Source organism: Eubalaena glacialis, chromosome 5 (genome assembly GCF_028564815.1).
Source record: "Eubalaena glacialis isolate mEubGla1 chromosome 5, mEubGla1.1.hap2.+ XY, whole genome shotgun sequence".
NCBI classification, from domain to species: domain Eukaryota; kingdom Metazoa; phylum Chordata; class Mammalia; order Artiodactyla; family Balaenidae; genus Eubalaena; species Eubalaena glacialis.
Genome location: NC_083720.1, coordinates 153,057,997 through 153,275,271, shown reverse-complemented (window position 1 = coordinate 153,275,271; position 217,275 = coordinate 153,057,997). Strand labels below are relative to the sequence as shown.

Below are 217,275 nucleotides of genomic sequence, written 5' to 3'. Positions count from 1 at the left end.
TTAAACTATAATGAGATAACACTACAGCTACTAGGAGGGCTATAATTAAAAAAGACAAAAACAAAAACAGAAAATAACAAGTATTGGCAAGGACGTGGATATTGAAAACCTTTCTACATTGCTAGTCAGAATGTAAAATGATGCAGTCACTGTAGAAAACAGTTTGGCGGTTCCTCAAAAGCTTATCATAGTATTCCCATATGATACAGCAATTTCATTCTTGGGTATAAACCCAGAAGAAAACAGGACTCAGATACTTGTATTCAGATACTCATCATAGCATTATTCACAGCAGCCAAAAGATGGAAACAACCCAAGTGCCCATGAACTGACGAACAGATAAACAAAATGTGGTGTATACGTATGATGGAATATTATTCAGCCATAAAAAGGAATAAATTCTGACACATGCTATAACATGATGAATGTGAAATAAACCAGGCACAAAAAGTTCAAATAACTGTATGGTTCCATTTACATGATATATCTAGAATAAGCAGATTCATAGAGACAAAGTAGATCAGAGGTTACTGAGGTGGGAGGGTTGGGGAGATGATGCCTGAGAAGCAGAGTATCTTCTTGGGCAAAAAGAAGTTCTAAAACTGATTGTAGTGGTAGATAAACAACTCTGCGGTTATATGAAAAGCCACTGAATTGTACACTTTAGATGGGTGAATTTTATGGTATGTTAATTATATCTCAATAAAGCAGTTAAGGAAAAAGAAAAAAAGAGCTATAATGCACTGATTCAGGACCTGAACTTCAGGGGAAAAAGATCTGCATGTTTTACTCTATAGGACATTTTTACTCTACAGAGAAAGTCATCAGGGGATGAATTTACCTTCTGTTCATGTGGTCGGCAAGTTCATCAGATACTTTTTGGCTCTGAGCTACTGAAATTTTTTGCTTTCATAATTTGAAAACATTACACAGGAATAAAATGTTTTCAGGTAGTTTTAAATACCCCCAAAATGTCTGAAACATGAAAATACTGGATTCAAAAACATAACAAATTTATTGAATATATAATTATATAGATTTCTTTTGAAAAGAAACTACCCAAACTTTAATTCTGTTAAAAATATGGCTTGTCTGAGTCATTTCTGTTCTTACACAGAATGATACCAATATGTTTTCCACATGAAGAATGTGGTAGACTTTCAACAAATGTATATATATATATATATATATATATATATATATATATATATATATATATATATATTTACATATATAAAGAGATTTATTATAAGGAATTGGCTCATGTGATTATGGAGGCTGGCAGGTCCAAAAATCTGCAGAGCCAATGTCCTAGTTCAAGTCCAAAGGCCAGAAGCTCTGTAGAACCAGGAAAAGCTAATGTCTCAGTTCAAAGGTCATCAGGCAGGAAGAGCTATGTTTCCAAGGCCTTCGACTGATTGAATGAGGCCCACCCAGATTATGAAGGGCAATCTGTTTTACTCAGGCTACCAATTTAATTGTTAATCTCATCCAAAAATGCCCTCACACAAGCACCCAGAATGTTTGGCCAAAATATATGGGTACCCTGTGGTCCAGCCAAGTTGCCACATAAACCATCGCATGGGAAGAGTAAATAAAATCACAACCTTGAATATTAATAGGTCTAACCAAAAGCTAGGTAGCTAGGTATGTTATAGACAAGCATATTAGTTTTGGTGTTGGAGGCCCTCAGGCAAATTATTTCATCTCAGCCTGTTTTCTATTCTGTAGATAGGAATAATATCACTTTCCTCAGAGAACTAATACGGTTACATGAAATAATGTTTATAAAGCTCCCAGCATACTGTCTGATGCATATTTCATACTAGGAACTTTTGAAACTAAATACACTATTTTAATGCTAACAATTCCATCTTATTGACTTCAGCCTCTTGAGGCTTTTAAAAGTTTACATCAGTCAGAATAATAAATTGTCCTCTGAGGTTTGTATAGAGCTGGCAATGAGCTACTAAGTTTAAAATTTTTTCTGAAGTTTTTAAGAAATGTTTATGCTCTGAGCTCTTCCCCAATCTCTCCCATGAAGCAGAGCAAAAAGAAATATAAAACGGGATGATTTTCTTTAAAAGCCACTCTTGAAAATAACATGAACTTCTCTGTGGACCCTGCTGGGCAACAGAAACTATAAGCAGAGCGGAGCTGCAGGCCCATGAGCTCCGACATTAGCAGCTATAAGTTTGGTAGAGGAATTAACTAAAGTGTCCACAGGCAGCTCAGTGCCTGAAATCAGGGTTAGCCCAAGCCGATGGCAATTAAATTAGAAATCAACTAACATGCTTTTTCTAACTTAAAAGAACATACATGGTGGGGGCAGGGAGAGGAACTCACACAAAAACCAAAGTAGTACAGATCACACTCATGACACAGCCGAAACAGGAGAAGTTACAGGGAATCTTAGCTTGAGATCAAGCAAATAGACCAAAAGAACAGAATAGAGAGCTCAGACCGAGGCATTTATATGGCAATCGAATGACATGTAGCATTTGAGACATGGTATTTGGAGGAACAGCTATACACATACAAAAACAAACACACAAAACAAGACCCGAAAATTAAACCATAAGCAAAAAGAAATTCAGGTGGATTAAACACTTAAACATTAAAAACAAACTTTTTTAACTTTTGGAAAGACATACAGGAGAGCATCTTTATGACATTTCCTAGACAAGACCCAGAAAACACTATTATGAAAGATTGGTGAGATTAAATTAAAATGAAAAACGTTTATTCAAGGAGACTCTATAATCAAATACAAAAATAAACCACAGACTACAAAAGATAGTTGAAACATACATAATGGATTAGTTAGTATTCAAAATATGTAATACCTACAAATCCATAAGGGAAACACAAAACATAACAGAAAAATGGACGAAAGGTATAGTCTGGGAAATCACACTGCATTTCCTCAATATGCTGGTACTTACACAAGTCAGCACTACTCAATGTGGGAGAATCTACAAGGCCATGGGTATCATCAGGCGAGAGAAGACCACTGGGGCCCTCTGGAGGCTGGTTACTACATACACAAAATAGCACAGTTTTTTTTTTAAACTGAAGTATAGTTGATTTACAGTATCATATTAGTTTCAGGACAGTACTTTGCAGTGTTTTGAAAACATGCATACGTATTAAAAATACAAGAACGCAAACTAGAATATGCACCACCTCCAGGACAGTGGTTATCTCTGAGGAGAGAAGAAAGGGATGGGATCAAAGAGGTAACAAAACAAGCTTCAAATGCATCTAACATTTTCATACATGCATAGATCTGAAGAAAACATACCAAATGCTAACATTCATTAAATCCGCATGGTGAGAATACATGGGTGCTCTTTAAATCATTCACCTTTCCTGTTAGGTTTGAAATATTTCAGTAAAAAGTTTTAAAATAATGAACCCAAAGAAATGGAAATAACATTTGGTTTGAACAAAAGTTTATTTTTGTACATTTTAAAAATTGCAATTTTCATGACACATAAGAAAAACAGTTTTCTAATATCAAAATAAGCATCTCTTTGGTATAGGAACACACCATATGTGTTATCCTTAGCTTAAAAAAATTAATCAAGAACCATGACCTAATATGCTAAACAAAACTATCCTTTGCCCATCCATGTGTCCCCTTTCACAGGCCCATTGTGGGGCTTGGGAATATAGTTCTGCACATACCTCCTTACCGACAAAGAAGTAAGATACTGTATCAGAGGCATCCAGAAGTTACACAGCAAGAGAATTAGTTGGTTCAATCACTGACATATACGACACAAACCCACCAAAAAAGAGAAAGAGAGAGAGAGGCAGCGCAACGTAAGATACGGGACAAGTAAAATAGGACACTGTCATGAAGATCAAATAATAGCAAAATAATTGCATCATTTAAATTTGATGCATTTTTAAAAAGTAACTTGTTTAGAATGATTATATTTAGAATTTAGAATTATTACTTGCCAAGCTCCAAAAGTAATAATACAGAGTGACAATTTTGATAAGGCACTTCAAAGAAAGCAAACATATAACAACATCAAATATGAGAAATATCCATAAAAGCAGTTAACCTTAGAAAAAAAAAAATAGGCATTCTTTCAAGACAGGTTTCAGTAAAAGCTTTTTTGGAAAGCATGATAGAAGGGTGAAAAATATTTATCATATATTTTAAAAAGCTGTCACCAGTTAAAGTTCAAAATCCTGTTTAAAAAAAAAAAAACATTTTCCTTCAAGTCAATGAGGTTCTGACTCAAATATTTTTTCGAGAAACAATTATAATCTTCATGCTAAAAACAGGAAGAAAATACAGCTTTAAACTACGTTGTCAACTCTTATTCATCAAACATTTAGTGATTGTTGTGTAACAGACTTCTAGCTGCTGGAAATATAGAGGTAATAAGACACAATCGTTGGTTCTAGGGAACTTAGCCTAATGGAGCTGAATCTAGCATTGGTCCATATAATAAAGCTCGACTTCAAACTCTGCCATTTTTGGTATCTTCTTGCAAACTGAAGAGAATAATGGTCCACCTAGTTTGCTACTGGTAGCAGTGTGGCATTATTAATATTATCTACTGATTAAATTAACTTTCATAGAAGAGTCTTGGAAAGTTTAGAGAACAGAAAGTGTTTAAAGATAAACGGGCCAACATCAAAAATAACATCATATTCTGTTTTCACAAAATGAAGAAAACCAAGAAAAAATTCATCTTCTGTATACAGAACTGCTGGTGATTATCCTATCCACACGGTACATGTGCAAACATCATAAATGAGGTGGTATGGATCATTACAGTCAAATCAGTTGTCAGGCTTCAAGGAATCATAGCCTTCTTTCAAGAGGTCCCGCCATGTTTTAAGGAAACGTGCATTTTCTGTACATTTGAAGGCAAGCTCTTCCACTTGAGCTGATACTGCAGATGCAGCTTCAAGAAGTTGGGTTAATGAAAATGCTGCCTGAAATTTAAAAAAAAAAAAAAAAAAAGTCAAACAATATAAGTTTTTTTTTTTTAATTCTCTCCGCATCTTATAAACCAACCTGAAAATAACTTAGAACCTCGAATCCAATGCCCAAGTTATTTTCTTTAAAAGTAAAAAAATCTACAAACTAAAACATCAGCTCTTTCCTGGAACCTAAGAAATTTTCTTTCTTTTTTTTTTTTTTTTCAATTTAGTTGCTTCTTTGCTTGCATCGGGTCTTAGCTGCAGCAGGCAGGCTCGTCCTTCGGGCACGCGGGCTCACTAGCTGCCCGGCGCCGGCTCTACAGCGCGTGGCTCAGATGCCCAGGTGGCACGCGGGATCTTAGTCCCCCGACCAGGGCTCGGGCCCGCCTCCGCTGCGTTGCAAGGCGGATTCTTAACCACTGGGCCACCCGGGAAGTCCCAGAAGTTCTTCTATATGAAGTAAGCTTTGAGGAAGTATGTCTGCGAGAAAGATAATCCATGACGGATGAGACAGGAGCACTCAGCATTTTTTTTCGTTGAAAATACACTAGAGTCTCATTTAGCTCAACAGGACGACTTGGGCCCGTTGACACCAAGTACCAGAAGTATCTGAAGGTCCTCTTATGACACAGCTCTTACTGATACGTGGGTACCAAGGGCAGTACTCCACTGTCTTTACCTGTGAACGCGGAAGACCGTGAAAACGTACAGACCAAAGAACAGACCCTCACGTTACACATCCGCACTGCATTCTACGCGCTCACTTGGAACCAGCCTGCTCAGCAGAAACAAAAACTGCGGCAGCACTCTCGCCATCTTCTAGAACAGCAAATACCCACTGAGCAACGAGCCATTAACGGAGTTCACTCCGCAGTTTGCGATCTGCACGGGAGGCTCTCCCACTTAAGACACACCCTACACTTGACCTTAAATCCTGAAACCGGGACCCCTCGGGGAGGCGGGGTCTGGAAATTGGAGGTTCAACAGAAGCCGTCCAGACCCGGCATCCCGGCAGACAGCCCGGGGAGGAGTCTCTGCCCCGTTAGTGGAAGCCGTCTGGACCCCCGGGCGGGGAGTGACCCGTCCTGACTGGGTCCGCCCGGACAGATAATCGCCTTGTCAGCGGGCTCTGGGCAGGCGGCCCACCGGGACGGGGGCGCCTAAAGTCCCGGCAGAGGGATCACGGCCTGGCCCTCAGCCCCGCAGACGAGGTGGGGCGGGCGATGCGAACTGCGCGGTTTCGGGTTACAGCGCCGGACGGGAACCCGGCGGCCGGGCACGAAGAACCCCCGGCGCGGGCGTGGCGCGGGAGGGGTGCCCGGGACTCCCGACGCGGATCCTGAACACGGGCGGGACCGGCCCGGACCCGCCGGCCGCACTCACGTCTCCGATCTGCAGCTCCACCTCCTCCAGCGGGTCCACCGGCCGGCCGCTGTTCCTGTTCGGAACCGGACGGCCCAAACCCCCCGGGGTGCCGGGGGAAGATGCTGAAGACGCGTCTGAAGACGAGGGAGAGGAGGGCGGCGGCTGCGGGGAAAGCCGCAGCTCCTCCGGGTCCGCCATGGAGCGGGCTGGGCGGTGGGACGGCACCTCGCCGGCCGAACCGATACCAACCGACTTTCAACCGCTCGCGCCTAAAGCCCAGCGGGCCCGCCTCCTCGCCGCTCTCGGCCCTGGGCCGCGAAGCCCTGTCACTTTCTCGGGACAGCCAATCAGGTGCCAGTGAGTGCGCCTCGGGCGGCTCTGCGCTCCCGGAGCGGACGACGACACCTCCCAGGGTGCCGTGCGCGCCGCTCCGCCCCACCTTCTTGGCACTGCGCGCGCGAAGCGCCCTGGGATTGGTGGTCTCGGCCGCCCAGAGCTCCGGCGGCCTCCGCGCGCCCGGGTGACAGGCCGCACCGCCTGCAGCCGCGGGCGGCGCCGGGACTTGGAGTCTCTTCCCTTGCCCCCTCAGTCCGTGACCCGGAAGCGCTGCGTTCGTCGCGTCTCGCGCGGCGTCAGTGCACAGCAAGAGGGAGGCGGGAGCGCCGTGAAGGCGGAGCGGTCGCTGAGGAGGGAGGCGGAGACTCCGGGCGTGCAGGCGGGCGATGGCGCCCCCCGCGGCCTAGAGGTCCCGCGCCCGGGCGAGCCGAGCCCGAGCTCCTCCCGCGGCGTCCGCCAGCGTACCGGCTGCAGTGAACATGCAGGTGCCGCTGGCCAGGCTGGCCTGCCCGGGTGAGCGGGGTCTGCGCGCGCGGGTGAGGGGAGCGAGGTCGCGGGGCAGCCCGGGCCCGCGTCGTTGGGTGGAACCAAGGCAGAGGGCGCGCGGTCAGCGCCCGGCGGACCCTGGGTTCCCCTCCGGCTCCCTCCCCGGCTCCCTCCCCGGCTCGTCCGGCTGCAGAGTTGACAACTAACTAGGCCAGAGGTCACGGGCGGAGGAAACTTGTCAGCACGGCGCCGCCGCGGAATCTCCCCGAGCGCCGGTGCTGAGCCCCCTCCCGAAGCCCAGGCGTTGTCTGTTGCCGAGTTGGAAATGGGTAAACTAACATTTGCACAGCTTTTCCCCTTGGTCTTCAGCTGGCTGGCGTCTTGGCAGCCGTCCTACTCCTTTCTTAAGAATTTGAACCGTTCTGCCACCAGCATTAACTTTCAAATGCTGCCCAAGTGACCGGAGTGGATCTGGGGCCAGGAATTTTCCTGCGTTGCCTGAAATTAACTCTAGGGCTTGTCGTCTCGTGGTTGCCCCTAGAACCGTCAGGATGACTTGGTGAAATACCTCATTACCCGCCCCCTCTTTCACTTAAGAAAAAAAAAGTAGAATGATGCAGCGGGATGGGTTTTGTTTTGTTTTGTTTTGCTTAAGAACAAAAGAACGTTTAAAAAGTCAAAAAAATAAAAGTTTACTCCAGGATATTGAATTCTCCCACAACGGACTTAGTTTTTATCTTTAGTTTCTTTAAATTAATTTGTGGTTATAGAATAAACAGGTGTGCCTATTCAAAGTCAACGAACTTCATGAAAGTAGAATTTTGTCAAATTCGGCCATCGTGGATTAAATAGTTAGGATTTCATTTAAAGTTTCTATACCTCGTGCATGTATTTACTACACCTAACGGGTAAGTATTGTTGACTGAAAAAAAAAAAAGCACAACCTAAAGGTTGCGAATTATGTTTTATTTGCAGACACACTGAGCACTTAAGCCCAGGAGACAGCCTCTTCAGATAGCTCTGAGGGACTGTTGTGAAGAGGTCAGGGAGAAGCCAAGATGCAGAGGCGTTTTTGCAAAAACAAAAACAAAAAGCCAGGTAGTTGGAACATCAAAAGATTACTGCTTATTAGTGAAAACCAGATATCTCAAGTGAATGAATCTAGCATTTTGCCAGGTATGGGAAGATGCAAGAGTCTGGGCTCATTGAACGCATTCCTTTGATGTGCACCTTTGCTATCTGGGGCCAGTGTCCTGCTTCTCTCCATCCTGAATCCCCCCAGGGTGCACAGCTGGGGCAGCTGCAGTGGCTGAGGGCTCGATGGCTCCAACATCCTTTGTTTACTGAGATGGCAGGCGATATTCTTTGTCCACAGTGCCTCCTCTTAGTCATAAATTTGACCAATGTTTGGGAGTCATTTCATGACCAGTTTTTGTCCCATGGCGCTAGGAGGGCTCATTCCTAGATCAGGGGAAGATTCTGTTGATAGGCCACCCAATGTGTTATTTGGGGGATCGGGCCCTGTTGGTAATCTAAGATTCTCTGCAACGCCTGTCTTACTAGTTTATGACGATCCAGGAGCTGTTTTCCCTTGTTACTTCTTCCCGTATCTAAAGTTGCACTGTTAAAATTATTCTAGAGTTATGTATGTGATCAACTGTCTTAAGACATCATTGATTTTGTTGGAGGCCTGGTTACACATTGGGTAATGCAAGAGAAAGCAATCTTATAAAATAGACAGGATATAAGTAATACAGCTAATAACATTAATAAGGTCATAGTGCAGCAGAGAGAGGGACAAGTCATAAGTAATTTGAAACTAACAAGAGAGCAAATTAAAACAATGATTAGTATAACTAGTTGTAATCTGGTCGAAATAAGCCATCAAGTCCCCAGGGGAGCCAGCTGGAGAAGCCAAATTCTGGAGGGATCAGGTAGAGAGAAAAAGAAATGTTTCATCTTCGTTTACAAAGGTATACTTAATCAACCTGTGGGTAAGTGTAAGAGGAAAGGTTTTCCAGCTCAGTGGTATGATCTAAAAGTTGTCAGAAACTTGTATTTGTCAAATAGTCCTTTTTGTAAATCTTCTTGAAGATCTTCATTATTTAAAAGCATCAGAGTAAAATAATGATTGTCTAAAAACGACAAAAGACTTAATATGGCATGGTTAAAGATCTGATTACAATGCAATTGACAAAAAACTTGGATATTTCTGTGACAAACATTTTAAGATAATAACTAGAATTATGACTGATAGCATTATACCAGGACATACCAGACTTTTAGGAATTCTTTACAAATTTTGGAATATCTATATGAATGACATCTAACCTTAGAAGGTATTATCACCACTTATTTGACAGCGTTTCCCATGTAAGTTAACGTAAACAAACTTAGTTTAAAATCTCTCTTCGAGATATCTCAGGATTCCTTTGAAGCATCTCAGAGTTAGCTGGAGGTCAAAAGAACTTTAGTTAGAATTTTCCATTTGGGAAGTTTGTCAAAAGTATCAAAAAGGTTTCAAAACACTTGGTCAAATAGGATCATAGGTCATTGTGAAACAACACTTATTCACTTAACGAAAGTGACAAAATACTTCAAAAGCAAAAACAGATCACTTAGAGGCACGGAAACTCAATCTCTTATCAAAAGCAGTGAAAACTTTGTTCTCTTAACAGAGAGAGGAACCAAGTCCAGTCCTACACCAGCCTACTTTTTAATAACAAAATCCAGTTACCTAATTAAATTTAATCTAATCCCAGCCTGACTATGTCCAGAACTCCTTTTCAGGGCTCCCTTTCTGCAAACCTTCCACAACTTTCTGTGTTCATATTAGTTTGTTCCTTAATTTTTTTATCCAGAAGTAAATGTCTCTAGGACAAAATCACCCTTCTTTTTCCAACAAATTCATTTCTATTCTTCATATCTTCTTTTGCTGAGAACATACATCCTACTTTCCTAGCACACTGAAATGTTTCCCTTAATATTTTTAGTAGCTTTGATTACATATTACAGTTTCAACCCTTAAAAACCTTTAGCAAAACCTTAATCTTTAGCAAAAACTGAAAAGGAGCAAGTGATTGTGAACTGTTTGTTCACAAACAGCATCTCCTGATTAGAATATTCTGTTACCTCTAGAAACATACATCTTTCTCATAGCGTCACTTCTTTCCTCAGTGTGGAACAAGGCATGTGTCCAATAAACCCGACATCTTTAGTTTCCCTCTCGTAAGGAGACAAAAGTAGGTAGATTTAGACCTGTTTAGCAATTACGTTCCAGTATTTTATCTTATTTGAAATAACCTGGATATTCAATAAATTCCCATCATTTAACTTGTCAAAACTCAAATTGCCAAAAATCTGAAGAAACTATTTTAAGATAGACATACCCAAAACATATTCCTGAAGAGTTCACCTGAAAACTCTTATCTCATTTACCTTTATTTTGTAACTTATGAAAATCATACTATTTAATTTTTTTTCTTGTTACAAATAACATGAACTTATGACCTTCAGTAAACCTAGGTACAATAAAAGTAAGACAGGTCTGTACTGATTAAACCAACAACCTTAAGATAGCTTTAATATCAGATATTAATTTAATACTGAATATTTCCTAGATCATGTGAACCCAAAATTCACTCCGGCCAGTTTCTTTTATATTTAGAAATATTTAGTTTGTAAGTGCTTATTTTAAGTCAATTAAATAGAGCTCTTTTATAAGTTTAATTTTGATAATATTTTCCAGAGTTTGAGACATCTCATATGTAATGTACACCCAGACATATAAACAGACAAAACTAGAGATCGCATAGCTTCACTCTAAAAGCTTAGTTATGAATCAGGTATTACCGTATAAACTCACTAGTTTATAAGTAACAGTTGGAATAAGTTAAATTTTTTGCTCAGATGACCAAGGCTTCACTGTTTGTGGAAAAGACTTAAGATTTGTATTTGTCCTTGATAAACCCTTAAGGAGGCTATGAATTAGATTTTGGGTGAGGAAACCTTTCCAACAGTTTGAGTTTAAAAAGGCCTTTTCCCCCTTTTTTTCCCCTTGGTTTCAGGTTTTACCTGTTTGAGCTAATTAGGCTCAGTCTCAGGTCTTTGTGGGCTGTATTTACATTTCTGATTTGTAGAGATTTGAAAGATACATCTGCTCCTAATTCTCCAAAGAACTGATCTGCCACCTAAATGATATTAAAAGATTGATTTGCCCAACTATGCTTACTTTATTTGCTTTTGTATCAGAAGATTTCCAACTAAACTGAAAATCAAGAGTTCCATGTTCTAGAACTTTAGGATTTAATTTATCATGACTTCAAAAGCTTGCATAAGGCATTAACAACGGCCCTCTTTTTGAGTGCACTCAAAAAGGGTAGACCCAGAGCAAAATGTATATTATTATTTTTATTGACCCCTGAATATTAGCTCCCAGTTTTTACTTTATATTGTATGGGCTCAGGTAACTGTATTGGTTTCCTTTCATATGTTTAATATTTCATGAGGGCCAGATTCATATGCCCTGTCTTATAATACCAAGTAGAGGAAGCCCAGTGAAACATGTCTATCCCACAATATAATTCAGCAAAAAAGATGTAAACATCTTATATAAAGCCTTTTTAAATATACCAATTTTTATAAACTTTCATCTCAATTCTGTCAACTTTTATACCTTTAACTTTGGTTCCCATTAGGACCCAATCAACAAGCTTTGGTCATACAAGGAGTCCTAGAAGCTTTCTTTCATTCCCCAACCATTTTATCTATTTTGTTTAAAAGGCTCTGGGGTCCCTAGTGAGGGGTTGAACCAAGGGACTCAGGCCCTTTTGTCAGTCTTTTCACTTGATTAGTTGGCCTGTTGCCCCAAGTAACTGTTGGTCAGGTACCTAAATGTAATTTTCTTCCAGCCTTTTAAATATATATGTTTTTTAAACTGGGTAGAGTGGACTTGTTTGGGGCCCTTTAATGTTGGGAACCAAGAGGGGGTCCCTTTGGCCCATCATCCTTAGGTAGTGTTGCATCAAAACCTTTTAATCCCACTAACATCCATTTTATTTATCCCATTTATTAATAACCATCTGTAGATTTCTTTATTTGGGGGGTTCCAGTCTCTAAAATTTCCACCTTGTCAGGAAGAAGTCTCTAGACTTTTCCCTTCGGGTTTTTTTTAACTTCCATGTTAAACTAGTTAACATTAATTAGCCTATTGCTTTTATTAGCATCTGTAAGACCCATTGAGGGGAAGCAGAGACCACAAATAAGTCTTCCCAAACTGTTTTTTTCTTTGTTTTAAAGGAGTTCTTAGGTTAATCATTATATATGTCTTTTTCCACCTTCTAATTTGTTTTTTTCATGGGTACCAATAAAACAGCTGCTCACTATGCGAGCGCTCTAAAATTTTACCAGTTTAGAAATATCTCCAATTTACAGGATCCATCATCTGGCCCTTAATGAGGTATATCTTAATAGTGACTCAAACCAATAAAATGCAAGAGGCTTCCCAATAAGAGAGCATGGAGGGTGCCGCCTAAACAAGATCCAGAAGGTTTACTCCCAAAAATAGTCTAAGAAAGTAAAGGCCTTCGTTGAACAGGCTGACACGATGAAGGTTAAGATGGCAAAAAAAGTCCCTGGGAGTTGGCACAGACAGAAGACTGCTCGGAATCCTAGTCTGTTCGATTGGCTGACAGATGTACACCGTATGTTACCTTCCGGATGGCAGAGACCAAGTTTAAAAACACACACACAACACGGAAGATCAGGTAGAACATTTACATCTCAAAGACACAGGAAGGGAAATGCAAGTTCCCTCTAGAAGGACTTTTGTTACTCTAAGGTCAGAATTCTGAAAAGGTGTTTTAACAAGCCGGTTTTCTCTAACTTACCTGTGGGCACAATAAAAAAGCCCCATCTTTGTCATTTTCGAGGCGAGATTTCCTTTAATTCCCAATTAAGTAAGTACTTGTAAGTATAAGGTTTGTACGCACATAAACCTGGCTGGAGTCTTAGTTGGAGGCAAAGATATTAGGCCAGCCTCCCACCTCATCACCCAGTCCAGAGCCCCCAGGGTCTTTCAGCCAGGCCCCACACCCCCAGTATCTTTCAGCTTGGGAGCCAGGTGCCTGTTACACACCGCCACTTAAAACTCTGGATCATCAACCAATAATCTGGAGCTCTGAGAGAACCAGGGGACACTCACCCAGATTCGTCTGGAGTCTCTCAGGAGGTGGGTGGACAGAAGAGGCCTCTGCTGGTACCAAGGCTCCCGTTCCTCAGAGAGTTCAGGTGAAGGAGAGAAGTCAGCTCTAGGTCCCTTAGTGGTCGCCAGACTGTCAGCTGGGGGATAAAAGAGCACAGCGTAAAAGTTGAGAATTATGTTTTATTCAACAGACATTCTGAGGACTACAGCCCGGGAGACATCCTCTGAGACAGCTCTGAGGGACTGCTCCAGAGACATAAGGGAAGAGCCAGGATCTGGAGGAGTTTTTGCAACAATAACAACAAAAAACAAAAACAAAAACAAACAGGTAGTTGGAACATCAAAAGATTACTGCTCATTAGGGAAAACTAAAAATCTCAAGTTAATGAATTTAGTGCTTTTCTCTGTATGGGAAGATGCAAGAGTCTGGGCTCACTGAAATTATTCCTTTGATGTGCACCTATACCATCTAGGGCCAGTATCCTGCTTTTCTCCATCCTGAATCCCCTCAGGGTGCGCTCGGGGGCAGCTGCAGTGGCTGAGGGCTTCATGGCTTCAACATCCTTTGTTTACTGAGATGACAGGCGACTTTCTTTGTCCACAGTTTGCTTTATGTTTTTTGGAATATCAAAGTAATCGGAGGCTATCTCCCCTACTCTTAATTTAGTTGAAATCATTCTTGGGTCAAGTGCTATCCAAATTCCACCCAAATTACTATTTCTATTTTCATTGGGTATTTAAATCATTGCCATTTCATAGCCTGGTGTTAGCACTACTGGCATCAAAGAGATGGACGTAGAATTGCCATCTGTGATTTTGTATGGTGATGTTATCAGTTCACTGGACTTTTTGACCTCACTTCTCTACCAGAATTCAGCCAGTGTGTCTAAGTGTTTAAATCTCTAAAGTGAAGTATCAGATTTTTTTCAGAAAAGGGGTAAAGGTTGTGACTTTTTTTTTTTTTAACCCCCCTGGAGGAGGTCAGACTACCCAGTTCCAAGTATTTTCAAGAAAATCATTAGCTGTATAAATAGTGGAATTACAATTTTGTCTGATACCACATCATCAGTTTTCAGAAGCAAATAATAACTTCTATACACTAAACTACAATGCATCATAAAACAAATTTGTTTTTTATAATAAGTAAATATTCTTTTGAATGATGATAATACTATATTTGAACACTGGAACTGGGCTCTCCTATAATATCTTTATCATTTTTTCAAGATTTAGGATAGGTGAAGGGATAACTAGGTTTTTAAAAATTATTCCCAATATTATAGTTTTTATTATGCTATTTTCCAGTAGAGAAAATTAGTTACCTTGACACTGTTTTTTGAGTGACTGCCAAAAACAGATTTTTAGTGTTTAAGAGGCTTTAGGGTTCAGTCACTTCAAATCTCTTCCCCTCGTGTATTCATCATAATCTTTAATTATTGATTGATGGTAGGTTTTTACTTTTAAAAAAGTCATTTTATTGGAAACAATGAAACATAAAAATATATCAATTATGCAGTGGGGTGCTAAAGAATTAAAATAATTAGCCTATGCCAGGCTGACATCTCTCCTTTTAATCAGAAAAGAAAGAAAACAACTTGTTTTCCGGTTCCATTACTTGAGAGATCATTTCAAGTCCAGCTGTAGTCTCAGAGTTGACTGATGTTGGGAGGATTGAGAGGGGGATTGGCTGGGATCATCTGACTTTCTCTTCCTCTGCTGTAAGTGGGGATTCTGGTGCCCCACGTATCTCATAAGGTCATGAAGAGGACGATGTGGTATTAAAATTGAAAATTCCTATGTGCTCCATATGTCCATGAGAATGCAGATTTTATTATATATTCCAAATCCATGCAAAAGCCTTTATTGATCTTTACTATTTATTTGTTGTTCCAGATTTAGAAATTTGTTCGTATGCAGATAGATGCTTCATTCTATTGATAAGATTGCTCCATAACCCAGGAATTTGTTTTAGGAAATTAACACCAGAGATTTGCAGGTACCTGGATGATAGTTAAAATTGTAATTAGGAAGGTACCTATCCCATTAACAACTGTGTATTAGCCGCTTGCTTTGTGTAAGACATTCTAGATCCTACACCGTAGTATTTCCAAGGCAGAGATTGACCGTAAACTTCAGAGCTGGTGGAGTGGGGAGAGTTCATAACTTACTGAATTCAAACACAAAGTAGACAGACTCCAGAGCCTATTCACTTAACTGCTGCCTTTTTCTTTGTTCTCTTTTTGTTTTGTTTTCAATTAATAAACTTTATTTTATTTAGCAGCTTTAGGTTGAAAGAAAAATTGAGTGGAAAGTACACAGAGTTTCCATATAACTTTCTCCGTTTCCCCGTTACCATCTTGCACTGGTGTGGTCCCTTCACAATTGGGGAGACGTTATTATTAAAGTCCATAGTTTACATTAGGGGTTCACTCTGTGTGTTGGACAGTCTGTGGGTTTTGACAAATGTGCAATGATGCGTATCCACCATTAATTACATTGTCATACAGAAGAGCCTCGCTGCCCTTCCTGAACCCCTGATACCCACTGGTCTCTCACTGTCTCCATAGCTGTGCCTTTTCCAGAATGTCCTAGAGTTGGAATCATACAGGATGCAGCCTTTTCAATATGCATTTCCATTTCCTCCGTGTCTTTTCATTTTTTAGCCCTGAATAATATTGCATTGTATGGATGTACCACAGTCTGTTTATCCATTCGCCTATTGAAGGACATCTCCCAAGTTTTGATCATTATGAATAAAGCTGTTATAAACGTTCATGTGAAGATTTTTTTAAAATCTGGATGTTTTGTTTTATTTTACTGTGATAAGAACACAGCATGAGATATACACTGTTGACGAAATTTTAAATGTACAATGCATTACTGTTGACTAGAGGTAAAGTGTCATTCAGGAGGTCTCTACAGTTTGTTCATCTTGCCTGACTGGGGTTTTTTGTGTGGATGTTAATTTTCAACTCATTTTGGCAATTGCAATTGCTGGATCCTATGTTAAGAGTATGTTTAGCTTTGTTAGAAACTGCCAAACTGTCTTCCAAAGTGTCTGTACCATTTTGCGTTCCCACCAGCAGTGAATGAGCGTTCCTGCTACTCCACATCCTCTTAGCGTCTGGTGTTGTCCACGTTCTGGGTTTTGGCCATTCTAATAGGTGGGTAGTGGTATCTCATTGTTTTAATTTGCAATTCCCAAATGACACAAGATGTTCAGCATCTTTTCCTATGCTTATTTTCCATCTGAATATCTTCTTTGGTGAGGTGTCTGTTCAGCTCTTTAGCCTATCATTTAATTGAGTTGTTTGTTTTCTTGTTGAGTTGTATGAGTTCTTTGTGTATTTTGTATGTCAGCCCTACATCAGCTATGTGTTCTGCAGATATTTTCTTCCAGCCTACAGCTTAGCTGTTCATTCCCTCATGTTGGCCTTTTAATGCTTTTGATTTATGATTCTAGCCTGCCTTTTCACAGAGAATTACACTTAAAAAAAGCACTAACCTGTTTAATAATATCAAGAGTCCATCATAAATAAGTACTCTAATAAAGGGAAATATAAAAAGGACTGAGAGTCAATCAATAAATATTTATACCTGTATATAGGCAAACACTGGGATCTAGCATGCAAAAAGAAAAAATACTTTAGGAGTATTCTGTCTTCTGGGAAACACAGACAAATAAACAAGACAGTTATGTTTATATCATTTTTTGGTCATACAGATGTTTTAAATTTTTAGTTAAGTGATCTTAATGATTTTTGAGATATTTTTTGCCACACTTAGAAAAACGTTTCCAAATCCAAGGTTCTTTAAAAAAAATTACAGTTGTTTTCCCCATAATCTTTTTTGTGTGTGACTGTAAATGTTCTTTTTTAAGCAATAGTTTTATTGAGATACAAGTCACACACCATACAATCACGTCATCTGAAGGGTACGATTCAGTGGTGGTCAGTATATTCACAGAGTTGAACAACCGTCACCACAGTGCGTCTTAGAACGTTGCCGTAATCCCAGAAAGAAACCTCGTACCCATTAACAATCACTCCCCAGCCCCTCCAGCCCTAGGCAACAACTATCCATCCACTAATGGACATTCGGGTCGTTTCCACTGTGGGGCTGCTGTGAATAACGTACCTATGAACATGCACAAGTTTTTGTGCAGATGTATGTTCTCTTTTATCTTAAGTATATACCTGAGGAAGGAGAGGTCAGAGGTCGCGGGGGCAGGAGGCATTCCTGCCGCTGGCCTAGTCGCTGTGTAGCAGAGGGGTAGGCACCCTCCGCCACGTTCTGGAAGGTTCTTGGGTTCGACTAGAGCAGCAGCGCCAAGACTTCGGGTCTCTGCTGGCTGAGTGGAGCCGCCACCATGTTGGGCTGCTGGGTGGCGGGGAGGCTGGTGCAGACAGCTGCACAGCAAGTGGCAGAGGATAAATTTGTTTTTGACTTGCCTGATTATGAAAATATCAACCGTGCTGTGGTTTTTATGCTGGGAACAGTCCCGTTTCCTGAGGGATGCAAGGATCTGTCTACTTTTCCTATCCTGATTCCAATGGAATGCCAGCATGGCAACTCCTAGGATTCGTCACGAATGGGAAACCAAGTGCCGTCTTCAAAACTTCAGGTCTTAAATCTGGAGAAGGAAGCCAGCACCCTTTTGGAGCCGTGAATCTTGTCCGAACTCCATCTGTGGCTCAGCTGGGAAGTTCCGTGGAGTTATTGGGCAGTCTGGCTCAGACCTGTGTAGGCGATGCTGCTGCGTCTTCCGTTGACTCGTTTACTCAGTTCACACGGAAGATGCTGGACAGCTTCTACAGTTTTGCCTCATCATTCGATGTCTCTCAGGCCCAGATGACACCAAGTCCATCTGAAATGTTCATTCTGACAAACGTGGTTCTGAAATGGTATGAAACTTTCAAAGATGACTAGCACAGAACCCTCCCTTTTGGAAAACATAATTTGAATAAAATAATTTTTAATGGAAAAAAAAAGTGTATACCTGTGACTGAGTTACATGGAAACTGTATGTTTAACATTCTGAGGAACTGCCAGACTGTTTTCCAAAGCGGCTGCACCATTTTACTCCCCCGCCAGCAGTGTACGAGGGTTCCAATTTCTCCACATCCTCACCAGCACTTGTTATGTCTTCTTGATTATAGCCGTCGTAGTGGATATAAAGTGGTATCGTGTTGTCGTTTTGATTTGTATTTCTCTGATGGTTAATGATATTGAGCATCTTCTCATGTGCTTATTGGACATTTGTTTATCTCCTTTGGAGAAACGTCTATACAGATTCTTTGTGTGTTTTTAATTGGGTTGTTTGTCTTTTTATTATTAGAAATGAGTTCTTTATATATGCCAGATACAAGTCCCTTATCAGATATATGACGTGCAGATACTTTCTCCCCTTCCATGGGTTATCTTTTCCCTTTCTTGTTGGTATCTTTTAAAAATAAAAAGTTATCATTTTTATGAAGGACAGTGTATCTGTCTTTTGTTGCTTGTGCTTTTGGTGTCATAGCTAAGAAACCATTGCCTAATCCAAGGTCACAAATATTTACACCCTTTTTTTTTTGAGATAGCACGAGGAGTTCCCATGCATCCTTCACCCAGCTTAGCTTCATAATCGTAGAACAGTTAGTAAGAAATGAACATTGGTGCGGTACTATTAACTGAACTACAGACTTTATTCAGATTCCTTTTCTGTCCAGGACCAAGTCCAGGGTCCCACATTGCTGCTTCAGCTGTCACGTCTTCTCATATCAAGTCTACTTCAGTGTGGTAATTCCGCTGTCTTTTCTTGTCGTTCATGACCTGGCACTTCCAGTGTGGACTGGTCAGGCATTTTGTAGGAGGTCCCTCGATCCGAGTCTGTCTGGTGATTTCTCTCGATTAGACTAAGGTTGTGGATTTGGGGGAGGTATAGCACAGAGGTGAGGAGCCCTTCTCATTACATTACATCATGTGATGCCAGTATGTCTTATTGCTGGTAATGTTAAACTTGATCACTTGGTTAAAGTGTCTGTCATATTTCTCCACTGTAAAGCTAGTATTTGTCCCTGCCACACTCTACTTGTTGGAAGCTAATCCCCAAGTTCAGCCCACACTCAAAAGCAGAGAAACAAATAATTTGTGGATCTATCACCATAATATTTTTTTAAATTTATTTATTTATTTATTTTTGGCTGCGTTGGGTCTTCGTTGCTGTGCACAGGCTTTCTCTAGTTGTGATGAGAAACTCTTCGGGGGCTACTCTTCGTTGTGGTGCGCGGGCTTCTCATTTCTGTGTCTTCTCTTGTTGCGGAGCACGGGCTCTAGGCGCACGGGCTCAGTAGTTGTGGCTCACGGGCTTAGTTGCTCCGCGGCATGCGGGATCTTCCCGGACCAGGGCTCGAACCCGTGTCCCCTGCATTGGCAGGCAGATTCTTAACCACTGCGCCAACAGGGAAGTCATCACCATAAACTTTTATACTTTGACTTTTCCTGTTAAAATCATTGATCAAATGGAATTCATTTTCATATAAGGAAAGAGGTATACTTTTTTCCAAATGTTCTACCTGTCTCTGACCATTTAATGAGGAACTGTCTCTCCTTCCTTATTTGAAATGGCGTCTTTATCATATGACAGATCCTTAAGTGTATTCCGTCTATTTCTAAACTCTTTATTCTGTTCCTTTGATTATTCCATCCCTTCTCCCATAACAGACTTTTAATTATTTAAGCTACAAATATAAGTTTTTATATCTTTCAGGGCTATTCCCAAGGGAGGATTCTCTGCCCTTCTTTTATTAAGGGAAGGATCGCCATGGAGAGGAGTACCAGAGAAGGGAGTGAGAAATTGAAGATACAGGGGTTAGGGGGGATCTTTGACGTAGGGTTGTCTCTAAGAAGATGGGGAGGGTTAGCCTCGTCATCCAGGTGGAAGGATTACTCTAAGTGAGGAGAAAAGACATCTCTTTATTATAACCTGAGAGAATGAACATAGGACGGACACAATACAGATTACATTAGACGTTCGTGCCAGGAATTGAGACAGTTCCCACCTAATTGCTTCTGTCTTTCTGTGAGGTTTGATGTGCTTGGTTTCAGGTAAGGGAGGGAGGAGATAGAGGTGAAGGTTTAAGGACGACAGAGGTTTAATGAACATTCTTGCAGATAAATCTTTGCACACTTCTGTTTATTTCCATAAAATCCTATCTGCTAACTCAGAGAATAGATACATTTTTGAGGCTCTCAGAAGATGCTGCTATATGGCAGGGTCCACTTAATTTAAAAGGAAGCTGACCATAAAACGCAGTTTGCCACCTCATCCCGGCATAACCATTAGTACTGCCTCTTATTACTTCCAAAGTATCCAGTTTAGGTGATAAATTATACGGTCATCCTATTTATAGATGAAGCTTGGCATGAGGTAAATTGAATAAATTAGTTTATTAGATACTTTTAAAATGTTATAATTTGAAAACACTGCTTTCTGAGGAAAAGCCAGCTGAATTCACCTAGGAAAGAGACAATTCACAGCTAACGGCTCTGCAGCGTAGATGTAACCATTCACTGACAGTCTGCTGTGTTGATGTGTCCAGAAGATATACATGTTTCCAAAGAGAAGGCATCACGTGGACTCATACAATTTCAGGTCAAGGTGGTACCTTAGTGGGGGAGTTCCCTGGCGGTCCAGTGGTGAGGATTCAGCGCTTTCACTGCCGTGACCCTGGGTTCAATCCCTGGTTGGGGAACTGAGATGCCGCAAGCTGCGTGGCGCGGCCCAAAACAAAAACAAGATGGTACCTTAGTGATCACCTGGTAGCCCTTTACTTTTTTGAATGAGGAGACTGAGATCTATAGCAGTTAAGTGATCTGTTTAAGGTTTTAGGGTAATTAACAGAGAACCAAACAGAAGCCAGATCTGATCCCCAGTCATAGATTTTTTTTTTTTCGCTTTAAAAATTTTTCTTTTCAATCTACTCCTGAGAAAAACTAATTAGAAAAATAATACTGTTCATGATTTTTGTGCAGCATACCAATGCTTTCATGCCTTACAAATGAAGAAAAAGTATCTACCTCTGTGTGCTGCAAGATGGTCTTCAACTTCTGCGGTACCTCGAATCACTACCCACTATACTGTTCATCCCCGGGATAAGGACAAGCGATGGGAAGGTAAGTAATCGCTTCTGTAAAATTGTTGAGACTTTTCTAGACAGTTTGTATCATTTTGTGGAGGTAAATACTATATTTTTCATGATAGTGTAAAATCATCTAATAATATTTTATAACTTTACAAAATCTGTTACGTATTAATATTTAGATAAGCAAATGCTTGCAAACTTATAATAATAAATCTCAGTAATAAAAGTTGGTTTATGGAAGCTAAAATAAGATACGTCCTTGAACAGAACCTGAGAGAACAATAAACTAAGACAGTAATGGACTTAGTATAATTCTCATGGGAAGCAGAGGGGTTATTTCTATAAATAATGCTCTAAAGGATAGTGGGTACTTGTAACCCAGCCTGTAATTATATCAGGTAATAGTCATCCCAGAATTGATATGTGGGTTTTTTTGGAGTATAGTTGATTTACAGTGTTGTGTTACTTTCTGCCTTACAGCAAAGTGAGTGGAATCTAAAAAAATGGTACAAATGAACTTCTTTGCAAAGCAGAAATGGAGTTACAGATGTTACGTATGTTTAAACCCTCTCCCCTCCAGGGGTGAACATGGAGCGGTTTGCAGACGAGGCAGACGTGGTAATCGTGGGTGCCGGCCCTGCGGGGCTCTCAGCCGCCGCTCGGCTCAAGCAGCTGGCGGCCCAGCACGAGAAGGACATCCGCGTGTGTCTGGTGGAGAAAGCTGCTCAGATAGGCGCGCACACACTCTCGGGGGCTTGCCTGGACCCACGAGCTTTCCAAGAGCTGTTCCCAGACTGGAAGGAGAAGGGAGTATGAAAAGTAGTTTTTTATACCCAGTCTCGTCTTTATTGCATCTCTATTTCCAAATGAAAGCAGTGTGGAAAACCTTTTCACCCAGTTCTGTCTCTTAGAGGATACTTGTAGATAGGTTTTTAATTTTAAAAGGGCCAAAAAATTTGAATCATATCAAATATAGTTAAAAATTTAAGCTATTAACTCATTTTTATTTCATGCCTTCTGCACATAGTATTTGTGTACTGGATTTATGAGAGGGTATTATCTTGAGAAGATCTTTGAATAAATAGAAGATCTTTGAATAAATACAGCTTTTTGATTTTGAGGGTATTTCCTAACTTGTTCCATAGGTGTTTATATCATTGTTCTTAATAAAGTGTTCTATAACTTTCCTGGGACATTGCAGTATCTAAAGCCAAGGAGGATAATTTAATCTAATTTTCTAAGGAAATACATTAATAAGATCCCTTATAACGCAAGCAGAAAAGTCACTGGTATGATACACAGAGAATCAAGTGCTAGTTTTACTGCAGTCATCATTTGTATGACCTTGGTTAAAATATTGTACTCTATGCATCTCAGTTTTTTTCTTCTGTAAGATGGGGGTTTTTTTGTTGTTTTATTTATTTTTGGCTGCATTGGATCTTCATTGCTGCACGCGGGCTTTCGCTAGTTGTGACAAGTGGGGGCTGCTCTTCGTTGCGGTGCATGGGCTTCTCATTGTGGTGGCTTCTCTTGTTGCAGAGCATGGGCTCTAGGTGCACGGGCTCAGTAGTTGGGGCTCGCGGGCTCTAGAGAGCAGGCTCATTAGTCGTGGCGCACGGGCTTAGTTGCTCCGCGGCATGTGGGATCTTCCCGGACCAGGGCTCGAACCCGTGTCCCCTGCATTGGCAGGCGGATTCTTAACCAGTGTGCCACCAGGGAAACCCTGTAAGATGGGTTTTATTACACCTGTTCAAGGTATTCAGTGTTAGAATATTTAGTATCTGTGAACATACTCTGTAAAGATTGTTAAAAAGCAAAATTTACCTGAGTAAATTTAAAGATCAGATTGGCTTTATTCAGTGATTCTGGGCAGCATCCCATCCAGCAAACAGAAGGGAGGTCCAAGGAGCAGCAGAAAAGGAGAGGTTTTTACAGGCAGAAAGGGGGTGGGGCACGGAAGTCGTAAGCAAAAGGGTTATTTCAGGGTATTCCCTGGCGGCCCAGTGGTTAGGACTCTACGATTTAAAAAAAAAAGGTGGGGGGGAAGGGTTAGTTCAGGCACTGTCGCCTACCAGGCGAGGCTCCAGGTGGTGCCTCACGAGGACTGGTAGAGAGGCTGACGGGTAAGATTACATTCCTTGGAGAGGCCGGAACTGAATGAGGTTAAGGTCAGGGCTGGGTTTGCTGATGTGGGGCTTACTTAGCACAAGGGACGATGCTCTTCTTTCTAAAGTAGTGAGCTCCTTGAAACTAGACATGCTATAACTATGCCTAATTAACTTTCTCTCTTCAATGTTATATCAAAAATAGGTATCACTGAATTATTATTGACACAATATCAATTCTAATAGAAAAAGTTTTTCACATCAAAGCCTTATGTAGCCAGGCAGATCCAATCCATTCCATACCTGTTCATTGCCTTTATCCAGACGAAAACTAAAACTCTTCTCTTTCCATGGAGCAGGAAGTTACAGCAGGTGCCTAGGCACCTCGCACAGAGGCAGGGAGACAGGAAGACAGCCCCCCTGATGTTCACTTTCAAAGGTGGCTCCAAGGCCCCCAGCAAAGACATTCCTGGGATGCAAACTGGCTTATTTAGGTTTAAAAAGATTCCCGTGCATCTCAAAGAGACAAAGGATTTACAGTGTCAAGTTCTCCAAAGGAAGTGATGGAAGAAAAGGGAGGAGGATAGTTCCCTTTACTTTTTGACACAGTAGTTTATGATTTGTATTTACCTCACAAATATGAACTAAAAAAGTCCTTTTCTCTCCTCCTTTTGTTTCCAGGCTCCACTTAACACTCCCGTAACAGAAGATAGATTTGGAATTTTGACAGAGAAATATAGAATTCCTGTGCCAATTCTCCCAGGTGAGGAATGATAAATACTCATAGACTTACAGAATTCCACAGCTGGAAGGAGCTACATTTCATCGGGTGGAATCCCTTCCTTTTACAGATGAGAAAACGAAGGCCCAGAGACGCGAAGGACTTAACCAAAATTTCACAGCTAGCTTGTGGGGAAGAAAGCAGGCCTAGAGCCCAGTGCTTTTGTCTTCCAGTCTAGAAGAATTGAGATAGTCTTGTAAGGCAACCAGGAATTTTTAGTCTGTAACGTCGTTTTCAATGTAATAATTTGAACTCTAGACCAGAATTGTTAGAAAATAAATTGAAATTATGGCCATAAGATGATGTGTGTGTGTTTATGTAGAAATAAGACACTGATTAGAATTTCTAAATTAAGTATTTCTGGTTTTGAGATGTTTTACCCATAAAAAGTCAGACTTCTAAACCAAGCGTGTGTCTGTAGGTCTCCCGATGAACAATCACGGCAATTACATCGTGCGCCTGGGACATCTGGTGAGCTGGATGGGCGAGCAGGCGGAAGCCCTGGGTGTGGAAGTGTACCCCGGCTATGCGGCCGCGGAGGTTTGTGTAGCCCTGTTCTCAGTGCTTGTAGGGCGCGGTCTCTGTCTCTTCTGAAAAGCAACCACGAGGGGTACAGAGGTAAATAGATGTATATTTTCAAAAAGCCGTAGGATTTTAGAATTGCAAGATCAGAAGAAATCTTAGCAAGATCTCACCAAAGAGCACTTGAAGTCCTTGTCACCACATCAAGTGACTGTCCAGCTTAGGACTGAACACCTTCAAGGATGGAAAAATATCTCCGATGTTTGGTTTGTTGGTGAGACTCTCTTCCTTAAGTTGAGGAGACGTTTATTTACTGTTTTATACTGTGTGGGACAAATCTGTGCCCTCCTCCAGGGAGAACTCTCCCGTTATATAACGATGCCCTGCTCTCCTTCCCCACCTTCGCAGGTGGTTTTTCTCTTCCCAGTTGAATAGTCCCCATTCTTGCAGCCACCATGTTACATATTTTGAGTCCCGTCAGTATTCTCCTTGCCCTCCTCTGACCGCATTCCCTTTTTCTTCCCTTTCTAAGTGGCACCCAGAATGTCTGCCCTACTTCAAGCCTGCTGTACAGCAGGGCCATTACCCTCTTCATTCTGGAAACTGTTCTTCCAGTCATTTCCTCAAAATAACTCTTTTGGCAGCCACATTGGACTGTAGCTTCTCACTGAATATTATTGAGGAAATTATTAAAAATAAAATCTCCTGCCAGCCCAGAAAAATCACCTCTACATATTATAAACAAGAATGAAACAGTTTTTTTCTTGCCAAGACTGCGGTGCAGCTACAGGCCATCTGCTAGGGAGGTCGCCGAGGCAGAAAGCTCACTCTTTTACAGAGTCAGGCAGATACAGTCCATTACATGCATGTTAATCGTCTCTATCCAAAGGACAAATAAAGCGTCCTGTATCTTTGTGACAAGCGGGAAGTGACAACGCGGAGGCCAGCACGGAGCCCAGACTCTTCCCCCAGAGAGGGGGAGACCGGCCACCATTCTCCTCCATGGTCACATCTCAGATGTGTCCCCGAGTACCCAAGAAACACATTGCTGAGATACAGACCTTGCAGGAGTCTTACTTAGCTTTTAACATGACTCCCATATATCTAAGAGAGACAGAGAAAGGGTTTACAGTTAAGTTTTCTAAAGGAAATGCTAAAAAAAATCTGGATGGGAGAGCGAGTTCTCTTGTTTTTGGCACAAGCGAAAATTGAAAAACTTTGTTTTTACCTGTACAGTATATAAACCAAATAAAACACATGGTCCCTGCATTACACTTGCCGCTACTGATTTCTGGTTTCCCAGTTCATGCACATGCATTTGGTTTTGCATTTCTCCCAATTAAACTGTGTTCGACAGGAATCAAAGTCACAAGTAGGTGTTTTGTAGCATCCATGATTTTCACTTTTTGAGTGTATCTGCACACGTGCCCGCTCGCGTGCGCTCTCTCTCCCTCCGTGTCTCTCTCTGTCTCTCTCTGGTCCCCTGCAGCTCTCCTCTCCTTCCCAGGTTTTGTACACCGAGGCTGTCTTTGGGTCCAGGCCATAGCCACATACTACTGTGGATTTGTTTTCAAGGTGTCATATCCATTGCTGCTGGTTCTTGTTTCGCCTTTCCTCCCCCGTGCTTTCTGCTGAGGTTCTAGTGTACAGTTTGTTCTTTCCTGTCCAAAGAGCATTTTCCTCCGGAGGAAACAGAAACCAAATAAGAGAGAGAATTGTTATTTCTCATCTCCAGAATCATACCTTTGACCAGTTTTCCCTCTTCTTTGTGGTCCAGAAATAAACTTTAATCACCCTTGGGCTGCCTTCAGCCCCTCTCTGTTTTGTCTTGTTGTTTGGTCTCTTGGTTTTGGGGTCTGGGCTCACTGGGGACAGAGGCTTTCCCGACACTGTCCTCAGCCGCCCATCTGACAGTCCAGGCTGTCACGGGCTCTGACCCCAAGTTCTGTGCACATGCCTTTGACCCCTGAACTCGGCAGAGGGCTTCCCACTGCATCTTCCCGGCTCCTTCGTTGTCCTCTGGCAGCTCCCCCTGTTCTTCCTCACCAGGTTGGGCATTTCCTTCATTTCCAGCTGTTTGAGCTGTGTTCTGTTCTGTCTAGAAGGGAGTAGCTTAGAAGCACATCGCCTTTTTTGCCTGAACGTTCTTAAGCCTTTGTCTCTATAACCTTGAGAACAAGTTCACCTTCTAAAAATTGAAGGCTGTTTATTGTTTCTTTGCAAGCGGTTGTGAATCCCTAGGTGATAACCAAACGTGTTTTCATTCTAGGTCCTTTTTCATGAAGACGGTAGCGTGAAAGGAATTGCCACCAACGACGTAGGGATACAGAAGGATGGTGCGCCCAAGGTATGCACGTGAACAGTTCTGCGCTTCGCAAACTGACAGTGAAAGAGAAAGAATCGACTCACACGCAATAATTTAGTCTTGCTACAAACTGCACATTAATTAAGTGCATGTTAGAACATTAGTTATTAATGTGGAATTTTTCTCATTGTTAAAAAATAGAGAAACATCTTTGAACTAACCATAATTTAGGCAAGTAGATATAACATGTTTAACAATAATTTTCTTAAAAGATAAAAACATGACATACAAATATAAAACAAACATGGGTCAAAGATTTTATTTCACTCATTAATTAATGAGGGAATCAGTAAGATGTTACAACCAGTTCAAGGAGAATCAAAAACCATGCACACGTGGGTCAGCGGCTGGGCCACCTCCACAGTTTCCACTTCTGTGGACAAGAGTCATTTGCATTATTACTGTCAGTAATGCTGATGGAGTCTTTGACAGGATTTTGACATCTTCTGGTAAATGCAAAACTGATTGCCTTCATCTCTTTCAAAATAGGCCTGGATGGCCTTCTGGTTTTCACAACTTGTTATTTTTGCATTTGTAAAAGAAGAGCTCCTAAGACATGGATCTCACACTCTGTAAGATCCCTTGGAAAGGACAAGGAAAAAAAATACCTTGCTTTCCTATGATAACAAGAACAAAACACAAATTAACATCTTGATAAATTAACTTGCCTATTCATGTTTATTTGTTGATTGTCTTAATTTCTCAACTAGATTTAAGAACCTCCATGAAGGTAGAGATCATGGAGAGTTACTCCAGGGCTAGCAAAGTGCCAGGCAGTGCCGGGGCCTCAGTAGAGATGAGTCAACTCCTAGTTAGTCCTCTCTGCCATTCTAGAACAGAGCTGGGTGTCTAGTCTAAGTCTCCTCCAGCAGCTCGTCCTGCTTTTCACTCCTTCCTGTGTAGAGATAAGCAAGTGCCAAAGCTCTCGAGTCTTACCTGCGTCGTCGTTCTCCTAGTGGCTTGGCTGGCTACACCAGAATCACATGAGGCCTTGGGGCTCAGCCTATCCTATGGCAGGGCCCAAGAAGCTGTCTTGTAACAAGCCCCAGGGATTCTGATGCATAGCCAGGTTTGCAACACCTATTATCTCATCCTGCTTCTCATAGTGTGACGTGTGCCCGCAGCACAGAAAGCCAGACTCTGATAACAGGAGTTTGCAACAAAGTAAGAGTTTATTGCAGGGCGCCCAGCCAGGGGGTGTGAGACAAGCCTCTCAGATCCACTGCAGCCTGGCCTTTGGGTTCGGGGTGTTTTAAAGCAGAAGAATAAAGAAGCTGGGAAGAATCATCGTCTCGTGACATTTCTTACTCTGTTTCGGGGGTCAGGGTGTCTCTGGCTGACGACGCTCTGGCCGGGTGGTCCACGCCTCGGGGGTCTGTGGGCTCGTCTTGCCCTGGAGAAACAGCCTGAGTTTGTATGTTAGTGATGAGATCTACAAGAGCCATTTTAGTACAGTGACTGTGTTATCAGTGACAGCCATTGTAGTCATCAGACTCTAGTTGACTGGTGTTGAGTGAGCACAGGATGAGGTCAGAGGGCACAGAAAGGGAACAGAGTTCTGGATGGAGAGGAATCATGAACTCAGTAAGGGAGCTCGGGCTTAAGGGAACTCAGTGATGATAAAAGAATACTGTCTTTCCTATATTCTTTCCTGTGTTATGGCTGTTCTTTTCTGTATTATGATCATTTGATTATAAATTGCATTTTATTCTTTAAAAATGTCCATATTTAATATTACAACAACATTGAAGCACGCAAATTCTCCCATTCTGCTAGTTCTTTTTGTGTGTGTATTGTCAGGATATTTGTTCAAATGTATATTTTTGTGTCTTGTGCTTTGTAGTTGTAAAAACACTCATATATTGTATTTATATAGATATAAAAGCATAGAAGAGTATAGTGGAGTCTCAGTAATTCGAGTTTGTAAATTTCTTTTTCTTTTTTTTTTTTAATTAATTTATTTATTTTTGGCTGTGTTGGGTCTTCGTTGCTGCGTGTGGCTTTCTCTAGTTACGGCAAGTGGGGGCTACTCTTCGTTGCGGTGTGCGGGCTTCTCATTGCGGTGGCTTCTCTTGTTGTGGAGCACAGGCTCTAGGCGCGCGGGCTTCAGTAGTTGTGGCTCGTGGGCTCAGTAGTTGTGGCTCATGGGCTCAGTAGTTGTGGCTTGTGGGCTCTAGAGCACAGGCTCAGTAGTTGTGGCGCACGGGCTTAGTTGCTCCACGGCATGTGGGATCTTCCCAGACCAGGGCTTGAACCTGTCTCCCCTGCATTGGCAGGCGGATTCTTAACCACTGTGCCACCAGGGAAGTCCCCCTTTCTTTCTTTTTAATTTATTTTATTTATTTTTGGCTGTGTTGGGTCTTTGTTGCTGCACGTGGGCTTTCTCTAGTTGCGGCGAGCGGGGGCTACTCTTTGTTGCGGTGCGCGGGCTTCTCATCGCGGTGGCTTCTCTTGTTGTGGAGCACGGGCTCTAGGCACGCAAGCTTCAGTAGTTGTGGCATGTGGGCTCAGTAGTTGTGGCTCGTGGGCTCCAGAGCGCAGGCTCAGTAGTTGTGGTGCACGGGCTTAGTTGCTCTGCGGCATGTGGGATCTTCCCGGACCAGGGCTCGAACCCGTGTTCCCTGCATTGGCAGGCGGATTCTTAACCACTGCGCCACCAGGGAAGCCCATGCAAGTTTATTTTCATCCGGCCGGTGGGGTGAGGAGAAGCAGGGATGGATTCTGTGTGCTCCGCCATTTGGCTCCGTTGGTCCCGGCGTGGTTAGGCTTCCTCCTGCTCTTGCACTGAAACATTCTCGTCGCTCACAGACACCTCTGCCTGGTGGTACCCAGTTCTCTGTCCTCTCACTTGGCCCCTGGTGGGCAGTGCTGGCACAGCTGAGTAACTTCTTCCTTCCTGAAGCGCTGTCTGGACCTGGCTTGTCACTCCACCCTCTCCTGGTTTTCCTGGTGTTTCGTGGCCCCTCCTGCCGCCTTGCTCTCGCTCTGCGCCCGGTCCTCTGAGTGTCCAGTGACAGGGCTTGGAGCGCGGCTCCCCCGAGTCCCAGGACCCTGTGCCCTGCTGCTCGTTCAGTAGCTCTAATCTTAGGTCTAACGGGCATCTTCCTGTCAGAACTCTGGTGTGGACGTTTCCACGCTTCGGAGGTCAGGTGACTTGCCCAGGGTCAGGCGGCTGTTAGGTGGTGGAGCTGGGGTTGGAGTAGAGGCTCCAGAGCTGCCCCTTGAACGCGAAGGGGCGCACTGCCTCGAAGAGGACTGTTTTGGTTCACTGAGGTTGAGTTGTCTTGTAAGTGGTGCTGAGCGAGCTGCATGTACGTCTGGAAGCCTAGACCTTCATTTTTTAAAACTTCTGATGATTTCTTAAAACAATAAAAAAATTAGAAATCTAGGTTATAATTACAACCTAGGTGTAGGGTAGATAAACCATCCTATAAAGGCAAGAAATTAAAAACCTATAAGAGGCAGGCCTTTTTTAACTATTTAAAAATTAAACACGTCTGTATACCAAAAATACTAGTGAGTCTGCAGATAAGCAGGAGATCGGGGGAAAAATTTTGACGACCCATGATGTCAAAGAGCACTTCTACACTGGCAAGAAGAAAGAGAACACAGTAGAAGAACGGGCAGAATCTTACAGAACGAAGAGCAGATCCCGGTGAGCAGTAGCCGCTGGCCAGCAGGCAGGTCCTCTGATGTCTCTTATCTGGGCCCCAGGCTCCCGTGCCGGCTCCCCAGCCCTCCGCCAGCGCCCGTGCCCTCCTCACGGCACGCAGCCACACTTAGTCCTTGCACGCCCGCGTAGTTATTTATATTTAGCGCTGCCTCTGTGCCTCGCCCCAGGGAAAGGGACAGTGTTTTTCTATCATCTCTGTCCCAGTGCCTAGCATACCACCTGGCACACCAGAGGGGCTCAGTTAATATTTCTTGAATCAAAAAGAAAAAGTTGCTGAAAAGAGTAATCCGGAAAATGCAAATTAAAATAGCAGTAAGTTAGCCAGCTCTACACGTAGCAAAACCGTGAAAGGAACAGTTATACTGTCACTAGCTAGAAATAGGAAAAGGGTCTTCTTATACGCTGTGGGTGGAAATGTGAATTGTTCAGGCTTTGGGGAAAGCAGTCTGGGAACATCTCGTAAAATAAAAGGACGTGTGCCCTTTGATTGTACAGTGCCACTCCTGGGAACCTAGCTTACAGGAATAAAAGCACCAATGTTGTAAGGATACATACACAGGGTGTATGTTTTATGACATTGCATATCATTGCAAATAAACTGGAAACAGTGCGTGGCTATTGCCCATTAGCAGAATGGCTGGATAACCTACGGTGTTTCCGCACAGACTACGGCCCGCCATTGAAAAGAAAGATGTGAGCCACACAGTGACTTGGAAAGGTTTCCATGAAGTATTATTGTGAGAAAAGTAAGATACAGAAAAGTCTGTATTATATGATGCTACCATTGTGAAATAAATCAGGAACCAAAAAAGCTGAGGTGTCTATGTAAATACCTCAGTCCACAGGTGCGTATGTGTATATATTTGGGTAAAACTTGGCATGCTAGGCTGTTAACAGGGTTTATGGACGAGTGAAGTATAGTAAGAGGAAGGAGATGGGAACAAATCCAAAGGTACTGAGCACAGTCACTTATAGGACGTGTGTGCACGTGTATGACGTTGGTGAGCTCTGCACAAGAGAAACACAGAGTTACCAACAAACGTGAAAGATGTTCAGACTCTCTAGTGACTGAACGTATGAAATCAGTAGTGAAATAGTTCTTACCACTTAGACCGAAAATATTTCACATCAAGGATATCAATCTGAGCCATGCTTATAATAGTGAAACAGCCTGGAATAACCTAAACGTCCAGTTCTTGAGAGCTGATTGAGAAGGTAGGAATCTATTCAAGCATTAAAAATGAATGCTTAGGACTTCCCTGGTGGCACAGTGGTTAAGAATCCACCTGCCAGTGCAGGGGACGTGGGTTCGAGCCCTGGTCCGGGAAGATCCCACATGCCATGGAGCAACTAAGCCCCTGTGCCACAACTACTGAGCCTGCACTCTAGTGCCTGTGAGCCACAACTACTGAGCCCGCGAGCCACAGCTATTGAGCCTGCATGCCTAGAGCCCGTGCTCCGCAGCAAGAGAAGCCACCGCAGTGAGAAGCCTGCGCACCGCAATGAAGAGCAGCCCCCGCTCGCCGCAACTAGAGAAAGCCCCGCGCGCAGCAACGAAGACCCAATGCAGCCAAAAGTAAAGTAATTAATTAATTAATTATTTTAAAAATGAATGTTTAATTTGGTGTATATTGCCTTAGGCAAATCACTTTATATTGTATAATGTGAAAACAGTTATAAAATGCTTTGTCCGTGTAAACCATTTTTTTGTATGAATGTGGCTGTGTACACACAATACCTGTAAACATATGAATGGAGAAATATCGGGAAATACATATTTCATAAGAGACTTTCCTTATTATTCTGCATTCCTTTATTCAGGAGCTTTACTGAGTACCTACCATGTGCCAGATATAAGTGCAAAATACAGAGAGCAAAAGAGAGAGAGAAAGAGTTTGTAATTGCAGCTTATTTTTTCCCCTTGGAAAAAACACATTTCAGTTTTACAGTATATATCCAGCAGTAGAGAACAAGTAAAATTAAAGTGGAAAAAGCAAGTAGCTGCAGAGCATGTTAGGAGGGTTCTGTCTGTGTTAGGAGGATATAAATAGACTCGTGTAGGTTTTTTACTCATGGAAATTTCCTGGCATGATTCACCAGAAATCTATTAATAGTGTGTTTTGCTTCAAATCATGGGACTGGAAAATCAGGAACAATGGGGAAATGGCCTTTCACTTCAAAAACATTTTGTCTTAGTTACATAAGCTTCAGGTGTCAGCATTGTAATCCGCCATCTGTACACTAGACGGTGGTGAGCACCCCGAGCCTGGCTACCGCCTGTCACCACACACTTGACCCCCTTCACGCACTCCTCACTGTACATTCATTTGTAGGTAAGTGTTCGTGGGGGGGTGAGCATGCTTTATTTGTTTTTTTAATTCATACAAACTTAACCATTCGATCAATATGACAAAGACACAAGATACATTGTAAAATTTACATTAGATTCCACTTACAACAGTACTTAGTTCTGTTACTGAAATTATATATCTGCACCTTCTCTTCTATACCTGAATCACAGATCAGTTCAAAACTGACCAGAATGTGAATATTTTTAAAATTGTCAAACATTGCAATTTAACGTGTTCCCATTTCTTAGACAACTTTCGAGCGGGGGCTGGAACTACATGCCAAAGTCACAGTTTTTGCAGAGGGCTGCCACGGACACCTGGCCAAGCAGCTGTACAGGAGGTTCGACTTGAGGGCCAGCTGCGAGCCCCAGACGTACGGGATCGGGCTCAAGGAGGTACTCGAGTTTGCTGGTGTGACTTTCATGTGAAAAGATGAAGCTTACATTCATTTGTATTGTCATGTGGTTTATAATATTGATTTAATTTTATAGTTATATTTTTCATTAACCTGAAATGTTCATAATGACTGAAAATATTAGGGATATTTTTCAAGGGGCTGGAGAATATTACTAATCAAATTTCACTATTACCTAAATTGTGTCTGCATGTTCTAGTTGTTTTATCAAATGTTGATTGAAGTAAGTCTTGAATTTGAAAATATTTGTAATACTGATTTTTTTCATGGTAATGCCATCTGCCCTAATAGGATTTGACCTGTTATCCAATGCTCTTTGTAAAATGACCACATCCTACAAGAATTGTTTATTCAAAATTATAACGTAAAGATAATTTAGGTTATGAAATATACACTCAGCCATAGTATATTGACCTGCAGCCTAAAATTTAATTAGGCTGAGTGTTATATATTTTCTCAGTTTATCCAAACCTTAGGTCTATTAGTGTAAAAGTTTCATCATAACTCTTTTGTTAAAAATCTTTTTAGGGTAAAGCTCAGAAAGTTTCAAATTCTATATATAACTAGATTCATTATATTGTGAATAAGGGTTTAATTGTTTTGGTAGACTGTACATAATTCTATGCGATGGCACATAATATCTGATTTTTAGATAATATTTCCTGTGGAAATTGTTGTTTGTAATTTAAAACTTAACCATTCTGAAAACAGGATGATCAGTTAGCTTCAGTCGGGGAGAGGGTGGTGCAGGAGGGAGCACACTTTTTTTTTTTACTGAAGAATAACATCTGTCCTGTAAAGTAACAGATCCGAAGTGCAGGGCGCAGCTCACGTTCATGAGGCGAACACACCCGTGTGGCCGTCACCCGGGTCAGGGTGTAGGTGGTTCCCAGCACCCCATCTCTTCAGCGGCGTTTCCCACAATCGCATGAACGCCTTACCCGTCTGAGAACTTAATTAATGTCTTACAGAGTTCCTGACCTGTTTCTTTACTCCTGTCATCCTGCTGCAGTTTGATGTCATTTTCTGGGATATTTGAAGTACTTTTTTGTGTGTTTCTCTTATTTCTGCTTTTCAGTTGTAACTTTCATAAATAAGACATAAAACTTAGCAAGTTTTATACATGTGGTGACATAAAACATCTAAATAATACTCTAGGACTCTTTTTTTAAGTTATGGATTATCGATGAGAAGAAGTGGAAACCCGGGAGAGTCGATCACACTGTCGGCTGGCCCCTGGACAGACACACGTATGGGGGCTCTTTCCTCTATCACCTGAATGAAGGGGAGCCCCTCGTAGCACTCGGCTTCGTGGTAAGTTACACTCCGTGATGGGAAGTTCCACTCTGAGAGCCACTGGGTCTTCGGTGTCACAGAACCAGGGCTTTGCATCTGGAGAATGTAAAAGGCTTCTCATTTAAAGCTTCCTCTCTGCTTTTATCCACGTCGGAAGTGCTTATGGCCACTGTAGACAGTGGTCTGCTTCAGCTCACGTAGCTGTAGTACAGTAGCTGCTACACGCCAGGCCCTGTGCTGGATGCTTCCCTGGGAATCCTGGTCCATAAAAATCCTGTGAAGTTGGTCTAGCGTTATTTTACTGGTGGGAAAACTGAAGTCCAGACAAGCTAAACAGCCTTCCCAGACACACGCATTAAGTGACAGAGGCAGGATTCATGCCCGAACCTGTCTGACCGGAAGCCCGTGTCCACTGTGGCACGCCACTGCAGGAAGTGCAGTCCGCACTGGGTTTGAACCTCTAACGAAAACAGGACCGTTTCCTCCCTTTTGGTCGCTTAAACATCTTTACAGTAAATTACATCTTGAACATTACAAGGAATGGAAAAGTGATATGAGTTACTGCACCTTGCAGTTGCGGCTTTATAGTTCAATGTCATGATTAGACTTGTATATGACACGTTGTTAAATTTATGCATTATTGTTGTGTTCGGTGCATCACTTCGATTTAGTTTTTATAGTGACTTAATCTTTTCAAAGCAAAAAAGGTTTGGTTATTAATTTCAGCATTTTGGTAAAAATCTAATCTCTAATGTTTTTCACCTTCTTTTCTTGTAAGTGCGATGACGTTCCTTTTCTTCATTTTGCCTCAGTAGTACCGCATCGAGCTTATTCGTGTATTTCTGGAGTTGGTATTGAGAAAGGAACGATAAATTATTACAACTCCTTTTGTAGAAACGTAATGTGCAGCACTTACCTACAAATATTTTTCTAATTTGGACGGTGATTTACAAAGCACAATGATTTATTAATACGTTCTAAATGTTCTCAAGTTCTGCCAATTATAAACACATGGCATCCTTTTGTTTACCCTTTCTTTTCCAAACAGATTTTATTGGGTTATTTATTTAAATTTGGGTCATTGCATACATTTCTCCAAGTACTTTGAGTACAAGCAATTTAATGTACACGTTCTCTGGTAAATATTGCTCACATTTCAGCCTGATATAATTTGAAATAACAATGTCTAATTTAAATATAAACATTTTAAGGTTGGTCTAGACTATCAAAATCCGTACCTAAGTCCATTTAGAGAGTTCCAGAGGTGGAAACACCACCCCAGCATCCAGCCGACGTTGGAAGGTGGGAAAAGGATTGCATATGGAGCCAGAGCCCTCAATGAAGGTGGCTTTCAGGTAACACTTCCCACGTTTTTAATCCTTATTTCTGTATTATAAATTCAACGTTGAAACATAAGGTAACAACTTTAGATAAAGGATAGAAGATTATCTCAGGAAGAAAATTTAAGTAACTAAGCAAAGCACCCTAGTATTTATGAAACTGTACCACACCAGAGTTAAATGACACCATGAATTTAGTTTTAAGGATATATTGCTTTCTAGAGAAAAATTCATGGGCTTTTTTGTTTATTGGTTTGTCTTTAACCAGAGAATTTAAACTATGTGATCCAAGATCTTTTCCTTTATTCCTTTGCTGCCAGGAAACTCAAGGACAGATGTAGTTTTCAGCAAAGGTAATTAATTAATCTCAACTACCTAGTGTCATCCATGCCCTTTAGGTGGCCTCTGTTAAGTTTTTACCCTTAATTGTCCTATTTTAGTGTATGTTCAAAATAAATACTATCAAGTGCAGTTAATTTATTAAGTATTTAGTTATTAAACAAATAATTTATTAAGTATTTAGTTATTAAACAATGAAACAAGAGCTAGATGGCTAACTATGATAAAAGCTATTAGAACTGTTTTGGAAATAGTATTAGACAGGTAAGATGATCTAAAAGTCAGCTCTAAAACTTATACCAAACGGTTTGGTCAAGTTATTTAACTCCTCGGGCGTTAAGGGATCATCTGTAAAATAAAGATGATCCCTTCTGTCTCTAATATTCTAGGAATCTAGAACTATTGATATTTTAGAAATCTGATATCTTTTTGTTTTTAATCTGTTGTAAAAGTAACAAATAGATCATAGCAAATTGGGGAGAAAAGTTGACTTAACCATTAAAGTGAAGTTCTAAATACATTCATAAAGTCAAGTAAAATCACAGCTAAATTATGAATGTCATCACTAGAACCCTAAAATAACACTGTCCCTAAGTTCCGTTGCTGCGGGGTTACCTCTCATGAGGTTGTTTTTATTTCTGGAGCAGTTATTCGTTTGCAATAATATTTGCTAAATTTCCTATGTTCAAGCCCATTAAACTTTTTTGAATAATGTGCATAATACCTATTGCCAGCCTAATTCTACTCTTTAACTTATAGTGTAAAGGCTTCTGTATATTCAGTAGTACATACAGACTCGTGTTTATGACACCTGCCTTGTGTGCTTCAGCATCTCAGATGATCTTTAGATGAGCAGGAAGAGATGACCCCACACACACAATACACTTTTTACCTAAGTTTTCTGATTTAATTAGTCAAAGATTCAGAAACTTACTTGCGTTAAGTTTTTGAAGACCCTTCAGAGACAAAAATTTGGAACATCCAATTTTATTTTGCGCTAACAAGTATTACATGACTTTTTATTTCTCTTTTTTCAGTCTGTACCAAAGCTCCCCTTTCCTGGTGGGTTTCTAGTATTTAACCCCTGTGTTTTTTTGGGGGGGGGGTGTCTTTTTTTTTCTTTTAGTGCAGGGAAGTGTAGTTTTATTTTGGTACAGAAATAGTTTAGGTTACAGAAAAGTCCTAGGAAAAGGAAATTACAAGACTGATTTTACCAATTGTCAGGTGGAAGGGTAAAATCTGTTACTGTAGAACTACGCCAGGCCATACCCATCTTCTTCAGTGATATGGCCTGGTTCCTCATTTTAACCCCCGTTTTTTTGTTTGTTTGTTTTTTAAATTTATTTTATTTACTTTTGGCTGCCTTGGTTCTCCGTTGCTGTGCGTGGGCTTTCTCTAGTTGCGGCGAGCGGGGGCCACTCCACACTGCGGTGCGCGGGCCTCCCATTGCGGTGGGTGGCCTCTCCCGCTGTGGAGCACGGGCTCTAGGCGCGCGGGCTCAGTAGTTGTGGCGCACAGGCTTAGTTGCTCCGTGGCATGTGGGCTTTTCCTGGACCAGGGCTCGATCCCGTGTCCCCTGCATGGGCAGGCGGATTCTTAACCACTGCGCCACCAGGGAAGCCCTAACCCACGTTTAATGGATGTCCCAGTATACATCTCTCTGTATGACTTTTCCCTGGGTCCCCCAGGTCCTTAACAAGATGTCCAGCTGCCCACACAGGGTAGGATCCTCCCAGAACTGAAAAACACACATTTCCCTTGGGCCATAACATTTTTTATTCTTAGGACTTAAGCGCACATTTGGAAGAATTTGCACTAGCGATCCGTGTCCTTTTATTAAGCGTCAGTCTTCTGGCTCTTGAATCAGACTTAGGATTAGCAGGGCCACAGCCTAATGAGAGGAGCACTGCCATGATCCAGGTTCCTAACCGTTACCTCTGTTTGCAGCTCCTGGCATTCCAGAAAGCCCTTCCCCCTTGTTGTCTGCTCTGCGGCCCGATTTCACGCTCTCTTATCTGCGTGGTTCTGATGCTGAGTTTGGTTGGAGAACAGCAGTCACACCTGGGCCCGCCTTCTTGTGCCAGCATTGCTTTTGCTTCTCACTGCCCCTCCCTCGCAGTTAGGACTCTGCAATCATGGGAGCGTGGCCACAGCCCCTCGGCGTGGCGGCTGATGGTGGCGGGCTCCCCGTTGACCTCCTCTCCTCAGGGTCCCTCTCAGCCCATCAGCCAGACTGTCACCACCCACCACTTTCTCAACAAAGACCCATGGCGTACTGTAGGAAGCCTCCAGGGAGGGAAGCCTCCAGAAGGAAAGAGCAACTCCACGGCTCTCTTTTCCTCCTTTCCACTCCGTAGATGACAGTACAGTCTCCTGAGGGAGGCAGTCTGTAACTTAGCTGCTACATCGTGGGGCTAAACCAAAACCGTCACCCACCCTTTAGTATGTTGTTTTCCGTCAGAAGTGTATACTGAGGCCCAAACAACCATCTTAAAGTTTATTTTGGAAATTCAGTTTATTCTTAGGTTAATTAAAATGTGTTATTTAAGGTAGTGGCTAATTGTGGCGATGCCATGATTAGAACCTAGGTTTCCCTCCCTGGACATCAAGGTAAAACAAGGAGGTATGAAGAGTTAAGATAACATCCTTTGTAAATCATGTGTTAACCACAATGCGTGTGAAAGCAGGTCACAATTTAGATGACAGTCGTTCAGGTTTAGAGAATATTTTTAATTATGACATAGATATGTATAAATAAAAACATCTTATTTAAATGTTAATGCTCTGGTCTTAACATCTGTCTCATGTAGGGAAGTCATGGGGAGGGAGGTGGGAAAAGTCTTAACAGAAAAAGAGCAATAGTTCTGATCCTCGTTTTTAGAGGAGGAGAAAAACTGCCCTGGCTCTGATTTCTCTCTTCACTCGTATTCATTTTCATGTAATTTTTTTTTTTTTTCGGTTTTTCCCTACAGCTTTCAAAGAGGCTGTAATTTGGAGTATTCAGTTCTGTTTGTTTAATTTGAACTAACAGATGCAGTTTGACTGTTTCTCTCCTCAGTCTATACCAAAACTCACCTTTCCTGGGGGCTTACTAATTGGTTGTAGCCCTGGTTTCATGAATGTTCCCAAGATCAAAGGGACCCACACAGCAATGAAAAGTGGGATTTTGGCAGCAGAATCTATCTTTAATCAACTAACTAGTGAGAATCTCCAATCAAAGACGATAGGTAAGAACTTCCATTTATTCTCAGGTTCTCACGGGGACGTTTAAAAAGAAGCTATTTAAATATACACTCAGTGTACAGATAGAGGATGACAGTAGATAGAGTTAGAAATCTTGGCGGTCTGGTATGTTCATTTCATTGGGCATCGAAAGATGCCTAGTGTGACTGTCCCTCTGCACAAAGCGTCGAGATGCCTGCTGGGCAAAGCAGACTGCAGCCTGCTCGCCGTCGGGGAGGTTTTTACGGCGGCCACGTGCCGTTTCATGAATGGCAAGTAGAGCGGGCCCGAGGTGTCCCGCCCCCTGGAAACAAGTTCCACGTGAGGGTCCCACCTCGCATCGCACAGGCCCAGGTGGACCCTCGCGGGCGCCCCCCGACCTTCACTGTAGGGCAGGCAGCGGACCCGCCTCCGCCTTCACCCCCTGTCACCCTCCATCGCGGACACGCTTCCTGGGTCCCGGGGGCCCCCAGCTGACGGCCGGCCCCCGAGCTCCCCGCACCTCAGCTCGCTCGCTCTCCGGGGGCCTCGCGTGGACCTCCCCGGTGGATCGGCACCGCGCACGCGCACACAGGCGTGCTGCCCCCTCCCCGGTGTGCGCCACCTTTCGGCCCGGCTCACTGTCTAACGTGCTTAGCGGTCAACCTCGCCCCCTCGGGCGGAACACTCCTCCCAGAGCAGGGCCTTCGCTCCCCGTGGACACAAGCCCCAGCAGCAGGTCCGCAGATACCGGACAGACAAGCCGTGTTCCTTAGGGTCGGGTGACGCGCTCCTCCAGGTGGCCTGTACCTTCAGGTGTGCTCGGAGACGGGGGCCCTGCGGGGGAGCAGGAGGGACCTCGCGGGACGGAAGAGGCAGGGCCGGTGCCTCAGAGCTCCTCACCGAGCCCGCGTCCCGGCCGGGCGCCGGCCCCGCTTGCACCGCGCACGTCGGGCCGGAGCAGGCAGGTCACCGGCACCAGGAGGAGGGAGGTCACGGGAACCAAGACGTCCTGTTAGAGATCAAGTGCAGGGCCCCAAGCTCTAGGTGCTGCCACCGCCTAGGGCCGCCACAACCGAGCACCACGAACTGGGCAGCTTTAACCAGGAAGGTATTCGGAGTTCCGCAGGCGAGCACTTGGCAGCTGTGTCCAAGGCTCCAGCTTCCGGGGGCCCCGGGCTCCTGGCAGAGCGCCGCCAGCCCCTGCCTTGTCTTCTGTGTCCGCGTGGCGCCCTTACAGGACGCCGGTCATTGGACCAAGGGTCCAGGCCGCTCCAGCATGCCCTCATCTTAACTCGCTATACCGGCAGCGACCCTCTTCTGACCGATTCTGAGACAACTAGGGGTCAGGACTTCAGAATACCTTTCTGGGCGGTCACGGTTCAGCCCGTTAACAGGTAGAAGTGTTTCAGTGATCAGCTCCATAGGTAGCATAAACTCTCTTAGCTTCCTTTTCAGGTTCACTGAATTTTGAAACTAATTTTCCATGCTACCAGTATGGCCTTACTGCCTATTAACAACCTATCAAATGGGTATCTTTTTAGAAGATGTCAGCATTTATACATGAAACGTTCTTCAAGTGTGGTCTCATACGACCACCTGCTTTTTATAACTATGTAAAAGTCATCTGTTATTTCGGTAGCAAAGTACCTTGACGATAAAGTGTTTTATACTCCTTGAGGCAATTTCACTTAACATTTCATGTTTTTCATAAAAAGGACTTGATGTAACTGAGTATGAGGACAATTTGAAGAAATCGTGGGTGTGGAAAGAGCTATATGCCATCAGGAACATCAGACCGTCCTGCCATGGCGTCCTGGGTGTGTACGGAGGGATGATTTACACTGGAATCTTCTACTGGATATTCAGAGGGATGGAGCCCTGGACCCTAAAACATAAAGGTAATTCCGGCCTGAGTATGAACGTTAGTCCTTAGGAAACGGGATCCAGTAAGTAGGGAAAAAGGTGACCTTTTACACTTTACTGTTTTAAACTTGCTTTCTTAGAGAAATGATGAATTCAGTATCTTTAGGAGAACAGGGTATCATTGTTGAAAGAGGGCTAAAGTCTTAATTCTTCAGTATAATATTTACAGGCTTTTATTAAAATGTCTAAGGAAGTACTTTAGAATTAGATACATTTTTACTAAAAACCTTCCTCAAAACTTGGGAAGGTTCTGACTCCGATCAGCTCAAGCCAGCCAAAGACTGCACACCTATTGAGTATCCAAAACCAGATGGGCAGATCAGTTTTGACCTTCTGTCATCCGTGGCTCTGAGTGGCACCAACCATGAACACGACCAGCCGGCACATCTGACCTTGAAAGATGACAGTGTACCTGTAAACAGAAACCTGACCATATACGACGGGCCCGAGCAGCGGTTCTGCCCTGCAGGTCAGTACGCTCGTTTCCATCCACTCCTGAAACGTCAATAGGAGGATTTGCTTGAAACACGTTAGAAATAGGCTTCCGTTTTTTTAAAGAAATTTCTCCTTCTATTGCTTTCCACTCTGAAATTGTAAATGACTCCCATCTCCAGCTTCCTTTTGGAAACTCATTCTTCTTATGTCTCTACTCTAACGCTAGGGCAGTAGGGATTTCTCGTCAAGCCTAATTCAGATGGCATTTCTCAAAAGCAGCCTTTCTCTGTTTACCCTCAGCGCAAGGTTAAGGGTTATGGGAAAAAGCACCAAACACCTCTTTCCGTGTTCACGTGACTTAAAAAAAAATCATTTCTGTCACGGCTGCTCCTGTCTGTATATATGTATGCTCACGTACACACACACATATACATTATATATGTGTACACAGCCTAAAACACTAGATTTTGGCCACATGCAGCTCAGGGAAATGGTCCCGGACTTGAAATCCATCACGGATACTGTATCTTCCAGTGCTGAGCTTTCACCTAGAATTACAGTAGGAACTGGGTCTCGAGTGCTGGTAGAACAGCATCCAGCTGTGTGAAAATCAGACATTCTGGACAGGAACTAGAACATTCGCTGTGGGGGAGGGGCCTGGACTGTCTCGTGACTTTATCTTTTAACCATCTCTGTCATCCCGCTGGGTTGTAAGCTGAGGGTAAGGGCTGACCTAATTTGTGCAGTCGTGGTGCACATGTATACGGGCAGATCTCATTTTATTGCACCTGGGAGATGCTGCTTTTTTTACAAATCAAAGGTCCCTGGCAACCCCGCGTTGAAGAAGCCTACTGGCGCCATTCTTCCAACATTGGCTCACTCCACGTGTCACATGTGGTAATTCTTGCAAAATTTCAAACTTTCTCATTATTATACTTGATACTGTGCTCAGTGATCTCTGACGTTAGTACTATGACTCGCTGAAGGCTCAGATAGCATTTTTAGCAATAAAGTGTATTTTAAGTAAGGCATGTACATTGTTTTTTAGACATAATGCTGTTATTGCACGCTTCACAGACTGCAAAGTAGCGTAAATATAACTGTTACATATGCACTGGCAACCAAAAAATTCACATGACTTGCTCTATTGTGAGAACTCACTTTATTGCGGCGTCTGGGTCTCTGAAGTATGTCCATATATAGCATCACACCCAAAAGCTGCTCCACCTCGAGTTCCCTTGTCGGTAACGCCAACTCAACCACGTGCTGCTGTACCTTCTGCTTCTGTCATTTTTAATTTATACAGTAGCAAATGCACACACCCAGATCTCTGTAATATTCTGTGGGTAAACATTCAGTCCACAAACCCTGAGGGTTTCTGTGGCTAATTTCTCCAGGACTTTAGCCTCTGCTTTAAAGGCAGCTACTGCACGGAGTTGCCTGTGTTTCCTTACAGGAGTTTATGAATTTGTACCCTTGGAACAAGGTGATGGATTTCGGCTACAGATAAATGCTCAGAACTGTGTGCACTGTAAAACATGTGATATTAAGGATCCAAGTCAGAATATTAACTGGGTGGTGCCCGAAGGCGGTGGAGGCCCAGCATACAACGGAATGTAAACTGCAGCCGGCTTCACCCGCGCCAGTCTCTCTAAAACGGACGGCAAGTTAACTTCAAATGTTTGGAAGTTCACAGGTGTCAAAAAAGCTTAAATATATTTTTGATCAAAATGTTCATAAAATAATTATCAGTGAAATAATTTTATACTGTACCTAAAACTGTCCCATAAAAAATTATGAATCTCTTAAATAAAACGTTACAAGTGACGTAGCATCTCCTTCTCGCTCCAAGTCTTCTGAGATTCGCTACACTACTGGCACTGCTGGCCTCCAGTGTACATTTGACTCATCAGGCTCAGCACTTCCGGTGAAGTGTATCTCCTAGACCAGAGGTTGGCGTCCGGCCCACCACTCTTCTTACGCAGTTTTACTGGAACATAGCAGTGCCTCCTGGTTTACACACTGTCGACGGGGGCTTTTGAGCTCCAAGTGCAGAACTGAGTAGCTGTGACAGACTGTAATGTCTACCTGACCCTTTAGAGACGTCTGCCAGCCCTGCACACACGTCACAGAGAGACGCATCAAAGAACTGAGAAAAACAACACACATACTTAAGTTTTCATCTGTTTATTCAAACAAGATGTGTCTAGGAGTTTAAAATACAGTGGACACCATTATCCTCTGTAATGCAGAGAGCCATTTAAAATGAGTTCAACTTCACCATATTTTGTAACACTGGTCTATTAAGAGTGAATCCCCACCTGTATTCCTAGACTGCAAACAATGGCACCTGAACTCTCAGAGGGTACACATTAGGGATCACACATAATAGACAAGACCCTTCAATTGTCTTACTCGCTTTATACAATCAATGCATACTTAAGCAAAACTGAATTCCTTATTAAGCAAACATTTTTGCATAAGCTGCCTTCTCTTTATCTTTCTGTGCCTTTATCTTTTGCTTGACTTTGCGCAATTCTGCCTGGATAGCTGCAAAATAAATATGTAATATGAGTTATTTCTCAAAACATCCAAAAATTTAGGCTGACCAGCAAACTGATGCTTTAGTATGATAAAAAATGATAAAACTCTTCAAAGAGTAACCGAGCCCTATTAACAGAGTATTTATTTGGAGAAAGCGACCACACAAACAAAAACCACAGAGCACAATTTTAGGAGACCGTCCACCGAGAGAACAAACTGAATTACACACAGATGCGCCTTCTCCCTTCCATCAGAGGGGACCCCACTGAAGTGCCTCCCCAAAGACCTATTTCCACATCTAGACCTAGAATCACCATTTGTACTTGGTTTATTTGAAAAACAGGCTTATTTTTGTCACAGCTTTCCAAAACTTTCCTAAAACATATTCAGTAGCTAGAATACTTAGGTCATGGCCACGTTCAGCTTAAGAAATGGTCCCAAACACTACATTCGCCCTAAATACTGTGTCTTCTAATGCTGCTCTTCCATCTAGAATTACAGGACAGCAGAGCAAACAGTCTTCAGACACGTGGAAAGCGGCTGGAGTGTAAGCTGAAGGCAGGGACCCTGACGTGTGCTTTCTGCAGCATGACTGGAGCCTGGCCTGTGACAGGCGTGCCGCAGTATCTGCTGGACAAATCAACCTCTAAGTGGCAAAGGGTATGCTGGTTCATGAGGATAAATTCTTAAGGGACAAAATGAACTTCCACTACAGAAACTGCCAACTTACCTTTATCCTCTGGTGCTATCTCCTGAGCTTTCTTAAGATCAGCCTTTAATTGGAAAAAAAAAAAACATTTAAAGAAATATTAGGTTATGAGTTATGAAAGTGGTTTTTCTTTTAATTAAAATTTAAAACAGAGAGGAGCTTCAAGAGCGGAAGAGTAAGACGCGGAGATCACCTTCCTCCCCACAAATACATCAGAAATACATCTACATGGGGAATAACTCCTACAGAACACCCACTGAACGCTGGCAGAAGACCTCAGACCTCCCAAAAGGCAAGAAACTCCCCACGTACCAGGGTGGGGAAAAAGAAAAAAGGAAAAACAGAGACAAAATAGGGACGGGACCTGAACCTCTGGGAGGGAGCTGTGAAGGAGGAAAGGTGTCCACACACTAGGAGCCCCTTCGCGGGCGGAGACTGTGGGTGGCGGAGGGGGGAAGCTTCGGAGCCACGGAGGAGAGCGCAGCCACAGGGGTGCGGAGGGCAAAGCGGAGAGATGCCCGCACAGAGGATCGGCGCCGATCAGCACTCACCAGCCCGAGAGGCTTGTCTGCTCACTCGCCGGGGCGGACGGGGGCTGGGAGCTGAGGCTCGGGCTTCGGTCGGATCGCAGGAAGAGGACTGGGGTTGGCGGCGTGAACGCAGCCTGAAGGGGGCTAGTGCACCACGGCTAGCCGGGAGGGAGTCCGGGAAAAGGTCTGGAACTGCCGAAGAGGCAAGAGACTTTTTCTTACCTCTTTGTTTCCTGGTGCGCAAGGAGAGGGGATTCAGAGCGCCGCCTAAACGAGCTCCAGAGATGGGCGTGAGCCACGGCGATCAGCGCGGACCCCAGAGACGGGCATGAGACGCTAAGGCTGCTGCTGCCGCCACCAAGAAGCCTGTGTGCGAGCCCAGGTCACTCTCCACACCGCCCCTCCCGGGAGCCGGTGCAGCCCGCCACGGCCAGGCTCCCGTGATCCGGGGACAACTTCCCCGGGAGAACGCACGGCGTGCCTCGGGCTGGTGCAACGTCACGACGCCTCTGACGCCGCAGGCTTGCCCCGCCTCCTCCGTACCGCTCCCTCCCCCCGCCTGAGTGAGCCAGAGCCCCCGAATCAGCTGCTCCTTTAACCCCATCCTGTGTGAGCGAAGAACAGACGCCCTCAGGCGACCTACACGCAGAGGCGGGTCCAAATCCAAAGCTGAACCCCGGGAGCTGTGCGAACAAAGAAGAGAAACAGAAATCTCTCCCAGCAGCCTCAGAAGCAGCGGATTAAAGCTCCACAATCAACCTGATGTACCTGCATCTGTGGAATACCTGAATAGACAACGAATCATCCCAAATTGAGGAGGTGGACTTTGCAAGCAAAGATATTTTTTTTCCCCCTTTTTCTCTTTTTCTGAGTGTGTATGTGTATGCTTCTGTGTGTGATTTTCTCTGTATAGCTTTGCTCTTACCATTTGTCCTAGGATTCTGTCTGTTTTTTTTTAATTATTATTACTTACAAAAATTTTTAATATTTTCTATTTTTTATTCTAATAACTTTATTTTATTTTATTTTACTTTCTTTCTTTCTTTCTTTTTTTTTTTCCCTTTTATTCTGAGCCGTGTGGATAACAGGCTCTTGGTGCTCCAGCCAGGCGTCAGGGCTGTGCCTCTGAGGTGGGAGAGCCGAGTTCAGGACACTGGTCCACAAGAGACCTCCCAGCTCCACGTAATACCAAATGGCGAAAATCTCTCAGAGACCTCCATCTCAACATCAAGACCCAGCTTCACTCAACGACCAGCAAGCTACAGTGCTGGACACCCCATGCCAAACAACTAGCAAGACAGGAACACAACCCCATCCATTAGCACAGAGTCTGCCTAAAATCATAATGAGGCCACAGACACCCCAAAACACACCACCAGACGTGGACCTGCCCACCAGAAAGACAAGATCCAGACTCATCCAGCAGTGCACAGGCACCAGTCCCCTCCACCAGGAAGCCTACACAACCCACTGAATCAACCTTAGCCACTGGGGACAGATACCAAAAACTACAGGAACTACGAACCTGCACCCTGCAAAAAGGAGACCCCAAACACAGTAAGATAAGCAAAATGAGAAGACAGAGAAACACACAGCAGATGAAGGAGCAAAGTAAAAACCCACCAGACCAAACAAATGAAGAGGAAATAGGCAGTCTACCTGAAAAAGAATTCAGAATAATGATAGTAAAGATGATCCAAAATCTTGGAAACAGAATGGAGAAAATACAAGAAATGTTTAACAAGGACCTAGAAGAACTAAAGAGCAAACAGTGATGAACCACACAATAAATGAAATTAATTCTCTAGAAGGGATCAATAGCAGAATAACTGAGGCAGAAGAACGGATAAGTGACCTGGAAGATAAAATAGTGGAAATAACTACTGCAGAGCAGAATAAAGAAAAAAAGAATGAAAAGAATTGAGGACAGTCTCAGAGACCTCTGGGACAACATTAAACTCACCAACATTCGCATTATAGAGGTCCCAGAAGAAGAAGAGAAAAAGCAAGGGACTGAGAAAATATTTGAAGAGATTATAGTTGAAAACTTCCCTAATATGGGAAAGGAAATAGTTAATCAAGTCCAGGAAGCACAGAGAGTCCCATACAGGATATATCCAAGGAGAAACACGCCAAGACACATATTAATCAAACTATCAAAAATTAAATACAAAGAAGAAATATTAAAAGCAGCAAGGGAAAAACAACAAATAACACACAAGGGAATCCCCATAAGGTTAACAGCTGATCTTTCAGCAGAAACTCTGCAAGCCAGAAGGGAATGGCAGGATATACTTAAAGTGATGAAGGAGAAAAACCTACAACCAAGATTACTCTACCCAGCAAGGATCTCATTCAGATTTGATGGAGAAATTAAAACCTTTACAGACAAGCAAAAGCTGAGAGAGTTCAGCACCACCAAACCAGCTTTACAACAAATGCTAAAGGAACTTCTCTAGGCAAGAAACACAAGAGAAGGAAAACAATTACAATAACAAACCCAAAACATTTAAGAAAATGGGAATAGGAACATACATATCGATAATTACCTTAAATGTAAATGGATTAAATGCTCCAACCAAAAGACATAGACTGGCTGAATGGATACAAAAACAAGACCCATACATATGCTGTCTACAAGAGACCCACTTCAGACCTAGGGACACATACAGACTGAAAGTGAGGGGATGGAAAAAGATATTCCATGCAAATGGAAATCAAAAGAAAGCTGGAGTAGCAATTCTCATATCAGACAAAATAGACTTTAAAACAAAGAATATTACAAGAGACAAAGAAGGACACTACATACTGATCAAGGGATCAATCCAAGAAGAAGATATAACAATTGTAAATATTTATGCACCCAACATAGGAGCACCTCAATACATAAGGCAAATACTAACAGCCATAAAAGAGGAAATCGACAGTAACACAATCATAGTAAGGGACTTTAACACCCCACTTTCACCAATGGACAGATCATCCAAAATGAAAATAAATAAGGAAACACAAGCTTTAAATGATACATTAAACAAGATGGACTTAATTGATATTTATAGGACATTCCATCCAAATACAACAGAATACACGTTCTTCTCAAATGCTCATGGAACATTCTCCAGAACAGATCACATCTTGGGTCACAAATCAAGCCTTGGTAAATTTAAGAAAATTGAAATCATATCAAGTATCTTTTCCAACCACAACACTATGAGACTAAATATCAATTACAGGAAAAAAATCTGTAAGAAATACAAACATATGGAGGCTAAACAATATGCTACTAAATAACCAAGAGATCACTGAAGAAATCAAAATCAAAAAATACCTAGAAACAAATGACAATGAAAACATGACAACCCAAAACCTATAGGAGGCAGCAAAAGCAGTTCTAAGAGGGAAGTTTATAGCAATACAAACCTACCTCAAGAGACAAGAAACATCTCAAATAAACAACCTAACCTTACACGTAAAGCAATTAGAGAAAGAAGAACAAAAAAACCCCAAAGTTAGCATTAGGAAAGAAATCATAAAGGTCAGATCGGAAATAGATGAAAAAGAAATGAAGGAAACAATAGCCAAGATCAGTAAAACTAAAAGCTGATTCTTTGAGAAAATAAAATTGATAAACCATTAGGCAGACTTATCAAAAAAAAAAAGGGAGAAGACTCAAATCAATAGAATTAGAAATGAAAAATGAGAAGTAACAACTGACACTGCAGAAATACAAAGGATCATGAAAGATTACTACAAGCAAGTGTATGCCAATAAAATGGACAACCTGGAAGAAATGGACAAATTCTTAGAAAAGTACATCTTTCCAGGACTGAACCAGGAAGAAATAAAAAATATAAACAGACCAATCACAAGCACTGAAATTGCAACTGTGATTAAAAATCTTCCAACAAACAAAAGCCCAGGACCAGATGGCTCACAGGCGAATTCTATGAAACATTTAGAGAAGAGCTAACACCTGTCCTTCTCAAAACCTTCCAAAATATAGCAGAGAGAGGAACACTCCCAAACTCATTCTGCGAGGCCACCATCACCCTGATACCAAAACCAGACAAAGATGTCACAAAGAAAGAAAACTACAGGCCAATATCACTGATGAACACAGATGCAAAAATCCTCAACAAAACAGCAGCAAACAGAATCCAACAGCACATTAAGTGGGGTTTATCCCAGGGATGCAAGGATTCTTCAATATATGCAAATCAATCAATGTGAAACACCATATTAACAAATTCAAGGAGAAAAACCATATGATCATGTCAATAGATGCAGAGAAAGCTCTCGACAAAATTCAACACCCATTTATGATAAAAACCCTCCAGAAAGTAGGCATAGAGGGAACCTTCCTCAACATAATAAAGGCCATATATGACAAACCCACAGCCAACATCGTCCTCAATGGTGAAAAACTGAAACCATTTCCACTAACATCAGGAACAAGACAAGGTTGCCCACTCTCACCACTATTATTCAACATAGTTTTGGAAGTTTTAGCCACAGCAGTCAGAAAAGAGAAAGAAATAATAGGAATCCAAACTGGAAAAGAAGTAAAGCTCTCACTGTTTGCAGATGACATGATACTATACATAGAGAATCTTAAAGATGCTACCAGAAAACTACTAGAACTAATCAATGAATTTGGTAAAGTAGCAGGATACAAAATTAATGCACAGAAGTGTCTTGCATTCCTATACACTAATGATGAAAAATCTGAAAGAGAAATTAAGGAAACACTCCCATTTACCATTGCAACAAAAAGAATAAAATATCTAGGAACAAACCTACCTAAGGAGACAAAAGACCTATATGCAGAAAATTGTAAGACACTGATGAAAGAAACTAAAGATGATACAAATAGATGGAGAGATATACCATGTTCTTGGATTGGAAGAATCAACATTGTGAAAATGACTCTACTACCCAAAGCAATCTACAGATTCAATGCAATCCATATCAAACTACCACTGGCATTTTTCACAGAACTAGAACAAAAAATTTCACAATTTGTATGGAAACACAAAAGACCCCGAATAGCCAAAGCAATCTTGAGAAAGAAAAATGGAGCTGGAGAAATCAGGCTCCCTGACTTCAGACTATAGTACAAAGCTACAGTAATCAAGACAGTATGGTACTGGCACGGAAACAGAAATATAGATCAATGGAACAGGATAGAAAGCCCAGAGATAAACCCACGCACATATGGTCACCTTATCTTTGATAAAGGAGGCAAGAATATACAGTGGAGAAAAGACAGCCTCTTCAATAAGTGGTGCTGGGAAACCTGGACAGCTACATGTAAAAGAATGAAATTAGAACACTCCCTGACACCATACACAAAAATAAACTCAAAATGGATTAAAGACCTAAATGTAAGGCCAGACACCATCAAACTCTTAGAGGAAAACATAGGCAGAACACTCTATAACATAAATCACAGCAAGATTCTTTTTGACCCACCTCCTAGAGAAATGGAAATAAAAGCAAAAATAAACAAATGGGACCTAAGGAAACTTAAAAGCTTTTGCACAGCAAAGGAAACCATAAACAAGACAAAAAGACAACCCTCAGAATGGAAGAAAATATTTGCAAATGAAGCAACTGACAAAGGATTAATCTCCAGAATTTACAGGCAGCTCATGCAGCTCAGTATTAAAAAAAACAAACAATGCAATCCAAAAATGGGCAGAAGACCTAAATAGACATTTCTCCAAAGAAGGTATACAGATTTGCAACAGACACATGAAAGAATGCTCAACATCATTAATCATTAGAGAAATGCAAATCAAAACTACAATGAGGTACCGCCTCACACCAGTCAGAATGGCCATCATCAAAAAATCTACAAACAATAAATGCTGGAGAGGGTGTGGAGAAAAGGGAAGCCTCTTGCACTGTTGGTGGGAATGTAAACTGATACAGCCATTATAGAGGACAGTAGGGAGATTCCTTAAAAAACTAAAAATAGAACTACCATATGACCCAGCAATCCCACTACTGGGCATATACCCCGAGAAAACCACAATTCAAAAAGAGTCATGTACCACAATGTTCATTGCAGCTCTATTTACAATAGCCAGGACATGGAAGCAACCTAAGTGCCCATCAACAGAGGAATGGATAAAGAAGAAGTGGCACGTATATACAATGGAATATTACTCAGCCATAAAAAGGAACGAAACTGAGTTTTCTGTAGTGAGGTGGATGGACCTAGAGACTGTCATACAGAGTGAAGTAAGTCAGAAAGAGAAAAACAAATACCATATGCTAACACATATATATGGAATCTAAAAAAAAAAAAGGTCATGAAGAACCTAGGGGCAGGACAGCAATAAAGACGCAGACAGATGTAGAGAATGGACTTGAGGACACGGGGAGGGGGAAGGGTAAGCTGGGATGAAATGAGAGAGTAGCATGGACATATACACACTACCAAATGTAAAATAGATAGCTAGTGGGAAGCAGCCGCATAGCACAGGGAGATCAGCTCAGTGCTTTGTGACCACCTAGAGGGGTAGGTAGGGAGGGTGGGAGGGAGGGAGATGCAAGAGGGAGGAGATACGGGGACATATGTATATGTGTAACTGATTCACTTTGTTGTAAAGCAGAAACTAACACACGATTGTAAAGCAATTATACTCTAAGAAAGATGTTAAAAAATAAAATAAAGTAAAATTTAAAACAAAACTTTACCAATGCTTGGTCGTATTCTTTTAGTCCTTGCCATCCTTGGGCTCTACGGTACAGTGCTTTGGTATTTGCCGGATCTATTTCAAGGGCCTACAGAAAGTTATACAATTAATATTTTTATCTAAATACTGAGTACTAAGTATACATGCTGGATTTCCATTTACTGCACGTCAGCTCCAAACCGACCGTTCACTGTTCTGTGTTAAGGGCGCTGGGCCCCGATCCAGTCACACGCTGCTTTGTCAGCAGAGGGCGCCCAGTGCCCATGGGCGAGGGACCCACTTCCCTTCCAGGTCCCGGCGAGCTCCCCCAAGCTGCGGGGCACCCAGTGAGGCACCGCCCCCGTCCCTGACGCGCCTGGGTCTCGGCCCAGGGCCTCCATGCAGCCCAGAGGTTGCATGCATCTCTGCTGCATCACACACGTCTCTGCACGTACACATACACGAACACACCTGCAACGCCAGGTTCTTCAGCGTTCCCTCTCCTAGCCAGCCCCTCGCTACTCCAATCCGCCCCTTACGCGTATCTGACAGTAACCTCTCTCTGTCGGAATTACTGTGTGGTGGCTATCTCCCAATTGGGCCCTAGCTGATAAGAGAAAAGCATTCTGAATAAAAATCTGTATACACTCATTTCGTTGACATCTAGGGGTTTTTCAGAAGCGTGAGTAACTTTTAATAGGTTTCTCCTCTGAAACATTTTAAAAATAGTGTATTTAGTAACATCTTTTAAAGGTCAGTATTGAGATTTTACTGAAAAGGGTATATGCTATCTGCCTCACAAAGGTCAAAAAGCGATGCAGAGTGAAGAAGGATCTCGTCCTCTGTCGCACGCTCCCTCCTAATAAATACATTCTCATTCCTTATTCCACCTACCCCACTAAATTAGGATCTCATTTTATTTCCACTTGCTCGGGCACAGCTGATCTTTGTGACCTAGATTAATGTGCAATATACATAAAAATTACTAGAGGCGGTCTTTCTAATATGTTTTAGTTTGGAAAACTGTTCAAACAAACTGTGCAAGAGGGAGGCAGTCGTAACTGCTCTATTTAAGGAAGGCAGGCTGCCACCTTGCCAGCTTTGTCGGTTAGCACTCCCGGACGTCCCCGTGAAGGCAGGGGACCTTCCTGTGTGTCCCAACAGCACGCACTGTCCCTGTACAAGTCCTGACGATTTTGAAACTGACTCCTTCTCCCGCCAAAAAAGTTCCTCGAGGGGAGGGTCTTTCAATTAAAACACCGAAGTGTCTGTTAGCTGCTTAACCTGCTCCCCACACCGCGCTAGACGCTTTACGTGCATTACACACGGTCTTCACGACAATCCCAGGAGGAAGGCAGTATTTCCATCTGGCGTATAAAGAAATTCAGACTCTACAAGTAGGAACTTGCTCAAGATCGCAAAGCAACGTCGCTCTGCTAACAACCTCGCCGGCCGCAGTCGCAGTCATTCCTGGCTCTGTCTTCCTATAGCCGGCACATAGCAGGCGCTCAACAGTTACGTGAATAAATGAGCTGAGGAAGAAAGTGTCTTCAGAGAAATTAAGTGATATAGTGTTATAAGCTAAATGAATGGTTTGAGAGGAAGAACTGAGGTCCAAAATACTTAGCGATCAAGTGACTGAGATTATGTTTCACTGGGTCTCACTAGGTCCTCCGCAATAAGATAACAGTAGTGTCACATAAAACTGCTTTTGTTCGAAGTAGTAAGTCATCATCCAACTCTTTCAAAAAGGTAACATCAACAGACTTACCTCCAAACAGCTGTCGACTGCTCCCTGCCAATCGGACAGCTTCAGTTTGCAGGCGCCGATATTCAGCAGGCAGCTCAAAGCGACGGGCTGCAGCTTTGCTCCGCCTGCGTTCTCAGCAGCAGCCTTCGAGCCTTCCACGTACCTGGAGAACAAACACATCAGTACAAGCAGCAAGCAGCCCCCATTAAGACTTAACTCTGCTCTCCTCCACTCGGTCAAAACGTGCTGTGTCAGTTCTGATATAAAAGATCACATGCTAATATTAACGTTCTTAATGACCACAATCTTTTTATTAAATGCTTTCCTTTAGAAGATTTTTTTTTTCACTTGTTCCAACTTCTTTCCCAAAATGTTCAAAGAAGCCAACTTAAGAACAATCCCCAAACCTAGAGATTATACAGTAGGAACACTTCTATTTGTAAAGCTCAGGTTTCCATCACCCACTTTCCAGTGTAATTAGGTTTGGAACCAAGGCTGTCACTGTGGGACAGGGCCTGGAATGGGGACAGGTGAAGAGCCCTGTGGTGGTGATTCCGACTTGTCGTTTACTGTAGTTCCGAGCTGTTTACTGAAAAGGGCCTGGCCCCCAGAAATTGGTTTCTGGAGTCTGTCCCCCACTGAAAAGAATCAGGGCTCCTTGGAGAAACTCAGATCTGGACACAAGGTTACATATAAGATGGGTCTGGACCATCTTGTGGCAGAAAGCAAGAGCTCACAGACTAACAGAACAGTCAAAGGGATACAGGAAAGGGGCTCCCACCGGACAATCGGGAAGCCTTCAAGCATCAGAAAGAACGACGGTAATAGTATAATTCGTTGAATTGATCAAATACTACAGTAATACTTTTAAAAAAGGAGGGGTGGGGGGGGTCTTTCAAACAGAAGAATGCCAGCTTGAAACTGCAGAATGACTGAGAAAATCGCAGTTCTGCAAGCGTCAGTGTAATAACTGATTCAGGCAAAGGGCTTCAATGATGCTGAAACCACTGGATGAAAGGCTAGGCATGCGATGTTCACACAATCTCACAGTTATCACCTCACAGAGGACTTATTATTTACAAAGGGGAAAGGTACTTTCATAACAGAGACGTGGCTAACGCCACTTTAACCAAGTGCCAAAACTCAAAACGGGCGGAACTGCCATGTGCCTTCAGGACATGGTATCATAGGAAACATACACGTCACCTATTCAAGTCCTTGCTACAATATGTAACCTCAAACTAATCTTGAGGAAGCAATAAACACACACAGAAGGTATTCCGTAAGACAACGGGCTTCAACGCCACAAAATGCAAATGACTAAAAAACGTGGAGATTAAAGATTAGAGGAGCCTTAGAGACATAAAACCAAAGGATACAATGGATACTGGCGTAAAAACAAAACAAAAAAAAATTGAAACAACTGGGGACCTTTGAATATGGATGACATAATGATATTTGAGAGATGTTTTCATAGTCTTAAGGCTAAGTAGAAGAGTGTCCTGGCTTCTCAGGAAATGCTTGCTAAAATATTGAGGGGTAAAGTGTCATGGTATCTGCAACTTCCTTTCAAAATGATTCTGCAAAAACAAGTGTGGCAAAACTTAAAAACTGGTGAACACAGGTAAAGGTACATGGCTATCCGTGTATTATTCTTTTCTGTGTTTTGAAATTTTTCAAAATAAGAATCTGGAAGCAACCAAAGAAATGCAACTATTTCAATACACCTGGTTACTCTGCAAGTAATATGCCAAAAATAGAAAAAACTCCTGAATGTCAGTTAATTCAAGTTCTCACAGCAATTTATTAAAAATATTTTATTACCTTAAAACTTTTGTGTATTTTTTAATGGCCATCTCCCAGTTCTGGGATTTGAAAAAAGTATTTCCAATGTTTTTTAAGTCTTCCGTTATTAATAAAATTTTATCTACCTGTATAAAAGAAAGAACACGAATATGTTGGGTTTGAGTATGTAATGCGGTTTAGCGCTAAGTTCTATCATTGAGACAGACTGATATAAAAAGCTCAAAATTTTAGTGCTAAATATTTTTAGCAGTTTAAGTACTTACACTTTAACCCATGTGAAAGTACTCACATCCTTTACATCTATGTCTGCATCCTCGGGGAAGTCTGGATGACTGTCACCAGATCCATCCTTGGGGAATATTCCCCAGTCATCCCCTCCCTTCAGTTCTCCGCACTCTGCAGTAACGCACAACTGTAAAAACAACCCTAAACTGTAGACGCGTCTACCACATTAACGGCGACTTCACAGAGAGTCTGGGTTTAAAAGCTCTCCAGCTGCAAGGCACGGGCAACACCGTCCAAGCCGCCTCTAACACGACAGGCCAGCGTCGGGAGGCGCACCTCTGCGCACCCTCCGGGGAGCGCAGCAGCGTCACTTCGCAGCAAACTCACTTGCTGCCGCTATCCAGCAGCTCCGCGCACACAGACTAAGCGGAAAGTGTCATCACTCCCTGTGGAATTCTCCTCACGTGGGGCATGTGCCTTCGACTCACTGACCACTGTTTCCTTCGCACACTGAGTGGCGGCCCCCCTCCTGCAGGTCTGAGTCCCCAGTTCCACTCACAGCCCTGCCCACGAGGGTGGGTCTATGGTGGCCGTGTGGATTCACAGACGTTTAGAACACAAGCATCTGTGGAGTGACATAATCCAGTCTAAACCCTTAAATGATTCACGTAGGATGAGGAAACGGGCCAAGGAAAGTTAAATAACAAGAGCAAGCCTAAAGCACAAGTTAAACGGCAGAGAGGAGACCAAGGTTTGCTGGTTTCCTGCTCTCTCTGTACTCGTGTACACACTGACTCAAAGCTTTGCGGGTCTAGGAGCGTTAAGTTACCAAAATCAGCAAGACTGATGCTGAAATCAAAACAACCTCCTTTTAAACTGCCCTCATCTCTCCCAGTGTAGAAAACAGCTTTGAAGAAAAAGTGGCAGGTCCAGGCTTCTTTAACAAGAGCCGTCCTCACGTCTTTCAGCTAACCATCATCTGAGCCTTTTACTTACATTTCCTAAGACGGCAGCTAGGATAATGAGGGTATTACCCTGTCACTTGGTACTCACTTTGGCAGGTTTTTCACCTTTCACCTCCACGTTCTCCAGAATCCTTGCCACACCCATTCCTTTAATCACCTGGCCAAACACCACGTGTTTGCCATCCAAGTGAGGGATCGGAGCCATGGTGATGAAGAACTGAGAGCCGTTTGTATTGCGGCCTGCGTTCGCCATGCTCAGTAATCCCTCCTTATCGTGCTGCAGGAGTAAGCCATCGAAGAGAACCAAGGTTAGGGTTACTGTCTGAACTACTCTCTACCAGCCACTCACAAAACGAGGGTGGACTGCAGTACCATTTAGACCGCACGCTGTAGTGTAATCTTACTTCGTACCAACTGTGACCTTTAATTCACAAAACGTGGGATACTTAATCACTTTTTAAACTTTAAGAGAAGCTTATGAAACCGAATGAAGTAACAGAAACAATCGTGGGGGGCAGGGGTGGTACTTCTAAACCGGCCATATTGAGAAAATGCTTACGCTTCACCTTTAAGGTGAAGATCTAGTAATTCGGCTTTGCCCTTTCTTATGACGGGGGCGCTTTTTTCTGAAAAGCATTCAACAGGGCTCCCGCTCTCAGGCCTACATTATGATTCTTCCTTTATGATTCTTTCTTTACACTGAGAACAGCGAGGGACATTCAGTTTAGGCTGGAAGTTCCGTTAGGGCCTTTCCTACTCTCCAAGGAAGCCAAATATTACGGCTTTCATCCGCGTGAAGCACTTCTTCAGAGAATGCCCAAAAGGAACCGCCGTGTACCTCCCGAAACCCAACTTCTGCCTTGGCCCAGCCTGTTCAAAGGCTCTGTGGTCCCACTGTCTTCCTCCTTCCACGCGACCCTGAGGCTTCCTAAACGCACTCCTTGTTGGGCCACACGTGAGCACTCACGCTAGTCCTCCCGCCTAAGGTGCCTTTACCCCTCAACCTATATCTAGCCCTGCCTTCAAGGCCACCAAGCGTGTAGAAGGCAAGAAGAACCAGATGCCCTTGCAAAAGGCCCCCTTGCTTTTTCTCAATGTGTCCATCACATAATCTTAGTGTTCATCCTTCTGGTAGCTTCCCTTTCTCTCTTCCAAAAGTTTGGTGCTTTTCCCACGATATTCAATATTATTAACCTTATTTCCTCAGCCTCCTCACGCCTTCGTTCTTCCTCACTCACATCCCTCCCTCAAACTGGCATCTGTATTCTAGTTCCTTCTAACCAAATCTCAGCCGCCTTGCGAGGTCCAGTTTGCCCAGCTTAAGTACCCATTCCCCCTCAGTGTCTTCCCTAGTATATATCATACTTTTTTCCTACAGCATACACAGAAAGTCACAATCAACTTAGCATTTACTAGCGTATTATTATATTATTCTCCACTTGTCCTATGTGTTTTAATCTTGTCGTTCTGGCAAGATTTTTAATTCCTTATCATGAAGGCGTTTCATTTTTTATAAACTCTGGTGCCAGTGACCAAACTAAGCAATAAACTGTTTAAAAGACTGATGACGTTTTATTCTCAAATCATCCTAATTACCTTGCTCATATTCCTCATTTCCAAAAAAGTCACTTTACTTTTGTACTTACACGTCCATTCTTATAACTTGAATGATGCAACATACCCCGATGGGGACAACTTGGGACAAGGAAGCTAAGAAGGCACAGGCACCCTGATGTCCTTTAGAAGCCTGGACGTTCACCAGATCTGCTAGTTTGCAAATCCCCTGACACCCCAGACATCAGCGATGCTTTTGCTGCTCTTCAGATTTAAGCATGAAGATGCACAAGTTACCACCCCTCTGATGAGCACATTTCTCCTGGAAACAGTTTTGCCATATGGTGGCCACCCTTAAAAACACATTGGCTTTACTGAAGTATATAAACCTGGATCACAATGAAATAGCTGTTGCATTCTTGCCAATAAAATCACTACTGGATGAAATTTTTTCGTATTAAAGATGTATATTTATGGGGTTTCCCTGGTGGCGCAGTGGTTAAGAATCCGCCTGCCAATGCAGGGGACATGGGTTTGAGCCCTGGTCCGGGAAGATCCCACATGCCGCGGAGCAACTAAGTCCGTGCGCCACAACTACTGAGCCTGCGCTCTAGAGCCCGTGAGCCACAACTACTGAGCCCACGAGCCACAACTACTGAAGTCCACGCGCCTAGAGCCCGTGCTCCGCAACAAGAGAAGCCACTGCAATGAGAAGCCGGAGCACCGCAACGAAGAGCAGCCCCCACTCGCCGCAACTAGAGAAAAGCCCGCGTGCAGCAACGAAGACCCAACGCAGCCAAAAATAAATAAATTAAGTAAATTTATTATCCAAAAAAGAGATGTATATTTACAAATGATACCTTTCACAAGTAAAGGAGATCTGAGCACATCTGAGGCATTTATCCTAATTCAACAAGTATCCCAGACACATAACAACCTTTATTATCAGCAACAAACACGCATTTTTGTCTACTTTACCTTATAATGGAAATTTTCATCTTCAAATTTTCCACCATAAATACTTTCTCCACCTGTCCCATTCTGATTTGAGAAGTCTCCACCCTGAATCATAAATTTCTTAATAACTACAAAAAAGGAAAATCACCATTAGAAGCTACGGATGACTGCAGCAATGCTGACTAATGGATATGTCGTAATAAGGACAACTTCTCTCCTGTCTTTCCCCACCCCCGTTCACAACTCCAAACTCTTAAAAGGCTTTTCACAATCTAAGTCCCAGCTACTCCTACCCCCTGATGGCCCACTAACACTCAAAGAATCAGTTCATATGGCACCTCCCCTATAAAACTGTCAGACGCCAAAACTGGAACTCCTTATTTTTCTCCAACAGCATCTTGATTCTACCTCCTTTTTATCATATGTATCATAATGATCTGTCTCTCCCAGCAAACAATTAAATACAGCAACTCCTTTTTTCCTCCTTGGTAACCATGTGCATGGCTGGGCACATAATGGTTACTCAAAAATGCTACTGAATAAACCAAGTATTCCCAAGAGGTTTGTTACACTGTAATGCAAGTACTTCAGCAAATATTATCACTTAGTAGCAAGGGTCCCCAGGAACACTGCCGCGCGCTCAGAGATTTCCCAGGACTCACGGAACTCAGTATCTGTATTACACGGATGTAGTAAGTAAGAAGACACAGCTGGATGATAAAGAGAGAAGATACAGGCAGAGCCTGGAGGAATCCAGGAGTTCCCTTATGCTCCCTCGCTCCCACGCACGGTCACAGGGCACAGTCCTCCTCCCCCAGCAAAGAAATGCAGCAGCATGTGCCCAGTGTTTCTCCCCAGGAGAGCCCTGTAGAGACTCAGCACCCAAGCTCTCTGCTGGGGCTGACCCTGCAGGCGCCGTCTGCCCAGCCGGAAGCAACATTCCAGACTCCCGCAGGAGAGCAGCGTCCAGCGTCAATCAGACTGCACCAGGCGTCGAGGCAGAGTAGACCACCTTCAGGGTTCAGAGCGTGCTTCAAGCCCCACGTCCCGACTCCAGGCAATGGCCACCCCGCAAGTAGACTCTTCTAAGGCCAGCAGCCCCAGGCCTGCTAAGTCACCTCTTTTCTACACACCCTTTATTAGCATACGGGCACTCCTCCATTTATTGCGCTTTGCAGATACTGTGGGTTTTTTTTCTTTACAACTTGCAAGGCTTGTGGCAATCCTGCATAGAGCAAGTCTATCAGTCCCATTTTTTTCAAAAGCATTTGCTCATTTCATGTCTCTGTGTCACATTTTGGTAATTCTTGCAATATTTCAAACTTTCATTATTATTTGTTATGGTGATCTGTGATGAGTAATCTTTGATGTTACTACTATAATTGTTTGGGCATTTTTTAGCAATAAAGTATTTTTAGATTAAGGCACATACTTTTTTTCCAGACATAATGCTATTACACACAATAGACTACAATATAAACATAACTTTTATATGCACTGGGAAACCAAAAATTTGTGTGACTTGCTTTACTGCAATATTAGCTTTATTGCGGTGGCCTGGAACTGAACCTGCAATATCTCCATGGTATGCTTATATTTTGGTATTTTATTAAACGTGAAAGTAAATCAACAGTTTATGTATTTTAAAATCACTGTTTTTTCTTAATCAAGTTTTAGAAAAATTTAAATACTCAATTATAGTTTAACTCATTTGTTTCTTCATTAAACAAATATTTATTGCAGGCCTACTCAATAACTATACTGGATGCTAAGGACAAAATGGTGAGAAGATACAGTTTCTGAACTCATGGAGCCTACAGTCTATTGGGGGAGCCATCAAATAATCACTGAACAAAGGTATGACTACACAGTGTGAAAAGTCACCTTTTAATCACACATCACACCAGGTGTCCAAGACACGGAATCTTTAGGTTGGCTGCAGTCTTCCCAAGCAATCCTGCCCAAGAAGTAGGCATAACTTTCTGTCACCAGGTAGTCAAGCTACCCAAGCTCTGTTTGTTTACCATGGCCACACCCTGGTGAAGCTAGGGTAGTCCATTTCTGTATAAATAAACCTTAGTACCCTCCCATAATTAATTCCACCTTCCACAGCCCAACCTTTATGAAACTGAGCTATCATCTCACATGTCAAAGCATCCTTTTGGAAACTAACAGTAATTTTTTTTTTTTTTTTTTTTTGCGTCATACAGTTTGGAGGATTTTTTTTAATTGAGGTAAAATTTACATAGCATAAAATTAACCACTAACCATTTTAAAGTGTACAATTCAGTGACATTTAGTACATTCACAGTATTGGTAATTATCACCTCTGTCTAGTTTCAAGTTCTTTTCATCACCCCAAAACGAAACCTTGTACAAATTAAAAGCAGTCACTCCCCATCCCTCTACCCCTAGCCCCTGGCAACCACCAACCTGCTTTCTGTCTCTATGGATTTATCTATTCTGGATATTTCATATAAATGAAGTTATACAACAAGTGACCTTTTGTGTCTTGCTTTTATCACTTAGCATAATATTTTCGAGGTTTGTCCCCATGGTACCATGTATCAGTACTTCATTACTTTTTATGGCTGAATAATAATCTATTATATGTAATTGTTAACTCTCACCCTCTACTTAGTGTTTTCTCCCCTAACTCCTAAAGAACAGGATTCAATCACCTATAAGGAGAACCAGATTCAGAAAACGCATACGTACTTCGATGGAAAGGACATCCTTTGAAATGTAGAGGTTTCCCAGTGGACGATCCAATGCCTTTTTCTCCTGTACACAATGCACGAAAATTTTCTGCAGTTTTGGGTACAATATCTGCAAACAATTCCAAGACAATTCGACCCACTGAAAGGAAAAATGAAACTGTGTCAGTATGCAAAACAACCAGCTAAATAAGCAAATGGTAAAAGGAGAGTTGGTAAAATTATGGTGACTGAAATACCAAGTTCTCTTTTTTGGTCATTTTTCTAATATTCAAATTCAGTCTACCTCATGTTAAGTATCATGTATCTAGATGAATCTGAAACAATTATTTTACTACACCTTACAAAGGATCATCAACACAGCAGCCAGAAGAGTAGCACCATTTAAGGACACCATGAACTAGGAATGGTTTTCATTTGATTAATTTCTCTGACATGTGCTCATAACTTCCCATCACCAAGTAACCAACAGGAGAAAATGAAACATCCTGAGGGGTCTCGTTGGCCATGCTGCGGGTACAGCTGTAGTCTTTGTGCTCTGTGGAACCTGCCCAGTGATGCCTCTGAAGCAAAATCTGAAAAGTTCACGTTCTAGACAATTTCTAAGGCAGGTAAAAGATACACCTGGCACTAAATTTCAAAACAAAATGAATGTACTGATACATATAAGTCTGTGTGTTTGTGTGTGTGCGCGCGCGCACGCGCGTGTGTGGTCAATGGAAGAGGATCACCTGCCGTACCAGTAAGCAAAGGATGTTGCAGCCATGGAGCCCTCTCATTACAGCCGCCTGGACGGCGAGCCCTGTGGGAGCTCAGCACAAAGACCAACGGGCTGCCCAGTGCCAAGCCCACCGAGCCCTCAGCCGCTGCAGCCCCCTGAGGAGACTCAGGGTCAGAAAGCACAGGACGCTGGCCCCCGGCAGCCGAGGTGCACGTCCAAGGAAGGGTTTCAGTGAGACCGGACTTTTGCATCTCCCCATACACAGAAAAGCGCGACGTCCCTTAACTTGACATGTCTGGTTTCCTCTGTTAACGGTCACCTTTTGATGTTCCCACGACCCGGTTTTTGTTGCAAGAACTCCTATATATCCCGGCTCCTCCCTTAGCCCTTCAGAGCAGTCCTCAGAGCTATCTGCCAGGCTGCACCCCGGGCTTAACGTCCTCAGTTTTGCCCACCAAATAAAACAAAAATCCGGAACTTTTATACGGTGCTTTTTTTTTTTTTTTTTCCCCCCAGCCAACAGTGTGTATCCATAACCGTCCCCCCGGTCGCTGAATGCGGATGTCTCCTTTGCTCACACATTCAAACACACCGCGAGCAACTCAGCTACAAAGCAATGCGCTGATTCACCAGGTCTCAGGCGCCTCCGAGCTGCCACCGTAGCCTAGGCAACCACACCGCCACACGCACCTCACTTTCCCCAACGCCGACACAGAGGCGATGGCCACCGAGCTGAACGGACCTCTAAGTTAAGAATCCGTAGCAAGGAGAAAAAAACGCAAAAATCGCTTTAATTTACAGATATCGCGATAACTGCTGATACAAGTCTCGTGGCAAGAGACACAGGGGGACGGGGGCCCCCGAGATGCATAACCGGGGTTTTCTGAATGTCCCCCAAACATAAAAGCAGGTGGTGGGGAAGGGCGGCTCAGTCGGGCGAGACAGACCCAAAGGCCGCCACCACCCCCGGACAGAAACTTCCAGAAACTTCCGCACGCCCCACGGCACCGGTACAAGGTCGCGGGCCCGCCCCAGCCTCTGGGACCCCGACCCCCGGAGCCCCGCCTCCTCCTCACCTCGCTCCCCTCCGACGTCCACGTCCAAGAAGACTCGGGGGTTACTGGGGTTGGACGGCTTAGCCTGGGGGGACGGGTGCGACATTGTGGCCCGCAGACGCGTTCGCGAGCGCCTCGGAACACCCCGTGGCCGCCGCGCAGCCCGAACCCCAAAGCCGCTGCGTCTGCGAAGAACCCCGGCGCTGGCGAGCCGCTTCCGACAAGGGCCCGGAGGCCTCGGCCCGACTTCCGGCGTCTCCGCCCGACTTCCGGCGTTACCGCCCGACTTCCGGCGTCTCCGCCCGACTTCCGGCGTCTCCGCCCGACTTCCGGCGTTACCGCCCGACTTCCGGCGTCGCCTCCCGACCTCCGGCGGCGTCTGTCTGCGCTCCAGGCTGTGCTCGCCTGGCCGTGCTTTCTCTGCCCCCGCTCCTCCCTCTTTTCTCGCTCACTGAAGCCGCAGCCCCAGTTGTTTCTGTCCCTGTCGCGCGAGCTTCATGGCTCTTCCTGCCGTCGTGGCGTGGGGGAGAGCGTGTCGGACGGCCACGCCCCTTCCAGCCTCCGGGCCCCGCTCACTGGCGAGGGGCCGCTTCTGTGAAGCTCCGTCTGTCTGGGAAACGGGGCAGGAAATGCCCAAGTCCGGGGGTCTGGGGCAGCCTGGCGGCGGCGCGTCCCTGCTCCCCGGGCCGGGCTGGGCCGGGCCGGGGCGGCCGTGTTGTGCTTCGATCCTCGCCCGGCCGTGGGAGCGAGGCGGGGGCCGGGCGGAGGGTTCCCGGCGCCGCGGCCTTGCTGTCGCCCCCCGGGCAAGAATTGTCTTGTCTTTTCCTCTTTCTGTCCCCGACGCTTCTCCCGGTGTCTGGCCTTGAGAATGTTTATGAGAAAATGTTAGCAAGAGCGTTCGTCTCCACGTGCCTTTGTGGACAACTCCAGAAGGGCCGCTCCATCAGCTTCTCGCGCTGACCCTTTCAAATTCCAGCGCCTTAAAATTACCGTAGGGGCCTCCCTGGGGGTCCAGTGGTCAAGAACCCGCCTTCCAGTGCAGGGGACGCGGGTGCCATCCCTGGTCGGGGAGCTAAGCTCCCACGTGCCGCCGGGCAAACGACCCAGCGCAGCCAAAAATAGAAAAACAGTTACTGTAAAATGTTAATTTCTTATGAGTTGATGTCCTTCGGTTTCATGGTGTTTATCCCTTCTGTTTCCCTGAAGATCCAGAAGGGCTCAGCACATAACCTCTGGGCCCCTTGATAAATAAGAGTCGAAATAAACTGTTCCCTAACCCAGTCTCATTTCCGGTTGTAAACTGGTAACTTGAACTTTGCCTCCAAATATCAAAGGATACATAAAAATTAAAATTTTTATTCTGATTTACTAGCTTAAAAGCAGCTTTTAGCTTATTATTCCAAAAATTGTCACTTTTACGCCGTAACCTCATAACCGTTCTTACCAAGATGAATATCCTGATTAACTAGGCAGCATAACTAAGCACTTCTACTTGGCTGTCAGACTTCGGGGGGTTCAAATTCAATCTCTAATAGATACTATCCTGTGACTTTGGACAAATTACGTAGCCTCTCTGCCTCAGTTTCCTCATCTAAATCTGGGTAATAATATGTATATTTTAAGGCTTTTATAGGATTAAGTGAATTATCTAGGTGTTTTAGTATCTGACCCACAGTAAGTGCTCAATAAGTGTAAGCAATTACCATAAATAGCCAATACTTTATTATAATAATTACTAATATCAGCATATTTAAAAATGAAGTTAAAACTGCAAAGGTGCTTTGAGGCTGCCTCTGCATTCTTCGAAAATAGAACGTGATTCTTCCTGTTATTACAGGTTTCTGGGTGTAAGAGACTAATCCAGATGTTACTCTCACTGTGTCTAGAGTTTTCACAGTAAAGTAACAGCTTTATATAAACTGTCATATTCCTCGAATCAACCCGAATAACAGAATCATACCTTTGAAAACCTCTCCAGAACTGATCTCTAGTGAGAAGATAAATCCTAGAAGACAGCGTGTCAGTCTGCTTAGTTAAGACAGGGCTTCTGAGTTCTGAAGTCTTGCCCATGTGTAGCTAGAACAGAGCCCAGACTATGCACTATCTCTGAAGGCTAAGGACACAATTTCATCCCAAGAGAGGGAAGAATATTATTCCGAAGAGCCTATTACTGTTTCTGTCTGTTCCTCGTTAAGTGTGGCAGGATAATATTAACAGGTTGCCTCCTCCAACCACTACCCTCTCGCTGTTTTTGTGCATCACTCCACCGCAAACGAGCAGCGAGGCGTTCTGTGCTTATTGCTTTAAGGGAAGATGTGACAGCAAAGAAAGCGTCCTTCCTGGCTTTGGTGTTGCAAAAGGCTTGGCTTTACAGGAACAAAAAAGGCTCCTGGCAGAGCAAGAGATTTGGATAAAACATGTTTTGTAAGAGCCTGGCTTTCCACTCGCAGAGAAAACTAAAACAAACCCGTCTCCTGTGCTGGGGACCAAGGAGGCTGTGAGTGGTACAGAGGGGAGAGAAGGAGTGGAGCAGTGGGGGCCGGTCTCCACTGTCCCCGAGATCGGGAGTCTGAACCAAGCTCCCCAGTCCCATCCCTGGGACACTGCAGACCTCCATAGTTGGGTTTGTGAGATCCGAGAGCAGGAGGAAGGTGTGCCCAGAGACCTGAACACAGCCCAGGAAGGCAGTGGGCCCAGAGAGAGAATATGGCCTCATGGGACTCATGGTGTGAGTAGGTAGATGGCAACTAGACGGACTCTCAAAGACCTCCTGTGCCCTAACTTGGAATGCGAGCAAAACGGTATCCCTGTATATCCAGGTGTGCCGTGGAAGAGGAAAGACACGTCCACACTTCAAGGGAGCTTGCAGAAGGGAACTCTGAGCCCAACAGAGGCTGGGGAAACTGATGACTACGTTAAGATGCTGAGTTTCTCACTGGATGCCCACGTAGACAGATGGCACTGGAAACCAGAGGCTCCCAACCTAAACACTCGTCACCAAACTAGACATTCTCAAATTCAGATCCAACTGCGGGGGTGGTGGGAGATACCAGGAATTGGCAGAGATTATGGTATCACCAACCCTTTGGAAGAGGCAATTCAAAACTGAACTTAAGGTGAGTTATAGAAAAATAAACTTGTTTGTACCTTCACATGGGAATAGGGTGTGATAAGGACCCAGACCAGTTTGAAGTAACACCCAACCCCATTGTCAAAGGTAAGAAATCAGGAAGGACACCAGGGACTGGGGAGAAAGCTTCAGGATCTTAGATGTTAAGAGTCAGCCTCCGACAGCAAAATCGGAACTCGGGGAAGAGGTCCACATGCAACTCTCTAAGGAGACAGCATGAATCTGCTCCTGGAAGGAGCGCTGGCATTGATGAGGTGGTAACGTGTCGGAGAAGGTCCTAAATGAGGACCCCTGCTCTGAACCACTCAGAGAAACGGCTGCTTCCAGTACAAGGTCAATCATTAAACATTAGAGTGGAAAAGCAGCGCACAGGCTCTGCCTGCTAGATGTGTGACTCTCTAAGGATAATTGTAGGTCTTCCGAGTGGGAACATTGAACCAACGGAAGACAGCAGATGCCACCAGGAGACAGCAGAGTCTCTGCCATGAGCAGAAATCATCCCACAGACAGAAATGGTGCCATGCGCTCTGGGCCTGAGGACCCCCATGTGACAAGATCCATCCTCCAGGAGCTGGAGGTGATGCGACAAAAAAGGGTATTGATGACCGGTGCACAGTGACATCAGGTAAGAGGGTTTATGTCTACTCCTTTCCTGAGGAGTAATAAGATTCATTCTAACTGTTTTCCATTGCAAAATGTGTATTTCTCTGATAGACCAAAACCAATGATACACTAATGTGAACCCCAAAAACCATTGTTGAAATCCTTAGTATTCCTTCTCTCCAAAGAAAAACGTTCACATTCATCTACAAGGACTTCCTCAAAATGGATTTTATAATTATCACAAACAGAAATAATACTAACCAACACCTACTGGTCATTGCTGTGTGCCAGCCTCTGTGCTGAGTGCTTTACATAATTAATGTTATTTAATCCTCAACATAACTCTGTGTCACAGGTGATCTTAACATCCTATTTTACTTACCAGGCAAATAAGTGCTAGCGAGGTCACGAAAGTTGCCTGATGTGGCCTCCTAAGCCAATTCACCATGTACTAGAAAGATGGCACCTGACACTCTATCTTTAAACCTATAAGATTTAAACACTGTGTAAGAAACTCCAAGATATTTAAAGGGCCCCGAGCTCCTTGTGACATCAGCACTGGACTTGGTTTATCCTTCTATAACTTGGCTTTGACCTGGCATCTTAAAACAGTTTAGGCTTCTATACCTTTTGTAAGTCATTCTCTATCTATAGAATGTGAACCAAGGCAAATAAAACACTTTTCCATAGAAAAAGAAAACAATAATAAAATTTCCTCCTAATCACTTCGCACAGAGATTAGAGAGTTGGTGCCAGTCTTCTGGCATCTCCATGAATTTCCCTAATTCGGGGCAGAGATTGAAGGCAAAAGAAACTAATAGACATGCAAGTAACAAATCCTGGTGACTGACTGAAGGGTTACCCTAAGTAGAAGCGTCTATATAGAGAAGGTCTGTTAGGCCCTTTTGATTGACAGAGACTTTTGTGATATGTTGAGGATTTAGGATTATCTCTAAAGAGGCAACGTAGGATTTTTAGCAGGGTTAACATTAAAAGATTCGCATTTTTAAAGATTACTCCGGTTCTAGCATGGAGAACAAAATCAAAGGAGCCATAACAGATGGAAGGAGGGCTGTGCACCACTTAGTAGTGGTGAGAGGTGACTCTAGCTTGTGCAACGATGCTAATAGTAAAGATGGATAAAAATTGATAGATGAGAAAGCCAAATGGGGAGGGAGGTGTGAAATCAACAGTTCCAAGCAATGGATTGGATATGGGATGTGACAGAGAACGGATGAAGGACCGACCACACCTGGAGATGGGGAGGCTATTTGCGATTTATGGTGGGAAACTGGAAGAAGATAATATTTGAGCGGAATATCCTAAGTCTGGTCTTGGATACGTTGAGTTTGAGGTACCCTTGAGACATTCGAGTGGGGATGTTGAATAGTTAATTGGATATATCATGGGGGAGGTCTAAGATCAAGATGGAAATTTAGGGGTCATTAGTATACAGGTGACAATTTCATGGGGACAGGTGTGATTTCTGGGGGAACAGAGCAGAGGGTGAGTAGAGAAGAGGTCCGAGGGCAGAGCCTTGAGGAACCGCAACATTTAAAGGCCCAGGAGAGAAGGATATGTCTGAAATGGAGGCAGAGAGAAAAGTCGGAAACACACCAAGGAAAGAATGTGGTGTCCGGGGGCTCCCTGGCAGTCCAGTGGTTAGCACTCCGCGCTCTCACTGCCAAGAGCCTGGGTTCAGGCCCTGGTCGGGGAACTAAGATCCCACAAGCTGTGCAGCGCAGCCAAAAAAAAACCCAGAATGCGGTATCATGGAAAGAAAGAATGTTTCAAGGAGAAAGTGAAAAACAGGTTGACAGGTAAACGTGGGAGGTCAAGTAAAAAGAGGACTGAAAACATCCACTGAATATAGTGACCACGGAGGTCTTTGATGACCTTGCTCTGGCATTAATAATCAATGGTATTACATCTCTAATGGAATAATTTGGGATTACTAATATCTTAAATTCATAGTAGTAACATTTATTCCCAATAATCTTAACATTAGTTTTAATGTCCTTAAACTTACTGGAAATGGTAAGTACAGTATAGAATTCCTGTAAACATTTAAACGTCTTTGGAAAAAGAGTTTTTTTTTCCCACAGCGTGATCCAGTTCCTTTGGCAGAATGATTTGTGGGAATTAAAAGAACTAACATTGCTGAATATCTACTGTGTGCCTGATGCTTTCACATGCCTTGTAAGCATCGTCTGCACCCTAGCGTCTATGTCAACCGTTCTAGATCAACACTGATGGCTGGTGGTGACAGTCTGAAGTTCAAAAAGGTGAGTTGTCACATGGAAGGTTTTGAGTCCTCTTTCCTGTACCACATCCCACCAAAGTTGTTGTGTCCAAAACTGAACTCTCATCTGCAGGTCCCCACACTCAAATTACGTTCTCCTCGTGTCGTACCTTCTCTATTTTTTTAGAAGCATCATGGGCTAGAAATGTTTAAGCTGTCACTCTGCAGAAGCAGAAAGCGTCTGGCAGGCAGCCGGTCCTCAGAAATGTTCCTTGTCACAATCTGTCGGGTTCCCTCTATAACATTCTCACATCTACCTCCCTCCCGTTCAGGAGCTTTCCACTCAGATGGAATTGTCATTGATGGGTCTGCCGTCTCTAGGTTCCCCCCTAATTTATAAGAGGAGCATTAAATAACATGATGGACGGCGTTCCTGATAATACCAAAACACAGACTCTACTACTCCCCAAGGTTTTTTCTTGTATTGACCCTCAAAAACAAGTATACAAAGGAACATACTGTTAAGTCATTTTTACAGGTGGCCAGAACAGTGCTGTCTATTGAGGGGTATAGATTTCTAGAATTCAAATTCGAAGGATGGCTATGTTTAGTGAAATCAGGGCTTAGTGCTTATCATGTTCTTTTTGCAATTCCTGCTGACGGTTACGTGGTATCAGCTAGGTTTTTAACAGGCTCTGAATTGTGGCTCCATCATTGAGATGACAAGTGACAATGTGAAATGAAGGATTTCTATGCTGTTGATAGGAGAGTCATTCGAGTGCCCAGCATAGCAGACCAGTGTGAAGCAGAGAAATGAGCTTGTATTTTTGCCCACAGAAAGGAATATCTCACCTTGCTAAGAAGAAAGGTTTCGGAGAGGGTTATGACTTTCCTCAGATCGCAACAGTGGATCTATTTAAGTCCTGGAACTCTGCTGGTTGCCCCAGAAATCTGTACTACAAAGCATCATCCAAAAAAAGAGTCATCGTTGACTGTAAAACCTGTGAGGCTGGTGTTTGAATCCCTTTTCACAGAGGAGGAAACCAAGTAGAAGAGGCTGAAGAACATGTCCCAAGGCTATGTTGTCAGAGCTGTCAGGCTGTGAAACATGCTGGCTAGGTCACCAAGAGCATTGCTCTTTCTCTATCTGGATGTTTGGGAACATCTGCCAATAAAACAGTTTTGTTTTTATCATTAGTGACGATAGTTTTATCATTGTTGCTTTTGAGAAAAAATTAGCCAGCTGGTTCAGCTGCTTCTTGAGTATTCCCTTAAAAGTGATCAGTGGACCATGCTGTTGGAAGGAGGCTGTGTGTTCAGGTCATTAAAAAATAACAAATCTTGGACTCCCCTGGTGGTGCAGTGGTTAAGAATCCACCTGCCAATGCAGCGAACACGGGTTCGAGCCCTGGTCCGGGAAGATCCCACATGCCGCGGAGCAACTAAGCCCGCGTGCCACAACTACGGAAGCCCACGTGCCTAGAACCTGTGCTCCGCAACAAAAGAAGCCACCGCAATGAGAAGCCCACGCACCTCAACGAAGAGTAGCCCCTGCTCGCCGCAACTAGAGAAAGCCCACGCGCAGCAACGAAGACCCAACGCAGCCATAAATAAATAAAATTTAAATAAGTAAATAACAAATCTTTTAAGCTTCAAATGGAGAATTTAGATCATAATTATTTAGTACACAGTTGAATTGGAATGGGATCTAGGAAAACAGAATTCCTCTGTACTCAGATTCTTGAGGCATGCTGGATGAGGACTCTATTCATTTGAGTTTACTTTTATATCTAGGAAAATACTCAGATATAATAAAGTGATAATACTTGCTGAAGTATTTCCATTAGTAGTATAACATCTACTGAGAAAAACTGTCTTTATTCAGCTGACATTACTGAGTACCTAATACCTGCCAGGCCTGACATATAGTTATAAGAAGCAGAAATAGAATTGCTGTTTTTAAGGAGTTCACTGTTTTACAAAAGAGACAAATCATTATAATATACGTATAATGTGTATAATTTGTGCATAATAATGCATATACATAATAACATGTATAATACTCAAGACACTGTGGGAAAACAATGGGAGCTTCAACTTTGGAGATCTCTAACAATTTTATAGGGGAGACACCATTTGATCTAAGTCTTCTTAAATTCCAGAAAATACTTCACCAGCCTAGAGGGACACCTGCTAATATTATACATATAGCATGGCCTAAAAACTGTTTATGTCTAAGAAATTAAAAACCAGAGAAAGAAAAGCTGTTATTCCCAAAGTATGGGGGAGAACAAGGTGGAATGTTAACAGTAGAACATCCGATAAGAATGAGACCTAGATGCTCAGTTTATTGAGGAAAAAGGTAGTGCATCCTGATGGTCTAAATACGTGAAAGTCAAATAGAAAAAGAACTCTCCATGCATTCACAGTTCGTCCAGATTTGCTCCAAACTCAGAACTGAAAGCAAAACTCGACTATAAATAAATAAATAATTCTAGAGTACGTTCAGTGTTTTCATTCCTTATTCAAAATCTAAGAATGTTTGAGAGACGCTTAAATGACACATATTATCTACCCAAAACTCTCAATTGCTCAAAGACTAACTCATGAGACATTTTCATTTGTATATGGGAAACGTTTCCTTCTAGTCATGTTGTTTGCCTAAGTAGAATTATTTTTTATAATTAATTTTTATTGGAGTATAGTTGATTTACAGTGTTGTGTTAGTTTCAGGTGTACAGCACAGTGAATCAGTTATACGTATACATAGATCCACTCTTTTCTAGATTCTTTTCCCATAGAGGTCATTACAAAGGATTGAGTAGAGTTTCCTGTGCTCTACAGCAGGTCCTTATTAGTCACCTATTTTATGTATACAGGGTGTCCATATCAGTCCCAATCTCCCAGTTTATCCCTCCCCACCCTTATTCCATAACCATAAGCTTGCTTTCTACATCTGTGGCTCTATTTCTGTTTTGTAGATAAATTCGTTTGTATCATTTGTTTCAGATTCCACTTACAAGCGATACCATATGATATTTGTCTTTCCCTGTCTGACGTACTTCGCTCAGTGTGACTGTCTCTGGGTCCATCCGTGGTGCTGCAAACGGCCTTATTTCGTTCTTTTTTAGGGCCGAGTCGTATTCCGTCGTGTATATGTGCCACAGCCTCTTCATCCATTCCTCTGTCCACGGACACTTAGTAGATTTTCTAACTTACCGGACAGCAGTGCCGGGGGAAGGTGGAGCCGGACCGGGAGCCGAGCCCGGCGGAGCGGCAGCAGGCGGGGCCGGGCTCTGGGAGCCGCGGCCCCCGGCACCGCGCACGCCGGCGCCGCCCTTGGCCGGCGGCACAGCGGCGGGCGGGCAGCGCGGACGGCGCAGGCGCGGGCCTGGGTCCCGGAGACGGCGCCGGCCGCCGACGCTCCTTCCGTGGGGCTGCGCCCGGGAGTGACGGTGCTCGGCCCGCCGCTGCTCGAGCGAAGCTGCTCATCCCGGGGGTCGCCCGCCCCCCACCACTGGGACCAGCGCGCCGGAGAGGAAGGTCCTCTCCCCGCCGAGCGTCTCCACCCAAGCCGAGGACCCTGCGCGGTGGGTGGGAGGGAAGCCAGGGCTGTGCCGAGGCCTGAGCCCCCGGCTGGCGTCCACCGCCCTCTGCACCGTGACCCAGGCGGCGTGAAGAAGGTTCTCCCTCCGGACGAGATCGAGCAGGTTGCCGTCAAGCGTGGCACGAAGACGTCTCTGACGACGGTGGTGAAGGAGACCTCCTGCCTGATGATGAGGATGCAGGGCGTGTCCCACATGCTGGCCCACCCGCTGCGTGTCATCTCAGCGCGCTGCGTGGTCCAGTTCGTGGGAGGAAGGCCAAGTACAGCGGAAAGTTGAGCTCCATTGGGAAGATTTTCACAGAAGCTGGGCTGCTGGGATTCTTCGTCGGCTTGATCCCTCACCTCCTGGGAGGTGTGGTTTCCTTGCGGGGCTGTAACCTGCCGGCCCGCTTCCTCAGTGCCTACCTGGTGGGTGACAGTGTGGGTGACACCCCAGGGGGGCTGGGGAGCGACCAGAATCCAGGTTCGCGGTTCGGCCAGGCCCTGGCCACCCCAGATTTGTGATGGGGATGGCAGTGAGCGTGCTGGCCTACCCCTTCCTGCTGGTGGGCGGTCTCATGGCTGTGAACACCTGCAGGCTGGGCTCCCGCCTCACTCCTCAGTGTTCGAATCTGGATCCGCTGCTGGAAGGACCCGAGTGTGCAGGGCCAGTTCTTCCGAAGCTCCAGCCTGCTTCTCTGCCGGGTGTCATCAGGATCATACCTTGCCCTGGAGTAACCTGAATCACCTAAAAAAACACGCTGTCTCAGCCCGGACACCGTGGGTGAGGCCTGACCATCGTGGGACACCTGTAAGATGACCAACCCAGCGACACCTAGATGTGCTCCAGGCCAGCTGGGCTTCAGTGTCCGTATGTGCCATGCGTCTGTCCAGAAGCAGGGGCTGGGTGGCAGTGAGAATGCGTCCAGTGGGTTGGTCACTGTCAGGCCTGGGGAAGGTGGGGCAGAATCCCCTTACTTTGCAGATTTCCCGAGTCTGCCTCGTGCAGGGGGCCAGAGAATGGCTCGTGGAGCCTGAGGTTGGATGAGCAAAGGCTCGTGAGGTCAGATCCCAGCCCCCATTCACAGCCCTCGGGTCAGCCCCAGCTCTCATCCTGCAGCTCAGCTGGGAGCTTCGCTCTCCTGCTTTGTAAATAGAGTGTGATCCCCTTTCAGGAGCCACCGTCAAGTCCAGGCCTTTGCTAGGAGGCTGTCTTCGTTTTTCTCAACACTGCTTTTCTGATACGGCAGCACCTGAATGGAAACCGTGTGACTGCTCGGAATGTGTCCCCCTTGTCAAGTGCTCGTCGGTTTCATGGTGACGTCTCCTGTGCAGGATGTGGCTACCTGTGCGGTTGTGAACACCCAGAGGTTAGGTAGATGAGCGTCTCTAGTCCTATCCAGTTGTAAGTTCCTAATAAGATCTGACCCTTTTTCCCTCAAATAAATGCATTGGTGGTGATTTCGAAGAAAGTAAAATAAAATAAAATTGCCAGGTATTTTAACACCGTTTATGAGAAATGTAAATGGTAACAGACCCAGATTGTGGGACTGCATGGGCTCAAAGAAATGCCTTTATAATTTATAGTAAGGCAAATATTATTGTTTAAAATTATTTGTATATTATAAAATTTATAGTATTTAATTTTTGAACAGCTGATTTTTAAAATTCTCTACATATCTTTTAGTGGAAGATAATCAATTACCATTAAACTGAAATTTTAAATAAGCACTAATATGTATTGCATGCTGATGTGTCACCAGTGTTCTATATACTTTATATCAATTTGCTTTTTAAGAAATAATTTACAGGGCTTCCCTGGTGGTGCAGTGGTTGAGAATCCGCCTGCCAATGCAGGGGACACGGGTTCGATCCCTGGTCCGGGAGGACCCCACATGCTGCGGAGCAACAAAGCCCGCGAGCCGCAACTGCTGAAGCCCGCGCGCCTAGAGCCCGTGCTCCGCAACAAGAGAAGCCACCACAATGAGAAGCCCCTGCACCGCAATGAAGAGCAGCCCCCGCTCGCCGCAACTAGAGAAAAGCCTGCGCACAGCAACAAAGACCCAACGCAGCCAAAAATAAATAAATAAAATAAAATTTAAAAAAAAAAAATAATTTACATGTTCAAAGAATATAATCAAAAAATGAAAAAGGTATAGAGTGAAAAGCTTTCTGGCCACTGAAGAAATACTTCAAAAATTTCCACCAGAAAATTCCAGCTTTAGGGGAAATCAATGCTGCCATTTTCTTAAGTGTTTTTCTTGAGCTTTTCTGTGATTATACAAATATATATATATATATTTCCATCCCCTGTTTTTACACACTGTTCTACACCTTGCTTCTGATTAGCAGTATATCCTGGTAATATCTCATTCGACGGCATAAATATTTCCTTGTTCTTTATTACAGCATGGTATTTGATTGCATGAGTCCATCAGAACAAACCCTTATAGATGGAAATTTAGGTTTTTTCCACTCTATTCTTACTGTAACAGCACTGCAATAAATATCTGCTACAGTTATCAATTTGCTCATTTACAAGTACATCTGTTCAATAAATTCCAGCTAGAGGAAGTGCTGGTCAGAGGTATGTGTGTGCCTTTGATAGATATTGATAGATATTGTAAACTGTTTTATGTGGTGGCTGTATCGATGTACATACACCCCCTTGAGCAGTATACCTGTCTCCACCAGACTGTCACCATCAGAGGTGTTATTGATCTTTTTGATCTTTGCCAATCAGATAGGAAGTGCCTTATTTTGCTTTAAATGGATTTTCTTATTAATCCCTATAACAATAAGTACTATTATTATCACCATTTTATATATGAGACATTAAAGCTTACAGAAGTTGGGATACTTGCTCAAAGTTACTCAGATAAAAGGTGGAAGAATCAAGATTAAACTCACCCTTGTCTGTGTCTTAAACAAAACTCTTAACCATTAAGGAACACAGCCAAATTGTCTTGAAACTTAAGTTATATTTCTTATAATTATTTTTGATGATTCAGAACTTAATTCAAAAGGTGCAGAAGGATTTTGCAGCATCCTAGTGTCAGCATTATCACTATAATTATCACTGAACAGTAGATTGTGTCCTAGTTTAAAAAGCATCCTTGTAGATAGAAGGCAGGTAAACCGGCTTCAGTGGTCTCATGTGCTATCACGAATTCTGAAAAATTTCACCCCACCCCCCAAAACTTCAGCCCTCATAACCCACACCCAGTGGCTTGGTTTCACAGCTAGTTGAACACAGAGGGATGAACTTATATTAACTGAAATAAAACTGCATTAAGCCTAGGATGCTGATGTCACAGTAACATGCTTGAAACCTAAAAGATAACACGAGGATTACATAGCACCTTTCTTCTCCATAGTTCCAAGTGCTTTGCAAATATTAAGTTCGGGTCTTCCTCACATGTTGATGGAGTAAAGTCTGCAAAACAAACAACCAAAACCATGTGACTATTCCCTGTCACCTCCTGACTTTATTGGAGAGATGGTATGTGGGGTGGAGAAACCAACTAGATGGGAATCATGTGCTCACATCATTCCAGGCTGCAATTTGGAGACCTCACATATGCCGGTACTGGTGCAGGTTTGACTTGTTTGCAGCTCTCAGGGGCATGTTTGAGGTCTCTGCCTGCCTGGAGAGGTTTCACAAAGAGGAACCACTGTCACCACAAGCTCAGCTCAGAAGCCATGAAGTCTGCCCAAGAATCCCCTGGGAGGCGTTTCATGTCAACAGAGAAAACATGGAGCATTCAACAAACGGTGCGGGGCCAATGGGGGACCATCTGAAAAAGCAATAAAGTCGGACATGTAATGCACATCTTGTACCAAAATGAATTCCAGATGCATAAAAGATTTAAATGTAAAAGAAAAAAAGTTATCTCAGATGGGAGAGGGATTTTATAGTATGACGCAATACTCAGAACCCATAAAAGAAAATATTAATGAAATAGACTTCCAATTTTTAAAAATTCTGCATAGAAAAACCCATCATAAATAAAGTCAAAGACAAATGACAAGCTGGGAACATTTTATTCTGTAGACTGAAAAAAAAATGCACAATATGAGAGTTGTGAGCTAAGTTTTATTTGGGGCAAAAGGAGGGCTATAGCCTGAGAGACAGCATTTCAGAGAGCTCTGAGAAACTGCTCCAAAGAGGCGGGGGGAGGCCAGTATATACGTGACTCTAGTGAAGGGGGACGTGCAGTCAAGCACACATTTTGGCACAAGGTTGCTGCTAGTCACGAGGAGCAGATGTCACCGTTGATGACTTTAGTGCTTTTCTAGATATGAGAAGATGCAAGAAACGGGGTTCATAAAATCAGCTCCTGAAAATATCTAACTATCTGAAGACCTGTTCTGCCAGTTCCTCCCAGGGCACAGAGGGCCTCCTTCCTGATCTCCAGCCTGAACTTCTTTCAGTGGGAGGTTGAAGGTCAGCAGCTGCCGCGCCGCGTGATTTAATCCTTGTAGAGGTAGATGGCAAGTGCCAGTTTGTAGTTGGCAACTCCAGCTATTATCACAGGCAAGTACTCATTTCTGTAATTCACAAAGAGCTTCTACAAAGTAAATGAGAAGACCAACATCCTTAGAAAAGTGGATGAGGAATTTGAACTTACAGTTTTCAGAAATGGCTCTTTTTTTTTAATGTTGTAGTAGCATTTGTATTTTATTTTTTTTTATTTAAATATCTTTATTGGAGTATAACTGCTTTACAATGTTGTATTAGTTTCAGTTGTACAACAAAGTGAATCAGCTATACATATACATATATCCCCATATCTCCTCCCTCTTGAGCCTCCCTCCCACCCTCCCTATCCCACCCCTCTAGGTGGTCACAAAGCACCAAGCTGATCTCCCTGTGCTATGCGGCTGGTTCCCACTATCTATCCATTTTACATTTGGTAGTGTATATATGTCCATGCCACTCTCTCACTTCATCCCAGCTTCCCAGTCCCCCACTGTGTCCTCAAGTCCATTCTCTACATGTGTGTCTTTATTCCTGCCCTGCCACTAGGTTCATCAGTACTGTTTTTTTAGATTCCATATATGTGCATTAGCATACAGTATTTGTTTTTCTCTTTCTGACTTACTTAACTCTGTATGACAGACTCTAGGTCCATCCACCTCACTACAAATAACTCAATTTCATTTCTTTTGATGGCTGAGTAATATTCCATTGTATACATGTGCCACATCTTCTTTATCCATTCACCTGTCGATGGACACTTAGGTTGCTTCCATGTCCCGGCAACTGTAAATAGTGCTGCAATGAACATTGTGGTACATGTAGCTTTTCGAATTACGGTTTTCTCAGGGTATATACCCAGTAGTGGGATTGCTGGGTCATATGGTAGTTCTATTTTTGGTTTTTTAAGAAACCTCCATACTGTTCTCCATAGTGGGTGTATCAATTTACATTCCCACCAACAGTGCAAGAGGGTTTCCTTTTCTCCACACCCTCTCCAGCATTTATTGTTTGTAGATTTTTTGATGATGGCCATTCTGACCAGTGTGAGGTGATAGGTACCTCCTTGTGGTTTTGATTTGCATTTCTCTAATGATTAGTGATGTTGAGCATCTTTTCATGTGTAAGGCCAGACACTATAAAACTCTTAGAGGAAAACATAGGCAGAACACTCTATGACATAAATCACAGCAAGATCTTTTTTGACCCATCTCCTAGAGTAATGGTAATAAAAAATAAACAAATGGGACCTAATGAAACTTAAATGCTTTTGCATAGCAAAGGAAACCATATAACAAGACGAAAAGACAACCCTCAGAATGGGAGAAAACATTTGCAAATGAAGCAACTGACAAAGGATTAATCGCCAAAATTTACAAGCAGCTCATGTGGCTCAATATCAAAAAAACAACCCAATCCAAAAATGGGCAGAAGACCTAAATAGACATTTCTCCAAAGAAGACATACAGATTGCCAGAAATGGCTCTTGAACTGATGTTCAAACTCTCACGTGAGAAAAGAAAGGCAAATTAAACTACACTGTGATTGTCAAGAATTCGAAAGCTGTTAACAACCTCAAATGGCCAGGCTCTCGGGGAAACCTGCATGCTCATGCTGGTGATAGTAATTTGGTCAAATTCAGGATTTATGAAAACTCAAATGCTGATGCTCTTTGACCCACCAATTCCACTTCTCGGGGAATGTAATGTTGAAGAGGGTAGTCAGGAAAGGATTCGATGGAAAGGCAAAGTCTGAGGGAAGTGAGGGAGTGAGCTGTGCTGATGCAGCGGGAAGACCAGCCCAGGCAGAGCACCTAAAGCTAAGATGAGTGGAGCGGGGGGAGGGAGGAGGAAGAGGGACGGGGAGGGAGAGGCAGGCGGGTGGTGGGACAGCAGGAGGGCCAGTGTGGCCAGAGTGGGGAAAGCAAGGAGGAGACCATGTGGGAGATGGCAGAGAAGTTTTGGGGGAGAAGGACAGAAACACATGTACACACATATATATACACATCTGAATATATACATATATATTCTTTTTCAGATTCTTTTCCATTATAGGTTATTACAAGGTATTGAGCGTAGTTCCCTGTGCTGTAGAGTAGGTCCTTGTTGTTTATTTATTTTATATATAGCGGTGTGTAGCTGTTAATCCTAAATTCCCAGTTTATCCCTCTCCCCCTTCCCCTTTGGTAACCATAAGATTGTTATCTATGTTTGTGGGTCTATTTCTGTTTTGTAAATAAGTTCATTTGTATCATTTTTTTAGATTCCACATATAAGTGATATCATATGATATTTCTCTTTCTCCGTGTGACTTACTTCACTTAGTATGATAATCTCTAGGTCCATCCATGTTGCTGCAAATGACATTATTTCATTCCTTTTCATGGCTGAGTAATATTCCACTGTATATATGTACCACATCTTCTTTATCCATTCCTCTGTTGATGGACACTTAGGTTGCTTCTATACCTCGGTTATTGCAAGTAGTGCTGCTGTGAACACTGGGGTACATGTATCTTTTTGAATTACAGTTTTGTCCAGATATATGCCCAGGAATGGGATTGCTGGATCATATGGTAACTCTATTTTTAGTTTTTTAAGGAACCTCCATACTGTTCTCCATAGTGGCTGCACCAATTTACATTCTCACCAGCAGTGCAGGAGGAAGGAGGTTCCCTTTTCTCCACACCCTCTCCTGCATCTACTGTTTGTAGACTTTGTGATGATGGCCATGCTTACCGGAGTGAGGTGGTGACCTGCACTTTTGAAAGCTCACCCTAACTGCTGTGCTAAGAACAGGGAGTGGGGCGGAGCAGTTAGGAGCAATGGGGTGAGGCACGAGATGACAAAGGGTGGCATCAAGATGACCGCAGTAGAGGTGGTGGGAAATATCCAGGCTGTGGGTGTGTTGTGAAAGTAGTCACTCGGATTTATGACAGATTCTATCTGGGGTTGAGAGAAAGACTCTAGAATGACTCTGAGATTTCTGACCTGAAAAACTGGAAGGGTGACGTTCTATCAACTGTGATGAAGGAGTCTGAGGGGGAGCAGACTGGGAAGGAGCTCAGGTGTCCAATCACAGACAGGACCATGCTGAGGTGCTCGTTAGACACGCAAATGGAAATGCCAGCTCAACCGCTAGCTATACGAATTTGGGGCTTGGGGGAGGGACCCAGGCCAAAGCTCTAAAATTAGGAAGTCAGCACATATAAAATGGTCATCAAAGCCTGAGAACTGGATGGATGAGAGCATCAAGTGAGTGCACGTAGAGGAGGGAAATGAAAGAGAATCCTCCAGTGCACCAACACGTAGAGGCAGGAGTGGTCACAGGAGCCGCAGAACAGGCTGAGAAGGAACAACAAGCGAGGTTAAGAGCAGAAGCCAAGGGTGGGGTCCTGTGAGCCAGACAAAGGGGGTCACCAAGGGCGCACCGTGAGAAGTCCCCACACTGCCCATGGAGCGGGAAGAGGGGCCTGAGAAGGGGCCATTCCGTCCATCGTAGCGACGTGGGTCGTCAAGGAGCCTGACCACACACAGTCTTAGATGGTAGCAGGGTGAACGTGAGACCGAGGTGGGGTCCAGAAAGCAGAGAATCAAGCCTCAAGGTGTTACTACCGCTCAGCCAGAACAAAGAATGAAATAATGCCATTTGCAGCAACATGGATGGACCTGGAGATGATCATACTAAGTGAAGTCAGCCAGACAAAGAAAGATAAATACCATGTGATATCACTTATATGTGAAATCTAGAATATGACACAAATGAGCTTATCTATGAAACAGAAACAGACTTGTGGTTACCAAAGGGGAAAGGGGGGGAGGGATAAATTAGGAGTTTGGGATTAACAGATACACACTACTATATGTGAAACAGACAATCAACAAGGACCTACAGTATAGCACAGGGAACTATATTCAATATCCTGTAATAAACCATAATGGAAATGAATATGAAAAATATATATATTATATGTATTCTATATGCATATAACTGAATCACTTCTCTGTACACCTGAAACTAACACAACATTGTAAGTCAACTTCGATTTTTAAAAATGGAAAAAAAATAGCTATTACTATCAATTTACAGGAAATATAGGAGAGACAGGAACATGCTGGACAAAGTCATGAGGATGCAGTAAGCCGAATCCAGAACGTGGGGACTTCCACGGGGAAAATGAGCTTTGTATAAAAAACTAGAAAACATAAATGGCATGAAAAGAGGGGAGGGGGAGAAACTGTTAGAGTCGAAAAACCGCCTCTAAATACAATATGTTGAGTGCCTGAGTTGAGCCCATCTATTATAAAGAAAAGATGTTTTTGAGACCAACTAGGAAATTTAAACCCTGATCATGTATTTATTGTAGATTTGTTGTATGATATTGGTATTGTGACTGGCATTTTTTAGAGTCATTATCTGTTAGAGATGTACAGTGGATGATTTACAGGTGAATGATACGACGTCTGGGATTTGGTTTAAGATACTCCAGATTTAGGGAAGGCGGGTGCATGAAATAAGATTGACAAAATGTTTACAGTCTTTGAAACTGGGTAATGATATATGTCCTTCTACCTTTGAGTATGCTTGAAATTTTTCAAAATAATTTAAAATAAAAAGACAAAAGCTAAATTCAAGACATCTTAAAAAGCAGCAGCAGAGAGCTGAAGGGATAGCCAGAAGGAAAGGGCGCTTGAAAGGCTTTTTAGATTTTTTTCAAGGTGGGAGAAATAAAGGAACATTTGTATGCTATGGGGAAGGTGAAGCAGAGAGAGAAAATGCGATGGTGCCGGAGAGAAGGGAGAATGGCTAGGGTAAAGTCTCTGCATAGAGAAGAAGTTTTGAGATCTGGTGCAAACGTGGAAGAACGGACCGGTCACCCACAGGAACAGGAGGTAGGCACCGGTGCGAGAGGCTCGGGACATAGGAGACAGGCGCGCCTTGAAATCCTGGAGCTCTCAGTTCCCTCAGGGAAATAGAACGCAGGGTCACCAGCCAAGCGTGAGGCTGGGGATGCCCTGTGGGAGGTCTGGGCAAGGAGGATGCTTTGTCCCGGAGGGCGGGCGAGGGGGAGGGATGGTGTGATTACCAGGCAGCGTTCAAAGCCTACTGGGAGTTCAGTGGCCAGAAATTAAAGTGAGCCTGGTCAGCAAGAGTTTTTCTCTGGCCGGATACCATGGATGAGCGCAGGGGAGGGAGAGGTGGAGTTTCAACCAGGCTTGTGGTCCTGCCAGGGGAGTATTCAGACGAGAGAGAACCAAGGGCGTTGAGAGCTATATTCCTTAGAGTCAAGCTAGGCTGCTGTAACGAAGCAATCCAACATTAATTCTGAGACGTAAAGCAGATTTTCCGTCTATTTCAAGCCACAGGCCGAAGTGACCATTCCAGGTCACTGGGTCCCAGCTTCAGATGATCCTTTAAGGGGCAGAGGGAGGGGCCTTCTCTCGTTTGTCTTCCGTGATAGGGCTTTGTTCCCATCTGAATCGTGGGTACTGGGAAGCAGGCACACCTTTACCCGTTATCAGGAGGGGAAAGAAAGCATGAGGAGAAAGCACTGCTCTTGTTTTAAAGGCCTAGCCTGCAGGGGTCGCACATCACTTAGGCTCATATTCCGTTGGTAGAAGGTTAGTCCTACGGCCACATTTAAGTCAAGGAAGCCCAGGAAATGTAGTGTATATGGCCAGCTGTGTGCTCAGCTATAATTCTAGCATTTTGGAAGGAAGATGGATAGGGCAGGTGGATAATTAGAACTCTGCAAGGGAGTGAAATAGTAATTGACCAAGGAAAGTATGCTAGGTAAGGAGGAGAGAGGGGTCCGGGGGGCTGAGGTGTGACCGGGAGGTGGTGGGTCGAGGGGCTGCAGACCTCAGCACAGGGAGAGGGTGGCAGGGGCCAGAGGCGGCAGGGGTGGCAGTGGTGGTACCAGAGGATGCTGGCCATTGAGAGTACGAGGTCAAGCTCTAGGGTGTGATCTCACGGTGCATGACTGACCCAGGCAAAACCCTAGGAAGAAAGGAAGTCAAGGGGCTGAGGGCTGGAAAGCTGAAGCCTGAGCCAAATGGATATTGAAATGACTTAGAATCATGACAGGACTTTTCCTGGAGACAAGGACCCGGAGCCAGCTGCTAAAATCTCTGAGAAATAAGGGCAAAGGGCAGTGAGGCACAGGGGGTGGTGTATCTGATGACGTGAGATTCAAAGCTGGGGTTGGGGGGAGGGGAGGAGTTTGAAACGGGCCTCGAGGAGGAAGGAGACCCCAACTCCACGCCACGCGGCTTACGGGACCTCAGCTCCCCGACCAGGGGTTGAACCCAGGGCCATGGCAGTGAAAGCGCCGAATCCTCACCACTAGGCCCCCAGGGAACTCCCCAGACATCCTTCTTAAAAGAAAATTTTAAATGATCCTTAATGTTCAGTGAAAATAATGTTTCAGGAACCCTCACAGGTGGAAAAACTTTAGCATTTTTCTCAAAGCCTTAGGAAATCAGAAGCAAATATTTATCTCCTCTGGATCTCTGAGTGAATCCACACTGGGAGAATCTGTCTAATATCCAGGTCATTTTGTCTCTTTAGTTACAAAAAAATATCAAACAGCTTGTCAAATCTGCCATGTGGTATAATCAACCCACACTATCATCCAGTTTTAAGGAACTATAATTCTTTTGAATCCTTTCCAAGAATCTCTCCCAGATTATTCCTGTCGCGTTTCTAGTTTATGAATCAGGACTTTCATTCATTTATTTCTTCAACAAGTATTTCTTTCCTTAGCAACCGTTCCAGCACAGCTTTGTCCTAGGCACTTAGGAGGTTATGAGGCAGTCCATTTCTAATCCCGCAAGGGTTTGCAATCTATTTGGGATGGCAAGAGGAAAAAAAGAAAAAAGGAAGGAAGGAAGGGAGGGAGGGAGAGAGGGAGGAAGGAAGGAAGGAAGGAAGAATGCCTTTAAAGTGGTCAAAATATATGTATCTTAAATTCAGAAAAAAATATGCGAAACCCATGAAACAAAAACTATGAAACTTCATTGTGGGACATGAAACAAGGCTTGCAGAGGTGGGGAGATTGCTGAGTTCCTAGATGGGAAGACTTAGTATTGGAACAATATCAAATATGCCCAAATTCATCAAAAATGCAGTGCACTTCAGTAAACATCCCAACCCAGATTTTTACAAAATTGACAAGTTGATCATAAAAATGATTGGGAAAGGTAAATAAGAGCCAAAAAAATTTTTTTATGAGAATGAGAGTAAGTGAGGGACTTGGCCCTTGACAGAAATCAAAATATCCTCTAAATCTATAATAACGAGAGTCTCATAATTGACCGGAAAGGAAAAAACAAATACGTAGAAGAGAATAGAAAGTCCATTAAAAACAGTTGGAAGTTAATGTTAACTTCTAACAGTGAGTTTTTCATATGTTGGACACCAGTCTAATTTTTAGTGTTTAGAGCACAGTGGTTTTTTTAAAAATTTGACTTGGAAAAAATTATAATGCTGTAACAAAATTCCTTCCATTTTCATCTACTTGTTTATGTAAATACAGTTTCTCAGCATTTACATCTATAACAACAAACGAAAAGTATGAATTAATGTTGAACCTGTCTGATTCTTGCAATGAGTAATATTTATCCATAAGAGTGAATAAGATGAATCTTAGCTTTATCTGTCATTGAGAAATGCATTTATAGCACAATTTTATTTTTTATGTTTAAGAATTATAAATTTTTGTTATATTGATAAATTTTGAACTAGAATGATAGAATATTTTAATTTAGAGCTTCATTAGCCCAGGAAATTAAATTTATGTACATATTTTGTTACAGAGTATAATTGAATAATCAAAGATTTTGAAGTATACAAATTGTTTTACATTAAGATAAAATTATGTGGGAGAAGTGAAATAGAAATATTAGTTCAAGGATATCAAAGAATGATGCAAAATCTTTGCCTGTTAAAGAAGAGGTATCATGCAGATTTCATTTGATATTTTATTGTACAGTATATTGATATAATTGCTTATGTGTTTTTTTGTAATAGTTTGTCTTGTGAGACTAGTTAAAAAGATAAGATTCTAGTGCCAGACTGATGGTTTCCAATCATTGCTTGGCTGTTCATTAGCTGTGCACAGCTACTTAACTGCGTGTATCAGTTTCTCATCTGTAAAATGGGAGTGATAATACTACTTCCCTCATAGGGTTGTTGCCAGGGTTAAATGAACTAACAACAGGAAAATGCTTAAGACAAGCTCTGGGACACAGTAAGTGTTACGGATGGGCTTGCTATTATTTTTAAGAAATAGTGTGCCACACCTAAGAATATCAGAGATGACTGATCTATTAATAAGAAACATTTGATATGCAGATTGGCATACAATCTACTTAAATAACTAACAATTGCCATGCTATATGTTGTTATTCATTCAACAAATACTAACTTAGCTACTGGTTTGTGCTGGTCTATGTGATGTATCTTTTAAAAATATTTTATACTTTTTATAGTCACTAAAATAAAAAAGTAACTGCTCTAACTTCTTAATGTATAACAAGGTTTAAAGAAAACGTATGAATCCAAATTTAATTCCTTCCAGCAATTAATCTGAAATCATATTTTGCTGTCTAGTTTAATCCAAATCACAACTCATGAACTCCTCTCATGTTTTATAAAGACAAAAACAATTTTTAAAAGGTTAAATAAATTTGAGAAAGGCTGGCTTACATCATAAAGTTACTAAAATGTTGAATAAAAGTACAAGGTTGTCAAAATACCTGCATTAACTTTTCTAGTTGGACTCCAGCACTATTTATGTGGCATTATTATATAAAGATACCACTGAATGACAACATATGCACGTTTTTTTCAACTGAATAAAATTTAACTATAGGCTTGGTCAACGTCACTGGTAGGTGCCAATGGATCCACATGAACTTTTTCAAGCCACTAGAGTTTTTTTTAATTGAAGTATAGTTGATTTACACTTGTGTTAGTGTATCAAGCCACTCGATTTATATTCAACGCACTGCAGTACTAACGCACTGCTATTCTCCTTGGTAATGTGCTAAGCAATGGACTGAAAATTCAGCCAGTGCTTTCCAGTCTGTAACATCGATGAGTTTTACAAAGTGTTTAACTCACTACAACAATAATTAGCTGTGCTTTTCACCTTAATGAATGAATGCAATCTCAACTATTCCTGGAAGGAAGGCAGACAGAGAACAGCAATGCTTAAACTTTTTTGGGTTTGGGGGCATCAAAGAGAATCTTAAAAGTATGGTCTCTCTCCAAAAAACTGCACATTCTTGCAAGACTTTGCGTAGAATTTCAGGGGATCTGAGTGATGTTTCTCAAAGTATTGTCCACAAACCATCTGCATCCAATTTTCTTTTTTATTTTTAATTAATTAATTAATTAATTTTGGGCTGCGTTGGGTCTTCGTTGCTGCGCACGGGCTTTCTCTCTAGTTGCGGCGAGCGGGGGCTGCTCTTCGTTGTGGTGCGCGGGCTTCTCATTGCGGTGGCCTCTCTTGTTGCAGAGCATGGACTCTAGGCGTGCAGGCTTCAGTAGCTGTGGCAGGTGGGCTCAGTAGTTGTGGCGCATCGGCTTAGTTGCTCCGCGGCATGTGGGATCTTCCTGGACCAGGGCTCAAACCCGTATTGCCTGCACTGGCAGGTGGACTCCTAACCACTGTACCACCGGAAAGTCCCTGCATCCGAATTTCTTGAGGTTCTACGTAAAGTTCATTTCCTGAGTCCCACTCTCACTAGACTGGAATCTCACAGGATCGGGCCCAGAAATAGGACTTGAACAATGTCCACAAGTGAGACTGTTTAAAAACAAACTTTACTTTTTATCAAAGGAAAACACACACACACAAGCACATTCATATCTATCATTTAAAAAGTCAAATAGTCTCCAAAGAAGATATACAGATTGCCAACAATCACATGGAAGGATGCTCAGCATCACTAATCATTAGAGAAATGCAAATCAAACTTACAATGAGGTATCACCTCACACCGGTCAGAATGGCCATCATCAAAAAATCTACAAACAATAAATGCTGGAGAGGGTGTGGAGAAAAGGAAACCCTCTTGCACTGTTGGTGGGAATGTAAATTGATACAGCCACTATGGAGAACAGTATGGAGGTTCTTTAAAAAACTAAAAATAGAACTACCATATGACCCAGCAATCCCACTACTGGGCATATACCCTGAGAAAACCATAATTCAAAAAGAGTCATGTACCACAGTATTCATCGAAGCACTATTTACAATAGCCAGGACATGGAAGCAACCTAAGTGTCCACTGACAGATGAATAGATAAAGAAGATGTGGCACATATATACAATGGAATATTACTCAGCCATAAAAAGAAACGAAATTGAGTTATTTGTAGTGAGGTGGATGGACCTAGAGTCTGTCATACAGAGTGAAGTAAGTCAGAAAGAGAAAAACAAATACCGTATGCTAACACATATATATAGAATCTAGAAAAACAAAAACAAAAACAAAAATGGTTCTGAAGAACCTAGGGGCAGGACAGGAATAAAGACGCAGATGTAGAGAATGGACTTGAGGACACGGGGAGGGGGAAGGGTAAGCTGGGACGAAGTGAGAGAGTGGCATGGACATATATACACTACCAAATGTAAAATAGATAGCGAGTGGGAAGCAGCCGCATAGCACTGGGAGATCAGCTCGGTGCTTTGTGACCACCTAGAGGGGTGGGATAGGGAGGGTGGGAGGGAGACGCAAGAGGGAGGAGATATGGGGATATATGTATATGTATAGCTGATTCACTTTGTTATACAGCAGAAAACAACACACCATTGTAAAGCAATTATACTCCAATAAAGATGTTTTAAAAATTAAATAAAATAAAAAGTCAAACAGTACTAAAAGGCTTTATAATAAAACCCAGCGGTCTCCTGTTCCACCCTTCCCCACAGCCAGTCCCAGCCCTACAGGTTACCACCTTCAACCTTTCTAGCTAGCTTCACTGATATCTTCCTCCATATCTTTAAAAAGTTATATGCTTCTGTCACTGCTTCTTGATTTGCCAATTTAAGTCCTCGTCTCTTGACTTCCCGCCATTGTGAATAAATACTAGACTATCCCTCCCTTACCCCGACCCCACTTTTCTTCTTCCCTCCCCCGGCACAGTTACGTATAATTTTTGTTAAATCAAGAGCTGACGTTACATTAGTGAGACTATATAAATATCGGTTACTCAGTGACCAAGAGCCAAATAATGCATTGCAACCACACTTTTTCTTTTCCTGCACACGCTTTTTTTCTGAAGTTAATAATTGCCTCATTTTATCATTTGTTTGGTTTTCCAGCTACCTATTGTTAATTTTTCCCCAATGCTCCAGCATCTCTGCCATATACTTATTAAGAATATACTCCTTACACTCAAATACTTCCGTTCTGTTTTTCTTAGCTACCTCTGGAGCCTCTTCCCTTCTCCTGTCCCTAGCCTGTTGTTTTCTAGAGGTCCTGGGTCTCCCTTCCTGCCACCTAGCTGCTTTTTTTCCCTAGTATCTTCTTGCCTGTATCTTCCCTTTTCTTGTTTTAATCCCCTGTTTTGCTAACGTACATCTTCCAGCTGCCTGAAAAAGAAGGGAGGTACAATGTTTGAGAACTCGTGTATCTAAAAGTGTGTGTATTCTACACTACTGATTTATGGTTTAGTTTAGTCAAGGATCCTAGGATGAAAACAGTCTTCCCTCTGAACGTTTAAGGTGGCGCTCTGTTGTCTGCCACCATCAAGAGCGGCTAGAAACGGCTCTGATGCTGTTCTGAGTCCTGTCATTTTTTGATTAGCTTTTCTCTCTGAAAGGTTTTACAGTTTTTTTCCCTTATCCAAGATGTTCTGAAATTTAATGATGAAATGCCTTGAAGTTCAAGGACATGTCTTGTTCTGGGCAGGCCCTATCCATATGGGGACACCTCCCCTTCAGCTATGGGAAATTTTCTTTCATTATTTCTTTGGTGATTTGCTCCCCACTGTTTTCTCTGATCTCCTTTCTGAAGCTCCTATTAGTAAGTCTCTGGATGGATTCACCTACATTCTCATCTTTCCTCTTCTATTTTCCACCTTTCCCAACTTTATCCTTCAGTTCTTTTCATTGACTATTTTATTTACATCATATATTTAATTTTCAAGAGAGCTTTCTTGTTGAGTGTTCTTCTTTCATCGCTTCCTGTTTTTGTGTTACAGGCATATCTTACTTTGTCCCTTTGATGCTATTAATCAATTACAGCTTTGAAGTCCCGTTCTCCTTGCACTGTCTGTTTGCTCCAGATCCCTTTCACTTCTGTGTGTATTTTCCTTACCATGTTGCAGGTGTTCATCCCATGGTTACTGATTCCTGGACTGCCCTTCATACTGAAGAGTGAGACTCTAAACATTTTAGAAGAAATTCTCCGTGTGGAGTACTGATTTTGTGAAATCCACAAGCAGGTGCTCTAGTAGAGAACTGGCCTTCCACTGGCTCCTGCCACGGCAGATGTCTGGAGAGCTTTTGTCTGCCGCCATCCTGTCTCTCTGGCCAGGCACTCACCTGATGCCCCTCTTTGGCCCACGGATGGATAGACAGTGCCTGGTAGTGCAGGGTGAGGACAGAAGGGCCCTGGGGTCTAACTAGTTCACGTGTAGACCTTCACCCGTCCTTCAGAGACCCTCACCTCCCAAGTGCGAAGGCTTCAGCGCCTCGGGGGGGCTGGCCCGCGTCTTCACTCTTGGGTTTGAACTCCTCCTCTCTGACCAACTAGTTACTCCTCCTTCATCCACTTTCCACCTGCAAACACTTGTCCTTGGCCGAACGTTTGTGGAACTCTCTCCTGCCCTTTGTCCTCGTTCCTTGCAGGCCGACACTTTCTTATTCCTTTGCTGTCGTTTTAGTGGGCTTTGAGGAAGTGGAGGTGGGGCAGAATGCGGGTGGGCAAGTCCCAGTTCGAAGCAGAATTCCAAAGTAATTTTTGTTCAACAAACAGGGAAGGGTCAGTGGCTAGGGTGCAGGTGGCATTGGCACACCAGATGACCACTAGCTAAATACGAGAACTGGATGAATTCACGTAGAATTCACGATTGAAGAGCAATGAAGTGTGATGTCTGTTGAACTACTGACTTAAGTGGTCATCAGACCCCCAAAACAAAATCCCTGTCAAATGAACAAGTGAACAAAAAAAAAAAAAAAAGAAAGAAAAAGGAAGGAAGGAGGGTCACACACATGTTATGTGTAGCTATTTCTACTTAGCCAGCTTGCAGATGGACACATGACCATATCCATCTTTGTACCTCCCTGCATTCTCTAAATGTTACGCACTGTGTTTGAGTGTGAATGAGTGCGTGGGAGAGGGTTTCTGTATCGCTCCCAAGACCTCACCTATGGAGGTGAAATAAAGTCCACAGAATCTGAAATATGTGCATGAATTTAAGTGCCTGTACCAAAGTTACACACCTTAGAGGCATTAATAAATAGGCAAATATTACCTGAAAAGAAACTATTTTTTTTAAAGTTTGGAAGAAGGAAGTGTCTTGGGGGCAGTTTTTTAAACTGAGAAGTAACAGTATCAGATCAACATTTTTACATTTAATTTGTTCAAAAAAACCCACATCCCCGCTACCGATTACCTCACAGAATCCACGTACGGAGCTGGAGATGGAAAAATCCATAATCCTCGGTCCTGTCAACAGTTGTATTCATGGCCAGTTAGGGTAATGCTCCTTCAAATGTAGGAAAATATGCAATAAAAAATTGAGCTTGCTATGTTTAAATTCTTATTAAAATTTATTTAAAAATTATTTTTCACACAACTATGTATAACATAGACAACTAATGAGAACCTACTGTACAGCACAGGGAACTCTACTCAGTGCTCTGTGGTGACCTACACGGGAAGGAAATCCAAAAAAGAGAGGATATATGTGTATGTATGGCTGATTCACTTTGCTGTACAGCAGAAACTAACACAACATTGTAAAGCAACTATACTCCAATAAAAATTAATTAAAAAATTATTTTCACCATTCCTTTATTCTTGCCTCTTATAAATGATTTGCAAAATGACATCAAAATATGAAAACAATAGAGGAGGTCCATGGGTGATGACTGTTCCCCTGGTACACTGAGAGTTAAGCAGGTAGGGTTTATTTGCCTCGAATAACAAGCAATTGAGGACAGAAAACAGGACCCTCTCCTATACACTGCTTTTGGCTTCAGATACTAGCAAACTATCTCACTGAATGGGGAAGGTCAGCCGGGGTACAGGGACCGTGGCTCAATAACGTTATCGAGGGACACACCTCCCTGCTCTGGCTGGTTTCATGCTCAGGCCGCAGCAAGAGAGCTATCGCACTACATGTAGACATACAACCTCCAAAGGAAGGGAAAACCCCACCTCCCTCCTTATAGCTCTCTATGAAGAGTGCAGAAACTTCCAGAACGCCTCCTTCCCCTCCGGCTCCTTTCCCTCTTGCCTCCTGTTCCCCATTAGCTCATTCCTGAGGTACCACCTTGCAAAAGCAACGGTATTTCCCGTAGATCTTTCAGACTCAGGCTGGGGACGGTGTCGGTCTGCCCTGAGGCACGCAGGCCTGGGGGAGGAACGGACACCTGAACAAAACCGGGCTTCTGTTGGGAAGAAGGGGGTAACAGGTATCGGGTAGGTTACAGGCTCCAGGACATACTAATTGTGGAAGCAAAACACTAAAGCAATTTACAGAACTCACACTCAGGTCGGAGGGAACGCTCACCGCGACTCAGAATGGAATAGGACCAGGAGGTCAGCCTTCCCATCTGAGACCTATCCTGCATCTCCAGACCCTCAGGGTATTGTATTGTTTGAGTTCCTCCTCCTCTCCACGGCTGCCTGCAGGAGCAGCCGGCGGATTATTTTCCAAGACAGAGAATGAGGTGGATGAGACTATGGAAGGACCAGTGCTGGAGCCTGGGATGACGCCAAGCCTCAGGGGTGAAGCAGTGACCAACGGATGCCAGGGGACACAAGGGGTTTCTGAAGAGGCCCGGAACAGCCAGGAGAAGAAACAATGAAGCTGGGGTGCAAGGGCTGTCTGGAGCTGTCTCCCAGAACTCGGTTGGTTAGGATTTTTGTAACACTTAAAATCCAAAGCAAGAGAGGTGAGGCCAGAACCAGGATGAGGAACAACGTGGAGTTGAGAGGAAGCAAAGTGGGAGAAGGGCACCATTTCAGTTCCTTTTTTCTCCCCTAACTGAAGTGTTGTCTTTAGTTGTAAATGCACACTTTTCCTTTAGAGTTGCCCAGTCAGGTCCAAAATTGAGAAAGATGGCGGGGCAGGCTGAATTTTTAATTGTCTCTTGTGGATGATCCCACAGACTTGGACAGGGGTGGGACAGAAACAGCTCTTGGAGGTGAGGAACAAAGGACACCACAGCAAATTCCTCTTTGGTACGCTGTTGCAAAAGCTGCTAGGCACACCACGAGTATGCAGATTTTAGTTTTAAGAATAAAAGACATTTTCTGACCAAGGATGGGGTAAGGAACGGTGGTGTGTGGCCGGCCATTATATGACCCGGGACCTTGTCTTAATAAAATCACAACAGATGAGACCAATACCTGAAATACAGGATACTGACCAATACTGGCAGTCCTGTGAGGTAGATGCTTTCAATAAACAGAGAGAAACACCAGAGCTGCAAATCAGGGTTCTGTGCACACGCCATCATGGGAAACGATGAACCAGCATGAACATTTAATCCACCATTTTAATGGTAAAAATCTGAAGGAAAAAAACAAAATGACTGCGTTTCAATTTCTACCACCTTTCCCATACTTTTGTGAAATTTCAGCACATCTTCACTCACAGCTAGTTTCCCACCAAAGCCAGAAACCTACGCAATAAAAAATGATAATGCAAATTAAATTGGGCCCAGAAGAGATATGTTGGACTATATTTCTATTCATGGAAATACATTTGCCTTTTTGAGTCTCCAGGAGTCCTCCTTCCAACAAGTCTAAGAGAATCCAGGTGAAGCGCTCAGTGACCGCGGCTCATGGTGTAGGTCGGGATCTCACCACCGTGGAAAAGCTGGGCAGCCAGCGCTGGAAGGCTGGTCCCTCACACCGCAGCCGGGAGTTCTCACAGACCCAGGGAGGGGCTGGCAGGTGAGTGAACTCAGGTACCACGGTAAGTCCTCCCTTCCCCACACCAAACACCGTCTGCCTGGTATCAGGTTAGGATGTGCTCTGTTACATGTGTATTAGGAAAGCAGTCCCTTGTTCTAAAATAGCTTAAGTTTCTAAATCTACGTAGTGAATTCCACGTGCAACTTTTTACGTAACTATGGGATGGTGGCTCAAGATGCCAAACAGCAAATTACAAGACCAAATATTTAAAAACCCCAAAACCTCACAAAAGCAAACCCTGAGAACTCTCACGTGGATCCGGCACAAGTGCCAGTACCTGGGGTGTCGCGAGATTCCGTCCAATCAGCCCCTGAGCGGCGACCTCGTGCAGGAAGCCCGCTCCCCGAGCGCACGCCTCCCGCGAACGAGCCCGCGCACCTGCACAGGCGACGGCCCAGGTTCAGCGGCTTTGTTTCAACGCGACAAAGACCCGCCCTGCAGCTCCCCGGGGCTCCGAAGGACGCAGCGCCCCGAAGACCCCCGCCGCCTTCGGAGCCGCGCCCCCCTGCCCCCTCCCACGGGTCCCGGCCCCAGTCCCAGCGCCCCCCCCAGCCCCGCCCCACGGGACCCCGCCCCGCCCCCCACGGGACCCCACCCAGCGCCCCCCGCCCCGCCCCACGGGACCCCGGCCCCAGTTCCAGCACCACCCCCGCCCCGCCCCCCCAAGGCACCCCGCCCCGCGTCCTAGCGCCCTCCCGCCCCCCGCCCCAACACCACCGGGCCCCGCCCCCCATCCCACCATCGCCACCACCTCCACCCCCAACTCCAGCCCCCAGCCCTACCCCGCGGTTCACCGCCCCCTGCCCACCAGGGCCCCCACCCAGCTGGCCCCGCCCACCGCCCTCGGGACCCCCGCTTTAAGCGCCGCCCCCTCCGCCCCCCGCTCCCGCCCCCTTTAAGCGCCCTGCCCCCCCCTCCCCCAGGCCCCACCCCGTCCCCCTTTAAGCGCCCAGCCCCCGTCTCCCCAGGCCCCCTTTAAGCGCCTCGCCCCGCCCCCTGCCCCCCGCCTCCTGCCCCCCGCGGCCCCCGCCCCCCGGATGCGGGGCCGGGCGGGGTCCCGGGGCCAATGGCGGCCGCGCTCCTCCCGCGCCGGCGGCGGCGGCTCCTCCCGCAGGGAGAACTGTCAGCGCGCGGCGGCGGCGGCGGGCCAGCCCCGTCATATGACCGGCCGGCGGCCCCGGCGCCGAGCACAGCTGCCCGCGCCGCGATGGCCCCGCCGCCGCCCCCGGCCGCGCGCTGAGCCGGGCCGAGGCCGCGGAGCCGCAGCCGCAGCCGAGCCGCAGCGCCATGGCCCCGACCCTGCTGCAGAGGCTCTTCAACAGGAAGGGCGGCGGCGGCTCCGCGGCGGCGGCGGCGGCGGCGGCGGCGGCGGCCCCGGGCCGGGCGCCCCGGGAGGGACCGGCCTTCAGGTGAGGGGCCGCGGGACGGAGGGGCTCGGAGCGGGAAGGGACGAGGGGAGGGGCCCTCCCGGCACGCCGCCGCCGCCGCCCCCGCCGCCCCGGCACCGTGGGCCCCAGTCAGGCGCCGCGCGGCGTCTCCCCCACCACGCTCGGAGGTGCCGGGGCTCCCGGGGTGCCCGCCGCGGGCCCGGGGGTCGCGGGTCGCGGGGGGCCTGGGGCGCCGCTGCAGCCTATTGTGTGGGAGACGCCGCGGCGCGAGCGCGGCACCGCCTCCTCCCTCGCCGTGGGACCGGCTCTCGGACGCGTGCCTGGCAGCGAGTCGCTTCCCCGCCGCGGGGCGCCGGCTGCGCGGGGCGTGTGCGGGGCCCGAGGTGCCCGCGCAGCGAAGCTGGTGCGTGTGCGCACGGACTGACCCCCGGTACGCGCCTCCGGAGACGCGGCGCGCGCGCGGGCGGCGCGCTGGCATCCTGGGTGCCTTCGGTTGCTTTCTCCCGCTTGCTCGCCCGGTAGCCTTGGGCGCCGGGTGTGATCCGATCCCCCTTTCACGGCCGAGGGAACGTGAAGTCGCAGAGAGCGCGACCCGCAGATGGGGGCGGCAGACCCTGCATTTGACCTGCGCGCTTTGAGCGCGCAGTCCAGCCTGAACGCTCTAGGCCCGTCCGCCCTCCCGGGCTAACTTTTACACGGGGCCTTGAAATGGCCTGTATTGCCTTTCGGCACGCCTGTGTTGAGAAGTTCATTTACTTCCCTGTAACCGTTTTTTCCCAGCAGGTGTTTTACTGAGCATCTACTTCCAACTCGGACACTCTGCTGGGTGCTTTTTGGCTAAAATGTCTTGCGGAAGGGGTTTATAATTGAAGTCTAGACCCAGGGTACTTAACCTTTCAAAAGTTTCAAGCGAAACTTTGCGTTTTGGGCCAAGTTTTGTGTTCTAGATTTTGCTCCGCTTAAATCCCATTCGCTGAAAGGACCCAAAGCCCCTCACGGCAGTTACGTGAACGTTACCAGTCTTTTGTGACCGTGGGGTGTGTGTGGGTGTGTGTTGTTATTTGGAAGGTAGGTTATGAAGACTTGACACACCTTCGTTAAATTCCCGTGTGTTCTGTAGGTGAACTGAATCCTTACAAGTCAAGCAGGGAATTCTACTCCTTTCACTGCTTTGGGTACTAGTGATGCTGTGTTGCTTCTCAGAACTCGGTAGAATTACTTCTGGCCCAGGGTGTGTAATTTCTCCTCTTCCCTGCCGGTAACCCAGACTCGGTGGAGGGAACAAAGCCTGGAGAGGACAGGGCATGTGTTCCAGGTGTCTTTGCTTGGGCAGCCCTTGTCAAGGACGCAGAGCCCTCTGAATGCACGGTCGTGGTTTCCTGTGCTCTACTGCTCACTTGCCCACCACCGTTTCCTCCATCTACAACTGTAAGGGAGTGTCTTTTGAACAAAAAAACTGTGGCTATATTTAGGGCCTGGCCATATTAGGGAAACTGATTCTAACTTTGTGGGAACATTCTCAGTGTAGTGTTCTGACTTCCTGTTGGTGTCTAGTGAAGAACACAAAATTGGGCCAGGGAGTGGTTTTGGAGGTTTGTTTTTGTTGACCTCATTAGGATTTTCTGCAAGTTTGGGAGGTAAATGCCCAGGAGAAAATTGGAGATCTCAGGGCCCTTCAGCAATGTGTCCCTGCTAAGGGTTCCCCTTGGAAAAAGAAATGCAGTAAAGACTCAGGAAGATGAGGGCCAAATCAACCATGACACACCACGTCGACCAAGGGCACCCGGGCGAGTCTTTCTTCCTGCTCTCCTCACCTGGCTGAACTCTCAGATGCTGTGCAGCCTTCGTGGGAGAGCCTCCTGGAAAATTTCCCTCTCTCGCCCTACAGAATGATGACCTCGCACTTCATTTCTATCCAGATTTAACCAAATAGGAGCTGGCACGTGCTTTGGGGGGAAGGGGGTACCTCAGACAGGCAATGAGCTGCCCTTGGGGGCCCACTTTGTAGTTGAATAGATTTTCAGAAGTTAAGGTGCAACCCTTAGGTTGAACCTCTAGCACGCCTAATGCGAATTTGTATTCTTTTAAATTGTGTCTGTGAAATTTGTCTTCTTTTTCCCCCCTTTGGCCACGCCGCACAGCACGTGGGATCTTAGTTCCCTGACCAGGGATGGAACCTGTGGAAGTGCGGAGTCTTAACCACTGGATCGCCTGGGAAGTCCCTGATTTTGTATTCTTTAGTGCCTTTAAATACAGGCAGTAACTTGTAGGTCTCGAGAATGAAAGGAAGATTCGGGCTGGCTTTTAGGGCGGTTTTGTAGCATAGATCGCCATACATTTTGGGGGAAAAGCCTAAGTAAAAATAAGATCCGGTTTGTATATACATCTTTTTGTTTAGAGCTCTTCTCTCTCTTTCCTCTCAGTGATGGACTTCCACTAGTCATTTTAAGCCCTTCCCCACTTCTCTGCAGTCTCGCCCTGGACGGTGCTCTGCTCACCCTGTGCCCGGCCCTGTCACCTGCCCAACTTCCCCACCGTCCTCTCGCCCCTCCAGTTCGCACTCGCTGGACTTGATTAGAGAGGAACTTTGAGGTCTGGTGGAAGTAGCTTACCTCACAGGTCATTTTCAGATCTTCGTGCTTCCCAGCGTTCCACCTGCAAAGAGTCATCACAGTTGGGATTCCTTCTTAAGTGTATTTTTTCAGGATCTCGACAAGAAGCCCTTTTCATAGCTTTGAGGAAAGAGCTTGCTAGGAAAACAGAAAAAGAATCAGAAGAGATTGAATTTACAAGTTTGGGAGAAGGAGTTGGGACACTGCGATTATGGTATTTGTGAAGTGTAAGCTCTAAAGTTATAAAGTTGCATCGTGGTCTTGAAATTTGAGAGAATTCTCTAGTTGCTGGTCTTTACAGTGCTTTCACTTTTAACTAATTGATATATACATACACATACACACACACATATATGTGTGTGTGATGTAACTCTTTTTTCCAGAAGGATAAACAAGAACAAAATGAGGTTATTTGTCTGGCGGCTCAAACAAGTAGAATTGGGTTCTTGGTTCCCTTGCATCTCAGGGCAGCATGTTCATTTAGGAACTTTTAAAAGCCAAGGTGTGCCCACTGACTTCTTGAACTGCATGTCTGGGTCAAGTTTGAAGTTTTATCTTAAGGTTTTTTTTTAATGTCTCCGGTAAATTAGTGGACCAGTTTCCACCTCAAATGTGTATGCAAGAGGGAGGCGGAAAAGGTCACCGGTTAGGCAGTGTCTTATTTGGGACCAGTTAGACGAAGCGAGTAAGCATGCGTGTCGCTTGGGATGTGAGGAGTAAAGGAGAGCATCTCAGCCGCTTGGTAGGTGTGGGAAGGAGAGACCCCACCCCTGCGCCTCTCCAGTCCTGAATATCTGAGGCCACACGGTCTAGTTAGTGCTAATCCACATGGTTCTGTTAGAACGACGTTAAGTCACCCGTTCCAGAGTTAGTGTTATATACGTATGATTTAATCCACTTACATTGTTATCCAGTAGCGTCTGATGCTCATCTCCGGGGCTTGTGGCTTTGCGCTCCACCCGTACAGACCAAAGTAGGACAGTCTGAGGACAGCAGGTCCTACGCCGAGATGCATGAACAGCAAAGAACACACTGGAAACTATAACAGGAAGGTAATTCAGACGCGGATGAGGAGTTCACCCCTGCGTTAAGTGCCACATGCACGTTAAGATGCACCGTTCTCATCCTTGCTGTGACCGAGGATTTACTCTCCCTCCAGGAGGAGGGCTCCCTCTCCCCCCAGCCTCCACTGCCAGCTCCCACGACGCTAGCATTTCTAATGAGGTCGTCCTGGGGTCGGGGGGATATTCTGGAAGAAACACAGATGAGCCCCACTACGCTCGCGTTTTTACTGACTCTAACATAAGACACGTGACACAGAAATCACAGGTTTGATTTCTTTTTTTGGCTTTGCTGTGGGGATATGTGGTGAGAGCCTGTTTATTTAGTTGCAATACACGTGATAACACAAAAGGTGGTCTGAATTGAATCTGGATTCGTGCCTGAGTTTTCCTTCCCTAGACAGTGAGAACGTGAGGAAAGGGATCATGGCTTACTATCTTAATTAATTTAATTTTTATTTTATACGGGACTACAGTTGATTTACAATGTTGTGTTAGTTTCAGGTGTACAGCACAGTGACTCAGTTATCCATCTGTATATACATCTTCTTTTTCATGTTCTTTTCCATTATACGTTACAAGACACGGAATATAGTTCCCTGTGCTGTGCAGAAGGCCCCTGTTGCTTTCTTTTTACTACTTCCTAAGTCTTCCTGGAGGCTTCCTTGCGCGCTGCTCTGGATCCGTGAGCACACCCACCCGATCACATCTCCTGGTCCTGACCCGTGCCCTGGGTCCCGGGGGCTATTAGGGGTTTGGGGCCGGTCCGGCTCACGTCGTGGGTTCTTTTCATCGCAGAGGCCGTCAATTTCGTCCTGTCTCGTGCACCATGTTGACATGGGACCCACATGTCTCTCCATTTCTCTGGGCCTCAGTTTTGGCGTTTGTAACACGCCAGTCCTGTGTAATAAGGTTGTGGTGAGGAGGTAATATATTTGAAAATCTTGTGAAAAGAATAAAAAGCAGTACAGAATGATTTTAAGTATTACGGAGAGCCTCTTAAGTCATGGAATTCAGTATCATTCATATTGAGGCTTTATGGAAATTGAACTGTTTTCTCTTTCTATAGATGGGAGACTTGAGACAGAACAGAAGCCACGTGATTTTACTTTTTTTTTTTTTTTTCACCTGGATGGTGTCGGTGATGAAACAGACTGCGTTTTCAGGGGAGTGTTAAGACCGGTCACTGAGACCCGGTTGGAGGGGCCTGGATGGTCAGGAATGGTTGTAGGAGTACAGTGTATTTTTCAGAATTATTTGCAAGTTTTTCTTACCAAGAATAAAATCTTATATAAGCAGCGGGGGGAAATGTGTTAAGTGAAGTGACACAACTGCACAATGGCTGATACTCTGCAGCCACCAAATCTTTATTTTATGTCCATTTATATATATATGTTTATATATATCACACGTACATGTGTATTTATATACACACATGCACATACATATGCACACATGTGTACATGTGTGCATGTGTATGTGCACGTGGAAAGGTGTTCTCTAGAAAAAGTGAAAACAAGATGTAAGGTTGTGAATGATGTTGAGGACGGGCGTGTGGGGTTGATTGTGTGCGTGTGTAAGAAGGTGAGCAGCCCTGCACACCAGCATTTTAACAGGGGTGGTCAACCAGCGGGTGAAACTTTCATTCGACTCTTCTGTGTTTTATATTTTGTTGGTATTTTGGATTTTGCTCTAACAAATTCGTGCTGCCTCTGTGATTTAAGTTATTTTAAATGTTAAGTAGTCTTTGGAGTCTTGCATCATGAGGGAGGGGCTGAGTATCATGCTGGCGGAGAGACCTGATTTGAGTAACAACTCTCTAGAGACTTCCTCCTCTTTGTAAAAATAAGTGGTAGTCCCTGTTACGGAGAGCGGTGTGCTGTGAACTTTAATGTGTACTTAACACCGAAGTCCGTGACGACCCTCAGGAGGCCAGTGTAGCCGGGGAGGCTGGTGAGCGTAGGCCGTATCTGTGTGCACTGTTCTCATTGGCGGGGCAGGGTCCCGGCCCTCCTCCAGCCTCAGGCAGCCTGGTCTCCAGCAGGGCTCAGGAGCTGCCCCCAGCTCTCCAGTCGGTGGTCGAGAGAGACCTAGGTAAGATTTATTTGAAATGTACGGAAGAAGGTGACACGACCTTTGAGATTTGGGGTACCTTGGGTACGTTGAGGGGCTTGGACTGGATGCTTTGAAAGCTGAGACAGGCGTTTTAATTTTCAGTTCTGAAATGCGAGTCGGTCATGTTCCACGTTGTCATTTGACTGAGTAGGTGGTCTTGAGAGATGGGCTGGCCCGTGGTCTTTTGATGCGCAGAGTGTAGATGTAGAGAGGTCGCTGGTTTCTGTCGCTGTGGCTTTGGGTTGTGTTTCTCGTGGTCTGCCTGTGAGGTCAGCCTAAGGAAGGCCCTGCAGTTGTGTTTCCTCGGCCAAGGGGGTTGTAAAAGGTCGCCCTTGCGCTCGTGAAATGCTCCCGCTGCCAGTGTGAGCTCCTGGTGGGCGAGTCTGATTTGGGACCTGGTACCGCGCCGATTTCCCCAGCAACTGCTTTTCTTGGTGTGGACGCAAAGGAGCAAAGGTTTCATCGCGTGCTTGTCCCTCGTGGGCGTGAACGGTTAGGCCCTCAGGGTGAGATCGTGTCCTTGGCTGTAAAAGTCAGTCTTTCCCCTTGCGGGTAAGAGTGCTGAAATATTTAGTGAGTTCCTACTTACCAAGCGTTCTTTTTATCTCTGGTCCGTGAGAAATGATTACTCTGGAGAAGAGGAAAAACAGGATGGACTTTTCCAGCTTACTGGGCATGGAATGGTGATTTCCCTCAACCCCACCCCGTCTGTAAACGGAACGTCCATGACTCATGGCTCAAACCACACAGGCACTCTTGTGAGGCGTGCTCCGTGGGAGGCCGTGGGGGGGGGGATGGAAGCGGGTGGGCTGCCGACCCTCTGTGTTCAGCCAGAAGCTGTCCAGCTGCCTCTGCGATGGACTTCTGGAAAGGAGAGTGTGCCTTGTCACACATCACGTACATACTTTTTTCTTACTGCACACGTTCTGTTTGTGCCAAAATAGTATAATCTATTAAGCGCAATAAATGCAGCCATGAAATTCAGCCATTAATACTCTAATGTTGTGGGTATGTGTTGTATGGCAGGTGCTTTCTGTTACATAAGATTTCAGTATTAGCACGAGGCTGGGTCCCCGGCTATCACGTTCCTCTCTCTTCAGCCATGTGCTTCTCATTCATATGTACATTTGGAATATTTTTCTTGTTATTTGTCCCTGAATCTTGCTTAATTTGTACATTGCACTCTAGAACTTGTGCCCAGTGTAGTGTTTTAAAGAGATAAGTGTCTGCTTTACGAAGATGATTTTATCACCACGCCTGAGACCTTTTAATCATAAATAAGAGCATTTCTGTGTTTGAAGTAATACATCTTTAAATCAGTGACCACTGGTGTCTGATTATTCACAGATGTCTACTTGAAAATGACCACCAGTTCATGCAGGGCGGTCACTGAGGCAGTAGAAATTCATCCCTCAAAGCCGACGGGGGCGGATGGGAAACCTGCATATCTGATGGGGACCTCACTCTAGTTTCCAGTGAGGATAATGTTGGACGTTAATAATGTAATCATGCAGCATGTGTGGACAACCTGAATATACTGTGTGTTTATGATAGAAGGATTTTTCTAGGAAAATTGATAGTCTGTTTATTTGAATATACCCTAGGTGACATTGTGTAATGGATATCAGTAGAAATGAAACATGTGCCTGAATTTACCTGACAATTTAACACAACCTAAGAAAGGTACTAACTTTAGAAGTATCTGGTTTTCCTTGATTTAAGTATACTCGAGACCCTGTCATGTGAAAGGCCACATTGCCAAGATTGACTTGTCAAACAGTCATTGTTCAATTTTATTTATTTGTGGCTTACACTGACAAAAAGGAGTGTGTGTTTTTAAACATTTTATCCATGAAACTTTTCACAGAACACATTATCATTTATTCTGATGATTTAACAAACAGAAAACTAGCCTTTGCTTACAAGTACACATATACCAGTTAAATGGAATTGAGTGGAATTTTGCATTTCATTGGTAAATTCTGCTCACTAAACTTTTCGTTCAGTTGTCATGGCAACTCTGTTCCTTCACAAGTTGGAGACAAGTTAGACGTTAACCTGCTTGTTCCTCCAGAGGTGAAACAGGTGTTGATTTAGGATGTGTTAGGAAGAAGCAGCAGTCTAATACGTTCTGCCTTTAACACCTTATAAATACTTCAGATTGCCAACTGTGGTTCCCTGGTGTACCCAGAAAATTGGACATTTTCTTTTTTCTAACTTACAGTTGAAACCTTTGGGGTGATGGGGAACAAATGTAGTGTATTTGATTCCATTTAGCTCTTAATTAACTATTCTCATTTACTCAAGTTCTCTTATAAAACATGATTGAGAAATAGTAACAAGAATATCATTTAAATTTGCCGCTTTAAGCATACATTTGAGTAACTGAATGAAACAAGAAAATGTCCATGTTATGGTTAGATATGGGAATTCTTCTAATCCTAGCCCTCTTGTCGTGGCTGTAGTGCTTAGTGCAGGGCTTGGCAGGAGGTTGCACTTAATAAATACTTGTTCGATGAATGAATGAATGAATGAATGAATGAATACGTTTAAGAGTTTTGCAAACAGATGATCCTTAAAGATTCTCTGGTATTCCAGAATCTGACCTCTTGTTATATTATTCTTTTTCTTGATGCTTCTGGCATGCATATTGTCATTTTTCAAAGGAATCTTGTTATAGACAACACAGTTTCCTTCTTTCCATTAATATGAATGAATTGTTTTTTTGGTATCAAAATCATAAGGTAAATACTCTAAAGGGACTTGCCCTCTCCTCAAAATAAAAAAAAAACAAACCTAAAAAAGACACTTAAGTAATATATCTGAGACTCAGTTATAAACTCCCACAGCTGTTGAAAGCAACCTATAGAAAAAGTATTTTACTTAAATAATCTCTGTGAACCTCTGAAATTACCAGCTGTGTGTTGATAACTGTAAAACTGCATTCTATACCTTTTAGATTCCTTGAATTTTTGTGTGGCTTGTTGAACTGAAATACATGATGGAATGAAATTAGCTAAGCGGTTGTTTCAAATAGAAGATGCAGCTCATTTAGTTCTGAAAACGATGTTGGTACTGCGAATCTCGCAGAGACGGCGTTTGCATGCTACCTGAAGTAAGCGCTTTAGAAAAAGGATGGAATTGTCGCTGCTTTGCAGCTGAGAAACTCACTTAAAGATGGGTTTGTAAATCTGACATGTTCTTTAGGAAGAGATGGCCCAGACCACGTGTCATTGGTGATGGCCTCGGGGGCGAGGAGGGGAGCCACGGGCAAACATCTCCCCGGCGTATTGGCCGGTGACTGTTTGCTTTAGGTTGGCACATTGAGTAAGGGAGTTGCCAGGGCCACAGCAGTGAGCAAAAGACCAAGAAGGGCACTTGGTCCCTTCCGTGCGTGCAGGGCTCCGTGGAGACCCTGAGAGCATGGGCACTGGCTAGTGCCACGTGGTCTTGAGAAACGGCTCACAAATTAAATTATGATTTTGTTCAAGATTATTAACTTTTCAGTGCACCTGATTAAAAATCAAACAGTATAAAATGATATACATTGAAATATAAGCCCCTCATTTCATACCCCTAATCTCTCTTCCCAAGGGCCACCCTTATTATACCAGTTTCTTTTAGTGTATCCTTCCAGCAATATTCGATGCACATACAAGAAAAAACATTCTCTTTCATTCACAGCAATGGTAGTTGCTGTACACACCGTCCAGCGTGTTGCTGATAGCTGCCCGGCTTCCACTGAGTGAATGTGCGTGGAAGACTAACTCAGTGGCTGTCAAGTCTGGCTGGACATTGCAGGGACCCAGCAAGGTTTAAATGCTCAGACCATTCTCTGAGATCCTCATCTCATTGATCCGGGTTGCCTACAGGTCTGTCGTTATGAACACCTCCCTGCCACCCCCCAGGTAATTTTAGTGGGCAGACAACTACACGAAGTTTAACCAGTCCCCTGTTGACGAATGTTTAGATTGTTTTCAGGCTTTTTTGTTAGAGATGGTGAACTTCCTGGTCAGAAGATGCTTATTCATCAGCTCAAGTATATTTCTAGGGTCAGGACCCAGGGTGGAATTTCTGCCTAATCGCTCTTCAGAGATGCTGTACCTGCTTACACTCCTGGCAGCATCACGTGAGTGGCTGTTTAGTGGAGGTGACTTAAAGTGCCCGGAGGAAACTGTGCTGGTGGGTGGTGGCGAAATTCGGACCCTACCCCTCGCTTGGTAGCTGTTGACCCCTTGTCTAGCTTGTTCTAGATTTAAAAGGAAAAAGTTCTCTGCATGAAGATGTTAAAAAAAAGCAAAAAAACTTTCATGCATGGAGATGTTCTTTAGACATTATTGTTATAATGATAAATATCTAAAAGGAATTGTAATAGTTGTCTAACAGCAGGAAAGTAGCTAAACTGCGATGTTAGCTTCATAGGATATTTTATGATGGCTAAATGATTATGAAGACTGTATTAATATAGTCACATTGTGTTTTAATATAATATATAAAATATATTCATGTATGTTTAATATGTCAACAAGTACATTAAATACTATAAAAATATATATTATAACATATATTATATAATATACATATATAATGTAATACATATATACTATGTTATAATTAATATATTCACATTTAATATAACATAATATAATCAAATGTTTGATATGGTAAATAAAAAACCCCAAATCAATTGGTACCTACAAGATGAATATGTTAGTAAAATATATAAATGTATGACCAAGGACTAGAAAGGAAAACAGAAAAATACAAGAGTTGATTTGATGGGGTAATGAACTTGTGGATAAATATCCTTTAAAAAAATTTGTTTACTGTTACAAAATAGCGGGGGCAAAAAATTAAAAATGAGAAAAAATTCTTTTGTAATGCAAGTAGCCATTTGTGACTTAAAAGATGTATTTTCATGTTGTAAACCTCATTAACTGGTGGACGTATTCTGGGCTGTGTATGTAAGCAGCGTCTCTGCAGTCTTTTAAGACGCCTGTAAGTAGCTGCTTCTCCGGAGTGTTTACGGAGCCCCCCGCAGTGTTTGTGGAGGACGGACCCGCACCGCGTGGCATTTGCTTACATCATCTCGAAGTTACCCTTTGAGGGTGGGTATTTCATTAGTTAATTTATAGATATAAAGTTGTAATAATTTACAGATGAAAACTGAGGCTTGCTGGAGACCACTGTGTGGGTAACTAGTGGTGCTGGGAATTCAAACCCACGTCGGTCCGGGGTCTGTATTCCCTCTCTGCAGGTGAACATCTGAAGCTCCTAACAGGCTGATGTTCTGTGGGGTTTATAAGGAAGTATGAGGTCTAACTATGATTTCTCGGGGGCTTCCATTTTAACTGTGCAAACGATAGGTATTAAGTTTAAAAAACTAACTGACACTACAAAGCAGTAAGGAGTTCAGGACCAAGTCTCTACGGTCCTGTTGAGATGTCAGGCAGGAGTGAGGGCTCTTTAGTCTGGCTGCTTCAGGGCAGGCTTTACCCAGGAGCTGGGATCTGATGGATAGGACTCGGGTGGAGAGGATGAAGACACGTCTTACCTTGGAGGTGTTCCTGGGTCAGGGAATGGGCCGGATTCTTTGAAATAAGAGCGCTCCTGGGAGGCAGGGCCCACTGGGGCTGGACTGTGTAGGGCCTCGCAGGCATTATTCCCGCTCAGTTTTAAACTTAGGTGGCCCCGAAGAGTAGGTGAGCGTCCTCGGTCTACACTTTGAGGGTTAATAGAAAGAGTAGAGACTCCGGTAGGGTCTGTATTCTTGAGTCAAAGCCGGCTCTCCCACTTACCACGTAGGGCGCGTCATCTCTGAGGGTTCTCTTCCGTAAGATGGGTGTAAAACGGCTTTCCTTGCACGGTTCTGAGGACTGGATATTACACACGTCAGTTACACCTGGCGCACAGCGCTCGGCGCCTGTTGGGCCTGGGGTCCGCGGCAGCTCTCGTAACTCTCAGAGGCCAGCGTTGTGTGTCTCTGCCCGCAGGTGGCTTGTCTTCCTCAGGAGGTGGCGTTCCCTCTCGGCAGGCACTGGGGGGGCCCCCGCAGGTGTGAGCGCGGGTGGCTGTGCAGCAGCGCAGCACAAATGCCTTCCCTTAACTTGGGGGCTGGGATCCAAGTTAGTGCAGTTTTACTGTGTATGATATTCCTTAGTCTCCCCTCATCTGCAATCCCAGGACTCTCTTATCTCCAAAGGGAAGAAACCAAAACGGATACGAGCCAGCAATGTCGCCTGTGTGGTTCCCCTCCCAGCCCGTGGCGGAATCCACACTTGGTAAGCCTAGCACACGTAGGGAGCACGCTCTCTCTCTTTGTAAATAAAGACTTTCTTTAGGGCCGTTTTAGGCGTCCAGCAAGACTGAGAGGAAGGCCCCGAGGTTTCCCCTGTACCCCGTGCCCCGCACATGCGTGACCTCTCCAGTTATCAGCATCACTCACCAGCGTGGTCCGTTTTTAACCAGTGACCAACTGCGTCCACACACCGTGATCACACAAAGCCCCTAGTTTACCTTGCGGTTCCCTCTTGGTTCACTCTTGTTCTGTGAGTTTGGACGAATGTGTAATGACACGTGTCCATCATGATAACATCATACGGAGAATTTTCATGGTCCTGAAAACCCTCTGTGCTCTGCCTCCTCATCTCTCCCCAGCCCCCAGATATCTCTCTCTATAGCTCAGGAGCTCCATTTTCCCCCCAAAGCAGTTTCCCGGTAGTTCTGCTTCCTGTATTGATTAACGGTTTCCTAAAATGCAGGCCTGCACCAAGGAGAGGAGATTGCGCTTGAACACGAGTTAGATTTTTACAAGCAGGAAGGGGGAGCAAGGGGAAAAGAGAGAGAGGCGTTTGTCTCAGAAGCTAGACGAAGGGAAACCTTGCAGTTGCCCCGTAATCTCATCGAACTGAAGCGCTAAGCCCTGGTCCTCATTGTAGCGGGCTTGGGGGGTTGCAGTTGGGAAAGCCCGCGCCCTCCGCCTCCTCCAGCTGACGCTGTCGAAGGCCGCCTGGCTCCTGCAGATGCAGCCGCATCCGCGTGTCACAGTGCGTTCAGCATCGCCTCTTCCTTCCTCCAAGCCGCCTCCCTTCAGACCAGGCGGCGCTGGACTTTGCTCTCACAGCCGATGACTGCCTGCTGCTCAGATCCCTGCATGGAGGATGGAGTTTTACAGCCTGGACCATAAAAGTCGGTATTGTGTTTAACACGGTGGTGGCCACGTGAGTTGCCCTGAGCTTGCCTTGACTGCTAGCATGTTCAGTAGCTGTTTAACAGGAAGGTTCTTTTCAGAATTACGTCAAAATGAGCACTTGATTGCTGTGGTCCAATCAGCAGACCGTAGTAGGTGACATCCTGGGGGTGACAGTCTTGCTGTCCATCGTATGTTAGACCTGAGCTCTCTCCCTGTGTTTTAGAAACCTTTGTGCGCAGGGCCCTGGGCTTCCAGGACCCCAGAGACATCGTTGGCGGGTGGAGGCACAGTCGTCCTCGAGGATAAAATAACAGGATCGCTGCTCTCCTTCAAAACAAATCCCAAAGTATTGCTAAACTGTCAGTTATCACCCCTCCGCTCAGAAGACTCACCTTTCCTTCCCATCCTAGAAGTATTCGGGGTGCAGGACTTTGACCACCTCTGCCCTGAGCATTGGGGCAGGCAGGCTTCACAGTTCTTTTTTTTTGCCAGCTCACATTCTCAGTGAGGGTCCTTCCTCACCATCAGGTTAATTGCCTGTGGCCTTTTGGGGGGCAGAGGAAGAGGTCTTTGACCTACACTGGTTAGGCTCTGAGATCCTCACAGCTGGAATTCTCCATCCGTTCCGAGCCCGCTGCAGTCCAGTGTCCCAGGATTTAAGGCTGAGACCGGGCATCAGAGCTCAGCAAGTAATTCTGGGTTTGTCTGTCCTCCCCTGCGTTCTCTGCAGGTAGTTTCCCCGGGGGACCTAACTGGTATGCATGGAGGACTGTGCGTCAGGCGTGTGTCAGAGGAAAAAGGGACAAGAAGTGGGAGGGACGGAATCGTAAACAAAAGGAGTAAAGAATTCTCAAAAAGGAGCGACATAATATATAAAGTAACTTCCAGGGCTTGAGCCAGAGTAACCTGGGCGAACGGTAGCATAGTTAATGCAAGTAGGGCAGTTATAAGGAGAAATGACTTGAAAAAAGGAACGCGTACGTTTGTTTCTGCGCGTGAATTTGAGGTGCAGCTGGACACCCCAGTAATGATGTTCAGCAGACAGTTTAGGCCAGTATTTGCCAGAGGGCCTAGGAAATCCACATCTCTCTCTTAAGACTGTTCTTCTTCTTTCCTTTTTTTTTTTTTTGTAATTAAAAAAAATTGAGGGGCTTCCCTGGCGGTCCAGTGGGTAAGACTCTGCACTTCCAATGCATGGGGCGCGGGTTCGATCCCTGGTCAGGGAACTAAGATCCCGCAAGCCCCGTGGCCAAAAAATAAAAAATAAAGAATAAAAAAGATAAAATTGTGGGAAAAAATTGAAGTATAATTGGTATGTAACATTATATTAGTTTCAGGTGTACAACATGATTCTCTATATATATTGTGAAACAGTCAGAGTAAGTCTAGTTACCATCCGTCACCTCACGTAGTTATAAAAAATTTCTTGTCACGAGAACTTTTAAGACCTGTTTTCTTAGCAACTTGCAAATATGCAATACAATGTTAACTGTAGTCACCATGCTGTACATTTACGAGACTTTTCTTTTTCTATTCCCTCCCTCAGAGTTACTTTTGTCCAAATTACGTTTGCTCTTCCCGACCCAGTTCGGATGCCCCCCAACTGTCTTGAGCCCTGAGAGGGCTCACCCTCCCAGCTCCTGCACTTACTGTTTCTTTGTTTTGTCTTTATGGCACCGACAGCATTCTACCAGCTGGCATTCTAATTATCCAAACACAACTAGATTATACGGTAAGTGCAGGGAACAGAATATTATCGATATGTGTCCCTGTAGTGCGCTGCATAGCATTGAGAACACCGATTGGAGCTCAGTCATGTTTAAATATATTTATTTGAGCCTTTTTTTTTTTTTCTCAGCTAGTATCACTACTTAGAGGAATATAAATTTATTAGCCATTATATAAAGTTCCTTTTTGTGCATAAACTTACCTCTTTAAAGCTTTAAGGACATCTCCCCACGCTTACATTGCAGAATTTAACCAGTAAGTGTGTTTATCCTGTCGTGCCTCTGACTGTGTTTACCCCCTTTTTCTTCTTTCTTTTCAGTTACAGGGTTACGTAATTTTTCTTCAACCTTAGAGACTCTTCTCTATAGACCGTTTTATCTTTTTCTATACTAGTTCCAGTTTAGATTTCTGAGGTTCACTGCCAAGAAACGTATGATGTATTCTCTTAAGGATATACTTTTTTGAGAGCTTGGGTTTGTCATAAGCATAGCTTGAATGCCATCATTCTCTAAACTGATCAGACCTTTGCTCAAACTAAAACTCGTGTACCATTTTCTTATCTGTTTGTTTGTCCAAAGAACCTGAAAGGGCTTACTGTGTGTTCCCCTTTAGTTGGGCATTTTCCTGCTGGAAACGTTTAGTGCCGTAGATGCACGTGGCCCTATCCCTGGCCAGCCTCTCCCTCAGACCAGCCATGAAAATGTTGAGTTCGCTCTTTGCGCATCACTGAAAAGACCTCTCTGTTTATACTGCTCCTTCCAGAGAAATGTTTGTTTACGCCTACTTCTGTTTTCTGGTCCTAATCCAGATCTCTGTCCGAGATAAATATCTTAACTGGCTTCACACTGTTTTATCCTCGTAAAAACAAGTGACCAGATACCTGTGGTTCGTAGAGTGAAAATGTTAATGGCAGGTGAGTCTCAGATGAATAAAGGAACGCTTGTTTTGGATTCTCATGGCCACAGTTTAAAAACACAAGCCACCGAAGTTTACTAGTGCATGAATTATATACGCTTATAGCTTCAGGAACAGACGTCTGTTCCTCCCATTTGAATTTTGTGGATGTCAGTTTTGAAATGAGTGGGCCAACTAGGACTTGAGAGCATTTTTTTTTTTATTTTTTATTTTTAAAAAATATTTATTTATTTAATTTATTTATTTTCCTTATTTTTTTGGCTGCGTTGGGTATTAGTTGCGGCACATGGGATCTTCACTGAGGCATGCGGATCTTTCATTGCAGTGCTCAGGCTTCTCTCTAGTTGTGGTGTGCGGGTTTTCTCTTCTCTAGTTGTGGCGCGCCGGCTGCAGGGCACGTGGGCTCTAGTTGAGGTGCGTGAGCTCAGTAGTCGTGGCGCGTGGGCTTAGTTGCTCCGCGGCATGTGGGATCTTAGTTCCCTGACCAGGGATCGAACTCGCGTCCCCTGCATTAGAAGGCAGATTCTTAACCACTGGACCACCAGGGAATTCCCAAGAGCGTTTATTTCACCCATAAATTGTGGCTGTCTTCACATAGTGGTGAGAGTTGACAGTGGTTTTTACTTCCCAGAGAACACAGCTTTGTTTGGGAAGAAGCTCCGATAGTCATCCTCTGCAGCCTTTATTCCTTGAGCATCTTGCTCTATCTCCTAAAAAAGTAGTGACAAGTTCCCTGGTGTCAGAGGTATTGCAGGGTTTTTTTTTTTAATTAATTTATTTTATTTATTCATTTTTGGCTGCGTTGGGTCTTCGTTGTGGTGCGCGGGCTTCTCATCGCGGTGGTTTCTCTTGTTGTGGAGCACGGGCTCTAGGTGCGCGGGCTTCAGTAGTTGTGGCTCGTGGGCTCTAGAGCGCAGGCTCAGTAGTTGTGGCTCGCGGGCTTAGTTGCTCCGCGGCATGTGGGATCTTCCCGGACCAGGGCTCGAACCCGTGTCCCCTGTATTGGCAGGCAGATTCTCAACCACTGCGCCACCAGGGAAGCCCCTGTTATTGCAGTTTTGATCTCTGGGGCTTTCCGTCTCCTTTTGACTTTTTGTGGTTTCCTCCTCATGATGCTATACCCTTAATTTGCCATGTTATCGACTCAGATGAGGTAACTTCTCAGTGTGGGCACAGGAGACACGAGGGGGAGAGATGATTTTCTTAGCACTGCTTCTCAAGGCCCGAAGGTTTCTTTTAATCCCCAAGTCTGTGATTTGACCTTTACATCTGACACAGGAGCACCTGTGGCTCCAGAAGCCTGGAGGTGGGGAGACCGTCAGGCATTGGAGCGTCTTGTACTTCGACGTTGCTGAGAAAGCCCCCCCCCCCGGGGTGCAGCTGGCCCAAGGTCCTCTTACTTGAATCATTTCTTTTCCTTGGCAAAGACAAAGATAGGGCTTATTTAGCCCTGGAAATGTAGTGGTGATGGTTTCAGAGTAGAAACAAGCCGTGCTGGAGGTTTAGAGTGCTGCAGTTAGGAATCACATTGCCACGTAAACCAATTTCCCCCATGGGTTTCTTTTCTAAAAATTGGGGTGAGAGAGAGGTGCGTATTGGTTACGTGTGCTGCTGGGCGTTAAAGACCAGTGTTTCAGAGAGATTACATTGATGAGACGGACTTAACTGTAATAGTTCACATTACGTGGATTTTGTTTTCCAAAGTGGTTACATTTATTTCATACAGCAGGTCACGGGCCCCCTGACCAGGGTGCTGGGTGCCCGTGCAGGGAGGGCCAGGTCGGGAACACAGACCTCTGGGCTCCTGCATCACACTGTGGCCAGTTTTCATCCCTACAGATTTGGCTGGTTCCCTTTTTTTTTTTTTTTTTTTTAATTTTTATTTTATAGTGGAGTATAGTTGATTTACAATGTTGTGTTAGTTTCAGGTGTACAGCAAAGTGATTCAGTTACACATATACGTGTATCCATTCTTTTTCAGATTCTTTTCCCTTATAGGTTATTACAGAATATTGAGCAGAATTCCCTGTGCTCTACAGCAGGTCCTTGTTGATTATCTATTTAACACATAGTAGTGTGTACATGTTAATCCCAACCTCCTAATTTATCTCTCCCCCCCCTTTCCCCTTTGGTAACCATAGTTTGTTTTCTATGTCTGTGAGTCTGTTTCTGTTTTGTAAATAAGTTCATTTGTATCATTTTTGTAGATTCCAAGTGATATCATATAATATTTGTCTTTTTCTGATTTACTTCACTTTGTAGGATAATCTCTAGGTCCATCTATGTTGCTGTAAATAGCATTATTTCATTCTATTTTATGGCTGAGTAGTATTTCATTGTATATATCTACCACATCTTCTTTATCCATTCCTCGGTCGATGGACATTTAGGATGCTTCCATGTCCTGGCTATTGTAAATAGTGCTGCGGTGAACATTGGGGTGCATGTGTCTTTTCACATTATGGTTTTCTTTGGATATATATGCCCAGGAGTGGAATTCCTGGATCATATGGTAGCTCTATTTTTAGTTGTTTAAGGAACCTCCATACTGTTCTCCACAGTGGCTGCACCAGTTTACATTCCACCTACAGTGTAGGAGGGTTCCCTTTTCTCCACACCCTCTCCAGCATGTATTGTTTGTAGCAGTTCCGTTTTGCACTTATTAAAAATTGTTATGAATTTGTAACTAAAATGCATTTTATAATTTTTAATCATTGTAAATATGCATTCTTTTGTGCATCATTGAACGTGAGATCTGTGCTCTTGTCTGGTATTGAGGTGCTCAGTGCTGTAACCTGTGACCCTCAAGAGTCAGGCCTGGACTCCTCCACGTGGCTGGGCCGGTCTCACTTCTCCGTGCTCTTCCCCCTCCTTCTTACCTGAGTCAGAGTGAACCTGTCTCGGTTCCTCCAGCACTTCCGGGTGTTCCCTTTGTAAAGCTCTCCTTGCCTGGGCCTGCCTCGTCCTCCTCCTCTAACCCACCGGCTCCTACCTAGTACGGGGCCAGAGCGGGCGTGGGCTCCACAACCAGACCTCGGCTTTGCAGTCCTGCTGCCGTCACCGTCATGCAGCCGTGTGATCCTGCGCGCGTTCCTGAGCCCCTCTGTGCTGGGCTGCTGCTTTCTCGTCGGTATAGTGGGAAGCATAGCGAGCGCTTGGTGACGCGGCCATGAGGTTGACGTGGGGTTGCCCTTGCAGAGTGAGAGCAGCGCCTGGCCCTTGGTAAGTGCTCCGGGGCTGGGGCACCCACTCCCCAGGGGACAGGATAGCCCCGGCTGCTTTGTGCTCATCACTGCACTCAGCACCCCATCCTGCTGGGTCGTCGTTGCCTGTGCCTGACTCTGCCACGGCCCCGCAGGGTCGGGGTGACGTGCCGCGTCCGTGTGTTCATGGGGGGATACGGCGCACGACACATATGTAGGCACATTTGAATAAATGAATAAGCGACGGCCCTGTAAGCAGAATGCCTTCGACTCAGCTTTCCTTCCCTTCTGTGAAGAGCTGCTTAGCTTTCGTTGGGGGCTTTGGACGAGGAGAGACGTGATAGAAAAGACCGCCTCCTGGTTGGGCCTGGGGTTCTTTTGGGAGCTTCTGGGGTTGGGACTTTGCTGCTTTGGGCACTTCATCCCTGGGGAAGAGGTGGTGCATACGGACAGGCCCCTGGGAGAGGTGCCGTGTCCTCGGAGCCAAGGTTAAAGTGGGCTCCACTCACTGGGCTGGAGCAGGCTGGACTCGAGGGGAGCGCCAGGTCCGCGCTGGCCAGGTCTGGCATCCCCTCGTTGTGGTCACGGCCGCCCCACCCGGCTCTAAACACGTGCTCGGGGGTTCTGTCGGCCGTTAGGCACGCTCTGGGCACCGTGTAGCCTGGAAGCCACTTGGCCTTAGTCAAGAATGAAGACAATGGAGAAGGAAAAGCTGATGCAAGAGGAGAAGAGTTTCTGGCCGGAAGTAACGAGAGAGAAGCGTTTTCTGCTGCGGGGGCGGAGATGGGGCTTTGCCCTGGCAGCCACCCCGTGGTGGGGTGTTCTCGGTGAAAATAATGCCTTTCTTAGGGGCAAGGGGGCGAGGAAGGGGCTCGCTGGGCCGCCGTGATTCCTTTGTTCAAAGCCGTTGGAGGTTCGGCCCACTAAGAAGAGTGATACCGGCGATCAATTGCTGTGTGATCTCTCGGATCTCAGGGGCGGTGGTGGAAAGCGAAGACCAGCTGCAGGCTGGGCTTTCCGGGCAGAGCCACTGGTAGGACAGGGTCCGCTTCTGAGTGTGTCCAGCCTTCCTCCACCTGCCCCGCCCTGGTGGTGACGGGCCGCGCACGCCCACTGCTCTGAGCACTGTCCGTGTGGCCCGCCGGGTGCGATTACGAGCGTGTGCGTGCGTGTGCGCACGCGCATGCGCGCCTGTCCCACCTCGTCTCATCCGCTGTGTGACTCTGGGTGGGTTGCTTTCTGTCTCTGCGTATCTGCAGGTGGGGATAGAATCCCTGCTGATGAGACGGTGGGAGCGCGGTACCGTGCCAGGCCGGGTTAGCGCAGCGAGCGGTCCCCACGTGCGGTGCTGCCCCCCACTGGGCGTGACCCTCGGCTGGGACTGGTGTCCCGGGAGGTGGACGGAACCCCCCAGAGCCCCTGCCGGGAAGCTCATGAGGGGCGTTTACCTGCGCCTCTGCCAGTAGGGGCCGCGAGCGCTGTCCCTCTGCCTTCCCAAGCCCCTGGCCGCCTTGTCACTGCTCCTGCGTCTCTGTGTGTGTCTCTCACACCTCCCTGAGCTGCCCCCAGAGCTCGAGGGACCGGACGCGCTCACGGCAGCCCAGCTCCGTTCATCCCTCTTCTCTAAGCCGCGCCGCCTTCCACAGGTGCTCCCAGCCCCGGGGTCTGAGAGTCTCTGCCACCCTGCCCGGCCCTCAGCCTCCAGAAGGGCAGGACTGGGGTGGGTGAGAGAGAGAGAGAAGCAGCAGGCTCTTACCACGTGGAAGTGACTTTCACATAGTTAAGATGGTAAAGATGCTGTTCTGTTTCGGAGAGCAGCTAGTTCATGCGTTTTTAGAACAATGGGTATGTCACAGGGGGGTTGGCAGGATGGCCAGTACTCTGACCACCTCTTATAATGATGCCTCTGGCGTGCGTTCTGAGCTCTGAACGTCATGAGTGAACTTACAGGACCCTGCACAGTAAATCTCCATTCAGAAGCATCTGTTGAACGTCTTCCACATTCCAGGTACAGCGACCTCTTCAGACACAGGGGTGAATGAGGCCCAGCACTGCCCTGACCAGTTAAGGCCACGAAGGTTCATTCCATACGGTTCCGTTGTAACAGGCGTAACAGGAGTTAACAGTGTGCCATGCGGCAGAGGCCGGGGGCCTTACAGAAGCGCCCAATAAATGTCTCTTATGTGACCAAGGTCTGTAAGCTTGGTAGATGCGTTCATTTTTGAGGGTTTTTTTTTTTTTTCCAGCACTTTCTTAGATTATTTTTTTATCTTTCCGTTTGGAGAGTTAGATGCTAAACATATATATAAGTCGTTTTGATATTTGAGCTCATAGTTTTTTTGTTTTTTGTTTTTTTTTTTTTTGGTGATGAACGTTAACTAAATTTATTGAGGTCATCATTTCATAATATATACATATGTCAAATCATTATGTTGTACACCTTAAGCTAATACAATGTTATATGTCAATTATAGCTCAGTAGAACTGGGGGAAAAAAATCAACTCCATGGTAAATGCAAACCCTAGTCAGGCATTTTGTGGAGCAAACTAACAAAAAAATTCCTAACACCTTTTAAATAGACAGTGAAGAACTCTGGGAGAGCTCATAGTTTTTAAATCCTTGTTGTCCTTCCATCTCATCTGCAGATGATTTACTAAAAGTGAAAGCCAAGTTCGCGTGACTCAGATGTGTCCGCTAGTTCCCTGCAGACCTGACTCGGGGAGCTGGACAGTGTGGGGGGAGTGTTCGGTGGGAGGCAGTGGCAGTGGATGGGACGTGGCCTTTCCTGCAGGACTTGGCGGTTCCTCCCCAGACCCTCAGGCTGAGTTGCTTCCAGTCTCCTCTCTGACCTCGTTTTCTGTTCAGGGTCCCCAGGGACTCCAGGCTTCAGACGTTTCTTCTGCAGTGAGAGCCCGTAGGGAGTTCTCGTTGTTGGTGCGTTTGCAAATACTAGGCGTTTTGCCAGTTGTAACCAGCGACGGTTCAGATGCAGGAAATGCTTTTGGAAAGTCACCGCCTCCCGTCGGCTCACAGGGCGCAGGGCCTCCCAGCCCCGCCCGTCACGCCGACCTCGGTGGTGACCCTTTGTGCTCCGGCTCCGCGTCCCACGCGCCCCTTGCGTTGTGTGGGGTGAACCGTGAGGGCCGCGCCCGTCTGCCATCTTCTGTGCTCTGCGGGCCTTACACGGAAGGGTTGCGCGTGGGTGACAGGTGTGTGTGTGGGCACCTGATGGGGCCTGAGCAGGTCACAGACACTGAGACCCAGGTAGCAGGGGCTGCTGGTCCGTCTCCTTCGCCAGAGGAGGCGCAGGGGACTGTGGGCAGGGCTCTGGTTAACTGGCACTCGCCCCGCACCTGGGCGGGGGGGGGGCGGTCTCTGGGACCCCCGGAGGACAGAGACACGAGCTGCTTCTCTGGAGCTTGCGGAGGGCAGAGGGAGTGGTCCTGGAAGCCGGCCCGGGTGCCAGGCGGTCGTTCCCCGTCACTCGTGGATTCCGTGTGCGCAAGCTCGCCTACTCCCTGAAATTGGTTTGTGACCCTCAGATCAGCGCTCGGGCCGCTTTTATGGTGGATCAGGGCCGCGGGAAGGCTGGCAGAATCCTGCCGCCGCCCGACGTGCACCTCCCAGCCGAGGGCAGGGGTAGCGCTTGCCTTCGCTGCAGACACACGCCCTCTTGGCAGCCTGTTTCCTGTCGAGGTGGGTTTCTCTTCGCATCGCTGTGCTCTTCGCTGGTGACGTGGCTGTGGAAACGGCCCCAAGCATGGTGCCGGCGCGCTGTCCAGTGTGCCCAGGCAGCACGGCCCGGCGGAGAAGGCGTGCGGATGCGCTGCGAGCCGGCCTGCGCTCTGGCGCTGTGGGCTGCGAGTTCACTGTGAAGGAAGCAACGGCGCCTGTGCAGTGACAGCACCGCACGTGAAACAAGGCTAAGTGCTCATGGGCCGATGAAAGGCCTGTGGCCAGACCCTGTATTTCCCCCGAAGCAGCGGTTCCCGCTGGCGAAGTCCGTCCTCCTGGGGCGTGTAGAGCGCGCGTGCACCGCGGAGGACGCCGGCCGGCGCCGGGAGGCGGAGAGTGGGCCGCAGCTCCTGGAGTGAGCCGTGGGGTTGTTCCGGCTGAAGGACTGACGACGTGGCGTCAGAGCCAAGCTTGGTAGGGCTTGGAGGTAAAGAAGCGAAGCCCGGATGGACCGGCACGGGGAGACCGCGGCGGATGCTGTCGACGGAGGGTGGGCCTGGACGGCTGCGGGGCAGACGGGGAGGCAGCGCCCGCGGCACAGCACGCCCGGCCTCGCCGGCTGCCCGCGGGTGCGGAGGCGATGCCAGGGCCCCCGCGTGCGGCCGTGGGCGCCTTCCCAGAGGTTCCACGCGCCCCGAGGCGAGATCGGGAACCGGCGAAGTCGCGGTGTAGACGCGGCTGCTTAGAGGCCCCTGCAGGCGTCGGAGGAGGGGCGGGGTCTCGCTGCACAGACACGCGTGCTGCTCCGGCGTACAAGCCCCGCCCCCTTTGCCGGGCGGGCGGGACGGGGACCCAGAGTCAGCCAGGTGTGCGCGTTAGGTTGGGGGGGCGGGGCGGGGAGGGAGTGAGGACCGGTCTTGAGATGCTCCGCCTTCCGCGGAGCGGCGGGAGGTCTCGCTTGCAGCTCCCTCGTCCTCTGCCGGCGCCCACGGCCCCTCCGTTCCCAGTTCCCCTGTCCTGCGGCTGTTGCTGGCCCAGCCCGAGGCTGGCGGCAGGCACCCTGTGGTTCGGTACGGAGGGAGCAGCTCCCCTGGGTTCTCCTGCGAGGGCTGGGGCTGAGCAGCTTCCTCTGATGCTCTGAGAGGTTCCTGCGCAAGCCCGGCCTTCCTCGCGTCCCCCCTGCCCTGCGCCGGGTTTCCTGCCAAACTTTGCTCCGGGCTGGAGGTGGAGGAGCCGCCGGTGGGACACGTCCACGCCGCTGGCATTCTCCTTCGGGGATGTCTGGAGCTGCGGCCACCGGCCGCCTGGGGCCAGCCCGAACGGAGCTGTGCTCTGAGGGTAAAATTCACGTTTGGTCCATTTCGTCTTTGTGCTTTTTCAAATGTGAGTATTAGAAAATTTTAAAGTGTACGTGTGGCTCCCCGTAAATTTCTGCGGGACAGTGTTTCATTGCCCCCTTTGAATTTCTAAGAATAATTGGAAACGCAGTTCCATGGTACTACTTCTAAAGACCAAATTCTTAGGTCCACTTGTGTTTGTAATTCCGTGGAAGTTGCCAGTGTACCTGAATGTAGCTCTTGTAAACAAAAGGAGTACTGTCGTGAAGACGAAAAATCTCTCTGCGGAGAAACAATTCTCCCTAAGAAGTTTGCTCTTTTCTTGTGGAAATTCTTGTGTAATTCGGTGTCACAGTCAACATTCACTTGTACTGGGGGGACCGCAACTGAAATAAATGTTAGCGTTAGCTCATGTTTTGGACTAAGTCCAGTGGGATTTTTAAATGCGTAATTATTTATCACAGGAGCATTTGACTCTATGCCGCCTTGAGCCATAATGAGGTTTCCTTGTCCCTGAGAGAGAGACTGTTTTCGGAACCTGGGGGAACAGCTGTGTGTGAGGCAGCCTTAGGGAGTATGACTGAAGAGGGGTTATTTCTAACTTCAGAACCGCTTTCCGAGTGCCTTCTCTCTGCTGGGCGTTAGCTTTTAGCCACACAAGCGAAACACAAAAGAAATGAAAGCCGTGGTGCTCACGTCCTCAAGAAGCTCATCATCTGGTTCAGAAGCTCGTAGCGGACGTTCTAACATCCTGCTGGGGAGAGAGTAATACCTGACGTGTAGCAGCTAAAGCACTGCAGTCTGACAGCTGTTTATTACCAGGTGCAGATTCAGGGTCACTCTGAGTAAGCACCACTTTCGCGTGTGTTCTCTCACGGGGGTTGTGCGTGGCCAGCAGCGGGACCATCGCCCTGTGTGAGACGCAGGGGCCGTGGCTCAGGGTGCGGCCGAGGGGAGGTTACAGCAAGGTCGTCGGAGGGATTCTGAGCTGCTGGAAACAGGCAGCCTCCTTCGGGGCCTCTGTGTGTCGGTGAGTCCTGTCTTCCCGTTGTAGATGTTGGAGCATCTTCAGGAGAAGGGTCCTTGTGGGGAGCGTTTACAGGATAGATGGCCCTGGGTTTGGGTCCTGGAAGAACCCGGAGGCTTTGACTCGGAGAGTTAGGCACACAGGGTGTTTTAGGGGGGGCAGTCGGGGTGGTGGAAGGGACCCAGGAGCTGGAAAAGGAACTGATCCGTGGAAGAAAGAGTGCCTTATGTTCGCTCGAAAGCTAATGATTTCATAGATTTCACTTCCCAGCTGTTGCACTAATTTGTTCTAGAGCTTATCGTTCCCGAGGGGCTCTGCAGTGAGTTTGCTTTGGAAGGCTTAATCGCCTGCAGCTTCCAGAGACTTGGCCCTGTTTGAGGAGGCGGGTGGGAGGCGACGGACTGTCTCGGATAAAATTATGATTTGCCAGATGTCATTGTGGCCGAAGTTATTTCTCTTGGCTTCGTGTTGTATAAATGCAGTGCAGTCATCCGTGAGCTCAGCCGCTCAGACAGGACAGTGAGTGCTTTTGGATGGGTGTGCGGAACACAGGACGCACCACCTCTGCCTGAGCGGTACGGCTTCTCAGGGGGCTTTCGCACGCTCACGGCGAGCGGCCTTACCACCCTCCTGGCGGGCACAGTGAGTTTCATCATCACCATTTATTTCCAGTTGAGGAGACTGAGGCTCAGTCACATGGCCCCTGAGCGATGGGGCCGGAGCCGGACACAGCCCCGTGCCCCGCAGGCTGCGGTCCTTCTCCCCATGTGACACCCACCGACCGTGATGGGTGCTGGGCCTCCCGGTCCCCAGCCTCGTCGTGAGGAACTGACTCGGAGGAGGGGCGCGTCTGCTGACTCAGAGCTCGTACCCTTTCCCAGCTCTCCCTGCCCATAACTGACTGCTGTCGACTCCCAAGCAGCCCTCTCAGTCTCTGTGGCTGGGAGAGCTCTCAGAGCGCTTGGGGACCCTGGTGCATTTAATTTGCCAGTGATAAACTTAACATGAGAAGCTTTTCATTTTAGCTCTGTTACGGTGGTATTGCTGTTGCGTCTCTGTTAAGCCAGACCGAAGAAGAACAGGCTAGAAGCACCTTCTGTCACTAACTTTACTCTTAACCTAATCTCTAGTAGGGTTCCTTGAATTACTCTCATTACCTTTACTCTGCTGTGTACGTCGACTATGCCATTGACTGGATTTGTAGCCGGCCAAGAATGGGAGGGATGCCAGTAAGAAAGCTGTTGGAATAGTCCTGGCGGACCCGGGGCTTGGACGAGGTGTAGCCGGGGAGGTGATGCAGCTGCCCTGTTTCCATGGTTGGGGGGTAAGGGGGGGACGTCAGGAGGGGGCCAGGAGCACCACGTGCGCCACGTGCGTTACCTCCCTCCCTAGCTTCCGTATCACCAGTGGGGAGGGGAGACCGGGCCTGGGTACTCCGGGTACTTCTAGGAAGACCCTCTCTCCCCCTCCCACCCCCCAGGACACGGACGGCCCCGTCACACCATCGCACACCTGCTTCGAGACTGTTCCCACACTCATTCCACTTTCCTCTGTGTCGTCAGCATCCTGAACGGGGCCTGGCGCGTCCGCGTCTGGAAGGGTGAATGAATGGAGCCCTCGTCTTTAGATAGCATGTTTCCAAGGCAAGGTCACAAATTATTCTGCAAAACCAATGAGATTATCTTTATAAATTGTAGAAGAGTGTCAATTGTTTTTTATTTTTTTTAATCTCATTTGGTGGTTCATTTCATTACAGCACGGTTTAGTAATTCCAGAATTATCCCAATGGCTATAATAGTTAGAATAATAATAGTTGTTGGTGGTGTGATACCATTAACAGTAATTTGATTGAATTCTTTATTCCTCTGTGAGATAAATAGCTGTGTCCCCATGTTATAAATGTTTTAAAATATCATAAATGCTTCAAAGCGTTTTTAAAAATGTTATAAATGTAAGAGAGAGTGGGCGGGGGGAAAGTCCTTTTCACCACAGAATTCTTCTCCAGGGAGATCAGAGACCAGTCCAGTGTGGGACACAGGCGTGTAGTTTACCTGAGTAGAACAAGGCCTGTGAGGAGCTCCAGAACGATGGGAGGGCTTACTGCAGGGGGTCTGTGTGCTCAGCCAAGGGGGCTGGAGCTTCGGCTGTGGCTTGGGGGTGTGAGCTGCCGTGTCTCAATATGGACAGCACATTAGGACATGCCTTTGCCCGTACAGCTCTGCGTTGTACCCTGAGCAATCCAACATTTGCTTCAAAGCATCAGTGGAAAAGTTTAATGATGTTATAGCTATATGTTCAACGGAAGAGAGACGGAGACAGACGGGGAGCCCCTTCCTAGGTATTTCTCGAAACTTACTTCTCGTGAGTTACACAGTTTGGGTGAGAATTAAGGCAGTTTTGAATGGAGAGATTGGACCCCTGAAAACTGGCCGTCCCGCAGAGCTGCTTGAGGTCTAATAAGTCAAGTGAGGCGCCGTGCTGGACAGGAATTTCTGCAGCTGCTCTTCAGGGCGGTGTCACCGTGTGCCGCGGTGTCACCGTGTGCCCCGGTCACATGCTTTGCAGGGAGTGATTCCCGGGCCGACGCCCCAGCCCTGGAGCTCAGCCCCGAACCTGTTCCCCGACCCGGACCGCTGACACTTTGCTCAGGTCCACACGTTAGTGGCAGCCTGGCCCGAAGTCAGAGTTAAACTTTAAAAGTTGTGTAATCTGTTGTCGCCAGTATGTTTCTAACTTCTGGAAGTCTTAAAAGTAATCCTGTGTGTGGGTGTCGTGGTTGTCATTAATTTCTGAGAAACGGGGTGGGGGGGGGTGGGCCGGGCTGTAAAAGTCATAGGGAGGGAGGGTTGTAGATTGAGGTCTGATACTGGGCCTAAGAAAAGTGATGAAAGCGTTTATCTCAATTGCCGGTTATCTGGCTGACTCCAGAAAGAGTGAATCACTTCACTGGGATGGCAAAATAAGCAATGCTCCTTCCTGCGGGGGGAGAGTATTACCCCAAAGAGCCTTCTGACCTGGCATTAGCGAGCCTGGCTGCCCTCTCTCTTCCTGTTAAAGCTTAGATACGAAGCAGTTAGAGCCCCAGTTTTACGGTGATCCCCCTCCTCAGAGCCACCTTTTCACTTAACAAGGTTGGGGATCTCCTGGAGTCTCACCTTCCCTTTCCTTGTGTGCAGCTTGAAAATCGTCTCATTGTTAATGCACGTTGTACTGCTGCTAGGTACTAAGCTGAGCCTCCAAATAAAGGGAAATTGGGGAGTTTTGTTTTTAGTTAGGTGTTTTAAAAGAGTCTATAGCTGCAGCTCTCTACTTTTGCTGGCTTATGTAAATATTAGCGGTAGCAATCACACAGAAGGAAAAGCTGTGTGAGTAGTAGAGCAGTCTCACGGTGCACGTGCTTTGCTTTTCCTTCCAGCCATCTGAAATTGTTTTGACTCTGACAATTTCCTTACAATAAAGCCCGCAGAATTGTTACAGAACAGAGAAGTGAAGTGATCATTACTGGCTTGGCAGCAAGAGTTTAAAAACGTGAAGTCGTTTTCCCCATGGTTTGTGAATAATGCATAGCTATTGTTGGAAAATGGAAAATGGAGAATTGTAACAGGAAAAGCATTCTGAGTCTCGCTACGCACAGCTATTCTGATGTTTCTTTTTAGTTCCTTTTTCTGCATTTGGTTTTCTGAACTCACGCTAGTTATCAAAGTGCCTCCACCATTTTGTGTTGTATCCTGTTCTTTTTATTCGGCTTTGTAAGATAAGAATTTTTCTGTGTTTCACAGATTTCATGAATTCTGCATTCATTCTTTGACACATGCATTCATTCTTTCAGTGGCTGAGAGCCTTTTCCGTGCTGGGTGCTGCGTGCTCTGTCCTCAGAGTCCGGGGATGCGGGAGTGGGAATAATCCGGATCATGATCGGGACGGCACAGAACTGTGGACTTTCAAGTAACTTTTATCTGAATCTGAAAGCTCAGTTCTCTCTCAGCTGCTTCCTCATTTTAAATCAAAGCAGCCATATTGGTTGATTTTATTGTCCATTCCATCTAACTTGGTATGGGTCAAAGTCCCTCTGTTTAGGAGTCCGAGCCTCAGCTCGTAGGTCGGGAGAGGAGGGCGGAGCAGTGCCCGGGAGGGGGGCTCCTGCGCGGGGACTGCTCTCGGGGCAGGGTTCATTGCCGGCAAGGCGCCCCACGAGAGACCTGGGCGCCGCAGCGCACGGACCGGGACTGAGTTAGTGAGAATCCGGACGTGTCGGGGCCGGGGTCAGAGCTGGAGGAGAGAGACTCGGACGTGACTGTCGAGCCGGGGACATCCAGCCCCCTCCTGGATGGAGGAGGCGACGTCCGCCCCTGAGGACCGAGGACCGAGGCGGGGTGGGGGGAGGCATAGCTCCCCCGTCACTGGCGAGGGTGCCCCGAGTCCCGGCTGGCCCGTCTGCTGCAGAAATCAGTGCCGCTCACTCCCTGTGACCGGCGACACGCGAGCCAGCGGGTTGTCGCTGCCCGCGTGGCTGGCTGCGCGCCGCGGGCTGCCCGAGCGCGAGCTCGTCCGGTGGGCTTCCGCAGGTCCGGGGGGCGCCGCACACCGACTGCCGTCCTGAGGGTGGGCCGAGGCTCAAGCAGCCACGTCCTGGCAGCCGTGGTCTTCGTCCCGCATCTGTCTCCGGAAGCGTGCTGCCTCCCCCTGCCTGAGTCCATAGCTCTAGCCCGGCAGGAGGCCTTCTTTTTTCCAATTTGATACTTTTATTTAATTTAATTAACTTACTGTTTCATTGAAGTGTCGGTGATTTACAGCGTTGTGTTAGTCTCAGGTGTACAGCAAAGTGATTCACTTATACATACTTATATGTATTCATTTTCAGATTCTTTTCCCTTTTAGGTCATGAGAAAATATTGACTGTAGTTCCCTCTGCTATTCAGTAGGTCCTCATTGTTTATTTTATATGTAGTAATGTGTATCTATTAATCCCAAACTCCTAATTTATCCCTCCCCCTCCCCCCTTCCCCTTTGGTAACCACAAGTCTGCTCTCTATGTCTGTGAGTCTGTTTCTGTTTCGTAGACAAGTTCATTTGTGTCATATTTTAGATTCCACATATAAGTGATATCGTATAATATTTGTCTTTGTCTGATTTACTTCACTTTGTATGATCATCTCTAGGTCCATCCATGTCCCTGCAAATGGCGTTATTTCATTCTTTTTTATGGCTGAGTAATATTCCCTTGTACATATGTGTCACATCTTCTTTATCCATTTCTCTGTCAATGGACATTTAGGGTGCTTCCATGTCCTGGCTCTTGTAAACAGTGCTTCAGTGAACATTGGGGTGCATGTATCTTTTCGAATTATGCTTTTCTCCGGATATATAAGCCCAGTAGTGGGATTGCTGGATCATACGGAAGCTCTATTTTTAGTTTTTTAAGGAACCTCCATACTGTTCTCTGTAGGGGCTGCGCCAGTGTACAATCCCACCAGCAGTGCAAGAGGGTTCCCTTTTCTCCACACCCTCTCCAGCATTTCTTGTTTGTAGACTTTCTGATGATGCCCGTTCTGACCGATGCAAGGTGGTACCTCATGGTGGTTTTGATTTGCATCTCTCTGATGATTAGTGACGCTGAGCGTCCTTTCATGTGTTTGTTGGAGGCATGTTTTTAACTTCATACTGAAGGAGAATATACAGACAGGAAATGTACGTATTCTGCTGGCTGCATGCTCACAGCAGCAGTGCCCAGATCAAGAAAGAGTTGACCAGCATCCTGTAACTTTCTTGTTGTCTCCTGATGGGGACCGCGCTTCGAGAGCCACTGGTAGGAGGGCTTGCTCTCAGTCGTTCCTGGGTGTGGGAAAGGCATTAGGGAGGGAGGGGATGAGCCCATCAGAGGGTCCGCTGCCGCGGCTGTGGGTCCTGAACTCTGCCTGCCACCCCTCCTCTCCGTTCATGCTTCCCTTCTTTTCATCAAGGTAGTGTGAAGAGGCAGAGGGAGAGTCATTCGATAAGACTGATGAGACTGGACTTTTGGGGGCACTGTGTTAGGCCTTCGTTTTTTCTCTCTGCAAACCCACATCTCAGCTGTGGTTTTTGAGTTGATTTTTCTTTACACACAGTGATCACTTTTTTGTCACCTGAAGGGTGACACTTTAATTCTCCCAACTCTAAGTCAGGGATGCAGATGGAGTTGTCCTTAGCCGCCACGTCTTGGGGGTTGGAGGTGGCCCCGGAGCGCCACGCTGGAAGGACTGGAGAGAGATCCTGCCTTGGACCAGGATCTTGAGTGCCAGGAACCTGCCTCGTGTGGTCTGAATGGCGCTTCTGCTCTTCTCCGGGACCATTCGGTCCAGTCCTGGGCTGTGAGGTTGGAAGCGGGGCAGATGCAGCTCACAGACCTGAACCAGGAGCCTGCCTTCTGCACACCTGGCCCGTGGGTTCACACCGCCACGCTGCTCCTTCCTCCCTTCCAACCTGTGGCACAGATCGCCTGTCGGGGGGGGGGGTGTCCGTGAGGGCGGCAGCTGCTCCAGCCGGCGTGCAGAGCTGCAGGTGGGCTGCCGGGGCCAGCGGGTGACCGGGGACCCTCCTCCCAGCGTGTGAGCCCGGCTGAGCTGCGTGGGGAGATGGAGAGCTTGACCATGAGGAGGGGCCACGGTAAATGGTCGCCTGCGTGTTACCCTCTGTGGACAAGCAGGGCATCCAGCGTGGTAACGAGCAATGGAGCCCGTGGGAGAGGAGGATTCCGTTTCAGGAAAGAGAAGAAGGAGGTCACGGGAGGCGGGGTCAAGGTTGAACAGGACGTTACCTTTCTCTCACCTACCCCATGCACTGCTCTCGTGTCTCAGAAGAGCGGATGTGACCGTATCATTATTACTTGTTTCTCCATTTACTGAAGAAGTTTTAAAGCTCCCATTTAAATGTAAAGAAGTTTAGAGCCACATTGTGGCATCCCCTTTAAGTACAGTGGTAGTGGTTTTGATGTACATCTCTACTTTATTCCATACAATCAGATTTTGGACTGTGGAATTAGGGTTCTTAAGGGGGAAACATTAAACGGAAACGTTAAATGGTAAAATAGCACGCGTCACGTTGATTGGAGTGAACGCAAGATGTTAAAGCTTCTAAAGGAACTTTTGCTGCGCTAAGTAAGAGAGAGAGGGAGAGTTTGAGCGCGAGCGGCGCCCTCTGGTCAGAATACACTGTCAAGAGGCAGGCAGCTTTTTGTGGCTGCATTCATGCCCTAGTTTTAATGTAAATACTCAGTGGTGCTGACCCAATTAAAAGGTCACGTGTGAGAGCTGCACAGAGGGAACGTCAAGACCCAGTTTTTAGCCTCAAAGAATGTATGATCTGGGTAGGTTCATAAGATGCATACACTTCTCTACTGCCAAGCAGTTATGTGTTAAGTGTTAGAAGTGTGTTTTTAGAAGATCACGGCAGAATTCAAGCCCAGGACGTCTTCACGGGGAAGCTGGGATGTTCACTGGGGAAGTGTTTCTCCCGCAGGTGCTTCCCAGGCCAGGAGCGGCAGCTCCTGGGAACTAGTTAGAATCACGTTCTCAGATTCCACCCCGGATCTGCAGAATTGGAAACTGGGAGTGAGGTTGGCCCAGCACTGGGCACTTAGGAGCCTGTGACGTTTGAGCACCACCTACGAGGGAAGAGGAGGCTAAAGCTGTGCTGGCTGAAGTTAGGGAGAAACACTGATAAAGAAAGGAAAAGCACCGGTCACTAAAACACAGCTTAAGTCTCGATACGAAGACTACAGGGGACCATCCTGATTCCTTCCCTTGCTCATCCTTGCATGTTAGTTGAAGGCTGAGTTTGGGTTAGAGTTTCCCATGCCAGTCAGCTCAGTTTCTGTTTAACGGGATTCTTTCCCAATGCAGTTCCATCCTTATTTCATCCAAATGTCCTTTGTAACCATGTTGTCGTTTTCTTATTATTCTTGTCGTTTAAAAGTGTTCGCATCGTCTGGATAGGGGATACAATTGCATTTTTATAGCAGTGTTTGAAGCCTTGGGAAGATGTAAAATGTTGGAATGATTGAACAGCTTTGCAGCTAACTGGTAGGAAGGTGTATGTCCAGAATATGTATTTAGAAAGGGTTTATGTCCTTTCATCAGGGCCTGGATAAATAACTTTTAGAGACTGGAGTTTTAAAAGTGAATTTGTTTTTTTACACATAGAAAGTGGGATGTGTTCCCCCAGTGTTTCCTCTACAGATTTTATAGAATCTAGCTACTTGGGCATTTTTAAAGGCCCTGCCCCATCAGCATGGAACGATGCTTTCATTTCTGCTGTGATTTTAGACAAGGCAAGTCAGGCCCCGGTGAGTTGGAGGCATCCGCCTGGGGCCTTGCTTGGGCCGCCTGTCAGGTGGGCGTGATGGTGCAGGGACTTCCTTCTGGCCTCTGCTTGCTGGGCTGCCTGGGCCGAGGTGGGCAGGTTAGAGCTGCTTAGGTGCTCTCTGGTGTGAAAAGGCGGAAGTGGTTTTCCACATAGTTCAGAGGAAAAAAAGAGGAACCCGTGAGCTCACCTTGGCTGCTGAAGTTAAGCCTTGAGCTCCAAATGTGTTCCCTCCCTGGAGAAACGGATTCACTTTCTCCTAACCTGGTCCTGTCTGTCATTTGAGCCTGTGCCGCAGAGGAGCTGGTCACCATCGTAGGTGTGTTGCAGTCTTTCTGTCTCCGAGGAGGGTGTAGTTAAGATCTTCTGTGGGTTTGTTACAGAGGAACTGAGGCTTCTGCCACAAGGCCGTTAGACCTCGTCACGCTTGCAGAGTGAAATATATGCGGCCGCCATGTGTCGAGGCCCTTAAAAGCCCTCTGAAGCCTGTCGATGAAAAATTAATCAATAGTCGGTCTAAGAAAGAAATAGAAAATTGTATTCGAGCCAACCTGAGGATTATAACCCGGGAGACGGTCTCTCAGAAGGCTGTGAGGACCGCCCCGCCCGTTAGAGGTCACGGCACAGTTAGATACGTTTGTGAGACAAAGGGTTACACGTCAGATGAGGTATAGACAGTTTACACAACCCAGATCTGCACGCAGAGTTAGTGGTGCGTCATCCAGACCGCGCACAGGATTATGAAGGCATGTAGTCTCCTAAGGAGGTGTGGTCAGTGCAGACACACGGCGCATGCTGGCGGGGAGCGAGGAGGCCCACACGGGCAGAGGAACATTTTATGTTTAAATTTTTCTTGTCTTGCCATGAAGTATGGATTTTATTTCCTCAAACTAAAGACCTAGCCGAGGGTTCATCAGATTTTAGGGCTCTGTTAATATTTTCTTCAGCCAGATTCCAGGATGACAAGAGGAAAACAAGTTGGGACAGTCCCTTGTAGTTTTTTGTATCAAGACTTGACCTGTGTTTTAAGGACCAGTGCTTTTTATTTCTTCTAAAAGAAAAATTATTTTTTCCGTGAATTCACAATACTATGGAAAAATCATATTGGTATGTATGATATATCAATATATGTCATATAAAATATGTAAAATATAAATGTATATCATATAAAATAGCATATATATCACAAAATATAACAAAAATATAAAATATGTATCATATAAAAATCATATGGAAATATGTAATATACCATAAATTCATAAAATATAAGTATATATCATATAAAATATATTTCTTAAAATATAACAAAAATATAAAATATGTTATCATATAAAATATTGAAGTATGTGATATATATCACAGATATATCATATTGATATATAATACCATAGTATGATTCTCATTTTACAGATGAAGTATATTCATGTCAGAAGTCAAAACTGAACTGCTTTTGTTCTTGGGTTTTGCTAGTTCAGGGCTCTCTCAGCTTGAATATGCTTAGGAATTAAGAATCCAGCGCAAGAGTTGTGAGGGTTTATGGCTTCTCAGCTTATTATTACTCTTCTTGCATAAATAAATTAAATTCTATACTGGTATTAAAGCCAGGATGCGTCCCTGCCCACCCGCCCCCATGTCACCCCCTGTGCATTAAGCCCTACATCCGTCTGCTGAGGGTAACCATCTCTCTCCCTTGCTCTGGGTCGTTCTGCAAGGTTGCAGAGTAGGACCTGTCAGCTGACACTTGGTCACAGGAGAACCATTCACAGGGTGGCGGCCAGTGTCAGAACAACCTTGCAGCTGAAGGCGAGTCACTGCATTTCGCTTACAGCCCTGTGAGCCCTGTGAGCCATATTCAGAGGTCTTGTGATGAATTAATTGGCTACTACGTCATCCCCAGCAGGGCCACAGATGGAGTGAGTCAGTCCGAGCTGCTCAGCCGGTTGAGTGTTTTTGTCTTTTGTAACCGGAGCACAAACCCAGGAACAGAAGTAGGAAGTGGGACTTGGACTTGTCAGATTGTAATGGCTTTGCTGGGAGCGTGTTTTACAGTGTGAGGGATGCGTCTGACTTCCCAAATCATCGGAGGGCTTAATTTACGTTACAAGCGAATGTTCCTGTTCTGTTTTTGTTTTTTAACTTCTGGAAGAGGAAATTAGTAGGCTGAAGCCGGGGAGCTCGTGTCACCTCCCGCATCTGTACGGGGAGTGCAGGGATCATTTAGCACAGCTGGTCACCGAGGAAACCCTCCAACAACGGGACCTTCCAGGTCCACACGGAGAGTCGGGGCCACCCAGAAGAGGGCTGGCCTGCGGGGAGATGTGCGGCTGCTCGGCCAGGACCACAGCCCGGCCGGGGGGCCGGCGGGACGCAGCCGGGGGTGTGAGCGATGGGCAGACGCACGGGACACTTGCGCGCTCGAGGATTTGGAAGTGTGCCAGGGTGGGAAGGGACACCGATCCCCCGGAACTCGACAACAGGTTTGAAACTTCAGTTCTATCTCAGAATCTCAGAGAAATGCTTCTGTAATTCACTGGGCACCAGGGAGATAAAAGCGTGTGGATGGGAAACTTGCGTTTGCAGACAGGCCCGGGGTGGCTGGTAGGTGTGCAGACACGTCCTCTCCTTTATGGAAAAAGTGGAGGATGGGCACTTCCTAGCGGCTGTTTGGATTCTGCTGCCCCTGTGCTTCCTCCTGAGCCTTCCTTTGCCCCTGCTGGAGCCACCTGCAGGCAGTGGTGCCGCCCGTCCTGCATGGACGCTTGAGCAGTGCTCTCACAGGGGCTGTGGGGAGAAGGAGACGCAGCCCCGAAGGGTCAGCACGCCGGCAGATGGGGCGCGGGGCCAGGGGCCTCGCTTCTCAGTCTGGGCGGTGCGTGGAGGGCTGCGCGCCTCCAGCTGGAGGTGGGTGGTGACGGAGAGCCCGGGCTTCCTCTTCTGGAAAATCCTTTCCACGGGAAGGGGGGAAGGCGCTGGGATGAACCGGGGCTCCTGATGCAGCCCATCGAAGGAATAGCATTGTCCTTGCTGTATTCTTTTTTTTTTCTGATGTGCAGATAGTGGTTTATTCCAAACTCCTGCTAATTCTGTGGTACGTATCTCTCAATTACTTCACCGTAAATTTAATAATACCTTCTTGGGGAAGAAAAACACGTTATTTTTTTATCTGTGGTGATCAATAATTGCATACTTTTTTTTTTTTTGCCCATATAACTTATTTATTTATTTTGGTTTTCATTCTGTACTTTTGTTGATTTTTTTTATTATTATTTTTTTATACAGCAGGTTCTTATTAGTCATCCATTTTATATATATTAGTGTATACATGTCAATCCCAATCTCCCAGTTCATCCCACCACCACCACCCACCACCCCGTGACTTTCTCCCCTTGGTGTCCATACGTTTGTTCTCTACATCTGTGTCTCTATTTCTGCCCTGTAAAGCGGTTCATCTGTCCCATTTTTCTAGACTCCACATATGTGAGTTAATATACGATATTTGTTTTTCTCCTTCTGACTTACTTCACTCTGTGTGACAGCCTCTAGGTCCATCCACGTCTCTACAAATGACCCAATTTCGTTCCTTTTTTATGGCTGAGTAATATTCCATTGTATATATGTGCCACATCTTCTTTATCCATTCGTCTGTCGATGGGCATTTAGGTTGCTTCCATGACTTGCTGTATTCTTTTAAGTTGATTATTTCATCCATTTTGGAAGAATTCATTAATTTTATTAGTAGTAGCTCTTAATTGAAGCACTACTTGTAAAGAATTTTAGTGCATATCAGTGAAACAGAAAAATCCTTTGGGAAGTGCATTTCATTCCAAAATTTTAGTTAGATAGACAGTGAGGAGGGCCAAAGAGTAAGCTCTGATTCTCGTGATTAGTGTAAAAGTAAGTTTCTAAATTTGCTTAAATGTTTCTACTTTTTTCCTGGTAGAAGTTTTCTCAAAATTATTATGACTCATAAACTGTTTATCCCATAAAGTTAGTTCTTGGTTGACAGATAATCAGGATATGATTTCTGTCATGTAAAAATTGTTGTATTTCTTCAATGGAAACTTAGTAAAATGGTATATAGTCCCCTGCAGGGTAAGCGCTCATAGGTTGAAAATCGCGTGCTGTCCACTCAGTTGCAGAGATTCATGAGAGTGTTCAGATACGAGTTTCACTTTTATACTCTCTGTGTCTGTTTCTTACCTAGAAAGGACGGCTGAGTGGCAGGAGGAGCCGGTGGTGGGTTGACACTCAGTCGTCTCGAGTCTTGATCTGGATCCGATCCTGATTCCAGCTCTGCTGCCCGGGAGCCATGTGACCGTGGCGAGTCCCCTTCTTTCCTGGGTCTCACTCTCAACTGTTCCGCTGTGTAGCTTGTTCAGACTACTTCTGAAATTCTCTCCTTCTCTGAGATTGTACAGGGTAACATCAGGACCTTCTGGATTTCCTATTTCTGTTATTCAGACAATTCTAGATTCCCCACGTAGGTATTTGGGATGCCAGGGGTGGCACCCACATGAGCAGATGACATGCAGGGCCACACCAGTTCTTACAAAACTTTTACGAAAGTTTTCAGTATGAACTTCTGCTTCTCACTTTCAGTGAATTTGCTATTTGGGGCAGGATTTTAATCATTTTTATTTAAACAGTACTTTAAACTTAACAAAAAGTTTCCACATCCATTAGCTCCTTTCCTTAGTTTAATTTCCTTTAGAGTTACTTCTCAGGTGCTGAGACGTTTGTAGACTTCTGTACAATGGTGACGTGTGTGTCATTTAGTTGGAATTCATCTCTCGTTGGACCAGTTGTCTTGGTCCCTTTCCCACTTTCTCTTCCCCTTTGTGCAGTCTTGAAAAGGTGTGCGTTGTCTGCAGTACTGTGCTTGGTTTCCCGAGTTTCTCTAGGACTCGGGTCGGTCTCAGGGGGAGTGAATTATCGTTAGGAGCTTGTGCCCTAAGGATCGGGTCGGTCTCGGGGGGGGGGGTGAATTATCGTTAGGAGCTTGTGCCCTAAGGATCGGGTCGGTCTCAGGGGGGAGTGAATTATCGTTAGGAGCTTGTGCCCCAAGGATCTGGCTCCAAGTGCTTGCGAGTTGTCCGTGTGTCCAGGTCAGGTGGCAGCCAGCCAGGTGTGACTCCCAACGCCTGCTCTGCTCTTGGGTTACCTTAAATCCACAGTTTCAGGTGGTCGTCTTAGCACACTGATAAGCAGTTTTTTCTTTTTGCTTTTTCTTTCTCTCCTCATGATATTCCAGTTAGGCAAAGGTGAAGAGAAAGATTCCACAAACACAGTGGAGAGGTTCCAGGTACCTAACAGTGGCACGGTGTAGACCTGGCGCAGTGCAGGGCAGAGAGAGAAATGTTCGACCTTCCCACTGTGGTTCTTGTGGAATGAAACATTTCAGACCTGGGAACTCTGAACTACAATGCTGGGCTTCAAATGTAATTGCTTCCAATCTGCTTTCTTAAAGCTGCTAATAACTTGATTTTCCCAGCTTTCCCAGCAAGTTAGATACATCCATAGGGCTGCTTATATGCGGACTCTGGGAGGATTTGCCAAGTTTATCCGTGAACTGCTGCTTCTCTGATGGCAGGAGAAAATTCGACACAACTTGGCCCTGAAAAGTTTACCCCACACATGCCGAAGAGGAACTGAAACGGCCCTTCAGAGTCAGTGGTGCCTGGAGTTTCACATCTTGACATTTAGATTCGGAAGAGATCCGTTGTACTGCTTTACAGTCACCAGGACGGAGGGGGCAGAAGTAATGAGTGTAGATCTCTGATTTATCTCTGATTTGGATGAACTGATTTTATTGAAAAAGGTAGGGCCTTCGCTTGTTTGTGGAAGGAGCTTAAGGAGAAGACAAATACAGAAACCAAGGTGTGTTTTCCCCAGTGCACGCCTCACAGAGATAAGCTGGCCATGATTGCACAGCCGTCTTGGTTTAGGGTACTTGGGGTTCTGAAGATTTTAGTAAAAGGCTGCTAAAGGGAGGGTCAGGCAGGCTGGGTTGGGGAGGGGCGGGGGGTGTTCATTGTGCTTTCCACCTGGAAACACCGTGAAAACCTTCCTGCTTAGGAGCTGGAGCTGCCGGACAGGTTGAGTGCCGGGCTCAGGCAGAGCCCCGCCCAGGCCAGCTGGCAGCCCCGTGCTGGTGACCTGCAACACAGGGGGCTGCAGACGCAGGGGGGACTCTCCCAGATGCCTGGGCATTGCCCCACAAGTTCCCTGCCCTCCCTGCCTGCCTTCCCTTTTCGCTGACTTCCTGTGCCACAGGGAGTTTTCTCTGACTCTTAAGAGAGTCTGTTTCCACTGGTTGATGGATGGGGTTTCGAGGCGTCATCTGAGGATGAGTGAATGGTTGCAGGAATGCAGTGTAACTTGGTGTTGCTGCGGAGTCCTGCTGCTTTAGGTTCAGAGAACATTCGTCTTTTCCCTGAGGCCGCATCTCTCAGGGGTGAATCAGAGCAGCCTCCGTGCGGGGGCTGCTGCATCGAAGCTGCCAACTGGCTGCCATTCTGTCTGGCTCTTATTCTGAGAAGTATCGACGACAAGCAGGGTAAAGCCCTTGTTACTCGTCACCATAGAGAACTGTGTGAGGGTGACAGTGCCCCAGGCAGAAGGCAGGTCCCTCCAGCTCTGGGGTCCACAGCCAGGCGCTGGGCAGCAGCCGAAGGCTTTTCCCCAGGCTCTGCTCGGCCTCGTGAACTGGCCACGGCTCCTGGGTCTCCTGGTGAGCCCTGTTGTGAGTCAGGCTGAGGCTCAGCCTTATCGCTTTATTGTTACAGTAACAGAAGCTGAACAACCGCTGAACAAGGGGAAGCAAGCCTCGTGGGAGTTGGTGAGAGCGATAACCCGTGACCCGCCTGAGGTTGTAATTAGCCTCCCAGCCAGAGCTCACCAAGGGGGACCGGCCGAGGGATTCCCGGCAATGCTCCTCCCCTTTATGGGGTCCCGGGTTTCTGTGGAATGTTGCGCATCAGGTGTACATCCATCCATCAGTCCTTTACGTCTTGAAGGGTTTGCTCCTCCTCTTACTCTCTGATCTTTCTTAGTTTAGAAAGGTTAAAAAAAAACAAACACTACTCTCAGGTCTTTACAGAACAGATGTGAATTGAAAGGCGGTCTTTTTTTTTCTCACTCTGACATTTTCTTTCACTTTCATGCCTCACCCTCCCCAAAGGCAAACAAAAGAAAAAAATAAGAAACCAAAACCTTGGTAGAGCTAAGCTAGTTTTTCCACTTAGTGATTTTTTTAAAAAAGTCACCCCTAACATGGGAGAACGTAGAAGGTGGCACCAGATTTAGGGAAAGCTCCTCTGATCGGGGATCTTCTCTGCCTTGATCTCACGATCTCAGGCTCGTCTCCCCCTGGAGCTCGCTGTGTCTTCGGGGTGGTCACCTCATCTCTCTGTATTTCTGTTTTCTCTTCTAAAAGAAATTAAAGTGGTAGACCGGGTGGGTGATCCCCAAAGATGTGTTCTTAAAATTGTAGATTCCTGAGCCTCACTTCAGATCCACTGGACCAGATTCCTGGAAGTGGAGCCTGGGAAGCTTTGTTCATTACAAACACACACACAGAGCCTCTGGGGTTAGGTCTAGTGAAGAGTCAGGTCTGGGACCACCAGATGGGGTGTCTGAGCCTCTCCAGCTCCAACATGCCGACTGTCTGTCAGGAACCAACAGGACCCAGGGATGTCAGACAGACGTGAGGACCTTGGCAACCGAGGGAGTCATAAGTGTCTCGTCTGGAGAGCAAGCCACGTGGGTGTTTGAGGAAGCATGTTCTCAGGAGAGGGAGGAGCGAGTGCAGAGCTCCTAAGGCAGGAACACGCTTGGCGTGCACCCTAAAAAGTGATGCCCGAGGGCTGCAGACAGTGAACTGTCCTCCGTGGGCTGCTGAATGGGCGGTCGGGCCTGCAGCTGTGCGCTGTGGCGTGAGCGGAAGGTGCAGGTTGCCGGCCCCCCAGCCTCTCGCCCATTGGCCTTTGCTTGATAACGGACATTCCTGCCGTTGAGCCTCTTTTCTTTGTATCTAACCCTTGTTCTCTCCAGGCAGCGACTGCTGCCTTAGTGTGAACTGCTTTTACGAGAGCTGATGGAGGACCACCGGGAGGCTCTGCAGAGCCCGATGCGAGGCCCCCCTCCTCCCAGGTGGGCACACGGGCCCCAGGGGAGGTGGCCTGCACTTCTGCTGAACAGAGACAGAGACCTTTGGTGGCCGCATCCAAGCTCAAGTAACGTGTCCTTGGTTCTCGTCTTCACAGGGAATTCTCTAGCAGTCTAAACGATCTTCAGAGAATAATCCTATTGCAAACTTAAAACCAGTGCTTATTACTCAGAGTTCCTATATTTTAAAAGTCCCCTTGACCACTGAATTTTTAAAAAAATAGACTCTATGTTTTAGAGCAGTTTCAGGTGCACTGAAAAGTTAAGCAGAAAGGACAGAGCCCCTATCTCCTGCCTGCCCCTCACTCACCCCTCCCCTACTGTCAGCATGTGTTACAGCTGACGAACCTGCAATTGACACATCATCATCACCCCAAACCCTGGTTTACGTTTGAGGTTCACTCTTGGTGGTGTTCATTCTCTGGGTCTGGACAAACGTGTAATGAAACGAACCCATCAATAGAGTGTCATACAGAGTAGTTTCACGGCCCTAAAAATGCTGTGTTCTGCCTGTTCATGCGTCCCCTAACGCCCCGGCAGCCCTGATCTTTTCAACTGTCTCGATAGTTTTTGCCTTTCCTAGAATGTCATTTGGTTGGAATCATGCAGTACGTAGCCTTTTCACATTGGCTTCCCTCACTCAGTCATATGCGTTGAAGTCTTCTCCATGTCTTTTCATGGCTCGATCGCTCACTTCTTTTCAGCACCGAATAATGTTCCATCATCTGGATGTACCAGTTTATTTATCCAGTCATCTACTGAAGGACGTCTTGGTTGCTTCCACATTTTGGCAGTTGTGACTAAAGCTGCTGTAAACATCCATGTGCAGGGTTTTGTGTGGGCGTAAGTTTTATTCCTTTGGGTAAATATCAAGGAGTATGGTTCCTGAGTTGTAAGGTAAGAGCTTATTTAGTTTTGTAAGAAACCACCAAACTTCCGGAGTGGCTGCACCATGCTGCGTTCCCACCAGCAGTGAGCGACAGTTCTTGTTGCTCCGCATCCTCTTAGCATTTGCTGTTGTCACTGTTCTGGATTTTGGCCACTCTAATGGGTATGTGGTAGTATCTCGTTGTTTTGGTGTGCATTTCTCTAATGACATACGATGTGGAGCACCTTTTTCATGTGCTTATTTGCCATCTGTATATCTTTTGTGAGCTGTCCAGGTCTTTTGCCCATTTTTAAATTGGGTTGTTTGTTTTCTTATTGTTGAGTTTTACGAGTTTTTTGTATATTATGGATACCAGCCCTTCATCGGAATTGTCTTTTGCAAATATTTTCTCCCAGTCTGAGGTTTGTCTTCTTCTTCTCTTGATGTTGTCTTTCACGGACCAGAGTTTTTAATTGTAATGAGGTCCAGCATATCAGCTGTTTCTTTCATGGCGCGTGCCTTTGTGTGGTCATCACCATGCTCAAGGTCATCTACATTTTCTCCTAGGTTATTCTAGGAGTTTTATAGTTTTGCATTTGGGGTCTGTGATCTATTTTGAGTTAAAATTTTGTAAAGGATTTAAGGTCTGTGTCGAGATTCTTTTGAGTGTGGATGTCCACTTGTTTCAGCACTGTTTGTTGAAAGACTGTCTTTTCTACAATGTGTTGTCTTTGCTCCTTTGTCAAAGGTCAGTTGAGTGTGTGTGACTCTGAGTCTGGGTCCTCTACTCTTCTTTGTTGATCTGTCTGTTCTTTCACCAGGACCACACTGTCTTGTTTACTGTAACTGTATTAAGTCCTGAAGTTGGGTAGTGTCATTCCTCTGACTTTGTTCTTCTCCTTCAATGTCCTGTTGGCTGTTCTGGGTCCTGTGCCTCCTCTCCATGTGAACTTTAGAACCAGTTTGTCGATATCCACAAAATAACTTGTTGGGATTTTGAATGGGATTTCATTGAATCTTTAGACCAACTTGGGAAGAACTGACGCCTTGAGTCTTCCACCCATGAACATGAAATATCTCTCCATTTATTTAGTTCTCCTTTGATTTTCTTTATCAGAGTTTTGTCGTTTTCTTCATATAGATCTTGTACATATTGTGTTAGATTTATACCTAACTATTTCTTTTGGGGGGGGGAATGCTAGTATAAGTAGTATTGTGTTTTTAATTTTAAATTCCACTTGTTAATTGCTAGTATATGAAATATTTAAAAAATATTTTAACAGGTATATTTTTCAGAGCGTGGCTGCATTCATGTCAGGCTAGTTGCATTCTCCTTTTTAAATGCCTCCATCTTTTTCTTTTATATTGTTACTAAATTTATTTTTAATATTTTTCTTAAATATTTTTTCTGATTATCAAAATGGTACAATTTTGTTACAAAGCATTTGGAAAATGCAAGCAAATATAAAAATGAAAACCTAAATTACTAGCAGTGCTATCACACAAATTTTTACTCCTATTAATACTTTGATTTATTTCCTTGCAGTTCTTTTTGGTACATGGATGTAAGCTGCACTGTATTAACTAAACCATATATTGATATATACGTATTTTACATGTATATATGTATATAATACATATATATATATATATATATATAATCTGCTTTCTCACTATTATACCACGACATTTTCCCCATGTCATTAAAACGTTTTTAAGACAATTTTTAATGACTTTGTAGTATCTGAAATTGATGGCCTCAAAAATCTTGGGTATGTTCTGAATGGATATTAAGGTTTCCAGTTTTTGACGTTGCAACCCTATTTGTGTTCAAACATCTGATGGTCTCCTTGGGAGGGCATTTTCCTTGGAAATTTTCCTTGGAGGAAGTCTGAAGGAGACCCATTTTCCTTCCCCAACAGAATTTGAAAATTGAGACACAGAAATTGGTCAGGTAGGTGGGAAACAGGCAGCATGTGTTACAAGGGGCCGTGGCCTGTCGATGCTCAGAGTCAGCACCGCTTGCTTACCTGGCCCTCAGCATCCTCGGACGCCCCGGCCTTGCCACGCGGGACGCACCCCGCGCACCTGAGGCCAGGAGTTGAGGACCAGGTCAGCATGTGTGCGCTCCGCAGGCAGGTAGATGCCAAAGAGTGAAGGAAAGTTGTCCATCAGAATTGATTCCTCTTCCCCGGGAGGCCAGTGGCCGGGCAGAGCAGGCAGGAGTGTGCCGCTCGTCAGAACTGGGCCTCTACTGGGAACCTGGAGGCAAAGATAAGCAGGCCTCCAGCCCTAACATCTTCTATAGGTTAAGTCACTTCTTAAAGGGTACGAACGTGAGGGTTTTTCCTTAACGTTTTGAAGAGCATTTTATCTCTGTGTCTTCAGAGATAATACATTCACTTGGTTCAACAAAAAAAAATATACACCTGAATCTTGTTGTTCCTACCTCTTTTTTCTTCCCCATCCCATTCAGGTAATCAGTTTTATTAGTTTGCTATAAATTCATTTTTTTCTCATTTTAAAAGCCATGTAACGCTTTCATTTTATTATGAAATATTCATCATACCGAAAGTGCAGACTATGCTATATTAACCATATGTGTAACCACAACCCAGTTTTCTTAAATCTTAACATTTTGCCACTTTTGCTTCACATGTATGATTTTTTAAAAAAAAGAACTAAAACATTAGGGAAGTAGATGATGCTTCCTGCATCATCCTTGCTGGGCCCCATCTCCCTCCCTTCCTTCCAGAGGTAACCACGGTCTCAGTACGGTACTTCGCATTCCTCTGCATATCTGTCATTTACTGGCTGGGATGTATCCATAAATCATACTGGGTTACACGTATTTAACATTTTAAAGTGGACATCATACTGTACGTATTATTTTGAAGCTTACTTTTTTATACAGCTGTATGTTTTTGAGATTCGTTTGTATAACTCCATGTAGCTCTAGTGTGTTAATTCCAAATTCAGTATAGCATTCCATTGTGTGAATATGCTACAAATTATGTATCTGTTAGTCTATTAATGAACATTTCATTTTTTTTTAAACAAATTTTACTATTATAAACAATGTTGCAGTGAATGGTAGTATCACATGTGTCCCTGTCTGCACATCTGCATGGATTTCATAGGGTGAAAGAAATGAAGTTTAAGTTTTAGGAAACCCTTTGGCTTTACTCAATATTCTCCGAAGTGAGTGCCCAACTCCTTTCCCACCAGCAGTGCGTGGTCGCCCTCACTGCACACCACCCTTGGCACGGGGTCGGGGAAAGCGGAATGTAAGTGGAATCTTGTTTTCTTCTAAGACAGCTTTATCGAGATGTCATTCACGTACCGTACAATCCACCCATTTGAAGTCTATCCATACTTAAGTGGATTTGCTGTGTCCTCAGGGTTATACACTCATCACCACATCAACTTCGGGACATTTTCATGACCCTTGAAAGAAACCGCCTCCCACAAAAGTTGGCTGTCATTCCCCAGTCTCCTCTCAGCTCTAGGCAGCCACTAATTTACTGTCTGCCTCTGTAGATTTGCCTGTTTCTGGACATTTCCTGTAACCAGCAGCATACAGTTCATCATATCATATGTTCTTTCGTGGTTGACTTCTTACATTTACCATCATGTTTTCAAGGTTCACCCGTGTTCTGTGCATGTAACGGCACTTCATTCCTTTTTAGTGCTGAATCATATTCTATCGAATGGTTAGGCCGGATTTTATTTATCCAGTGAGGGACGTGTGGTTTTTCCCACGTTTTGGGTCTCGTGAATAGTGCTGTTATAAAGATTCCTGGACAAATTTTATATGGACTTTTTTTTTTGGATGAAGAGATGATAGTTTGGATGCCGGGAACAGCAGACATAGGTCCCAGGCGTCCCCCTGGTGCAGGCAGGCTGGTGGGTGAGAAGCGGCAGGGGGCCATTTCTCCAGGCCCCTTGGCCAGCGTGGCTCAGGGCCTCCCCACCGACGTCGTGGAGTCACGGAGACCTCGTGGCAACCCGCGTGGAGCACAAGCCCTTCCTCCCCCTCCCCCCGCCAGGCCTTTCCGCGGCGGTCACGCATGTTCCGGCCTCAGGTCCCGACTGCTGGTCTCTGGAGGACGGTGACCCAGTGCTGTCTTTTGCAAGGCCTGTCTTCTCCACCCAGCCAGGGAGGGCATTTCCAGGCCAGCTCATTCACCGTCTTGGCCGTTTAGTTAAAAAAGCCAAGCTTAGGAGGTGTGGGACCAGCTCCTGGCCTTGTTTTGTTGGCTTCATCCCACTCCTGTCCGTGGCTGGCCGTGGACCACAAGGTCTGGAACTCCCTCTCAGAACCAATGGAGCAAAAACCCACTCCTGGTAAACTAAGGTCGCTCCTTACCTGGGTGAGCCGAATATTCTTGTGAGTTTTGCAATCAGAGGGCAGAACTCTTCTTCCTCTTCCTACTTTTTAAAAACTCAATTTGCTTAAACTGAATCTTTTTACATTTCTTTGGTGTGGAAGTAAGCGAATAGGAATATGTATCCTTCCTTCTTCCACAGGAGGAGGAGTGCATGCCCCAGGGTCTGCCCCTGCTTTGTGGACTTGGCTGTGGGACCCGGCTCTCCCCCTCCTCCGCTGGGTGCACCGAGCAGGAGGGATTGAATTTGCCCCGCCCGTGTTCTCTCCAGTTGTTTCTAGTTCTCTGCTTTTAGCACACATGCTACAGTCACACGTTTGCATCTGTTTAGTTCCAGAAGCGGGATCGGAGTTCCAAGGTTAACGACACCGGTGACTCTAAGAGCTGTGACCATTTACCCTCCGTCTGAACGTGCACCGATTCGCGCCTCTGCCTGCATTTCTCTCGTGTGGGCGGTCTTACCTTTTGGATCTTTGCCAATCTGATAGGGGCATGACTTTAATTTGCTTTTCTCTTTCCAAGACTGAGAGTTAGCATCTTTTCCTGTGTTTAAAGACCATCTTATTTTTGTTTTTCTGTGAACTATCTGTATCCATTGCCCACCTTTCCATTGGTTTGCAAACCTTTATTGATTTCTGGTTGTTCTTTATCTATGAGGGAGATTAATCCTTTGTCTGTGATACGGGTTGCTGAGGTTTCTGTGAACTTTTCAAAAAGCGCTTGATCACATTTTTTCTACACAACTGAGGTCATACTATATACATAACCCCGTGTTCTGTTTCTCAGTCTTAACACTGTATCATCAGCATTTTTCTTTTTCAAATGTAGCGTTTCTTTAAACCCTGAGATGGAAACGCAGAGGGAGGTCTTGGGATGCAGAGCGTGTGACGCTGAGTGGTTTGCTCGTGATGATGGCCCAGCAGCGCGGGGAGAGCAGAGTTTGGGGTCAGGAGACATTGGTTCAAGTCCCGCCTTTGCCACTTACTGGTTCCAACCTTATTAAAGTCTCCTAACTTCTGCACAAAATAGGTGGTGTAGTGCCAGCTCTCACAGGGCATCTGTGGACGCCAGCTCAGGTACATTCTGGAAAGAGTTAGGTGGGTATTTCTTGGGCGCCCTGTGGCTCTCACCACCAGCCTCCCTGCCTGCACCCAGACATCACGGCTTCTGGAACTAGCGTCTCTAGTCTCTGAGATTATGCAGTAAAAATGGACAGTTACTTAATGTGGTGGAAATCAATTCAGTACAGTCCTGGAATGGTAATCACAAACTGAAAGCTGTAAATAGGTTGGATAAATGAGAAAGGGTGTCACTTTCTTAGAAACTTTGTCCTGTCTTTGGGGGAAGCAAGGGGGTGAAAAGGGGCAGGAGAATGTGGTGTATGGACGCTGAGAAGGAAGCTCAGAAAATGTCATAGTCTAAGGCGGAACTACGGGTTTGAAACCGAATCTGAAGGCCTTGAATTCATTAAGGTCGTTTCCCTGAGGGAGTTCACCCACTGCCTCAGGCTTCAGCTTCAGAAGCTTCTTGGAGCAAACTGTCATTGAGGTGGTTTGTCTTAAGACAATAGATAGCTAGTGGGAAGCAGCCACATAGCATGGGGAGATCAGCTGGGTGCTTTGTGACCACCTAGAGGGGTGGGATAGGGAGGGTGGGAGGGAGGGAGATGCAAGAGGGAAGAGATATGGGAACATATGTATATGTATAGTTGATTCACTTTGTTATACAGCAGAAACTAACACACCATTGTAAAGCAATTATACTCCAATAAAGATGTTAAAAAAAATAAAATAAAAATAAATTTAAAAAAAAAGACAGTACTTGAGTCTTTGATGGATTTAAAGAAAGAGTGTTCCTGCTGTATCCCTCAGTTTCATTATTTATTTTTACTTTTTCGAGAGAGAGTACAGTCATATGGTTAAATATTCAAAAGCCACAGTGTCTTTTTTTTTTTTTTTTAACTTTTTAATTTTTATTTTTTGGCTGTGCCGAGAGGCATGCGGGATCTTAGTTCCCTGACAAGGGATTGAACCCGCGGCCCCTGCAGTGGAAGCTCAGAGTCTTAACCACTGCACCGCCAGGGAAGCCCCCAAAGCCGCAGAGTCTCAGTGAATACCTGCAGCGCGCTCACCAGCTTCCTGGCTCTGCGATAAGCACTTTGCAGTTAACCCTCAAGTCAACGCTCACGAGGAGGGTCCCACTGTCATCCCCATTCTGCAGGTGGGGATGCCGAGGAACACAGAGGGAGGTGCTTGCCAGGCCACACGACTGGGAAGAGGCAGGGCTGGGGCACAAATGCAGGCTGCCCGGCCCCGAGCCTGCAGCTCCCTTGCTCTGCGGCCCTGGCAGACGGGCATCAGGTGGTGTCAGGAAGCCCTCTCCCTGTGCCCTGGAAGGAGGGGCCCACTTGCTTCTCTCTCCCAGCAACCCAGCCTCCTGCTCCAGATGCCCCCCGTCTTACAGCTGCATGTCTTTCTAGACATACTCTGTGCAAATACAGTAAAATCCAGACTTTTTTCCTTGTGTCTCCTTTTCAGAAACACATACGGTAGCTCTCTATACACAGTGTTTTATACTTCTTTTTCCCCAGTTAAAGTGATGTCCTAGCGCGAATTCTGTCATCACATGAGGAGAGCTCCCCATTCGGGGTTGTATCCGTGTAGCACCCCGTTGTAGGGACGTACCATCCCATGCTGACGCTTAGCTCCAGTCCTTTGCTGCTCCAAACGGTGCTGCAGTGGATCCCTTTTTGTGCGTAATCAGTTTGGACCGATGTAAGTTGATCTGTCGGATTAATTCCTAAAGTGGAATTGCTGGGTCAAAGAGTATGTGAGTATGTGTGTTTGTACCCATCTCCCTCTCTCTCTTTCCCACTCTCTCTCTGTTTTCCTTATTTTGGCCCCTGCCCTGCAGCACTGCCCTCCCACTCCTCCCCCACCTACTCGCCTGTACCCGTCTCTTCTAGGGATAATACTTTACAACCAAAGATAGGTACAGCTTCTACTTATTTTGACTTTCCCGTTTTGCAAACAAAAGATCTTATGGAGAGAATCATGCTTTTAACCTCTGCAAACCTCTAGAAAAACTGACCTCTAGAAACCTCTAAGGAAAAAGAATTATTACCTTATCTGTGTGCAAGTTAAATGGATATAGAATTTACTCATGTATAAGGCTATGTCTTGAATATTTACTTGGAAATTCATTCACTTACCTGTTATGAGTAAGACAGTTTCCCTGGGTGGAGGGGAGGATGGGAAACCTTCCCTTCAGGAAAAGCTATGGAATCATGTTGATGCAAGCCAGCTTTGAGCAGAGGTGAAAATTACATCTCAGCCATCCTGGGATACAGGGATGCACATGGATGGTTTGGGTTATGCTGACAAGAGTGTGAAAGAATTAGCTCAGGGAATTAATGCATGCGTGGAGGTGGATCGCAAAGCTGTTTTTTAAAGAAGTAGTTTCTAGCTTCTAGATACAAGAAAAGAATTAGTAGTGCTCTTTTAAGAATTAAAGGAACCCTTTTGGAAAATATGAGCCGCATTTAGAAATTCTGTACGTTTTTAAAGAGGAGAGAGGGAAGAACCTGTTGATAACCATAACGGAACCTGGGAAGCCAGCGGGGGCGGCATCCTGGCTGGTGCAGTGCCCCTCAGGGACACCTGCCCACTCAGCGTCACTCTTGCCTCGAGAGAACTGGCGCTTTTCCCCTTCAGACTTTGACAGCAATCTCTGAACGTTCTGTCGATTCGAGGTGCGTTTGTGCTGCTTCTGTATCACAGTGCAGACTCCCTCTAGGAAGGCGAGGGGTACCATGCAGGGATGGAAGTTAGTCCACGAAGGTGGCTGTCCTCTTCGTACCCGGCTGGGGTCACCTGTTCTGAGTTGTTCTCTGCACACCTAGTAGATGGTTTGTGTCAGAGTCGGAAGGCTGAGGCCTTGGAGGTCATTCTGGCCGCAGTCCGTCACTTACGGAGGAGGGGGCACTGGGGTCAGATGCTCGTCCGGGCAGGGGGCCAGACGTCTGGCACGCAGCCTGGCCCCGGCCAGGGGCTGTGGGTACTGGGAGCGCCACACAGTCTCCACCTGCTTCCGAGTCCTACCCGACGTCACCCCGAACTCAGGAAGGATGGACGGGATTTGCCTTTCCTCTTCGGTGTTTCACAGTTCCCTGTTCGTAGCTCCCAAACCTCAGGCCGGGTGGTGACTCATGCTGTTCTGTCTTTGCTGTGTGCACATATTACGTGAAGGCTGTGTGGTTTGAGCTTGTGACCGGCGTGGTCATTCATAGCTCTGTCTCGGCGGGAACCACGCTCCCAGCCGCCGGCGGCCCCCCCTACGCGTCTGTCTCCACCGCCAGCTCGTTAGGACCGCTCATATCTGGGGTGATGTGGACGGGACTTCTGGCCTTCCCTCAGACATAGCAAGCAGGACACTGGGCAGCAACCTCTTACCCTACAGCCCCCAAATCCTAAAGCCTCTGAAAAAAAAGTTGAAACTGACCTGAACTATTTATAAGACTATTTATAGTCTCTTGATAATCTGTTTAGCATAAATATTCATCACTTGGGCTGGTGAGATTCTAATTTGTTCGACGTTGGGGTTTGATTACACCTCAGGCCCTAAAGGAGCTGTTATATAATATGTGGTATAAGCTTCTTTCTAAAAAAAAAATAAATAAAAATCTGAATTCTGAAACATCCGGACCCACGGATCTCAGTTAAGGGACTGCGTATCTGAACTCACCCTTGAGGTCTGCATTACAGTTACGAAAGTACTTTCATCCTTATTCTCTGTCTTTCCCAGCAGCCTGCTGAGGCAGGTAAGGTCTGCATTTGGGGAAAGCTGGGCTTTGGAGTCGGTGCCTTCCCAGAGTCACCTGGGGTGAAAGTGGCTGCGCTGGAGTTGGGAGCTCAGTCTACCCTAGAGGGTCACCCGTTTTCCAGGTGTCACGTCGTCTGTGACTTCACCCCACGCTTCACCCCCACTAGGCGGACTTGACCTCTCCTTCCTTCTGTAGATGTTTATCTCCATCCCCGTGACGGTAGCGTTTACTGATTGGTCTGTGCATTGGCCCTTCTGTGTCGGGTTGTAAGCATTTTGAGGTAGGCACCGATCTCGTTGATGTCGCTTCCTGGTGTCTTTCATGGCATCTGGTCAGGCCGGATGCAGGCGTGGTCACTGGGGCTCCGGTTACAGCGCTCTTGCCAAGCCAGGCTGCCAACAGTGGGGATTGATTCTTTCAGTCCACATTGCTTTTACAAAAGCAATAAAGCATTTACCTTTATTTATCACCTGCTTTCTTAAAGACAAAAAAAGTTGTAGCCAATATCCAATATAAATTTCTTCAGGGAAAATAATAGCGGGGTACGTTTAATTGGAATCGTTTAAAAACTGTATCTTTAGGTTCGTATTATGTATTAAAGCTCCTGATGAGAATCTGAATCTTTAAGTACCTTTTCACTATGCTCTTGACCCCAGGACAGCAATTCAGAGGTGAATTTTTATGTAGCTCTTCTGAAACTAAAAACCGGACAATCTGTGGAGCTGAAGTTGTACCAGTGCAAAATAGAGGAAGAAAGACAAATCAGCTAATTTGCAAATTACTTTTCCTGTTAGCCATCTTCCTGAGCTACTAACCTAGCAAAAAAGAAACAAAGAATTCCAAATATGTTACTGCCCTGTACTTACATAATTTTTTTTCTTGCAATAAATAGCTTGCTACTGGGCGGGAAGTAGCGCACATTTGTGCTGGCACATTTGTGCTGACGGGGTGAGCTCTGATCGCCATCTCAAGCACAACCTCCCTTTTTCCTCCACCCCGCTGATCCTTTATTTTCATGGCGGGAAAATGTCACCATGAGCACAGTGAGTTCACGGGAGCAGGGGCCGTGGTTTGCTCACGGCCGTACCCAGGGCCTGGAGCTGCTGGGCGGATGGATGGTGTTTGCCAGTCTTTGTTGTGATCATCATTGTTGGTTTTGTTCATTCTGTGGTGTTCCATATTCCTTTTTCTTGGACCATTTAAAGTTCCCTATCATACCTGACTCTTTAAACATTCACATTCTCAGATCACAAGACCGTCTTTCAACTCCGCCCGTGAACTTGACTTTGACGATTTTTGTTTCCTTGCGTGAGAGCCAGAGGAAGAAAATTTTTGAGGTCTTCTTCTCTCATAGACCGTGGTTCCACCGGACATACTGAGCCCACTTCCAGCCTGATTCCTGCAAATGTTCAGGGGAGGAATCAGACGCCCACCCTGCAGGTCCCCGGGGACAAATCACTGCAGCAAACCTGACACCTCCCGGCCTGGTCCTTGCCAGCTTGAGGCCTGGAGACCCTGGGTGCGCAGGTCAGGGCCCCTCTCCATTTCCCAGAAGATGGTTTCTCAGGCAGCTTCAGTCCTCTCCTAGCACAGGTCTGATGGCGTCAGTCGCTCTCTCAGGAGGCTGGAATGGCACACACCCCATTGCTTGTGGAGCGGACACACGTTCCTTGACGTAGCAGTCAGGGTTCTGCTCCGGAAGTCCTGAACTTCCCAGTTCTGTGCGGTCCTGCTGCAAGAGCCCTAACCTAGCCGCCCCAGCCCTGGGCGCCGTGCCACTGGGCCGTGGGCCTGTGCCCTGCCCTCGGCCTGCAGCGACTTCCCGCTTGCCAGCACGCCCGAGCCTGGCCACCCTTCACTCCTTCCAGCCCAGACGCTGCCTCTCCCGGGGACGTCTCCTGTTTCCTCTCCTGCTTGCTGCGCTCTGCCTTGTCCTCTTGTTTCCTCTGGTTACCCACGTGCCTGCCTCTTGAAGTTCCTTAGGAATAAGGACATTTCTTATTTGTAGTATCCACCCCCTACCCCCCGAGGGCCAGCATTCCTTGGCTTTCCTGGGCTTGTAGCCCACAGCTCCGATCTCTGCCCCTGACATCACACAGCCATCTTCCCTGTGTCTGTGTCCAGATTTCCCACCTCTTAGGAAGACACCAGTCCTTGGATTAGGGCCCAGCCTGATCTAGGATGGCCTCGCCTTGATGACATCTGCAGAGACCCTGTTTCCAAACAAGGTCATATTCACAGATACCAGGAATTAGGAACTGGACATCTCTTTTGGGGGGGACACAATTCAGCCGCAACACATGATTATATCTACCTTAAAGACAATTCTGTTTTCTCTACTTAAAGTCATTTGAACTCTTATTGCTTGTCACCTTTCAGGTAAGTGATTGAGACTTTGGTCCCTCGCTTCCCGCTCTTGATGACCAGTTCCAGAAGTAAGATCTGGTTTAGTTCCAACCGGGCAAATCTTCACATCATGGAATTTTAAAACTGGAAAGGGTCTATCTAAGTACTTTTGTTTAAATTTTACAGTAGGGAAAGGTAGACAAACCATCTTCTTTTCTTGTGCCTCAGGTCGTACAGCTGTGACCATAAAGTAGACAAATAATTCCGTGTCCCCCGATGCCAGGGGCAGTGTTCTTCCCTCGCTTTCAACAAAAGCCAAGACACAGGGTGTTTCTGATGAGAGTTAAGTGTCTTTACAGCTGTAGCCGGATATTTTACGGCAAAGGCCCAAGGCTTGTTTTTCAGCCTCTTGCAATCCTGCAGAGTGTCGCCCTCAGCAGAGCTCCGGGAACCGTGGCTGGGGGTTGGGGTGAGTGTGGGCACGAAGGGAATACGTATGGCTGTGGTCACGGGAGACTCGAGGGTGGCAGGGAGGAGCCCGTGGTCTGCTGGGCGTCTGCACCTGAGCGCCCGTCGTCCTCGTGACGCACGGCGGGACCAGAGCCCAGGCGGGGTCCAAGCTTGCTTCCTGCGGAAGCATCGTTTCACCGCCTGCATGTCCTGTCCCGGGTGACTCGACTGTGACTCCCTCTACTAAGGTCAGAGACGGGGGACGACAGAATTACAGTTAGGTGTTAAATCAGTGACGCTATTCATGTGCAAGAAGGGGAATAGAGTTTTCCTCGTATTTTAGAAAATGCTTTTTAAAGTATTCTGGTCAAAAAGTTGGACCATCTGACATACGTGGTTTTCCTTTCCCATGTCATTTCTTTTCATCTTTTTAAATTGAAAAATAACATGAAATGTTTTATAGGGTGTTGTGATCATTATTAAATTTTAGCTCTTCCGGAGGGGCTGTCCTCAGTTTGACTGGCATCTGAGTCACCATTAGCCCTCAGAAATAAGGACTGAGCAGGTTGCTTTGTAAATGATAATGCTGTTTTGACAAAATGTCATTGTTGGGGCAAAACAGATTGAGCATGAAAACAAAAAGCCATTAAATCTTTGTCGATTTTTCGCTGTCAATGACTTCAACCTGTGTACTGTGTTTTAGTAATTGCAGAGGGTGTTTTTAATGACCTGGTGTAAAATGTCATGGTTCCGGGCACAGGCTTCGGGACTTGTCGGGTTGGGGTGACAGAGAGCTGGCTCCGGGGCTGTGCTCCCCGGGAACGGCTGGCTGACGGCTCCCCTCTACTTCCTCTGGTGACTCGGTCCTCACGTCAGCTCTCAGCTTGTGCTGGCAAAAAACAGGCCCCGGCTGCGCAGCCCAGGTGGGGTTAGGGAGACGTGTCCAACCAGCCAGGCCTGGACCGAGAGCAGGAGACAAACAATTTCTGAAACAAACTTGCCGAGTTGTATCAAAACTCGCACCAAGGATGCTGGGCCTGGCAGCTTAGAGCACAGGCCGTTGAGAAGGTGCAACCAGAACTTGATGGTTTGGAGGCTAGGATTTAAGACAACAAATCTGCTCCCCAAAAAGCACGTGTTCAGTGTTAACTACCACGGCCTGAAAAGGAAAGGACCAGTGTTGCGCAATTTGTGGCTGGGGACCAGATGCTGTAGCGATGTTTCTAAAAAATCATTAACGTGAACAGTTCTTTAGGTAATTATTAGCATTTTGGAGCACTTACCTGTGTCAACCACTGTGTAAAGCACTTTCATTTAATTCCTGTGGCAGCTTTGTGAGCTTGGTGTTAATATTGCCGTCGCGCTGCTGGAGAAACGGGATCTCAGAGGATCTGGATCTGTATCCACATGTGTCTGACTTCACTCTGTTACACCATCTCTTAGTTGTACAGTGTGACGTTGTCTGTCCTCTAACTCTCCATCTGTCTCCACCTTCCTCTTCTGTGCTCGCAGCGCCTGGCACCCGCTGGCCTCCGTCCTCACTGAACCTGCCGCCAGCACCTGTCCCCTCTCCTCCCCCTCGGTTGCTGTCACTCTAGCCTTGGTTTGAAGGGCCCAGACTCTTAAGAGTAAATTCTACTTGGCCTTCCCACTCTAGTCTTAATCCGCCCCAGCCCTGTTTTCCTTAGAGCTGCAAATCGACCTCTCGGAAGTGCAGGCTGAGTTTACCGACCTGTTCGGCTGCCCTCAGGGATAAGCTGGCCCCGGCTGCGTCTGCCCACCACCCTCTGCAGCTCCCCGTCTCCCTCTGCCCGTCTTTTCGCGCATCTCCCCCATCCCTCCTTCTTCCTGTTGTGTTCTTCATTCCCACACTTTACCTCTCCTTAACTCCTACTTCTTCAAGTCATGCTTAAATGTCCCTTCCTTAAATCCTAGGGAGTTCCCTGCCCCTCCCCGCCACCGCTTAAACCTGAAAATATGAGTGTTACCACATCCTTTTCTTTCTTGCACTTGGACATCTGTAGTTACCCATGACGACTCGCCCAGTGTTCCGCACTGAACCGTGTCCTCCCTGAGGGCAGGGACCAAGTCTACTTAGTTAAACAGCTGCTCAGTCTCTAGCTTCGAGCACAGTGACTGTTACATAGCAGGCGCTCAGATCTGTGCTGACCGGTTAACAGACACATAACTGAAGATGCCCAAAGCAGTGCATGTTGACGGTTGCCCTTTCTTAGTCCTCGCGTCCTGATTTCACTTGTTGCTCGAGAACGAACCTGCGTTTGGAGTAGTTTTGTCCCAGTGGCTTTGGGTTGGCTTTATTGCTGATGGTCATTGTCAGCAATTCAGACGCTGTACCGTGATGTGCTTGGTTTTCCAAACTTCCGTGTCAGACCAGCCACGATACAAGAAAAGACTAAGTTTCAGGAGATGTGATCCCTCTCTGTTTGTCCTGAGCCTGGGTGGGTGGGAGAGGAAAAGCGAGGGCTCTCCTGACTGGCTGCAGATTCCTGGCCCGATGGCGCAGAGGCGTGAACGCTCCAGAGCCTCCGACCTCAGCTGTGACGCCCCCAGAACCCAGGCGCCGGGTTCAGCTCCCTGCACAGCCCTGGCCGCTCCTGCCTGATGTCTCTGCCCAAAGTTCCTTTGGAAGGAGAAGCTTTCTCTCCAGTGGTTTGTCATCTCAGGAGCCTTCCCAGCCTTGGTCATGGGCACTGGCCCATCTGAGTCCACGGACAGGGCCGTGTGCCCAGGCCTGTGGGGATCGCGCCTTCCGCACACTGGGGCTTCCGTGTGCAGGCGCACGCCGGCTGGGAGACTTGTCTCTCCGCGACCATCCCGAGCGTCGCCGCTAACACGACTTCTTTCTCTCTTGTGAATCCACAGTTGGTCCTGTTCGGAGTTGGACCTGAACGAGATTCGCCTGATAGTTTACCAGGACTGTGAAAGGAGAGGCAGACAAGTCTTGTTTGATTCTAAAGCTGTGCACAAGATTGAGGAGGTGGCAACTCAGGTAGGAAACATGGACTTGCTTTCCTCCTCTGTGTTTGTTAGTCCACTGCCTGCTCTTTGGGCTGAATCGCACAGCGCCGTTAGTGGTTCAGAGGAACCACGGGCAGAGAGAGGTCCCTCCGCCCGCCCCATTTGCGTTCTTATTAATACACAGGTGAGACTGTTAGCAAGTCATCGTGCAGATGCTAAGCATCGTACTTTAGATGTTACCAGAAGTGAATTTGCTGGTAAGTTGCAATCCAGGAGGATTTTGATGCTAAGCGTGTGCCGTTAATGGGAAAACTGAGAATGCTAAAATTCATGAAGCGTTCGCCTGAAGGGAAGGTCTGGTATTACCCATAGGTAGTGAGAGGTGATACATAGCACTGGGTGAGACAAAAGTGGAGAGCTTTCCTTGCCACGGGGCTGCGGGGTGCTAACATGCACCGTCGTCTGCAGAAGGGCCTGCAACCCAAGCCTGTTTGACCAAGGAAGTTTTATTTCCTTTTTATAGTGGAGGGCGGTGTGGGGGTAGTAGTGGTGGTGATGGTGGAGGTGGTGATGGTGATGGAGGTGATGGTGGTGATGGTGATGGTGGTGATGGAGGTGATGGTGATGGTGATGGAGGTGGTGATGATGATGGAGATGGTGATGGAGGTGATGATGGTGGTGATGGTGATGATAGCGATGGAAGTGATGATGGTGGTGATGGTGATGGAGGTGATGATAGTGATGGTGATGTGGTGATGGAGGTGATGGTGATGGAAGTGATGGTGGTGGTGATGGTGATGGTGGTGATGGAGGTGATGGTGATGGAAGTGTTGGTGGTGGTGATGGTGATGGAGGTGGCGACAGTGATGGAGGTGATGCTGATGGAGGTGGTGATGGAGGTGGTGATGGTGATGGAGGTGATGGTGATGGAGGTGATGGAGGTGGTGATGGTGATGGTGGTGATGGAGGTGATGGAGGTGGTGATGGTGATGGAGGTGATGGTGATGGAGGTGATGGAAGTGGTGATGGTGATGGTGATGGTGGTGATGGAGGTGATGGTGGTGATGGTGATGGTGGTGATGGAGGTGATGGTGATGGTGATGGAGGTGGTGATGATGATGGAGATGGTGATGGAGGTGATGATGGTGGTGATGGTGATGATAGCGATGGAAGTGATGATGGTGGTGATGGTGATGGAGGTGATGATAGTGATGGTGATGGTGATGGAGGTGATGGTGATGGAAGTGATGGTGGTGGTGATGGTGGTGATGGAGGTGATGGTGATGGTGGTGATGGAGGTGATGGTGATGGTGATGGAGGTGGTGATGATGATGGAGATGGTGATGGAGGTGATGATGGTGGTGATGGTGATGATAGCGATGGAAGTGATGATGGTGGTGATGGTGATGGAGGTGATGATAGTGATGGTGATGGTGATGGAGGTGATGGTGATGGAAGTGATGGTGGTGGTGATGGTGATGGTGGTGATGGAGGTGATGGTGATGGAAGTGTTGGTGGTGGTGATGGTGATGGAGGTGGCGACAGTGATGGAGGTGATGGTGATGGAGGTGGTGATGGTGATGGAGGTGATGGTGGTGGTGATGGTGATGGAGGTGATGGAGGTGGTGATGGAGGTGATGGAGGTGGTGGTGGTGATGGAGGTGATGGAGGTGGTGATGGTGATGGAGGTGATGGAGGTGATGGAGGTGGTGATGGAGGTGGTGATGGTGATGGAGGTGATGGAGGTGGTGATGGTGATGGAGGCGATGGTGATGGAGGTGGTGATGGTGATGGAGGCGATGGTGATGGAGGTGATGGTGGTGGTGATGGAGGTGATGGAGGTGGTGATGGAGGTGATGGAGGTGATGATGGTGACGGAGGTGATGGTGGTGGTCGTAGTGCTGGTGGTGGTGGTATGGGGCGTGGGGGTCTGAGGGTGGGTAAAGTGGGGACAGAGCAGCTCTCGATCCCTCGGAGCCAGAATGGGAAAGGTAGAGTGATGTGTCCAGGCAGGAGCAGGGTCTGGTCCTCCCTGTGAGTCTTCAGGATGGCCATCAGGTGTACTTCTGACTTGTCGCCTTTCCACAGTTATTCAGATGTCTACGAATTAAATAAATCCCTTTGTGTTCCTTCTTTTCATGTTCAGTAACCTGATACCTGTACTGACCGAATCCTGGCAGTTTAGAGAATGTGCAGCTAAGTAGCTGAATACTTTATGTCAGGGTCTCTGTCTCGTCAGGGCTGAGATCTCGTCCTGCTTCTGATAAGGTCCTTTCTGCAGGAAGGAAGTGTCTGGTTAAAGGCGGTTTAGCTGGGCGGATCCCGTGCTGCTTTCACGTGGAAGCTGGCCAGGTAGCTAATCATTACAGCCGTTGCTGGGCTTTTTAGGTGGGTGGCTGGAGCAGGGGGGCTGAGAAATCTCTCGGTGATTCCCCGAAGGCTTCCATGGTAGATTGGTATTAGTTCAGGTGAGCCAGCACCCGGCCCTTTGTTTGGTGGACAGCACACGGCTTCCCCCTGTTTTCCCACATCACTTCCTGTCTCCCCGAGGCCTTGCACAGATGGTGTAGTTGCACACTCACGCTCCGTCACTAGGGTTCCTGATGGTGGTAGCAGGTGGAGGGAAAAAATTCTCACCGGTTTGCAAAAATAACCGGAATCCTGTCTGTAGGAGCAATGATGACCCCAGAGTCTGGGACAGAAGCTTCCTGGGACGCACTCATTTCCTCACAGAGGCAGCTGGGCCCGGGGAGGCTTGGAAACTGCCCGGGGCTGCAGAGGGAGTCCAGCGGGGGCTCTGCTCACTGCACCGGGAGCTGTCGCCAGTCGTGGACGGCGCGGCCAGTGGGCCCAGCAGTGTGGGGCGGCTGTGGACCACGTGTCACTCCGGGCCCTGCAGGGCCATGGATCGCCATCCTGCCCGCGACCGCTGGGGACAGGCTTCCTGTTCCCCTTCTGTTCTTCCCCCATCTTCAGCCCCCCACCCCCTGGGCAGGCACGAAATGTCAGGAGTCAGCAGCAGGCACGTGACTGCAGGCATTTGCATTCGACCACCAGTGTGACTGTCACACTGGAGATTAGATAAGCTGCACTTGCATTCATGTTTTTCCAAGCAAAGCTGCACACAAAAAAGCAAAGAAGACTCAGGATAGAAACAACCTATCACGGAGGGTACAGGCTGCTTCTGTAGGGAGTAGTGTATCTCGGCCTAGGAGGAAGGGAAACGTTAGTGAAGGTGTATCTTTATGCCTCTGTGTCACTGTCATAAAAATCTGCCGTGAACTCCATGTAGGGAACGTGTAGTAGCTAATCCTCTACGAGCCGTGACCTCTGAAGGCCGTGTTGCCTCACATGCTGTGTAATCACAGGAACCCCTGTTGCAGCATTTTGCCCTCATCTTTCACAAGCTTGACCTCATGACTTTCTCTAAAGCCCTGCAGGGGGAGGTGTGTCATTAAAGCACATGCTGGTCTTTCCAAATGAATAAATACTTCTGCCTTCTCAATTCTGTTTGCTTGGGGAACATTTACATTTGAGGCAATGTCTGTACCCTCATCAATTTTATAGATTATGACTCTACATAGTACTAAAAAACCCTCTAATAACCAAAACAGAGGTCAGATCTCATCGATGATTTTAACATATGAACTGAAACGTCAATAATCGTTGAATTATTTAAAGAGAGTGTTCTTGGGGACTTCCCTGGCGGTCCAGTGGTTAGGACTCCGCGCTTCCAGTTCAGGGCGCCTGGGTTCAATCCCTGGTCAGGGAACTAAGATCCTGCAAGCCGTGCGGCCAAAAAATAATAATAATAATAATAAAATAAAGGGAATAGTCTTAATACATAACCCACCACCTCTATCACCCTTGTCAGCATCTGCCTTTTCCAAATGTTATAGATGCTCAGGAGCCACTCTTTTGTCCTCATTAAAAAGAAAAAAACAACACTCCGGTGTTTCTGTGCAGCTGAGGCTCAACAGAACAGAACCATGTAAGAAAGGCGCCCCCAGTGAGTGTGTGCTGGGGAGCCTGGTATGCTCAGCGGTGGTGGTTTGTTTACCCGCCTCCCCCTCTTCACCCAGAAAACGGAGGACGTTCCCGCGAAAACGCCAGCCAGGTGCTGTCAAGGAGGTGGCAGCGGCAGCCTTTCTTCCCACGGCTCTTCCGGGGGATCTTTACCACATGCCAAGGAGCAGCTTCCAAAGTACCAGGTACAACCACCCTTGCGTGCGGAATACCCCGTAGGCTGAAGCCATTTACTGTCATTTCTCCTCGGGGATAATGGCTGCTCGAGGGCCCCATCCCTGGGATAGGAGACTAAGTATCCAGAACCCTTCTCAGTACTCTGTGATGGCCTCTATGGGAAAAGAATCTAAAAAAGAGGGGATATGTGTGTATGTGTAGCTGATTCACTTTGCCGTACAGCAGAAAGTAACACAACATTGTACATCAACTCGACTCCAATAAAAATAAAACAAACAAACAAACAAAAACCCCCCGAAAACGTGCTCTTAGGCGTTTCAGGCCAGGGCTGTGCTCAGACTTTGGCTTTATCTCTTGATAAAAACTACAGTGGCGCAGCAGCGGTGATCCAGTGTAACACACACCGAATGAAGAGAAATCCTGCAAAGGAGGTAAACCCTCCTGTTTTGCTTCCTTGGCGGTCAGAACCAGATTAAAGCACATGTGTTTTCCAGTTTTTTTCTAAGAGCTCTGAGGATTCTGGGGATGAATACTGTCATCCTGAGAAAATAGCACTTGCCAGTAGAAGGAAGAAAGCCTTGTGCAGGGGCAGATGGAAAGGCAAGACCTAACTGGAGTGTGAAGTGTGAAGGGCTGGTATATTGAGAAATATTGGCCAGCTGGGCACGAGGAAAGAGGTTTCATGAATATCGAATAGCAGAAGGGTACTACTTGATGGAGGATATGTCAGTGTTTGTTTTTATTTTTGGAGCTATGAGGAATTTTGTCTGCCGTGTTGCTGGCACAGCAAAGCCAGGGAGGTTAGCAGCAGCCACAGGTGTATAGCACGTTGTTCGTTTCACGGTTGGGATCGCTGCTTTGCGTCTGCCCTTATTCCACAGAGCTGCCGGCTCTCAAAGCAGTATGTGGTTACAACAGCATAGAGTGAAATTCTCAGCGAGTTGAGAATCGCAGTTGGCACGTGGACCTTGTACCCGAAGAAAAACAGCTTCAGAAATGGAGGTGGTGGGTGGAAGTTATTCATAATGAACGTGAAAGCCTGTTAGTTTCTGTCTGCAGGAAGCGAGAAGAGGTTGGTGGGAGGCTCGTTAAATCAGGCGGATAGATGTCTGTTCCTCTTTCCCCCTTTGCAAGCAGGTGTAAGTAGGTGTGCATATGTGTGTCTGTGTGTGTGGATATATACGTGTATGTGTGTGGATTTGGAGTTGCAAGGCTGATTGCCATGGTTTTGCTTGGGTAGAAAGCGAGGCAGCAGAGAGTCTGCCTGGTGGCCTGGGTCACAGGAGATGGGGGTATGGTTTCGGTCAGGCCGTGTGGGTATCGTGCGCACTGGTTTGGTTGACGCTTACATCCATCCTCAGCGTGTGTCACCACCACTTACAGTGGGAGCTGAGCATCCTGTATCCAAACGCATGCACCTGTGTGTCATCATACGTTCATAATACGCACAGTGTTACGTCATGTGAGTGAGGGCGTTTGGTTTCCAGCGCCTGAGCTCCAGGGGAGTCCGGGCCCCGAGATGAAGGTATGGGGGTTCCCGTCGGGAATAACCGGAATCACAGCAGCGATTGAGGGCGCAGACAGTGATAGGAGGGCCCTCTGAGGAACAACCCTGTCCAAGGGATGACTTGGGGAGGTAGAGATTAAAAAGGGAGAGCAGGATGTGAGGGCCATCTGGCTGCGACATCTGTCACCCCATTGATCGCCAGGGTTGATTCGGCCGATCGGGCTGGCTAGGCGGGTGTCCCCGTCCTCCCTCACCATTCCAGGTGCGTCCCTCCTGAAGCTGCGCACTCAGTCGAAGAGGACAACCTTCCCCGATAGAGGAGGACCGTTCTTCGGTCAAGGGTATACGAGTAGCTGCGCTCCCCTGCTAGAACCTCCAGACAAGCTCTCAAGGTCCATTTGTAGGAGAACGTAGGGTAGTCGAGCTTCTAAGACTCCAGACACATCCAAATGAGGCGCTGCACGTGGCAGTCTGCCTTTCTAAAAAAAATAAAAAGTAATTTAAAAAATATAAAAAGGAGAGCAATTATGTGCATCAGATACCGTGAGACATTTAATAAAGCAAACTGGGAAGCACCTATTGGCTGTGACAGGAGCCGTTTGAATAGCGGGGGATGGGGGAAGGTGCCGTCCCCCCTCTGTGGTGACAAAGGGGACGCCGAAGACTGGTCAGAAGCTAGGGGGTCAAAAAATTTTAAAATGTTTCAGTCAAACTTTGGGGTGACCAGACTGTCCGTTATCTTTTGGACCCACGAAACCCTGCCCACACCGATGGGCATTTTTGTTCCACACTGTTGATTTTGGTTGGGTAACCCTGAGCTATATTTCATTTCAGGATGTGTTCTTAGTATCAAGAGGAGTTACTCTGCCTCTTCCATCACTTAATCTTTCTATTTAGACTTTGTAAATGGAGACGATGAAAGTCGTTGTTTCTCATAACCAGATTAAAAATGAACTCTGGTGAAGCGCTTGCATCCTGTACGAGGATATAGTGTATAAAGCAGAAATCGTGAACATCAGTGATAATTCGGGGAAAAAAGTAGGCAGTCACCATTGTAGATTAAGATTGTAAAATGATCAGTTGCTGCTTTGAGAAATGGTTCTAATTACCAACAAAATTGCACATTATTTTCTATCGTGTTGAACTCGACACGATTTTGGTTTCTTGCACGTCTGGTAGTACACGCGACCCGCCTCTGATGTCAACATGCTTGGGGAGATGATGTTCGGCTCGGTCGCCATGAGCTACAAAGGCTCCACCCTGAAGATTCACTACATACGGTGAGTTCGGGCCACTGCTTGTGAGACGTGGCTTGGGGATGATGACTCCATTCAAACATGCGCAAAAAAGTTATGCAGTAAAATAATAATCTAAACTTTGTCACCTCATATTTGCTAGCACTTGATATCTTTTATATATCTTTAAAAGATAGAATAGTCTGACATTTTCTACATCACTCTGACCTTGAATCAGCTTAGCAGGACAAAATCCTAAGCTTTAACTAAGTACTGTAAGTGAAAAATGCATACCAAAGCATTTTGAATATCTGCTAGCTTAGTAATAGTAATACTTTTAATCAGAGTTATTCAAATATTTTAAGTTTAAAGTTTCAAAATTTCACAGATTTTCCATTTTCAGATTAAAATTTATCATGATTTTTCCCTTGTATTGAGATACATATTTTTTCTTATTTTTTTAAATCATTGAACGCCTGCCGAGTTTTATTTTTGTTTCTAGGGAATGGTGTCTAGAATGAAAGTTTCTGCAAAAAGCAGAATGTGACGACATTAAAGAACACGTGTCCTTATCTGCGTGTCAGAATAGAATGTAACTCCCTGGAGGCACAAGCTATACGATGTGTGAAAGGAAGCCTTTTCCCAATCCTGCACTTATAACCTTCTATCTGTTCATCTGTGCCACGTGGCAGGTGAAAAATGTAACCTGAGAAAAAAACAAACTTCTGCTTTGCAATATTTCTGCTAAGCCAAGTTTGTTCATCTGAAATATTTGCTCCCAAGGAAAATGGCCCCGGCAATGTCTCCATAGCTCTCTCTCAGGGTTTTAACGTTCTTGGGATTTTAAAATGATAAAATTAGAAAAAAATCTAGACACCCCATTGATACAGTGATTTGAAAAATGCACGTCTCATTTTCTGTAAAATAAGATATAGAAATGAATAAAAGCTTCAGAAAAAGTTTAAAAAAAAAACAAAAAATAAAAAACAAAAAAAAAACCCCATGCATCGCTCCCTCTTCTGTCCCTTTGTTTTTTCCTCCAGTTCTCCTCCACAGCTGATGGTTAGTAAAGTCTTCTCCGCCAGAATGGGCAGCTTCTGTGGGAGTACAAATAAGTAAGTGCGGGATTTTCCCCCTCCCCTCCCCATCCCCCCAATTTTCCAAGTGGCTGTTTCTGGGTAGAGTCATTCTTTGAGGGCCATAAGGCTTTTTGAGGTGAGAAGCAGGACGAGTCCACATTAACAAAGGGGTTTTCAAGGTGGCCTTTGTCCAATACATAGTGAGTATGAAAAGGCCTTGGACCTTATCAGGTGGCCTTAAAGACAAGGGATGGTCTACATACATACATTGGGGGTCTTCACCTGTTAACCCACTCTGTTCCTACTGCCAGTCACCACGTTCTCATTCCCTGGAAAATGAAAAGTGAAGGGGAAAAGGATAGTATTTCATCTTATGAAAAAAAATCTCGGGAATTCCCTGGCGGTCCAGTGGTTGGGACTCCGCGCTTCCACTGCCGAGGCCCGGGTTCGATCCCTGGTCGGGGAACTAAGATCCCACACGTGGCACGGCCAAGACCAAAACAGAAGCAAAACAAAACTAAACCAAAAAATCTCACCTGTCAGTCTGCTCGTTTATTTATTTCTGAAGGAATGAGGCACAGGGTGAGTTTCCCAAGCTGAGAGGCACCTGAATGGCAGGAGGGATCGTCTGTCTGAGCCATCCGTGTAACCTCTGTGGTCCGTGGGGACTCAGGCTAGGCAATATTTTGATTTTCACTCCCGAGTTTTTTTCCCCCTCTTAGTTTTACACTTCTGTGTAGACTGAGAATACTTAAATGTCTAACTTAACTCTTACTCTGGCCCAATTGTTCGTATATTTTGAATTTTTCAAGCAGAAATATTTCATATACTTCTTTTTTGAATAAAACAACAGAACATTTATTATACTTGGGTAAGTTTGGAAGAAATGTTTATTGTAAATTAAAGGGGTATTCTTAGGGGTCAAATGAAAGCTGTTATTTTTTTACAATCCTAGGAAATTAAAAGTATGTTCCTCTGCAAATTCGGGTACCTTTGAGTAAGTCTGCTTACTTTTCAACAGAATAATGAATTTACTTTTTTGAGCATTTAACGCTGGATTGTCATGACTTAAGCCAGTATAGGAATTGATATTTATTTCTTTGTGAGGTATTATTTTTCTGACCCTTGATATTACCTGAACATTTATTATACTAACTCCCTGTAATAAAATATCAAGCTCAGATTTAAGTAAAAATTATTTTGGCTTCATTATGCTATATTATCCTCAAAATCTTTATTTCATTTGTTAACAAATACAATAAATTATTAAAAGCTGCTTCTCTCACGTGTGTTTATGAGTAATTCTAACTTTTAAGAAGCTGTGAAGTCGAACTCCTGTAAGAATCATAATTTCTGTTATATGCTCCTCCTGAAAAAGGTTGCTGAATTGCTCATGGATGTTAATTCATGTTGAAATGAATTGCATTTTGAGGGTTTATGTAAAATTACCCTTGAAATGAATAGCCATATCCTAGGTGTCAGTCACCAGAGGAAGATTTCAGAATTCGGTGTCCCGCATTACATAATATTGTGAAATTGTTTGGAATGCGTCATTTAGTTTTATAGGTTGAACTACCTCCCAAAGCCTCTCTTGTCTTTTCCTGCAACAAATTCCCCTAAAGTTCAAGTCTCTTCGGTAGATGTGAGACACTATTAATTCATGAAGAAAAGTTGTCTGTCAGCAAACAGCTTTGTTCATCCCTTGATGTTTTTCTCCTCTCTCTCCCTTGCTTCCCTCTCTGGACTTAGCTTGCAAGACAGCTTCGAATACATCAACCAAGATCCTAACCTGGGGAAACTGAACACAAATCAGAATAACCTGGGTCCCTGTCGTACTGGAAGTAACCTAGGTAAACTCCGCCACGTAAGCGGGGTCTTGCTTTCCGGGTCCCGCCGTCGTGGGTGTGCGTTTTGCTTTCTTTGAGTTTGTGGTGTTGTTTTGTTTGGGCATTATCTTTAATCTGTGCTTATTTCTGTGTGTGTACTTTGTCCGCCCCCACGTGTGTCTCCGCCCCAGGTGTGCTGCAGGGATGCGGCAGCAAACTGCCCCCGGGGGCGGCTGAAGGAGGACCGCTCCGGCTCAGCCGCAGTGCCTCTTTCTTTGCAGGTTTGTGTGGAATGCTGAGCACGGTGCGACCCGCACATGTTCGTAAATCCCGGGCAGGTTCTTAGAAACAAATCTGTTGGGCGCCTCTCTAGAAATCCAAGGGGCTCGTGAGATGTTTAGTTCCAAATGCTGCCGAGCGCCTGGCGTTCTGAAACCTCCAGCCCAGAACCCCTGTTGGAAACGTCTCTGCTCATAGCCCTGCGGCATAAGCCAATTTGGATCTGAAATGAGCCCTTCGTATTTCTAAGAGGATAACATCTTCCGATTTTCCTCGGCCTCTTCCGCTGCCGTGAACTGTTTCTCTTTGCCGTGGCATCTTTGATCCATTTTTCACCTGCACCCTTACCTGCACCGTGTCTTCAAAAGTCACCCTAACAAGAGCATGGAAGACCGGCCTCTCCCTCTCTCTGTCCGTAGCATTTAAGTAGTTCAAATGTACTTTCCAGCTTCTTTACAGGTGTAGCCACCTCTATCTCTGGGTAGGTACATTCTGAGACCGGCCTGGCCTTCTAGCCCAGGCTGTCGAATGTCTGCCGCAGGCTGGCGTGACTAACTAGCGTGGGAGCCTTCATGGCGAACATTAGGGGTTGTGTTTACCGCAGACGGTGTTCTGCATTCTGTTTTTCACTGTAGCCGAAATATGCTAGGCACCCTAGTTAACTGACACCCTCCTGCCTACTTCCGGGTGAGGATAACATGTTTATATACTCTCCTTAAAATTGTGAAAATAAACACGCCTCACAAAATAGCTGGCAAGTGTAATAATCAGGCAGAGCAGCGGGCTTCTCGTGCACCGTAAAGCTTACGGTAGCGACGTGTCAGCTACCGTGTCGCTCAACAAGTGCGCAGTCGAGACCAACGTGAAGCATTCCTGGAAGTTTGCAGTCCTTTCGAGTGTTTTCTTAGCAGCGCTACCGTAGTATTGTGAACGGGTGTGTATGGAAAAGAGGCGGAGGAAGAGATACTTGAAAATGAATATAAGTGTTTCTATCTGCCAAGAGAGGGGTTATAAAACACAGAAGGGTTTTTTAAATTCCTGAAATGGTTTTCAAGCCTTTCTCTTCTCAAGGTTGCCTGTAGTTACTACTGAAACTGATTATAAAGCATTGTGAAAGTACTTAATATTTTGCAGTATTTCAGTACATCGAAACTACTGAAAATACTTAAATGCTATTTAACTACTACTAATGAGGGAAATGGCTGAAAGTATCTGCTCGAGGATGCCTGCTCGTCGTATGAAGTGTCCTCACAGCTGCAGACTCGGCTTCTTTTAGAGGCGAGCGTCCCTCGGAAGAGCCTCTGCAGTGCTGCCGGGGGCCAGGCACGGGCAGGGGGCCGCTGGCCTCTGCCCGCTCCTTCCCCCGTCTTTCCTGAACCGCATTCTGCTTTCCCAGCCCTCCCTGTGTGCGCTCGTGCGGTCACCGCAGCAGTCGTGAAGCGGGTGCAGGTGGTCGGAGCGGCCCGCCTCTGCGAGCCCCGTGACCCGGTCTCCTTGCTTCCTGCAGTGCACAGCACTCCGGTGGACATGCCAAGCAGAGGGCTGAGCGAGGACAGGGACAGCGGCATCGCCCGCTCAGGTACGTGCTTCCCTCTTGCCGGCAGCGCCCGTGGGGCGAGCCCTCTGAGGTCTGGGTGTGACGCGCACCGGGACGGCTCCTGCGAGCCGAACGTACGTCGAGCAGCGCCCCGCTGAAAAGAGGGGAGCCTCCCTGAGCCAGTGGCCCCGGGACCTGCTGAGTCCTGAGCATCCGACCCGGGGAAGGATAGTGTCCCTGGGAACCCCTCTGGCTGTGACCGCGGGGGCTGCCCGCTGACCTGCTCACTCTTTCTTCTGTCCTGGAGTCGTGATGCTCCAGATTTTGTCTCCTGTACCCCTTCTCTCCTCATGGCAAGTTGTGACTGACCAGGGTTCTGGGCCTCTGTGAGCAATAGAGATTGACTAGAGGCCAGACAAGAAATTGAGGCAAGGCTTTATCGGGTCCCCTGCTGCAGCATGAGGGAAGGAGAACAAAGGACAGGCTCCCTTGCCGGCTCGCTCCCTGAGGGGGGGGGCGAGCTCATTCCTTATAAGGGGTGAGGGCAGGGGTGTGTCCAGGGGTCAGGCTGGAGGGGCGGCTTAGGTGTTCTGCCCGCCCCTTAGGTGGTGCTGAGTGCAGGGGGCGTGTGCAGTGCCCTGCTTTTGCTCCTGAACCCCTGTTTTTGCTCCAGGCTCCTCAGAAGTGGCAGTTGGGTTTTTGGTCTCTTCGTATCTTTTGTCCATAATGTGCCCCAACTGCGCCTGCACCCAGTTATTTTTAGTCCCTTAGAGTTTCTTTGTATCTGTGGGTGGAGGAGAGGTGTGTCCAGGTGCAAGCCCTGCAGCAAAGGGTCCCAGGTCCCAGCCTGTTCATTCCAACTCTGAATTGCTCCCAAGACGAGTGTCCCTCGCCCTTTGAGAAGCGGGACGGTTGAGGGCCGCGTTTGCGTTGAAGTGAAAGGTCAGTAGCAGCCGGATCTGAACCTTTCTCGGGAGGAGAGGGCAGACGTGAACCTGATGCAGATGTGAGCTTTGGCTTCGTCGGCAGCTGGGCCCCTGAACCCGCCATCTCTCCTTCGAGGCTCCCGCCCTCCTGTTGGGGGTCCGGGCAGATGGGGGGCTGGCTGCACGGGGCCCCCGGGGGCTTTCTGCTCCCCTTCCGTCCTGGGAGCTGCTCTGAAATCCCCGCGTCAGCCCTGGGAGGGTCGCCCTCCACCAAAGGCCGCTCGTGCCGCCACCGGGGTTGCTTCCTCGGGCCTGTGCTCCTCACGTCGCCCACACTGTGTGGCCCAGGGTCCTCGTCCTGGAGCAGGGCGGCGACTCCGGCTGTCGGACCTGCATTAGCAGTGGAAGATGGAGAGAACTTACAGGCATTGTTTACTCCTGTTTTCTGTAATTTGTAACTTCCTGTCTGAAGAGTTGAGAGCTGGGGAAAATATCCTAAATAGATTTATCTTTCAGAACAGTTGTAGGTTTGCAGAGCAGTCGACACGGCAGTGGGGAACTCCGGTGTAGCCTCCCTGTCGTTAACATCTTAGCCCGTAAGGCGGGGCGGTTAGTTGTCCCGTCCGTTTGGCTCTGCTCGGCTCTGGCAGTTCCTCAGGCTTTCTGCGTTTCGTGACGACCTTGACAGTCTCCAGAAGTAGCAGCCGGCTACCGTGTAGAATGCCAGCTGTTGGCATTTGTGTGATGCTTCGCACGTGAGTAGACGGGGTTTTGGAAGAGAGGTCACGGAGGTTCGGTGACATTTTCATCGCCCCCGACCAAGGGCATGTGCTGTCAACGTAAGTTATGACCGCTGATGGCGGCCTTGGTCACCTGGCTGGCTCAGGGTCTGGCCTCTCCCTTTCTGCTGCGGGCAGGGCCCTGCGTCAGCTACTGGGAGCTCTGCTGCGTGGCCGGCTGTCCTCCTTCCTCGCCCGTCCTGTCAGTCAGTCGTTCATATCAATATGGACTCAGAATGCTTACTTTACACTTCAGGTCAGCCCACTACTGCTTTATTTTGTCACTCACGTGGCTCCAGCTTTGGCCATGGAAGCCGTGGAACGCTTTCCATTGGCTCCTGTGTTTCTTTAACCTATCCCACTCTGTGTGTGTGTGTGTGTGTGTATGTGTGTAGCGCTTCCTCGCTTTCTGGCACTACAGGATGCTCCAGACGTGCCTTGTATATGTCCTGCCCCATCCCTAGAATCAGTCGTGTCTCCATGTTGCCCTGTCCTTTCACTGGAGACGGAATTAGATCCCAGGGTCTGGACACCAGATACGTGGGTTTGTGCCGGCTGTGTGTCTGCGTGTCTCTGTGCGTACTGCTGTCGGTGACGCCTGCACCTGTGTCCAGTGACGCGTGAGTGCTACTGATTTCTCCGTTGCCCGCTATCTGTGAGCCCGTGGACCGTCCCACCCTCCCCACCTGGCTTATCTGCAAACGAGACACCGGCTCCCGGCCTGCCGTGCATTTAGTTAATGGCTTCATTGCAGGGCACACACAGCAGCGCCAGGGTGCTTACCCCAGTGGTCCTGTGGGAAACGCCTTTTTTAAACGAGAGTGCAGGGCTTGTGTGCAGTTCCTCTGACCTTCCGTCCCCCAGACGTCACTCGTTGCCAAGGTTACCTAGGCCGGCACCTTTGGAGATGGGGAATGTTTGCAGCTGTCAGTACCAGGCCAGCAGAAGCTCTGAAGTCACAGCTGACACCAGTTCATCTTCATGATGAACTGGCCGCATGACGGCTGCCCCAAAACTCTGAACACACAAGTCACATCTGAAGGGTGACTTAAGTGTCTTTTTTTCCCCAGTAGTTCAGTAAAGAAGTAACTTTAGAAAAGCTCCTTTGTTTGTTTTTTGCTTTTTAAGTCATCCTCTACAGAGAGGAGCTTGATCTGGATGAGGAGTCTGAGAGCACGCAGTACGGTTCCCGGCAGAAAGACAAGACACCGAGGGTCTCTGTCGCCCTCCGCCAGCCCCTTCCCCGCACCTGTCTTCCGCCCGCGTCAGGGAGGAATGTCGTGGGTGCTGACCGCGTGCCCCTCGTGCGCCGTGTGCCCCGGGGGTGCCATGCGCTGTCTGGGTTGGCACTCCCGAGGGCCCTCTGTCGTAGGAGAGCTCAGTTAACCGTGGTGGCTTCCACAGTTGGGCCAGTTTGCTACAGTCGAGGTGAAGGGAAGGAGTCGGCCAGGTAGCCCTGAGTCAGGCCATGAAGCCACATTTATTATATTTATTGAATAACAATCTTGTACCCCGAGGCTGGCAGGCTCTGCCAGCATTGGGGCGATGTAGAAGACGAGTGACCCATAGCACGTGCCCTCAGGAAGTTCCATGTAAACCCAGAGTGAAAACGGTGTGTGAGGAGCACTGCCACACCCGCCCTGTGGGAACGGAGGACCTGGGCCTGGGGGTGGCGCCCAGGACGGGGTATTCGAGGGACACCCGGGAGGGAGGAGAGAACTGCATCAGCGTTTAGCAAAAGCGCATTTCTGAAGCTCGTTCGCGCAGGGGTATAGGTCTTGGGGCTGCCCAGGTTAAATGTTCCCGCAATGTCGGGGATTGGGGGGCGGGTGGGCGAGCCTCATCACAGAAGGCACCAGTGCCCTGTGAGGACTTGGACTTAGTCTTGTTCGGGGGCAGCTAAAGGGGGAGCCTGATTGGCTCCATATTTTAGGTCTATTTGGTGCCTCACCAACTGCTCCAGAAAAAACTGCACCCGCATATTCATTGCTAAAGTAGATCAGTTCGGCAGGGGGTACAGGACTGAGGGAGGTGGGCAGAAGATAGATTTTTTCCCACTAACTTTTTCTCCCCCAAACTTTTAGGGCTCCTCACCGGTGTGTGTGTGTGTGTGCGCGCACACACGTGTTTGTAAAGCTAGTGTAAAAGGATTATCTGATTTAGCATAAAATTTTTCAAAACAGTTCACTGGGTTTTTTTCCCCTCTTTCCCTTTTTAGAATAGTACCTTAGAAGAATATCCAACTTATTTTCTGGGTCATTCAGTAGCTTACTCTAATAACAGAGAAGAAATCAAATCTTAATTCTGATCTGTGCCTTCATGCATTTTACCCTTCATGATAAGTGCCCCAGTGCCTCTTTACATAGCTTGTCGCACACGCAGAATAAGGAATAGAGCAATAACAAGAATATCCAATTTACTGCTTTAATGGGTTAGACTATCGATCCACCTATATTTTTTAAAGACACTTCCTCAGTAAAGGAACAAACTCAATACCAAGCTCACAGTGTTTTTTACATTAGAGTATTAGCAGTTTACTCAGCGGTCTTTGCCTTATTTCCTGATTTTTTTGTATTAAGGAAGCCAAGTGAGGGAGACATCTGTAAAATCTGATGTTCATCTTCATAGACTTTACTTACAGCAAGTTTGAGAACCATTTTCCTCGCGTCTTTGTGGAGGGTGAAAACTAGGAGTAGGAAACACAATAAGCTGTTGTCACTGGCAGAACATTGGAGGTGACCTAGGTGTTCATCCAGGGCCTGCTTAAGTCACGTTCGTCCCACAGAGCAGCCCCACGCGGTGGTTGGAAGCGCACGGCAGCCTAGCAGGCCTCGAAGTAGAACAGTTCTCTTAGATATATTTCTAAGTGAAAAAGAAAAGTTTATCAGCAGTGAGTTGCCGTAAACGGTCATTTATGATTCAAGAGAAAAAGGGCATATACAAGATCTCTCTCCACATATAAAGATAGAAAAGCGTGTTCATCGAATGTGTCTGGAAGGGGTCCCCCCGGGACAGGGATGGAGGGAGTACATTCTCATTCTTTTCTGGAGACTGTGAATGTGTCCTCTGTGCATATATGAATCAGAAAGATAAATTCGTTCTCAAGAGGTTATTTGAGTGGCTGCTCTTAGGAATGTTCAGGTAAGGTCTCGGGAGAGAGGAGGGACGGTTTTCAGCCGTGCTGGAAGGTGGTCCTGGCGGGGCGCGGAAACTAATGGGACACAGGGCATGGCGGGGGGGACAAAGGGTGCCTCTCCAGTTTCTAACAGGACGACGAGTGGGGCATGCGGGCATGCATCATATGGGGGGGAGCAGGAGGCGCCTGGGGGGACTGGTGTTGAGACAGTATCTCAGTCAGAAGTGCCCGCGAGTGCCCCAGCCATGAGCAGTCAGCTGTAGTTTAGAAAGAGGACACGGGTGGGGCGGAAGCTGCAATCTGGCGGTCGTGGCGAGGGGGAGAGGAAGGTCCAGGCAGCTGGGGTTGGGACCCGCCTCCCAGCCTGGTCAGCCATCACCTCCATCCAGCTGCTGACTCCCTTCCCCAGCAGCACGCTCACATCACGGGCAGGAAGGTAATGTCTTCATTCTCTGCGCCCTGGAAAGTAGTAAAACCATCCGTGTGAGGAGAACATCTAGCTCGTATGTTCAGACACGTTTATTAAGTGCTTTACGGTCAGCCTTCAGGACAAGAGCACGCGTCGTCACGGTGTTCAGACAGGACCCGAGTTTTGGCCACTGTGCCGTTTGGGTGTGAAGACGGATGGCACACGTGCACACACATGCACACACGCGCACACACGCACACACGTGCGCGCACATGCACACACACGGGGAGCAGGGGCAAAGGGAGATTCATGACCCACAGAGTGAGGCCGCCTGTGAGAGACGGGACAGAGAGGGCCCTGGGATGTGGTGCTTGGGGCGGGCCAGCGTGGGGGTCTCCGTCCCCCTGGTTCTGGAGAGGGGCTCCATCACCTTCACCACCATCATCATCACCACCATCATCACCTTCACCATCACCAACATCATCACCACCATCCCCACCTTCACCATCACCATCACCTCCACCACCACCACCATCATCACCACCACCATCACCTTCATCACCACCATCACCACCATCACCATCATCACCACCATCACCAACATCATCAGCATCTCAGGCCTGGGGGCCGCTGGGGCAGAGCCCGGGGGTGGGAGCAGGCTTTGCATGTTTGTGTGGGGGGCGCAGAAAGACCGTTGTGTACCAGGAGCAGAGGAAGGCTGGATGTTGTGAGGGGAGTGTGCAAGATGAGCTTGGGCAGGAATAGGGGCCTGGTCACATTAGTCTGTTTTCATTTTGGCGGCGGTGTTTGCATTTACACGAACAAGCCAACCTCAGAATTCTTCCCGTTGAAGGAATTATATAGCAGCTTCTGAGCGCTTGACTTTTGCACTTCCTTTTCCAGTGTCAAGCTTGCTCCTTGGGACTCACCACACTCTGTGGTTATCTAGTAATTCCTTGGGGATTTTTGTTTGGTTCTTCTTCTCCCCTAGAAGCTCCCCAAGGGCAGAGACCCACCTATTGTGCCACGCTGACTGCTCCATCCCCAGCAACGTGAATCCTGCCTGGCATATAGGAGATGCTCAACGGATATTTGAGTGAGGCGGGGGGATATGTCCCCCATATATACAAGGAGGAGTACACATAGATTTTTTTAAAGACTTACTGAGATGATCTAGTTATTTTCATAGGGAACATCTGGGATGCGCTTTCCATGGCTGCCTCTTGCTGGCATTTTACTCTTAGCTGAAATGTCCCATTTTCACAAGGGTGTTCTCTAACTGCTGATTAGAGAGTAAACCTTTGCCCTAGTTGCTTAAAGAAAATCATATGAACTTATCCCCATCTGAAATCATCTTGTTTACTTATTCCACGAGTGTGAGCTTCTTAAGGGCAGAGACTGTCTCTATGCTGTAACTTTCTGCCCCAGGCCTAGGTGGTGCCAAGCTCTTAGTAGGTGCTCAGAAAATGTGTGTTGAGGGAATGGGTTTGATTTAAGAGTTTCAGGGCATTATTTGTTCAAATCCAAATCCTATAGTCAAATCATCAGTACGGTGTTTCTAGTAAACTCTCCAAACAGCAAACGTATTTCCAGAGAAAGTTAAACATTTGTCTTGAACTTGAATGACATGGGCCAAGAAGAGCCAGCAATCAGCATTTTTAAGCCTTTATTCTTTTTTCTCACTGCTAATTTCTGCAGGAATAAATAGATGCTCGCTGAAGAGCCCCCTCAGTCAGGAGGGTGGGGATGAAAGCTCAAATTATTTTCTTATTAATGTACAAAACTCCAAAAGTCTTTGCAGTCTGTATGCATTAACATTTGTTCTAATTGTAAAATTATTCTAAAAAGAAAAGTGATACTAAAAATATTAAGGAGTGTTAGACATAGCACTTTCAAAGCTGAAACTGAGCCTAGGTATAATTTAACTGAAAGTCGCACATTTTACAACTGTGGCACCAACTGGGGAATTTCTCTACCTGGCTCACGAAGCTGGGACCCACCCCACGTAACTCTCATGCAGAAACTCTTCGGTGTCCTGGAGGTACCAGTCCCCTTAGCAAAGGTAGAGAAACAGCTGGGCACGCTTCACGCAGCCCTGGCGATGGGGACGTACACCAGGGCCCCAGCACCACTCCACGTTGCACTGCCTTGCAGACCACGGCCCAGCCCTGTCACACGCACTAAGGGGTGATTGAACCCACCCTTTTCTCGTGAAAATGGCAATAGGTTACAAGCCAAAATTAGGCCTCTTCTTGCATTTGAGAGTTGTAGCTGTATTGTTTCCTAGAATATCTGATTGACGACATATACCACAGTACTTTTACATAGAAACCTTACTACATGATATTAAAATATTTTTGAGGAAATGCTGGAGAGCACTAAGCCAGTCCTTTAGCTTATATTTCGTAAAAATTATTATTCAGCATTTTATAGTGGGGATAAAGGGAACATCCTCCTTGGGTTTTTATTATTTTAATTTTTTGCCTTTCTTTTTCATGTCTCTATTACAAGTTCTTGGTTCTTTTCATAATTAATCAGAATTAATGACCTTTCAGTACTCTGAAATGTCTTACCTAGCCCACCTTTTCCAAGAATTATCAGAGAGAGTGAGTAGCTAACATTTCCTCTGTGGTGTGCTGGGGTAGGTGCTTTACACACACTGATTTGTTTAATCCTCACAGGAACCCTATGAAGTAGGTCGGTGGTTTTCAAAGTTTTCTTTTGTCTGCAACCCATGCTTAATGCATTTCACATCCTGATCCAGTAACAAACATCTTTATACATAACAAACAAAAGTGTCATCAATTAATGTTAACGCTGCAACCTACTCTATTTTCTTTTCTGCTCCTTTTTTAAAATACCAGTTTTGATCCGCTAAAGAATTCGTAGCCCACTAGCAGGTTGCAGCTCTCACAAAAAGTGCTGCGGTGTGGTCCTTTTTTGCCCCCCATTTCACGGATGAGAAAGCTGACAGGATAAGTGGACTGCCCAAGTGTCCCAGCCGGTGTGTGGCAGAGCTGGGATTTGAACAAGAGCCTGGGTCTTACTTGGTTTTCTAAACTGAATCATGCAGCAGTACGACTTCCAGAAGAAAGTGGTCTTCAGGGTCATCTCCATCTTGCTTCTGTGATCGGGAAAAAAAAAGTACTTATAATACAAGTACTGCACCTCACCTCTTTCCTCCACCTGCCAAGAAGAAGCTGATGTGCCCAGCATAAGACCGGGCGAGAGACAGGGGACCCTGAAGATTTGGGACTAGGGAGTGAGGATCTTCTGGTCTTATAGGGGATTTTGAAAACTTAGGGGTGAGACAGACATGTCTAATTAGGATTTATTTTATTAAGTAGTATTGTGTGACTTTGAGGAAAAACTCTCTTCTATCTCCCTTCAAAATTCTCAGTAAAATTACCTACTCGCTGCTATTTGAAACGGGGATTTGATTTTGGAGGTTTAAGTCCAGCCTCAAGGCTGAAACCAAGCCAGCCTCACCTGATAACACTTCGGTGCAGAAATGCCGTACGCTCAGCCAACATTTATTAATTGTCCGTTGTGTCTCAGGCCCTGTCCTGGGTACAAGGAATCACAGATGAATAAGGTCTCCTGGACACATTCCCTGTGCATGTTGACTGGCTCAGAAGAAAAGCATCTTGTGGATGCTCACAGCACCTCTGCGGTGGACAGAAGGAAGCCTGAGTTGTTAGCATCTCACCTTGTGGCTGGGGGTTCCCTGGTCTCACAGCCGTTCAGCTCTGTGTGGGATCCCTGTGCGCTGAACAGCGCCTGGCACATTGTAGACACTTGACTTGCAGCCAGGCAAGTCAAGGATTTCAGAACTCACGTCGGGGACTCAGCTTATTTCCATCTGCCTGTAAAAGTATGAATAAAAGTACGACAGTTCACGTGGAGAAGCTGCCTTCTGAGGGGTGTCCATGAGCATGGTATACTGCACTTCCTGAAGTCAGCCCGGTGCCCTGTGAGCCGCCTGTGAAAACGTCAGCCAGCCGACTGGCACATTCCACTCCCTTCTGCCCCCGACTGAGTAACATTTCAGTGTCCTGATTCCTTAACCCTGGGGGGTAAAGGGGAAAACATCTGTTTTCTCCCTCTGTTCTTCCAAACCCATAGAGCTCCTTCCAAGCAGCCGGGGTTTGAAAGAAGCCCTTTGCCTGCCCTGACGGGGACCGGTGGGGCTGTGCGTCGGCCACACCCAGGGACGCACTGTGACGGAGCAGGAGGCAGCAGAGAGGCTGAGGGCAGCCGAGTCATCCAAGCAGAAAACACGTCTAGGACCAGATGTGCCTCCTGCAGAGCCGAGGGAGTGGCGAGGGGCGGGAGCGGGAAGTGCCGTGTATCTGGAGATGGCGGCGGGAGAGGGTGCTTTGCGGGGCAAGTCCCCTTCTGCCTGGATTTCACCTCGAAACACGGGGGGACGAAGCAGTCGAGGGGGGACATGCGCGCGAGTCGGCTCCGTGTGCGGCACCGGTTCCCGGGCAGCAGTTAGCAGTACTTCCGTGGACTCTTCCTTGTATCCGAAGTCTGCAGGCTGCCCTCTGATTGGATGAGTGATGTTTGTTACGTTTGCAACGTGGGGCTGGTGCCTGGTCACCGATGCCCTTGCCCTGTCGGCGACCCCTGTTCGTTTTAAAGGGTGTTTTCTTGGCTGTACCGCAGCCTTAGAGCGGCTCCCCCTGCTGGCTGTGGCCGGTAGAGCCTGAACGGTTAGGTCCCTGGGCTTGTATGGATATTTTTCACGTAGGTGCACGTGGGCTCCTGGAGCCCAGCTCTCAACTTCCCAATCTTCTTCCCGCAGCCTCCCTGAGCAGCCTTCTGATAACACCCTTCCCGTCTCCAAGCTCCTCTACGTCCTCCTCCAGCAGTTACCAGCGCCGCTGGCTTCGGAGCCAGACCACGAGCTTGGAAAACGGCATCATTCCCAGGAGGTGAGCTGGGTTCCCCCGGCTGTGCAGGGCGCTGGGGCGGGCGGCCCGGGGATGCTGGCGGACAGCGCACTCACCTGCTGTCGGCACAAACGGGGCGGAGCTTTCCGCTCGGCTTCAGCTCAGCCTGGAAGTTCACAGGTGAGAGGTTCCGGGAAAGACACTGGGACTACCTGGGTAGATTTGGCATTGATTTAAAGTGAGTGTGTGCTCTCTTTGCACTGGCTCCCTTCCAGGTGTAGCCTTTGTAAGTTAGAAGGCTGGAATAAATCTTTCCTTGGCTACGGTGACACCAGTGTGGTCTTTGAAAATATATGAACTCAAGGATGGTTTGTTTTTGGTGAAACAAATTCTTAAACAGTCAGCAGTCTGATTATGAATAGAGACAGCATCGAGATATTCTCTGCCTTCGTTTCAGTTGGTTTTCAGATCTAAAGTTTAGTTATGTTGCAAAACGCACATTTTTGGCTTATGATGATGTTACATCAGTACCTTCCTACCTCTTCTTCCTACAACCCAAAAACTTAAAAGGGAATTAAGATAGGTTGTAACTATTAAAAACCCACATGACAGTTGGTTGCCTTAGTAAGTGAATAGAGATCGGCACGTGTCAGCTCTGTGAAGGGGTAAAGAGTCGGCTGCAGGGCTGCTCTTCAGGAGCTCACAGAGACAATGCTCACATAAGCAGTGGTGTGAAGGAGCTAAGTGCTAAACGCTCAGAGAGGCTGGGGGTGCGTGGCTTGGGGGAGGGACGCAGCCTTGCGGGAGGTCTTGGGGTTTGGGCAGCCTTTGTGAAGGGGGGGTCCTGAAAGCACAGGCTGAGAAACTGGGGGGGCCAAGGCGTGTGCAGGGCATCAGGCTGCTGGCCCCCTTCTCCCAAAATTAACATCACGTGTTAGTTTTGTTCGTTTTTTAAAGAAACATTATGATCCAGGGCTTCAGGCATTTTCAGAATAATCTATAAAATGAATGTAAGGCTTTTCCATTAAAAATATTTTACTTACAAAATATAATAGAAATAATAGTGATACGTGACTATTATCACAAAGTTATAAATTAGTAAAATGTTTTGGTGTAATAATTTTATATAATATAATCAATAGTAATACTTCACGCACTGTCTTCATTCATCATAAGGTTTTCCTGGCTCACTTTTCTGCATATTCATTTGTTTAGGTCATCAAAATGTGTACGTCAATCGGCATCATTGAAAGTAGCATTAGTCACTCCTGGCAAATGCAAGATGACAAATAATTTTTCATAACTTTTTTATTTTGGGAAAGCTCTTTGTGCGCGTTGCAGCTGTTACTGGAGCTTTATAGGTTATAACAACATTGAGATAAATTTGTGATAAACCTTAAAAATATAAATTTCGGGTTGTTTGGCCTGAGGTGATCCAGCACTGGAGGCTACAGGCTCTTTCTTGGGGCTAATGGCGGACTCTGGGAGGGCTCACGCCAAGGAGTACTTCCCAGAACTTCTGCTGCCAGTGTCCTTGTCCCCACGGTGAAACAGAGCCAGCCCCCGCCTCTGCAGGAGACCCCCCAACACTAGCAGCCGTGGGGCTGACAGGGTCTCAGCGCTCTGGCCAGGTGTCAGGCCTGAGCCTCTGAGGTGGGAGAGCCGAGTTCAGGACATTGGTCCACAAGAGATCTCCCAGCCCCACCTAAGATCAGTGGGTGAGAGCTCTCCCAGAGATCTCCATCTCAACGCTAAGACACAGCTCTACTAAACGACCAGCAAGCTCCAGTGCTGGATGCCCTATGCCAAACAACTAGCAAGACAGGAACACAACCCCATCCATTAGCACAGAGGCTGCCTAAAATCATACTAAGTTCACAGACACCCCAAAACACACCACTGGATGAGGACCTGCCCACCAGAAACACAAGATCCAGCCTCATCCACCAGAACACAGGCACCAGTCCCCTCCACCGGGAAGCCTACACAACCCACTGAACCAAACTTACCCACTGGGGACAGACACCAAAAACTACAGGAACTACGAACCTGCAGCCTGCGAAAAGGAGACCCCAAACACAGTAAGTGAAGCGAAATGAGAAGACAGAGAAACACACAGCAGATGAAGGAGCAAAGTAAAAACCCACCAGACCAAGCAAATGAAGAGGAAATAGGCAGTCTACCTAAAAAAGAATTCAGAGTAATGATAGTAAAGATGATCCAAAATCTTGGAAATAGAATGGAGAAAATGCAAGAAACGTTTAACAAGGACCTAGAAGAACTAAAGAGCAAACAAACAATGATGAACAACACAATAAATGAAATTAAAAATTCTCTAGAAGGAATCAATAGCAGAATAACTGAGGCAGAAGAACGGATAAGGGACCTGGAAGATAAAATAGTGGAAATAACTACCGCAGAGCAGAATAAAGAAAAAAGAATGAGAAGAATTGAGGACAGTCTCAGAGACCTCTGCGACAACATTAAACGCACCAACATTCGAATTATAGGGGTCCCAGAAGAAGAAGAGAAAAAGAAAGGGACTTAGAAAATATTTGAAGAGATTATAGTTGAAAACTTCCCTAATATGGGAAAGGAAATAGTCAATCAAGTCCAGGAAGCACAGAGAGTCCCATACAGAATAAATCCAAGGAGAAACATGCCAAGACACATATTAATCAAACTGTCAAAAATTAAGTACAAAGAAAGAATATTAAAAGCAGCAAGGGAAAAACAACAAATAACACACAAGGGAATCCCCATAAGGTTAACAGCTGATCTTTCAGCAGAAACTCTGCAAGCCAGAAGGGAATGGCAGGACATACTTAAAGTGTTGAAAGGGAAAAACCTACAACCAAGATTGCTCTACCCAGCAAGGGTCTCATTCAGATTTGATGGAGAAATTAAAACCTTTACAGACAAGCAAAAGCTAAGAGAATTCAGCACCACCAAACCAGCTTTACAACAAATGCTAAAGGAACTTCTCTAGGCAGGAAACACAAGAGAAGTAAAAGACCTACAATAACAAACCCAAAACAATTAAGAAAATGGTAATAGGAACATACATATCGATAACTACCTTAAATGTAAATGGATTAAATGCTCCAACCAAAACACATAGACAGGCTGAATGGATACAAACCAAGACCTGTATACATGCTGTCTACGAGAGACCCACTTCAGACCTAGAGACACATGCAGACTGAAAGTGAGGGGATGGAAAAAGATATTCCATGCAAATGGAAATCAAAAGAAAGCTGGAGTAGCAATTCTCATATCAGACAAAGTAGACTTTAAAACAAAGAGTATTAAAAGAGACAAAGAAGGGCACTACATAATGATCAAGGGGTCAATCCAAGAAGAAGATATAACAATTGTAAATATGCGCCCAACATAGGAGCACCTCAGTACATAAGGCAAAGGCTAACAGCCATAAAAGGGGAAATCGACAGTGACACAATCGTAGTAGGGGACGTTAACACCCCACTTTCACCAATGGACAGATCAACAAAAATGAAAATAAGGAAACACAAGCCTTAAATGATACATTAAACAAGATGGACTTAATTGATATTTATAGGACACTCCATCCAAAAACAACAGAATACTCTTTCTTCTCAAGTGCTCATGGAACATTCTCCAGGATAGATCATATCTTGGGTCACAAATCAAGCCTTCGTAAATTTAAGAAAATTGAAATCGTATCAAGCATCTTTTCCAACCACAATGCTATGAGACTAGATACCAGTTTCAGGAAGAAAACTGTAAAAAAAAACAAACACATGGAGCCTAAACAATATGCTGCTAAATAACCAAGAGATCACTGAAGAAATTAAAGAGGAAATCAAAAAATACCTAGAAACAAATGACAATGAAAACACGACGACCCAAAACCTATGGGATGCAGCAGAAGCAGTTCTAAGAGGGAAGTTTATAGCAACACAATCCTACCTCAAGAAACAAGAAAAATCTCAAATAAACAATCTAACATCACACCTAAAGCAATTAGAGAAAGAAGAACAAAACCCCCAAAGTTACCAGAAGGAAAGACGTCATAAAGATCAGATCAGAAATAAAAAGAAATGAAGGAAACGATAGCAAAGATCAATAAAACTAAAAGCTGGTTCTTTGAGAAGGTAAACACAATTGATAAACCACTAGCCAGACTCATCAGGAAAAAAAGGGAGAAGACTGAAATCGATAGAATTAGAAATGAAATTAGAAATGAAAAGGGAGAAGTAACAACTGACACTGCAGAAATACAAAGGATCATGAGAGGTAAATTACTATAAGCAACTATATGCCAATAAAATGGACAACCTGGAAGAAATGGACAAATTCTTAGAAAAGTACATCTTTCCAGGACTGAACCAGGAAGAAATAAAAAATATAAACAGACCAATCACAAGCACTGAAATTGAAACTGTGATTAAAAATCTTCCAACAAACAAAAGCCCAGGACCAGATGGCTTCACAGGCGAATTCTATCAGACATTTACAGAAGAGCTAACACCTATCCTTCTCAAACTCTTCCAAAATATAGCAGAGGGAGGAACACTCCCAAACTCATTCTATGAGGCCACCATCACCCTGATACCAAAACCAGAGAAAGATACTACAAAAAAAGAAAATTAGACACCAATATCACTGATGAACATAGATGCAAAAATCCTCAACAAAATACTAGCAAACAGAATCCAACAGCACATTAAAAGGATCATACACCATCATCAAGTGGGGTTTATCCCAGGAATGCAAGGATCCTTCAATATATGCAAGTCAATCAATGTGATACACCATATTAACAGATGGAAGGAGAAAAACCATATGATCATCTCAATAGATGCAGAAAAAGCTTTTGACAAAATTCAACACCGATTTATGATAAAAACTCTCCAGAAAGTGGGCATAGAGGGAACTTAACTCAACATAATAAAGGCCATATATGACAAACCCACAGCCAACATCATTCTCAATGGTGAAAAACTGAAACCATTTCCACTAAGATCAGGAACAAGACAAGGTTGCCCACTCTCACCACTATTATTCAACATAGTTTTGGAAGTTTTAGCCACAGCAATCACAGAAGAAAAGAAATAAAAGGAATCCAAATCAGAACAGAAGAAGTAAAGCTGTCACTGTTTGCAGATGACATGATACTATACATAGAGAATCCTAAAGATGATACCAGAAAACTACTGGAGCTAATCAATGAATTTGGTAAAGTCGCAGGATACAAAATTAATGCACAGAAATCTCTTGCGTTCCTATACACTAATGATGAAAAATCTGAAAGAGAAATTAAGGAAGCACTCCAATTTACCACTGCAACAAAGAGAATAAAATACCTAGGAATAAACCTACCTAAGGAGACAAAAGACCTGTATGCAGAAAACTATAAGACACTGATGAAAGAAATTAGAGATGATACAAACAGATGGAGAGATATACCATGCTCTTGGATTGGAAGAATCAACATTGTGAAAATGACTATACCACCGAAAGCAATCTACAGATTCAATGCAATCCGTATCAAACTACCAATGGCATTTTTCACAGAACTAGAGCAAAAAATTTCACAATATGTATGGAAAGACAAAAGACCCCAAAGAGCCAAAGCAATCTTGAGGAAGAAAAACGGAGCTGGAGGAATCAGGCTCCCTGACTTCAGACACTACTACAAAGCTACAGTAATCAAGACAGTATGGTACTGGCACAAAAGCAGAAATATAGATCAGTGGAACAGGATAGAAAGCCCAGAGATAAACCCACGCTCATATGGTCACCTTATCTTTGATAAAGGGGGCAAGAATATACAATGGAAAAAGACAGCCTCTTCAATAAGTGGTGCTGGGAAAGTTGGACAGCTACATGTAAAAGAATGAAATTAGAACACTCCCTGACACCATACACAAAAATAAACTCAATATGGATTAAAGACCTAAATGTAAGACCAGACACTATAAAACTCTTAGAGGAAAACATAAGCAGAACGCTATATGACATAAATCACAGCAAGATCCTTTTTGACCCACCTCGTAGGGAAATAGAAATAAAAACAAAAATAAACAAGTGGGACCTAATGAAACTTCAAAGCTTTTGCACAGCAAAGGAAACCATAAACAAGACGAAAAGACAACCCTCAGAATGGGAGAAAATATTTGCAAATGAAGCAACTGACAAAGGATTAATCTTCAAAATATACAAGCAGCTCATGCAGCTCAATATCAAAAAAACAAACAACCCAATCCAAAAATGGGCAGAAGACCTAAACAGACATTTCTCCAAAGAAGAGATACAGATTGCCAACAAACACATGAAAGGATGCTCAACATCACTAATCATTAGAGAAATGCAAATCAAAACTACAATGAGGTATCACCTCACACCAGTCAGAATGGCCATCATCAAAAAGTCTACAAACAGGGCTTCCCTGGTGGTGCAGTGGTTAAGAAGCTGCCTGCCAATGCAGGGGACACGGGTTTGAGCCCTGGTCTGGGAAGAGCCCACATGCCGTGGAGCAACTAAGCCCGTGAGCCACAACTACTGAGCCTGCGCGTCTGGAGCCTGTGCTCCACAACGGGAGAGGCCACGACAGTGAGAGGCCTGCGCACCGCGATGAAGAGTGGTCCCCGCTCGCCGCAACTGGAGAAAGCCCTCGCACAGAAACGAAGACCCAACACAACCAAAAATAAATTAAAAAAAAAAAATCTACAAACAATAAATGCTGGAGAGGGTGTGGAGAAAAGGGAACCCTCTTGCACTGTTGGTGGGAATGTAAATTGATACAGCCACTATGGGGAACAGTATGGAGGTTCCTCAAAAAACTAAAAATAGAAGTACCATGTGACCCAGCAATCCCACTACTGGGCATATACCCAGAGAAAGCCATAATTCAAAAAGAGTCATGTACCACAATGTTCACTGCAGTACTATTTACAATAGCCAGGACATGGAAGCATCCTAAGTGTCCATTGACAGATGAATGGATAAAGAAGATGTGGCACAAATATACAATGGAATATTACTCAGCCATAAAAAGAAACGAAATTGAGTTATTTGTAGCGAGGTGGATGGACCTAGCGTCTGTCATACAGAGTGAAGTAAGTCAGAAAGAGAAAAACAAATACCGTATGCTAACACATATATATGGAATCTTAAAAAAAAAAAAAAGGTTCTGAAGAACCTGGGGGCAGGACAGGAATAAAGATGCAGACGTAGAGAATGGACCTGAGGACATGGGGAGTGGGAAGGGTAAGCTGGGACAAAGTGAGAGAGTGGCATGGACATATATACACTACCAAATGTAAAATAGATAGCTAGTGGGAAGCAGCCGCGTAGCACAGGGACATCAGCTCATTGCTGTGTGACCACCTAGAGGGGTGGAATAGGGAGGGTGGGAGGGAGATGCAAGAGGGAGGCGATATGGGGATATATGTATACATATAGCTGATTCACTTTGTTATACAGCAGCATTGTAAAGCAATTAGACTGCAATAAAGATGTTAAAAAAAAAAGAACGAAAAAAACGTAAATTTCAGTACATCTGGATCAGATGATTCTTATGGAACAGTTTTGCTAAAGATGCCGTTCTTCACACACATCCATTTTGTGTATGTCTGAATTGAATTTTAAATGTATTTTTATACACAGTTATTTTAATGTTTCCTCTGCCATTTCCTGTGACTTATGGAGGTCTTACAAGAAACTAGAAGTGTCTTCGTGGGCTGCATATAATTCAGAATGCCTGTTTATGCATTGTGTCACTACATCGTTAATTATACGGAAAGTTAATTTTAAAATGGGCTTCATTATTAATAATTTCTTCTTCTGAAGCTTCATATGAAAGTTGTGGGTATTTTCTATCCAATGCAGCAATCTCTACATTCAGTTTCTGTTTCTGTGCCTGTGGATATTTGCTTTGCAATGTTGCTGCAGTTTTCAAAACGAGATATTAACAAACTCTTTAAAGAATTGTAGTAAGTCCCTGATCCACTTTATTGCGTTGTGCACTGTAGGCTCTTACTCTGTGATAATTTACTGCCCTGGGGCTCAGGACGAAGAGCTAAGTGTTGTGCAGCCTCCACAGGGGCGGGCTCTGATGATGGACAGACAGGCTGCCTCCCCCTCGGTCCGGGCCTTGCCCCAGCCCTTCCCCCCTCCCATGGCCGTGCCCTCTGCCGCCGCCACCACCACCCATCTGGGCCCAGGTACCCGCCTTGGGGCCTTGTGGCACCCCCTTGGTTCTGGACTCGTGGGTGTGTGCCTGACCCCCCGCCATCCCCCACGACGTGCGCCCGGCCGCCTGGCGTCTGCACTGCCCACGCCCATGCGTCATCACCCCATCAGACTTCACTTACAGAGCGCAAGTTAAAGGTGACACGGTTAAGAATCAAGGTAGCACCCGGAGAACGACACCGCGAGCCTGGGCCCTCCTGAGAGCAGCCCCGCAAGGCGGGGGGCGCAGGCTGTGAGCCGGTCCTGGACTCGCCCTTGCCTGACGCCCAGGACGGAAGAGCCGCGGGCGCTCAGCTTCGGTCACTGTGCCCGTGAAGACCCTTCAATTACCGGGGTCGCCGCCCGTCTCTCCCTCGTGGCAGGTGTGTGGGCGGGGATTAGTTTATGACGCTGGACCGGAGAACACTGGGTACCAGGGATGCGATTGCCTCCGGCTTTGAGAGGAAGTCACAGCACTCGGAGACCTCGCTCCTGAGAGAGTGCAGGGCGGCCAGGGAGGGTCTTCACGGTCTTACGCTTGGTTGCTCGCTGACCCCCGTGCCACGTGCGGAGCGTTGGCGACCGGCGGGTGGGGGGAGTCGGCGGGGGCAGTTTACCCGCTGGCGCAGAGGTGCTGTCCGTGGAGGAGAGAAGCTGCGGATTCCCCCCTCAGTGGGGCTGGTGAAACCCTAAAGAAGCAGGTATGACGTCCCAGAAAGGCTTTGGCCCGGAATTGTAAAATGAATAACCAGACAGAGTCGCTGACAAGATGTCCCTTGACCTGCAGACACGGTGATTTCATATGTTCCAACGTGACCCATAGATTCCGCCTAAATTCAGAGCTGACATAGGCAGTCAGACTGAGCAGTCCTGAGACCAATTACAGGTCCCTGAGATGTACTTAAAGAGTCCCAGTTTTTGCTTTATTTAGGATCTTGAAGTATTTACAATGTATGTAAATGCTCATTCACGTGTCAACAAAAGTCTCTTTGAAAAATCCAGTGTGTAGCGTGGTCTTCCCTTGACTTGAAGGCCTGTCAGCTGGTGTGATCGCTCCCGGCCCGTCCCCCCAGTGGATGGATCAGACGTGGTGCCAGAGCCCCTGGTCATTCCCAGTGTCCGAGCGACGAGCCGGCGCTAGCAGACAGAACCCCTGGGCTCTGATTCCGGCGCGGTCACTGAAAAGCTTTCTCTTCTGAAGGAAGTTGGTTACTCACTCTGCCCCAGTTTTTCACATTTGCAGAATGGTCTGTGTGTCTTACCTGTTGCCTTGAGGGGAAAGCTAGGATGAAGTATTTGTGCTCATACTTAAATTTTTTAAGACATTCTGAAACATGCTTTCATTGTAGATTGATCTTTAAAGTATATTTACAAATACCTCATGAACGGATTTAGTCCAGTTTGCCTGGTTGATCCAAGACGACAGACTGAATGAAGCTCAGTTGCTTTAGAATTCAGCAGAGAGACATAGGGAAGCGAGTAAGAGCCACGCACGCTATTAAAGCTGCGGGTGTTTTTCAGAAATTCGGCAGCCGGCACCGTCCGCTGTGCTAGGTGCAGTTGGTTACTGTTTCTGCGGTGGAGCTGAAGCTGACACACATCTGCAGAGGGCTCAGGGGTCACTGCAATCTGATTATTAAGGACCACACTGGCCAAAGATGAGTGGACTGATGTGGTCATTTTACTTTTGCCAAAGGGGGGAAATAGGAGATAACGAAGAAGAAAGGGTTGTAAGAAAGAATTGGGGTAACATAAGCTCAGAATTTCCTCTACAGAATAGGAGTAAACTGGTGCAGAAAAACAAAGTTATAGGACGAGTACTTTGGAAAAGAAGAGGGAGCATTGTTTGAAATTAAGTAAAATGGTAAGAGCGCCTCGAGAATTTCTTTCTGACGAGCAGATGATTAGTATCTAGGGATTTCTCAGAGAAAGCAATAACGGGCAGCATTTACAAGAGCATCTGGAAACCGTGTCCTTCCCGCGCCACGTCTGCTGGCGAGGACTTTTACTGATTTACCAGCCACACCTAAGTCTCCGGGATCTTGCTTAAAGTCGAGCAAAACAATGACGTATCCCTCTGAGGTTAGAGCAAGATGTCTTCTCCTTTCCTTTAAAAATAAGATAGCTTTCCTGACCATAAAACTTCTGATGTGTGTACGCTTTTGAAACGTGGGTATGTTGGAAATCACGGGAACATTACAGGCTGTGAGCAGAGCAGGAGAGAACAAGTTAAAGACCAGGAAGGAGGCTGGCTGCCTCAAGCCCCGTGAGCAGACGTGACCGTTAGGGTGTAGTTTGTAGTAAAGGAGGTGGAAGAGGTGGTGTCCCAAGCTTGGTGACAGACAAGGCTGAACGGTGGAGCCCGTGAGAAAGAGAAGGCTCCCTGCACGCCCACCGTGTGCCAGGCTAGGCGCTTTCATTTGCAGTGTGATGTCCTTTGCTTTGGTGTCTTTGTAGAAAAAAAACAAACTAATTTAAAAGATTTTTTTCACTCTTGCGGTTAGCAGCTATGTGGTCACATGCTGGTTTTTCAGACTAGTTAAAGTAGAGACATGGATTGGCCGTATTTGTGAGGCTTACCCCTTACGACAAATTGAATACATATTCAGAGTTTATTGGCTTCTCTTATCCTAGAAGCAGAGTCTCTGCAAAGAATCTTAAGTTGGTCGAGGATGTGACTGTAGCAAAAGAGAGGTGGGTCTTTCTGCTCGGGGGGGTTTCCCAGAGAGTATCCTCAGTCGCGTGGCTTAATCTCAGCATTTATAGGAGTAACTTCATCTAATGGTTTTAATAACCTTGGGAAAGTAAGCCTCAGCTACCAGTAAATGTCCAAACGTGATGCCCGGGTCACACAGAATACCACAGAGGACCATCTCTACTCAGGTGTTCTTATCCATCGGTATCTATCAGCCAAAACAAAGGGCCTGTGTTTTGAGCCAGCGGATGCTTCACACCCCTTCCTAAACGCGGCCAATCTGCTGTAACATAGTCCAAGGGAAAAGGACTAAGAGTCTAACAAGAGGGCCTTTGAAATTACTTTCAGTTCTCACTTAAGGTTCTTCTTGTGTTAGGCCGACACTGAGTGACAAGCGGAGGTTTTCATTTTCACGACGGAGTCTGATGCGGGAGGACGACCTGGTGGTAGACAGGCTCTGAGTTAGGACCGCGTGCCCGGGTCGGCCGTCAGGGTGTCGCCCCGGCGTTACGGTCCGTCCTCGGTGTGGTTCACTGATGCAGGGTGGCTCCTCAAACCCCTTCTCCTTCCAGGTCAACGGATGAGACGTTCAGCTTGGCCGAAGAAACCTGCAGTTCCAACCCGGCCATAGTGCGGAGGAAGAAGATCGCCATAAGCCTCATCTTTTCCCTGTGCGAGAAGGAGGAGGCCCAGGGGAACTTCCAGGACTTCTTTTTTTCTCATTTCCCCCTGTTTGAGTCTCACATGAACAGGCTGAAGAGTGCAATTGAAAAGGTACCGAGAATGCAGTCCGTTGTCACATGGGGCTGTAAGGGTGGAGGGGTCTCTGTACCGGATCACTTTCCCAGGGCATGTAGATCGGCTGCAGCAGTGGTAGGAAGTTCCCTAGGCACACTGATGTCAGGTACCGGATCCTGATTGCTTTGGGAAAGGGAATTACTGCCCCCGACGACTTCGGTCATGACTAGCTTGAGTGTGGGCTCTAACATCGTCTCTTATTAATAAAGCCCAGTAGATGGTTACGAAGGAATTTCTTCTCCGCGTAACGTGGCATGTTTTCTTTCCACCGAAGGCCATGATCTCCTGCAGGAAGATAGCGGAGTCAAGTCTCCGTGTCCAGTTTTATGTCAGCCGTCTGATGGAAGCTCTGGGGGAGTTCAGGTAAACTGACAAGGTTTGGCAAACGCAACAGGGGAAATTGGTGAGTAGCGGTAGCAGCGGCCGTGGATCTCGGGATGCGTGGAGACCACAGCTCGGGAATGTTGGCGGCTGGCAGTTATTAGTCATTTTAGCAGCTCCTTCCTTTGAAGCTAAGGCCCAGTGGAGCAAAAAGTTTAAGCTACCAGCACTGAGTAATCCTCACGACTGCCAGATAGACGGTCCCTGATGTGATTGTTCCTAACAGAGTGAATGGAGAAAACTAATATTCATACGTCTCGTGTCACTTCCCAGAAGCCCTAAGAGTAAGCACTCTTAGCCCATTTTACAGATGTGGAAACTGGAGGTTGAGATGCTTGTCCACAGCGTAAGTGGGGAGAGTATGCACGTCAGGGGCGTTACACTCCAGTTTGCCAGGACAGCCCTGTGTACACCCGGTGTCCTCCCGTGGGTGTCCTGGTCAGGACATTAAATTGTATGGTCACCCTAGCGTGTCCTCCCTGTCAGTTCCTAACTGTTGATCTTTGTACCCCGGAGACCGGTTTTCTGGAGGTCTTGCCCCTCATGTCTGGGCTGTAGCTGGGATCCACGGTCACCATGCTGAGTGGGGCTGTTGCAGCGCTTCTTAGGGCCAGTTTCTGGGTGCGGAATGGAATCGCACTTCAAAGCCGTCACGAGCTAATTAAGAGTCCAACCGTTCCTCTCTAGCCCAGGGATAAAAATGTTTACGATTCTTAGAATATTAGAACGTTTTTGTGATGCTTAAGGTAGAGGCTGGTGAACTCTAATACTGCTTGGAGCCAAATCCCCACCCAGCCTTAGTTGAACCCTGGGTTATGTGTAAAGTACTCAAGTAGCGCGTTAGTCCTTATCTGGGGATCGTTCAGACCCAAGTCGCACATTTGGGAAATAGTGTGAAGCTGTGTGTTTCGATGGCAGTGTGGTGACTAGCGAACCTTCTGTGGTTTGTGTGGGCAGCGCCGGGCGGGCTGTGGTCAGGCTCGAAGCTGGCTTGTGCTGGAGGGTCTGGACGCTCATATAATAGAAGGTCCGGAATCTGAAAGGACAGGACCTGAGGCCTCACTGTGGATAGACGGGTCTCATCCTCACCTCAGCGACCTGCCGCTCCAGAAACAGCGACAGGATCACGTGTTAGCGTTTGGAAACCTTGGCGTCAGTAAGCGAAGCCCAGGTCCACGTAGCTGTCACTCGTCACTGCTGGCTGCTCAGCAGGTGCTCTGCCTTGTGCCAGGGCAGGATCCTGTGTGTCCCGGCTCTTTGATGCACACGGCTGGAAACTCAGGTCAGAATATGCCTCGTGTACCTCCGTCTGGGAAGAGGCGGTGTCTCCTAGACGCAGAGGTGCCAGTGGAGAGCCTAGGCTCGTTGGTGCGCTGCCTGGAAGGACCGCCGCGAGCCACGTGGCCTGGACCAGAGAGTCCCCGGCACCAGGCGCTCTCACCCGGACCTTGTCATTCAGTGCGTGTGTGTCTCCCGCAAGGAACTCCTTTACGCCTCCAGTTTCCTAATCCGTAAAGTGACACGGCCAGACTCGTCACTTTCCCTGACAGCTTACAGTTCTAAGAATTTGATTCTATTAGCCCATGTAACAATCTAGTATATGATATGGTGAAGAAGAGCCATTTGTGTTCTTCTTTCACCTAAAGTGAATAGGGCGCTTTGGTTCAAAGAACGAAAGCACTAACCAGAAATTGGGAGACTTGAGTTCCCTCTGGTCACATTTTCAGTCCAGCATGTTCATTCACTCTTCCTTTATTTTTTTCCTATGAAAATTGGCATAAATTCTGACACAAGGCATCGTGCAAATAAGTTTTTTTAAGGATGACTATTTCATGTCAGGGGTTCGTACACCTCTCCTCTACAGGGCGTCTGCCCCACGGCGGCTCAGCTTCGCTGCTGTGCAAACGCAGCGACAGATAATAGGGAGATGACTGAGCATGGCTGTGTGCCGATAAAACTTTATTTATTAAAAAAAGGTCAGATTTGGCCTGTGCATCGTGTCCTAGTTTACCAACCCCTGTTTTATATTCTGCTTTGGATGCCTTAGGGGCTACCTAGATCCAGATGACTGTTTTCTTCTGGATTCCTTTACACAAAGATCATCCGCCGTGACATCTGTGACAGTTCCGTGTACCTTCTCTTCTGTAGAGGGACCATCTGGAGCTTGTACTCCGTCCCGAGGATAGCCGAGCCCGTGTGGCTGGCCATGATGTCCAGCACCTTGGAGAAGACGCAGCTGTGCCAGCGCTTCCTCAAGGAATTTACGCTCCTGATAGAGCAGATCAACAAGAACCAGTAAGCAGCGGCGCTCTGGAGCCTTGAATGCCACTTCCGAGGCTGGTGTACGCGCTGTAGGCGACAGGCCTCTTCCTGCATTGACTCACCCCGTTGTGTTTTCTCCCGTTTCTCCAAGGTTTTTTGCTGCCTTGCTGACCGCAGTCTTAACCTACCACCTGGCCTGGGTGCCCACCGTCATGCCCGTTGACCACCCTCCCATCAGAGCCTTCTCCGAGAAACGCACCTCTCAGCTGGTCAACACGCTGGCCAAGACGCACCCGTACAACCCTCTCTGGGCGCAGCTGGGTCAGTACCGCGTGTGACCGTTCAGAGGCCATGTGGGACAGAATAGGAAAGACGGGAGCCTCTTCAGTTGCTATTCGCCATCCAGCCCGGCGATCCCCGGTTGTCGCTGGGCTGCAGGGAACGGGGGACTGGCCCACGGATTCTGCCTGTAAAGCAGCCCCCGCCCTCCCCTCCCCCCGCCAGAGCCTTGCTCTGCTCTCGAAAGCCGTGTCGGTCCGCAGCTGCTCCTCCAGTGGGGCTCCTTGACTTCGGCACTGTTGGCATTGGGGCCAGAAAATTCTTTGTTGGGTAGCGGGGAAGAGGACCGTCCCGTGCCTGGTCGGATGTTCAGCAGCATCACTGGCCTCTGTTCACCAGCTGCCAGTGAAAACCCCTCTTCCAAAGTTGTGCGGATGAAACATGTCTCCAGGCGATGCTGAATGTCCCCAGCGGGACAGGAGAGCCCCTGGCCGAGGACCACTGCCCTAGAGGGTGGACCGGATAGGAAGAAAGTCAGAGAGAAAAGAGAGTAGCGCGCTCTAGGATTTGGCCGCCTTTTAAGCTGGAGCTGAGGTCAGAGCCCTTGTCTGTCTCCCCGTTGCCCTCAGCTGCTTCCTCCGAGCGTGGCTGCTCGGGCCTGGCGCAGGGACCTGACGTGCCGCGTGGCTGCTCGGGCCTGGCGCAGGGACCTGACGTGCCGCGTGGCTGCTCGCGCCGTGTGCGCTTGCAAGCCCGGGGCTCGGGGATGGCAGAGGCGCGCTCCAGGGCCCGTCACTTGGCCGAGTCTGCAGTGACCCGTCAGGCCTGCACGTCCGCTCTGCCCCAGGCCCCGTCCCTCTGCGGGACCCAGGGCCCGGGTGACACGCAGCTCAGCCTTGGGGAGCCTGCTGCCCGGCGGAGGAGAAGGGCCGTGTTCAGAACGCCCCGATCACTCCCTCGCTGGGTGAGCAGAAACCCGCGAGGGACGCGGTGCAGTGCAGAGGGTGAGGACGTGCGCAGACGGCTGGACCACATCCCAGCCTCCTGGGCAAGTGCCCTGACCCTCTGTGCCTCCGTTTCTCCGTCTGTGAGATGCGTGGTGATGGCTCATGGCTGCCGTGGGAGTTCCACCGCTTGTACGTGAAGCCCCCTGTTACCGACACTGCTGCTGCAGATGTTGATACGGGAGAGGCATCAGGAGGGGGGCATGGGGGGAGGGGGCCTTCAAGGAAGACACACTTGAGGAATCGGTAGAAGGGCAGCATTTTCCAGAAAATAACGGCAGACCGGGGAAGAGCACGGCAATCTCGGGAAACAGCGTGTTGTAATAGTAGTGAAAGCTGCCACCGTGAGCCAAGCGCTGTTCTGGGTGCTTTCTGCACGTGTTAATTAATTAGACTCTCATTCTAACCCTGGTACTGCGTCCTCACTGTATCAGAGATTATAAAGCTGTCTTTCCCTGTGCCCGGGGTCATGAGATACGGGAGATTACGTGGTTAAAAAAAAGCCACAGACCCTAACATTTATCATCTCAGCCATTTCTGAGTGTGCAGTTCGGAGCGTTAGGTCTGTTCACATCATCGTGCAAGCTCTTCTTCATTTTGTAAAATTATACCCGTGCAAAACAAAGGCATCCACTCTAATATTAATAGCTTCATCAGTCCTGGACTCAAAAAGGTTGCCTTCAAGGTCAATGTCCAGTAAGTCTGTTATCTTAGTGATGGGTTCTGTGGAGTTCGGCTCTGAAGTAGCAGCACTGTTTCCATACACAGCTCTCCACTTCGTACAGGTTAAACTGTTGTCGACTGTGTTTTAATAGCCATCTTTGTTTTTACTTTTTCCCATTTATGATTTAGTTATTATAATGCACAACACCAAAAGTTAAATGCATTGCTAAAAACTGTCATTCTGAGTGGACTTTACAAAGTGTCCTTTTTGCCAGATTTTGGGTTTGTAAATCTCATCTTCTTGATTAACACTGGGGCTGACTTAACACGAGTGTGTCATGAATTCCTGATGTGGCCGTGACACCCCACAGCCGTGGGCAGATGTGATCACAGGAAGTAACAGTAATGCTCTTAGTCGAGAAAATTTTCTCAAACAGAAGCGCTTGTGCTGACATCAGACTACAGTTCTGAGTCGTTTTTTTGAAAACAACTTGCATGGTTTCTCAGTCAGTTGCAAAAGCCTCAGAGATAAAGTTCTACTAAGCCTTCACCTAGTCCTTTTTTTTTATTATTTTATTTATTTATTTATTTGTGGCTGTGTTGGGTCTTCGTTTCTGTGCGAGGGCTTTCTCTAGTTGCGGCAAGTGGGGGCCACTCTTCATCGCGGTGCGCGGGCCTCTCACTGTCGCGGCCTCTCTTGTTGTGGAGCACAGGCTCCAGACGTGCAGGCTCAGTAGTTGTGGCTCACGGGCCTAGGTGCTCCGCGGCATGTGGGATCTTCCCGGACCAGGGCTCGAACCCGTGTCCCCTGCATTGGCAGGTGGATTCTTAACCACTGCACCACCAGGGAAGTCCCCACCTAGTCCTTTTATAGAGAGGATTGTGTGATATCACTCCTGTCCTGCCCTTTACCTGTTCTCAGGAGTCTTACCCTGGAAACCCTCTCTAGAGGGGGCACCTGTGATGCGTGCTGTCCCTTTTCCCTCGGTCTTAAACCTTAACAGTGTGATTAGTCTTATCTAACAAATGCCTCTCCTCCTCCCGCCAGATGGAGTCCAACTTCCTGAGTTCTTATTTATAGCTGCTAACCATGCCTCTCCTCTCCTTTATTTAGGATCTTTTCACGTTTTGATGTATTCCAACATCCTGATTACTCCTGCCATGCTTTCTGACTTAGGGTTGCTTATACAGATATGTAAATGAGATAGATCCATGCAAAACAGTCAGCACTGTGCTTGCACAGTCAGCCAGTGTTGGCTTTTTGTTGTGATTGTCAATAATGCTATTATCAACATATGGAAGGTGCGACTTACCCAGTGTCGTCGTCAGGTTTTATCACATGCGGTAACTTTCATAGGCACTGGGCAGACGCCTGTGATGAGGAGCCTGACAGGTCGCCTTTCTTCTTCCACCTGTAAGCCAGGTGCTCATGCTGCATTAGCTGGCTTTTAATCAGCGTGTCAGGATGTAAGTTATGGGGCATTTTTCTCCAGTAGGGTTTTCATGTGAAGTAATAGAAAAGAAATGAGATTCATTATTCACGAGCAAGTGATTTTCTTCTTGTTCATCAAATTGATTCTTCTTGGTGCCTGTGTGTATTGAGCGGACCATTTCATTAAGCGTTTTGAATTGATTCACTTGCACTTTCTGTTCAGAGATCCCGGAATTTCACCCCAGGGCCTTTTGTCCTGGGATTCTTCAAAAAGAGCTCACCATTCTAGTTTCCAAGATAAATTATTTGGTTTGGTCGCATATTCAGGGCTCTGGCTTTAGCCTTACCTTGGGGAGATGGGATGAGCCAGCCCACTGAGCTGCCTGGAAAGGCCCAGCAAGCACCTCAAGGGACTGTGGACACAGCACTGCACCCTCTGTGCACTGCACCCGATACACACGGGCACTGCACCTGAGCACCCAGAACAGGGCTGATCCTGGCAGGCCTTCCAGGCAGACGTTACGTTGCAGAGGAAAACTGAAAGATGGTCCTTCTAGGAATTACCTTTGTGCCTCAGCCAGGCGTGTGAAGAAGCGATGCTGGCCTGGGAATAAGTCACCTGTATCTCTCCTGTTGGGGCTGACATAGCCTTGGCATGCTCACCCAGACGACTTGTCTCTCTGTCCACTTTGCCTCTAGGCGACCTTTACGGGGCCATCGGCTCTCCGGTGCGACTGACGCGCACGGTGGTGCTGGGGAAGCAGGAGGATCTGGTGCAGCGCATACTCTATGTGCTGACCTACTTCCTGCGGTGCTCAGAGCTGCAGGAGAACCAGCTGACGTGGAGCGGGAGCTGGGGGCCAGGCGAGCAGGCGCTGCCCGGGGGCAGCATCACCACGGCCCTGGAGAGGGGCGAGGTGGAGGAGTCCGAGTACGTGGTGGTCACGGTCAGGAGTGAGCCTGCCCTCCTGCCGCCCAGCCTGCCCGCGACAGCGGCCGAGGGGCCGCACGCTGACACCGGAGACCTCTGTCCCCAACTCGCCGGACAAGGAGGCCGGGGCCCGGAGCAGAGCGCCGCGGGCCACAGCATCCGGAGACCTCGGGGCGCGTCGTGCGGGGACGACGAGAGTACGATGGAGGCGCCCCGCGGCGGCTCCGCCAGACTCCCCAGCGGCGCAGGTGCGTGCGTGGGGCCGGCCGGCGGGGAGGAGCCGGGAGGGGAGATGCCCAAGAAGCGGCCCGAGCGCTCGGCGGCCAGGCCGTGCCCTGAGGGGCGTCCCTGGGACAGGCCACCCTGGGAGAAGGTCACCTTCCACATCGGGAGCTCCGTGTCTCCGGACTCGGACTTTGAAAGTCGCACCAAAGCGATGGAGGAGCGGCTGCGGGCCTGCAGGTGTGCGGAGCCAGCGCGCCGACCCCCGGCCGGGCCCGAGGCGGCCCGGGAGGCCCGGGACCGGCGGGCTCCGAGGTGCTCCCGGGCCCCCGAGGCATCTGCGGGGGCCCGCGGCGTCAGGACCGGGGCCGCCCAGGAGGCTGCGGATTCGCCCGGCGCACCTGCCGCCCGGTGCGCACCTGCCGACCCCGCGCGCGCGCCAGGGAAGCCGTGGGGTCGGGGCGGGGAGGACGCGGACGGGCCTGCGCGGAGCGGGTGCGAGGACGCCGGCTTCAGGGGGGAAGGAGGCCTCCCCCGGAACGAGAGCTCGGACAGCGCCCTCGGCGACAGTGACGACGACGCGTGTGCGCCGGCCTCGCCGGACCTGGGCCCCGGCAGTGACGGTGACAGTGAGCCTGACCGGCCCGAAGGGTCGCCGGAGGTGGAGCTGCCGCTGCCCAGGTAAGGCCGGCGTGGCGGGTGGGGTGGGGCGGGCAGGGGCCGGGCCGGGGAGGTGCTGTCGGTCCAGCCGGCACCCACCGGCACCGCTGCTGTGGGCTGCCGCAGGGCAGGGTTATCTCTCCGAGCGTTAGTGCCCCCAGACCGGCCTGCCCTTCCTCAGCGCAGCTCTGAGCCAGGAGCTGGCGGTGCCTTTGCAGCCCCGGGGACACTGGGGGACGCTAAGGGGCGCGGTGGCGGTGGGAGCAGGGGTGTCATCTTCCGCCGTCCCCGCGGCAGATCTGTGGCCGCGGACACGCAGCCTGCGAGGTGGTGGGTGACATCCTGCGGGTCTCTCCCGCCTGCCGGTCAGGGCAGCTTGATGTGCTCAGGAACAGCCCCTCTACCTGAGGCTCCGTCCGTTGATGCTTTGGTCCGTAAAGCAGTAACTAGAGATTCCTTCTGTCCTTCCGCTGTCCTGGCTGCGCTCTGAGCAGGTGTGCTGAGTTCCTCAAGCCAGACTTCGCCAAGACCCCCTCACCACGCACACAGACTTCCCCTTTCTTCTCTCGACACGGTGGCTGGAGGGTGCTCTGTGTGAGGTACAGGCACAGACTCGCAGCCAGCCACCAGAACACTCATTCTTTCCTGCTCTTCCCCTTTACGAAAGCTCCTTTTCCCCTTCAGCTCCCCTCCTTTTCCTGCACCGGCCATCCACCTCCTGGAGGATTTGTGATTCGAAGCGACCCGAATCTGTTTTTCTCACCTGGGTCACTGGGGCTTTGTTCCAGCGGTAGTGCAAGAAGGGAGTGCGTTTTCGCTGTGGGTTCTGATGGCCGGTGTCACCTTAGGTCTCAGAGCATCAGCAGCCCGAACGTGAGAAACTTCGGCCGCTCCCTCCTGGCGGGTTACTGCCCCACGTACATGCCGGACCTGGTGCTTCACGGGACCAGCAGCGATGAGAAGCTGAAGCAGTGCCTGGCGGCCGACCTGGCCCACACAGTGCAGGCGAGTGATGCCAGCTGGCGCCTCGGGCTGCTGCCCGGGCCGGGGGGCGGCCAGGGGTGTGCTTGGCCACGGGTGCGATCGAGGGATTGTCTCTGGAGGTGCCGGCAGAGTTGCAGGAACCCGCGGGGCTGGTGAGCCAGCCGGGGGTTAGCGGCAGCTGGAGGCTGTGAGCACACCGGGCGGGCAGCAGTGGGGGAGGGAGGGGGGCTGCCTGGCTGCAGGAGCCCGGCAGGGCCGGGGACCCCACCTCTCTCTCCTCCGGCCTCTGAGCTCTCATGGTGCCCCCCGCTGGCTGAGCCCAGCCAGAAGCCACAGAGCAAGGTTGCAGCTGATGCAGACGTGGTCCCAGGGCCCACAGAGGTCACCTCCCGAGCCACCCGAGCAAAGGGTGGATCTGGGGGTGGGTGGGTGGGGCAGACAGAACAGTCAGCAGAGATGGTGACAATGGTGTGCCTTCACGGGGAGGACCAAAAAGATGTCACATATGGTTTGCCTTTTAGCCGCTCCTTGCAAGATCCTAAAAGTAATTTATTTTCACTGATTTGTCATTAAGTTCGCTTTGATGGCTGCATGAGAATGACTGTGTAGAGATTAACAAGTCTTCCTGGGAGACGGCCTTGTGGCTGCTGCTAAGCGCTTCTCCGCCCTCTGCAGCGTGACAGGAACTGAGCAGCGATGGAAATGATGTCGATCTGACAGGCCTGTTTTTAATTGAGCTGCTCTTGGACAGATGTGCAAAAATAGCTGTTTTGCGTTGGAAACATACTGTATCTTGGGCAATAGGGCAAGTCCTCATCGCATTAGGAAAATTGGAACTTGGCTAGCTACCTGTCTCCTCGCCCAACAAATCCTTTTGGAGGGTGGACAGAAGGCAGTGGGTACTGCCTTTGACCTTGAGCGTCTCCTCTGTGAAGACCAAACGTCCCGCAGGCACAGGCCAAGCAGGCTGGAGGTGTTGGTGTGAAATGGGAGGAAAAGCCCGGTGGTGAAGGAGATGCGCTCACCCCCCTGAACGGGGAGGGAGGGAGATGGGGAGAGGGCGGCCTGAGGCTGGGGGCCCGCCCGGTGTGGGCGTTGGTACCACGATCCTGACCCGCCCTGCTTTGTGCTTGGCCGCCACCCTCCCCAGGCTGGCGCTGGAAGGAAGCAGTGCCATTAATATTCTGTCTTCATAGTCGTCACGAGCACTGTGTCCTTGCCTGTCACCTCAGAGGCCCGCACGTCGGTGACCTCGGAGAAAGGAGATGCCCTCCTTGGACGACGCTCTTTCAGGGTCGGCCGAACCACGCGTGGAGGCTCAGTGGTTCTAGGGCCATGCATACGTTTAGTGCCCACCCCACTGTGGACACGCATCTATCGACTGGTAGCCCATCTTGCCCTGATTATCTGCAAAACCATACACGACGCTTTTTATATCTTCCATAGGCTGACAAGTTCAGAGGTTTGTGTATTAGGTTTTCATGGTGACCATCTAGCTCTCTAATTCTTATATTTAGGAAAACAAAACCATGTTTCCTCTGTTTGTACTCTTAAAGACTTGTCATCTCTCATTTTCTCTTCCTTGCAGAAGTAGTGTTTTCACACTGCAGCTGTTCTCACCTCTGTAGACTATGCAGTCAGCCTGAGAGATGGAAAGTTGCTGACCATAAAAACCTGTATGGTGTCAGATTGTGGGGACACGCCCCGTGCAGCCGGCCTGGGTGTTAAGAGGAAGCTGTGAAGGGGCATAAACGATGTTCAGAAGTGTACTGCGTTCAGGATGTGTCTGATTAACATTAGCGGAGTTCTCCTGTCACTTTGGCACGTTCTTCTTAATGGATTTGGCTTTTGAAGTAAGCGTTCCAGTTAAACTGCTTCTCAGACTGGGGCCCTGCTCTGCGGCAGAGTTTAAATAAAAATTGCCGTTGACGAATATTTGTGGAAAAGTAAATTAGGAGGTTTGGGGGGGGTGCGTTATATTGAATTTACTGCCCCCTAAAGCCTAGTAATTATTTAAATTCTTGAGTGTGTTATCAGAGGAAGACGCAAAGGCCCAAGAACAAGTACATGAGCAGAGTTAGGGCTGAAATAACAGCTTGCTGAGGAAGAGGGGCTCGGGATACATTGCTTTACCGTAATTTGCTTTCGAAAACCTGTTTTTCGGATGTTAATAATTTCTAGTGTTCATGCCAGACTTCATCCAGCTTTGAGATTCATAATTGTTTGTAGAGAAGGATTTTTAGTAACTGTTTAAAAGCAATTGATTTACATTATTGATCTGTTCTCTAGGCCTATGCACGATTGGATTGTAAAATCTGTCTTACATAAATGCGTACTTTTGTAATTTTGGTGGACCAGCTTGCGGAGAGTCTTCTCTCACTGAGGCATTGCATCCGGAGCTTCCAATACTAAGAATTTCTTTTTGTGCATTTCCTTACCCTAGTCTCTTATGAAAGAAAGATGTATCAACTTTATTTCACTCATTTTGATTTTTGTTACTGGCTTCCATGTGGTAAGATTCTGATGGTCTTTAAATATTTAAACACGTGTTCTTGTTTAATCCACATACCACCTCTGTTCTGTCATTGGAACTGTTTCTTTGCCTTCTAACATATAGATTATACAGCTGCCTTCAATTAGGCTGAAGTCATATTTAGTTTCATTCTTTTCCTGCCGCATCTAAATGCGAATTCTTTCTTCTGTTTTCCTTTTGGCTTTAAATGGTGAGGTGGGAGAGAGAGGGTGAGAGAGCCAGCTTCACTCTGCACCTGTGACTGTCAAGGAGCTTTTTCTCTCTTCTTCTTTTCTCATGTGTCTTGTCCGCCTGTGTGGGTACTGCTGACGGGGGCCGGGGCAGGCATTAAGTTACGGGGCAGTGGAGGTGGTAGAGGAGACCGACTTGACACTGATGCCTTGGTGCTACCACTTGTTCGCCGGTCGTCAGGTAAATCCATTGGCTTCGCTAAGCCTCAGAAAAATGTGTTTAGAGGAACAGATAAAACGTAACCCAGCAGTTAAGAGTTTGGCTTCTAAAGGCAGACAAACCTGAGATTGACCCGTGGCTCACCCCTCGTGGCTTCGTGGCCTGGCGCAGGATTCTTTAATCGTCTAAGCATCAGTTTCGTTTTCTAGAAAATGACGGCAGTTAGAGGTCTGCTTGAAGACCGTGAGATGATGCACATCCAGTGCTGAACACAGCGTGCGGCACGTTACTGAACGCCCGGCAGACGGTAGCTGTTACAGTGACACCCGTGCACGCGCTTTGTAAATGAGTTTCCCAAGACGCTCCCGCTGGGGGTGGTGGGACAGCAGCGGGACCCATTCATTCAGCGCTAACGGCAGCCGCTTTCCCTCCGCTGGTGGCTTCACGAGGAGTGGCCAGGCCGCTCCAGCTCTGTAGGGTCGGGTCATCGAGACCAAAATTAACGTCATGTATTAGTGTTTCTTTTAACAAAAACTGTGTTCCAGGGCTTCGGGCATCTTCAGAATACTCTATGAAACGAGGTACCGGTTGGATATGGCAGGCTCTTTAGTTTCATTGTAAGAGTAGCAACAGACTGCAGAAACACGCGGAAGTCAGCAGCGCAGCGGAGCAGCTTTGCCGACGGCTTGGCTGGGACGCGTGCCGCGAGCGCCTGATTGCCCGTGCAGCACCGTCAGCCAGGGAGCCGACGCAAGGACAGCAAGTCACAGCGACCGAAGGGCATCGCTTTAGCAACGCGGGCAGCACGGGGGTGGCCCGGAGTCAGCAGCAGCCTTAGGTCCGTAGTGCTGAGGAGCAGACAGACGCCCGTGCCGGGCAGACCTGCTGGCGAGACGGAACACGTCCCGGTGCGGGGGGGCGTGCGCAGCGGGGCGCGGGCCTTCGGCACCGTCTGGCTCTTGGGGGCTGTGCGTATGGATGCACCTGTACCAGCGTACACCCTGGGTTAACGGCGTTAAAACGCGTTTCTTACTGCAGAAGGGGGTTTTAAAAATATTTGAAAAAACTACCAACCTCCGGGTATCGCCGACCCCAGTCTGAGATCTTGGTGACCCCTCCCCTCCTAAGCTGCCCTCCGCCTTCCAGCCTTGCACGTGGCCACGGAGGGCTCCTTCTCAAACGTGGATTCTGTGGGTTACTATTCTGCTCTCACAGGGGCCTGTCTCTCTGCAGAGTGAAATCTAGGCTCCTTGGCTGGAACTGCCCCCTGTATGTGTTTCAGATACACACGCAGCCCTGCTCTCCCGTGCGGCTCGGTCACACCGTGTGCCAGCCTCTAACGGCCCGCCCTCTCTCACCTTCTTGCCACGTGCGTCGCTCCCTCTGCCTCAGGCGCTGTTGAAGCAGCCCCAGTGCCTTTTGCAGGCCCCGTCCCAGCGTTGCCGCTTCTCTGAAACCGCCCCAGGCCCTTTGCACGCGGTGCTTGGTTGTGCCTCCAGTGTCTTTCTTCCACCAGGCCTGTGGGCGTCTCTCCGTCCAGCGCCTGGCCCGGTGCCTGGGGACGCTGCACGGTCCCCCTGCGCTGGGCGGAGGAGCGTGTGTTCCTGCAGGTGCAACTGTGCCCCGAGTGTGACCCTCCTTCTAAAGGAGAGAGGCGTGGCAGAGAGTCTGCCTTTAAGGCATAAAGGGGAAGAGTTCTGTGTTGGGACATGCCGCCTGGGGCCCTTTGTGTTCTTTTTCTTTACCTAAAGGAGAATAAAATGCTTATTATACGTCTCAAAGGCATCATTGCTCTTGCATCTTGTAAATATCAGGTGCATGGCTCATTTTGATGTTTTCCCCAGTTTTTTTCATTACATGCGAAATACTTGGACGTCTGTGCCATTCTCTGCAGAAAAATCTGTGTACCAGCCTTCTTACGTTGTATTTTGGCGTCATGCACATCCTCCCATAACTTTGTTCTGATGACCCTTTTTGACCTTGAGCACTTCTCCTCGACTTTAAACTCTTTCCTTCCTCAGCATGTGACCGTCCCGACATTTAAGGCATCCCCAAGGCTGCGCCCTGTGTCCACAAGTCCGCAGGCACAGACACACAGAAGGTCAGGTGTTTCCTCTGGACCCCGCCCCCCAGCCGGACCCTCCCCAATCCCGCTGCCCCAGGTCCCGACGCCCTCACGATGCCTGTAGACTTCCCCAAGCCCTCACCTCCCAGGACCCCTCAACAGTGCCTGTGGTCCAGAATGATTGATTCGCTCTCCTCCACCTTATCACAACTCCGAGGCCTTTAGCGACTGACGTGGAGCCTGTTTCCGAGAGACGCATAGAGAACATAAAACAAAACGACTCCAACACGGTGGGCTCGTGGTCAGGGTGAGGGAGAGTGGGCAGTACAGGCAGGGGCGTTAGCCCTCCTCAGACAGTCTAGAGTAACTGTTGGGTAGGTACGTTTAAAATGCTTACGGTGATAAAAGAAGGAATTGGAATCTTTAAAAAGACCGACTGTTATGATACACGACTATTTAGATTTGTAGAAGAACTGAAGAGAGATGCTAAAATGGAAAAATGCAGTCATGGAAATTAAAACTCGGGGGTAGGTGAAAGAGCAGAGCAGATTACATACAGCCAGAGAGGATGAGAGTTTGTGAAAGAGTGACTAGATGCAGAACTACCGCTTTGACTGCAGCTCAGAGACAGAGGTACATGAAAAAATACGGAAGAGCAAGTAAGAGACCTGGAGGCTTGAGTGAGAAGGTTCTATCGCGCATACAGAAGGCGGGAAAGAGAAACAGCATTTGAAGGAAGAATGGCTGCGATCTTTCAGATGAAGTGAGCCCACTGACTCCCGAGTAGGGCAGATATAAACAAACCCACGCTGAGCGGCAGGACATCAAAGACAAAGGACACTTGTCAACAGCCAGAGAGGAGGAATGGCCCCTGTCCTTCAGGAGATTGAACTCCAACAGGTGATTAAAGACATAAGCAGTGAAAGCAGAGCCCACAGCGGGGGGAGGGGGGCAGGGAGGCACGGGACAGCCTGGGGGCTTCCTGGAGGAGGTGACGTCTGCAGTGGGGATGAGCGGAGAGAGGGCGAGGGGGCTGGGCTCCCCCAGGGGCTGCAGACCAACCACAAGCAGAGCCGGCTGTGCCGCCACGGGAGCTTCTGTCTGTCTGTCTCGGTGACTGCTGTCGGGAGAGCCTGGATGCTGAGCATTTAGTGTTTAGTATCCTGGATGACTTTGTAGGCTGGGGAAGTGTTGGAGAACGGCGAGTGGTAATCAGGTTCCTCTTCTCTGCGCGGATGTGAGACTGAAGGTTTTAAATAAAAACTGGCCAGCCATCTACATGTGTCCGTGTCCTGTAGGCGCCCTCGGCCGTCCAGAAGTGGGTGGACTGGCTCGGGTTGCTTAAATCCTCGGTTCCGAGGACGTGGAGGGGGCTTGGCCCCTACGGAGGTAGAAGAATAAAAACGGGGTCCAAGGACATTTAACCCAGAGCAGGTGCTGAGACTGTGGCCCTCAGGGCACTGATCGTCCATTTTCTCTCTGTGACCAATTCAGGGATTTACTTGAAGCCATGTAAGGGCTGCTGTTGTTAAGTCATGGGACTATAACGTAACGGGCGGGGGGGGATTTCTTTGAAAGGTGTTTTGTCATGTCACATTCTCTGACTCAAGTTCAGTTTAATAAAGTTATAGAACTTGACAGAAATATCTTCTAGGAAGTGATGAGGAAATTGACACTCAGATAATACCCAAGAATCTTATGTTTTATAATTCAGAATGTTTCAGAGAAAAATAAACAGGTTCTTCCCATTACCTGAGTCATACATCACCTGCTCCCTTTGTGTGTGAAAGAGGCCACCCAGTGGCTCGTCCTGGTCGCTGAATCTGCACTGTTGTAATCAGTGAGCAGATTCTAGAGCTGGTTGTGAGTACCAGCGTCCGTCTGCACACCTGTTGCCTGCGATCCACATGTGGGCTGGCATCTCTGAGGATTCACGAAGGATCGGTTTATTTTTTTTAATTTATTTTTATTTTTGGCTGTGTTGGGTGTTCGTTGCTGCTCATGGGCTTTCTCTAGTTGCGGCCGGCGGGGGCTACTCTTCGTTGCGGTGCACAGGCTTCTCATTGCGGTGGCTTCTCTTGTTGCGGAGCACGGGCTCTAGGCACGCGGGCTTCAGTAGTTGTGGTGCGTGGGCTCTAGAGCGCAGGCTCAGTAGTTGTGGCGCACTGGCTTCGTTGCTCTTTGGCACGTGGGATCTTCCGGGACCAGAGATCAAACCCGTGTCCCCTGCATTGGCAGGTGGATTCTTAACCACTGCGCCACCAGGGAAGTCCCGAAGGGACCTTTAGAGTATGTATTGGGCAATACCAGCAGCGTAAAGATGGGAAGTTTCTTAGCGAAGTCATAATAGAGGTGACCGTGTTTTCTCCTCTTGTCATTATGTTGCAAGTGTCATTCCCACTTGTTGCAATCTTGTCTTCCGAGGGATTTCCACCCTGACAAGGTCCTAGGGTTTCAAAGTAGAGGGCTTGGCAGGCTCACTGAGCTGTGAGTCAGAAGCACTTGGAAGAATTCCTAGATCCTCTTTCTGACGTGCCGAGACACTTCATGAGCTCTTGCACTTCTTGTCCTCGCGTTGCTCTCTGTAGAGCAGGACTGCATCCTGTGTGCCCACGGCAAGAATGGCTTGATGAACTCATCAGTAGTGGAAGGAAGCATACATGGGAGCTGGTACTTTTCTACTCTTGAGTTAGAAGGAGGTAACCACCACCCAGTCAAAACACGGGCAGAAGACCTAAACAGACATCTCTCCAAAGAAGACATACAGATGGCCAAGAAGCACATGAATAGATGCTCAACATCACTAATTATTAGAGAAAGGCAAATCAAAACTACAATGAGGTATCACCTCACACTGGTCAGAATGGTCATCATCAAAAAGTCTACAAATAATAAATGCTGGAGAGGGTGTAGAGAAAAGGGAACCCTCCTACACTGGTGGTGGGAATGTAAATGGATGCAGCCACTATGGAGAACAGTATGGAGGTTCCTTAAAAAACTAAAAATAGAACTACCATATGATCCAGCAATCCCACTCCTGGGAATATATCCGGAGAAAAACATAATTTGAAAAGATACATGCACCCCAATGTTCATTGCAGCACCACTTACAATAGGCAAGACATAGAGCAACCTAAATGTCCATCGACAGAGAAATGGACAAAGAAGATGTGGTACATGTATACAGTGGAATATTACTCAGCCATAAAAAGGAACGAATTAGTGCCATTTGCAGCAACGTGGACGGACCTAGAGATTATCATACTAAGTGAAGTAAGTCAGACAGAGAAAGACAAATATCATATGATATCATATATGTGGAATCTAAAAAAATGATACAGATGAACTTATTTACAAAATAGAAATAGATTCACAGACATAAAAAACAAACTTATGGTTACCAAAGGGGAGGGGAGAGGGATAAATTAGGAGTTTGGGATTAAAATATACACACTACCGTGTATAAAATAGATAGGCAACAAGGACCTACTGTATAGCACAGGGAACTATATTCAAGATCTTGTAAAAACCTATAATGGGAGAAAAGGAAAATATATATATATATATGTATAAATGGGTCAATTTACTGTATACCTGAAACTAGTGCAACATTGTAAATCAACTATATTTCAATAAAAATTTTTAAAAAGGAAAAAGGTAACCATGTGAAGTGTTAGTCATTTAAGTGCAATACATGGAAAAGAAGTATGTTCATAGTTGTGTGGATGACTTAATAGGAACTGGATTGAATCTAAAAATAAAGCAATAGAGAATTGTTTAGCAGAGCCGGCAGGCGCTGGATATTTAGCACATGCCTTGCCTTTTGTTATGCTCGTTTCCGAGACTGCGGAGGAAAAACGTGATTTCTCCCCTGGAGTTACTTATGAAATCACTGAGTAGACAAACAGATGTGAAATCCAGAGCAAGTTAAGACAGTGTGATTCAATGCCAGACAGTGGACGCGGGGAGTCCTGTTGAGGGGTGCAGGGGCGTGGGGACCCAGGCTGGGCCCCTGAAGAACTGGAAGACATTCTGGGCACAGCCCGAGTAACAGGTGGGCCACCTCCCTGCCCAGAGCAGGGAGTTCTTCTGAGGGCGCCCCGGAGGGGAGCGTGTGCACGTGACGGTGGGCCCAGACGGGAGCTTCCAGGATGGAAAGAGGCAAGTTGGAGCCTAAGCGTTGGGGTGTCCGTGCTGGAGTAGGGTTCTGGGTTGGTGAGGGAAGTGGTGCTGCGAGGGTTTGGGGGATGTGGTTACATGGAGGTGGTGGTGTAGCGAAGCAGCAGAAGGCCCCCCACAAGCGGTGGGGCGCTGCACTTGGTGTTCCACGCGCGTTTTTCTCACAGAAACTCTCAACCAAGTACGATCACACTTTGCAGACGTAGACACTGAGGCCCAGGTGAGTGGTCACTGAGGCCCCAGGGCTAGTAAGTGACGGAGGTGACAGTTAAGCCCAGTCGTGCCCAACTTCGGAGCCTTGGCTCCTTGGTGAAATATCAGATCCAAGCCCTAAGGACGGAGCTGGAGGGATTGGGCTTCTAGTAGGTGTTTGAATCATTCAGTCTTAACGTTTTACAGCATTTGTTAAAGTGCTTAATTTCTCAAAAGCACTGCACCATGTATGTTGTTGCTGATAAGTGTCTGTATTTGTGTGTACCCTGGTGTGTACGTGAAGTTGACAAAATCGTGAACTTAAGAGACCCGCCTGACAGATTTCACTATTAATTACTTCTACAGTTAAGATATGGCTCATAAGGAAAAGTAATAAGAAGAAGCATCATATAATTCAGTGTTTCCTTTGTTTATTGTGGTTCTCTATATGCCTTAAAGAGCCTTTGGACTTCCCTGGTGGCGCAGTGGTTAAGAATCCGCCTGCCAATGCAGGGGACACGGGTTCGAGCCCTGGTCCGGGAAGATCCCACATACCGCGGAGCAACTAAGCCCGTGCGCCACAACTACTGAGCCTGCGCTCTAGAGCCCGTGAGCCACAACTACTGAGCCCATGCGCCACAACTACTGAGCCTGTGCTCTAGAGCCCACAAGCCACAACTACTGAGCCCACGCACCACAACTACTGAAGCCCGCGTGCCTAGGGCCCGTGCTCCACAACAAGAGGAGCCACCGCAATGAGAAGCCCACGCACCACAACAAAGAGTAGCCCCCGCTCGCCGCAACTAGAGAGAGCCCACGTGCAGCAACAAAGACCCAACGCAGCCAAAAGTAAAAATAAAATAAAATAAATAAATTTATTAAAAAAAAAAAAAGTAGAGCCTTTTCTAAGAGGAAATTTCCATTGAATACCAGGCAGGGCAGAGGGCGTGTGTGGGTGAGTGTTCCTGTGATAATCCAGGCATGGTCTTCTGGGTCATGGAGTTCTTTAAATTCTAAAAGCTTAGACATTGACGAATAAGCCACACCACGATACGGTTAAACTGCCCTGTCTTTAGTGGGGTTGTGTTTCTTTGGGGAAGATATGTATCAGAAGTCTCCAGAATCACCAGGGCTTAAACTTCAGTTCTCTGACCTTAGAGAAGTTTAAACCAGATCAGAGCTGGGCAGCCAGTCACCCTGGTGCCCCTTAGATTATAACTTAACCTAAGTTATAGACATTTTTTCTCTCTCTCCAGGATTCATTTCTTTTTCTTGACTGTTTACATTTCCCTCTATTTCCATCTTCCTTTTAAAAGTGTTTATTCTTCAGTAAATAAGTGAGTAACTACTAGATGGTGTACTTAGAGGCAATTGGGTGTGTTCAGGGAATTACTTGTTAGATATTCAGGAGTCCGAGGATGTGTAATTCTTGTTTTTTCATTTCATTGAAGTAGAGTTGATTTACAGTGTTGTGTTCATTTCTTCTGTGCAGCACGGTGACCCAGCTGCACACATATGTTCTTTTTCGTACTCTTGTCCACTGTGGTTTGTCACAGGATGCTGAGTATCGTGCCCTGTGTAATTCCTTTTTAAGGTGCTCCCCTGACAGCTCTCCGTGGTTCTCTGTGTCCCCGGAGCCTGCACACGTGGTGGCACCATGCTGTGTTCGGGCTGCATGTGCTTGCCTGCCCTGTCACCGCTGTGCTTGACCTGGTCCCCTTTCTCGAGGGCCCGGTCCTGGGCTAGGAGCTGAGAGTCCAGGGAGAGAAGAGTCAGCCCCTCCTTCAGGGGATGGGCTCTCGACCTCCTGTCCGTTTGTCCCAACCCTCAGACCTGGCCTTCTTCAGTCTGTGCTCAGCTTTCCACCAGTGATTTAAAAATGGCTCACGCGCACTTTCTTCCTTTCACAGTTCTCTGACCCATTTCGTTCTTCCTCGTAAGATACCTGGGCCAACTCTTCCGTCACTCCTCTGCTGTTACTGCCCCTGGGTCTGCAGCCTCCTGGGGTCACTGGGACCTGGGCAGCCTTCCATCCATCGCTTCCCCAGTGAGCCTCGCCGCCCTCGTGCCTGCGGCTCACTTGCGAAGGCGGAGCTCTGTGTGTGGTTATGCGGCCCCGTAACCTGCTGTCTGTGTGCTTTCCTCGGGCCCACACGCTGCTCCCTTCCCTGTCACGATGCTGGGGAAATCATTTCGGAAATTGAGCTGAGTTGGAAACTAGGGCCCACATTATCTACTGCAAACAGTTAATCCAACAAAAGCTAGATTTTTACCCCAACCCTTCTCAGCCTCCTGGCCCCCTGCTCACAGGGAGATCTCAGGGGAGGAGCATCTGATTGGCCTGGCTTGGGTCCTGTTACCACACCTTGCTAGAGGGAGGTGATTGAAATCCAGGTGAAAGGGGATTGGCGTGCATTCCACTCATTGTACGTACGTTGGCCTCTGGTCTTTAATGATTATATATATACTTTCGGAACGTAAGTCCCTTGAAGAAAAGGTCTCAGTATAGATCTGTTTTGTGCTATACGCAGCACACTGTGAATTTCTGATAAATGCAAAGCATTGAAGGAACTTGAGCTCAAAATACAAATCTTTTAAATTTCCAAATTTCCATTTCCTTTGCTCATAAGGACCAGGTACACTGATGGCAAGTCATCATCCTCTTGCTGTGAATCTATGACACACGGATTGAGCAAGAACTTGCAGGGACTTGTAAAGGGAAGTCATTGCAACCCTGTCTTTACTTTCTATTTTGGAGAGTGTGTGAGAAGGGTAGGACTGAGGGGTCACAAAAACCTGTGGGTGAGAGTGGGAATTTAGAGTCATCGTGTGTGTGAGCATTTCGACTGTTTGGTGAGCAAGTCTTAAAAAATGAGAGCCATCCTTGGGAAACTGGGCTTCATTAATTCAAGAATCTGCTTTGCCATATTCTTTATTTCTCACGTTTAACCTGTGCTTAAATAAATGTTGGGCCGCTAGACTTTGCCTGATTTGCTATTCTTTTCAATGGGGAAAATATTCTAAAACGTGAAAGTTTCCGTCCTGGATACAGTTGAGGAAAAAAGTTCTCATTCAGCCCACCAGTCACTTCCCCATCTGTGAGAAAGAACGCAAAGATTGAGTGGAAAAGCCCCAAACGAGGGAGCCAGATCACCTGTTGAAAGCACAGCGTGACAGCAAACATTTGGGTTTCCATCATCGGCCTTCCCACTACTAGTGTTAAGTCTTAAAAATCTCAGGTCCCGGTCACCCGAGACAAGGTCGTGTACCTGTGTGGGTTCTTTGCTGCAAGCGGCAGAAACCGACTCTTGTTAGTTTAACCGTAAGGGACTTCATTGGAGGGATATTAGGGATTCTTAGAAATGGTAAGGAGACCGAAGAACTAGGCTTGGGGTCAGCAGGAAACAAGGCCCCTGTGGAAGTGCAGGAACCAAGAATCGCTGTGGGTATTCGTGGTGGCTTTTGTCGAGCAGGAGCGCGGTGACCCCAGCGGCTCCCGGCCTCCTGGCTTCGTGCTCCGGGCAGGCGGCCGGGAGGGAGAGTCTGATTGGCCCAGCTTGGGCCCTGTTCCCGCCCTGTGACGGAGGGAGGGGCCTCCAGGATTTACCTGGGAAAGGTCCTTCTCCAAAGGGGAATCAGGACGAACCTAGTGCGAGGAAGTTTGGCCCAGCAGCCAAAGCAGCGAAGGGCCACCACAGGGCAGCGGAAGGAACCGCGTGACAGGAGGAGGCCAGGCTCGCTTTGCCTTCAGTGACTGAGGGTCAGAAAGGTGTGCTCGAGGACGCCGGCTTCGAGGTGCGTTCCGTCTGTCTCCGTCTCACTGCGTACCTGCCCACCCCCTTCTCTCTCCTAGTCTGGGGCTGGAGGGCAGTCCTGTTGTGCCCTTGATTTGCACGCCTGTGGGATCCTGACCACGTGTGTCAGAGGAGCTGGTGGTGAAGCAGTTACACTGTGATCAGTTTTGAGAAATTCAATTTTTTAGGCCGTTTTCCTTTTTTTAATTAATTTTTTGGGAGTATAGTTGATTTACAATGTTGTGTTAGTTTCTGCTGTGCAGCAAAGTGAATCAGTTGTACGTATACATAGATCCACTCTTTTTTAGATTCTCTTCCCATACAGGTCATTACAGAGCATTGAATAGAGTTCCCTGTGCTGTACAGTAGGTACTTATTAGTTATCTATTTTATATATAGCAGTGTGTATATGTATCCCGATCTCCCAATGTATCCCTCCCCCTTCCCCCCCCCCCCCCGGTAGCCATAAGTTTGTTTTCTACATCTGTGACTCTATTACTGTTTTGTAAATAAGTTCATTTGTACCATTTTTCTAGATTCCACATATATGTGTTAATATACGATATTTGTTTTTCTCTTTCTGACGTACTTCACTCTGTATGACAGACTCTAGGTCCATCCACAGCTCTACAAATGACCCAATTTCATTCCTTTTTATGGCTGAGTAATATTCCATTGTATATATTTACCACATCTTCTTTATCCATTCCTCTGTCGATGGACACTTAGGTTGCTTCCGTGTCTTGGCTATTGTAAATAGTGCTGCAGTGAACATCGGGGTGCATGCATCCTTTCAAATTATGGTTTTCTCCGGATATATGCCCAAGAGTGGGATTGCTGGGTCATATGGTAGTTCTACTTTTAGTTTTTTAAGGAACCTGCACACTGTTCTCCATAGTGGTTGTACCAGTTTACATTCCCACCAACAGTGCAGCAGGGTTCCCTTTCCTCCACACCTTCTCCAGTGTTTATCGTTTGTAGACTTTTTGATGATGGCCATTCTGACCAGTGCGAGGTGATACCTCATTGTAATCTTGATTTGCATTTCTCTAATGATGAGTGATGCTGAGCGTCTTTTCACGTGCCTCTCGTGGGCCGTGTTCCTGGACGGCGTCAGTGTTCACCCTGTTGGCCCCGTGGCACAGTTTCCTAGTTAACCTGCTCCATCCATCACTGCCCAGTTACTGAGGATTTGGTATTTTAAGTACGTTCATCAGTAGCCACACTTGTGCCTTTTGGCCTCATCTCGATACACAGCTCCCTAGCCCAGTCTGATTTTAGTTGTCCTGGAGTTGATTTATGCGTGTAGCACATGGTTTCTGAATAAATATTGCCTCATGATTAAAGCTATACCTTTCAGGGGCTGTTAAGTTACCCTGCCAAACCTTGTGATGGGAAAAATGGCAGTAGACTCCTACACCTTATTCTGACCGTTTCCATTTTAAAAGGAGGGTGCAGAGACTTCCCTGGCGCTCCAGTGGTTAAGACGCTTCCATTGCAGGGGGCCCGGGTTCGATCCCAGTTCAGGGAACTAGGATCCCACAAGACTCGTGGGAAAAAAATAAATAAATAAAAATAAAAAGCATAAAAGGAGAGTGCAGTCTTCCAGAAGGAAACGGGCTTTAATGTCCTGGGATGGAGGGAGATCACAGGCCTTTTTGCTTACCTCTGAATGTTTGGTGACGTTTATAGTGTGCCCCCTGGGTGCAGGAAGGAAATAATGACGGGGTGCAGGTTTGTCAAGTTAACATTTAAATGACTATGGGATGACACTCCAGTTCGGGTCCCTGTAGGGCTCGGGGCTCCCGCCACCACCTCTGCCCCTGAGTCTGACGCTGCACAGAAACTTGTGGACGTGCCGATGTCACCGGAAGCCTGGTGAAGAGTTGACCCCGTGTGTCTGTCCCGCAGCACCCCGTGCTCGACGAGCCCATCGCCGAGGCCGTGTGCATCATTGCAGACACGGACAAGTGGAGCGTCCAGGTGGCCACGAGTCAGAGGAAGGCGGTGGACGGCACGAAACTCGGCCAGGACGTCCTGGTCTCAAGCCAGGTGTCCAGTTTACTTCAGTCCATCCTGCAGCTTTATAGGCTTCACCTCCCCGCCGACTTTGTAAGTATCGTTCTCAGACCATCAGAGAAGTGAGCTAAAAAAGCATTTTCCGCAGCATTGCGGTTATAAAGTCACGCATTCCCGTGTATTGATTTTAGTCTAACTGGATGTTAGCATCAGCGAAAACAGAGCGTGTGACACAAAACCAGCACACGGGCTGGATTCAGTAACAATAGTCCTTCTGGAGACAGAGAGCACAGAGTGACACGATCTTTTTGAACAAGTTACACGGAGAAACAGGGAAGGTATGGGGGCAGGGATCGAGCATAAAGGGAAGTTTAACATCCTCCTTTGGGGGACTCATTGGTTTTCCCGTCATCAGGTCAAATGCAAGCCAGCCAGCTTCCGAAGGGACGAGTGCCATCTGTTCAGGGACCATCCTCCCAAAGTTGTTATGGATACATAGAATATCGTTCGTGTAAACACTTAAAATGTTGAAGCACCATAGCCATAGGGGATGGTATCAATTGTTCCTTTTCGAATGGGATTTTAAAATCACTTTGATAACGTTACGTTAAATACAAACAGCAGACAGACCCCCCTGAACTCCGAGAAAATGATCAGCAGCTCTCCCTGAGTCCCTGGAATAACATGCAAAACAAATTCCTGTGTCTGTGTGCAGAGAGATCGAGAGAAAATACATTTAGCCAGGAAGGGAGCAAGGTTTCCAGAGCACAAGCGCAGCTGAAGGGCACGTACAGGGCACAGCCCCGCGAGCTGGCGGGGCTGCAGCTGGGAGGAGCTCACCAGCCTTCTGGACTCCTCCTCCCTCAGCCCCAAACCAAACAGCATCTCCCTTCCAGCTTCCGGCCTCCGCAAAAGATGGCAGAGCTATTGACAACCAAGTAGGAGGCTGAATATGAGTCACCTCCCTGATTGCTCGTGGAGGGTATCCCCCTGAGTTCTTGTGACCGGATCGGCAGGTGCACCACCCCCCTCGGAAGGTCCGGACTCCTTTGTCCTTGGAGGAGGTGCTTTGAAACACGGGCTGTCACCTCAGGCGGCAGCACAGCATCACGGGGCACCACTGGACGTCATGGGGGTCACGCCCAGGCTTTGCCGTTGGTTCGTCGGGCATCTCAGGGCCGCGGCTTTCTCCTCTGCAAAGTGAAGACGGCACCTAGGCAACAAGCATGTGTGAGAATCCTCCAAGGTGCTGCTTTCTACCTGTCCCAGCTCAGGCGACATGAGATGCCCTGGCAGCCAGTGGACAGTAGTGGCCAGTCCGTGGGCTTTCAGTGGCCTGGACTCAGACCCAGGCTCCTCTGCTTCCAAATCATGTGCCTTGTCGAAGCTGGGGCACAGCAGAACCTATCCTGTCTGGTTATAAAAATTAAGCGAGATAATTCAGGTAGAGCACTTGAAGTAGTGTTGGATATTATACACACTCAGGAAACAGCTACTATTAGTGTAACTGTTAGTAAGAACCAGTTGCGTGAAACAGTGTTCATGGCTTTAAAGACTGACACCACCTTTTCACTGAAACCTTTATTTGGGCTTTAAACTGTAGGACCCCTGTTCTCAGGGGTAACACAGAAGGCACCACCTGTGGCATATTACAACCTGATTCTTGTTCTACATTTGTAGGCAGTTTTTCCTTCTAGTAGCAACTTGCATCATGCTGATTTAGAGGCCGAAGTCTGCTTTTCTGTAAGGGAAGAGAGATATATTTGATTTTACAGTTTTTTTACTGTTACATTTACCAAACTTTTATATTTTATTCTATAATCCATATCTCTTGCTACGTTTGATATCTTAGTTATCCCAGCAGTAAATTACCACAGTTAATTCTTTTTACTTCATTTAGACATAAGTTACATATAACCACTTAATAATATGAATGACTTGACAAAATCAGGATCAAAGAACATTTCATCTGCAGTTTAAAATTCTCCTTAAAAGTCACTCGAATGAAACACGTGATTAAAGGCCTGTTAGTACCTTCAGTATGAAAAGAGAAAGTAGCTATTTTAAATTTCAGAAGTTAAAGTTGAAGAAATCCATCTCAAAAAGGAGGGAGGGGAATCCCGCAACAGTTCAATTTCATAATCAGGCTTTTAAAAAAATTTCTAAGTGCTTTGATTGCAAGTTCCGTGCACATTCCATATGAACCAATGTTCTGTTTATTTCCGCACTGCAACACACAGTTTTCCTGGGGACTATGAAAACACAGTAAATTCACTATTTTAAAACATAAAGGATTCAACGTAATGTGAATGTTCTTTTTAATATTTTACAACACTCTTACTAAAACTTTGTATTTGCTCCACAAGGAACTGACACTGAACAGGAGACCTTTCCGCACTTAACTCTCTTTTCCTGGGGGGAACATTTTCCCCCAAGAGAATTGGCGAAATCCTCCTTGCTTTGATTATTACTCTTACTCACTTACCAGTTGTGTTTCGTCCACACAATACGATGCACTTAAGGTTTTAAGCCAATGAAAAACGGAAAAGATTGCATCTCGAATGGATACTTTTTCCATGTCACTGATCAGCCCAGGTGGTCAAGATCAACATTTTCAAGTGCATCTGTTAATCTTTTTACCTTGAAAATAGCAGGCATAATGGTCTAGAAGAAAATCATGTCTGATGGAGTGACCCTTGCCAGAGCCATCAGGTGACTTACTGAGCTGCCTGGATCGGTCTCCCTGCCAAATGCAAAAGCATTTGCCTCTGGTGCAAGACACAGGTGACTGCTGTTCTCTAAAAAGGAAGCTGGACACAGTTCCAAGGGTAGAGATGTTCTGAACAAAATTGCCCTTTCTTCATTGTTACTAGAGACCTAGTTAAAATACGCTCTTGAGAGCAAAAAAAAAAAAAAAAAGGTTCAGAATAACCTTGTTCCAGTCATTCTTCTGGGAACGAAATGCACCAAAATAATCTGAGATATAGGAAAACAACAAGAAAGGTGCTCTTTACAAAATTATGTATAATAACAAAAATGCAGATGGCTATGTGATTTTAGTCATGGTAAATTCACATTCTGAAAAATCAGTCATAAAAATTATATTGATGAAGAATTTTTAATAACATGGGAAAAGGATTATTAGAAAGTTTTTTGAAAGCAGGAAATAAGCGTACTTATAGAATGATTTTAACTATGCAGAAACAAATGCTTTTTTAGAAAGACCAGAAAATATATATGAAGATCTTAACAGTCACTGGAAAAATGAAACTTTATTGTTTTACAAAAACCTATTCTTTTTTATTTTTTATTTTTTTAAATTTTATATTGGAGTACAGTTGATTTACAATGTTGTGTTAATTTCAGGTGTACAGCAAAGTGATTCGGTTGTACACACACATATCTATTCTTTTTCAGATTCTTTTCCATATAGGTTATCGCAGAGTAATGAGTAGAGTTCCCTGTGCTTTTCAGTAGGTCCTTGTTGATGACAAAAACCTATTCTTATCCCTGCTCATGGTAGGGTTTGAGCTGGGTTGTAATTCTTGAAGTATATTTTAAAGAGATGAGATTACAGTAGCATACTTAGAAATGGATTGAGGGAATTGCAGCTCTTAGACGTTGGCAGAGATCTGAGTTCTTGCCCTCATCGTGAGTGTGATTGGCTTTGCAGTGCATCATGCACCTGGAAGACAGACTACAGGAGATGTACCTGAAGAGTAAGATGCTGTCTGAGTATCTTCGTGGACACACGCGCGTGCACGTGAAAGAATTAAGTGTCGTTCTGGGGTGAGTTCTGGGGAGTGCCGGCGTCCCCCTGCGGGGGGCTGTCCCCTGCGCTCTACCCACTGACCTGTCCAGCCTCTGGGGCTCCCCAGTGAACGGCATGTTTCTTGTATCTGATACTGGAGTTTCACGCCCGGAAACACATGCAGACCTTGAAGCTAGTGGTACCTTGTGAGTCTTCCCCCTGGATTATTTTATCCTTGAAAGTGAAGAGTGTAATCCCCCTCCATCTGCCCATTTCTAGTCGTTTCAGTAAGATGTGAGAGTCACGAGCTGTCAGACATGCGGCAGCGGCTGTGCTTTCCTTGCTTTTTCTGGAGGAGGTGGGGAAGGCCGTTCCCCTGGACTTGGGGGCCCCGTCTGCACGTCCCGGGGTGACCGTACTCTCCTCCCTTTTATTATGAGCCCATCAGAAGAGGAGGTGTGCATGCTATCGGTAACGTGCATCATTTTCCAGAGGCTCTTTGCCCTGACTTCTCTGGGGGAAGACATTCTGACTTGTGTTTTACACTCTGCTTAATTTCCCACAGAGAAGTAACAAAAAGACCTTGTGTAGATGAGGCATTGTCTCCCTTACCTGTGATGATGACCTCCCCCCGCCAGCCCAGTTTGGGGCAAGGAAATACCGTGTATCAAACATCAACCCTGAAATTCTCTGTTAAGCCTGCCAGTCAAAGTATTATTTCAAGGCTCCGGCCTCTGCATTCTTGTGGGACTTTTCACCTTTCACACCCAGGATATGACTTACACTGTATTGTTCGGCTCTTAGCGTTTCCTGTCACTTTTTTTTTTTTTTTTTTTTTTACATCATTTAAAAAATATTCTCCCCGTTTGAGGCATTTGCTTTTGCACTTTTTACTTAGATCTCTTCACCAGCCTCACTAGTCCTGCCCCATCCGGTTTCCGATGCAGGATGTGCACCTTTTATTTCCAGGACGCTTGCCTGGCCCCTGACTGACAGGTGCCCACCCATCAGCACCCCCAGAAGGATGGTGAGGGTGGATTTACCTCCTCGTCGCCAGGCCCCTCAGCGCCTTGTTAGTGGGGGTCCCTCCAGCCCCTCCTTAGCCCCTCCCGTGCTCAGGCCAGCAGCACTAAGGTGCTGGGAGCTCCCCATCTGCCCTGAAATGAGATCCGGAGGGAGCATTACTGGAGGTGTGGAAAACTCCACGAGCTCATGCCAGCTGCCTTAGGTTCTATTTTTAATTTTTGGTTTTGGGAATCAAGGGAGAGCGTTAGGACATATTTCAAGGACCGAGACCGGCCTGACTTTTCCAGGACGCGCGGCCTTCTGCCCATGCCCACCTGTGAGTGTCGGGCACGCGCTCAATGGGGGTCTCGGTCGTGTCAGCCTTGAAGGAATCTCCGGGGTCCTGGAGACGCTGCCACCGTCATGCGTTCCCGGAGACGAACGTGAAGCCGGTGCAGACTCGGGGTGCAGGCCGGGAGGGCTGGCCGGAGGGGGAGTCGCACAGAGGCCGCGCGGGGATGCGGGGAACGTAGAGTCACAGGGACAGGCTCCCGTGTCCCCGCCTCGTTCACTCCGTCATCGGTTCTGGGCACTGACCCGGCAGCCCTGGGGTCCGGCGCCGGGGCCCCGCCCGTAAGTCCTGCAACTTTAAAGCAACGTCCCCTTCTCTGTCCGCCTTCAGGATCGAGTCCAACGACCTGCCCCTGCTGACGGCTGTCGCCAGCACTCACTCTCCGCACGTCGCTCAGATACTCTTATAAGCTGACGCTCCGGACAGCTGCCCCGTGGAAGGAGGCTCAGCCGCTCGGCCGAAGGAGGGAGGACAGACGGCCGCTCCGCAGGACCGCGAGGCCCGAGCAGGGCAGACGGAGCCGGTCCTGCCGCGCTGGGCCGGGCCGGGCGGGGCCGTGAGCACGTCGGGGCCCAGAAGCGGGGCTGGGACGTCTCCGAGCTCCAGCGCGAGCTCCCCAAGCCGGGGAGAGGGGTCCCCCTGTCCTGAGAAGACGGGCGGCGCGGGGACCCCGGCTCAGCGGCCGAGTGAAGCCCGCGCGTGCCGCCCTCCGCTCCGGTGGCTGCGGCGTCACCGTCACCGTCTGGCGCACGGCACGGGGGGCCGGGAGCCCCGGGGACCCGCTGCTCCCCGTCTTGTCCCAGTTTACCGCGTTCGAGGTGCAGCCACGGGTGGGTGCGGGACGGGTCGTTGGTGCCATCAAGGCAGGAATCGGTGCGGCGTCCTCAGCCCGTCCCCGCGTGGTTCCGTGGCAGCGGCGGGCTCGGCCCGACCCCGCCCGGCTTCCCCGGACGCTTCGCAGCTCTCGGCAGCCTTCGAAGCGGGGCCGTTCACCAAAGTTGGTTCCGTAAGCCGGCGAGTGGTTCTGTGGCTGAACTCCTCCCGCGGAAGTCACCTTCTTCCTATACTAGTTAATACAAATGACTATTCCTACTTTAAAAGGCCCAGCTGTCCTGGTGGGAAATGAAAGCTGCAGGAGTGCAGGATGACTCATGAATTAGTTTGAACGTTTATAAACAATCCAGATAGGAGCTGAATTTTTACACTATCATCTCTGTGCCTTCCAATCCCTAGGTCCTTTTCAAAACAGCTTCCCAGAAATTCACTGCCCCGTAGTATAGAAACCTGCCAAAAGGAAGCATTGTTTATTTATGAGCATAGTTTGCTTTTTAAAAAACCTTAATTTTCTGTGGACGTTAACTTTAGTTTACTGACCGTGAAACAGACGATGTACTGACATCCAGGGT

At 46.8% G+C, this 217,275-nt stretch overlaps 5 protein-coding genes, 1 long non-coding RNA gene and 1 pseudogene across 20 annotated transcripts; 4 read left to right on the top strand and 3 right to left on the bottom strand.

The window, feature by feature from the left end:
• Positions 1-4,180: 4,180 nt before the first annotated feature.
• On the bottom strand, positions 4,181-6,713 carry C5H4orf46 (chromosome 5 C4orf46 homolog). Its single transcript, XM_061191768.1, has 2 exons — positions 6,334-6,713; positions 4,181-4,962 (listed from the first exon to the last, which is right to left on the bottom strand). Exons 1-2 carry the CDS (start codon positions 6,511-6,513, stop codon positions 4,807-4,809), a joined length of 336 nt encoding a protein of 111 aa, XP_061047751.1. The 5' UTR covers positions 6,514-6,713; the 3' UTR covers positions 4,181-4,806.
• Positions 6,714-6,971: 258 nt separating this feature from the next.
• Positions 6,972-44,041, top strand: ETFDH (electron transfer flavoprotein dehydrogenase). 2 transcript variants are annotated; one of them, XM_061192664.1, is made up of 13 exons: positions 6,972-7,164; positions 21,356-21,496; positions 22,046-22,275; positions 24,252-24,333; positions 24,773-24,891; positions 27,143-27,220; positions 33,511-33,657; positions 34,851-34,991; positions 36,185-36,328; positions 39,711-39,879; positions 41,572-41,754; positions 42,027-42,248; positions 43,671-44,041. In XM_061192664.1, the coding sequence occupies exons 1-13, from the start codon at positions 7,131-7,133 to the stop codon at positions 43,832-43,834; spliced, it is 1,854 nt and encodes a 617-aa protein (XP_061048647.1). In that variant the 5' UTR covers positions 6,972-7,130; the 3' UTR covers positions 43,835-44,041. The 2 variants fall into 2 exon arrangements, with proteins under 2 accessions (XP_061048647.1, XP_061048648.1); XM_061192665.1 differs by lacking the exon at positions 6,972-7,164 and adding an exon at positions 7,368-7,466.
• Positions 17,610-18,268, top strand: LOC133092448 (protein Hikeshi-like). The gene has a single exon (XM_061191767.1). It carries the CDS (start codon positions 17,855-17,857, stop codon positions 18,266-18,268), a length of 414 nt encoding a protein of 137 aa, XP_061047750.1. The 5' UTR covers positions 17,610-17,854.
• A 344-nt stretch (positions 44,042-44,385) lies between the features above and the next one.
• Positions 44,386-64,688, bottom strand: PPID (peptidylprolyl isomerase D). Of its 12 annotated transcripts, none has more exons than XR_009701155.1 (11): positions 64,452-64,688; positions 62,656-62,796; positions 59,959-60,065; positions 57,515-57,703; positions 56,526-56,648; positions 56,255-56,361; positions 54,452-54,593; positions 52,703-52,789; positions 46,019-46,189; positions 45,489-45,531; positions 44,743-44,764 (listed from the first exon to the last, which is right to left on the bottom strand). XR_009701155.1 is itself a non-coding variant. In XM_061192661.1 (10 exons), the coding sequence occupies exons 1-10, from the start codon at positions 64,534-64,536 to the stop codon at positions 44,676-44,678; spliced, it is 1,113 nt and encodes a 370-aa protein (XP_061048644.1). In that variant the 5' UTR covers positions 64,537-64,688; the 3' UTR covers positions 44,386-44,675. The 12 variants fall into 12 exon arrangements, 7 of the variants coding, with proteins under 7 accessions (XP_061048644.1, XP_061048640.1, XP_061048641.1 ...); XR_009701154.1 differs by lacking the exon at positions 44,743-44,764 and adding an exon at positions 45,366-45,385; XM_061192661.1 differs by lacking the exon at positions 46,019-46,189 and having other exon boundaries at positions 44,386-44,764.
• Positions 64,689-73,863: 9,175 nt separating this feature from the next.
• LOC133092447 (mitochondrial carrier homolog 1-like) lies at positions 73,864-74,799 on the top strand (annotated as a pseudogene).
• Positions 74,800-87,883: 13,084 nt separating this feature from the next.
• Positions 87,884-94,203, bottom strand: LOC133092446 (uncharacterized). The gene is made up of 3 exons (XR_009701055.1): positions 94,088-94,203; positions 92,104-92,196; positions 87,884-88,285 (listed from the first exon to the last, which is right to left on the bottom strand). It is a non-coding gene; the product is annotated as an uncharacterized LOC133092446 (long non-coding RNA).
• Positions 94,204-95,924: 1,721 nt separating this feature from the next.
• Positions 95,925-216,297, top strand: FNIP2 (folliculin interacting protein 2). 3 transcript variants are annotated; one of them, XM_061192653.1, is made up of 18 exons: positions 131,338-131,705; positions 153,152-153,278; positions 157,330-157,458; positions 160,137-160,237; positions 161,236-161,307; positions 163,021-163,121; positions 163,289-163,378; positions 164,884-164,955; positions 174,974-175,103; positions 186,546-186,747; positions 187,046-187,134; positions 189,301-189,447; positions 189,566-189,735; positions 193,492-194,626; positions 195,454-195,610; positions 210,654-210,854; positions 214,435-214,550; positions 216,200-216,297. In XM_061192653.1, the coding sequence occupies exons 1-18, from the start codon at positions 131,545-131,547 to the stop codon at positions 216,276-216,278; spliced, it is 3,279 nt and encodes a 1,092-aa protein (XP_061048636.1). In that variant the 5' UTR covers positions 131,338-131,544; the 3' UTR covers positions 216,279-216,297. The 3 variants fall into 3 exon arrangements, with proteins under 3 accessions (XP_061048638.1, XP_061048636.1, XP_061048637.1); XM_061192655.1 differs by lacking the exons at positions 131,338-131,705; positions 163,289-163,378 and adding an exon at positions 95,925-96,046; XM_061192654.1 differs by lacking the exon at positions 163,289-163,378.
• Positions 216,298-217,275: the final 978 nt, after the last annotated feature.

What these genes read in the sequence shown, in the direction of transcription:
- FNIP2 (XM_061192653.1), top strand. Translation starts at nt 131,545, where the DNA reads ATGTGCGGCTGCTCGGCCAGGACCACAGCCCGGCCGGGGGGCCGGCGG. An exon ending in CTGAAGATTCACTACATACG is followed by an intron (nt 160,238 to 161,235) that starts GTGAGTTCGGGC and finishes TTTTTCCTCCAG; the next exon opens with TTCTCCTCCACAGCTGATGG. An exon ending in TCGTACTGGAAGTAACCTAG is followed by an intron (nt 163,122 to 163,288) that starts GTAAACTCCGCC and finishes TCTCCGCCCCAG; the next exon opens with GTGTGCTGCAGGGATGCGGC.
- LOC133092448 (XM_061191767.1), top strand. Translation starts at nt 17,855, where the DNA reads ATGCAAGGATCTGTCTACTTTTCCTATCCTGATTCCAATGGAATGCCA.
- PPID (XM_061192656.1), bottom strand. Translation starts at nt 64,536, where the DNA reads ATGTCGCACCCGTCCCCCCAGGCTAAGCCGTCCAACCCCAGTAACCCC. An exon ending in GGACGTCGGAGGGGAGCGAG is followed by an intron (nt 62,797 to 64,451) that starts GTGAGGAGGAGG and finishes TTTTCCTTTCAG; the next exon opens with TGGGTCGAATTGTCTTGGAA. An exon ending in AGGATGTCCTTTCCATCGAA is followed by an intron (nt 60,066 to 62,655) that starts GTACGTATGCGT and finishes CCTTTTTTGTAG; the next exon opens with TTATTAAGAAATTTATGATT.
- C5H4orf46 (XM_061191768.1), bottom strand. Translation starts at nt 6,513, where the DNA reads ATGGCGGACCCGGAGGAGCTGCGGCTTTCCCCGCAGCCGCCGCCCTCC. An exon ending in TGGAGCTGCAGATCGGAGAC is followed by an intron (nt 4,963 to 6,333) that starts GTGAGTGCGGCC and finishes TTTAAATTTCAG; the next exon opens with GCAGCATTTTCATTAACCCA.
- ETFDH (XM_061192664.1), top strand. Translation starts at nt 7,131, where the DNA reads ATGCAGGTGCCGCTGGCCAGGCTGGCCTGCCCGG. An exon ending in AGAAGGATGGTGCGCCCAAG is followed by an intron (nt 27,221 to 33,510) that starts GTATGCACGTGA and finishes CCCATTTCTTAG; the next exon opens with ACAACTTTCGAGCGGGGGCT. An exon ending in GCAGCGGTTCTGCCCTGCAG is followed by an intron (nt 42,249 to 43,670) that starts GTCAGTACGCTC and finishes GTTTCCTTACAG; the next exon opens with GAGTTTATGAATTTGTACCC.